At 41.4% G+C, this 260,463-nt stretch overlaps 2 protein-coding genes across 4 annotated transcripts; one reads left to right on the forward strand and one right to left on the reverse strand.

The window, feature by feature from the left end:
• The first annotated feature begins 35,286 nt into the window (after positions 1-35,286).
• LOC102941409 (cytochrome P450 7B1) lies at positions 35,287-222,518 on the forward strand. 3 transcript variants are annotated; one of them, XM_043539570.1, is made up of 6 exons: positions 35,287-35,855; positions 197,208-197,344; positions 204,275-204,865; positions 205,311-205,517; positions 211,673-211,851; positions 216,173-222,518. In XM_043539570.1, the coding sequence occupies exons 1-6, from the start codon at positions 35,758-35,760 to the stop codon at positions 216,461-216,463; spliced, it is 1,503 nt and encodes a 500-aa protein (XP_043395505.1). In that variant the 5' UTR covers positions 35,287-35,757; the 3' UTR covers positions 216,464-222,518. The 3 variants fall into 3 exon arrangements, with proteins under 3 accessions (XP_043395505.1, XP_043395506.1, XP_043395507.1); XM_043539571.1 differs by lacking the exon at positions 35,287-35,855 and adding an exon at positions 36,102-36,286; XM_043539572.1 differs by lacking the exon at positions 35,287-35,855 and adding an exon at positions 37,731-37,806.
• An 8,638-nt stretch (positions 222,519-231,156) lies between these two features.
• BHLHE22 (basic helix-loop-helix family member e22) lies at positions 231,157-232,969 on the reverse strand. Its single transcript, XM_037891609.2, is given in 2 exon segments — positions 231,157-231,774; positions 231,776-232,969. Coding segments are annotated over 2 exon segments (894 nt in total). The 5' UTR covers positions 232,163-232,969; the 3' UTR covers positions 231,157-231,267.
• Between the last annotated feature and the right edge of the window lie 27,494 nt (positions 232,970-260,463).

Raw genomic sequence — 260,463 nt, forward strand, 5'->3', positions numbered from 1 at the left:
CCTGTTGAACAAACAAGGTACGAGTATTAACTTTGGGGTGAGTGAGTTTGTTTGGCTGTTTGTGTTTTTCTTTCTCCGTCAGGTTATTTTCAGTTATTTCAGTTACTGGGTCAGTTGGGATTGTGTCTCTGAGGACTCTTTGAGCCTTTGTTCCCTTGATCATCCTTGATCATCTTTGACCAGCCAAAATCAGCCTTGTGATCACCCTCCCACTGTGTGATTAATGAGGGAGTAGGGCTGACCTAGGAGAGAAGGCTTTAAAAGCCAATGGCTAAGCAACCAAGGGACCACAAAAAGGGAGTTTGAGAGGGAAGGTGTAGGAGGGAGTTATAATATAGTCGCTATGGTTGGGAAGGGCTGCATCGTCAGTGCCAACGCTGCTCCTGTCTCCTCCACCTGTGCCTGTATCCAGACAGACAACCTAACTATTGATGCTTCTACCCAGATCCTGGTGTGGATTTGCAGAGACTGTGGCCTGCATTTCCCACTCACAGAAAGCCAGGCTGGGAGGACCATCCAGTGTGAAAGGTGCCTGCTGGTGGAATCTCTCAGGAAGCAGGTGGGAGAGCTACAGAAGGAGGTGGCTAGGCTGAGGAGCATCCGTGCCCATGAGGAATTCTTCGAGAGTATTCACATGGAGACATCCAAGGCTGAGGAAGCTATCCTGCTACAGGATTGCTGTCACACCACCGGGGGGAGGAGGATATGGCTCTGTCACAGGGAGGACACTGGCAGCTGATCACTTCTGGCAGCAGGCAGTGCTCCACCCCTACTTCCAAACCACCCACCATGGTGATGGAAAACCGATATGCTGCCCTGGCAATGAGCCATGAGGAATCACCCGCAGAGGAGGAGGAGAAGCCATGTACCCCCAAGGCTGGGAGGATCACAGCCACCACTCCCAGGAGGAAACATAGGGTAGTAGTGGTTGGTGACTCTCTTCTGAGGGGGACGGAGGCACCCATCTGTTGCCCTGACATGGCATCCTGGGAGGTATGCTGTCTGCCAGGTGCCCATATCCGAGATGTTACGGAGGGATTGTCAAGGATCATCTGGCCCTCTGACTACTACCCCATGCTACTCATCCATGTGGGCACTAATGATACTACAAGGTATGACCCTCAGCAGATCAGAAGTGACTACAGGGCTCTGGGAGTAAGGATGAAGGAAAGTGCAGGTGGTGTTCTCTCCGATCCTTCCGGTCCAGGGTAGGGGCCTAGGCAGAGACAGATGCATCCTGGAGGTGAATGCCTGGTTGCAAAGATGGTGTCGCCAGGAGGGCTTCAGCTTCTTTAACCACAGGATAGCATATTTGGATACAGACTGGCTAACCTAGTGAGGAGGGCTTTAAACTAGGTGCCAAAGACCACAGGTAAGTCAAAAACATGGAGACTTGCGAGAAGGGTCAGAATCTGGGGGGAGCATAAGCTGTTATAGCAGGGATAAAGGAGAGACAAGACAGAACCAGGGGTGGAAATCAAATCAGTATCTTAGATGTCTGGATACTAATGCAAGAAGTATGGGGAATAAGCAGGAAGAATTCAAAATGCTAGTAAATAAACACAACTATGATATAGTTGGCATCACAGAGACGTGGTGGGATAATACGCATGACTGGAATACTGGTATAGAAGGGTACAGCTTGCTCAGGAAGGAGTGGCAGGAAAAAAAGGGAGGAGGTGTTGCCTTACATATTAAAAATGTATACACTTGGACTAAGATTGAGATGGAAATAGGAGACAGACTTGTTGAAAGTCTCTGGGTAAGGGTAAAGGGGGTAAAAAACCAAGGGTGATGGCATGGTAGGGGTCTACTACAGACCACCTAACCAGGAAGAAGAGGTGAAAGAGGCTTTTTTTTTTTTAGACAACTAACAAAATCATCCAAAGCACAGGACTTGGTGGTGATGGGGGACTTCAATTACCCAGACATCTGTTGGGAAAATAACATAGCAGGGCACAGACTATCCAATAAGTTCTTGGAATGTATTGGAGACATTTTTTTATTTCAGAAGGTGGAGACAGCTACCAGGGGAGAGGCTGTTCTAGATTTGGTTTTAACAAATAGGGAGGAACTGGTTGGGAATTTGAAAGTGGAAGGCAGCTTGGGTGAAAGTGATCATGAAATGATAGAGTTCATGATTCTAAGAAATGGTAGGAGGGAGAACAGCAAAATAAAGACAATGGATTTCAAGAAGGCAGACATTAGCAAACTCAGGGAGTTGGTAGGTAAGGTCCCAGAGGAAGCAAGTCTAAGGGGAAAAACAATTGAAGACAGTTGGCAGTTTTTCAGAGAGACATTATTAAAGGCACAAAAGCAAACTATCCCCCTGCGTAAGAAAGATAGGAAGTATGGCAAGAGACCACCCTAGCTTAACCAGGAGATCTTCAATGATCTAAAAATCAAAAAAGAGTCCTCCAAAAAGTGGAAACTAGGTGAAATTACAAAGGATGAATATAAACAAATAGCACAAGTATGTAGGGACAAAGTTAGAAAGGCCAAGGCACAAAACAAGATCAGTCTAGCTAGAGACATAAAGGGTAACAAGAAGACATTCTACAAATACATTAGAAGCAAGAGGAAGACCAAGGACAGGGTAGGCCTGTTACTCAGTGGGGGAGGGGGAAAATAATAACAGAAAATGTGGAAATGGCAGAGGTGTTTAATGACTTCTTTGTTTCGGTTTTCACCAAGAAGGTTGGTGGTGATTGGATATCTAAAGTAGTGAATGCCAGTGAAAATGAGGTAGGATCAGAAGAAACTAAAATAGGGAAAGAACAAGTTAAAAATTACTTAGACAAGTTAGAAGTCTTCAAGTCATCAGAGCCTGATGAAATACAACCTAGAATACTCAAGGAGCTGACTGAGGAGATATCTGAGCTATTAGCAATTATCTTCGAAAAGTCATGGAGGAGGGGAGAGATTCCAGAAGACTGGAAAAGGGCAAATATAGTTCCCATTTATAAAACCATTCCCAGAGAGTAGTTATCAGTGGTTCACAGTCATGCTGGAAAGGCATAATGAGTGGGGTCCTGCAGTGATCAGTTCTGGGTCTGGTTCTGTTCAATATCTTCATCAATGATTTAGATAATGGCATACATAGTACACTTATAAAGTTTGCGGATGATACCAAGGTGGGAGGTGTTGCAAGTGCTTTGGAGGATAGGATTAAAATTCAAAATGATCTGGACAAACTGGAGAAATGGTCTGAAGTAAATAGAATGAAATTCAATAAGGACAAATGCAGAGTACTCCATTTAGGAAGGAACAATCAGTTACACACATACAAAATGGGAAATGACTGCCTAAGAAGGAGTACTGTGGAAAGGGATCTGGAGGTCATAGTGGACCAAAAGCTAAATATGAGTCAACAGTGTAATGATGTTGCAAAAAAAGCAAACATCATTCTGGGATGTGTTGTAAGTAAGAGATGAGAAGTAATTCTTCCGCTCTGATTAGGCCTCAGCTGGACTATTGTGTCCAGTTTTGGGCACCACATTTCAGGAAGGATGTGGACAAATTGGAGAGGGCCCTGAGAAAAATGACAAAAATGATTAAAGGTCTAGAAAACATGGCCTATGAGGGAAGATTGAAAAAATTGGTTTTGTTTAGTCTGGAAAAGAGAAGACTGAGAGGGGACATGATAACAATTTTCAAGTCCGTAAAAGGTTGTTACAAGGAGGAGGAAGAAAAATTGTTTTTCTTAACCTCTGAGTATAGGACAAGAAGCAATGGGCTTAAATTGCAGCAAGGGCAGTTTAGGTTGAACATTAGGAAAAACTTCCTAACTGTCAGGATGGTTAAGCAGTGGAATAAATTACCTAGGGAGGTTGTGGAACCTCCATCTTTGGAGATTTTTAAGAGCAGGTTAGACAAATACCTGTCAGGAATGTTCTAGATAATTAGTCCTGCCACGAGTGCAGGGACTGGACTACATGACCTCTCGAGGTCCCTCCCAGTTCTATGATTCTATGATTAAACTATATATATTAATATATGTAACATTTTAACAGAATACATATGAAAAAGATATCTATCTAAAGCCACAACATGGTAGTGTTACATTTTAAAAGCATCTGTTTGTATAATTGCTAATTTAGCATTGTGCAGTGATGCTTAACCAGGGTTATGGTACAGTAGATCAATTAGAAAATGCCTGAAAAATATCCTTGTCATGCTTTGATTACTAAAATACTTAGGGTGAAATCCTGACACCATTGAAGCAAAACTCCCATTGATTTCAATCAGGCCATGATCTCACCTTTAGTACTTAAGATAGGATCAGATTCTTATCTGGGCCTTATGCAGAAACATAGTGGGAAGGAATGAAGAACCAATGCCACTCTTGTGTGCCACTCTTGTAGTTCTGGTTGGGCAGAATCCACTCTACATGCAGAACAGAGTGCAGAGTGTCTTCTCTACTACTTGGAGGGGAGGAGAGGTGACAGGGCCATGACTCCACCCCCTCGGATGCCAGCCAGCAGCATGGAAAATATGCTACCCTCATGAAGACACATAGCAGAGTGCTTGTTCCCCTTGCATGCCAGTTCTAAGAGGAACAAAGCCTCCTAGGGTTCACCCTGCGCCGTGCAGTGCAGCTTAGCACTGCCCCATAGAATAGGCTACGCACATTTTGGACAATGAAGCCCATATATTTTTCAAGCCCTGCATGAACAATAATGAATTTAAATTTAATTAGTCTGTGTTCAAAAAATAGGTCTCCCAAAGGAAAACCCCATCTAGACACCTTTTGTAACAGATTTCTTTTTCAATTGTAACCCAAAAATTAAACTGTTTGAGACAATTTGGCCAATAGCTACTGCTCTGTCCCATTGCATCATACACTTGCTTCCCACTGGTAATGACTTGTTCTTTGAATTGCAATTAACCTATTTAAGACCAATTAAGAAACAGATCTCGAATAGGCCTGCAGTATTACAGCTCAATACTCACAGAAGATGACAATGATGTTTTAATTAAATATGGGAGCAAAAGGTCTCAAACTGAAGCTTACGGCTAACCAAGCAGCAGTCATTTGGTTACTGAACAGGCAAGGAGCTTTATGGTCTTCTTACACATGGTTCAGCCTCCATAGCTCTCAAGTTTGCTTAAGGCTAAATAGCTTTCCTAATCTATTACTGCAAAGAAAGAGTTTCCCACCTCCTCCCATCTTCTAATAGCACTTTGAACAAACTCTGATTTTTTTTTACAAGGCGAGACTATTGCTGATGAACTGATTTAATTTAACCAAATTAACTCTGTTAGTTACATGAAAGATTGAACACTGTTATCTTACGCTAGTATGCAGAGAGTCTCATAAGTACAAAATACACATCATGGGCCAATTACATATGAAAAACGCCTTACATTAGGAGAGCTGGTTAATATTTCTGAATTATTAAGTCTGACAGTATAATCATGCTTTATTGTTGTTTGGTCTATTGATACCAGATGTTTAATGCACAGTAAAATGTGACAGTGTAATAGGAAGCATTTTAAGGTAATGCAGTTCTCCAAAATGAAGAAACCACTTGAGCTAATTTAAAAAAATGAAAAAAGCAGATGCTAGAACTTGAAGCTGATTTCTTTGAAGAAAAATAAAAGAACCTATGGCTCTTCACTGTCTCTTGCTTTTCCTCTCTCGAATGCAGACAATATTCTTATTGCAGCACCCAGCTTGAACCATGAGGTCTGGACAAAGCAATCAGTCCCACCATAACCTATTAATATTGCTTGACTGGCTGGCTGTGGCCACTTTTAGTATAACAGTCACCCCTTTCCTTGTAGAGCAGATTATTCTACCTCTGACTTTTATTCAGCTCATGACAACCCAAGGGCTGAATTAAGAAATTAAATTTTAGCTCTCTTTGATGCAGAGTAAAGGACTCTAATTAGGTCATCAGGCTATCCAAGAGCATTGGCTTTTAAATCAACTGCACCAACAAGCTACTTGGTTCAGCTTGGATCATAATAAGCCTTTGTTAACCATTGTAAATGTGTATCTATTAAAGAGCACCGTGGAATAGTACAAATCCACATATCTGATTAAATGTTCTTTAAATATTCTTGGTATGATATGGAAAAAGTGACTTTAGGGGAAAAATGCACATCAGAGCCAATTACACATGGAATGCCACTGATGATTATGAGAGCTGATTAATATTTCTAAACTATTAAGCCTGACAATATAATCATGCTTCCACCCTTTCCTCGTTTCTTCTGTTGGCACAAGATGTTTAAAGCACAGTAAAATGAGACTGTAATTAATGGTTAGAAAACACAAAAGTAGATACTATAGTTTTGTGTTGCTATTAAGATGTTATCATGTGGTTTGTAAAACTAAACAGATGTTCTTTTTAGGAATTTTCATTTGATGTGCCAGGAATTCCCCTTGGGAAATGTGTGTTTGGGGGACTTTTCCATGACAGAGGTGATGAGTTTATTTCTAGAATAATAAAATGAGTCTTTTAGTTAGTCAGCAATGTTATTTACACACAATAGGAGATAGGAAGCTGTGTATCAACAACAGCCCGCCAATGTTTACTGTGATTGCAAAAGACCTTAGTTCATAGTACTTTGCCTCTTCAAAGCACTTTACAAACATTAGTCTTCATAGTACAATATCCCTGCAATGGAGGAAATATTTCCCTTATTTTACACATGAAGAAACTGTGAAGATACAGTGACAAACTGAAGGCCCAGCAGTGAGTTAGTAGCACAGTCAGGATTAGAATATAGGAGTCATGACTTCAAATCATATGCTTAGCTTGCTAGATCACACTGTCTATGTAGAAATCACCCAAAAATATTCATTACATTCAAAAATAGAAATTTAACATACAGAAATAATTTTGGAAGGCTATTATTTAAAAGGAGGAAGGGGAACCCTTCCACTTATCCCTTACATCAGTGTTTCCCAAACTTGGGATGCCACTTGTTCAGGGAAAGTCCCTGGCAGGCCGGGCCACTTTGTTTACCTGCCACATCCGCAGGTTCGGCCGATCGCAGCTCCCACTGGCCGCGGTTCGCCTGTCCAGGCCAATGAGGGCAGTGGGAAATGGCAGCCGGTACATCCCTTGGCCCGCACCGCTTCCCGCAGCCCCCATTGGCCTGCAGCGGCGAACCACAGCCAGTGGGAGCCACGATCAGCCGAGCCTGTGGACACGGCAGGTAAACAAACCAGCCTGGCCCGCCAGGGGCTTTCCCTGAACAAGCGGGGTCCCAAGTTTGGGAAACATTGCCTTACATAAATCTAGCCCACTAGCTCTTTTTAAATTTAAATAGTTTTCCTAGTCTGTTATTGTACAATCTGCTGTTTTTTTAAACAGCTGTTTTGTAGACAGCTGTTTCGTTCTTCAAACAACTGAGAACTGGTCTCTTGAATGTAGTAAGCAAATAGAGGACATTTTTAGTTTAGAATTGTTATTGCTCTTCTAAGTGTACTAACTTGTGAACACTGGGATGGGGCCTGGGTGGATGTATCCTAAATATCCTAAATTCATATTTTTTGTCAATCCACATAGTCTTTTTGGAGAACAGAATCATTCCCATGTTGCCATCCCCAAGTGTTCAAAAATCATGAGCCAGGCCTTCCCAAAATCATAACACTGGCTTAAAAGCATGAGATTTAAAACATAATAAATGTTGGGTCTTTTTATTTGCCTTCTGTTTTTTTAGACCTTAGGGCGCACCTTTTTCTGCAACTTAGGCTAGAAACCCATTTTTTTAAAATGGAAACTGAGATTCTCACAGAATTACTTCCCTCCCTATCTGGGCCTTTAAGAAAAACACCAGCTATCATGAGGTTTATGATAAAACCATAAGAGTTGGCAACCTTTTTGTTTAATATGCTGATCCTGCAAGTTGGGTTGCTTCTATCCGTTTCAATCCATGTTGCAAATAACAAGGACTCTCATTTTATTTAAATAGGAAACCACAAGAAATCCTAATGATCCGTCATAGTAATCCACACCGTGTAGAGTCAAGCAAGGAGTTTATTATGCACAGCGCTGGTGGAGTGTCATTTTGCTTATTAGGCTCAGAGACACTGCAGAACAATTAATTACAATAGATTATATAGGGCGCTCACTGGGCAGAGAGAAGTGAAGGGGGCGGGTTTCCCAAGCCCCTGGATAGGTTCTAGCACAAGACAAGATAAGCACAATAAGCCAATGGTCTAAAAGATTACATAATGGCTCCGCTCATGGCCCAAATTAACATATTGCTGACACAGGGGTAATTACCCCCAAACTATGTCTATTAAAGTGTATAAATTAAATCCTAATTTTGGGGTCCAGGGGAATGAGGTAGCAGCTTTCCCAGTTGACCAACAGGTACATTCCTGGAGATTTAAAGTAAAAAAGCAGTAATTAGTACTCACCAATAACAATTGTTTATAAGTTTACCCTTGCATTTCTGTGGGCTAGGATTGGCATACATCTGTGAGGAGAGGGTGTTATAATTTATGTCAATTATATTAGGCCTCTCCCTTAACTCTGTCTGGGATCTGAGGGGTATTGTACCACTATCTCCTCCCTGCATTAGGGTGTTAACCGTGAGGCCTTTCTCAGCGCTTCATGTGTCTATAACTCACAATAAGGACGCAAAGTTACATTTGGAGTTATGCTGACTCCGCTCACTGACTTGAAACACACAAGATTATCTGTTTACCCCAGCTTTCTTAGCCAAGTATTGTTCTTTGTTAGCTAGTCCTCATCCGGGCCTATATGAAAAGTTCTTAGCAGAAACTGTAGTAAAGATTTTACATCCACAGCAAATGGATTTTGGCCCTTCAAAACATTTCTCTAGGAGACAGAAGATTGGAGTCATTCTTGGGATGGATTTTGTGAATCCCAGGTAATAATTTAGGATGTCCATTTTTGTTTGCTCCTCTGTGAAAGAATCCTGTATTTTATTTTAAAAAAACAACCTATATATGATAAAATATCACAGACTTTGATGTCTCCGCCCATTAATAATACTGGATTGGTAGGATGTCTGAAATATCATTACACTGTGCCTCCATATGGCTGAGATTAAAAATGAATACAACTACAGCACATCTGTCAAAAGTACCTTACTATTTAATGAGAAATCCAAACTCCTAGGGGAAAAAAAAGACTCTTTCCCTTTTTGCAATACAGACTTATTTCTCCTGGCAGACTGGTTAATTGGGTATTGTTCTGATTCAATCATATGACTCCAGGGGTGTCAAAGAATGACTTAAGATGCTCAAAAGGAATGAAAGAAATATTTTGGAGATTCCTATATCTATAATATATCTATTGTAGGAATATAAGTACATCTTAATCCTAAATGGATTTCCAGTTTAAAGTGCAGGGTTACTGAAAATGGAGTTTAACATTCAAGTGAAGAGATTTTTGAAAAATGTAGAATCCCTCTTACGCACTCTCACTCTCCTTTTTTAAGCAAAAAACCCCCTAATGAACTCTGTGGGTATCAACGGGTTATGCTAGAAACCCCCGCAGGAAGATGGAACACTAAAATTATTTACCATGTGTCCTAAAATCATTCTGCTCTGGGAGGCACATAAATATAAAAAGGCATTCTTCATAACTTCCCTAACCTCAGCTGTACTTTTCAAGGATGTATTGTATGTACTGACTTGATCCTGAGCCAGTCTGGCTTCACAGAGCACTTTGTTCACTCCCCAAAAGATCTGCTGCTTGAGGAGTTTGTGTCAAGATAACTTACCTTGTTTTGCTAGTTATGCCCTGGGAGACTGAACGAACTACTGCTCCCAAGAGATTTCATAAGCGCTGTGGTTTTTTTAAACTCTGTTTAAAGTCGGGTATTTTTGTTTGTTTTATTGAGCGTGGACTACTTGTGACAGTATTTATCTACATAAGCTTTGGCTCAATAGGCCTGCTTTACCGACCATATGGACATAGAGACAATTCTGATCTCTGTTACACTGGTGTAAATCCAGAGTAACTCCACTCATGTAAGTAAAGTTACTCCAGATTTACACCAGTGTAACAGATCAGAATCTAGCCCACAGTCTGTTCTAATCCAGTTAGTTTTCCTGTACTTGGAAATCTATTTTGCTGTAAACTAAATATACCAGTATACTGCCTATTTAAAACATATAGACAATAGTACAGTTTTTGGTACCTTCTGGTGCTGGAGTGTGGAGAGGCACTTTTCATTCTCTGCATAACACTGATTTTGTCTGTTCTCTTTGGCTTAAGTCTTACTGTGTCATCTTCCTGGAAAACTGCCACAAACTCGTCTGGAGAAAATCTTTCATGGAGACTTCTTATTCCGAGAAGGACTGAGCCCCCATAACTCTCACTGCCATTAATGCAGTACTCCATTCGAAGTACTTAGCACATCACAGAAGCAGACTCAAACTGTAGTACAAAGAGTGGAAATCACAATGCAGGCAGTGCCTACAGGAAATAGGTAGTTCAATTCCAGCCAATATCAAGTAAATCCCTATTTTTAAATATGTATTTCATAGGTACTTTAAAGTATTTAAGAGGTATGATGCAGAACCTGAGTCTAGCAAAAGAAATGGAAAGTGGGTTGAAGCATTAAATATGAAAATGGAGTAAAAGGACAGTTTGTTGGTAGCATAGGAAAAGGCACAAACTTATTGTGGAGCAGAAGAAGCTGTAGTAGTTCAGGCATGAACAAATGCTTTAGCTGGAGGGACAGAAAGGGGTGGTTTTGAATATGTTGAGGAGAAAACAGCAGAATCTGTATCAGTCTATATGAGCAGGCAGAGAGTGGAGTTAAAGGTATGTCTACAATGCAATTCAAAACTCTCAGCTGGCCTGTGCTGAATGACTGGAGCCTCTTGGGCGGTGTGGCTGTTTAATTGCAGTGTAGACTTTCAGGCTGGGGTTGCAGCCCTAGCTCTGGGACCATCCCCCCTCACAGAGTCCTAGATCCTGGGCTCCAGCCTGAGCCTGGATGTCTACCCTGCAATTGCACATTCCTGCAGGCTGAGCCCCGCAAGCCTGAGTTAGCTAGCATGGTACAGCCATGGGTTTTTAATTGCAGCTTAGACATACCCAAAGCGAGTTTTAAGGCCTTGGGAGACAAATAGGATGATGGTGTAATAAACAACAATGGAGAAAGAAAAAGGTGGAGGAGAGGGTTTACGAGGAAAGATGATGAGCTGGATTCTAACCCTCTTCAGCTGGTGGTGAGTCATCCACCATACTGGGTTGAAAGGTTACTCCAGAGGTAAGAAGCAGGATTGAAGACCAGATGGAAATGATGCAGCTGCCCTTTATAATCTTTTGCCATGCAGCTTGTATTTCCTTTGTTCCAAAAACAAAATCATAGCACAGGCACTGAAAGGGCTTAGAGTTGTCTCCATAGGCATGCCCCTGTCTGTCTTGCTGAGTCATAAGGTGTATCCCTGACGCTTTCAGTGGGTTCATTGCACAGTTGATGTCCCTTGACGGGCAACAAGCAAGCTAGGCAGTGCTGATGCCAATCCGTCTGGGGGTGTCACCCAGATGCAAAGCACAAGTTTGAAATATAGATATACCCTACATATGTATAACTCATAATACAAAGGTGATACAAACAAGATTTTCATACTTGGCAAATTACAACATTTTTGCGGATATCTCACACGGCATATCTGGCACAACTCTTTGCTATTTTACAATATTGGTATTCACAATATCCTAAAGTGTCCCACAGATTCCATACAGCATCACAAGGCCATCATTAAAATCTGTGTAATCTGACAATTAGCAATTGCCAACGTTGTTGATATTGACGAGTGGTGAAGGTTAGAATACTTGCTGGCTGAAGGGGACTAAAAAGTCACCAGGAGAGTATTCAGATGACTTTCTGCCTTTTAAATGACATGCTGGTCACTTTATAACATACTATAGGTGACATGATCGGATTTTGCAGTCACTGCTGCTCAGCACCATTAGCTATTATTATGGAATTTGAGGCCAAAGACATCAGTAAAGCTAGATAGACAAAAATGGATACATATATGTATTAAAAAGTACATCTACTGTACCACTGGTTTTGAGATAAAAGATGAACTTTTTATTAAACATGTGATGAAAAGATTGAGAGCTTAATTTTATTCTATAAAAGTAAAAGGATATATTCCTCAGTCTACTTTTCCATTTTTAAAGCATCTCATCATTTTATATTTTGATGCTAACCCTAACTAACGTTTAAGTACTATCATATGTGAGATTTTTAGAAATGAGGTTTCTAGTTTTATTGTGGAGAATATGACAAAAAGATATAACCTTGTCCTATTATTTGATTTTCCTTAAACTCTGAATTTTGTATAGGAAAATTAGACCAAAGGCCTGATCCTGAAAGCACTTACATACATGCTTAACTGAAAGCATATGAATAGTTCTGTTGAAAGCAATGGGACTAGTCATATGCTCAAAGTTCAGCACATGCATAAATCATTCCAGAATAGGGGCCTAAAAGGACCAACAGTTCAGCAGGATCCAAAAGAGGACTGGACATTTATGTATGAGCTAGCTATTATTATTATAGATCCAAAATCACAATAGTAGAGTATCCAAAATCACAACAGTAAGGATTAAAATAACTTCAAGAGTTTTGGAAGGGGTATAAACCCTCATTCTTCAGAGCACAAGCAAACCTCTAATGGGGTTAGGAAGCAACTTTGCCTATGGGCAGATTATTCCAAAACTGCCTACTGCAGAGACTTTACACCTTCTTCTGAAGTATCTGGTGCTGGCTGCTGTCAGACAGGATAGAAGACTAGATGGACCACTGATGTGATCTTGCGTGGTACTTCCTATGTTTCTAAAAATTCTGGGCCAGATTCTCAGCATTGCTCTATTGTTGAGTTTAGTGCGTGGGTAGCTGGGTGGTATTAGTGGCCTGTAATATATAGGAGGTCAGATCTGATGGTCCCTTCTGATTTTGAACTCTATGACTCTCTATGGGTATGTCTTTAATCACAATTTAAAGGTCTGGTTGTAGCACAGGTAGACACAAACATGCTAGCATGGGTAAAAATAGCAGCATAGACATGGTGGCATGGGCTTTAGTGAAACTAAGTACATACCCAGGACGTCTGTGGGTATATCTGCACTGCCGCTGGGAGATATGATTCCCAGCACGTGTAGACAGACTTGTGCTAGCTTAGCTTGAGCTCGCGCATTCAAAATAACAGTGTGGACAGTGCAAGGCGCCCTGAGTCTACAGAGCTGCCAGGTAGCTGGCATTGCCATGCTGCAAGTAGCAGCTGTAGCCAGTTTGTGCTTCACTGCTCATGACCCTCTGTGGACACAGACATTGGGACATTGTGCCTTAAGTGGTCTGACAGGCAGCAGCCTCATGGCTCCAGATTGGCTCCCAGCCCTATATAAACCATTCCAGGAAGTGTCCAGGAAACAGCATGGATCTCTTGTAGCTGCCATGACCATTCCTGCCCCTGAATGCCTGGCTTTGACCTTGGCTTGACTTGGACTTCGCCTCCTGACCAGACCTGAAACCTGACTCTGACCCTTGGTATCAACCCTGGCCTGGAACCTGACTACAAGCTGTTCCAAGCCTCAGATCTGACCCTGTTCTGACAACTGCCTTTGTCAGGATCTTGGCACATAGGTGGTGGTTTGGGTTAGTCACCCAGACTCAGAGAGAGGTGATCAAGTGGGCTTGGACTGGGGCAGCTAGCCTGAGCCACTGCCACTGCTGCAATGTCCACACTGCCATTTTTAGCACACTACCTAGAGCTGAACTAGCACAAGTCTGTCTACCTGCATTGGGAACCACACCTCTCAGCTGCAAGGTAGACATACCCCTCAGGGCTTGTACTCAAGTTGCTAGCCTGTGCTGATGCCCAAGCCATCATGCCTACTCTGTCATTGTTACCTTTGCTAACATGATTAAAGCTAACATGGGTATACCTATCCACCAGCATGGGAACTGATGGGAAGTGCTGAATGAGGCACCTGAAATGATGATGTTGATGAAACCAGTCTCAGAGGAGGTTTTACTGCAGGAGCAGCTACCATACATCCTGGGGCTGGACTCAGAGGAGCTTTTGGGTGCCTCCAGGAGGAATTGGTAGCAGAAATGGGAGAAGCTGCCCCAGAGATGAGGAAGTTTCTGGCTCCATTTCTGTGTTTATTATTACAGGAATGGGAGGGACTTCTGCTCTATGAACAAATGCAAAACATATTATAAGCCCTGGGTAGGTTGCATGCCAGCGTCTTGGCATCTTTCTCCCCCACCACATGGAAATGGAGACTGGGAAACGCAAACAGTAAAACAAGCATGTAAAGGTGATTTTTTTACTAGGAAGGCACCTATTTTTGCTGGTATATTCCAATGTGCTTAAGAACCGTACATTACCTTCCATCTATGTAGACCACTCTGTACCAAACCAGCAATATAACAAGCTGCCTGATAAGAGTGAATGGTATGGGCATGAGGGGAGAGAAATTCAAATGTAGTCCATTTTTAAAAGTAGTCCATGTTGTGATCGGGAATACAAACTCCACACTGGGATGGAAGGGGTTAAAGGACTATACTGGGCCCGGCAAGCCCCAACCCTCCAACCCTGCAGATCATGCCCCCGCTGGAGACAGGTTTGAAAAAATAGCAACCCAGCTCCAAAGGCGGAGGCTGGGGAGGAGTGCAGAACCTTCACAGAAGGCTCCTGCCAAAGGGCTGGAGAAGGCTCCCTGAAGGAACAGGATTGTATGCGGAGCCCAGCTGAAGCTGGCAGTTCGGTTGCCTTTTCATTTTTCTTTTCTCCTTACCTGGGACTAGAAGCTGAGGGAGGGAAGCAGTGTAGGAAGCAACCTAGACAATCAGGAAAAGGCATTTCAAAAATTTGTGGGGCTCTAAATTGGGGAGGAGGGGACACCTTCCGGTCTTCATGACCCCTGGGGAGTGAAGTTCACAATTGTGGCCAGAGTGGTTAGTGTCAGGCATTGTGGGACAGCTGCTGGAGGACTGTTAGGGTTGCCATAGTTTAATGCAGTGTCTACATTCATGCTGTGTCAACCTCAAAATATCGATATTGGCTCAATGCCACTTGGGGAGGTGATGTTACTGTGCTGGTGTAAAGGAGAAATGGTGTCATCGATGGGAGACAAATTTAAGTGTAGACAGATGCGCAGCTAGGTCAACACAAGGCAGCTTATATCACTCTAACTTTGTAGTGTAGATGGGGCCTAAGACATCAGCTGAATTGACCCTCAGTCTGGAATGATATCCTTTTGAGATCTTGATTTGGAGTCAGAACTTTAACCAGGTAAGAGGGAAATCCCTTTATTTATCATTTTAAATATGTTCTTTTATTTTCACTCCACAATTATATTTTCACTCCACAATGATAACTAAGGCTTATATTGTAGCTGTTATGAAGTCTACTGGGAATGAAGTCTACTGGGAATATTCGAATTTTGGGGGTACACATGCAAATTCTCTTTGTTCTTTGCTCCAAAAGACAGACATAGAAATTAGGAAATTGTCATTACAGATATAAATCACAATGTACAATTCACTTTATTTTACTGCCATTTAAATGGTTTTTGAAATGAAAGGTGAAATGAATCACTTGAATTTTATTTACTATTTTATCACTCGTGTCTCTCTCTGAATTTTAATAACAAAAACATTCTGTGGGAGGCAGAATGTCAATATAGTATAAGTATAAAGTTTTAACATTCAGAAAGAAAGCTTCACAATTCCAGCTCATATTTTACTGCAGTGCTTTCAAAATTGTTGAAATAAAAACTTGTAAAGGTATCGATTTTATCTGAATAGGGGATAGAATACTATGCCATCTTCCAGCATCTGGATGACTACACTATGAGTAAAATACACATTTCTGCCTCATGAAGGCTACCCCTGACTTTCAAAGGTGTTCTAAACATGGAGGACTTAGAGAATCAAATCCTGGATTTTGCACTGAGATCTTAAAAGGCGTCAGTTCCAAAACCACAAAATTCTCAGCAGCTGTTACTCACAACCTTCATTGAACTTTGCTTAAATGGGCATTGTCAATTTGACTTCAATAAGACTACTCGAGTTTAAAGCTAAGTATGTGCTTAAGTGCTTTATTGGATCAATACCTACATTTGTCCCAAAGTTTTGTATTATGAAAAAAAACCAAGCTTTTATAAAATCAAAGACCAATAGAAATATTTCCATATTTAAAAAATCCCAAATAAAACAGTTGTGTTTAAACAATTAACATTTTCTTTTCTGTTTAAAACTAATTATAAATAAAAGTGAACTTTGTTGATTTTTACTGGCCAAGCTGAGGGAAATTCAGACACTAAACAAAAGCATAACTTGTGAAAAGTAAACTATTCTTGAACAAATTCTTCCACTTTCAGTAAAAAAAAAAAAAAAGTGTTATTTGTTAACTTAGCTGGATACATTTTAGCAGGGCCGCTGATGGGGGGGGGGCGCAAAAGGGGCAGCGATATTGAAGTGCTGCCAAGGCAGTGCTTTAAGCAGGGTCCTTAAAGAACTGCCATGGCAGCGCTATAAAGTCAGTTGTACGGGCTGGTACTGGCAGACACTTTTTACCAGTACGCCGTACCCTGTACCAGCCTGTACCGCCTTACTTTCACCCCTGGAGGAAGGCAAACATTAGCAAACCACAACTTTTTTTTTCAGATTTACTGTACTTCTTATTTCCTGTTTTGAGACTCAGACCACCTCCAAGTTGGCTTCAAAGCAAGAGAAATTCCCAGAAGAAAAAAAAGGGAAGTGAAAAAGAAACTAAAACAAGTGGTTTGTGACCCTAAGAGCAGCCCAATGCCAAATGGCAAGGGACTCCCCTATGCATAGAGTGAGTTGCTGCAGGCCTGACCTGCCCAGTGTACACCAAATCACTGTTGTCAACACCTGTATCTAAATGGGATCATGTAAGATACCATATGTGACCTGGCGATTAATATAATTGTGAAATGTTTTTTATAGCGGGACCACCACCCCACTGCGGCCCTAAAAGAGTTAAAAGCCAGCCCTGGGGGAGGGCTGGGGCTGAGAACCAATAGGAAAAGGCTGGGAGGCAGACAGTCAGGGCCAGGCTGGGCCCTATAAAAGAGTTGCAGGGCCAGAAGGCAAAGACAGACTCACTCCAGCCTTGGAGTGAGAAAGGCCTAGCTGCCTGGGTGCACAGGATACTGGGAGCAGTGCCGTGCCGTGCCGTGCCGTGCCGTGCCGTGCCGTGCAGGGGAAGGGCAAGAGGAGCTAGGGAACTCCAGCCTGGCAACTCCCCAGGCTGAGGCCTTGATAAAGGCCTAAGGAGGTACTGGGGCTGCAGAGGTGCAGCCCGGGGATAGGCAGAGGCTGCTGGTCCAGCCCCCTTGCCAATGATGAGTAGCCATTACAGACTGCAGTCTGCCCTAGAGAAAGGGAGCTAGATGATGGCTGTCATTAGCCACTGAGGCAAGGTGGGCATAGATGGTTGGGGGTTCCCCTAGGAGGGGAGATCCAGAGAGTGAGGGTACTGCTAGGGCAGAACCCTAAGGTAAAGGGCACCGGGGTCTGGGAGGGACATGGGGGCCTGAGGCAGGTGAGACACTGGCCAGCAGGGGGTGCTCTGAGAGCTGGAATTGAGCTGATTCCGGAGGCAACCAGCAGGAGACACTGTGCTGGTCAGTGCTCGATCTGCTACAGTATGTATTAACATTATGAGGAATTACGGAGACTCATTAATATTGCTTTTAAATCTGTTATCCGACAAAGGGAGAGAAACCGGTTTTCTCTCAGACAGGAGGGAAGGCAGCTACCAACCTGTTTCCTATGTAAATTAAGCATGATGGAATCAACACAGTAGAAGCCCCATTTACATACAAATCAGCAGGGGATGTGAAGTCAACAGGAAAGGAAGAACAGCATGAGGTCATCCTGAGTCTGGGAACAAAACAATGACTTTGGGAAGATATAAGGAGAAAGACAAAGCCATCTTGACATCCATCACTGGAGGGACACAAGCGGCCAGAGAGCTTGCAAGCGGAGAAGGGATGGGGCTGAAAGCAACCAAGGGGGTTGAAATCTCTAGGAAAGGAATATAGGTGAGATACCTGCTTAGGCAAATATATTTTATTTAGGAAGACGGGGGAAACCAGCATTTTGTACTTCTGTGGAAGGTCCTGACTGAGAGAAAGTCAGCCATGGCTGGAAAGAAGAAAAAGATTGGGAGGAAATCTCTTGCACCAAGGCTATAGCTTGTTAACTCTTAAACACTAGAAGGCATATTTTAATTGTATTTGTTTATAACCATTTTATCTTTACCCCTTGTGCCTGAACTCACTTAAAACCTCCTTTTGTTAATGAACGTGTTTTACTTTTAATCTAAATCAACCTAGTGTGGTGTTGAAGTCATTGTTAGTTCCAGTTAACACAACAAGCTGCTGTGCTTTTGTCTCTTTAAAAGAGCAGTAGACCTTATTACACCTCTGAATGTTCCAGGAGAGGGCTGGACATTTCAGAGTAGATGATTTTGGAGAAATTTGGGGTGTGTTGGGGTCACCAGCAAGTATTAACCAACATTAATGGAGATCAGGATGGGTCTGTTGTGTTGTAGGCAGGTAAGGGGCTGAGGTCCAAGTGTTGAACTGGGTTAGGGTTCATTCAGGGAATTGCAGGCTTGTCTGTTGGCTGTTGGTGTCTGCATGGTGAGCCAGAGTAGTAGAGCATTTAAGGCCCAGGATTAAAAGGTGAGTGGTGACACAACCTCTCAATCCAAATTGTGACATGGCCATCTGAGGAAGAAAAGTAGAAAAACACCCAGAGTAAAGTAGTTCTTGTCCCTTTAAGAGCAAATCCTATAAGGTGCTGAGGAACCTCAAGTAACATTGACTTCATTTATTACACATAACTCCACCTCTAAACCAGTTTCTGGACTTTACATTAAAATTTCATAATTTACAAAGTTATGATCTACTTCTGTGTTTCACAGATGTATTTAAGTCAAAATTATTAAAAAGCTGTAAATGAATGCTTTAAAATAATATGAAATTTTTAAAATTCCAATAAAACCTATATAACGAGGGAAATCAAAACTACCGCTAACAGAATAATTATCAGATCAATAAACAAGTTGGGTTTTCATGCTTTAGCTTCTACTTTCTAAGAATTCTTCCCATACAGTATTTTTGCACCCAGGCTTATCTATAATTTGTTTTGCTTGTTGTAATTCCTCAATAATGACTTTTTTCACTCTGATAATTCTTCAGTTTAAGACTCTTGTCGATTTTTCTATTTATAAATCAGACTGCCACGTGCTAATGTTGACTCACATTTACTTCTCCTAACCATATTATATTGAACAAGATCCCTCGGATCTGCAGTTTCCCTATTAATTATGTTAACAGGATCAGCTTTTAGACGTTAGGATATCTACTGTCCCTTCTTTTCTTTTTTTGTTTCTCTTTGTCACCTGTCCTCTAATTCATATTCTAGCTGTGCTCACTAATTGAGAGAAATGAAATTATCCAGATGTTGTTTATATGCGTACACCTGTCATTTAATGAGTTAATACATGCTAGTGTATTTGTTTTACAGTAGTAGAAACAGATTCTTTAGTTATCCAAAATATTTGTTGTTAGTAGAATTATTACATTCTTTGCTATTGCCAAGAAGCCTTCAAAAAACAAACAGACAAACAACCCCCCAAACAAACACCACATCACAACACACACACACACACACACACACACACACACACACAAGTTAAAAGAACATTTTTAAGGTTGAAAAATTCAAGCATGAAAAAGTTGGAAAAGCCAGAATTAAGGTTGATTGTGCAACCTTAATTTGGTCTCCTTGTATGTATGCATTAAGATATAGCTACATTACATTATCACAGACTTTTTTTCCCCACAGGACCCTTACCATATTCAGTGCACAGGAAGGACGGTGCCCACATAATTATGCAATTTTTCATTTTCTCATTATTGTTCAATGTGTGGCTCCATGTCTTATTTAATGCAAACTATTCAAACCTTTGTTTGAATTAGCATGTGGCAGTCTGATTGATTTATAAATAGAAAATCAACAAGAGTCTTAAACTGAAGAATTATCAGAGTGAAAAAAGTCATTATTGCAGAATTAAAACAAAAAACAAGCAAAACAAAATCTAGACAAGCCATTTACAACACAAACTTTGCTTCTCTACAAAGGAAAAAGGACACTAAACCATCTAAACTACTACATCCCAACACAACCCACCCAACAATATTTTTAATCTTTCCAGCTATACTCTTAGCCCGGCAGAAGAGTCTGTCTCATCTCGGGGCCTCTCCTTTTGTCCCTCCAGGCCCCTGAAAATGATACAGTTCTGTGGTGACTTAGAATCCTACTTTCGACGTCTCTGACTCAAAGAATATTTCCAACACACCTCTGAACAACATACTAACCCACAGAATCCTTCCTACCAACACTACAAAAAGAAGGATTCTGCATGGACTCCTCCTGAAGGTCAAAACAACAGACTGGACTTCTACATAGATTGCCTCCGTCGAAGTGCATGGGCTGAAATTGTGGAAAAGCAGCATCACTTGCCCCATAACCTCAGCCGTGCAGAACACAATGCCATCCACAGCCTCAGGAACAACTCTGACATCATAATCAAAAAGGCTGACAAAGGAGGTGCTGTCGCCATCATGAATAAGTTGGAATATGAACAAGAGGCTGCTAGGCAGCTCTCTAACTCCACATTCTACAGGCCATTATCCTCTGATCCCACTGAGGATTACCAAAAGAAACTACACCATCTGCTCAAGAAACTCCCTGAAAAAGCACAGAAACAGATCTGTGCAGACACCCCCTAGAACCCCGACCAGGGATATTCTATCACCCAAGATCCATAAACCTGGGAATCCTGGACGCCCCATCATCTCTGGCATTGGCACCCTGACAGCAGGACTGTCTGGCTATGTGGACTCTCTCCTCAGGCCCTACACTACCAGCACTCCTATCTTTGAGACACCACTGACTTCCTGAGGAAACTACAATCCATCAGTGATCTTCCAGAAAACACCCTCCTGGCCACTATGGATGTAGAAGCCCTCTACACCAACATTCCACGCAAAGATGGACTACAAGCTATCAGGAACAGTATCCCCAATAATGCCACGGCAAAACTGGTGGCTGACCTTTGTGACTTTGCCCTCACCCACAACTATTTCACATTTGGGGACAATGTATACCTTAAAGTCAGCGGCATTGCTATGGGTACCTGCATGGCCCCATAGTATGCCAACATTTTTATGGCTGACTTAGAACAATGCTTCCTTAGCTCTCGTCCCCTAACGCCCCTACTCTACTTGCGCTATATTGATAACATCTTCATCATCTGGACCCATGGAAAAGAAGTCCTTGAGGAATTCCACCATGATTTCAACAATTTCCACTCCACCATCAACCTCAGCCTAGACCAATCCACACAAGCAGTCCATTTCCTGGACACTACTGTGCTAATAAGCAATGGTCACATAAACACCACCCTATACCGGAAACCTACTGACCGCTATACTTACCTACATGCCTCCAGCTTCCATCCAGGACACACCACACAATCCATTGTCTACAGCCAAGCTCTAAGATACAACCACATTTGCTCCAATCCCTCAGACAGAGACAAACACCTACAAGATCTCTATCAAGCATTCTTAAAACTACAGTACTCACCTGCTGAAATGAAGAAACAGATTGACAGAGCCAGAAGAGTACCCAGAAGTCACCTACTCCAGGACAGGCCCAACAAAGAAAATAACAGAATGCCACTAGCCATCACCTTCAGCCCCCAACTAAAACCTCTCCAGTGCATCATCAAAGATTTACAACCTATCCTGAAAAATGATCCCTCACTCTCACAGATCTTGGGAGACAGACCAGTCCTTGCTTACAGACAGCCCCTCAACCTGAAGCAAATACTGACCAGCAACCACACACCACACAACAGAACCACTAACCCAGGAACCTATCTTTGCAACAAAGCCCGATGCCAACTCTGTCCACATATTTATTCAAGTGACACCATCATAGGACCTAATCACATTAGCCACGCCATCAGGGGCTCGTTCACCTGCACATCCACCAATGTGATATATGCCATCATGTGCCAGCAATGCACCTTTGCCTCTGCCATGTACATTGGCCAAACCGGACAGTCTCTACGCAAAAGAATAAATGGACACAAATCAGGAATCATAAAATTCAAAAACCGGTAGGAGAACACTTCAACCTCTCTGGCCACACAGTAAAAGATTTAAGGGTGGCAATTTTGCAACAGAAAAGCTTCAAAAACAGACTCCAACTAGAAACTGCTGAGCTTGAATTAATATGCAAACTAGATACCATTAACTTGGGTTTGAATAGAGACTGGGAGTGGCTGGGACATTACACATATTGAATCTATTTCCCTATGTTAAGTATCCTCACACCTTCTTGTCAACAGTCTAAATGGGCCATCTTGATTATCACTACAAAAGTTTTTTTCTCCTGCTGATAATAGCTCATCTTAACTAATTAGCCTCTCACAGTTTGTATGGTAACTTCCAACTTATGTGTGTGTCTGTATATGTGTATGTATATATATATATATAGATATATATAGATATATATAGATATCTTACTGTATGTTCCATTCTGTGCATCCCATGAAGTGAGCTGTAGCTCACGAAAGCTTATGCTCTAATAAATTTGTTAGCCTCTAAGGTCCCACAATTACTCCTGTTCTTTATTCAAACGCTGTTCTGCACACAGAATTATTCATTTCTTTTTGGGCTTTTCTATGGTGCTTATCACTCTAGTATCTGAGGGTTTCAGACCTGATTTTTCGTAGCACTTAGCATTATATAGCGCTTTATATGTTCCAAGAACAGCTCCCATTGACTTCAGTTGCAGCTGTGAGTGCTCCTTACTTCTGAAAATCAGATCCAAAGGACTCAAGTTTGGCACCCATAAAATGAGGAAGACACAGTTATTGACCACCTGTTAAAAGTCTGGTTTAAGTCTCTTGCTCACTGCGACAAAGGCAAGGATGGAATCCATTTCATGGACACAGGAGGACTGCAAAAGTGGGCAAGGCCAAGCAACCAAAACATTTAGAAAATCTCCTGAAATGTGCAGGTTTGTTTTTTTTTTTACTTTAATAAAACCATATGTGACTATAGCCATGATGGAACAGTGACGAAAAAGAAAGTGAAGGATAGACAGGAAGTCTCAATGCAATCAATGTAAATGGTTTTACTGGGGCTGTTTACTTTTTAATTATTACTACATGGGGGCATGGATCAGTGTTCATGTTGCACTCCTTGTCAGTACCTGGCCCAAGCCGGGGAACCTATTGATCCAACCAGTGGACCAAATTCAGTCATGAATCCTGGTCATATGCCACTTGAGGCACATACAGTAAAAGAAGACTACATAGCTTAACACTTAAAGAGGAATACTAATACACCTGAATACTTTCAGCCACATCAACAATCTTCTGAAACAATCTTAGGCAAAAAATCCAGTGTGGGGGCATAGAATTTTATCTTCAGAGACGAGACTCTTGTGGATTAACTATAAAGGCTTGAGCCTCACTCACTCATCTTGTAGATAGTGATAGCTGCTAAAAAGGTTATGGGAAAAGGAAGAATGAGGAAAATACACTCAGACTCAAGAGGGGCTTAACTAGTTTACTCAGCACTATATTTATATTTCAGAGATCTGAAGGGCAGCCATAAATGCATGAAGCATTGTGATGGCAGCCAGCTGTAGCTTTAGAGGAGAAATTTTAATCCTGATTTAGATAAAGAGGAAATGACTTGAGAACATTAAATTCTGAATACAATACAAAGGCTTATACTTTGCTCATGAGCCAGATCATGAAGTTTTTACTAAAACTATCACTTGAAGTGAATGGGTGTTTTGCTTGATGAAGAAATGAGTTTAAAAAAAAAAAAACCCTAAAAACATTAAGATTTGACTCCTAGATCTTAATACATGGGTTGATAGAAAGGATAGTGGTAAAGTGGAATAGCACATGTCCCATCAAAAGTAAAGGCCAAGGGAAAATCTAGGGAATAAGGAGGATTGGTCTAAAAGTCGAATCCACAAAGTTAAAATAGGTGAAGGGAATATCTGATAAAGTATATTTGGTTTCTTAACTGAACCTTCATAAAATTTAATATATACAGTATATAAGGTTCCCACCTATTTAAGTTTGTCCTCCAAGACTAATTCATTTTCGCCTAATGCTTGACATCTTGTCATTGTCAAGTAGAAATGTCATGATGCATCAACCTGATATAGTGATGTGTTAACCCCACAGATATTTAGCGGAATGTTTAAAATCCTGCAGACCTGGGCTTCAGGGTGCAGGACAGCACCATCAAATGCAAATCAACATTTGGATGGCTGATAACACTAGTTATAGAGGAGAGTCGTTTGGAGGTTCTGGGCTTTTTCTAGATCAGTTCAGTACTCTCTATAACAAGCCCAGCTGGAAGGTGCTACTTTCTTACTGTGTCCTGTGGTACAAAAAAATGATGTGACAAGAGAAAGTCTCCCTTTCCCCCCACCAATTAAATAAAGGATAAGTCTGGCACTTGCCCAGCCTGCTGGCAAAGGGGAGTGAGGGGGGCAAGACTCCCCTTTAGTATCCTCTACTAGCTACCCACATTGCCAGTGACAGCATAGGCAGGGAAAGCAGCCTCCCTAGGACTTCTACTCTCCCTCCTATGCAGGAGGGCAGAAGTGAGGGATGAGTATAACCCTTGACTTCACCCTCCAATGTGTCAGCCAGCATAGCTGAAATGACAGGGAGAGAGAAGTAATCTGAACGTGGTTAAGAGTTGGCACAGATTATTTCCCCACTAGTTCAAGGGGAGAAGCGGGGACTGAATTATGACTTTCAGAGTCACAATTCCCTGGTCTACTCCTGGAACAGCACAGGACAGATTGTATTACAATCTAGTCCTAAATTTGAGATTCTTTGTATCTTTATTTTTATCTTTTATTATCTATCTAAATTCTGATACTAACAGGAGAATGTGAGTGCCTTTCAGAGGTCACTGCCATAAATTACCTTAATTGCCTCCCAGTATAACTGGGTTCAAAAAAGGATTAGAAGAGTTCATGGAGGATAAGTCCATCAATGGCTTAGCCAAGACGGTCAGGGACATAACCCCATGCTCCAGGTGCCCCTAAATCTGCGACTGTCAGAAGCTGGAACAGGATGACAGAGGGATGGATCATTCGCGAATTGCCTTTCTCTGTTCATTTCCTCTGAAGCATCTGGCACTGTCCATTGTCAGGAGACAGGATACTGGGGTAGATGGACCATTGTTCAGAACCAGTATCGGTTGTTCTTATGTTCTCCCTATTTCTCCTCTCTTATTTATTTATTTATTGCCTCTTTCCCGCCCCGCGCTCGCGCTCTCTCTCTTCTCCCCCTCCCCCCAACACACTCGTAGGGTATTAGGCAGTCCTGTGAACATTGGAACTGGTTACAATGCTTCTTGGAAACCCATCATAGCCACAGTTTTATCATAAAAGCAACACAGAAGATTAAAAACCTGATAGATACTGCTCATAAAAGTTTCATGATTTTATAGCACAGTCAAGTGCTTGGTTGAAAAAAGAACATCGTATACCATAAAAATAAGTGTAAAAATGGTAGAACTTGTTTCATTTATTGTTTCATTTTTTAAAAGGGTATTAAATGAGCAGTGTTTGAAGTAGCAAAAATCAAACTCTTTTCAACAGCAGATGAACAATAATATGATTTCATATTTGATTTTCCCCTCCCCTCTCTACCATGTATGGTACTGAGAAGATATTTATCGTTTGTAAATCAGGGATTATAAATATCTCTGATTTAACTAAATTGATATAAAATCAATATTAAACTGACACAACCTTCTATGACACCAATGCAGAAAAGGTAATCAGTGCAGTGTAAATCCATCTAAACTGACCATAGATTTATGCCATTGTTGGGGACACTGGGCACTACACTAGGTAACTCGGGAGGGTGGAAGACCACGAGTGTCACGGAAGCCCTCCTGCTCTAGGCCCGGATAAACCAAGGCCCCTTTGGTCCTTGAACCCTCTGTGATCCTGCATAACTCTGAGGAAGCTAGCACACAAACAGACAGGTTTGCACACGGCTCGCCAGCCAAAGCCAGCTTCGGCCTGGGAAACAGATAGATAAGGCAGAAATGTTTCGCAAAAACTAGTAACAAATAGGACCAAATAAGGCAAGGCTCGGGCAAGGCTACTGGGGAAAAACACAATTGGCTGCTTTAGCTGATTGGCTACGGTATTGTACGGGGCAACAGGTAATTGGTTGCATAAGCTTGTGTAGTGAAGTAGGAAAAGGTATAAAATGTATACTGGAATCTGCTGCACGGCTGCAGGATTTGAGACAGCTCAGTCTCCCTGTGCCCTATTTGGAGCTCCAAATAAATCTCTCTGCTTCTCCACCCCGTTGTGGTCATTGGCGCGACACACACCAGGCAACGAACCCAGCTGTTGCTTGCCTCGGGCACTCTGTGCCGGCAACACCATGTTCCTTGATAAGAAAGTATGTCAGTTATCCATTTCACTTATTCCACATAATGGGAGATATGCTGTTGCCTCATTGTCTCAAAATTTCATTTTGCCAGAAGTACAGCCAGTAGAACCTCCCTGAGCTTCTTTTCCCCCACCTCTTCCCTCCCAAATCCAGCCTGACCATCCTGCAGCCCCTGCTCCACTGCCCCACACCACGCTATGAGACAAACCTTCCTGGAGCCCATGCTTCCCCCTGCCCTTATCTTACCTTCCCTGCTGGCAAGCCTGAAGCCCTCAGTTTATGGGTCCAGACCATCCTGTTTCCCAGACCCAGCTGATCCTTGTTGCCAAGATGAGCGGCCATCACGGTTTTGGCATTCAGCGACAGGTGAAGACCCGGCTGCCAGAACTGGGCCCATGGAGTGGGATCTGGCTGGCATGCAGCTGCAGTGGAGAATGGGACCCAAGTGGTGGCCAGGCCATTGTGTGCTCTCTTTCCACTGTGTTCAGACTGAACTTCAGTAGTCTTCAGGTTTTAAACAGTGTGTATGGGGGGGGCAGGGAAGGGGGGAATGGCCCTTTGTCCCTCCTCCCCCATTTCCAATGTCTATGATCCAGGGCCGGATTAAGACCTTTAGAGGCTCTAAGCACTGAAAAGATTATGGTTCCCCCCATATGTAATTCAAAATAAAAACAATACTATACCATAAAATAAAGTTTTATTTTTTGAAATGACACAAATGTATGCTGAAATTAAAATAGCTTCTTTCTAGATTTTCTGATTGCAAAATTCTGGATACGTTCATCGAAGATGACTCGACGAAGCATGTCTGCTTCCATACACAATAGGGAAAGTGAATCAAGTCTGTCCTGACACATTGTTGTTCTCTGTGGGGTTTTTTATTCTTTTCAGCTGAGGAAAAAGAGCGTTCTGTGGAGCAGTTAGTAATCATCAATGTTAGAAAAATACGTAGTGCGATCTCTCCATTTGAAAATACACGCTGTATTCCGTCTTTCAGTATTCTGTCATGAAGTTCAATGTGACTGAATTTCATTTTTCCTGTTTCCTTAAACTTTGCTTGCATATAACAGTGGAACTGCCGTACTTCTCCACAGAGATTCATGTTCAAGGCAACAGGATATGAGTCAACTAGCTTTTGAGAACCTTGTGAATATTGTTCGTCAGATAAGTCCATACTGTTTAGAAAAGAAAATCTACTTGATACTACTTTGTGCACTTCACCTCTCCTCTTCATATGAGCTTCAAGTGTATCAATTATAGCGTAGTAAGTAGATACATGAAATTTGTCTCTAGGATTCAATGCTGTTTCTGTTGCATTGCTATCATTTACTTGTTTTTTCCTGATTCGCTTGTGGGACTGGGCTTCTTTGTAGTTAGTATCAGGCAAGATATATTTTGATATGTCTTCAGATCTTTCGAAATCATTCCTCAAAGTGCGTAAGTGGTCTGCTAATGATTGACAGAGGTCTGCACATGTTTTCAAATCCAATTCTTTTTCTTGGAGAGCTTGACTTGTGTGGTAAAAGAGAACAGAAATGGGGGGAGAGTGTATAGTGGAGTGTAAGGAAGTCTAACAAAGTTCTGATTTTTCCCATGATGACTACTTTGATGCTTTTTTGAAATATCAAATCAAACTTTTTCCAAAAAAATCTCATTTTTTTTTGTGCCCCCTGCTTTGCTGGTGCCCTAGGCACGTGCTTAGTCTGCCTATTGGGTAATCCAGCCTTGCTATGAACCATTTCTCCAGGGCAGAATTTCACTGACTTAACTAGGAGATCCTTCTTTCTCTTCCTGCAGTCCCTTGCCTCATTCATTACATACCTTTCCACTTCTGCAATAATTGAAGTAGGGGTCCCAGAATCAATAGTCCCCTTCGCTACGCAACCTTGATTTTATCCCCAAAGTAGATCCATCCATTCCTAACTTTTAAGGGCTTGACTTTGCAACCTTAATATTCTTTTAATGTAATTTTGTGTGTGCAGTTTTCTAGGTTTATAAAAAAAAATGAAGAGAAAAAAACCCCCAAATTTCATCATGACCTATTGACCGTCACATGGCTCTTCAGCAGAGTTGTAACCTTCAGATCTACTGCAATCTCTGCCACTTGAGCTAAAAGAGTAATTTATAGCAGTATTAGGGTGTCATCCTCTAGATGGACCAGCACTAGAGGGGGATGAGACACACATTTTGCAAATGGATTTCACAGATATCTGCTGACAACAAAGAAATGGTGAGACTCAGGAATTGTGGGTTTCATTCTAGGCTTTGGAGGGAAGTGTTCTTTAGTGGGCACAGACTCTTCTGCTCATTCCCCACAAGTGTGACACCTTTGCCCCTCCAACCAATCTCTGTCCCAGTCCTGTCTCTTCCCTACCCCTCGATCCTTGTCCCTGTCCTAGTCTCATCAACTAGCCAGTCCTAGTCTCCTCTTTTCAGGCTTCTCAACCCAGTTGTTGTCTCCTTGCCTGGCCAGGCCTAGTCTCACCTCTCCGGATACCCCATCCCAGACTCCTTATCCAGTCAGTCCCTGTTTTCCCCCTACCTGCTTCTTGTCTGATCTGTCTCTCTTCCCCAGTCATGTTTCCCATGCTCTACTGGCTCCGAGTCCCAGTCTTCCTCCCCAGGCTCCTCATCTGAATTCAGTGTCCTCGCTTAGCTACTTATCCCAATCTCTTTGCCCAGCTGGTCCCAGTTCTCCCTCTGCATCTCAACTTCTCATCAGATCTGTCTTTCCTCTCTTACTTTCTCCTTGCCCCCATTGCATTGGTTGCCAGTCCCAGCCTCCTTGACCAGACAAGTTCCACTTTCTACCTTCCGCTTCTCATGTGATCTCAGCCCAAGCCCCAGAAAGCTTATCAGCCCTCTTGCTGTTTCCCTCACCAATTCCCAGACCAGTCCTAGTCTCCTTGCCCACCCAATTGCCAGTCCTAGTTTCCCTCCCCCACAGCCTTCAGTTCCAGTCTCCCCTCCCCGCTCAGCTTCTTATGTCAATCTACTCCTCTCTCACTCCCCAGGTTTGGCTCTTGTCCCATCTGCTTTCAAATCAGACAATTCCCTCCTTTGTGGGCTCAGTGGTGTTGCTGGCACAGAGTGCCTGAGGCAAGCAACAGCTGGGTTCGTTGCCCGGTATGTGTCGCGCCAACGACCACAATGGGGTGGAGAATCAGAGAGATTTATTTGGAGCTCCAAATAGGGCGCAGGGAGACTGAGCTGTCTCAAATCCTGCAGCCATGCAGCAGATTCCAGTATACATTTTATACCTTTTCCTACTTCACTACACAAGCTTATGCAACCAATTACCTGTTGCCCCGTACAATACCGTAGCCAATCAGCTAAAGCAGCCAATTGTGTTTTTCCTCAGTAGCCTTGCCCGAGCCTTGCCTTATTTGGTCCTATTTGTTACCGGTTCTGCCTTATCTATCTGTTTCCCAGGCTGAAGCTGGCCTTTGCTGCCAAGCCGTGTGCAAACCTGTCTGTTTGTGTGCTAGCTTCCTCAGAGTTATGCAGGATCACAGAGGGTTCAAGGACCAAAGGGGCCTTGGTTTATCCGGGCTTAGAGCAGGAGGACTTCCTCGACACTTGTGGTCTTCCACCCTCCCGAGTTACCTAGTGTAGTGCCCAGTGTCCCCAACAGTGGGGTCGGGATTGAAAGCACATGAGGGACATGTTCCCTGATTTTTTTGTTCCCAGACCTGATCTGCAGCAGCCCAGAATTACAGTTGCAGGGAAAGTCCTGATCAGCCCTGACCTGGATCATGCCCAGTGCAGATAGATTGGGGGATTTAGCTCCAAAGATCTAGCAAGTCTGTACTAAGCATGTGCAAACTGATATTTTTAAGTGTGAAACTTAGCCAAATTTGGGCACAAGGCACATCCCTGACACAAAGGCCAATGCGCTGCCAAATTTCAAGTCCTTGGTCCAAAGCATGGGGGTGCTAGAGGTTCTCAACGAAAATGTCATCAGAATTATTTAATATGGACAAAACAATGTATTTTTCCCTAGCTTCATTCTCTAACACAGCTTGACTGTGTTGGCTGAAAATTTCAAAGTAAATTCAGCCTGAAACAAACAAACTGACATGAAGAATGTCTGGCCAAATAGTTGACATTTGACAAAGGTATACATAAAGGAAAACAGTCTTATTATGGGAAATGTTCAGGCAACTTTAATTACAGGCTGTTCTACCAGTTCCACACACAGTATAAATCACACTGATATCTTACTGATATGGACCCTGATCTTCTGTATACTACATAGCAGGATACTTACACTTAAATTCTGGTGCACACAGAGGCTAGCCGGTGAAGCAGTGGCTACTCCACATACTGCATTGAGCATGGGCAGTGGGTATAAGAGGCCAGAGGATGCTAAGCCTCAAGAACAGTGGGCCCACCACCTTTGGAGCGCGCCACCACCACTGAAAGGGCGCCAGGGCTGTGACCCCACTTGCACTTTGCCCTGGGGCCCTGCTCCTGCTCATCCTCTTCCCTCCAAGGCCCTGCCCTTGCTCTGCCTCTTCCCACATGGGGGCATTGGGGGAGGGGGTGAAGAGGCAAACACGAGTGGCCAGTCAACGGGCTGGGGGTGGGTGGCACTGGGGAGGGGGTGAAGAGGCATGCACAGCAGGTAAGTGTGGGGGGTGCGAGAGGGGGGCGAAGAGGCACAAGTGGCGGGTGGGGGGGCCTCAGGGGAAGAGGCACGAGAGACGGGGAGGGTGGCTTTGGGGGAAGGGGCTGAGTGGGAGTGGGCCTTGGGGCAGAGTCATGGTCCAGGCACGCCCAGCCTCCCCAAATGGAGGAGTCATGCGCCACCCATGGCATTGAGTTACCCATGCTATCTGCAGTGACATTGATTACAATATTCTACAGCAAAATCACCCTGTGAAAAGTAACATACTGTACAGATTATGGTACGTTATGTACTAAGTTTATTTTAAATCTTCTACATTTTCATAAGACAAAAAATATGATCAATATCATCTTACAACATTGGCAATATGAAATATACACACAGTATGCATTTTGAATTGAAGCATATGTACAGAATAGTCACAGTTTAAACAGGAGAAATTTAACTGAACATCTATTTAGCTATCTATCTTACAATGCTCACCAGCATGGTATATGAACACCTATATATAATATTACGTTTATATAAGTAACTAAAATATTTTGAGATCCTTCAGGTTGAAAAAGCACATATACACAGATATCTCTTCTTCCATCATTGTATTGCAGCCACCTCTACCAGCTTTAGAGGGATCTGTTTTGAATTCAGTGGAGTTTTGCTATTTACTTAAAACCCAATCCAACTGGAATTGTATTGTTAATCTTTAATAAATACTATAGTATGCACACTTGTCTCCTATTCATGATCATGATTGATTAGGAGCTCTATAATAGCCTCATGAAACCCTGCACCAAAAAAAAAAGAGCTTGCAAGTCTTGAAAGAATTTGTTTTTAGAGTAAGGTCAACTCCTGCTGACCAAATCTGACAATGAAAGAAACAGGGTAATCTAAAATTATACTTACTGATGGGGAAAGCCATTTCTTCTGAAAAAGCGTCAAGTAATCAGACTTTACGAAGGAGAAGGGGAGGGGGAAAGCTGGGGAGGTGAAAACCATTTTAAAACCCAGGACCAGAGCACAGGGTTTCATTTCAGCCTCCCCACTGCAGCTGCTTCAGTGTTATCGGACAACTCTGACCTGGAGGGCCCCACTTTAGGTGTCAGAGGATTATTAAGTCTTCCTGTCAATTCAGTTCTTGACCTCTCTCCCTACCCAGCTAGAATGCCAATGTGTACATTTGTGGTGCTACATGAGTAATTGTAATGGTGTGTTTTATGTGAAACTTCCATCCAATGAGAATTTGACTAAGATGGCTCATTTTGACCACCAAACAGCAATTAGATAGTAATGATATAACCAGTGCCTTAGAGTTGAAAGAATCTGTGCTGTTAGGCATTTTGTAAAGTCTGATCCTGCAAAGTTCTGAGCACTCTCATCCAACGAGATTTGATGGTGCTTAGCACCGAGCAGGATCAGGCCCTTAGTATTGCAAAAATATGACCTCACCCGTGTTTTATTCGGGCCAGTAGATATGCACAATGTTAATAGTGTTAATAATTACAAAACACTGTTGTATCACTCTTTATTCCCTCTCCCATATCCAGTAATCTGTTCCATGTTTAGTATTTCAAATCGCTTATTATTTTAGCTTTTATAGACTATTAAAAATTGTACGCAGATTATGAATTTTCCCAGTAAGGAAGTTGTAAAATACTGGATTTTCGCAACAGAGGTCATTTGGGGAATGGAAAGTATTTAACAGTCTGTAATAATGTCTTGCAATGCACTGCTTTTCAGTTTTAATTTGCTGCATTCACAATGGATTAGCTCAAAGACACAATGAGCTAATGATTCTTGGAAATCCCTTGGGATTTCCAAAATGGTGGGTGGTTTTTTTTTTTTTTTTTAAAAAAGTCCCTAGACAGGAAGTTTAAATTCTGATGCTCAAGATGCCAGGAAAATGTCAGTTTCTTTTTCAGTAAGAAAGGCCTGGTCCTTGCACTATTGTAATGCTGTCTGTCCCTTGACTTCAGTGGGACTACTCACCGTTATAGGCATTATGGGCCAGATTCTGAGACCCTTATTTGTATTGAGTAGTACCTTAGTACTTCCTTGAACAAATCCATGGAACTGAAGAGCAAGATACACAGTATTGCCAAGCCTCAACATTCTAAAATCATGAGTCAGGTCTGCAAGTAGCAGGAGACTGGCTTAAAAATCAAGAGTTAAAAAAAGAAATAAATACATTTTAGGTTCTTTCTATTTGCCTTCTGGACTTTAATTATTTATGGTGCATTTGGGTCACATCTGCAAGTCTTTTCCTATAACCAGGAGGGCTAGAATCTTACTTTTTTTTAAAAAAAATGAAAGCTGAGGTTTTCATATAATCCCTTGTTTCCATGAACTTGGGTATAAATAAGACACCAAATACTAAGAAACTCATGATAAAATCACAAGAGATGGCAACACTGAAAAAGACCTGAGTTTTTTACCTGAGGGTAACTAATGCAAGTGAGCTATCCTCAGGTAAAAACACAGTGAAGACCAGCCCCAAGTTGTGTATCCAGTGTTTTACCATGAGGTAAACTCATTGAGGTCAGCCTTGTACCTCTGTATGGGACCTCAGTGAGTTTACCTCATGGTAAAATTAAAGTGCCTTATCTTCACTGTGTTTTTATTTGGGGATAGCTCACATATGTTCGTTACCCTGAGGTAATAAATGCAGGGCAGAAAAGCCCTTAGGGTGAGTAAGGGTATCTGGCTTTTGTTTGATAGCATTTGCCCCATGAGGCCTTTAGACAGTCGAATGGTCCTACTTTGTGTTTTACTTCCCACCACCTCCACGAGGGGATTAGCTTAGAGCGCTGGGGGCACTGTTTACACTGGCGCTTTACAGCACTGTAACTTGCTGCGCTCAGGGGGGTGTTTTTTCACACCCCTGAGCAAGAAAGTTGCAGTGCGGTAAAGTGCCAGTGTAGCCATAGCCTTAGTTTGGACCCATCCGCATGACAGTGTGGTGAGATCAGGCACTCCCCAATAGTAGCACAAGGAAATATGACTGATTTTCAAATAGGAAGTAGACCTCCCAAAATTTTCCACTTCCTGAATTGGTCTCCTAAAACAGCCTTAAGATTGGCTCCCCTTTGGGAGGTTTCATGAAGAGAGCATTACTTATCACCCTGGTTCTGTCGGGTCAGGCTGGGAGCAGCACCTGTTAGACCTCTGGACCTTTCATCTCACCCCACCAAAAGGAGATGCAGCTTCTGATTACATTGTTACCAGAAACCCTGAAGCTCTGTAAATTCACACACCACTTGAGCTACACAGAATAAAGCACCTGGAGGAAGTGCCAAGATACTGTGATTCCTGGCAGCTCAGGCTTGGTCTAAACACAGTTTTTGTATCCAATATTTCCATGAATGGTGTGGGGTTTACTTTTTGCCAGCGTTACAATCCCCTACAGTCCCCTAGTGTGGATGCAGTTCTGGTGGTATAAAGAACTGCTGTGAGGATAGCTACGTTAAAGATCGGGAGGTGCTCAGATACTATGACAGATATCTTCGTATCATAGATGCTGGAACTAAGGGTGCAGGGGGTGCTGCCGCATCCAGTGGCTTGAAGTAGTTTCCATTATATACGAGGTTTACAGTTTAGTTCAATGGCTCTCAGCACCTCCACCGTACACATTGTTCCAGCACTCCTGCCTGGTACAGCCTATTTTATGGGAATGAACTATAAACTTATGCTCTAATAAATTGGTTAGTCTCTAAGGTTTCAGAGTAACAGCCGTGTTAGTCTGTATTCGCAAAAAGAAAAGGAGTACTTGTGGCACCTTAGAGACTAACCAATTTATTTGAGCATAAGCTTTCGTGAGCTACAGCTCACTTCATCGGAGTGTAGCTCACAAAAGCTTATGCTCAAATAAATTGGTTAGTCTCTAAGGTGCCACAAGTACTCCTTTTCTTTTTAGTCTCTAAGGTGTCACAAGTATTCCTGCTCTTTATACCACTTTAAGGACCAGGTTTAAACCCATGTAAACTGGCTGGGATGATTTAGTTGAGGATTGGTCCTGCTTTGAGCAGGGGGTTGGACTAGATGACCTCCTGAGGTCCCTTCCAACCCTGATATTCTGTGTGTTCACACTGGGGCAGGGGTTACACTACTTTCACTATACAATGTAGTTAAAGGGGCACTACTTTTGTGGGTCATTCTTGGATGGGTGGATCGTTACTAGAAGGTACATTCCCTGCCTCATTGACTCATTCCCTGGGACTTTTTAGGGCAGCAACGTATTTTTCATCTATTTTCCCTTCCCCGATGAGAGGGGCCACTTCCCCCACCCCCGGGCCTGAGGAAAGCAAAGACCCTGCGCCAGGGGGCGGGCGCAAGCCCTCCTACAGGCCTGGCTGCCCGCCCGCCCGCCTCTCCTCGGGCAGCAGCTGGGACAATCTTGGAAGGAGCGGCTCGCACAGCGGGTAGCCAAAGTTCGGCGGCGAGACGCCGATGCCAAACCCAGCCCCTGGCCGGGGGAGGATCGGAACGGGAGCTGCGGGCAAGGCAGGGATTTGCAGCAACAGACAAACTTTCCCCTCCGAGGCAAGGCAGCCTTTGCAGCGGCGGCGGCGGGAAACGCGCCCGCTCCCTTAGCATGGCCCCCTGGGAGCTGCTGCAGCTCTACACCTACGGCCTCGCCATCGCCACGGCTCTGCTCCTCTGGGCGGCGTGCGCCTGCAGCAGGAGGAGGAGGTAAGGGGCGGGGGAGGAGGAGGCAGGCGCTGTACAGTGTTTGGAAGAGCCCGGGCGGGTTGTTTTTCCTGGAGGCTTTGTGCGAACGGGGGAGCGGGGTAAATACCCACATTTGTCCCCTTCCCCCCGGGCCCTTTGGGTAAGTGCTGCTCCGAGAGGGAGTCGAAAGGCGACAGCTCTGGCGCCGCCTGAGGCTGCGTTCCTGAGACCAGGTTTATCTTCTGACCTCCGCCCGCCCCCGGCCAGGGGAGGCGCTAGAAGTGATACAGCGGCACTGAGCTCCAGTGCCCGAGATCCCATTTGCGGGTCCCGAGTTGTTGCTTTTGGAGCAGCCTTTGGAGAGCCCAGTGTTACAGCCCTGGGACCAGCACGCCGTAGTTTTAGAGTCAGAGGTTTTCTGTGGGTCTTAAAAGTTATATGTGAAATCCAAGGTAAGTAACAAACATCAAACTCCAAATGAGTGACATGAACATATGTCCCCTATTACAGTTGCAGTGCTAAAACCAGGTACTATTGTATTAGCTGAGTACGTTTTCTAAAGGTTCCATGTACTGGTGTGAGGCCAAATCCAAGTTTGAAACTTGGCACAGTTTTGAGAATTGAATGTACCCAGTGATCTGTGCAGGGCTGGGAGAAGTCTTAGATCTGTAATTTTTAAGTGAAGTATTTGTGCAACATGCAGACACATGCATTATATTCAAGAATGTGCTGGACTGAAAATAAATCAAGAGGGCTGATTTCTTGTGCACCCACATCAAAATCAGTGAGAATTTAAGGTGTACAAGCCATGTAGGGTCAGGCCTGTGGCATGTTTGCATGTAAAGTTCAATTACTAGGTGTGTCACTTAGGCTTCATCCATACCCTAGCAAGAAAAACTGTGTGTAATATACCACACATAGACCAAATAGGCAATCCAGACTTTAGCGACCTGTCACATTCAGCCTCAGGTGAAGTTGTGTGTCATGTTGGAGTCAGATGTACGCCTATGTTGCTTGGTTATACTGCTGGCCTTCATTGCGTCTTTGCTCTCTTTTATTTACAGAGAGTGCTGATATAATAAAAAGAAAAGGAGTACTTGTGGCACCTTAGAGACTAACAAATTTATTTGAGCATAAGCTTTCGTGAGCTACAGCTCACTTCATCGGATGCATTTAGTGGAAAATACAGTGGGGAGATTTCTATACATAGAGAACATGAAACAATGGGTGTTACCATACACACTATAAGGAGAGTGATCACTTAAGGGGAGCTATTACCAGCAGGAGAGCAGGGTGCGGGGGGGAGAGGAGAAACCTTTTTGTAGTGATAATCAAGGTGGGCCATTTCCAGCAGTTGACAAGAACATCTGAGGAACGGTGGGGGGGAATAAACATGGGGAAATAGTTTTACTTTGTGTAATGACCCATCCACTCCCAGTCTCTATTCAAGCCTAAGTTAATTGTATCCAGTTTGCAAATTAATTCCAATTCAGCAGTCTCTCGTTGGAGTCTGTTTTTGAAGTTTTTTTGTTGAAGAATTGCAACTTTTAGGTCTGTAATCGAGTGACCAAAGAGATTGAAGTGTTCTCCAACTGGTTTTTGAATGTTATAATTCTTGACGTCTGATTTGTGTCCATTGATTCTTTTACGTAGAGACTGTCCAGTTTGACCAATGTACATGGCAGAGGGGCATTGCTGGCACATGATGGCATATATCACATTGGTAGATGTGCAGGTGAACGAGCCTCTGATAGGGTGGCTGATGGGATTAGGCCCTATGATGGTGTCCCCTGAATAGATATGTGGACACAGTTGGCAACGGGCTTTGTTGCAAGGATAGGTTCATTACACAAAGTAAAACCATGTTTATTTATGATGTTGAAACAGAGAAGATAAGTTGTGTTTCTTTTAGTTTCTCCAATTATGTTAGTTTTTGTTTCTTCCAACTAGAGAACTGGTGATTTCAAAGAAGGTACGTGGTCATATTTCTTCAATTCACCCCTTCCTGTCAACTGTTGAGAATAGGTGACTTCCATCTTGATTGAATTGGCACTGACCCCCCACTTGGTAAGGCAACTCCCATCTTTTCATGTGCTGTAATATATATATGGCTTACTGTATTTTTCACTCCATGCATATGATGAAGTGGGTTTTAGCCCATGAAAGCTTGTGCCCAAATAAATTTGTTAGTCTCTCTAAGGTGCCACAAGGACTCCTCGTTGTTTCTCTGTGAACTGAATTCTTCAGTATTTGGATCAGTGCCTAAAACACCAATATACCTGACATTGGAAAGAACAAATCAAAACATCATACACCTAGAATACTACAGATCCCTACATAGACCTTTCATACTAGCAGACTACCTTGCTCCAATAAAATGTGCAAAACTAAGGCAAATGTAAAGATTTTTTTTTAATCAAAAAGTGATGAGAAACTGCCACATTGAGAGAGGAAGGAGAAACATGGCAGAGATGGCATCACACTATACAGGAACTTGCCACTGCATCAGGAATGGATGCTGGTGACAAATGGACACAGGATCAAACCTCAAACCCAGTGTGTAGCCCCAGCCCTTGGCAACTTTGGTAACTGGTGTATAGCTTGTCATGCCAGTGAAGCCTTATTGAATTGAATGACTGAAAAATGATTCATATTTTATGAAGTCTCTTATTTGACCATTACTATTGCATTTCAGACCACACAGGAGTTTAAATGTCCTAACGATTGAGATAATTTTCTTTAATTCCTGTAACTCTCATGAGATGTTGCAGGGGTCACTGTCTTTTGAAGCTGCAGTTTTGCTCAAAGGTAAGGGAGCACTGGCCCTAGTTCAGTTTAAGCACATGTTTAATTAAAGTACTATAAAAGTCAATGGGAATTAAGTGCTTTGCTGGTTAGGCATGGTTTGCTGAATTGGGGTCCTTTATTTGGAGTGGCTTATTAAAAAAACTACAGTGTGCAAGATTTTGGTCTTAAATGTTACTGAATTTAATAGTTTTAATAGTTTGCTGTTACTTGCATAGTGCTATAGGTGTGCATTAGCCGTAATCAGATTTCAGGATGAGGTAAGTGCAGTTTCTTTGTTAAATTACTTAAATACTTTATTTGGGGATTGCAAAGGAAGGAAGAGGAGTTTCCCTTTTAATAAATGTTTATATTGTGAATGCTGGCAATAATAGTAATAATAAATAATACAAAGGAAAAGCTGACTTCTAGCAGTTTTTGCCAAGGCTTAACATCAGAGATAGTGAAGAAACAGAACCAAGAACAAAGGTTTGCTCAGTCACAGCAAATATTATTTTGGGTTAAACTTCAGTATCCGATGATGCTCCCTACCTCCTGCATGCAACAAAGAGATATATCTCTTGTTGTGGAAGGAAGAAAGGCTGCTGTGGAGGAACTGGGCAGTTTGCTGGGGAAGGAAAGTTTTTGTCTCTAGGGAGTTCTTCCTTCGTTTCTTTCCCCATTTCTCCCCTTCAGAAACATTTCTAATGTGGAAAAAGCCGGTGGCACTTGCCATTTTATTGTGAAGATTATTCCCATTTATCTTCATAAAATTATTGAATCACTATTGGCTTTCTAATTCTTTCTCCTCAAGCTGTTCTTCTCTGCGTGCAGATAATCTATCCAAGTAAGAGGTTAAACAGCACATATCTTGCTTGCCTGACTCATGGCATAGTGCCACTGAAGTCATTGGGATTACTGTCCAAAGTAAGGTAAACAGAATCTGGCCCTTAATGATGTAAATTTAAAATCCTTGAGACAAACATTTCTTACCTGATGCTGCAAATATGACAAGACCATGCTTAATACTATGATATCTGGAAATGTTATGATGGCTAAAAATATTAGATGTATGTGTCTGCTAAAATGATCAGCTGTGAAGTAGTTAACAAGGCTGACATTTTAATAGACAACAGTAGGCTTTGGAGTAGCAGCCGTGTTAGTTTGTATTCGCAAAAAGAAAAAGAGTACTTGTGGCACCTTAGAGAGTTAACTCTTTGAGATGAATGAAAAAATATACAGCACATGTAACTCATGTGAACATAACCATGTAGCAATTTAAAAATTGCAATACTGGAGTAGACCAATGGTCCTTCCAATTCAATATACTGTCTCTGGTGATGGCCAGAACCCCTGCTTCAAAGAACCCTAAAGTGGGTAATTATGGAATATATTTACCCCCAGGGACATTTCTTACTAACTACCTCAGTTACAGCTTGACTGTGCCCTGAATCACATTTGTGTTCAACTTTAATCTCTTCATTAGTTCAGACTCCCTCCAAAAAAACAGACTGAAATTTATCTAAAATCTTTCTCGAAGAGATCACCTTCCTGAGCCCAGACAGATATTTCTGAAAAGAAGTTATTTCATCTTTGTCTCCAGAACATCCTGTCCTTCTTTGTGACAAGTTGTGAGCCTGTTAACAGCTTTCTTACCAAGTGAATTGTAGTTCACGAGATGTCATCAGCCTGTCTTTTTTACCACTCTGCTAATTTAGGCAATATGTTAAGGTAGTTTTCTGTTTGAGGAAACATCAGGAACGACAGATTTTCTGGTATCCTAACCTCTGCTCTCGGGATCTCTTTCTCCTAACAACTTGCTTTTTATGCTATTTATTGCAAGGGCATTGAATGCATAGACATTTTCATGACCTGTGTGTTAATTTCATCCTCCACACTTCTTATTGTCTTAGCCATCTCCACCCTAAAATTAATAGAGCTAATGACTAATTAATTCTGTTTTAAGCAGGGAAGAGAAACATTTAAATTACTTAAATAACTACGAAATAATTTAGTTTTAAACAGTGCATTTATTATGTTTTTCAACATCTTGAATTCATTATTATGTTGAAAAGATGTAAGTTGTGGTTAAAATTTATTTCTCTGCATTCTTTTTCTGTTAGAGCTCAACAATGGTTGGATGAAATGCAATAAGCAAATCTCTGCTCTTTTCAAGCTGTACAGTCTCAGTTCACTGGGTTTTCAGTTCTCAAGCAACTAGAAAAGGACTTGGAGCTATTCTCTTGAGGATATTGCATAATGATCTGTCTCATAAACAGTTTTTCAGTGCTGCTTCTCAGTCTGCTCAAAAAAGATCTGCGCCTAATGTATATCTAGGTTTATGTTTTTCATCTAGGTGTGGAGGATGGTATTATGGGAACAAGTAACATGCATCTTAGTAAGTGATGAACTTCACAAGAATCTATGATTTACAATATTCTTTGCTTAAGGTACACTGCCACCTAGCAACAGTTATTTTTTTCCCTCCCACTTTGTTTGACCTACTTCGTTCTGCTTTAATTTGTACTTTGTCTTGTCTTTGTTAATCTCTAGAAGTCATCCATATGTGCTTTACCGATTTTTGTATAGGAAATGCCATGGAAATAAAAAAAAAAAGTGGTCATTTTTAGTTGCAAATAAGACCCAAAAATTATTAGCTTCTCATTGTAAACATTTTTTTTCACTTAAAAATCAATATTCTGGTTTTGTCTTTCCAAAATTTGGATAGGAATCTCTGGCCATCTTTCTCCTTTAGGAAATGCTAACAGAACTTTGTTTGGCTTTATTCTTTTATCAGTTACTTATTGGAGAAAATTAATAAAATAAAGGGATAATTATTTTAATTTGTTATTTCGGTGCAAAATCAGTTCAGCCTTAACTGTGGCACTGTGACTGGTGCCTCCATCCTATATATAGCACACCGTATTATACAGTGTGCAGAATGTGTGGAGCAAACAAATGTTCCTGCCCCAAAGGATTGGCATTCTTAAAGCATGAGCCAGAACAAACAAACAGAAAAGGGTAGAATGCCTCATAGAATAGATTGGTCTTTATTAAGCAATCTATAAAGGTACTTGACAAACTGTAATTGGGTGGTTATTTGAAGTGTAAGGGATGGTATGAAAGAAGGCACAGGGGGCAAATCTTAAGCCTGGTGGGCCTGGGCAGATACAAGGGGACAAATCTGTTTCCCCTGCTGGAGGCATAATAGTGGAAATGGCCACTTCAGCTGCTTAAGCACTGGTAATGTGATTTGGCTGTTCCTTGTCTGAGGCCCCAGGAAATGACATCTCCTGTTGTACTCCTCCCTGGGATGGTCTAGGAAGGATGGTTTTGCAGTTGGTAAAGGCATTGGACTGGGGCTCAGAAGATCTGGGCTTGCTGCTGGTTCTGTCACAGATATAATGTATCATCTTGGGAAAGTCATTTAGTCTCTCTGTGCCTCAGTTCCCCATCTGTAACATGGGGATAATAATGTTTTCCTACCTAATGATGTATTGGTTCTTGTGTCTGAATGACTTACAAAATACTCTAGGATACTCAAAATTGCTGGAATAACCACTTACGTCCCATCTCTCATGGGAATGGGAGGACAAGATATGCATAGCAGCAGATCCCTGACCAGTTAGTGACCTGTGTACCGTATTGCAGGGAATTCATAATAATTTATTTCTGGGGGAAAACCCCCACATCATACCAATTCTACGAACAAACAGAATCAAGCTGTATGATGTTAAGGGTAAGTACTTTGGCTTATGATGTTGCTCAATTCCTTTTGCCCCCATAGGTTTGTGTTGTTATGGGAAGTACTATCTGCAGGGCCGGTGCAAGGATATTTTGCATGCTAGGCGAAACTTCCACCTTGTGCCCCCCCATCACCCCTCCCCCCGGAGCATCGCTTATTATAAACTTTCAAAAATGAATACTGCATAACATGGCATTGTTCATTAGAATTAATACACCTTTGGCTTGAAAATTTATTAATTTCATTATTTAGTCTACATATTTAATGAAAATAAATGAATAACCTGACAATTGTTATTGTTTTCACTTTGCACAACATAGCATGGATCTTAAAATAAATCACATACATTATACACAATACGCTGTCACAGAGTAACACGTTATAATTTAGAATTTATTTTTCCGCGCTTTCAGTTTAGCAAATTTAGAAACTAGTTCCTCCAAGTCAATGCTGCAAGCAATGTCATGTTCTATTGACAAGGTAGATAGCCCAACAAGTCTTTGTTGCAACATTGATGAAATTTTATTCCTATCAGTTTTTTTTCTTGTTCACGATTAAAAGTAAAGGATAGAGAATGCATGTCACTTACTAACTATGAGTCGCTATTGAATTTCATCAACTGTTTGATGTAAACATTGATTAAGAGATCAAGATGACTTTTCCTTAAAATTAAGCAATGTTGATTGTAATTGGAAATACACCCTTTTTAGTCACATATACTTCCTTCTTTCATATCAAAATCTACTACATTTTATTGTACCTTTAGAATATCCAATTGTTGTTAATAACATGTATAAAATTAGAATGGCAGATACTCTGATATTGTCAGTTGTTGTTGTATGACAATATGACAAATTTGAACAACCTACAAATGCATATTCGCATATGATAAACATATACACTCAAATGCTTTACGTACACACACAATTGACGCAAAGTATTAGCAAAATGATGCAGCAGCAATTGCGAGAGTCTTAGATCTGAAACAACTCAACAAAAATAGTTAGCCTCGGTCAACAACCTCCGCAAACTAGTAAACTTAGCATGGTAAACAGCCTGTCAGAATGGGTAATGGCTGCGTGCGACGAGAAGAATGACATCATTGCCACTTTGTACTGTAGTGAAGCAGTACCCTTGTGCCCGCAATGCAGAACTGGCATAGGCTATAGCTGTAATGTACGAGAAAATGACAAGTTAAAATGCAAGTTCAAGCACGCTTCTCTTTTTGTTATTCATTCGTTTTCCAGCAATAGTATTAAAAAAAAAAAAAAAAAAAAAAATTTGGGCACTGCTTTTTGGTGTCCCCAAATCTTGGCGCCCTAGGTGGCTGCCTAGTTCGCCTAGTGGTTACACCGGCCCTGACTGTCTGACGTAATTGCTTTATTAGTTAAAGCTGTTTGCCTTAGTCATACAAATATTTGCTTATATATCATCACCACCACCCCAGGTAAGTCATCAACAGCGGAGACTGAACCTTGGATCTCTGGATCTCAGTGCATGAGAGACTAGTGCCTGAGTGAAAAGACCCATCTCTCTTAGCCCAGGCTGTAGCGCATTGATTTCTAGGTGACCCTGCCACCACCAGAGCGGGACAGAGCACCAGACCAAGTGGGGATGTCTTGAACCCTGTTCATCTTATTTATGTGTTTCTATAAAATAAAACAGAAGACTTTTCCCAGTTCTGTATGTTGTCACTGGTTCAGCCTAGTGTATAGTGATGTGGGAAATGTAGAAGCTACAAGTGGTGACTACCATAAATGCAGTAGCTCTGTAACTCAAAGGGTAAAATCTCATGTATGAATTTAAGCAGTATCCCAAATGTGAATTGCCAGTTTTCTTTTAGAAGTGTCACTCAGCAAGTGTATGGCAGAGCCAGGAATGGAACTCAGTTCTCGTGACTTCTAATCCCATGCTTTAACACTTGTCCATGTTTCCTGTCTAACACACTTAACATATGTGACATTACACTCTAATAGAGCAGTACATTTTTCAAATATTAAACAGATTTTGAGTTCTGATTTAAAGTTGTGGTGTTCAGAGATTCCAAGGAACCACTGTGATCATCTAGTGACCTGATCTCCTGTATAACACAGGTTATAGGACTTCCCCAAAATAATTCCTAAAGTATATCTTTTTTAGAAAAAACATCCACAGTGGTGGAGGATTCACCATGACCCTTGGTAAACTGTTCCACTGGTGTTATTTTATTTATCATCTTCTGATGTGTCTTGATAAATATACTTTTTCGACTAATATCCTTGTGCACTTCTGGGAAAATTTTAGCTGACCAGGAGTCCTGCAGTACAAGAGTTTTCTGTTTTCTAAACCACATGGAGCTTGGCTTTATTCCTTTCTCCACAAACTGGCTTTTTGAATGTTGCCAAGTTCTTCTGTTTCTTCTGCTTTGTTTGGCACATGTCGGGGGGGAAAAAAATATCTTGGCTCCCTTATAGAACATATCTTGTTCCTTCTTAACGGCTTGTACTTTCTCTCTTTTTGTAATTCAAATCAGAAAAAAATTGCTATGGTTGTGCTTCCAAGATTTCAATTTTGTTGCAGTTTTCTGAGCAATATTCTGATGTTCTGAAACTCTCTCTTTGTGGGCCTGATCCAGTGCCCACTGAATTTAATGGGAATATCTTCATTGACTTCAGTGAATATTAGATCAGGCTCTGATCAAATGGTCAGTTCCACCACTCTGCTTGCAGATGTGAAGGGAACAAAGAAGAGTAAAATGGGGTTAAAAAGGGAGAATTGAGAGTGGCCCCCTTTGTAATATGCTTCTCCCTCCTTGGGAACATACTGCAACTTTGCAGGATCAGGTCTCTTGGGAGAAATTGGATCAGGGAGCAGATGTTCTACATATGCTATTCTGGGGACCTGTCAGACATTCAAGTGAATATTTGTCAGAAGCTGAGGGTACTCCCTGAGGTACTACCTTGTACTCCATGCCTGCAGTCCCGCTCAAAGACATATATCTATACTGAGGCTGGGAGTGTGCTTCCCAGTACGGATGGACAAACGTGCTAGCTCCACTCAACCTGCCACGCTAAAAGTAGCAGTTTAGCTGGGGATAGCATAGGCAGCAGCTTAGGCTAGCTGTCTGAGTACAAAACTTGCCCAGACCCCTTTAGTACATACTTGGGTGGCTAGCCTGAGCTGCCGCTCTGCTACACTGCTATTTTTAGTATACTAACTTGAGCAGAGCTAGTGTGTGTCTTTCTGCATGAGCTGGTAACCGTGCTCTCAGCTGTAGTGTAGACATACCCATAGATAATCAGTGGCATCATGGCTTCTGAGAATGGGCCAGGCAGCACCACGGAGGGTCAGCCCTTCTTTGTGCAGCTGGAAGTCTCATTCCCTGAGGATCCCCAGGATACAGAGAATTTGAAGTCCACATCTCCTCCTCTACTGCAGCTCACCAAATCCTGCCTCCCTTACAGGAGCTGTCATCAAACCTTTGCTAAGTGACTGTTGCAGAATTTTCTTGGGTCTCCTGTCCTCACTTTTAAGCTTTTAGTACAGGAGGATGCAATGCAGCAAAAGTCTTATTAAAAAAAACTTTGGACCAAGCTTTACAACTTTGACTGATATTAAAAATACAGTAAACAGGGAGTGGAGCCCTTTAAAATATCATGGACAAAAAAATTATGAAACTGGAGTTAAGCTTGATAGTGAGCTTCATCATTAATTTAAGGGCCAAAACCTTACAACAGCTTTGTAGTTAAAGCTGATTGAAACTTTGGGCACTAAATTGTTTTAATTGAAAACAAAATTCTCACCGTCATTTGTTAACATTGTTCAAATTTTTTATTATTTGCAAAAACTTTGTTGCCTTTTTAAATCTTCATTTAAAAATATCAAAAACATTATCAAAATGATTATTGACAATTTTTCATTTACCAAAAACTCCAGGTTTGGGTAAATGAATATTGTCAGTGTTTCTGATAAGTATTTGTAAATAGTGAAAAATTTAGAAAATATGATAAACGACTTCTTTTCAACACTTTGAATGAGATCATGTTCAAAATTTTGAATTTTGTTATATGCCTTAATAATAATTTATATGCCTTAATAATAATTTATTATTGTTTTATATTATATATTTTTTACCAACTCTAATTGTAGTTAGTAAAAAAAATTAAAATTAGAAACTCCTAAAATTCAATTAAACCCAGACATAGATCGTATGGAGACTTCTTAGTTACAACGGCCAGACTCCCCTACTTCTGCCTCTCTAGCAATGCTCTGAGGAAAATCACAATCTCTGAGGCAGCCTTATCTATCTGGCCTCGCCTGCAGAGCTGCTAGGGAGAGCAGTTGTATTTTCCACTAGGGGTCCCACCAGTAGATGCTGCAGTAGGAATGCACTGAACCAGTACCTCCCCAGCTGTGCAGCTCTCTGCCCTTCCTGGTCAGTGCTGCCTATTTTCTGGGTTTCATTAGCTCTCTGAAGGCCCCCTCTGGTGGAGGGGTAGATTGTAGCCATGATGAATCGCTGTTCCTTCTCTCACTTGCTGCTGTAGTGTAACCCTAGATTGAAGCTAACTCTGTAACTTCCCCAAGTAGTTATGTAGTTTTAATGCAAAAGTACAACACTTACATGGATTTTGAAGTCATGGGGTGAATCCTGACCCCACTGAAGTCAATGACAAAAATCCTATTGACTTCATTGGGGTCAGGATTTCACCCCTGATTTTCAGCCAGGTCCCAACCCCATGTTCTTTTTTGATGGCACAATTTTGCCTTCACAAATGGTTGTACTTGTTTTTTTTATGGTGAAAATATTACTAGATAGACATCTAATTCATTCCAGATGCAAAAATACACTCAGTTATTTGTGAATGCAGTTACACTAACAAAAATGGAGTCCATGAATTAAGTTGGCCTCTAAAATAGAAATGTATTGGTTCAGTTTGTAAGACAGATATAGAACAACATCACAAGCAGGTTTGATCTGGTTTCTGTGAGCTGGAATATCTATGCTGAATTTTCAGTGGACTTTGTACTGCTTCCGTGTTCCTTTGGATAGTTCTGTTTGTATTCGATATGATGGGAGTTTTTTTATTGTTTCACTTGTTTGGATTGTTTTTTCCTTTTTTAAAAATTTTCAGATTTCAGAGTTAGTTTTTAGTGGTGATATGTGAAAGCTGCTTTCCCAATAAGCAGGTTTAATAGCCTTTCCTGTCTGCGTGTAATGGCCTTTTACCACATACTGAATGCCTATTCTTGCACATAAACTTCCTTTTAGAGGAGTGGATATAACGATGTGGGAGAAATTGAAGGGTATTTTTTGTAATTCAGGCATCATAGATGAGTCATGAATGGGGTTTTGGTAACCTAAGATATTTTAATTATCATGAACAAGAGAATCTGCACCATAGTAAAATGGAGCATAGGAATGAAATTGCTGGGATGAGAGATTTATATTTGGGGTCAGTATTAGTTTCCACATACAAGTTTGAAACATGTACTGCTAATCTGATTGCATTGGGAGTTACATGTCCATATCTGAAAGAGGAGCTTAGCCTACAGTACATGACAGTACAAAAAAGATATATGTACTTCTAAACAGCTAATGTCTTCAGAGTATGTGTGAATTGCACAAATTAATCCCTGGGCACTGAAGTGCAACAAACTGAGTTCAGAATTAGAACTCATTTGAAGGTCCAAGTGAAGATAATTAAGTTCATGTCATAGTTGGTTGCATATAATATTCTTGAAGGTTGGGTTAAGGTAGCTGTCAATGCTCAGGAGTGTCAGAATTGTTAACAGTTGTGTTGGATAATCTCCTCACATCAATAGTTGCTTGCACAATACCTGGCTTGTGGTGAGTAGAGAACTGCACTTTTGATATTGCCACTTTATTGTAAAAAATATGATTCACTTCCAAGGGAAGAGAATGAGTAAATGAGTCAGCATTTTTGATTTCTGCAATCTGTAAAGATATAGTTTGTCATACTATGTGTAGTGGAAACTGTACTGATGTGCAGTAAATACTATGATATTAGGCCAAACTTGTACACTATATATAGTATAATATGAAAAAAAAAGTGTTACTCTTTTGAACTTCCTTTGATATTGTACAGAATCACATCAGATACAATATATTCTAGGCCTTAACACTGAGTTTGGTACTATCAAAATCCTAAACCAAAGAGGTGCATCCCTCCTGTTTGGGCTGAGAGGATAATAGCTCAAAAGAGAGCACTGAGAATCCACTGAACCTTCCCCCGCTGCCCTCCTGTCTGGCTTCTTGGTACAGTTTAAAGAAACAGGACACAGCTTCCCAGTTTCCTCCAGAAATAGACTCAGATTTTAAGGCAAAAAAGAGACCATTGTGACTATCTCGTCTTACTTTGTGCATAGCAAAGGTCATTGCTGTTAGTTCCTTCATCAAGCTCAGTAATTTGTGGTAGAGTGTTAGCATATTTTTAGAAAGATAGTCAATCTTGTTTTCAAGACTTCAAGTAATGAAGAATGTACCTCCATGCCTCCATAATGTTCCAATGGTTAATTACCCTTATTGAGTGGGAGGTAAAGTCCTCCCCAAGGAGTGAATGTCTTTTAATTGCTAAAGGGACTTAATTTAAAAAAAAAAAAGATGAAAGATACTTTTGGATGCCACTGTATGCTAACAGGGCCATATTCTGTGTAACATTTTGCATGCTGATGTTGTAAATAAACATTTTTCATTTTACACTGACTCCTGCTGGATGTAGGCTGGATAATTCAGACATTTAACAGCGCTTGCCAAGTCAAATCACCAAGAGTTGACACCATTTGCTCTTTGTTCCCTTTTCCTCACCAAGAACATAAGCTTGGATCAATGTTTGTGTTTATTGCCTTATTCATTGTGTAAAGCAGAGCTCTTTGTTGTTGGTTTTTTGGGATTTGCCAGTTTTTTAACTGAGGCCATGCAGACAGAGATACTTAAGGTTGTGTGAATATGAACCAGATGAACCACGGCCTCATTTTCATTTAGTGAAAACATTTAGAAATACTGTTCAGTTTATTTTGTACAGTATCTGGAGTATGTCTGGGTTATTGTAAATACTACTGAGACTCCTGTTTAGGAGCCAGGAACACTTGTGCTATCTTGCCTTTGAGTTGTGCCTTAACAGTTACAGAGACTCAAATGGACAATTTACAGTTGGAATATGACTTGCAAAATGACTAATATTACAGTTAAAAAATGTCAGATGTTTTTAATCAAAATGAAAACAGGAAGCTTTTTTTTTTTGCAATTGCAAATGTTAACAGAAAAAAGATAATGAGTTGATTTGATGTGTCAGTTTGTTTCTATCACCACACCATGTAAAATGAATCTGATATAACTCTTTTAGTGCTAGATTATTAGTGATAGTAGTGCTCTCCAAGAATAAGATCTTGGTCATTGGCACTAAGAGGTTGGTGAATAAAAATTCCACACATGGCTGTGGTTTAAGTGAATAGCTGCAGCATTGTATATTGTGTGAAACTGGAAATCCCCATACTTGTTACTTGGTAATAACATTACTCTAGAGTCCTGTCAAACAGTAACTATAGTAGGATCCAAACCAGAATAGTACCCCAGTGTTTCCTGCCCAATGAGATATACGTCTCAGCTGAAATCCTTCAACGAGCCTCTTCCTCATGGGAAGGATTGGCCAGGGACAAAGGGTCTTTAATGTGTGTTTGATGGCAAAATACCTCCCTTTCACCTGTGGCCCCCTATTCCAGCCCTGTATTCAGGTATAGGATGAGTTACAGCCTCAATAAGCACTAATACAACAGAGGGCTTCTTTTTCCATAAACTTGTGACAAATACCAAATTAATGCTAAGAAAGCACCAACATACTGAAATTCCTTCCCCACTCCTGTTGGTGGCCAGTGTTTCCTCCAAGGAGAAGGACTGATGCATTTATATCCCACCAGAGGATTAAATTTCCTTGCTCATGGCAAAGTCAGTGCAGAGTATGGTAGTTGGAATTTTCCCTTCTCGGGCCTGCTGACAGAACCACTCTCTGCCCTGCTTACTCCCACCCCGCCCAGTAAACACTACTTAGCATTCTGAATTTCTCTAATTTCTCAGAGTCTGTATTTGTACAGCACCTAGCATAATAGGGCTCCCTATACTTACTTAGGCCTTTGAGTGCTACTGTAATTCAAATGATAATTATATTATCATGTGACGATAGAGTTCATATGTCATGTACTGTTAACTTTTTTCAATAAAAGTTAAAAATCTGTGTTTATCAGTGATTGGTTTTCAGCAGGCTCCATACATCAACTTGTTTGCCAGTAGATATTGAGAAATGCTTTCTTTCTGTTCTCTGAGTAGTGACTCATTCCTTTTTGGGATATTTACTGTTCACCAAATTCACTGTAATATATAATACCTGTCCTTATCATTTCCCATTGTTCTGCTTAGCAGAGAGGCCAGACTAATGAGACCCTGCCCCCTGTGCTCCATTTGAGTGTTTTCTGATGATTGCTTCTATCACTGTAACCTGTAAGGGGACTTTCTAAAGACACAATGACAATAAAAAATTAAGTTCCTTTGTTGGTGAGCCACCTGGTAATTCCACCTGGATCTTAACATAGCTGTCAAAAGGCATGAGTGACTCATTGATGGCCATCACCTCTAATCTTCTTCTATTCCCATTTATTTTCTACTACAGCACTTCTCAGTTGCACCCCATCAACTGAGAAAACAAAACAAAAAATTAGCAAATGTCTAGATCCAGGAGGAGCCACTGCAGGAGAAGAGTGAGTGGATGGGTTCAGTTTGCATCCTGCTCCTCCTTTCCGCTGCAGCCTCTGGCTGTTCTCTATTCCCTTCCATATGCTCATGTCTTCACTTTTGTTGTTCCCTCTGTGCCTGAACAGCAGCTGGTTTAGAGGAGGGGAAGAGACGCTCCAAAAAGTCGAACTACAACTTTTTCTTAAAACAATGCTACCTCAAATCAGAGTGCAGGGTTGGGGGAAGGAGAGGAGTGAGGAGAAACCCTCAACAACAACATTCTGTCAGCCCTCACTCTGGTGAAGCCTCCCACAACCCAACGTGATGTACAACTCCTAATCTGTACAACCTCTACCAATTAGCCTGCTCATCCAGCATATCAGTTATCCACCCAGGGGTTCCTGTTTGACCCTGACCTCACAAATTTTGTCATCTGCAAGGGATTATGGGGTTTGAGTAGTGTTAGCAAGAAACCACAGGCGAATGTTAAGCCACAAGAGAGGGATGTTGGGAACCACCAGTGTATCTAGCAATGTACATGTGGGAAAGTGCTCCCGCCACCACTCTCAAACAAACTGAGCTCTGTGTTTAGTTGCACATGCTCTTTTTGGGCCTGACTATAATGGATCTTCTTTCAACACATTTTTTTAATATCTGCAAATATTTATGTAACCCCCCTTTCCTCCCTGGGTTACTCGGGAGCAGGCAACACTCACCTGTGTGCCTATTGTTCACATTAAAGAAGATCCTGAGTATCCCCATGGTGCTGTTGGAGAGGTGGAAATCCTCTATTCACCCCTCTGCTGCAGTCTCTTTATTCCTAAAGGAATTTAAAATTGGCGGTGCCGCCACCGGGCTGGCCCCCATACACACTCAATGGTGTGCCTTGGGAACCTCCAGGAATAAAGTTATTCTAATAAATAATAATAATATACTATAATCTGTGACAAGGGTGTAACTCAAAAATACCAATTATAAATAATATACATCCAATATACTTAAATTAGAGTTAGCACACCTTTATTTAACAATTTAACAAATCAGGGTATAACAGTCTAAGATTATATGTCACTACTAATTTAAATCCACAAGGGGCAGTTGAGTAAAATCAATTAACAAATATAGTATACAATAATAAATGAAACTTATGTATCTGGCATTTACACTGCCACCATTTACCCAACCCCAGAGTGTACATTCTTCTGGATTTCGGAGTTCTAGAGGCTTGCTTGCGTGGGTGCGCTTGAAGATCTGCAGCTGGAAACAGTGCTCTGTTGGTTCTGTGTATCAGTCCAGCCAAGGCAGCAAGCTGCACAACCCCTCTGATGACTGGAGCTGGCCCCACCAAATGTCAGCAGCTCTGGGTCCTGGTTCGGTGGGAAGATCACTCTGCTTCTCCTCAGACTCAGTCTCTCTGCTGTGTCCCTTCCCTTGCAAGTACTTTGCCAAACCAGAGTGGGGATTACTCACAGTTCCTTCACTGCAGGCCCACCTCAGTCAGCTCTAGGCACAGCAACAGTCTCTGCTCCGACTCCAGTGAAGCCACCAACAGCCTCTGAGGCTTCCTGCCCCTGCAGGCTCTCAGTAGCAGCTTCTGGCTTCCTAGCAGCAGCTCCTGGTACAGGCAGAGCTCCACAGCAGCCATCTCACTCCTTTTCCAAAAATGGAGTCCACCGCCTGTTCTCCCTGCACAAGGAAATCTCTCCCTCTTTCTCCAAGGCATCATGGGAGTTGTAGCCTCTAAGGCTAGATTTCAGCACACCGGGTTTTCTCCTGGAACACTCCCTATAAAGTTCAGAGGCCCCTCTAGCAAAGGGTGCCTACATTTATAAATTGCTCTATGCTGGTACTCAAAAATAATTATGTAATTTTGCATTAATGTAATCATTTTTTTGTGGGGTTTGTTTATTTTTGGGTGTGGCAAGAAATTGTGACTTGAGCTACTCCATGATGATTTTTTATTTTTCTGAGTTTATTAAGACTAGCTTCAAGATCCCCCACTTTTTTCCTCGAACACCAAACTACTATATGGCTTCCACTCTTCCATCCATGGTACCATTGATTTCTACGATTCTGATAATTTTTATGGCAGGCCCTTCTTGACATCAGCTAAATCTTATTGACTGATCAGACAGGTGTTCAACAGTTTTAGACAGAGACAAAAATCAGTACATTTAAGATTTCCTTGATCTTTTTGGGAGCTTCCTTGTCATTCACTCCTGTAATTTATGTGTTTATCACCAGTTTATATGGGAGCATGCTTCTCTTGATTGCTACAAACTTTGTGGTTCTGGTACAAATGACATTTCCTAATCTTTAGGTCTCTTCCTCCATTTAATTTTATAACTTGTTTATTGCTAAGAATGCCTCCTCAGTCACTGCAGTATCATAGATAAAGGATGGGGGTGAAATTTTGGTCCCATGGAAATCAGTGGGAGTTTTGCCATAGACTTCAATGGGGCCAAGATTTTGCCCCAAGTTCCTTATCCATGTCCTATAATTTATACAGAGACCTTGAAAGGAAATAGTGAAATATTCACTTCGGTATGTTGTTTTACTAAATTTAGAGAGAGAAGGTGGGTGAGAGATCTTTTATCAGACCACCTTCTTTTTTATTTTGCTAAATTTATCAGTTTTAGAAAACTTTGACAGATGACAGATTGTTTTGTTTTGAACTAAGTTTTTTGGTTTTGCAAAAGAGACATGGGGAACTCCCAAGAGCATGAGTCTCTCTGGAGGCCACATGCCTTGAAGGAATGAAAACAGACCAGAACTTCAGAGTTCAACCATGCATCAGCTTTGAATGTTGTAATAGGGGGATATTTAATATTCATTATTCACCCAAGCCAAAAGTATAGAGGATTTAAGAATTCTACCATCCCATACGCTGAGAAGTTAAATGACTTGACTGGGAGTCATAGTCTTGTGGTTTAGGTGTGGACAGAGAGAATCTTGTTTCTGACACTGACTCACAGTCTGACCATGAGCAAATTACTTCCTTTGTCTGAACCTCATTTTCAGCATCTGTAAAATGTCAGTTTATTTGTCTGCTTGATAGAGATATTATGAGCCCTACCTAAATATGTTTTTAAGTGCTTTGTAAGACTTTGATCCAGCTTAAGCAACTGCTTAATTTTAAGCACTTGAATAGACTAACTGAATTCATTGAGACTACTCATGCGCTTAAAGTTAAGCAGATGCTTAAGTGAGTTGCTGGATCATGATATTTTTCTCAAGGCTAATGGAACTTCTAATTTAATTATGGAATAAAGAAAATACCACAGTATTATATGATCTTATTGTCTAGCAGTTACTAGTTCTTAAAAAAAAAAAAAAAAATCCAGCACTAATCTTATGCTGTAAGTATGATTTCCAAAAGCTCCTCATTTTGGTTACAGTAAAGTTTGTCCTTTTTCATTATCAAGTTTCTGAAGTGCTTGGATTTTATATTTTGAAATATACTTCTAAATACTTCAGATTTAGTATATTCATTTCACTCCTTCTTAGTGTGTAGCTGAGGTAATTTAAAAGTCCCCAGTAATTAGAGCTTAAAGTTCTATATGAGCACTGTATAATGTATTTCAAATTTTTTACACTGTACTAATGGTGCCATGTCTATCAAATATAGTTCATCCATTAGGATGCCTGCTATTGTGTGTTACTAACTATACGTAGTATACTTCAATATTCCTGTTGGTACTGTCATAGTTCAGGGCAACTGGACCCTGTATTTTCCTGCAGTGGGCCAGCAAGGACACTCAGTCTCAGGCTTCTGGCTCCCTGGCTGTCACCTTTCTTGGATGGAGATGCATGTCTCTCTCCCTTCTGACCTGGGTATCTGCATGCTAAACAGTTCCCTGCCTTCACTGTGTATTTCCAAGCGAAGAGTGACTACCTAAACTAACCTGCTTGTTTTTTCTTCAGAGACTGATAATAGAATGATTGATTGTCAACAGTTACCAGACATCTTGTTCTAAGCAATCCTACCTATTATTAAGATTAAAAAGCATTACAGACAAAACATTAAAAACAATAAAAAGCTCACCAGACATGACCCCACCTGAGGGGTTTCTTTGTGATTACAGATTCATCAGAACTTCAGGTCAGAATAAACACAGAGTCTTATGAGGCCTCAGTAGACCAAATCCTTCCAAACCACTCTAAGGATTGGGGCCTTCTATGGACCAGGGGATCAGTCCATTTTCTGGATCAGGAAGAAAGCTCTGAATCAGCTTAAAACGCAGGCTTTTATTCAAAAGGCTTTTCTTTGTTTGTTGGTCTCTGGAGAATCCAGACTGAACTACATCCTACAATAGTTTAGGAACTAGCTGAAGCAACCTTGGAAGCATTAGTGATTATCTTCAGTAACTCATGATGGATGGGTGAGGGCCCTGAGGACTGGAGAGGGCAAAATAGTACCTATCTTTAAAAGTGGGAACAAAGAGGACCTGGGGAATTATAAACCCGTCAGTCTAACTTCAATACCTAGAAAAGTACTGGAACAAATTATTAAACAATTTGTAAGCAGCTGTAAACAATTTGTAATCGTAATTAATTTCATTAATGATTACGATAATGGAGTGAAGAGTATGCTTATAAAATTTGCGGATGACACAAAGTTGGGAAGGATGGGTTGCAAGCATTTTAGAGGACACTATTAGAAATTAAAATGATCTTGACAAATTGGAGAATTAGTCTGAATCAACAAGATGAAATTCAATAAAGACAAGTGCAAAGTACTTCATTTAGGAAGGAAAAATCAAATGCACAAATACAAAATGGGGAATAACTGGCTAAAAACTAGTATTGTAGAAAAGGATCTGGAGGTGATAGCAGATCACAAATGAAATATGAGCCAACCAGGTGATACAGTTGCAAAAAAGGCTAAAGGAGTATTGTATGTAAGACATGGGAGGTAACTGTCCAGCTCTGCTTGGCACTGGGGAATCCATAGCTGGAGAATTGTGTCCAGTTCTGGGTGAAACACTTTAGGAAAGATGAAGACAATTTGTAGAGAGTCCAGAAGAGAGCAACAAAAACAATAAAGAGGTTTAGAAACCTGACATGAAGAAAGGTTAAAAAAACTGGGCATGTTTAGTCTTGAGAAAAGAAGACTGGTGGTGGAGCTGCTAGCAGTTTTCAAATATGCTAAGGACTCTTTATAAAGAGCACTGTGATCAATTGTTTCCCATGTCCAGTGAAGATAGGACAAGATGTAATGGGCTTAATCTGCAGCAAGGGAGATGTAGATTAGGTATTAGGAAAATCTTTCCAACTATAAGGATAATTAAGTACTGAAATAGGCTTCCAAGGGAGGTTGTAGAATCCCCATCATTGAAGGTTTTTAGAACAGGTTAGACAAACATTTTTCAGCGATGGTCTAGATATACCTGGTCCTGCCTCAGTGCAGTGGGCTGGACTGGATAACCTCTTGGGGTCCCTTCCACCCCTACATTTCTATGATTCTGTGATTGTTGTTGGAAAATAGCTCAATTTTAAATTGAATTTTCAAAAGCAACTTACTTTTTTTGTTATTTTGTACAAAATATCCTTCTTTTGGGAACTATGTTTTCATACTGGAAGGATAAGATAAAATTGTAGCAAAGAAACTGGCAGAACCATTACTCTTTTACTTGGAATGTACATATTGTTAAATAATGTATTTAAACTCCTTTTGTAAGGCTCTGTAAATTCATCAGGCCCCTTTTCCTTCCTCCCAAGGGAGACAGTTTTTTTTTTTTCTTGTCAACAGAAAAGGCTACCAACTACAACTGATAGGCAGCAGGGTGATGGAGAAATCCTCTTCCTCTACTTTTTTTCTATACTTCTGTCTTTCACCCATCCTAATTTTATAGCGTGAGAAACTGAAATATAAGCCTTAAATCAGCTTCTAGTTTTACTTTCTAATCTAAACTTTACTTTAGAAAAACTGCCCAGCTAAAACATGAGAACTGCAGCCAAGCTAGAAGATTAAGTTTAGATTAGAAAGTTAAACTAGGATTTAGTTTAAGGATCAAAATTTAGTTTCTTATACTGCAAAATTGAAGATCTGGAGACAGAAGAGAGGCTAGCTGGGGAGACAAGATGAGATTAAAATGACTTGGGTTACTCCCAGAGGTGATTTATGTGTGATGGGAGCATATTGAGCCATAAAGGATCCATCAGGGAACCTCATAAACAGGGTCCTACCAATTTCACGGCCGTGAAAAACGTGTCACAGACCATGAAATTAAAATAAGCCCTTCCCCATGAAATCTGATCTCCCCCTTGCTTCTGGGAGCGCCTCAGCCAGGGTGCTCCTAGTTGCAAGTCCTGGCTGGGCTGGGGAGGGACAGGACTTGTCCTTCCCTTGCATGCTCCTCCTCGGGGGAGGAGAGGAGATCAGATTCACCTCTGAGTGCCTCCCCCTGCTGCAGGAAGCTCCGGTGCAGCACCCAGAGGTTCCTGCAGCTGGAGGAGGCTTGGGGTGCTTGTAGGTTGGTGGCTAAAATTCCTAATGTGTAGACCAGTGGTTCCCAAACTTGTTCCGCTGCTCCCATTGGCCTGGAGCAGCAAACTGCAGCCACTGGGAGTCGTGATTGGCCGAACCTGCGGACGTGGCAGGTAAACAAACCGGCCTGGCCCGCCAGGGGCTTTCCCTGCACGAGCGGTGGAACAAGTTTGGGAACCACTGGTTTAGACAAAGCCTCAATGAAAACATTAGTTTGTGAACATTTAAAGTGCTTGGAAAGTTCAGGAGTGATGTATACTATATACACTGTATATGTCCCTTTGAAGTTATTAAACTCTGTTTAAAGTGTAGGATGATTCATAAGGACTTGAGAGATGTCTGTTATTTTCTGATACCTAACAACCCATGTAAATTGCTATTATTCAGATGGAGGTACCTGGCACATAGCTCTCTCTAAAAAGCTTATCTAAATCATTCTAACTCTCTGCCTCTTTGTCACTGTTAGGAGTGCTGTAGAGACAAAAAGCCTGGTTCTGATTTCACTTACAACAGTTTTAACGTTGCTGTACCCCCATTGACCTCAACTGCTCCATTGACTTCAGCAGAGTTATACCTGATTTACATCAGTAATTAGAATCAAGCCCAGCATGTACATCTCCTGTGGTATAGAGAACAGCTCACTTTGCTTAACAGTGATTCCTCCTCTGGCTGGTTAAGAAAGCTCTTCCTTGGTGAGGAGGATGTTACTAGTGATGCTTACCTCAAAGTTGAGCAGAGCGTTGGTTTTTGAAGTGTGATGGAATCTTTAGGACTTTGTCAGGAGTGAAAAATAAAGAACTTCCAAGGAGCAGGGGGAATAGAAGATTATTGACATAGTTAGTCTTCTAGTGGTTCAAAATAAAAGGTTATAGTACATAAATATTAGAGTAATTTCATTTCCAAGGTATTTAAAATGATTTGCAATAATTACTGCCAAAATTATTTGAAATTAGTAGAAATTTGAAACAAAGAAGTTCAATAGAGCTTGGTTTGTCATACCTTCTTTTTCTCATAATTCTTTTTGCTGGACAAAATTACTACAAGATGTAGATAAAGCTAGTGTGAGTGCCCCATAACATCAAAATAAGTTAGATTCATTTTTTGGAAGCTAACCCTTATTCCAGCCTTCTTCCCTAGCTTACCAGTTTCTCTGTGCCCATTCATGGCTATCTTTCCATGATCCACCAATAAATACAGATGATACATGATGTTGGGAACATATGATGCAAAAGGTGTCTGTAACCTCAAGCTTTCATGAAAAGACATCAGTTATAAACTATTTTTTTCCTTCTCTACCAACACCCTCAAGGGAGTGGCATCGTTTGATGGGGTGGCTGGTCGTTTTTTTTTTTTTTTCCCCGGGACAGGAACACTTCTCCCTCTGTTCAGCGTTAAAGTGTCAGCATTGTTGTGTAAGTATTATTATGTATCCTACACAAATTTTCAAACCTGTATAATCTGTGATTTATCTGACTTTATGGCAGGGAAAACAAATGGCTTTGTCAGTTTGATTTTAGTACCTCAAGAAACTGTAACTATAAAAATTAGTTAGCATTCAAATCAACTACTAGAGTGGGTTTGTTTAGCTAATGTTCTTTATTGCTGTATTTTTAACTTTGTTAGAAATCAGAGGGGTATGTTTTTGTGGCACTAATATATAACTCTAAATTTTCAAAGCATTGCATGGTGTTTTAACCACATATCCCTCATTGACTTTTATGCATGGCTAGAATCCCACAACACTGAATGAAGTCAATGGAAGTTTTAACAGTTGCAAGATCAAGGAAAGAGGAGATGAAGGTCTGAATGAGGATTTGAGTAGTGGAGAAGTCGACATATTGACATACATGCACAAGAGTGTTGTGGAGGTAATGGTACATTTTCAGACATGGAATATGTGGAAGAAGAAGAGTTTGTTCAGAGTTGGTGAGAATACAAACATTAGACATTTTTTGAGGGAAATAAGAGGTCTGAGGCTAGAGAGAGGTGATAGATGTGAACGTGTTGGAAAATACTCTTTTTAGTGGAGGAATTGTGTTTACTTGATCAAGTTGGAGGGGATGGATAGGAAGGAATCATTAAAGCTTTCAAAAGATATGTACAGCATAATATTATCTGCCTAAAATGGGTAGTTATTAAGAGTAAAGGGAGCAATTGCAGTAGTAGCTGACCAATGAAGAGAAGGACCTAATGGTGGTGGTGATATAATTATTTATTTTATTATACCTTATACTTGCTGGCTCTCTAAATATATTTCTGGAATGCCTCACTCTTGCACATCACAGATACTGTACACAGAGTGCCTGGGTTGCATTGAGACTTCCTGGCATTTATGATGTCACATACTAGGAAGTGCCAAGAAGATTTCCCAACAAGAAAAGAAAATTCTGAAAATATTAATTAAGTCAACTACTTGTGCTGAATGTCCCCTATAGCCTTGTGAGTGGGGGCATTCTGAACAAAAATCTGTGCTTAACTCGGTTTTCAGTTTTGCTTTGTAGTTCACCTTAAAATGTTCGCTTGTCAAAAGAGAACAGCCCTCCTCTCTACCTTGAGAGTGAACATGTCCTATCTCTTTAATTAAATATCCAGTACACTGCTTCACTCTGTTGATAATGTCATTTAATCCAAAATAATGAAAAATAGAAGAGAAAAATGTTCTGCATGTGCATTAAGGCCAAATGACTACATGGTTCTTTTAAACTGGCGCATTTTCTTAAAGAAAGCAACAGGTTGCATCCCCTCTAATGCTGAAAGAACTAGAGATATTGATTGACCTGCCGTTTATAAAGAACAATTAAATGTGCCTATGTGAATTAATTCCAGACATTTTGGTACATCTGCAATTTTAACAACCCTCTCTAAGAATATCAGAGGGACAGCCGTGTTAGTCTGTATCCACAAAAACAACAAGGAGTCTGATGGCACCTTAAAGACTAACAGACTTATTTGGGCATAAGCTTTCATGGGTAAAACACCCACTTCTTCAGATGCATGGAGTGAAAATTACAGATGCAGGCATTATATACTGACACATGAAGGGAAGGAAGTTACCTCACAAGACAGGGCCAATTCGATCAGGGTGGATGTAGTCCACTCCCAATAATAGATGAGGAGGTGTCAATTCCAGGAGAGGCAAAGCTGGTTTTGTAATGAGCCAGCCACTCCCAGTCCCTATTCAAGCCCAAATTAATGGTGTTAAATTTGCAAATGAATTTTAGTTCTGCTGTTTCTCTTTGAAGTCTGTTTCTGAAGTTTTTTTGTTCAAGTATAGCTACTTTCAAATCTGTTATAGAATGTCCAGGAAGATTGAAGTGTTCTCCTACTGGCTTTTGTATGTTACCATTCCTGATGTCCGATTTGTGTCCATTTATTCTTTTACATTGGGACTATCCGGTTTGGCCAATGTACATGGCAGAGGGGCTTTGCTGGCACATAATGGCATATATAACATTAGTAGATGTGCAGGTGAATGAGCCTCTGATGGTGTGGCTGATGTGGTTGGGTCCTCTGATGGTGTTGCTAGAGTAGATATGGGGACAGAGTAGGTAATGAGGTTTTCTACAGGGATTGGTGGTGTGGTGTGTAGTTGCTGGTGGGTATTTGCTTCAGGTTGGGGGGCTGTCTGTAAGCGAGGACTGGCCTGCCTCCCAAGGTCCGTGAGAGTGAGGGATTGTTTTCCAGGATAGATTGTAAGAATCTCTCTAAGAATGAGATTCACCCAGGGCTGAGGGCCAGCACAAGAGTTCTGTGGTGCTTATCCACAGGGGTGGCACAGGCAGAATTGCTGCTTAAGGGAACTTCTGCGTCGTTGTGCACTGGGAGGGGACAGGAGGGACTTTGTGCTCGTCCAGTTTAGACTGCCATGGAGGAATAGGGCTAGATTAATGCAATCCAGGCACCTTGTCTCACCACTCTAAGGGCCTCTTGTGGTCCTGTTCCCATGCCATAGCCCCAACCTTACCTGAAGTGACAGTGGCAGGGGTCACCCACAAAATAACCATCTGATGGGGGCCCACCATCACTCCATTCTGGGCATGATGAAGTCCTCCGGCTCCCCCAGCCACGGCTCTCTGATGTTAAGTGGGCTGGGTTGTGTTCCAGAAGAGTGAAGACTCAGCCCTCACCTACCCTCAGTGTTCTAGAAGAACCACAGTGGGGTGGTGGCAGAAAGGGTCACACGCAGTTCTTTGCTGCAATGGTATTTGTGGAGACTGCCAGAGTGATAGGTTTCGGAGTTAATGTGAAGGGGGTGATCCGCACCTCTCAGAGCTATTATTTTGGGCATTCTGCAAACACCCCTGTGATGGTTATGCATAGTCATGGTTTTGAACATTTCTTCACCAACATGAGTGCTAGAAACTCAATTTTTAAAAAATTTAAAGTTGAGATTCTGATGTTATCACCAGACTCCAGGAGCCAAAGCCCTGAACACAGGCCTGTAGTGCCTATGTCTTAATCTGGGTCCTTGAAGAAGGGGCTTTTTGATTTGTGCTTATGTGGCTGCATTGGGAGTGGGCGACTGTGATGGGCTGGGTCACGGAAACCCCCTTGGGAACTGCTACCTGATGTGCTGAGAGTACCTCTAAGCCCATTTTCCCTGGCAGCTTGGGACTTCAGTGCCCTGCCTGGTTGTGTCAGATACATTAGCCTGCTACAAACACAGACCCAGCTCTGAACCACGTCCCCCAAAAGCTGCAGGCTTAACTGAAAGCAGCTTAAGAAGTGCTCCTGTCTCCCAACACCGAGATACCCAGCTCCCAATGGGATCCAAACCCCAAATAAATCCATTTTACTCTGTATAAAGCTTATACAGGGTAAACTCATAAATGGTTCGCTCTCTATAACACTGATAGAGAGATATGTACAGCTGTTTGCTCCCCCAGGTATTAATACTTGCTCTGGATTAATTAATAAGTAAAAAGTGATTTTATTAAATATAAAAAGTAGGATTTAAGTGGTTCCAAGTAATAACAGACAGAACAGAGTAAATTACCAAGCAAAATAAAACAAAACATGCATGTCTAAGCCTAATACAGTAGGAAACTAAATGCAGGTAAATCTCACCCTCAGAGATGTTCCAGTAAGCTTCTTTGACAAACTAAACTCCTTCCTAGTCCGGGTCCAGCAATCACTCACAATCCTGTAGTTACTGTCCTTTGTTCCAGTTTCTTACAGACATCTCTTTGGGGTGGAGAGGCTATCTTCTGAGCCAGTTGAAGACAAAATCGAGTGGTTTCCCAGGGTCTTATATAGTCTTTCTTTTGTGGGTGGAAACCCCTTCCGTTTTCCTGTGCAGAATCACAGCTACAAGATGGAGTTTTGGAGTCACATGGGCAAATCACATGTCCATGCATGACTCAGTTCTTTACAGGCCAATGCTCTTGTTTACAAGTTAGTTTGAACGTTCCCAGGAAATCTCAGATGTGGATTGGCGTCTCTCAAGGTCCGTTGTTAGCTAAGTACTCCCAATTACTTGAATAACCCCTTCACATTATGTTGACCAAATCTGCTTTGTGTGCTTCCCACAGCAAATGCTTTAGATACAAGCTTAGAGCCAACGCTCATAACTTTAGATATAAAAATGATACATGCATACGAATAGGATGAATACATTTAGTAGAACATAACCTTTGCAAAGATATGTTACATGGCATATCTAGCATAAAACATATTCCAGTTAAATCATATTTACACTCATAAGCATATTTCTATAAACCATTATGGGGTGCAATGTCACAGCGACAAGGCATGGATCATTTGATGATTACCTGTTCTGTTAATTCTCTCTGAAGCACCTGGCATTGGCCACTGTCAGTAGACAGGCTACTGGGCTAAATGGACCTTTGTTCTGACCCAGTATGGCCGTTCTTAAGTTCTTATGTTCACTGAAATTTCCTAAATAGGGGCAGCGGCAGTGACTACTGTTCCAACCCAAAAGCAGGAATAGTAAATTCAAAGGGGCTGTTTCCAAACCTGGGGGTGGATTTCATCATCGTCCGTTCCCTATGGAGTTTCCTACACAAAGCCCAATTACTCTTCTTTTGTCCAGGGAAGGGTTAATATGTCAGTATTACAGTAACTGCAGGGCTTAGTGAAAGGAGTGTTAAATAGTGAGTGAGAAGGTAATTGTTACGTTCAGTTCAGATTCCTCCTAAAATGTTATATCCCTTGTTTAAGCTACCTTTATGGTTTAATTTTGTAATTTAATTTTTGATTTTGAATGGGCTCAAAATTCTTACCTTTCCTAATGGTCTCCTTGTACTGTAATAGAGTTACAGAATTTGTGCCTATATCTTCATACTTCTATAGAAGTATAACTTTTTAAAAAATATATATATTTAAAACTAGTCCTTTTTCACTTGTCAGTGTGCTGTGCCATATGGTGCTTAGCAGCATGCCAAATGATAAAAATATTTCTAGAACATATGATATCATCAGTCAATTCAAGAAGGGTGAAGCTTCTTGACCAAAGCATTTGTGGCTTTGATACATTTTCACATGTGTAAAGTGTATATTTTGAAATGATGAAATATGTCCAAGAGGTCCCTTGTCTGATATTATTTCTAAAATATTTATTCTGAGCATTTGTTTTTCAAAAATGTAAAAATTTGAAATATGCTAAAGGAATTCATAATAAATGAGCAATTCTTTTCATTACAAAAATGATCAATTTTCCCCTCTGATATATGTAACTAGTAGAATTTTTGAAATAGGGGTTGTGCCATGGAAGTGGCATTCTTCCGTCTCTCTTCTGGAGTAGACAGGTCTGTCTGATCAGGACATGCTCTGGCTCACTGTGATTAGTAATCTACACAGATTTGGAATAAGATCACTGTATACTTGATTTAAAAAAAATCATATAATTTTTCTTGTTTTTTGTCAGCATTTCTTTCCTCGTGGCATTAGTAGAACAAGTATTCCATGATCCTTGTTATACTTTATTTTAAAAATATCTTGGTCAGTGCTCCCATGAGGTATTGATAGGACTCAAGGTATATTTTTTTTAGGACAAGTTATGGTGAAAACAAACGGAAGTATAAGAGAGACAGTGAACCCTACATGCATGATCATTTACCAAGAATGGCCTTCATTTTTCCATTATTATAGCAGGAATGATGCATTTGCTGTGCTATTACAGTTCTGAATATTAGAGATGTCTGAATAGCCAGTCTCTCCGTACACATCTTAGCTCTCCAATTATTTGTATTGTCATTTGTCTTTTGGGGAAGGGCAGGACAGAAACTTCAACCTTCTATTAGGACTTAGTTTGCACTGCTCTGTTTACTAGTATCATAGAATATCAGGGTTGGAAGAGACCTCAGGAGGCCATCTTGTCCAACCCCCTGCTCAAAGCAGGAACAACCCCAACTAAAGCATCCCAGCCAGGACTTTGTCAAGCCGGGCCTTAACAACCTCTGTCAAAGTCAGATTCAGGACTCACATAATTTGTCAGACCACTCTGTTTATTAGCAAAGCGCTTTGCTAATGCACCCAGATGTGAGCCCCTCTCTGAGGCTCAAGATAACTTATTTATACAGCTAAGCCAAAGCCAATTTAACATAAGAGACAAAAGAAAGCAGAAACTGACAAATATACATACATATCTTACTTGCACACTAACATTTACCAATCTCCTAGCTCAGTAGGAGCTCTAAGTTAATTAGTTTGAGGACCCATTGTCTCACACTCCTTAATGTTTCTCTTCCTGACAACTATATTTCAACAAACCCTTCAAGTAGCATTTCTTTAATGAATTATAATTTCAATATAATTCATTCTCCTTTCACAATCCCTCCTTTTGGTCAAGCTACGCAATGACCAACAATGACTGGGTTCCACATATCAATCGTTCTTTATCTCTTTGTTCATCAATGATATTTAAAATCATCAAATTAGCACTCTGGTTTGGGGCAGCTATCTGTGTAGCATGCCTGACACAATTTTGGATACAACAGGAAAGTAACTGAAAACATACAAAAATTATTAGGATTACAAACAGGAGAGTTAGGGCTCCCTGAAACAACCAGTTTCCTATGCCAGAGAAATTGAAAAGGTTACTTAGCCACTTCCATAAAGAACTTGGCTCTTTGTGGGGAAGATATGCGATCTGTTCTAAGTGGCTAGCACGATCTATTACCTCATTGGTGTTGTCTGGTATATACACTCAGCAGTCTTGTCCAATGAGAGCACAAGTCCCTCCTTTTGCCGCCAGCACTATGTCCAATGCCTGACAGTTTTGGAGGACCATCTGTCAGATTGCCCCTGTTTCTTTGGCCAGGGCTCTTAAACTTTCTCCAGTTTCATTTGCCATTATTTCAACTACTGCTTGTAACCTTAGGAGACTTTTTGCTGTATTACTCCTCCTAATGGTATTAAGGAACCGCCAATGGCCTCTTCCCAGGTTAAGGGGCTTATGTTATTTACATACCATTGGACATCTGTTAAGTCCTTTCTTTTTCGCCTGAAATTGCGGAGGCATTCTCGAGGGAAGGTTCCTAGCACTCGGAATTGTGGGAAGAGTCGGGCAGGATAACAGATTCCTGACCAATTAGCTGGTAGTGCGGTATAAGCTCTGGTCCCACACACCCAGTGATGGCCTATTAAGGCCGGGAAGGGTCGGTTGCACCCATTTGTCATATAGGTGTTTGCAAAGGAGGAGTAGTATCCCCCAAAGGGTACAGGGTAATTCTCCTTACGAGGAGTGGTGTTATTTGCATGACATTGAAAGATTGTATTGTTTTCACTAAGGTTACTGTAGGGGGAACATGAGTGATTTCTCTGTTTGATCCCAGGTTGAGAAAAAAATTCATATCTCCATATCCGGCCCGCCACTTTTTAGTTTTGTTTGAATAATCCCATACACCATTGACCACAATATGCTGAAGGCAATGGCTTTTCCCCTGATCCAGCCCTGTCCCATTACACACCCAACACCAATGATCCTTTCCCTCCACCACACTTATCCATTGAGATGCATTTATTTCCACCGCTTCCCAAGTGTCATTGTTGTTCCATATTTTGTTAAACGGACGAGGCCCTCCAGTGAGGTCTGGGGACTTGAGTGGGATAGCCAGGACAGGAACACCAGTTTGAGAGTGGGCTGGGATGTGGCTGCAGACCCAGCAATTAGAAATATTAAGGGTCTGAGCTATCCACACCTGCTGCAGAATAAAAGAATTGTCATCGTGGTCTCCCCAGACCGTAAGATACCAGCAGCCAAGAAACAAGCAGAGGCGCATGTTGGAGGCAAGGCTCTTCTGGTTCTGACAACCTCAACTGAGGGAACCGCAGTCACGGTTTTACGCCCACCAGGCAGTAGGCACTAGGCTCGCTGCTGCTTTTTTTCTTTTGTTGTTTTTGTTCGTCGTCTGCTTCTGGCAACCCTTACCCTTACGAGAGCGTAGATCGTAAGGCATTGCAGACTGTTCCTCTGCGTCGTCTTCTGGAGTCAAAATTGACTCTGCATTGTCCTGAGGTGATGACTGGTTCTCTGGGGATGGTGCCTTCTTACAGTGTGAAGCATGTATCCACGCTGCGATGCCAGATAGTTTAACAGCCGTCTGTGTAGTAAGCAGTACCTGATGAGGACCCTTCCACCAGGGCTCCAAGGCGTGCTTTCGATGATGGCGCCATACGTAGACCCAATCGCCTGGCTCCAGGTTGTGGCAAGCATCGGAGGTGGGTTCCGTGGGCCAGGCGGCTCGAACCTGTGAATGGAAGTGACTACAGCCTGCATTAGTCTCTTGCAATACTGAAGGAGTGCACTGTGAGTCAAGTTCAAATCTGGAACGGGAGTAATGGTAGTCATAGCTCGCATAGGGTGTCCCATAACAATTTCAAAGGGACTTAATTTATGCCTTTAGGATGGAGTGGATCTCATGTCCATAAGGGCTACTGGCCAGCTTAATCCTGTACAGTCACAAATTTTAGCAAGCTTATTCTTAAGTACACCATTTTGTCTTTCAACTGCACTTGCACTCTGGGTGGTAGGGACAGTGCAACTGGTGTTTGATATGCAATATACGGTCCAGGTGTTGAACAAGTTGTCCAGTAAAATGTGTACCCCGATCACTGGACAGAGGAGCAGAAATTCCCTTGGCAGGCATAATATGATTTAACAAACATTTGGCAACAGACAATGAGTCAGCCTTGTGACAAGGAAAGGCTTCAATCCAACAGGAGAATAAACATACCATAACCAATATAAATTCATATCGTTGACAGGTGTTTGTGCAAGAATGGTGCTTTAGGCAGGCCCCGGAACCTCTGGGCCACTTTTACAGGTTTACCTGTAAATATTATGGCTTTGACAAATGGTACAGGCTGCACAGTGGCGGGCTGCAAAAGAGCTAAAATGGGGGGGCCCACCATCCTGTCTTTGTGACAGCAGAGACCATCCCCTCCTTTCCGACATGCGAAACACCGTGTAGCAGGGCGTCCAGAGATGGGTAGAGTGAAAAGGGGGCTACAAAGGTGCCAGTAGGCGAGCGCCAAAAGGAATCTGGATGTAGAGAGCAACCCTGGGCATCCCAGGATTCTCTCTCGGTTTCTGGGGCAGAGTCTTGGAGCAGAGTGAGGTCAGTGAGGGACCAGGAGGGTAAGAGGAGAGCGGAGGACAAGGGAATCGGACATTTCGACTAGGCGCGCTGCAGCAGCCACAGCACGCAGGCAGGGGGGTAAGCCTTGGGCAACAGGGTCTAAAGTGGCAGAGAAATAAGCCATTGGGCGGTTCTTTTTTCCGTGCATCTGAGTGAGAACTCCAAGTGCACACCCAGATTGTTCGTGGCAGAAAAGGGTAAAAGGCTTAGAATAGTCAGGCAGCCCTAAGGCAGGGGCAGAAGCCAAACCCTGTTTGAGGGAAACAAAGGCAGAATTGGCCTCAGGGGGCCACGGCATGGGGTCAGCCACAGAGAATCGAGTGAGTTCCTGGAGAGGTTTTGCAAGGGAGGCATATTGGGGGTGGGAGAAAGTGCACAGGAACCCTGGGAGAGGAGAAAGCCAAGGTATGTGACAGAAGCTTGACAGAGTTGTAGTTTAGAGCGAGAAGCTTTTTGACCCTTATTTGCTAGGGCAGTAAGGAGCACTAAAGAGTCAGTTTCAGAGGCAGACAATGAAGGGGAACAGAGGAGTAGATCATCTACATATTGGACTAGTGTGGACCTGGACGGGAAAACGAGGTCAGCAAGGTCTCGAGCTAATGCTTGGGGGAAAATATGGCGGGCTTTCAGTATACCCCTGGGGCAGTGTGGTCCATGTGTACTGTTGCCCCTTGTAAGAAAAGGCAAACAGGAACTGGGAGTCAGGGTGAACCGAGACAGAAAAGAAAGCAGAGCACAAATCAACAACAGTAAAATGAGTTGCATCTGGTGGGATAGAAGCCAGAATCTTTGAGAGAGGCAAGTTTTGATTCTGTCCACCTATGATTTGCCTCTTCCCACCACTGCATGAAACAATCAACCTCTCCTTTTGCCAATTTAGTTTTAGGTTGGCCGAGTTTGTCTTTTAAGACGTCTACTCGGTCTTTGTCCCAAGATCCTAACAGTGGCCACTGAATTTTGGGATTCTCCTGAGTTAGTCTTTTGCATTCCCATACACATCTTCTCCCCCCCCCCCCCCCGTCAGCCTTTTGAAGCCATCCCCCACCGATGTCATGAGGTTTTCTGTTCATTAAAACACAACATTGCTAGCAACAAGACAAACACCACAAACAAACAACACAAAACATAGATCCATGGTATTCTGAGTTATTCTTCCGCTGGCACCAGCTTGCTTGTAGAGTCTAAAAACAAAAGAAACAATTTCCACCCCCCTGGTGGGGACAGATTATTGCTTCATAATAATACCACTTTCTTTTACAAATGTCCTTGCTAATTGCAGGAAAAACAGAAGAATTACTTCCAGTCTGTCCTTATTTTGTTCTATAGTCAGGCTAGCGAATTACCCCACTCACTGGTCATTTATGAAATTCATGAGGTGGTGTACCTCAGTTTCCCCTGTTGTGCAACAGACCATGTTTGCAGTAGTTTCTCTGCTGTACCAAGCTATAAGTTTATTCTCAGGTAATAGCTGAGACACAGCTTCAGATTTTAGCACTCTACACACACACAAAATTCTCTTTTGCCTAACATCCCTTGCGCTGTGATTACTCTTTTACACAACTGTACCCCGATTACACTTCCATCTTGTACAACTAGACACAACCAGGAGCAGCCAAGTTAAGTTCCAATAGAAACCCCTTACATCCTTTAGTGATTTTGATTACATTACCCAATAGTCAAACAATTTTGATCAGATTCTCTCTCTGCCTGCAGCAGTCCCTTATAGACCATTTCTGTGGGAAAAGGGCCCATTTTCCCTCAAAATAACTGTAAAGGCTTCTGGGGACAGAAGCGTAGTGGTGGTAGTAGCCACTCTACCTGACCCCCTTAGCCTAGACCATTTTTCCAGAAATTTACAGGAGTCCGGACTCTTCCTAAAATACATAAACCGAGCCGGCATTCCTTTAGGGAACTGTCCCGACTTAGACGTCTGGTTACCCATACAGGAGGACTTTACACACCAATCACACAAGAAGGAAAGTCAGGTTCGTCAGAGCGATGCCCGGTGCAACACACAAAAGGAGCCCACAGGCTACTGCCTCAATCGCCCTTGCTTTCACACCAAGGGTTTTACCCAAGGCACGGTGTGGCTGCGATTGTGCAGATTTCACTCACTCAGACCGTGGGGACAGGAACCCTTTGGTCAGCCGATCCCCGGATGGAGACGGCGCCCAGACTCAAACACACCACAGGGAGGATGGATAGACACAGAGACAAGACAGTCCTCAGTCCGGACAAAACACAGAAATAATTACCTGACCAGATTCCTGATGTCAGATACCGGGACCCCTACCAGAACAGAGTGGGAACCGACAGGTTCGATGGCGTAGACTTCACTGTGGTCATGCACCCTTCTGTTCTGGCGGAGGACCGCTCGGGCCAAATGCCCAGGTGCCGGCTTGCCACGGCCGTCCTAAGAACAGTCAGGAGTCACACAGCCTCAGAGAAGACGGTTGCCGTCTCGGTGGAACCTCCAAATTGTCAAAGTCAGATTCAGGACTCACATAATTTGTCAGACCACTCTGTTTATTAGCAAAGCGCTTTGCTAATGCACCTAGATGTGAGCCCCTCTCTGAGGCTCAAGATAACTTATATATACAGCTAAGCCAAAGCCAATTTAACATAAGAGACAAAAGAAAGGAGAAACTGACAAATATACATACATATCTTACTTGCATACTAATGTTTACCAATCTCCTAGCTCAGTAGGAGCTCTAAGTTAATTAGTTTGAGGACCCATTGTCTCACACTCCTTAATGTTTCTCTTCCTGACAACTATATTTCAACAAACCCTTCAAGTAGCATTTCTTTAATGAATTATAATTTCAATATAATTCATTCTCCTTTTACACCTCTAAGGATGGAGATTCCACCACCTCCCTAGGTAACCCATTCCAGTGCTTCACCACCCTCCTAATGAAATAGTTTTTCCTAATATCCAACCTAGACCTCCCCCACTGCAGCTTGAGACCATTGCTCCTTGTTCTGTCATCTGCCACCACTGAGAACAGCCGAGCTCCATCCTCTTTGGAACCCCCCTTCAAGTAGTTGAAGATTGCTATCAAATCCCCCCTCACTCTTCTCTTCTGCAGACTAAATAAGCCCAGTTCCCTCAGCCTCTCCTTATAAGTCATGCGCCCCAGTACCCTCATCATTTTCGTTGCCCTCCGCTGGACTCTCTCCAATTTGTCCACATCCTTTCTGTAGTGGGGGGCCCAAAACTGGACGCAGTACTCCAGATGCGGCCTCACCAGTGCTGAATAGAGGGCAATAATCACTTCCCTCGATCTGCTGGCAATGCTCCTACTAATGCAGCCCAAAATGCTGTTAGCTTTCTTGGCAACAAGGGAACACTGCTGCCTCATATCCAGCTTCTCATCCACTGTAATCCCCAGGTCCTTTTCTGCAGAACTGCTGCTTAGCCAGTTGGTATCATGGTAGTCTTATCGCTGATCTGCTCCTCTTTGCTAGCCTCCCTGTTTACATTTCCCTGTGATATTTAAAAAGTTCTGAAACTTTAAAAAAAAGTTTTTATTGCCTGATGTATCTTAAAAGTATGAGGAATGTCAAGAGGTTAGGGATGCTGAGTCTCTTTGTTAAAAACAAAACTCTTTTGTCCCAAGTGTGTCTCAGGGTTTTGATTTATTATATATTTTTAATATTTACCTTACAGTGGTTCTCAGATATCCCCATCAGGATTAGGCGCTCAGTTTATGGCAGGTGCTGTATAAATTTACAGTCAGAGAGAGTCTCTGGACTGAAACTTATTGCTTGAATTTACAGAGTTAATGAGTTAAATGGATGTTAACAAAAATGAACAAAAATCTTGTTCAGAAGAGCCTGACTAAAAATCTCTCTCTCCCTACCCTCCCTTAACTGCTTATGTTTCAATTTCTTGTGGTACTATAATCTCACTAGTTTTCCAATCATTCATAATCACGCTATTTCTCCCATTCCCAGCTTCTGGCAAACGGAGGCTAGGGACACTTCAGAGCATGGTTTTGCATCCCTGCCCATCCTGGCTAATAGCCATTGATGGACCTATCCTCCATGAACTTCTCTAGTTCTTTTTTGACCCCTCTTATAGTTTTGGCCTTCAACATCATCTGGCAAAGAGTTCCACAGGTTGACTACATTCTGTGAAGAAATACTTCCTTTTATTTGTTTTAAACCTGCTGTCTATTAATTTCATTTGGTGACCCCTGCTTCTTGTGTTATGAGAGGAGTAAATAACACTTCCTTATTTATTTTCTCCACACCAGTCATGATTTTTATAGACCTCTGTCATATCCCCCCCTTAGTTGTCTCTTTTCCAAGCTGAAAAGTCCCAGTCTTATTAATCTTTCCTAATACAGCAGCTGTTCCATACTTCTAATAATTTTTGTTGCCATTTTCTGAACCTTTTCCAATTCCAGTATATCTTTTTTGAGATGGGGCGACCACATCTGCATGCAGTATTCAAGATGTGGGCGTACTGTGGATTTACATAGAGGAAATATGATATTTTCTATCGTATTAGCTATCTATCTCTTTCTTAATTATTCCCAAATTCTGTTAGCTACAGACAATCGTCTGTAGAGTTCCAGGGTGGATAAGACATGAATTTGTAATTTGAAAATTGGTGGATGGGAATTAAACACACCCACTCAAAGGAAAAAAGTTTAAGTTTCTTTTTGTACAGCATTAAGAGAAGAAAAGAGTGGCACTGGGTGATAAATCTTTATAAAACAGTGAACATGATGAAAATGCTCTCATAACTTAACATCTATGTTGCAGTGTGAATGGTGCAAGTATAATGAAAAAGATCTACTTCTAGTTTACGCTTTCAGCCTTTAACTGGTTATAGCTATTCTCTTTTGCATTTAATGGCCCTTTATAACAGTCTCATTCAACCCATGAACCCATCAGCAATTTGTTTTTACAGGTTAATATTCTTACAAATGATTTTATAATAGAATATCCTCATCAGAGGACAGATTTATTAACCCTCCTCCTCCTCCTCTGATTTGTCTTTTTGAATCCTAACTACATATATAATTTACTTCCTCTATAGTGAACTCTTAGTATGAAGAAGGCTGCTTTGCCTTGTGATTAAATTCTTTAACCATTTGAGGGTTGACCCCATGTATGTTTTAAGAACTAAGTATTATTATTTGTTCTGATGGGTTTAATGCAGAACTGAAGGGGTTAAAACAAAGATCTCATTGGATTAAGTAGCCTTCAGGGAACTTTTTGGTCCGGTATGAATACATTTATTAATGAGGAATTTTTGGCTGATAATATTTACCATGGCGTTTAACGATCCATAGATGACTGAAATGGGATATTTAAAGTCCTCAGCGATCACTTCTGATCTGTCCTGGAAATTGGAAGATGGTCTTCAGATCACTTTCATCATTTCCAAAATGGAACACAGTTTTTACGTTTAGAGATTTGATAATATGGAAGGGGTATGTAATTAATGCAGATTTTTCAAATGCAAATACAGACTTCCATCCAGTGCTCTGGGCACCTGTCCCATAAATTAAAAATCATAACATGAATCATAACTAAAGGATGGACTATAAGTAAGGAATATAATCTCTGTTCCCTTGTTGTCTGCCTGTGTTTTAGATTCAATGGACGGTGTCCAGTGATGGATTAAGACTAAATGGAGTGCAGATCCGACCTGACCAGAACCTTAACACATGAAAATCCAACCCTTCTCCTTGCTAAACTGCATGAAGCCCTCTGACTCCATGCTCTGCCAATATTGCTTCCTCCTTTCCTCATGTGTTTGGGAGCAGGCCTCCTATGTTGATCCTGAGATTCAAACTTTGAGGGTCCATGGGCTTCCTTTAGGCCCAGGGCTCAAGACCATGAATCCTTCCATAGAACACAATTCAGCAAGGTACTTCCCTCCCTTTAAACTTGTGAGTAGTCCCTTTGAAGTCTTTACTGCAACCAGACCATTCACATTCTTAAAGTTAGGCATGTGTTTAAGTACATGGGTGAATCAGGGCTATAATCCACTCCTGGGTGCATCTCCCAGAAGACAGCAATAAGATACTTACGCTCCTTTTAGTGACTGATAATTTACTTAAAGGAGGGGTGCGTCCTAGTAGTCTTACACAATGTTAACTTTAGAATTGAATCATAGCTATGGTAATATGAGCAAGTGAAAGAAACAAATGGTTATGGACTGGGATCACTGTAGCATTTAAAGTAAAAACATCTGCATACAAGGGAAGAGTGTAGATGGGGGGGTTATAAAACAAATACTTAATAATACTTTGAATTTATATTGCACCTTCTCTGAGGACTGCATCACTCTTTTCAAATATTAATTTGGGACCAGTGAGGAGTCTTGTCCCTAACTTACAGATAAGGAAACTGAGGCACAGATATATACATATATATTTTAATACTACATACAATAGGGAGAGCCCTATTGTAACCAGGTCCCCTGACATTTGTATTGATTGTGTAGATGGAGGCCTCAGTTTCCTGTCCAAAGTTAGACTAAAGGCTGTGGCAGAGTCAGGAATTTAGAATCCAAGTCTCCTGACTGAGTCTTGCGTTTTAACCACACGGCTATCCTAAATATGTACAATAATATGACAGGTTGAACATAGATTCATTGCTGAGTTAATTACATTGCAGACATCGTGACCCATTTGTAATCAAACAAAAACAATATGAGTAGAAACACTTTACATCTTATAAAATATAAAGTAAATGGGGGATTTTGACCCATTTGCACAAATATATGGCAGCCTGTTTGTATGTATAGCACAAGAAATCAGAACACAAACAAAGCAAGAAGCAAATCATATGTAATTTGCTAGATCATTATTAAATAACTATAGTTACACAATGCCTCATAAGTATTTTATAACCCCTATATCAGCCTCCTTACCACACTAGAAATATTTTCACAGGGGTTCTGTGTTTTCATTTTAACTGAGGAATGGTAAGGACAAGGCATAGAACTTCCAGGAAACAGCTGAAGAGAATGTATGTGTTATAATAACCCTCAACATATAATATCCATCAAGCACGAGAGACCACCTTTTCAAAAGGTAGAGAGACTTGTGCGCACAAAAAATGTGCATGCACATATGTGTTACTACATTTACCACAAGTGTTAGTGCAGTTTGAGTAATTGTGCAAACAGATGAGTAATTAGACACCTAATTACCCATTCTGAAGTGTAATTACCCTGATTGCATACACGGTTACTGTAAACCTGCATGAAGATATCATTGCAGGTGAGCATTCATGATCGTACACAGCTCTCTGCCTCTCTTTAGAAAATTAATCTCATAATGTCATCATATGAGGGTCTTCCTTACAAGATTTTAAGAAGTTAGTCTTAACAGAAACCAGAAACCAGTCTCTATTAAGCTGAAGGAAAACAAAAGAGATTTTAACACGAAAATACAATGCAATAATGTTAAATTAAAACCAGAGTGATAGATTAAGTTTTGATAAGAGATTACAGCAGGTAGCCTTTCTGTGTATGGGAATCTGTTCAAAAAGAGGGGTAAGAGATTAATTTTGCTTTAAAAGTTCCAGATTAAGACTTCTAATACACTGTAATGTTTTTTAGGAGACTACATCTCCTTTATAGATTGCACCAGGACAGCACTTTTTACGTATTGTTGTAGATCCCAAAAGTCTAGAAATGGCAAGCCACATAACTCCTTTTCTGGGTGCCATGCATCTCCACTGTAGCGTTATCAGCAAGCAAGTTTGGGCAAAAATGGATAGTGAAGATTCATTTTGACCCTGGATTTTATTCTCCAGCATTGCTGAATTCAAGATTCCCAAAAGAGCTTTGGTTACCTTCAGTGTGAGCTGCAGTGTTAAGTTTCTTACATTTTCTTCACTGATACTTTAAGAAAGGTCCAGGGAAAGAAAAGATATCTGATTTTCCCATATGCTGGGGGACCTTTGCCTTTATTACTGTGAGGATTATTTACTTGTCTGCTGTGGAGTACCTTAAAATACATGGATAAGTCTGTCCTTTCTTAGGGTGCATGTGAGAAGAGATCACATGGACTCCATCTACTGCCAGTAGACTGGCCAGAATACATTTATTTCCAACCATTTGCGAATGAGTGGACTCAACCTTAGGAATTAGAAACTGAATCCAAATGTTTCTCATTGAGTCCTATTTTATAAATCAACTAGGCCAGTTTAAAGACGTTTTCATGATAGTCTGATATATGCTGTGGACCCAACCACTGATACAACGTTCACCCTTAAATACACACACCTTATAGTACTCAGTAACTTCTGTCATCTTAGTTGTTTCTTCTTCCATGTCTCAGAGGTTTCATTGCTGGAGACCTGAATTACCTGGATAGTCTGAACCTCCTGCATCTTGGAGTGTTGTGGTGGTATGTGAGTCTCCCAATCGTGGTATTTTCCAGGAGAGGGATCCTAGATACTACAGTGATGGGTGCATTTAAAATGCCTGGAGGTTTACTGTCCCCACCCCCCTTTTATTAAGCTATAATAAGATGCTTTAATTTGATAGCCATCATTGGGTCTCAGCAGAGTGTAGACATTGGGCAGTCATCTAGCATCAGCAATGCATGCCTCCATAATTGTTGCTATTTAAAATTATTATCAGAAAAAATATCAATATCCCAGCGGGAAGGAAAGGACAATCTATTCCACATGGCTTATTAAAATGTTGTTGTTTTTCTTCCAGATTATTTACAGCACTGTAGCATCACACAGTTTATCAAAATTTCAGATATACTGCACTGTAATAATTTAGCAAAACAAGCTATTTCATTATCATTATACCCATCTTCCCTTCAGAACTAAATCTGTCTTAATAGTGTTAATTGCTATTTTAGTACCCCATATTTAAATTCACTCCACCGTTTTGGAAGGCTCTAATCTTTGTCTATACTTCAATGTCAAACCCCGATGAAACCGAGAGGTATCACAAAACAAGTTACAAAAGGAGCCCATACCATGACTGTCTATTCAGGACCTGACTTGATTGAGAATTTGCAATGTTTGATGATAATAGCAAGGGCTAGATTGTGTGTTTAGCGTGGGATTTTCAAAAAGCATTCAGAGTTGGTCTAGTTCAGTTCCCATTAAAGTCAGTTGTAAAAATAGCTTTAAGAGGAACAGAGTTAGGCCAACATTGAATGCTTTTGAAAATCCCACCTTTGGGCTCTGCCTAGTACTGGAGGCTGTACAGAGTTTCTTTTGGCACAGAAGAAACAATGGGAAGGATTGTGACTTGGAAAGCCCATCCTCCCCTAAATTTGTAGGTGAAATCCTGGCTCCACTGAAGTCAATGGTAACACTCCTGTTGACTTTAATAGGGCTGGAATTTCACCCCTAATGTGCATGTTTTACTATCCTGTTTGGTAATCCAGCCAGCTCACTGTAGTGTGCCTGGTCATCTCTGCAGGCTGGTAAGTGGGTAGCAGGGCCATGGCTGCATCTCCTGCCCACTCCTCCTCCTCCTCGCATTTGGGACATTTTGGGTCTTTGGTGTTGCTAGGAAGGAACAGTCCCCAGGCCCTCCGTCTCCACCATAAAGTGCATGAACTACTTTTTGTACATATCCTTTGCGTGTGGTGGGTCGGGGAAAGGCTACTTGTGTCTTTCCCCCAGAACTACCCGCGTATACTTAAGACAAACACAATTTCATTATAAACACTGGAATGTCATTCATTTTGTGGTTTTCGTCAGAACTAATCACGCTAACATCACATGCATATTTTGAATTGGATGAAAAAATATTCTAGGAATCTTGGTTTCCAGTACATTTTGGAACAACATAGTTCTATTTTTGTAAACTCTTGTTAGGATAAAAATCACACTGTGTGACTCTCTGAAATATAATTACTTTTTGATTTGTAACAGCTGCTACAAACAAAAGAATTTTTCACATTAACAATCCTGGGCCGACAGTCAGCTTTTGAACTCTGGAACACTTCAGTCTCTTTCCCAATGGACCAGCATAGCAAGGAATGATTTGGAAACATACAAGAAATACAAAAATGGGCCTGTGCAATTTTTGGGGGGTTCCAACAAGTAAATGGTGACTAGAAATCTCATTTGAAGAAATGAATTCATGTGACAGAAGAAAGAGGAAAACATGTGAAATCTGCAATCTGATACACTTTTTTTTTTTTTTTTTTTTATTCGTACAGAACAATTATCATGAAGATAGTTTCTTAACTGGTAAGCAGAGAGCAGACCTATTTTATTCGTAAAGAACTCTGTCCGCTAGTGTGTGCTAGGGATACTTGTTATAGATCCAGACTTGGAAACTTTGTCTATTTTGTCATATTACAGTGATATAAATCAGCAGTTATAATTTAAAAAGACATTGTCAACCCCTTTGAGGAGCTAAATGTCCATTTTAAAGCAATTGGAGGATGAGTTATGACTGCAGGTATTTAATTTCTGTTTAGACTGTAAAAACCACAGCATAAAAGCCCTGAAATACTGCTGCTACTGAGTACTAGATAAGAATCATCTCTCTGCTGAATTCTGTAAAGTGCAATAGTTCTTCCTGATGTGAACTCCTATATCACTAATAGGGTATGATTACATTCTTAAAAGTCATGATTGTTTTTGAAGATTTGGGTCTCCAGATGATATACAGTATATAGTAATTATTAAAAAGTCCACTGTAAATGTAAAGGAGATTCAGCAATGCTTCTTTTAATCTCTACCTGCTTGTCTCAGTAACTGAAACAAGTGTTTGTATTTCAGTTGGACAGAATACCTAACAGGTTCTGAATACAGAATAAAATCAACGTCATGTCTGATTAACTCAGTAGGAGAAATTGAAGTGGATCTAAAGGAGCATTATTCTGAACTTCCTCGTTTCCTCTCTTCCCCAACTGTATTTTAGCATTGAAACAAAATGCCGACATAACCCCTTCAGGAAACTCAACTCACTTCATCTAAACATATCACCAACAGTTCTTGGGCTAAAGTAAATGATTTGTAAGGGGCTTGAAGTGAGATTTGTTCTTTTTTTGCCACTTGAAGAATAATAACAGTAGAAATGGAGGTCTACTTTATGTAACTCTTACTCATGTTTAGCACCCTACCAAATTCACAGTCCATTTTGGTCAATTTCATGGTCATAGGATTGTAAAAATCGTAAATGTCATGATTTCAGCTATTTCAATCTGAAATTTCACAGTGTTGTAATTTTAGGGGTTCTGACCCAAAAAAGAGTTGGTCACAAGGTTATTGTAAGGGGGTTGTGGAATGTCTACCCTTTCTTCTGCGCTGCTGCTGGCAGCGGCGCTGCCTTCATAGCTGGGCGGCTGGAAAGCAGCGGCTGCTGGCTGGGAGTGCAAAAGAAAGGATGGCATGATATGGTATTGCCACCCTTATTTCTGCACTGCTGTTGATGGCTGCCACCCCTTCAGAGCTGGGTGCCCTGCCAAGAGCCATCATCCTCTGGCCACCCAGCTCTGAAATCAGCACAGAAGTAAGGGTGGCAATACCAGGACCCCACTAAAATAACCTTGTGACCCCCTGCAACTCCCTTTTGGGTCAGGACCCCTAATTTGAGAAACACTGCTTTTCCATGTGACATCTGTATAGTATAAGGTAAAAGCACAGAGAAGACCAGGTTTCACGGGGGAGACTAGATTTCACAGTTCGTGATGCATTTTTCATGGCCGTGAATTTGGTAGGACCCTACTCCTGTTGGTAAGCCCTTACTCCTATGATTAGCTTTCATGAGTTTGACTTCAGTGAGATTGCTCATGTGAGTAAGTGCTCACAACCATGGGTAGGAGGTACATACTATAATCCTTGTAGTTCACAGCTTGATAGGTTTATATACATGATTTTTTTTTACTGTGTTTGATTTACCTGCATGTCTCAAGGTTTATGTCCAAAATTTAATAAAAACCCCACTGTATTTTGCATCTCTGGAAGAAGCCAATAGAAAAAAGTCATTTTCCAACATACAATTTTCCCCCAATCCCATCCCATCTTTTGAAGCAAGCTCTTGAGAAAAGAGATAAGCTTTTTGCTATAAAATTCAACAAACTCTAGCTGTGTTGGAGTATTAGAGGAAGCAAATTCCTAAGACGAGGCCCTGGAGAATGCTTGGCCACCCATTTCAGACTTTTAGATCTAGGGATTCTTAGTCAAAGTGTCTAGCTGTCCTCACTTGTAACCATGGCTCTTTGGGAGACAGACTGTGGCTTTGATAACTAGGACTAAGTTATATAGGTCTTTATAGATTGAAATAAACTCCTTAAATTGCATTTGGAAGTTAATATGGTGACCATTGCAGTTCCTTGAGATCTGCAATATTATGTTCCCTGTAAATGATATGGCTTAACTTGCCAATAGCCGAATTCTACACCAGCTGTACCTTCTTAGGGGTTTTCAAGTGTAGTTACATGTTACATTGCAGTAATCCACTCTAGAAATCACAAAGCCATGAATTGCTGTGGTGAGGTCCCTATTTTAATTATATATAGGCATTTTTATAAGAATTTAAAGTTCAGTGAAGAGATGCAAATGGTAACAATTATAAACATTTTCAATCAAATCTGGACTTGAAGTTACTGGTATCATGTGGGTGCGTGTTACTAAATTAGCTGTAATTTTATCTGCTTATATCTTTCTGCTAGTTACTCTAGCCAGATGGAACTGCTATCCATATGCAGTGTATATCATGCACAAAATCCACAGGCTATACTTCAATTTAATCCTACACTTAACCCCTGAATAGCTTAGTTCTAAACTTCCTATGATGTTGATTTTGCAAAACAGAACTTTCTGCTGAATTTCGATGCTGTTGGGTTGCTGAACTTCATAGCACTTCACTGGAGATGAGTAAAACCTAGAGCTGTACAATATACAGTTCTCTGTTAAACTAATAATTTATGGCACCTACAGAAAATGTTTGTAACCATATTGGTTCTCAGGAAAAAATAGATGTTTTTGTAGATAATGTGATACTTTTCATGTGGCCAGCAAATAACTTACAAGTATTAATGCGTGAATTTCCAGAAATGGACTTTTTGATCCCAAATCTCTGCCTTACTAACTTACTGTAGTTATAACTTGTGTAGTGTAAACTTAGGGTAACTTATATGGACACCATCAGTTTGAAATCTAGTGACTTTTAAAAAAAATGAATTGGAAGTGGTTTAGAAACTATCCCTGCCTCTGTGTCCCCTGCCAATTTTTGTAATTTTACAATTATATTTCCCTCCTTTTTTAAAAGTGTTTGTTTTTCTCTTCCCTCTTGTGTTGCAAGAGCCCCACAAACAACAGGGGAAAATCTGCTTACCAGACACAACAGTGAAACTGAGTTTATGCTTGTGCTGGCAAATGCACTCGAGAAACAAAATGAAAAATGAGACACATTTATAATTCTCTAACCTTTTTTCAAACACAGAATCATAGAACTGGAAGGGACCTCGATAGATCATCTAGTCCAGTCCCCTGCACTCAAGACAGGACAAAGTATCATCTATACCATCTCTGACAGGTGTTTGTCCAACCTGCTCTTAAAAATCCCCAATGATGCCTAAATTCCTAGGCAATTTATTCCACTGCTTAGCCACCCTGACAGTTAGGAAGTTTTTCCTAATGTCCAACCTAAACTGCCCTTGCTGCAATTTAAGCCCATTGCTTTTTGTCCTATCCTGAGAGGTTAAGAACAACAATTTTTCTCCCTCCTCCTTGTAAAAACGTTTTGTGTACTTGAAAACTGTTATCATGTCCCCTCTCAGTCTTCTCTTTTCCAGACTAAACAAACCCAATTTTTTCAGTCTTCCCTCATAGGCCATGTTTTCTAGACCTTTAATCATGTTCGCTGCTCTTCTCTGGATTTTCTCCAATTTGTCCACATCTTTCCTGAAATGTGGCACCCAGAACTGGACACAATACTTCAGTTGAGGCCAGGGCCGGCTCTAGGACTTTTGCCGCCCCAAGCAAAAAAATTTTTGGCCTCCCCTGCTTTTTTTCATACCTCCCCGCCCCCAGCTCTGCCCCAACTCTACCCCTTCCCCAAATCCCCGGCCCTGCCTCCTCCCCCGGGTGTGCCGCATTTCCCGCCCCCCATTGCTTCCTGCGGCTCCCTCCCTCAACCCACTGCCCTAGCTCACCTCTGCTCCGCCTGCTGCCCTGAACATGCCGCCGCTCCGCTTCTCCCCACTCCCTCTCAGGCAAGGGAGAGGCAGCGTGTTCAGGGGAGCAGGCGGAGCAGAGGTGAGCGCGGGGGGGAGCGCAGGAAGTAACGGGGGGTAGAGGAACTGCTCCCCATCCCAGCGCACCTCTGCTCCACCACCGCCGCCTCCCCCAGGTGTTCAGCCCCTTGGCTTCTCCTCCCTCCCTGCCAGGCTTGCTGTGCCAAACAGTTGTTTCGCGTGTGGCAAGCCTGGGAGGGAGGGAGAGAAACGGAGCGGCGGTGACACGCTAAGGGGAGCAGGCGGAGCAGAGGCAACCTGGGGCAGCGGGGGCACATTTCTAGGGGCGGCATGGCTGGCGCCGGAATGCCGCCCCTAGAAATGTGCCACCCCAAGAACCTGCTTATTTTGCTGGTGCCTAGAGCCGGCCCTGGTTGAGGCCTAATCAGAGTGGAGTAGAGTGGACGAATTACTTCTTGTGTCTTGCTTATAATACTCCTGCTAATACATCCCAGAATGATGTTTGCTTTTTTTGCAACAGTGTTACACTGGATTCTCATTTAGCTTGTGATCCTCTATGACCCCCCAGATCCCTTTCCGCAGTATTCCTTCCTAGGCAGTCATTTCCCATTTTGTATGTGTGCAATTGATTGTTCCTTCCTAAGTGGCATACGTTGCATTTGTCCTTATTGAATTTCATCCTATTTATTTCAGACCATTGCTCCAGTTTGTCCAGATCATTTTGAATTTTAATCCTATCCTCCAAAGCACTTGCAACCCCTCCCAGTGTGGTATTGTCCACAAACTTTATAAGTGTACTGTGTATGCCATTATCTAAATTATTGATGAAGATATTGAACAGAATTCGGCCCAGAACCTATCCCTAAGGAACCCCACTCATTATGCCCTTCCAGCATGACACTGAACCACTGATGACTACTCCCTGGGAAGGATTTTCCAACCAGTTATCACCCACCTTATAGTAGCTCCAGCTAGGTTATATTCCCTAGTTTGTTTATGAGAAGGTCATGCGAGAAAGTATCAAAAGCCTTACTAAAGTCAAGATATACCACATCTGCGGCTTCCCCCCATCCACAAGGCTTGTTACCCTGTCAAAGAAAGCTATCAGGTTGGCGTGACATGATTTGCTCTTGACAAATCCATGCTGACTGTTACTTATCACCTCATTATCTTCTAGGTGTTTGCAAATTGATTTCTTAATTATTTCCTTCATTATCTTTCTGGGTACAGAAGTTAAGCAGACTGGTCTGCAATTCCCTGGGTTGTCCTTATTTCTCTTTTTATAGATGGGCACTATATTTGACCTTTTCCAGTCTTCTGGAATCTCTCCTCTCTTCCATGACTTTTCAAAGATAATTGCTAATGGCTCAGATATCTCCTCAATCAGCTCCTTGAGTATTCTAGGATGCATTTAATCAGGCCCTCGTAATTTGAAGACATCTAACTTGTCCAAGTAATTTTTGACTTGTTCTTTCCCTATTTTAGCTTCTTCTGATCCTACCTCATTTTCACTGGCATTCATTATGTTAGATATCCAATCGCCACCAACCTTCTTGGTGAAAACCGAAACAAAGAAGTCATTAAGCACCTCTGCCATTTCCACATTTTCTGTTATTCTCTTTCCCCCCTCACTGAGTAATGGGCCTACTCTGTCCTTGTTCTTCCTCTTGCTTCTAATTTATTTGTAGAATGTTTTCTTGTTACCCTTTATGTCCCTAGCTAGTTTGATCTCGTTTTGTGCCTTGGCCTTTCTAATTTTGTCCCTACATACTTGTGTTATTTGTTTATATTCATCCTTTGTAATTTGACCGAGTTTCCACTTTTTGGAGGACTCTTTTCTGAGTTTTAGATCATTGATGATCTCCTGGTTAAGCTAGGGTGGTCTCTTGCTACACTTCCTATCTTTCCTATGCAGTGGGATAGTTTGCTCTTGTGTCCTTAATAATGTCTCTTTGAAAAACTGCCAACTGTCTTCAATTGTTTTTCCCTTTAGGCTTGCTTCCCATGGGATTTTACCTACCAACTCCCTGAGTTTGCTAAAGTCTGCCTTCTTGAAATCCATTGTCTTCATTGTGCTGTTCTCCCTCCGACCATTCCTTAGAATCATGAACTCTACCATTTCATGATCACTTTCACCCAAGTTGCCTTCTACTTTCAAATTCTCAACTAGTTCCTCCCTATTTGTCAAAATCAAATCTAGAACAGCCTTCCCCCTGGTAGTTTTCTCCACCTTCTGAAATTAAAAATTCAATACATTCCAAGAACTTTTTGGATAATCTGTGTCCTGCTGTGTTATTTTCCCCACAGATGTATGGGTAGTTGAAGTCCCCCATCACCACCAAGTCCTGTGCTTTGGATGATTTTGTTAGTTGTTTTAAAAAAAAAGCCTCTTTCACCTCTTCTTCCTGGTTTGGCGGTCTGTAGTAGACCCCTACCATGACATCACCCTTGTTTTTTACGCCTTTTATCCTTACCCAGAGACTTTCTACAAGTCTGTCTCCTATTTCTATCTCAACCTCAGTCTAAGTGTATACGTTTTTAATATATAAGGCAACACCTCCTCCTTTTTTTCCCTGCCAGTCCTTCCTGAGCAAGCTGTACCTTTCTATACCAATATTCTAGTCATGTGTATTATCCCACCAAGTCTCCGTGATGCCAACTATGTCATAGTTGTGTTTATTTACTAGCATTTTGAGTTCTTCCTGCTTATCCTCCATACTTCTCGCATTAGTATACAGACATCTAAGATACTGATTTGATTCCCCCCCCCCCCCCCAGTTTTGTTTTCTCTCCCTTATTTCTGCTATAACAGCCCATGCTCCCCCCAGATTCTGAGCCTTCTCCCAGGTCTCCATGTTTTTGACTTACCTGTGGGTTTTGGTCACTTGCCCCCTTAACCTAGTTTAAACCCCTCCTCACTAGGTTAGCCAGTCTGTAGCCAAATATGCTCTTCCCCTTCCTTGATAGGTGGACCCCATCTCTGTTTTGCAGTCCTTCTTCCTGGAACAGCATCCCATAGTCAAGTAACCCGAAGCCCTTGTCATCTTAACTGTTGTTTGTAACTTCTTAAATTTATATGTTAGCATTATGGTCATGCCTAGAGGCTTTAGTGAAGATCAGGGCCTCATTGTGCTAGGCATATTACAAACACATAGTAAGAAACAGTTCCATCCCCAAACAACTTACTGTTTAAATAGACCTGACAGGTAAATGGTTGGAGGAGAAACAGAGGCAGGGAGAACTTACGTGAGTAGCCCAATAGTAGGTAAAATATTTTCAAACAAATGTAATTTTTTACATACAGTGTCCCTGTATATTATTGTACTTTTGCATTCCACTTCTTAATTCAAGAATTGATATCCTACAACAAACAATGACCACAGAAGTTCAGTAGTGGTATTTAAGAACTTTTCTCTTGCATAAAGCAGTGCTCTATGCTCTGGCTTCCTGCTCTTGATCTGACCCATTTACCTTCTTGTGACATTAGCTCATTGAAGTGGCCATTTCTATGCCATCAGAGCCTCTCTGGCAGCACTTCTAATTGGTGTTCTGCAACCTCTCTGATACGTGGGGTGGTCGAATGGTGGTGAGATGTGTGGAGGGAGAGGGTAATGGAAGGAACAGTGAAAGGGAGTGTGAATGGAGGTGGCCTGAACCCCGGTTTAGGACAGCATTTAAACACATTTGTAAAGTTAAGCACATGCATAAGTGCTATCCTAAATAAGAATGCTTTCCTGAACTGGGGCCCTAGGGAAGAGGAGAGAACAGAGAAGAGGAACTGGGATGTACAGTGAACAGAGAGAGAAGGAAGTGAATAAGAATGAGAGAATAATCATCTAGGGAGAGAGGAAAAAAAGTAAGAGGTTTAAAGGAGAGAGAATCTGAGAGAGAAAGATGAAAAGGGATAAAGGATAACAGGAAAATCTGAGAAGAGGGGATATAAAATAGGAAGAAAACAGACTCTCTTGTCAATCACATACAAGAACTGCTGCCCTGAGAAGGGCTAATCCAGGCACTGGGAAATATAGAAACAATAGAGGAGGGTGAATATCCTTATATAACATAGGGAAAATTAAAACTGAAAATAAAAGACCAAGGGCAAACACATCTTTTGGCAACAAAATGCCTCCAGATTGCACTTACTTTTCACTATTCTCCTGGACGAGACCCTCTGATTTCCCAACACATCCCACACATCCCTTCATCATCCTATTCATTTGTTTTGCAGTAGTACCCCAAACCTCAGTCAGGATTGGGGCCTTGTGGGGTTTGGGCACTATACAAACAATAGAAAGATATAGTCCCTGTCTCAGGGCCTGATTCAAAGCATGTTGAAGTCAATGAAAAGTCTTACATTGACTTCAGTGAACTTTGATTCAGACCTTCAAAGAGCTGACTAATTAAAAAAAGGCACAAATTGATACAACAAATTACTGGAGGGAAGGAAGATGGAGGATGAGTGCACCACATTCGTAAAATCACACAGTTATGTAGGTGCATGGTTTAATAGTTCCAAATCATTTGAAAGATTTTTGGTTTTTATTTATTTAATCAGTATCCATGCCTTCCCTCAATTAAGCCATGATTAGTTGGCTGACTTCTTGTAGGTGTCACAGCAGAGATAGGCATTGATGAGGGAGGGATTTGAAGAAAGAGACTGTAGTGACCTTCAGGATGACTTAAAGGTGATCTTTTCATTCAAGAAGGGCAGTATGGAAAAAAAAAAAAGATGCAAAAACCTGAACAAGTGAGCATTCAAGGCTGGCACCATTGGCAGTGTGGAGAAACACTGATTGCATATATAGTGAGTATTGTATTGCATGTCAGTATGGATTTAAAATTCTATGTTTTTGTGGTACTATTATTCAGGGTTGTATGAAAGTTTCCATTGTAAATCCCTTTTTATCAGGGGTTCCTGATCTGACTTTAAACATTTTTTTTTCCAGATTGAAATTTAGCAGAGCGCCTGGGATTGAAACATATTCAGTTTTTAAAGTCACTGTTTAAATTTAGAGTTTATGGTTTTCAGTTGGGTTTTTTTGTTTCTTTGTCCGTCTTGAAATATTTGTCATATTTTCTCGAAAATGCTTGCAAATTAGGCTTTTTGGGTTTAGAACAAAAAACTTTTAAACAGCCTAATTCTTAACGTTTGTGATCCAGTTAATGTAAATATTACATACATTATTTTTTCATTATATTTTCAGTGGGCCAAATCCTGAAGCCCTTACACACTTGAATAGATTTTTGGGAGTTTTGCATCAGATACCTCACTATTTTGCATAGTATAGGGCTTGATCCTGCACAATGCTGAGCACTCTTGCCTCAATCCAGTAGAGTACTTAATCAGGTGCTAATGTTTAAGCATGTGAGTTTTCCAAAAGAAATCAAGGTTGAGTGCGTGCTTAAGTATTCTGTTGGTCTGAGCCATTGTGCTCAATACCTTGCAGAATCCAATCCTAAATAACTACCTAGATAGCTAGGACTGCAAAATTTGGCCCAATAAGGATATCCAGCCTAACTATGTAATAGTCTTGTGATTGGAGCAGTACTAGTTCAGGTGTTTGGGGTGGAAAGCTCTCGCTCTCTCTCACACTGACACTCACACACACACACACATTTTGAACCTTTACAACCCACCAAGTGAAGAATATGAATTTTAAATATTTTCTAATAGCAAAATCCTCCCATCCTTGTCCCAAGCCAGAGTATACTGACTTTTCATAGACGAATTCCATGTTGGATCGCAGTGATGGGATCCTCCCCAAAGTCATAGAGCATATGCATAGCAACTATGCAATTACTGATATGGCCCATTGATTAAATCACACCTGCTGTGCCTCAAGCCTCTTATTTCCACATTGAGGTTTGTGGCCAGTGACTCTTCATAGTCACACCTCTAGCCCACAGTTATCCCTACTTTCCTTCATGGTGATGCAGACTAAGAGCATGTCCACACTACAGGTTATGTTGGTATAACTTGGGGTGTGAATAAGCCACCCCTTTGAGCAATGTAAGTTACACCGACATAAGTGCTGGTATGGACAATGTCCACCGACATAGCTACCGCCTCTCGTGGAGGTGGTTTTATTATGCCAACAGGAGAGTTCTCTCCCATCGGCATAGAGTGTCTTCACCAGTCACATTACAGCGGCTCAGCAGCATCGGTATATCTTTCACCCCCACTCCACTTGCACAGCAGAACCAGAGTAGTTCTTATGCTTTTAGGCCTTAAGCACTTGGGTGTGGGTGGGAGCAGGATTTCATTGCAAATAGGTATTCACAGATTCTCTACCACCACAGCTTTTATGCCTGTTCTAATGTGCTTTCCTGAAAACATTTTATCTGTAGCATTAAAAAACAAAACAAAAAAAATCCAAATACACATACAAGTGCGTGCATGATAATAGTATGTAGGAAGAGGCTTAATCCATAGCAAAAGCCAGGAAATTCAAAGTTCAGGCTAGCTCTCAGTTATTAACTTTCCCCTTTTGTGTCTAGGTATTCCAGTACATGTGATATGTGAGAACACCCATTGCTTGGCATTTCCCACAATACCATGGATATTCCAGAGAGTGAGTTAAGGACGAATTTTCATCCTCACTTCTGAATTTCCAATCTGTAGTTTGTTTAAACCAGGTCCCTAATGTTATGAAAAGTAAGAAAGTTGGTTTGTGTGTGTGTGTGTTCGAATTAATAGGATTTTAAGTGTATTTTTAATTTTTATCATCACAGAATGCTCCATTATCTAATAGATGATAAAATGTCCTGAATAGTTGACTCTGGGGCTTTCACTAAACTACCCATGAATGCTGAAACCATCTGTTTTTCTGGACGTTTGTCAGGGTGAGTGTGGCAGAGGCAGCTGTTTGAAAAGGGACGCTTTGGATGATGAACCAGCCCATTGTTTCTAAGCAATTCACTTGCATTCAGAGGCTCTACCCAAGCGTACTATAGAGCAATCAAAATCAAACTATTGTTTGTACCAATCATATTGATCTGAAAAGAAGGTGGTGGGATGACCCCATTGTAGATGCAAATAGTTGTTTAGAGCAGCTGTATGCTGGCCAATATGTACCACAGTAGGAAACGCACTTGGAAGCTAGAGGGCTCTCTGCATCCTACTGGGGAAATAGAAAAGATTATGTCCGATTGAACTTCAGTTTAGAGCAAAAATGAAGATGCAGGTCTGTTGATATTGCTAGTAATTTGCTTTTACAGAAATTGTTGACATTAACACGATGATGCCAAAGTTATTAATCAGTTACAGCTGATTGGTTTTGCTGTGCCCAAACTGTAAACTAAGTGAGTTCGTAAACAAGATAAATACTAAAACTACTGCAGTTAAAAAAAATTGCTTGGGCTTCTAATGTCAATTTTCTATTCTACAAAAGTTAACCAATCTCTGATTTCTTTGGTTTATTCAGAATAATTCATGTGCAATTTAAAATTTTCATAATTTATGATGCAAATATAGCAACTGAATCAAAACATATTGTGGTGCTCATTTCTGTGTTAAAAATAAATGTATTATCAATGCAGAAAGTAGAGAAAAAGATAATCTTTAGTGCATGTAATGAAGATTATAGCTTTTAGTTTAGAGTAACCGAGAAAACTACACTTCATCCATTAACATTTTAAGCTTTTTAGTTGTCCTTGTCACTTCATTGCATGCATGCTAATATCTCCTTGTATAAAATTTAATCTGTTGAACTAAATGAAGGAATTAGTATCTGAAAGACATCTTTCATTAAGCAATTAACGAATCTTTCTAACAAATCTACAAAAGCATATGTGTTTATATTTAATAAGTGTTTGTATGATCAGCCAATTACTGCACATAGCTACATCTTCTTTTATTTATTTTAATAGAACAAAGTATAAACTTAAGCATTATTGTGGCTTGAATTTTAGTGAATATACTATAATTAGTGGGTTTATGTTTCCAGGCTTATTGTCTTTCATAATCCTTGTACAGTCTTAAAGAACAATAATAGTAATTCCTTGTAACAGGATTCCTTGTATCTCCATAAGATTCACAGACCGAGATTATTAGGTGCTGAAGAATCTGAGCAAGAAATAAATGCAGAAAATGGTAAAAAATATATTAACAAGCCTGTGCGTGAGCACGAATGAGAGGAAGGGTGAGGAGTACTGAAAGGTGACCATCTGAACCAACCAGCAACATGTTACACAACACAGCATTAAAATACCTTTTCAAATATATTCTCCTCTTTCTATAGGTAAACAATCATGCGTTGTAGCTCTGTTTTGTTTGGGTTTCTCTTCCTTGTCTTACACATCAGCTTTAAATAATTTTCTACCAATTTGCAATTCTATTTCTAGCTTTCGGTATAAGTGGAAAAATTTGATGTAAAAATTAGTAACTTCTGTCGCTATCAAAGCCTGTGCCACTACAGACTGGTATGCTCCCAGTTTTGCAGGAGTTAGGTTTTTCAGAATTGTTATATTAACAGCTGATAGGAATACTTTTTTATTTTGCCTCACTCCCACCTGTCATGGTTCAGTTTACATCAGACCGTTTCATCTGAAGTGTAGATGCTAGCTAGTTGGATGATGATAAACTCATGGATTTGCTTTAATAATTCTGAGGTAGTTCAATTATTTGAAGAAAATGAAGCCTATAGGACTCTGTCAGATAATTTTCCTCTTTTAAGTATTAAAGAATATGATTCTTTAGAAACTTTTTTATAAGCTTACAGGTACACATCCACAGAGAAAAGTCTATAGCAAAAGAAATAAAAGAATGAAAAGTCTGAAAAGAAATGGACAGAGAAAAGTCAGAGAGGAAAAAATGAAAAACAAAATCCTCCCAAAACAGAATATTACGCTGCACACGCAGTTCTCTCCCTGGGGATGAGAACTGAACGAACCACAGATGTTAGTCATATCATTTAATAGACTCTAGGAAGGTGTTCGGATACTGCAGTGATGAGGTAGTATAAAACCTAAATAGAGAAGACTGGCCAGTAGGAGAACTCAGCCTTCTTTCCACTCACAAGCAGCAACATTAAGATAGGCAATAACGCACAAGATTTGACTTTTTTTTTTTCTCACCATTTTTTCATGACTAAAAGTCTAGTTGTTGACTGTTTTATAGCACAGCCATTTTAATATTAAAAGTGCTTAACAGTTTGACAGCTAAGATGTACGTCTAGCAGTGTTAACACATCATGACCCAAGTAATGAAGGCTTGAAAGATTTATCGATCACCTATTAGCAGGAGGGCTAACCCCATTAGCAAGAGGTAGATACACAAGTCAAGGGCAGATGCTCCCACCAGCACTGCCACCAGTCTCAGCAGGTGGGAAGAGGGAGGATACTGGGATTTCTACCAGCTTGTTGTCCCTGAATCCTGCTTAGGGCTCCTTCATTTGTACCAGCCTCTGTCTAGCACTTGCCTTAGTATTGTCTACAGGCATTGGTCAGGATCAGGTTCCCATTGTGTTGTGAGCTGTACAAACATGGAGTAAGTCTCAGTTCCTTCCCAAAAGAACACCACCTCACCTCCATATACTAAAGTTTTACTTTGTTTACCCCTGTATAGCTTCCTGGACAGAAATCTTTGTTGTTATGCTCCTCCTTCAGCCTCCTTTTTGTTTTTTAAGTTGACTTCACCCATGATTAATTCCAGTGCCTTGCTCTGCTGCTATTCAGTTTTGCCAAATATCAGCTGCATGTCATCACTGTGATTCTTGATAGTTTCACTTCTGTCCATAGCGTTCTGAATATCAGTAATGGAAAAACAAAGTTATGAGCAACTGCAAAGACACTGTAGCTGTCTGCAGAGTCAGACGCAAAATGAGAGTACATCACTTAACTTTTCAAATATGAAGTAAATGTAATCTTCACATCCATAAGGGCTAGACACTTTTCCCCTCTAAATTTGCTATGAAAGCTTAAATTCTGCATAAATTAGCTTAAGGGTCCCTACAATTGCCACGGAAAGTTTGTTAGTTCCACTGGATAAATGTCCGAATGGACTTTTCAAGCCCTTAACTTAAGATTGTTGTAAGTAATACATTTCATTCAGGATCATGGACTATTCAGTAATTTTATGCTTGCTTGCTTGCTACTCTATGTAAAACAACCTCTGACATATAAGCAAGTAAACTCTCTGTGGGGCCTGGTTGTCTCTTTGTTGAGTATTTGTGCAGCCATAATACAAAAAATAAAATAATACGTGCTGCTTTTTGCCCAGACCCTGTTCACATTTAGCTAAAATTTGAAAACTTGGGCCTCTAACATTAAACACCTAAATCCATATGTGGGCACCAAAATAAATTGCATGATTTTTCAGAGGTGCTGAGCACCTGCAACTATCATTGACTTTATTGGGATCAGTTGGAGCAGAGTGGCTCTGAAAATCCGGCCGTTATGGTATTTGAATGCTTTCATATGGCTTTAGATGCCAATATATAGGCACCCAGGTTTGAAAAATTTGGCCAGGATTAATATATCAACAAGTAACTTTCAGAATATACTTAAGGTTAAGCTAACACCATTGTTTACCTAGTGCAGTTCATGGATCCACTTTTCCCTATATGCCATTTTAATTTAAATTACTTCAGCAGAAATCACATAAAGGCATTTCAACACCACAGAGAGCGGCAGTATAAACTCCTAAATTAGTAGTTTTCAAACTTTTTTTCTGGAGACCCAGTTGAAGAAAATTGTTGATACCTGCGACCCAACGGAGCTGGGGATGAGGGATTTAGGGTTTGGGAGGGGCTCAGGGCTGGGGCAGAGGGTTGGGGTGAGGGCTGCGGGGTGGGGCTGGGAATGAGGGGTTCAGCATGTGGGAGGGGGCTCTGGGCAGGGGGTTGGGGTGTGGGAGGGGGCTCTGGGCTGGGGGTGCAGCTCTGGGGATGAGGAGTTTGGGGTGCAGGAAGGGCTCTGGTTTGAGGGGGCTCAGGGCTAGGGCAGGTGATTGGGGTGTGGGGTTGGGGCTTACCTCAGGTGGCTCCCAGAGTACAGTGCAGTGGGGGTTCAGAGGCAGGCTTCCTGCCTGTCCCGGCACCGCGGACCGCACTGCGCCCTGGAAGGCGCCAGAAGCAGGTCTGACTCCTAGGCAGAGGCGCGCAAGTGGCTCCACGCAGTTCTCGCCCGTAGGCGCTGGCCGCCGCCAGTTCCCCTTGGCCATTTCCTGGCGAAAGGGAGTACGGAGCTGGTGCTCGGGGTGGGGGCCACACGCGGAGCCCTGTGGCCTCCCCGCCTAGGAGCTGGACCTGTTGCTGGCTGCTTCTGGGGCGCAGCGCGGTATCGGAACAGTAGGGACTAGCCTGCCTTAGCCGTGTAGCACTGCCGATGGGACTTTTAATGGTCATGTCGGTAATGCTGACCAGAGACGCCGCAACCCAGTGCCTGACATGCCAGGACCCAATTCTGGGTTGCGACCCATGGTTTGAAAACCACTGGCCTAAATAGACAAAATACTTCCATGGCTCATTAGTTTCTCTCCTTTCTTACATGATCACCTTTCTTTAAAGGATTCCCTGAAAATTAGGTTATCTTAACGGTGTGGAACACTTCTTATCAGGCAAGTCTTGCTGCTTAGATGCAGGTTGAAAGTTGAGTTGCAACTAATTAACATCTGTGTCCGCTATAACTTTATTCTCAGTTTTGTCCTATAGTAGCATACAGAGGAACGTTGGTGTATGGATTCAGAGCTGGCTAAGTGTTGTGGATCCCTTTTAATTCAGTTCTGCATTGTGCTCCAGTTCATCTATATGCTGCTCTATTTGAACTGGTAACTTGATCTCTCCAAATCTGGCACCCAGTTCATAATCTATGCAGGAGGCTGTATGAAAGGCAGTTGCCAGCCAGAATACGGGACATACTTTAATAGTGTATTTGTATACTTGTTTGTGTGTGTCTTCACCAGGAAATAATCATAATAATAACTCTTATATAGCACTTCACCAGTAGATATCAGAATGTTTCACTGTCTTTAATGTATTTATCCTCGTAACACCTCTGAGAGATATTTTCATTCCCATTTTACAGATGAGGAACTGAGGCACAGAGAGGCAAAGTGACTTACACACAGTCACAAACAGGAAGTCTGTAGTGGAGCAGAGTATTAAACCTAGGTCTCTAAAATCCTAGGCTGGTGCCTTAACCATAGACCATTCTTCCTCTCGAGCTATCTTGAGATAGCTATTTCATTGTAAAATCCTAGTCGAGACAAGAGACCAGGATAATTTTAGCTCAGTATAGCTAGTGTTTACCTTGGACAACTATATTGAGGTAAAATTACCCAGTGCCTTATCTCCATTAGGGTTTTGCAACAAGATAGCTATCTCAAGTGAGCTATCTTATTGTGTAAAAAGCAAACAAATAAACAAAAAAACGCTCTCTTTCGTTTCCCTAATGGACACAAGCCCTTTAAAGGGTTTGAGCCATTTTCCCCCTTTCTAGCTGGAATTTGGTCCCCCTCCTGCCAAAAAAAGTAACATTTTGAAAATGGGGCCCAACCGTGCCCTTTAACAGGATAGACAATATGCTAGGCATATTATAGAAAATGTAAACAAAACAGGACCAAGGGCAAAATTGTCAAACTTGGGTCCCTAAAGTTGGATACTTAAACCTGTAGGTAGGCTCTTTAAAAAAAACAAAATACTGCCTGGATTTCAGAGTTTGTGAGTTCTCAGACCTCCCATTGACTTCAGTGAGAGTCACAGGTACTCAGCACCTCTGCAGTGAGGCCTCTCATTACTTCAACGTTAGTACCTAAGGGCTTGTCTAGAAGAATGGTTAGTTTGCAGCAAGCTGAGGTAAATCTAGCCTGCCACACACTGTGGCTCCTGTGTGGATCCTGCTGCCATGCACTAAAAGTTCCATAGTGCACTTTATCTACTCCAATTTTTGAAACAGGAGTAGATTAATTTAATAATATTGAGATGGATCAAGTGTATCCGAACAAGGGATAGGAATAGGTTAAAGCACACTAGGGAACTTTTAGTGAGCGGCAGGAGGGTCCACACAGACTTTTAGTGTTTGGCCGGCTAGTGCAGGGTAGATTTATACCCCAGCTTGCAGTGAACCAAGTGTTTGTATAGACCAGGGGTGGCCAACCTGCTCACTGCTCAACCCCAGGCTCTGCCAAAGGCCCTGCCCCCTTCCACCTCTTCCCACCCCCTCCCCTGAGCCTGCAGTGCCCTTGCTGCTCCTCCTCCCCCCCCCCCCCCCCCCCCGCCACCCCAGCCTTCTGCACGCCACGAAACAGGTGACTGATTGGCGGGGCTGCCGGTGGGTAGGAGGTGCTGGGAGCGGGAGTGGGGGAGCTGAGTGGGGAGTGGGGGAGCTTCTCAGGCTCAGGTTGGCAACCCCTGGTTAGGCCATCCCTTAGTTTTAAAACTTTATGTAGGCACCCAACTTCTAGGCACAAAAATTTGGCTTAACAATTTGCTTTGGTGCTGGGAAGGCCTTTTTCTCAGGAGATCAATTTTTTAAAATAGTTGATTGCATATATTTGTATTTTCAGTGTTGCCAACTCTCGTCATTGCATTGTGGGTATCATGATATTGGGTGTTGGGGAAAGCCCTACGTTTCAAAGTCAAGGGATTGCATAGGAATATCATCTTTCATTTAAAATACCCCAAAATGATTCTGTCACTTATGGTTGCAGAGAAAATGAGTGACATCACCCCTCCCCCCAAAAGGGTGAGAAACTAGAAGGTAATAAAAATAACTCAGTTTTTGATTATTTTAAAAATATCTCATGATATTTAAGCCAATATGATGATTTGCAGGGGATGGGGGGCTGGGAGTTGCTGATTCATTATTTTTGAACACTTGGGATTGGCAATCACAGGTGTAGTTTAGGGTGCAGGGGGACATTGTCCCCTCAAATTGCAAGCCTAGGGGAGGCGCAGAATTCCCCGCCACCCTCAATGGAGCTAGAGCTGCCCCCAAATATAGAAGTCAAACTACACCTATGTTGGCAATACTGTATTTTAAATGTTTGTAAAGCATTTAGAGCACAAGATGGCCACAGTGGAAGAGACTTTAAAAACTGAACATAAATAGACTAGCACAGCAATAGACCAATAATAGATGTTATTTCATTATAGAAATGGCCATTCTTACAGTGTGTTAAGCTCTGTTCACTGAGAGAATGGTGTTTTGGTTACCACTAGTATTTTGTTGACCCTCTAGTGGGTGATATGTGGATCTTTGTAAGAAGACAATCATATGAATGACTCTGAAATGCTGGAATAAATAGGTTGTTCAGAATTTCTGGAAAAATAAACGTGATCATAGAAGTTAGAGATGGATCAAGTGCATCTGTGACAGTGGTAGGATGTAGTTCCCTAACTCAGTTCATATACAATATTAATTTCATACTATACCTACTTTACTAGTACTTATAAGAAATTAAAATTATATTTACTTTAGTGTTTTCGATATATTTAGGCTTTTAATGGAAGTTGACATCTATGTGAAGTAGCTGATTGGAGCCAAAAATACAAAAGAAATTTAAAAGTATATAGTAATGTTCAAGGCTGTGTTGTTTACGATAGCGTGACATATGGCCTTGCTGTATTGTTTACTGGAGCAGAGGTTGGGAGAATTAAAGCCAGAAATACAGTACACAGGGAATTTTTGCTCCAAGTCTTGTGCAGATATGTTGAAATTTCTGTGGAGATTTCTTTTGTTTCCTTGTCATTTGTTTTTATTAATGTCAGATTCAAGGAGAATCAAGTGTTCATTAGCTTATTACACTGAAACTCTTTGCTGCTGCTGCTTGAAAGTAAATTTTGTGTCTGCGATTTCCCATGAACAATGGGATATTTTGAAGCCCGGGGGGGGAATTTATCCCTGTGCATCAGGCTAGTAACAAGGCCTATATGCTACTTAAGTCCTCTTTCATTTTTTCTGTGTTAATAACTTCCTAAGTTTGGGGTTTTTTTACTGTTTCCCTTCACCACAGTATCTTAGCAGTGTAGTATCTTTCTCTGGCTTGACTATATACGATCATTTATTAAATTTATTAAAGAAAATTATGTTCAAAGTTTCTAATTAGATAATAATTTTAAAAATCCAATATTGTTGCCTCAAGAAAATAAAATTGAAAAATTGATGTTTTCAAAACTATCTCCTCCACCTCTTTAAAATGTATCTTAATCTTGGTGGTGTTATTTTAAATCTAAGAAGCAGAGCTTTCAGTTTGGTCTAGGCTTCAACTAAAATGCCATGTCAGTTTGGTAATAACAGCAGTTAATCTTCTTTTATTTAAAAATATATATTCTGATTGCTTAAACTTCAGATTTTGCGAGTTGGAAAGATAAGTGATTGTACTTCCATAAAACTCAGTATAGGTGGCAGGAGTGAGATATCTTCAGAAAATATTGAAACATAGTCAGGTTAAAAAAAAAGCTTTTTTTCAACAAAATAGTGCTTGTTTTAGTCCAGACATTCCTCCTTGAGTTGTGATTTTATCCATTGGTGGAAGCTAAGCCAAGTCAGACCTTGTGCTTGTGGATGTTATAACAGGAGACCTTTAAGGGAAACTATGTTTCAGGAAGTGGCTTTGTGAAGTAGTTTAGTGTGTAACACTCTTATTCTGAGACCGTTCTGATTCTGAACCAATTTATGAGCATTGCAGTAGGTGGCATTGTGCTGCATTTTGCACAATTAGCATTGCGCTTCTAAATTCTCCACGGCTGTAAGCCAGTGGAGCTGGCCCCATTTATGTTACTATGCAATTTGTCCCACTTGCTTTTGGGTGAAGATTTAAAACGAAGATTGCTTATGACCATTAAAGATCCCACATAGGTTTCTGCAAGAGGCAGGCTGTTCACCCCAGTGTACTCATCAAATGCCAGTTTGGCTGTTTATGTACATGGATCACGAGTTTCAGAAAATACCCTCCCACCACTGTTTAAGGTTCCCCCATGTGGGTTTAATTTGATGTACTATTTTTCATTTTCTGTCCTAAACTGTTGTGTGGTATAAATGTTAGGGGTGGAAACAGCTTCTGCTTTTCTCATAGCTGTTGGTTCCTATGCTCTGTTGAAACAACTCTAAGGTGACCGAGGTGATCAGTCGCTGGCCAGTACTCTAAACAAAACTGTACAGTTGCAGAAATGAAAATGATACTGTTTGCCCAAAATGTGGAAGGTTTTCCAATACTCTTTCCATGTTTTATGTGAGGGAGTCAGCACTAGGATAGAAAATTTCTACTTTCACTTGGAGACTCTGAGTTTTTTGGCATACGGTACAATTCTGATCATAGCCCTTTTCTTTTTAAAAAAAAAATTCTTTTAGCTATCCATATTATGACTAATCAGTATAGCTTTCCTTTAATTTTTGAAGTTCTGGAGTATACCATTGGATTATAACACTGTTATTACCTACAGATAAATTCAGGTAATTAAAATGTCTCTGATAAACTTTTGGCTTCTGTCTGCATTTTGGTATGAGGACAGAAATTTAAGTTTTCAAAATGTGGATAATTTGTGTTCAGATTATCTAACAGATTTGCTAATTGCCCTGCATTCATTTTATATATACAGTACTATGTTGTTTGGAAAATTTTTCTTTTATCCACGAGATACATCTTGATTTTCCAAGAAATGTGATAATACACCTGAATCCACATACACCCTTATACTGATTTATACCTCTTTTCATAAGCAGTCCCATGGATTTCAGTGGGTTTGCATGTGGAGTAAGATATTGCTCAATAGAAGTAGAGATTGCACAGTTTGGCCCAGGAGAAGCTGCGTCCGTATGTGCTTCATAGAAGCATATTCTCTTCTTGATACGGATGCATCAGTGGCCATCAGTATTAGGTGAAGATTTTATACTGCACCCCCAACGTAAGGCTAAAGGCTGCCTCGTTTGATTTGACATGTGTAAACGCCCCAATTCTAGCAATGAATGTGGGAATCAAAGTTTTATGACAGCAATAAGAGAAGACTAAATTAACTGAGTTTATGCATGAAATAAATATGAAATGTTATAAATTACAAGTCAGTGTCCAGAATCTTAAAATCTTATAGGTCAAATGACATTCCATTATCATCCTCTTCTTTTTGAGGGGTGATTTTTCCCCACTTCTTCCTGCTGTCTCAAGCCAATTTCTTTCCAATGATGAACTAGTGGGAATTTTCTCACTTATACATATATTCAGTTGCTTGTGCCTCTCATTTGAAGGTGTTCGCAGGTTGTTTTTATTTGCCCCCTTGGGTTGGCTCTTCAGTCTTCTGAAAGCAGCTACAGCTATTGTAGCACAATACTTCAGTGGGTACTGCAGGTCACTAGACTCTCTTGCGCTGATCAGCAAACAGGATCTATGACAACAGAAGGGTGTTCTAAGCATCATCACTGTGAAATCTTTATTATGGTGAATCTGCTTCTAAACTTAGATAATACAGATAATTTATTCCCATAAATGTGAATGTAATTTCATGTATTTGAATGAGCATCTGTGGTATGTGGGGAAAACGGTGTCTCTAATTAAAACAAGTCAGTGTAAGTTCACTGGGGTTGGAGGGAGAACAAAATTTCTCCTCCAGGCTCTGTGTTCAGAAGGCCACTTCAAGTTGAGTTTTCCTCCTTCTGGTACATTAACATGCACCTTTCCGCATTGTAGAAACTTCCTTTAAGGTTCATAGGCTCAGTAGAGGACCAGTTTTGGGGCATAGTGCCTTCATGCAGATGGCTCGGAGCTGCTAGCAGAGTCCCCAGTCTATCCAGGTTGTTATACTGTGCTTACTACAAAGGTATTGGAGTACACGAAGATCCATGGGGAACCCATTCTGTGAGGTGACCACACCCCTCCTCCCACAATTGAAATGATTTAGGAAAAATTGCCTAGTGAGTGAATGCTGCAGAGATTTTCTCCCCTCAGGGCTCTACCTGAGCAATTTGCCTTCTCCTTTCCTTCTCTCAACTGCCCCTCCAGCCCCACACACAATGAGCTAGACTTCAAAGGAAAATTACTTAAAAACAGATAGTTAATTCAGTTTAGCCTAACAACTTTTCTATACTTTACAATCTGAGCCAAGAATAATGACAAGTGAAACACTGTGATAGGTGAAATAGCATATTAATTATTCAGATACAAATATAACTGAAAGACAGTGTTTGAAAAGTGTTTGAATAATTAACAAATAAAGTAAGATTTCTTTCCAGAGTCCTAGTTTTGCTCAGCCTTGCTTAGTGTCACCTCTTTGTGAATCGTATGAGAAAATTAAATGAGGGTTAATCCAGTGGATTTATTTCAAAGCTTCTTATTGGCCCCAGTAGGAAAATTCTAAGGCTAATAGTTATACATCAAACTCACTTCAAAGCTGAATAGGTCCATATTCTTCTAGATGAGAGTATATTATTTAGCTGTGAAGAAATCACAAGTGTATCTCTTGGCTGAACAAAAAAAATTGACAAATCGCTCTTGAGATACTGTAGAATTTTATCTAAATATTTTCAGATAAGCATCCAAAGTTGATCCTTCTTTTAGGTAGTAAATGCATCCCTATTACATGAGTAGGGGGGGTGTTCCCACCCTGCTCCAAACAGCCTGCATGTGCTTTCTGCATTTTGGCTTTATTGGAAACTTAATAATAGCTGAACCATAAGCCTCAACCTAAACTTTCTCCCGAACTCTTGCTGTGGCTAGAGTCTCCTGCACTACTTCCTTGTCTCTTCTATAGTTTCCTCTCTCATATCCTTGTGTAGTTAACAAGCAGGATCTGCGGCAGTGAGTCAGTAGAACTTACTTAGGGCTTGTATTTACTGCAGAGTTAACTTGAATTATAACTTGAGTGCTGCCCCAACCCTAAATGCAAAGTAATCATAGAATCATAATACTGGAAGGGTCCTTGAGAGGTCTTCTGGTCCAGTCTCCTGCACTCCAGGCAGGACTAAGTATTATCTGGACCATCCCTGAGAGGTGTTAGTCTAACATGCTCTTAAAAATATCTAGTGATGAAGATTCCTTAACCTCCCTATTTCCACAACCTCCCTAGACAATTTATTCCAGTGTTTAACTACCATGACAGTTAGAAAGTTTTTCCTAATGTCCAACCTAAACAGTCCTTGCTGCAATTTAGCCCATTGCTTCTTGTTCTATCCTCAGAGGTTAACGAGAACAATTTACCTCCCTCTTTGTAACAATCTTTTATGTACTTGAAAACTGATATCATGTCCCCCCTCAGTCTTCTCTTCTCCAGACTAAACAAGCCCAATTTTTTCAATCTTCTCTCATAGGTCATGTTTTCTAGACCTTTAATAATTTTTGTTGCTCTTCTCTGGACTTTCTCTAATTTGTCCACATCTTTCCTGACATGTGGTGCCCAGAGCTGGACACAATAGTCCAGTTGATGCCTAATCAGAGCGCAATTGAGCAGAAGAGTTACTTCTCATGTCTTGCTTACAACACTCCTGCTAATACATCCCAGAATGATGTATACTGGAAAACATGATCCCAACTATACATACAAAATGACAGTATCTAAATTAGCTGTTATCGCTCAAGAAAGCAATATTAGAGTCACTGTGGATAGTTCTCTGAAAACATCCACTCAATGTGCAGAAACAGTTTAAAAAACTAACAAAATGTGAGGAAACATTAGGACAGGGATAGATAATAAGACAGTAAATATCATAATGCCACTATATAAATCCATGGAATGCCCACATCTTGAATACTGTGTGCCGTTCTGGTCGCATCATCTCAAAATAATATATATATTAGAAATGGAAAAGATACAGAGAAGGGCAACAAAAACGATTAAGGGTATGGAACAGCTTCTCTGTGAGGAGAGATTAAAAAGACTGGGATTGTTCATCTTGGAAAAGAGAAAACCAAGGATAATAGAGGTCTATAAAATCATGAATGGTGTGGAGAAAATGAATAAGGTGGTGGTATTTACCCCCTCACATAACATAAGAACCAGGGCTACCCAATGAAATTATTAGGTAGCAGGTTTAAAAGAAACAAAAGAAAGTACTTCCTCACACAGTGCACATTCAACCCTTGGAACTCGTTGCCAGGGTATGTTGTGAAGGCCAAAACTATAATTGGATTAAAAGAAGAATGAGATAAATTCATGGAGAATAGGTTCAACAATGGCTATTAGCCAAGATGTTTAACAAGGGGATGCAACCCCCTGTTCTAGGTGTCCCTATGCCTCTGACTGCCAGATGCTGAGAGTGAACAACACAGGATGGATCACCTGATGATTGCCCTGTTCTGTTCATTCCCTTTGAAGCATCTGGCTTTGGCCATTGTCGGGAGACAGGATATTGGGCTAGATGGACCATTGGTCTGACCCTCTATGGCCATTCTTATGTTCTGTGTCTTATCCACACACAAACCCCCTAAACTTGAGTGTAATGATGCTTTTTAACTCCAGTTGGGTGGCCCATCAGGGGAATAGGCTACAGTCTGAGATAACATAGCTTTCCAGATGCTAACACGATCACTCTGTGTTGCTAATGGAACTCCTTGGTGTAGCTCAAATGTTATTTCACAGTGTGGCTGCTCTCACTTGAGCTAGGCTAACTCAAGAGGAGTTAACACAAGTGTAGCTAACTCGAGTTAACTCTGCAGGTAAGATGTACCCTCAGAAGCTTTATGTAGCTATTACCTCCTGCTAATAGGAAAAGCCCTCCATCACTGTGTGGGACAGGGCTTGGCAATAGTTTGTACAAGTCCATGCCTCATACTGGAAACTTTTAGAAGCTAACATCTTGTTTTCCAGAATCTCAGCTTGTAAAACAGTAGCTTGTAGCTAAAACAGCTATTACAGTTTGAAACTAAATTTTAGTAATATGAAGTGAGTGTAACTGATGCAGTGATACCTATGTGAATCTGCATCTCGTCTGGAACAATATCTCTGAAGGGTGTGAACTGTCCCATTTATCTCAGTGTGGTATGAACTCCATGCCCAGTGCTGATCATCTAAATGTCAGCATAAACTGTTTCCGTCCTCATTTAAAAAAGGATATGGAAGGATCACAGAGCTTCACAATTTACTGTGGCTGACTCTCCTCTTGGTGACTCTCATACATGTGTGAATGGCATTTGGGTGAACTCAGTCACATTTTTCCCCCAGTCAAGAAAGAGCCCAAGGAGCCTAGCAGAGCCCATGTGTGACCGTCTGTATCCCTATGTTCACCCTTTTTACAAAACTATAATGGATTCTGTACAACGTGTGCCTTATGAGACGATATTTGAAAATCCATAATGTGCTGATCATTATTATCTTGGTAAAATATGTGTGCCAACATTGTATGTAAAATTATAAGATTGTACTGTATAGTATTACTGAGGCATATTCCAAGTTTAGAAAAGCAGGCACAACCTAGGTCCTCAAAGACAAAAGGCAAACTGATCCCTCAGCCAGATATCAACAAAATCAAATGGACTATCACCCGGTTAAGTGGACATTCTTTGGCAGGAAAAAAGGTGTGAGCAAGAAATTTACATCTTGGCAAAGAAGCAGCTGGAAGTTCCTGTCTCTCCAGAATTTCTGTCTTCTGAACCCCATCTGGAGATGATCCTCAAAGAAGAGGAAAAGGATAAAAATGGGGAACAGAGGCCGCAGATCACCTCTCCCTTCATCTCTACTCACGGCAGCCACAACACCTGAAGAACAAAGGAAACAGCTCGGGACTGGGGAAGATACCATTTCTAAAAGAGTTCAGCCAGTATGACTCTTAGAAGAAGTGATGAGAGAGACTTTCACTTTGAATTCATTTAGCTTGTGAAGTTAGGTATTGGTTTGCATTTTACCTTTTTGTTTCTTTGTAACCAATTCTGATTTTTATGCCTCATTACTTACAATCACTTAAAATCTGTCTTTCTGGGGAGTTCCCTGTAATGTAATTCAATAATGGCAGGCTATCGCACGATATAGTATAGGTGGGAGTGCTATTGGCTGTGTGTGCTCGAGGTTGTGTGGGAGCAGGCTGGGGGTGAAGTGAAGCAGTGTAAGAGGCACCCCAGACTGGAGAATTGAAGGGATACAGTTGTTCAACAGTCCAGATTGTACCCTAAGGAAAGTCACACTATGGACATAACTGAAGTCCCACTGAGATGAAGCCAAGCCCAGGGAGTGAACTGAGAGCCCTGAGAATACACGGTCATATTTTGAAAATCTGCACAAGCCACTGTGAGTACCATCTCAATTTGGTAAGTCACGTGAGACAGAGTTTATTTTGTTGATGGAACTTGGAAGAGTGTCACATCTTTTTTCCCCAGTCTAACTCCTGCTGGAGAGAGGAAGGTTCTGGATCCTGGTACCCTGTTAAGTAAGACCCCATCAGCAAGAGCAATGGTGTGCTCCCTTTCTTCTCCTTTTCTTTACAATGCATTTCAAATTCAAGGTCCAGTGATCATTAATGATCTGGAGGATGGTGTGGACTGCACCCTCAGCAAGTTTACAGATGACACTAAATTGGGAGGAATGGTAGATACACTGGAGAGTAGGGATAGAATACAGAAGGACATAGAAAAAAGAACAGGAGTACTTGTGGCACCTTAAAGACTAACAAATTTATTAGAGCATAGCTTTATAAATAAAGGATAAAGCTTATGCTCTAATAAATTTGTTAGTCTCTAAGGTGCCACAAGTACTCCTGTTCTTTTTGCGGATACAGACTAACACGGCTGCTACTCTGAAACCTGTCATTATGAGAGGGACCTAGACAAATTAGAGGATTGGGCAAAAGAAATCTGATGAGGTTCAACAAGGACAAGTGCAGAGTCCTGCACTTAGGACAGAAGAGTCCCATGCACTGCTACAGACTAGGAACTGAATGCCTAGGAAGCAGTTCTGCAGAAAAGGACCTAGGGGTTACAGTGGATGAGAAGCTGGTTATGAGTCAACAGTGTGCCCTTGTTGCCAAGGAGGCTAATGGCATTTTGGGCTGTATAAGTAGGGCCATTGCCAGCAGATCAAGGGACATGATCATTCCCCTCTATTTGACATTGGTGAGGCCTCATCTGGAGTAGTGTGTCCAGTTTTGGACCCCACACTACAAGAAGGATGTGGAAAAATTGGAAAGAGTCCAGCGGAAGGCAACAAAAATGATTAGGGGTCTGGAGCACATGACTTATGAGGAGAGGCTGAGGGAACTGGGATTGTTTATTCTGCAGAAGAGAAGAATGAGGGGGGATTTGATAGCTGCTTTTGACTACCTGAAAGGGGGTTCCAGAGAGGATGGATCTAGACTGTTCTCCGTGGTACCAGATGACAGAACCAAGAGTAACGGTCTCAAGTTGCAGTGAGGGAGGTTGGATGTTAGGAAAAACTTTTTCACTAGGAGCATGGTGAAGCCCTGGAATGGATTACTTAGGGAGGTGGCGGAATCTCCTTCCTTAGAGGTTTTGAAGGTTGACAAAGCCCTGGCTGGGATGATTTATTTGGGGATTGGTCCTGCTTTGAGCAGGGGGTTGGACTAGATGACCTCCTGAGGTCCTTCCAACCCTGATCTTCTATGATTCCTGTTGTTGTCATAGTATCTGGTTTCCTGCCTGCCTTTTCCATGACTACAAGGTGGTCTCATTGCTCCTAGACCACGAGAGTGTTTCTTGTAGGCTGGGGGGGTCAAAAGTGTTCCCAGTTTCTCCTTTTGACTACTAGCCAGTTTCGAGCTCTTTACTTGCTTTTTTACGTGCATAATGATAAAAGCCGAGAGCGATGTCGAGGAGTTTCCATGTGCATAGGTGGTCCAAATAGATTCTGCCATCCATAGTAGTTCATGTGGGACTAGGTAGTGGATCATTTAGGGCAAAAGCTTGATCCCTTGCTCCTGAGCTGGCAGTTGGCTGGGTTTTCTCTTGAGGCAACAGAACTAGCTCTTAGCGGAAGGCAGAACTTTGTATCTCTGTGGAGCAGCATTTGTGGCTGATGCTTTTGGGTCATTGACAGGCTGGATATGACCCCCTTCAGAGACCATCTCAAAGGAAGATGGGAATAAAGAAGGAAAAGGTGTACGTGTGGCAGGAGTGGAGGGGTGCTCTCATCTGATCTGGGAGTGGGGCTCAGAGAACGCTGGGGACAGTTTTCAGTTTAAAAATAGCAAGTCAACATTACCTTAATTGACTGCCAATGTACCTTTTTACAATAATTTCTTTAATGTGTACTTGGAAATATTTTAAAGCAAATTAACAATACACTTTGCTATAAAAACTTTTAAATAGGTTTCTCAAAACGTGGTTTGCTAAGTTTCTGTATCAGAATATTGAATTGATCATGGGTTTTCACAGATCATGTCCCACAAGCTGCATAGCCTGTAGGAAAGAGCCCCTCTTCTTTCTTTCTTTCTTTCTTTCTTTCTTTCTTTCTTTCTTTCTTTTTAAAGCTTTGCTTTATAAATGTTTTTCAAAACAGTTTCAAGACTAAAGAAGCTGGGACGCTGAAATTTACTTTAAAGACCACTGGTTCAGGGCTAATGCATGTATGGTTTATTAATCAAATGTATGTAGCTGAAAGAAGCCAACTACAATTCACTTACAATTGAGATTTTACCCTATTTTAACGTTATTTTAATGAGCTACAGATTTGAATGTGGGCTTTGTTCATCTGTTGCTTCCACTCAATTGCAGTTTCACCCTAAGAAGACACAAGACAGATTGATCAGGCTTCCAGTCATTGTGAGACTTAAATGAAGTGAACGGGGCCTTATGTTTCAAAACCAAATGAGAGGATTAAAGGGGAAAAAAGGCAGCTCCTAAGTTATCTGTCTGTTTTTCTTAAATTTGATTAAGCTACTTGCCACTAACATGTTTGGTTTTACTGTAAATACAGCCTCGAAATAAATTTTTATGACTACAGGCATCAATCAGCAAGCGACACTGTGAATAATTAGCCCTTAGAAACACTTGTTTGCATTGGAAAAATTATTTGATTGCCATTTCTAAAAACACATTCAGATAATAAAACTGTACAAATTTTCTTCAAGGTCTAATTGGGATGTATCTCCATGCCAGTGACTATAGTCATAGTGTGAACAAACTTTGCAAATTCACTGATTATTTTTAAGTGCCGATTTGAGTTTTATATTTTTTGTGAAAGTAGGAAAATATTCGGAATGAGATTTGTTTAGTAAACTGTATTCATTTTGATTTATGTGTATGTGTTTATTTTAAACCATGGAGCCCAACTTTATGGAAACTTGCTAAAAGCACTATAACCACACCTGACTTGGCCCCAAATGGAGAAGATTGCAACCACCCTCATCCTTAATGTAGCAGTGAGGCCTGTGAAGACTTTATAACCAAGTATTTGGTACTCCACCTTAATCGGAACAGCCTCCATTTGGATTAAGATTGTATGATGTGGAGTGCTAATCTCAGTGGGTGATAATTCAAATAAAACTGAGGGAAGTCCTTAGCTGCATTGCTGAACTCTCTAGGCCAGTGTTTCTCAACAGCCGGTCCGTGGACAGGAACCAGTCCCTGAGGTCTCCCTGATGCAGTTTAGGCAGGCAGTCCCTGATATCACAAAGGTTGAAAAACACTGCTCTGGGCCATACTTCTCTTTGTGGGCTTTACTTTAGCCATAAATAGCCATAGAATGGCTTGGGCCTTACATAACATATGTAGATAGAGAAATGTTGTGAGGTTGCAAAGCAAAATGATGTCTTTTCTTTGATATTTTGACTTTCTATTTTTCAACTTAATTTTTAAGGCCTATTAAACCTTAATATTCCAATGCGTAATATCTTTCTTCTTTTTAAACCTGGAAGGTAGAATTTGGTACAAGAACTGTGAAATAGCAAAATGATCTGACATGTCTTAGCTTGAGCCCCCATTCCTTGCACACTCAGAACTCCCCTTCATTTCAATGGTGACTTTATGTAGGAAAGTAATGTATGACACTACATTTATAGATTTTATTGGACTGAGTAGTTTGTAGTCTGTCATCTCACATGGCTTCTTAAACTGAGAGTTTAAATAATTAATAAAAATAAGCAGCAGAGATCTATAATATTGACCCTTGTAGCAGAAAACATACGTTTTAGAATGGAAGTCAAAATGTGAAATGAATAATAATGGTCTTTGAATACAGAACATTTATACATTTAAAACACTATGCACACATTAATTCTCACTACATCCTATGAAGTAGATAAGTTTTATTATAAAGATGTGACAAATGGGGAAACTGAGGCAGATATGTTAAGGGGATTTTCAGACATGCTGAGCTCCCATGGCTTCCGTTATCTTCACTTGGAGTTGTATGTATTTGACACCTCTGAAAAATCAAGTCCTAAATCACTTGCCTAAATCCATATGGTCAGTAAGCAGTAGAGCCATGATTAGAATTTAGGGGTGTCAGATGCCTAACACTTTACGTATTCCTTTAGAGCGCACTCTATCTCATTGTCTTATTTAAATGCTAGATTAATGCATAATAATGTCAGGAAGCAGATTTATAAATGTGCTCATTCTTATTGAAGTTAGATAAGAAAAACTGAGGTGCAACCAAACAATGAGTTGTCACGCAAAAATTTAGAGTAATCCAGTTATAAAGTGTGTCCTATTATTTCATAGTGTTAGTTTTAAACAATAATGTGACACACACAAGGAAACGTTGCTTGTTGGTTTGGGTGGTGGGCACTGGAAGACCTGACTCATTCTCATCCTTTTTTGTGGTTTTATGTAAACTTTAAAAGCCAGATTCTACTTTTTTGCATGTGTGCGCACGTGTGTACGCTCCCATGTCTCCCACTGAAGTCAATGGCAGTAATATGATTTTATCCAAAGACAGAATTTGGCCCTAAAAAATTCATTGGGACACTTCTATATAATGTTACACAGATTTCAACGTATGATATATATTTTCCTCAGGTACATAAAAATATATGTGTGCCAATATAATTTAGAAAGAAGGCTTTAATAACAAATATTTAAATTGATTTTTAGCAACATAAGCAGTGTTTCATTTGCTGTGTGATATATGGAAGGATGTGTGAAGACAAAAGCATGGGGTATAATGAAATTTTGTAAAGCATTTGTGGGTTTTTTTTGTTTTTGTTTTTACCGTGGCAGGGTATTCAGCAGCAAAGGCTGTGGATATTTCTGTATAGCATTACAGTGTTAAACAAATTTCTCTTGACATTCAGTATATGTAAGTAACTGAGAATATAGTTCATTTCATTTAGTGTTCAGTCATCTAAAATCAAAGCATTTGGAATATTATTACTTAGCTTTGATAATATATGGTAGATTACTCATTTATAGGCATGCTCTGTTTAAACTGAAGTTTCCATATAGCACAGGTTACCAACTGTGTTTGTTATATTATTATTGCCCTCATAATAAGTTCAAGGTGAGGTTTTCAGGCAGTAAGCTGCAAGTCAGTTTTCATATAAACACTTTAGAAAAGCAATCCTGACATCAGCAGCTCATGCAGTCTTCCATCTATAATGTAAATGACTATACCTGCTTTATTTTATCTCTATTCATTATTTAATGGATGTTAATTTAACTTCTCTGCAAATACATGTGAAAAGAGGACAATTGTTCGTACAATAAAGCCCCCAAAATAATCCAAAAAACAAACAAAATGTATAACAACAAAAATACAAAAGAGACCACATTAAAATGATAAACATAAAGGTCTAAAAAGTATCATTATGAGGTTCACAGATACTGTGTTCCAATCAAACTCAATAAGGGCTGAATTCCTATTATGTTTCTCAAGCCTCCAAAAAGACATGGGAAGGAACCAAAAGTTTAAGTCAAATAAAAAGCACTGAAGCCAAGAGCACATGAATGTATAGCTGGGTAATGGACCTTTCATCTCCTAAATAAAAACAGTTCAATTCAATTGGAACCGAAGTTTCCCCCTTTGAAAAAGTTTAATTTAATGAGTTTCCATTTTATGCGTGGGCTGCTCTTTAATCGATGCTGCTCCATTGAAGTTTTACCCAGTGAAGACACAAGACAGATTGTCCAAGCTTGCGGCTATTGTTAGGAGTTGATGAAGTGTATGGGCCCTTATGGTTGATAACAGAAGTAGATGGTCAAAGCCAATAAATAAAACTTTAACTCTGATTGTTGGGTGCTTTATGCTGAAAAGCATTCTATTAGCATGAATCTTTGGTTTTGAAGGACTTGTGAACCCAAAGGCAGCTCATAGCTCTGTCACACAAACTAAGTCAGTCAGACAAGCAGCAATCTGTCCTATCTGATAAACCCAGTTTTGTCTTTAAAATTCTAGACTTCTCTTCAGGAATCAGCATTGTTAATATCTTGACAGACCATTAACTTCATAATACATGTATCTGCTGCACTGTTGATTTATCATAAAAATGTGATGTTTGAAGAATTGTACTGTCCTTGATAGTATCTTAATGATGTAACTACTAGAATGAACAATTCAGTAATTGTAATCCTGTTAGTATTTGGAGAAAATTAGTAAAATATTTTTAGTGACAGCACATACATGAGTCACAAGTGCGAAAGACCCATTTAAAAACTGGATGCATTCTCATTATAGCAAGAAATCATAATATTAACCTAATTTTTCAATGACAGATGAGGTTTAATCTGTGGATACAGCAATGCTAGAGTTAGTCTGACTCACTTGTCACTTAAATTGAATAGATCACTAAGAAGAGCCGAGCAAGTATAAATGCAGTTAAGGTATTCTGTATGTTTAATGAAGTACTGTTACCTCATTGATTTTCATTATGTAGTAAATCAATTCCTTAAATATCTGCTTTATTCCCAATTCTTTTATGCAACAATAGTTACAGCTTGATTGCAGCAGTTAGTTGCTGCCCTGCATTGGGGGGTGGCATGCAGCTGTGCTGGAAGACATTCAGCCTCAGGGAGGCATCATGCATCCTGGAGTTCCCTGGCCCATGTGGGACAGGGGTGTATGTCTGTAGCAGAGCTGTCCCTAAGGATTGTGCAGTATGTGGTGTTTTCAGTTTCTGCCTCCTCGGGAGAGTGCAGAGGATGCAAATATGTCTGGGTAAAAAAGGAGAATGACAGGGAAGCTTCTTTGTGCATCTCTCAGCTGTGTATCCTCACAAGGGCCAAGCAAACTCTGGCCCTTCTGTTCTTTTTATGTTCTTCTACTACCCTCATCTCTGTAGTATCTGAGCACCTTCCAGAAATGAATTAAGTGAAGTGACTAACATCTGTCACTTGTGGTTCATTCTCTTCCATCCTCTCCCCAGGAGAAGAATTGAGCATGTAGTGTGATATTTTCTTTTGTTAGGTGTTTTGTTTTTTAAATGCACACACTGCTCTGTGTTGGTTAGAGAAAACAGGTGGGAGAAGTGCACCTTGCACTTGGAGTGGAAAGTGGTGAGGTTTATGATGGTCCATAGATCCTGGGGTGGGAGTTCATTCCAAGGTCTCAGACCAGCCCCAGAGAAAGCTCTGTCTCCTGCATAAATGAGGTTTATCCTTACATTGCAGTGATAATTTAAGTAAAGTAAGACTCTAAAAACAAATGTGGTGATGGTGGGTGAAATGTATACCTCATTCATTATATGGGGGGAAAAAATCACTGTATAGTGGCAATGTTTGAGGTAATTACTCCAAGGTCAGAATAGTGCCATAGGTTATTAACCAGAGTTTCACTGGACAACATGCTGATGTTGGTGGAAACAAATATTGTTTTCAGTTAAAAAGGGTTAAACTATGTCTGCTTTCAGCCTGGGTGGGCTAGTGAGGAGACGGAAGATGAGGATCAAGGCTCTACTGATCGATCTAGCAATTTCTATGTTCCTAACATCCCTCTCCCCCAATCCCAACCCTCCCACAGGAGGTAGCTGTAATGTGGAGAAGTACAGACTCATCTCATCTCTCTCCCTCCTCCCTACACATATGCACAAAAGTTGGAAAGCATTTGGGGAGGAATTTTTTGATAGACACAAATCCCACATTTAGTATGAATGGGAATCATTGATTGATTATTTCACTCCTTGTTTGTTGAACATTAACATTGTGCGTGGCCCTGTGCAGATCAGAGCACATTACTTCCCCTGAGGAATTTAGTGTTTGAGCTTATGGACCTGATTCACTACATGACTGCCACTGATGCAGACCCTAGCGTAGAATGCCCAGCATTTAAAAGAGTCCCCAAAGAGAGGTTTGAGGGGCACAAAATAACTGCAACCTTCGCTCTGCTAGGTAGGCTGCTGCAGACCAGTGCACCCCCAAAATGGATGATACTAGCAAGTGAGAGGAATGTGGCCAGGACAACCAGGGAATGCACTAACTCAGAGCGTCCCTCCTGCACTCTCCGTTAGTGGGGCCCCAGTGGAGATCTCAAAGAACAAAGATTAAAGAAGCCTTTCCCAAGTGGAAGCTTCAAAGGAGAGTGCTGGAAACTACCTAGCCTCCCTCAGGGATGAATTTACTCCTGAGTATGGTGGCACTCCCTGGCACAGGGAGGTGCAATTTGCACCTTCCTAGGAGATGAATCTGTTTGTAAATTGCAAGAATAGGCTCTTCCCACCTACCTCTTCTCAGCCTCCTCCATATGTGGGGATTTTTTCATTCTTATGGATGCTGCTCCAGTCCTGTGTGACCACTTCCTGTAGTTGGTACTCATCTCCAGGCTGTTTGACCCCTGTGACTCTAAGAACCACACAATGCCAGCTGGTAAAGGTTTCACTGCTCTTTAGAAGGCAATCATGACAGGCCTGACCAAGGGAGGTTCCATATTCTGCCTCAATGTCATTTTAGGGTCTTCAGCCTCTTTAGGCAGCTCTGTATAGTGTCATGCCATGGAGACTGGATTTGGCCTTAAAATCAGACACAGCCCTAACTTGCTATAATCTGTTTTTTCAGTAATTTTCTTTTAAATTGAGTAGGAATCATAGAGTTTAGGTGCAGTTCTAAGAGACGGAGTACAGTGGCTGTACTATGCAGTTGTTTATCAATCCTTTTAATGAGCTGGTTTAGTCAAATACAGTAAGTTATTAGAATAGATTTAGATAATGAGAAAAATATGCAGTAAGTGAAGGGAAACTCTTATTGGCTGCATTTAAACAAGTCTATAGCTGTAGGTCCTATTCCATGAATCATTCACCTATCTCTAGCAGACACCTGAGGACCCTGGGGAAGACATCATCTGTGACTGCAAAGCTTGGTGGCTACAGGCATTCTTCTTTTAGCAAACAATCTGACTTCAACCCACTGTAGCTTTTAAAAATGCAATTTAATTTTGAGTTACACTGTTATCCAAACAATCAAAAAACAAATACCAGTTCAAGAATCCCAGGTTTGCATATTTTCTTTTCTAGACATTTTACCATCTACATTTTCATTACTACTTGTGGTCTGTATATCTTTGATATTTGTAGAGCACTCAGTTACCTCAATATCTAGATTTTCAACCCTGCAAAATGCCGCTTGTATTTAGAAGTGCAGTTATTATAGGTTCAATCCTGCAGACGCTATTCAGTCATGACCTCACTTTCTTCAAGATTGGGCTCTATATGCTTGCAAAACTGTCCTTTTTTTTCACAGTTCTTGTTTTGGATTATATCCAAAACAATATTTCTAGTTTTAATATGGTGTAAGTATTTATATTGTGATGAACTGGCTGGTGTGTGTACATACCATTGCCATCTATTGGAGAGAGTCAGAAAGTCTCAGTTGTGTCCTAGGCACTATATTGCAAACATAAAATGTAGGCTCAATGTTAGCTCATGTGTTAGGACGCTGTGGTTTTGGACTAGGTAGATCTGTTTTGCTTCTTGGTTGTTGACTAACTAGAAGTTCTGATGTGGTGTGCAGCATAGTGACAACAATGAAGTTCCAGGTGCCCGCAAGCTTGTTACAATATCTAAAAGATTTTTAGTTTGAAAGCAACAGTTACAATGCTGGGAGGGGGAAATTAACCCCTCCTTGTGCCTGAGGAATTGGGCTTTGTGTATGGAGCTGTCTAAGAATGAAATCTGACTCCCCAGGCTCTGTATGGCCACTCTTCCGGACAGGAAGATGCTGCTACTTTTCACATCCAGGTGTGCTGGAACTAGGAGCCCTGGGGGTGCGACAGCATCCCCAGTCTTGAAGTGGTTTCTATCATGTACAGGGTTTACAGTTTTGTTCAATGCTCCTCAGCACCCCTACTATAAAAATTGTTCCAGCACCTCTATTCGTATCCTTTTTGGAGGGGCACTGGTGTGTGTGGTCACTGATTCTGTGATCCTTTCCCTAGCTCAATCCTCCCTCCACAATAGCCTTTTTGGAGCTGTTGTGGGGCACACCTCTGCAGTATGCAGGAACACTGGCAATTTCCACTTACAGAGCCTTACTGCGCCTTGTGTGGGCCCCCCTTACCAGTGTAAATTTCACTTATAATTATCATTCCTGGATCAGAACTTTAAAATTTGTGTCTGAAATGATTGATTTTGTTAAATCATCAGAATATAAAGGCAGCCTGCTAGGAAAACTGGTGTTATGTTGACCCCTTTGCTAGAAGGTGAGTAACATTCCAATTTTATTTGCATGATTAACTGACTGGTTTGAAAATATGTTGTTTACTTTCTTTTATTACAATCACACTATTCCCAGATATGGGTCAGAAAGGTAAGATGTACTCTTTTATACCAAAGCAGTAGAGTAATGAGGACATCTGTTTTCATATGGTACTTGACACACACTACCAGAAATTTGATGTCATGCTGTCCAAACTTGTACATCATTGCAGAATAGCATTAGATTTTCTGATTGATTCTGACAAGTCACTGACAGTTTTTGAGGTGAAGCACATACATGACAAAGGGCAAGCAGAGGCTGCATATGTCAGCTGGAACACTCCCTTGTTGACTTGAAGGGGTGAAATTACTGTCAATCTGTCTTCATATGCCCTGATTGCTGTTTAGCCCCTCACGTCTACCAAAAGGGTACACCTTTTCATCTTGTTTAGTTACTTCAGTAGGGGCCTTTGATTATTATCTGGAAAGAAGTTTAGTGCTATAGAACTAATTCTTTTGGTGGATTAATTATTGTGCCCATGAGGTAAAAGATATATTTGAGTCATGTATTATCATGATTCATTCAACTCTTATTTCATTTATAATATTATGTTTATGGTATGAAAATAGTTTGTTTCTTTTGCCTCCACCTCATTTATCCTCAGAGAATCAGCAAGTTCCTAATTTCATACCAGAAAGAGTCTACACGTTTATATTAACACTTAAACCTCTATTCTTGGTGGTAAAAGTTTAAATGGATTTTATTATTATTTTGTTTTAGTAAAACAAGGACAAATTGCACTTCTGTGATGATTTAAACAGGTTTACCATTCCTGATACAGCAAAAGATTCCCTCAGGTGCTCCTGTCAGTAAGGTCAAATACGTCATCTGCTCTAATTTTTTTCCCTGAGTGCTAGCAGAAGATCAAGTGCTGTGCTATAACACAATAACTTGTCGTTGCAATTTGTTTTGGCACCATACATCAAAATGTAGGTCTGCTAGTTATGATTTCTAAGCCATTCCATTCATTAAAACAACTTGTATTTTGCTATTTATGAACTTTTCTGTACTTTCTGATTTTCACCCTTTCTTTCTTTCTTTCTTTCTTTTTGTTTCTCCATGCTCATATTCCACAATGATGAACATGATATAAGAATCTACAGTAAATAGAACCGATCTTGTGTGTGTGTGTGTGTGTGTGTGTGTAATGCACACATACACAGAGTAAATTAAATTTATGTAGCAAGAGTGCAAAAGAAAAGATATGGGGCCAGATTTTCCCAGGAGTTTATAGCTTCCATTTAGGCACCTAAATACCTAGTTAGACTTTCACAAGAGCTCTTCACACTGAGTACTGATCTCTTTAGAAAATCTGACCATAAGTGTCTCTGTGGGAGCTACTGGCTGCTGAGTACTTACAAAAATCTGGCCTTTATGTAGTTGCCTTAATGGGAGCTGAGATCTTTGTAAAATCTGGCCCAATTGTGGGTTCTGGCCACTTGAAAATGTGTCCTGTGATGACATGATGCTTCTCTTAATTTTATTTGATTTTCTGCTAGAGCGTTAGAGTAAATGGCCAAGTTAGATGAGGACCGGGACTATACAATTTAAGTCCATCCCTTTTGAAAGGGCTAAAACAGTGGTTTTCACACCGTGGGTCACAACCCAGGACTGGGTCACAGAATGGAAGGCACTGGGTCGCAGTGGCTCTGGTCAGCACCGCCTACCGGACCATTAAAAGTCTCATTGGTGGTGCTACCTGACTTAGACAGGCTAATCCCTACTGGTTCCAACACTGTGCTGTGCCCCAGAAGTGGCCAGCAACAGATCCGGCTCCTAGGCAGGGGGGCCATGGGGCTCTGCACTCCCGGCCAATGAGAGCTTGTGGCGGGGGCTGTGGTGCTTGTGGGAGAGACCCGCATGGAGCCACTTGCGCGCCTCCTACTAGGAGCGGAACCTGCTGCTTGCTGCTTCTGGGGTGCAGCACGGTCCACGGTGCCAGGACAGGCAGGAAGCCTGCTTTAGCACCCCCGCTGTGCCGCTGACCATGAGCCGCCTGAGGCAAGCCTGTGCCCCAAGCCCGCACCCCATTCCCTTGCCCCAGCCCTGAGCCCTGCCCCCCAATCCCAGAGCCCCTTCCTGCACCCAAAATCCCTCATGCCTGGCCCTACCCCAGAGCCTGCACCTCCAGCCCAGAGCGCTGGCCCCCTTCCGCACCCCAACCCCCTGCCCCAGCCCAGACCCAGAACCCCTCATTCCAGCCCCACCCTGCAGCCCTCACCCCCGCACCCCAAACCTCTGCCCCAGCCCTGAGCCCCTCCCACATCCCAAACCCCTTATCCCCAGCTCCGTTGGGTCGCAGGCATCAACAATTTTTTTCAACTGGATTGCCAGAAAAAAATTTGAAAACCACTGGGCTAAAACATTAAACAAGTTCTGCCACTCCTCCCCTTTGCACCCCAATGAGTGACGTCATATCAGGAGATCTAGTTTTGGCAGTTTCTGGACAAGAATATTTATTATTGCAAGCATATCGGCAGATGTAAGAGAAGAATAGCCGTCTTGTAAGTGTAGTTCTACTGAATATTGTGTAATGCATCGACACTATGAAGTGATGCAAGGATTCAAGTGGGATAGAAAAATACAGTTCAGGTACAATTTATGCAGCCAGCCTTGCACAGGAATCAGTGTAACATAAAGGGCCAGATCCTGCCTGCTGTATTCAAACTATGCAGTGGACTCTAAGCTGAGCTCTATTTTTTAAATTAAAAAGGCAGGAATAAAGGGATGCATTTTCAGCTGGTTTTTTTGTGAATTATCTAAAATGGTATTTACAATTTTAACGGGCGAGAGAGCCCAGAACCATGGACCATCGTTTGCTTAATGCTCTAGTGCTGAAAGATTTCTGAAAAAGAGAACCAGACAACAGCTTTTGATTACAAAATTGTAACACTTTTGAGGATGTATATGGAAAAAGGAAATTGGAATATATAGACCATGATGATTAATTTTAAAGTCCTGAAGTAAATTTTAAAATCAATATGATGAACAGCTGATAGTCACTGCAAAGACTCTAAGATAAGAATAATATGTTGTTCAAACGTGCCTTGTACATGAGCCTAGAAATTTCACTTTGAATAGGTTGTGATCTTTGAATGAATTTAGTTGGGAGGCCTAGGGAAAGGGATGAGTCCAAGACAGCATTATCAAACCAGCCTTCCTGGAAAGAAATCATGTGAGGTAGAAAGAGACAAATTTCCTCAGCTTTCACTAGATAGAATAAGTTTAAAGAAATTAATACAGTTTATCATCTCCACCCCAACAGAAAATGTGAAATGTAGAAGGCATTTGGAGGCCAAAGGCATCATATTTAACTGACAATCTGAGCTACCAAAAATTGTGCACAGATAATGGTGGCTAATGTAGTAGTCTTGTTGCTGTTTTAATGGCAATAATTAGGAGCGTCATACACATACATATGTTGCTTTTTGCTGCTTGCACTTCAGGTTTTTACTGGCTGACTTCAGATTTGCAATGTGGGCAGCCTGAGTGAGTTTGTAGACGCACCCTTTTCTCCATTTGTTGACTTGAAGTAGTCACACACTTGTATTTTGAACATTCTCATCATTAACTTTTCTCACTGTCCAGGCTATTTTGGATTCTGGGTACCTTTGGGCACAATTTGCTTTTACCAGCTGTATTTGTTTGTTTTGTTCTTGTAATGTTCAGGCATTACAGAGAAATGTGCAAGAATCTGGTTTCCATTTCAGAGAACATAACTCTCATAAACTTCATATAGATAACTGCAGACAAGACCAGAACAAACAGGCACAACAAAGGAATATTTGCATACATACCATTTGTTGTGGAATTATACATATTTAGCAGGTTCTTAGAATAATTCTATCATGTTTAAATTTTATAGCACATATTATATATATATGATCACCTACTGTTATGAAACTTCAGCAATAGCTATGATTAATATGAGTTAAAGATGATATTTCAGCTTTATTTCTACATTATCCATACTTTTGCTTTGAAAGTTCTCAGTTAAAACTTAATGGACTTTAATTTCCCATTGTGTTCTTTGTAGCTGTATTAAAGCAATCATTCTACAAAAACATATTCACTTAGAGTCTGTCTGGGTTTGCAGTGTGAAGTTCGAATTACCATGGACTTCAGTCAGAATTGCAGTTGCATGTATGTAGATGAGGGCAGAATTTGACTCTTGATTGTTCAAATAATCTGTGGTGCTCTTTATGTCAACCTGTGTTCAGTGCTTCCAGTTTGAGTTGTATCAAAATATGGTCTTGGCAGTAGTCATGGAAAAGCATGGGATAATTCTAAGCCCATTCCTGTAAGTGTGTAACTTTCCCCCAAAGAGGTCTGGGTAACCTAGAATTAGAGTGAACTTTATTCAAGGAGAAGTTGAACATTAAAGAATGAATTTTGCTAATGTTATTCTGATTAGTTCACGATATAGTCTAATTGGCTAAAATCTTTATGCATGTAAAACAAGCATCTGGTAGCAATAAACATTTATATTTTATTTAAATCTATACAACATAAAGTTGGCCTTTTTTTCAACATAATAATATTTATTTTATCTCTGGGGTATGTACTTATCATTAAAGACAATGCAAATACTGAAAATATACTGCCAGCAGCCTCAAAATCTGGGGGTTATTAATACAAAAGCATCATTTGAGCTGAGCTGTCACAATAGTAGATGTGGAGAGTGTCGGTTTCTTAGGTAGCTAGGACTCAAACCATGTGATAATACTTTAAAGCTCACTCCGTGGTTCAGACTTTATATGAATGCGCCCAGGGAACATGTTGTAGCCATGGTATGTTCCCCTGAAAGTAGCTACTATAATGGAAATGCTGGCAGACTTTCAGTTATATCATCATTAGTAGGCATCACTATAATTATTTACAATGACAGGTTGTAATACCTACAGCAGTCTTTCCCATGGCAGCATACTTCTGCAGTCTTTGTCTTAATCTGTAATATAAACATTCTTGACGGACCTTGTTTATTTCCCACCAAATTGTATTGGTATCATTCCTGTCTCTCAACTTAAAATTCATGAGGCAAATTTAGGCCACTTCTTCCGCATATGCGTATAAGGGGAAATGGAGAGCCAAGTGGGGTACTGCTGTTGGAGCTGTTCCACGCTTTCCCAGAGCCCATCCCATAGGTCATCCGGAACTGCAGAGGGGCATTGCAGGGTATATTTAGAAGGTGTGCTTCGTGCATATGTAACTCAGACCTGCTTGGTGTGGTGCTCTGTCCCCCTCTAGTGGCACCTAACCCAGCTAGAGATTTATGAGTCTACTACAACCTTGGATAAGAGCCAAGAGCGGCAGAAGCACCCGAAAGGTGGGGGGGCCACAGGTGCCTGAAGTGTGCCCCCGAGTCCCCACCCTTGCGCTGATCCTTCCCCTCAAGCCCCCACCCACCTGCCACCCCTTCATCGCCATCCCCTCCCCCATTTCTCGCCCTTACAGCTGGTAAAAGTGGGGGGCCATGGTCCCTTCCCCCACCATTCCAACACCCCTGATAAGAGCCGTGTGGCTTTTAGCTCAGGCAATAGAGGTTCATATGCTATGCTTCAGAGATCCCAGGTTCGATCCCGCCTACCGATGACCGGGGTCTGTTGGTATTACACAGAGAGTCCCTAACTAGACTCACACCCACACATCTTTCAGAGATTACTGCAGATCTTGGCAGGAATTATTTTCATGGCTGTTCTGCAGGTGAGGATCTGGACACATTTGCAACACCAAATGTATGCCAGTCTGTGTCAATGAAATCAAATAGTCTGAGTTTGGTCCAGTATCTTGGATCATCTTATCTTTTAATCCATATTAATTGACTTTGTACCCATGTTATGTATCTGTATTATGTAGCTGAAGTCTATGGTTTCTGTTACATTGCATTTTATAATAGTAATTACTAATTCAGATTATGCTAAAATTTGTACAGTGCCTGCTTACGACACCAACAATTGTGTGCTGAACTTCACAGGTATATGTCCTGTTCAGACTATTGATGTTGTCTTGACTGATAGCCTGTTTAAGGTATATCTTAATTATAGTGCCTGGATGTTACTAGGCTTAATATATTGGTAACAAGAAAGTAGCACATTTTCCCCACTACTGTAATGTGCAAAAAAGAAATCTTTTTCTATCAGGGTCTGGATAGTATTACAAGCTATTGCAGAAACAAATCCTAACACATTGTAACATTATAAAACGATTACACCATATTCATCTTACTGTTTTTAGTATGGCAGGGCCATTCCACAATTAACTTAATTGTAAGAAAACTGCTCCCGGGCTTGCCAGCTTGTTTTCTGTACTGAGATCCAGATTGCAAAAACTTGCTGATTTATACCCTGTTGGAGCCAAATGTTTTTACTGTAATAAAAGATTTGTAGGTTCACCTTTTATTTTGAATGTTTTATTTTAAGATGTTCTCATTTACAAAGTCAGTTTCATTAGTGTACCAGGGAAAATATAACAATATTTCCCTTGAAATAATATCCCAATTACTTTTTTGCTTCTCAGAGCAATTTTTGGGCTGCCTGACAGGTTTACGGGTGGAGAAGATAGACTATGATGTGCTATAAGGAGACTCAAGACAGGAAAAGGTATGAGATTATGATGGACAGAAGTACCCAGGGATATAAAATGGAGTTATTCCTGAAAGTTCAGAGTGTACGCCATCTTTCTAGAGTTCTCTCTCCAGGAGGAATCCATCACTCAGGGTATGTCTACACCGGCAGAGTTGCAGCGCCGTTCAGAGAGTGCTGAAAGGAAACCGCTGTTGTGTGTTCACACTTGCGGCAGTATTTGGAGCGGTGCACTGTGGGCAGCCTCCCACAGAGCATCTCTTCCTCTTCTGTTGCTAAGAGTTGTGGGAAGGCGGAGGGGGTCGCGAGGCATCCTGGGTCCTGTCCCAATACCCCACGATGGATTGCTTCACATCTCAGCAATCCCTGCATTTGGCGCCATCTTTCAACAGTTCGTGTACTGCAGGCTCTGCCTCTTCGGTCTGCAGGAATGGATCCAGAACTGTTGACCGGTATGCTGCTCGCTCTGACTAACATGTCCCAAGTGGCAGTGGAGTTATTCCTTAAACTACAAAAGCAAGAGGAGTGCAACATTAATCTTGCCATGCGTAGTAGCTACGACACGAGATTGCTTGTGGCATTCACGGAGGTGCTGACTACAGTGGAACACTGCTTTTGGGCTCGGGAAACAAGCACTGAGTGGTGGGATCACATCGTCATGCGCGTCTGGGATGACGAGTAGTAGCTGCAGAACTTTTGGTTGAGGAAAGCCACATTTATGGGCCTGTGTGATGAGCTCGCCCCAGCCCTGCAGTGTAAGGACACAAGAATGAGAGCTGCCCTGCCATTGGAGAAGCATGTGGCAATTGCACTGTGGTAGCTGGCTTCTCCAGACTGCTACCGATTGGTCACTAACTAGTTCGGAGTGGGAAAGTCGACTGTTGGAGTCATGTTGACGGAAGTGTGCAGGGCCATTAATCACATCTGCTCTGAAAGACCGTGACTCTGGGCAACGTGCGTGACCCTGTGGATTGCTTTGCACAAAAGCTTCCCTAACTGCGGAGGGGCGATAGATGACATGCATATTCCAATTCTGCCACCAGACCACCTAGCCACCGAGTACATTAATTGGAAGGGGTATTTCTCTATGGCTCTCCAGGCGCTTGTGGGTCACCGTGGGCGTTTCACGGACATTAACGCAGGCTGGTCCGGAAAGGTGCATGACGCACGGATCTTTCGGATCACTGGCCTGTTCAGGAAGCTGCAAGCAGAGAATTTGTTCCCAGACCGGAAGATCACTGTAGAGGAAGTCAAAATGCCCACTGTGATCCTGGGAGACCCCGCCTACCCCTTAAGGCCGTGGTTTATGAAGCCATACACAAGGAACCTTGACAGCAGCAAGGAGTGGTTCAACAACAGGCTGAGCAAGTGCTGAATGACTGTTGAGTATGCTTTTGGCCATTTAAACACCCGCTGGTGCTCCTATATGGGAAGCTGGACCTGGCCGATGACCATATTCCTGTGCTTATAGCCGTGTGCTGTAAACTCCATAGTATTTGTGAAGGGAAGTGGCTGGGCCACTGAGGCTCAGCATCTGGAGGCTGAATTTGAACAGCCAGAGACCAAGGCTGTTAAAGGGTTGCAGTGCGGGGCCATAAGGATTAGGGATGCCTTGAGGCAGCAATTTGAAGCTGATATTTGTTGTTATGCACACGAGTGCAGTGCTTGTAATGCTAGGAGGTGACTGATTGATGCAGATGATGCAATATGAAGGTTTAAGAGAATTGTCTGTTGCTTTGCAGGGCTCTGTTTGCTTTCAATTAATAGAATAAAGATTGCTTTCAAACCAACACAATGTTTTTATTAAAAAACAACAACTGGAGGAGAAAGACAAACAAAAAAACACATCAGCACTGAAGGGGATGGGGAAAGGGAAGTTCCTAGGAGGAGGTGGGGTCCCAGGACCATTAAAGATTTGTGTATATCCAGGGATCATATCCAACCTTCTCCTTTGGAGTACAGTGCAGCGGGTACAGTACTTCAACAGGGCTAAACTGCAGAGGGAGGGTGTTGATGCAGTGGGTACTGGGAGTCCGCAGTGCTGGACTGTGATGGGGGAGGAGTGGAATGCCGCGGGTACAGACTGGAGCCAGGAGGTTGATAAGAGTGTGTTGGTGGTGTGTGGGGGGTGCATGGGAAAGAGTTTTGCAACAGCGGCTGCAGGGGAGGGAGGGTGTGGAGCTGCTCGGTTTGCAGTGCTAGTATTGCCTGGAGCGTGTCTGCTTGGTGCTCCATAACATTTAAGAGCCGCTCCATGGCTTCGTTCTGGCGCACCGCATTCTCCTTTTTTGGACCCTCTTCTCGCTGTCCCGCCACTCCTTCAATTCCCGTTTTTTGGCTGCAGAGTGCATCATAACCTCACACAGAAAGTCCTCTTTAGTTCTTCGTGGCCGCTTTCTAATTCTGTGCAGCCGTTAAACTGGTGATAACAAAGAGGGAGGCTGGGCTCCCAAGGTCATCTCTATGAAGCCAAAATGCAACATTTTACAGAAGCAGTATTGTTTGCAACACACAGAACACTGATTCAGTGATTTAAAACACAGTCACTATTCACATACCGGTCACTAACTGGCTGACCCCAGGCAAGCACACATGAGCCACATGACCCCGAAAATGGTGAGTAGCCACAGGACAGGGTAAATCAGTGTTCCCAGACCCTACTGTAAACTGGGCACGTGGCTCCAAGGGAGATCCAGCACTGTAAAGGGGGTCTGATCATCATTCCTGTCCCCGCATTTTCCACAGGCTGTGTTCGTTATGGGAGATATCTCACTGCTGAAGGTGAGCAGGGAATCAAGGGAGGGTCTTCTTCAAGACTGAGGATTGCCCAGTATCTCTACGAGAGTTTCCTGGAGATCTCTGAGGCAGATTCCCATGAAGTGAGGGAGTCAATCAACAGCCTGTTCTGCCACTCAGACTCGGCATGTGGTGGTACACGCATCATACAGACACAAGCCTGCTTTCTGCAACCCTCCTGCCCGCAACAGCTCGCTTCAGCGATTCCCAAAATCAAATCCACTTATCAGGGGCCTCCTCTCCTGTTTTGTGCTTCACCAAGATCCAATAGCTGTGACTGGCTAGCCTCCTCTGGGGTAGAAAACAGGTCCTGGCTGCATGCATCTCTGACCTCCAAGTCGTCCTCTGCCTCTGGGTCCCTCTCCCCCTCCACATACTTGTCCAAGATTTCCCCCCTGGCTTGGTCCACTCTCAACTGGCACGTGAGCCACCAAAGTATCCACAGTGGCCTGCACAGTGGGGGTGGAGTTACCACCGAATACCACATCCAGATCTTTGTAGAACCGGCAGCTCGTGGGCACAGCACTGGAGCAGCTGTTTGCCTCCCATGCCTTGTGGTAGGCGTTCCACAGCACCTTCACTTTGACCCTGCACTGCAATGTGTCCCGGTCATGGCCCCTTTCTGTCATGCATCGTGAAATCTGTCCGTAGGTATCATAATTCCTACGGCTGGAACGCAGCTGGGACTGGACAGCCTCCTCTCCCAAAATGATGATGAGGTCCACCAGTTCAGCATTGCTCCAAGCGGGGGATCACCTGGTGCGTGGAGCAGGAGTCGTCACCTGGAAGGATGCACTGAGGCCACTGCACGTGTCACCGAACAAACAGGAAGGGGACTTTCAAAATTCCCAAGGATTTAAGGGGTGGGACTCACGGTTGGTCAGCTGAGGACAGGGCAGTAGAGTTCAAACCGATGACCAGAGAGGCAAGAACAGGCATTGTGGGACACCTCCTGGAGGCCAATTGTAGCGCTGTAATCGACCAGGGTGTCTACACTGGCACCGTGGAATTGTAACCCCGGCGCAGAAAGCTGGACGCCTCTTGTCAGGTGGGTTTTTTTTTTACAGCGCTGCAGCTGCGCAGTTTGTGCACTACGTGGCTTGGCAGTGTGTAAGCCTCGGGAGTTACAGAGCAGAAAGCTGCTTCACTGCACCGAAACTTGCCAGTGTAGACAAGGCCTTAAGGAGAAGTTTAGTTGTTGGCTTGGGTATCATGAGTGATGAGCATCATATCCTATGATAAACTTATTCGTCCGGTTATAAAGAGAAATAGAATAGCACCAAAAGGAGTTATGCTATATTTGTCTTCCAGAAAACAAGCAAGAGCATTAACATCATGTAAACCTTAATTTCCTCTAAGCAATAGTTCATTTCAGAGAGTGACAGGTAAAGTGATTGGCATCAAGCAGGCAGCTTTTTCTTGGCACCTGACACAGTTCTCAGTTCCACGATTCATCCCTTAACACAGGGCATTGCACTTAGTTAGTCTACAATGATTTGTTACAGCAGTACTGCGGGCATGTACTGTACAGGCATCTGGACAGTGGATTTAGAGTGAAGAGTAAAACCATTTCTAATGAGTGATCCAGTGAGGCAGAATGGTCACACAGTTGATATGCAGTGATTTCAAAAAATGCTAAAAAGTTTATAGCATAGCAATTCCTCTAAGCAGTGGTGATGTTAAGGGTTCAAAATATTATAGTGTCCCTATATTTGATGTTTGTAAGCAGTGCTGTTGGAACTTCTACATTCGGGGATTATAACTTTGGAAACTAAACTCCTTCGAATTAAAATATACTGTATCCCTCTTGGCTGAACTCATTAAGGTGTCTTGCTTTTTAAAGGCAGCAAAGAAAGACTAAAAAAAAACCGTAGTCAGTATTTATTCTGTGCTGGGCAGCTGCTTGATGAGATTTTAAAATAAATCTATTTTAATATAGGTGAGAATACTTAAAATGTAGCTCTGTGTATAGATTGAACTCTTGTGGAGCCCTTGCGCCTTTGATCTCACAAGGTGGCAGGAATTCTCCCTCAACCTCTTACAAAGATCCCTGGGGGACCTCTTTCCCCAGGCTTCGGTATCCCTGCCATTTCACAGCAATAAACTTCATGATGTTTATCAGTATGCAGCTGATTTAGCCACATATGCGTGTGCAGCAAATTGCTCTTTAACTACTCATTTGGGGCCTGATCCAAAGCCCAGTGAAGTCAATGGAAAGACTCCCTTTGACTCCAGCAGACTTTGAATCGTGCCTTTTAAGAATGTAGTGAAAAGAATGTACTGTGCATGTTCAATATTCAGTATATTATTTCCCAAGGCTCATCATTCTGTCAAATCAAAGCCAGTTTTCTCTGGAACAAGCAAAGGCGTTTCTTCTCAGTATGAGGTATTTTCTTGCCAAATACAAGCTCTGAAACCCAATCCGTTTTGGCTGTAGAGCTGTCCAGAAAAAGGATGCATAATTGTTTTCATTATGATATCTTTTCCAGGTCACTTTCCTCCTACTCAACTATGGCTGATATTTGATTTTCAAACTTTCTTTACAAATTCATATTCAGGCACAAACCAAACATGGGAGATTTCAGCAGGAAGGTGAAATTTGTGAGCAATTGAAAGCAGGGTTAGAGTGAAAAGAGTGACGACAGCTTAACAATAGAGGTTGATGCTGCTATAAGAATAATTATTAATAATAAATTTCTGGCATATTCTATTCAGAGCCTAACTCAAAACATAGCCCTAATAGCCTATCTGTGCATCCAGTTTAGTTTAAATTGATTAATTATACCTTGCCTGACTTAATTTGTAATCTTTAAAGTTTTACTTTCAACAAAGGGAAAAAGGAGTCATGTTTAGACAACTTTTATTGCCTTAGTTGGGAAAGTATCTCTTTTTGATCCCTTGGTCAGAAAAAATTATGTTGTTTCATGTAAAGCATATGAGGCGTGTTGCAAAAATTTGAGAGCAGTCATTATTATGTTTTATCTGACCAAACCTCTTTGTCTGACTAATAGAGTTAAAAAACAGTTTAAAGTCAATAAGCAAGGATCTAAGAGAGAAAGAATGTAGGCAGCTATTTTAGCTTGTGAGTTCCAAAACAGTGCAGGTTTTTACTTCATCAAATTGGTAGCCAGGGGAATAGCCAGCAATATAATGGCCTATAAAGCATTTAGGATGAGTCTAGGGGCTAAATTCTAATCTTGGACATACACACATGTCTCTTGTTGTTGGTAATGAAGCCAACTGCCACAGAAGTCAACATATGCATGTACTGTATCTAGTGATAGATTTTCGGCCCACTGTCAGAGATGTCCCCTCTGTTGCTCCTTTCGCATCCCACCCCCCCTTACAAGTTGGAGACCTCCTTTGGAGCGACAGTTGATCAAATAATTGAAGAATCTACTGATGATCAATCATGACTTGTCCCATTCAAAGAAGAAAGGTAGAAATTTTATATTAACTGTTTTGTATCCTGCCTCAAAAATGTTTCACTAGCAAAATTTGAGCAAACCACTGCTGATTTGTGAATGCGAGTCAAAATCAAATGCCAGTTGATCCTAGGTGTTTTCAGGATGAATATTTCACATAGATCTGTTAGTGAGTTTAAGAAGCACCTTTATTATTTCTGGGATAAAACTAACTGCTACAGACCATTGTGCAGTCTCTGCATAATTATTAATTTTGATTAAAGAATTTCCAGTGTTTGATTATCTGTATTTACAACAAATTTGAAGATTTCTAAACTTTGACATGGAATACACACTTATACATCAACTTTTATTATAGATCTCAAGACTGATATCCAGTATATTTTAATAATATAGAGATCATTCTTCCAAAAACTTGAAGGTATTAATTATCTCAAAAGACTAAGACTTTGCTATTGAATTTTAAATGTATCAGCTGCTCGGAGACATTAGAACACTTGTAACTGTTTAAATCTTTTTTCCTTGTTTGGAAGGAGTAACTTTTAAATCCTTCACACATTCCAGTCCAAAACAATTTCTCTTAAAACTTTAAAGTAAGATCAGTACTAGCTAACAAGTGCCTTCTGTCTTCTGGACAACAAACAAAATGCATAAATGATACCAACTTAAGTCACACTTCTGTCTGAATATATTATCTCTACTGTTTTTCCATGTTAGTTTACTATAAAAAAGAGAAAAGAAAAACCTATATTTTTTCAGTTTGTTTATTGTGTGCACCTTTTACAGTATTTAGCTTCTAGTCCATTGCACGGTTTCCCTGATATAAACCATAAACCTGGTCTGAAGCCCATTGAAGTCAGTATGGGTCTTAGTAAGTTTCCCCTTTTGTTTGGGTATTTGGCACAGCAACAGGAAAGAAAAAATAGTTTTTAATAAAAATGGGAAAACATTTTTGTAAAATCATAAAAATTGGCAGATTGGCTCAAAGATACCTGAAAGTGCTTTGAAATCATTTCTTCTTAAATTGATTGGATTTAAAGTTGGTAGCTTCCCTTTAACAAGCCCCATAGAAATACCAAAGTCAAAATCTGTACTTCACTAATTGTCAGTGCATTTTTTATTTTAATTCCTGGTACTACTTTGAAATTTATTTGAGAAGATAGACATCAGTGAGCAAGACTTCTCCAAAAACAATTGTTAGTGTGTGAAACACAGTATAGTTCTGACCATTTTTGGTTTTTCTGCACAGAATAGTGGCCTCCTAGCCACAGGAAAATTGTAATCTGGCAGATACACAAGGCCCTAAAGATTTCAGAGTAGCTGAACAAAGGGCCATATATCTCATTTTAAAGCTTTATGCAGTAGTTTCAAATCCTTGCTCCTCTGAGGATTTGTATGTTGAAAAGATCTACCTCTTGACACAGCAACAGAGGGAGAAGGATTAGGTGGACACTTTATCCCTTATGCTAGATATCTCATTTCTTTCATTAGTGTTTCAAAGTTCTCGCTAAAAGCGATTGCTTCATACAGTTTTTCACCTGTCTCACATGTTGAAACTGAGCTTAATGGATGCATTCAGACTTCCAACTTACTGCAGAAGAAGCAGTGTTCTTCTCAAAACCCATGCCGTTGGACCTAGTATAAGCCGAGTCTTGTGCACATCCTGCACTTTTCCTGGCATCTTCAACTTTTTCCTGATGCTCAGTGTACTTCCTCTCCAACCTTGCCAAATTCAGTTTATAGGTGCACTTATTATAGCATGTAAGGCCACCAAGCATTGTGTTTCACCAGCCCCTTTGCAATGGTATTCTCCAAAAGATTCAACTACTAGTCGGTTCTCTTTGTCTCCCCGTTGATGCTTGGGGCCACTCCTGAATAGGAAAGAGACCCCCCCTTGATCGCAAAGTTTGTTTCCAGAGCCAGTGCTATGTGTGGAGGTGAGGCTGACTATATATTGTCAGTATCTTTCCACCTCTTCCATCAACTCTGGCTCCTTCCTCGCCAGTGAAGTGATGTTCCACGTCCCTAGAGCCAGTTTCCATTGTGGAGGGCCAGTCCGTTGTGGTCCATCCCTCCTGCTGCCATTCTGGCATCACACTCAACCCTCACCCTTTGCCTCGCAGGGGGTGAGACCACAAGACGGGTCCACGTCACCTTTTCAGGCTGGGCTACATGGGTGGCCCGACCATCAGACACTTGCCTGACACCACCCCCAGGCCTAGCTCCAAGGGTAGGTCCTGGTATCCCTAGTCCAGGCGAGGGTCACATGGTCATTTTTGGGCTTTCATGGGGGTCTTGAGATGAATTGTTTTTAGTCTGGAACCTCCCCACAGATCTGTTTGCCTAGGGTGGCCCTACCAGGAGCACTAAGCTCTAGACAACATAGGCATGGGATTTGTTGGAACACACAAACTCCTCCACCACAACAAGGTAACGATCCTTGGAGGAGTAGTGACACCATTTATTGTTTATCCTTATGTAAATGCCAACAGGCTAAGCATTGTTTTTCTGAGAAAGCAAGCTACCGAGAAAACCCTGTGTCTGAGCACACAAGCCTCATCCTTGAGCGTTCATTGTTCCTGATGAGCATTGCTGTCATGAGTGGTTGACATCTAAGGGAAGGAATGCAGCTTGTTATATATTCTGGATAAGCTCACTGCGGATTTTGAAAATAAGGAATAAGGCTAAGGCCCAGACCCTCCAAGGTATTTAGGCACCCAACTCTCATTTAAATTAATGGGAGTTAAGCACCTAAATATGTTTGAGGATCTGGGCCCAAGATCTCAAACTGGGCTGTGTATTCAATAGGGAGCCAGAAGAGTGAGCAGCATTCAGGGGTGATGTGCTCTGTGTAACGTGAGTTGCTGAGGAGGTGAACTGCTGCTTTCTGCATCAGGTACAGATATAGAGAATTAAATAAACTTGTTGTTATCCAAGGGACAGCGTTAATGCTGTTATTCATAGGAACCAAGTTCATTTTGTTTTCAGAGAGGAGAACTAGGAACAGAAGTCTTAACAATTTATAAAATTTGTTGGACGCTACATCAGACATTAGAAAGGCAGTTTTAAACTAATTTGGAGTAAAATAGGGGATAAGTGGTTCAGTGAATAAGTGCATCACCTCTAGCCACTAAGTTCAATCAAACCCACCTTTAGGTTACACATTAATATGAGCTAGGTGGTCTAATCCTGGTCCACTGTTGTGCACAGATGAAACCACTGCACAGTTTTCATTACTTTAACTTTGAGTTTTTGTTGTTTGGAAGGGAGACGAATCTGCACACAGAGTCTTTCAAATGGAAATTACCTCATTCCAGAATGTGAGAGAGATTTCTGAGGTTGGCTATGAAGCTAATTAATTGTCACCATTAATTAGGGCTTTTTCTACTACATTCAGTTTTGGTACCAATTCAACTATATTGGTTTAGTAGGATATGGTGAAATTGATGCAGTTTCTAGTGTGAATGAAGTTATACCACTATAAAAGCTCGTATCTTGGGATAGCTTATTTCAGTTTGTTACTAGTGACTGGCTACTTCTCACAAATAGCAAAGATGGTTGCATTTACAAATCTAGCTTTAGAATGTCATTTTCTTAGTACTTGCTGAATGTGCTGATTTTAGACTAATTTAAACTATCATTATGTAAATGATTAATGTAAACAGACATTTACATTAGTCATGGTAAGAAGGCACAAATAAGCGAAGACTTAAGCATGTGCTTAACTTTAAGCATGCAAATAATCCTATTCCTTTTTGAGCAAAGCATTTAAACACATGCTTAAAGGTGAGCACACATTTCAGTGGGACTGCTCCACTGCTTAAAGTTAAGCATATGCTTAAGTGATTTGCTGAGTCAGGGCCTGTTTGGTGTGATTTTTTGTTTTTGTTTTTATGAAACCAAGTTAAATGTTAAAGTATTATTTCAATAATAAATAATTATTAAAGGTCATGTCTTCATAAGTTATTTTGAAATTCAGAACCAGGGTTACATTTTTACATGTCAATGAGGACATCAGGTACTCCTTTGAACTGGCAACTCAAGATCACTCAAAATGACTAGACTTATGACCCCAACTCACATTTAGAATATACAAGTGAGGTGTTTTGTTTTTGTTTTGTTTTTCTTTAAAGCTGTAACACAATTAAGCTGTAAAGCTAACTCTCAAATGTGCTGATCAGATCAAATAGAAAGAAAGATGGGACCTTAACAGCCTCTTAATACTTACTGCACAGGTATGTCTGTCCCACACCTGGTCGCTGAGGAACATGCCTCTGGAGGTGACATCATCTGCCTGAATGAATAGGGTCAGTTTAGTGGCTGAGTAAAAGGATCAGGTAAACTCAGGGAACCACTAATACAAAATGACAATGATCTCCACATAGGTTGAACTAAATTTTAATTTTTTAAAACCTTCAGTGGGCTTGTCCAGAGTTCATAAAAGATCGTATGAGATACCAGGTAGATATACAGTGTATGACATACAAATTGTATATAATTATGTTTAGTGTTTATTGTATAGCAATTCACATTAGCATCATTTACAGGGTAGAGTCATTGTTTTAAATTAAAACACTGATTTTTGTAGATGTTGGTCCAGACAAAATTCCTTAAGCAATATGTGTTCTAAAATGGAAGAAACATTATTTGAACCATATTTATAAGATTTTTAGTAAGATAGAAATTAATTTACTTACAAGTATTTCCAGTTAGTGTAGTTACTTTATTATGTAGACCAGTGGTGTCCAAACTTTTTTACGCCCAAGATCACTTTTTGAATCTAAGGGCAACCCAGGATCTTCCCTACCCCTTCCCTGAGGCCCACCCCTTCCCGAAAGCACCACCCCGCTCACTCCATTCCCCCCCACCTCTTGCTCGCTCACCCCCACCCTCACTCACTTTCAACAGACTGGGGTAGGGAATTGGGGTTCGGGAGGGGGTGGAGGCTCTGGGCTGGGGCTGAGGAGTTTGCAGTGTGGGAGGGGGTTCTAGGCTGAGCCTGGGGCAGGGGTTGGGGTTCAGGGAGGTGTGGGGTGCAACCTTTAGGAGGGAATTTGGGTGCGGGAGGGGGGTCTGGGCTGGGGCACAGTGTTGGGGTTCAGGAGGGAGTACAGGGTGCTGGCTCTGGGAGGGAGCTCAGAGCTGGGGGTTGGAGTGCAGGAGGGGATTTGTGGTGTAGGAGGGGGTTTGAGGTGCTGGCTCCAGGAGGGGGCTCAGGGATGAGATGTGGCCTCCCGCCGGTCAGCACTTGCCTTTGGCGGCTCCTGGTCAGCGGCGGGTACAGTGAGGCCAAGGCAGGCTCCCTGCCTACCCCAATCCCACACTGCTCCCGGAAGGGGCCAATGCGCCCCTGCAGCCCCAGGGTGGAGGTGGGGGGCACATGGCTCCACACACTGCCCTACTCTGCAAGCACTGCCCCCGCAAATCTCTTGGCCAATGGGAGCTGCAGGGGCGGAGCTTACAGGCAGGAGCAGTGCATAGAGGGAGACCTCTGCCCCCAGGGCCATGCTGGCCGCTTCTGGGAGCAGCATGGGGCCAGGGTAGGCAGGAAGTCTGCCTTAGCGGCAGCCACACTGCACCACCGGAGATCGCAATAGACTGGGAGATCCTCTAGGATTGACCAGATGATTGCGATTGACCGGTTAGTGACCCCGATGTAGACTTTTTTCTATTTTGAGATGGTTGTGATAATTTTGTGTGAGAAATACAGTATCACTTTCTTCTAAGCATGTGGAATTATTTTTCAGAAGGTTATTTTAAATAATGCTAACCATCAATTTATTTAAATGAGGACTACCAATTTGTACTTATATTAATGGCTTGTATTGGTTCTCAGCATTTCCCAGAGTTGGGCTCAAAGTAACTTTCGTTCAAGGGTATTAGAATTTTACAAACATAAATTAACTTTGACAAAGCTCTCACAGTAGTTTTAGTTCAAAGACCTGGGAAATACTCTGTGTGGGTTTGTTCCGTAAAAGTCCACATGCTTCCATGAAATCTTATCGGGTTCCAAGTGTGTAAAGGTCCAGTTGCAAAAGTAAAACAAAATGTTTTCAATGCAAACTGTGTTTACAGTTATTTAAGAAAAACTTATTTAAAAATAGAGAGAGAGCATGTGGTTTTTAAAACTTGACCTCCCTTTTCTGAATCAAAAAAGTATGTGTGGGCATAACTGATGTGATTTGGATATTTGATGTATTCTATGAAGTTGGTATTTTACAATGTTGCAATTATGATCTTTTGCATGGTACAGGTGACAACATTTATATCCTAGACCAGATGAGATGCAATTTCAATAGGTATCTTTAACAGTAAGAAATGTATTATATGTTATGTATTTATTTTATTTTAGAAAATGTATAATTAGCACTCATTGCTGAGCCAGTATTTTATTAGTCATTCTCCACTTAAAGAAAAACAACCTCTTCACCAGTCAGTCAGGAACTTCTGCTTCTTCTGGGGGCTGTATCAGGCACCATTCTTAGTAAATAAAAGGGGTTTTTAGATCCTTGAGGAACCCTGGATGTCAGTTGGTTGGGGCCCAACCCTTACTCATATAAGTAATCCCATTTGCTTCAATAGTGACGAATACTCAGCTATAAAGAAGGGCTGAGGGAGAGGGTAGTTGGTGAAGAGATGCCGATTTGTAATTTCTCAAATGATTGGTCTGTGAGGATGGATAATACACATTTTGAACATAGCAGCATTGTAATCTGTTTTAAAGAATCACCCAGGGTATGTAACACCGCTTAGGGATATTGTGTGAAGGCTTATGTCTCAGATTTAAGATTATTTACATGTTTGGTTTTTTGTGTTTACTTCATATACATATTTTACAAAATATCATAGCCTGGCATCCCTACATTAGCTTAGAGCTGCTCTTTAAAACGTCCTTGAGTTTAATAAGTATATAGCCAAAGCAGGCATATTCTTGGCTTCAGTTTAATGTGCCTTAGTCCATTCTCAGACAAGGATGTTAGAAAGGAGGATTCCAGTGATTTCCAGTGGGTAGATTTGTACAACAGGAAATTTCTTTGTGTACAGGGTCTCAGAAAGCCAGCAATGTGTTGCCATTACTTTAACAAGGGACTCCCACAACACATTTTCCACTTAGGCTCTGATAAACTCTGTGAACCAGGGTAGCATATGCTCATAAAGTGGAGCAACAAGGGATTGTGGAATCTGCTCTCTAATTTCCCATTTAAACTGAACATTTTTTTCATAACCAGAGACAGATATGATGCTGAATATTGGATCTGAGCTATGAAGAACAGAAATAGCCTCAAGCCTGTCCCCTGTTTTGCTCATGAACTTTACAGAATATGTGTTTTTTGAGCTTGAGGATAATGGCTGGAACTGTGCCACTTTTTTTTATCTTATGGAAGAAGAAGAGCAGGGCTGGGAACATCTATAGATTGGCTCCACCAATATGTCCATTCCCTTTCTTTTCTAAAGTCTTAGATCCAAAGCCTAGGTCTGAGGACTTTTTAGAACACTTTGTCACAATCTAGGGCAACTGCACTTGTACTCCCTCTCTGTACTCCCTCTAGGGCACCCACTCCTGGCTCCTCAGCCGTCACCTTTCTTGGATAGAGACCTGCATCTCTCTCCCAGCTGGCCTGGGTTTTTCTAGGTGGCACAGTTTCCTGCATATGCTGTGATATCCTCAGCAAGCCAGACTGCCTAAACAGGCCGGCATCTGCACGTTGCTTTCTCTCCACAGGCCATAAACAGTGTAATTGCCTGCAGTTACAAGTTACCATGCAACTCTTTATAAGCGATCACATTTATTCTATGGTGAAAGCATTACAGAGAAAACATTAAAAATAGTAAAATAACCTACACACGCATGCTAAAGAGCTTACCAAAGGTCACCCCAGCTCCAGCCTCAGGCTCTGATAGGTGTCAGTCCTTCAAAACCCACAGTTGGGTTTTCCCTATGGTTACAACTTCATGACTGTCTCAGATTCAGAACCAGAACCACAATGAACAGTTCAGTCTTTCCTTCATATAGCTTGGGCCTTTGATCTTTGCCTTATGTAACAGGTGATCAGCAGACAATGGCTCACGCCTCAGAGTGTAGCTTCAAAAAGCTAGGTTTTTGCATAATTGCTGGTGGGAAATTTGCATTTACCTCCCCTTAGGTATTCCCCAGAAAAAACACTGAACACTTTTTGTTCCAGTAGTCTGTTCTTGCTTAGCACGTTGTTCAGTACAGTCTTTTTTGAACCCCCAAATCTCACATCTATCACATCTTCCTCTTGAGAGGTTACATACAGACCCAGCCCACAATAATACATAAACCATTCATTTAATACAATGGATCCCAAGTATACTTAAACTTAATTTGGTAAGGTTTCCCAAGGATATTGCAGAAAATTGCCATATCTGTCACACAGTTTGGTTCAAAAAAAGAATCAGAGTTATTTCCTTTGCTGCATTGGCACAGGAACTGAGAGCAGGAAGAGGGTCTCTCTGTATATTACATACAAAAAAGCTATATGAGGGAAAGTTATTTAGCTTGCAAAGTCAAGTACTTGAAAGTTAGGAAATGCCTGAATGTGGTTTGTTCATTCAGCCTTAAGAGTGCTCCCTGGTGCATACAGATTATGACACAATTTTTAATTATATGATCACCTTACTATTTTTTTGCACCAGGATCCCTCCTTCACGGGCAGGAGGGCTAGTGTTCAGGGAATGAGGCCGCTGTTCAGTATTCCGTTTTATCTTCTTCGTTCAGTATGTGCCCTGTGCCTTTGTTTACCGCACCATTTCCAAACCCGTGCTGAATACAGAGTTATTCATTTCCTCATGGTCGTGGTTTTGGTGCTCCTCAGTATAATATCTGAGAGTCTAGACAACATTAATTAATTAATCTTCAGAATTCCCCTGCGAAATAAGAGCATCATTATCCCCATTTTAAAAGTGAGGAAACTGAGATAAAAACAGTGACATGCCTGAAGCTACACAGTAAACCAGTGGCAGAGCCAAGATTAGAAAATAGGACCTCCTGAGTCCCAATCCTGTGCTCTTTCTTCCAGACTACACTGCTTTACTACCAGATATCCAAGTTGCCAGATATCCAAGTATCCCTTTGCTTCAGTGGCAATTGAGTGCTCAGCTTTTTCCTAAAGAGCCCCAGCTGTCTCAAACTGGGCATCCGGAAAATGAGGAACACATAATTAGAGGCTACCTGTCAACATTTTAGTTTAAGTGACTTGCCCATCATCACATAGGAAATCTGTGGTAAAGGCAAGGATAGACCAGTTTTTCTGTTTGACATTCACCTTAACTAGCTTTTCTCTTGTGGTTCCATGGCTCATTCTCTACAAACCTTCCAACTTCTAGAGCAATTTAGGCTGGAGTCCTACAGACTACAGCCCATGCACTACACAATCTTGCTTAATGCCCTGAGAACTGACCCTCCTAACCACTGAATGAGGCAGGTGCCCTGTGGAAAAAAATAGTATGTAATCAGGAAACTAATGGCTGTATCAGAATATGTACATGAGGGAGGTGAATTAAGGTTACATGGACAATCTTAATTTTGGCCTTTCCTAACTTTTGAGTGCTTAATAAACATAAATAACTTCCTTTTAACTTGGATTTTTATTTAAGTAATTTCCCAGTTAAAACAAACAAACAAACACAAATCCTATTATGTACAATTGCAACTGTCTCCCCCACAGACATCATCATCATCAGTATTTGAACCCTGGACCTTCATCATGACAGTACAGACATCTGTTATCTGAGTTACGGGACTAACATAGTTGGCAGCAGAAGGAGGCTTTTGTCTTCTATATAGCAGCTACTAGAGGCGTATGCATAACATGTAGAACAGTGCTTTACCTATTATAAAAAAAAAAAATTGATGATGGCTGCGGCCACAATCCTTTATATAACCTCAGACTGAGGTTCGCATTTAACTTCAGAGGTCCCAGGTTCAATCCCGCCTGCAGACAACCAGGGTCTGTCAGTGTAACAAGTGGCACTTGTAACACCGATAGACCCCGATTGCTGGCAGGCGCGATTGAACTGGGGGCTTCTGGAGCATAGCTCATGCAGTAGAGGCTCATGCACTAAAAGCCACATGGCTCTTAGCTAAGGCTGTAGAGCAGACGCATTAATCTCTCTCTAAGTGGTCTTGGTGCCACTAGATGGGTCAGAACACCACACCCAGGAGGTGTGTGGGTTACAGTAACACGTAATTTAGATCCCAGCATTTTATATGTATAGTTGGGATTATATTTTCCAATGTGCATTACTTTGCGTTTATCAACATTGAATTTCATCTGCCATTAGTTGCCCAGTCACCCAGTTTTGTGAGATTCCTTTGTAACTCCTTGCAGTCTGTTTTGGATTAACTATCTTGAGTAGCTTTGTATCATCTGCAAATTTTGCCACCTCACTGTTTACCCCTTTTTCCAGATCATTTATGAATATGTTGAACAGTACTGGTCCCTGTATAAATACCCCTATTGACCTCTCTCCATTCTGAAAACTGACCATTTATTCCTACCCTTTGTTTCCCATCTTTTAACCAGTTAATGATCCATATTGCACCTACATATGTTACTCTTGAGTTAGACGCTAAATTCTGTATACCATCTGGATGTCAGGAAGCACTCAAGGAAGGTTTTTATGTTCTATTTAAAATTTCAGTGTGGATTGGCAACTTGATGCAAGTCCCAAGATATTGCTTCAGGTTTGCTGCATGGTTGAGCTTACCTCACATGCTCAGGATAGACTGAGGCCTTGTCTACACTGCCACTTTACAGTGCTACAACTTTCTCACTCGGATGTGAAAGAACACCCCCCTGAGCACTGCAAGTTTCAACACTCTAAAGTGGCAGAGTAGATAGCGCTGGTAGCTACTACCCTCATGGAGGTGGGGTTTTTTTTATAGCACTGGGAGAGCTCTCTCCCAGCACTGGTGCTGGGACTACACAGACACGTTAACATTGCTAGTGAAGACATGCCCTAAGAAACCATTTTCAGTGTTTCTCAGCTAGTAATCTCTTTCTCAGCTCTCTTTAATAAAATAAAATAAAAAAAAACAAACCCTCATCCATTCCAATTCTTTGTGGTTGTAAATCAGGTAGGCTTAATTCATTTGGGCCAGACTTTTAAACCAGTAGGCATTTAAAGAACATAATCATAGTCATACTGCATCAGACCAGTGGTCCATCTAGCCCAGTTTCCATTTTCTGATAGTGGCCAGTGCCAGATGTTTCAGAAGGAATTAACAGAACAGGGCAGTTATCAAATGATCCATGTGGTTGTGTCCCTAACCATCTTGGCTAATAGCCATTGATGGACCTATCCTCCAAGAACTTATCTAATTCTTTTTTGAATCCAGTTATATTTTTGGCCTTTTCAACATCCCCTGGTCATGAGTTCCTGGCATTGTGTGAAGTATTTCCTTATGTTTGTTTTTAAACCTGCTACCTATTAATTTCATTGGGTGACCACTGGTTTTTGTGAAGGAGTAAATAACGCTTCCTTATTTACTTTCTCCACATCAGTCATGACTTTATAGACCTCTCTGATATCTCCCCCCCTCTTATTTGTCTCTTTTCTAAAATGAACAGTCCCAGTAGTCTTAATCTCACCTCATATGGAAGTTGTTCCATACACCTAATCATTTTTGTTGCCCTGCTCTGTACTTTTTCCAATTTTAATACATCTTTTTGAGATGTGGCAGTATTGAAGGTGTGGGCATATCATAGACTGATATAATGGAATTATGATATTTACTCTCTTATTATCTATCCTTTTCCTAATGGTTCCTAACACTGTTACCTTTTTTGATTGCTTCTGCATATTCATCAGATGTTCTCTGAAAACATCTGAACTATCAACCATGACTCCAAGGTCTCTTTCCTGAGTAGTAACAGCTAATTGAGACCCCATCATTTTTATGTATAGTTGGGATTATGTTTTCCAATGTACATTACTTTGCACTTATGAACCTTGAATTTCATCTGCCATTTTGTTGCCCAATCACCCAGTTTAGTGAGATCCTTTTGTAACTCTTCGCAGTCAGCTTTGGACTTAACTATTTTGAGTCTGTGTATTGGCTGCAAACTTTGCCACCTCACTGTTTACCTCTTTTTCCAGATCATTTATGAATATGTTGGACAGCACAGGTCCCAGTACAGATCCTTGTAGCTATTCTTTGATTCCTATCTTTTAACCTGTTGCTGATCCATGAGAGCTTAGTTACCTTAAGGGCCTGTGGTGAGGGCCCTTGTCAAAGGCTTTGTGAAAGTCCAAGTACACTACATTGGCTGGATCACCCTTGTCCATATGTTTGTTTCCCCCTGTAGTGAGGCAACCACTCACTGGCGCTGTGCCTCCTGCTGGTTGTCCTGCGAATTAGCTCTTCCAGCCCGGAACACCCTCTGCAGGCTGGTGTCTTGCTTGCCGCTGGACCCCAGTGTCCCTCTACCTCAGGGTTCTGCCCCTGGCATTAACCCACAATCTGGGTCTCCCCACCCAGGGGAACCCCCAACCCTATAACCCCACCTTGCCTCAGTGACTACTGCCAGTCGCCATCTAGCCCCCCGCTCACTGGGGCAGACTGCAGTCGCAAACCACTCATCAGCAAGTGGGGTTGGACCAGCTGCCTCTGCCTATTCCGAGGCTACCCCTCTGTAGCCCCAGTACCTTTCCTGGCCTTTAGCAAGGCCTGCAGCCTGGGGTTTTACCAGCCTGGAGCTCCCCAGCTCCCTTTTTCCTTCCCCAGCACTGCTCCACTTAAGGTATCTTGCTCTCAGGCAGCTAGCCCTTCCTACTCCAGGGCTAGAGTGGGACTCCTTTCCTTCTGGCCCACAGCCCTCTTATAAGGGCCACCTGGGCCTTGATTGAGCTGGCCAACCACCCCTCCCCACCCCCCCCCAAAGAATTCCAGTACATTGGTGAGGCATGATTTCCTTTTACAAAAGCCCTGTTGACTCTTCCCTCAACATATTGTGTTCATCTACATGTCTGATCATTCTGTTCTGTACTATAGTTTCAACCAGTTTGCCTAGTACTGAAGTTAGGCTTATCAACCTATAATTGCCAGAATCACTTCCAGAGCCTTCTTTAAAAATTGGTGTTACATTAGCTGTTCTCCAGTCGTCTGGTACAGAGCCTGATTTAAGTGATAGGTTACATAGCTCAATTAATAGTTCTGCAGTTTCATATTTGAGTTCCTTCAGAACTCTTGGGTGAACAATATCTGATCCTGGTGACTTATTACTGTTTAATTTATCAATTTGTTCCAACATCTTCTCTATTGACACCTCAATCTGGGACAGTTCCTCAGATTTGTCAACTAAAAACAATGTCTGTGGTGTGGGAGTTTCTCTCACATCTTCTTCAGTGAAGACCAGTACAAAGAATTAATTTAGTTTCTCTACAATGGCCACGTCTTCCTTCAGTGCTGCTTTAGCACCTTGATGGTCCAGTGGGCTCACTGATTGTTTGGCAGGCTGATGTTCTTGAACATTTTTAATGTTAGTTTTTGTGACTGTTGCTTGTTGCTCTGCAGTTTCTTTTTTGGCCTTCCTAATTATACATTTTACATTTGACTTGCCAGAATTTATGCTCTTTTCAGTTTTCCTCAGTAGAATTTGACTTCCAATTTTTAAAGGATGTCTTTTTGTCTCTTAACCAGCTCTTTTAATCTACTGTTTAGCCATGGTTTTGGTCCTCTTACTGGTTTTTTTTATCTGAGGTATACATTTAACTTGAGCCTGTATTATGGTGTTTTTTAAACATTTCCATACAGCTTGAAGGCATTTCACTCTTGTGACTGTTTCTTTTAATTTCCATTTAACTAGCTCCTAATTTTTTGGTTAGCTCCTCTTTTTGAAGTTAAATGCTACTGTGGTGGGTTTCTTTGGTATTTTCCCCACAAGGATGTTACATTTAATTATATTATGGTTGCTATTACTGATGGGGTTCAACTATATTTACCTCTTGGATCAAATCCTGTGTGCCGCTTAGGACTAAATAAAGAGTTGCCTCTCCCCTTGTGGATTTCAGAACTAACTGCTCCAAGAAGCACTCATTAATGGTGTCTAGAACTTTTGCCCAGTCGATATGGGGATTCTGTTTTTGTAGCCTCTCTATTCTCCCTGAGCATTTCGCAGTCAGCAAAACCATTCTGCTTAGGTGGTCGATAATATATTCCTACCACTATACTCTTATTATTCAGGCATGGAATTTCTATTCATAGAGATTCCATGGTACAGTTCGATTCATTTATGATTTTTATTATATTTGACTCTGTGCTTTCTTTGACATATCATGAAAGGCCTACTCTGTCATTCCTATATATTTTGTACCCTGGTATTACCGTGTCCCATTGATTGTCATCACCAAGCTTCTGTGATGCCTATTATATCAATATCCTCATTTAATACCAGGTACTTAAGTTTACCCATCTTAGTATTTAGACTTCTAGCATCGGTATACAAGCACTTCTAAAATTTGTCAATATTTAGTTGTCTGCCTTCATGTGATGCAATTGAATGGGACTCTTTTTCATTTGACTGTTTCTCTTCAGTTCCTACTGTACTTTATTGACTTCTATCCTCTCCTCTAGAATACAGAATCCCATTTAATAAATCCTCCCCTAAAGGATGTCTCTGTCCAAACTCTGTGCTCCTCCTTACCTATTGGCTTTCCCCCAGCCCTTAGTTTAAAAATTGAACTTTTTAATTTTATATGCCAGCAATCTGGTTCCATTTTGGTTTAGATGGAGCCCATCCTTTCTGTATAGGCTCTTCCCAGTTCTTAATAAACCTAAATCCTGTCTCCGAACACCATCATTTGATCCACACATTGAGACCCTGCAGTTCCACCTGTCTAACTGGTTATGTTTCCCCATCACCGGCACCGAGGAGTTGGAGGTATCCCCTTCTCCAAGTGCTGGGAATGGGGCTGCATCCCCATCCCTCTGTCACTGCATCCCTCCCCGTCCCGTCCCACCCCACGCCCCCCATCCCCCTCACTGCATCCCAACAAAAGTTTCCTATCCCATCCTGCCCCACGCGCATTACCCATCCCAGCCCTGTACCCCTTACAGCACTATCCCACCCATCCTCTCCACCTCCCAGAGTTGCCACCCCCATGTCCCTCACCCCCCACACCCCTGCACCCCATTCACCTCCATACACTGCTGCACTCCCATTATGTCCTTATACACCCCGGTGCCTCCCACATCCTCATGCGTCTGTAGCCTTCCGCCTCCCCCTGCATCCCCATCCACCCCACATACCCCCCCATGCCCTCTCCTCTCTCCTTCACTGCCCCCTCTTATCTTTACCCTGCTCTTATCCCTGGCCTCTTTCCCTTCCCGGCTGGGTGATTTAGGCAGCCCCTGGAAAAGTGTATGAAAAAGTGTCTCCGTGTAGACAAGTGTGTGCATGCATTCATTGTATGTGTGTAAGAGACTGTGGTCTTTGTGTAGGGAGGTGCATGTATTGCCACATGTGTGTATACCTGTGTGAATAAAATTTGCAGCCTAACTCTGACTTTTATTCCTTTTTCTGGCTTGCGCACAAAAAAATTGATGACATAAAATGTGTGTGTGCATTTCATAACAAGTTTTTAAAAGAGAAGGGAACTCTAAAACAAATGTATTATTTCTTAAAAAGTGAATGTTGTTGATTAGTAATTGCAGAAGAGCCAATGTGTCCTACATTTCTCCCCACCTTTGTCTAGATACATTATAAACTCTTTGTTGCAGAGTCTCTCTTTTTATGTGTATGTCCAGCACCTACCACCCTAGAACCCTGATCTTAGTTGGGGTCTCCAGGCACTAAACAACAATTGTAATAATAAATAATGTTGAAGTATATGTGTTAGTGCATGCTAGATGTATACACATGAGTACACGTGTGTATGAATACAGGTGTGGGAGTCAGTTTCTACAGATTTATTTATATAGGTATCTGGACAGATGTGCATTTCTGTGATTGTGCTCTATGGATTTGTATTTGGGCTTCAGGAGTGGGCCTTTAATGGACCCATTGTAGCTGTGATAATGTGTGGTCCAAACAGAGGGAGGGGAGATTGAGTGAGCGGGGGGTCGGCGCCTCGAGAAGGGGCGGGGGTGTTTGGTTTTCTGGAATTAGAAAGTTGACAACCCTATTCTGATGGCATGCCAGGATCCCAATAGAGAATATGAAATAATATTATCTGAGGGATTATGTTAGAAAACAAATAGCAAAACTGTCACATACTGCAATAAGGCCAAACATTATAGAACTCCAATGCTGGGCTCTGTCACCTAGCAGTTGAGTTCCAAAGAGAAAGCAGTGAGGGATATACAGTACTTTGTGGCGTGATGTGAATGTTAGTGAAGTGAAAAGGAAAGCCACATGCCAGGAAATACTGCAACCCCCTATTGCATTTTGTATAAGCAATTTTCCAGTCTGTTGTCTTCTGTCAAATGCGATGTTCTGAAACATTTAAATATAATAAATATTACTGTTGAGTTATATTTGGAGTTGTGTGAAATTTCCATAATGAAACTCCCAGCCAGACAAAACTTGCTTGTTTTCAGGTTTGTATACAATCTCATACTTAGTCCTGGTTTGCCAAACAGGTCATTTTGGTTCATGAACTTGTCAGTGAAACTGGGCTGAGTTCCAAACAAAGCTGGTGATGACTTCAGGTGGAAAAAACACCCAACTCCTATGATTTTGCAGGTATGCCATCCAAAATCAGGCAAAATTGAGTTGTTTGGGTGAGTTTCAATTTGAATTTGTGGATTTCTTTGAACCTGAAAATTAAACTGAAAATTATGTGAATATATGCAGGTGGAAACAGGAATAAAGGTTCCCACAAACTCCCATGCATGGAAGTCACTGAGTTTTGCACAGATCTGCCTATACAGTATATTATAGGTGGATTACTTATTAAATGAGGAATGTTATCAATAAAATGAATCATAACAGCCAGTGCAGACTGGTGACACTGAGAGTAAGCAGGTGAAATAAATGTGTAAATGTGCATCAGAGTCAACTTACAGCAGCAGGTAGAGAATGCACTGTAGCATTCACACAGAATAATCAGTGCCAACCCTGACTACCCCGAGGAGCCTCCAGTGAAACATCTACATTCAGTCTTCATCCATCCAATGACCTCTGAAGTCAGCGGACAGACTCCCAGTGGATTGGGTCCTATATGAGTAGAGTGAATAAACCATTTAATGGATTTAAGCATCCCCCAGTTTCCCTCAGGGTGTATCAGTGGTATCCCTGAGTGCTAGATTTTTGCATCTGGATCTCCTAGTTAGTTGATAGGTATGTAACATCTTATAGAACCAGGCAGCTGTCTCTTGGCTACACATCCTGAGGAGGGTCATGAGTGGAATAACTTACGTTCAAATACTGTGTTTCTGATACGTCCAGTTGACTTTGTGGGATATGAATAACTGGTGCATAGGAACCTCTGACGTGTGGTCAAACTAGGCCCCATTTTGAGGATCTTTGGGCACAGATGAGTTACACATGCACATCTATCCCCACCGTTTGTAGGCTGGCTGGGTGCCAGCAGGGAAACTGTTTATCATGTAGGCTGCAGAGATTCCCACCAGTGCACCTTATTCTACTTTTCCATGATATTATAGTACAGGTGTAGGGTGGGATCAAACCATAAGTAAATTGCAGATGTGTTGGTAACAGTGATTACTGCTTTATGACTTTATTTCCATGTTTTATTTTTAGAATGCCTTTAAAATACTGTCATTTCTTGTAAAGATATATTAAGTTTTGGATTTTAAAAAAAGGAAACCAAAAAAGAAAATATATTAGTGAAAAAATGCACAGATTTGGTAATAACAGTGATAGTCTAGTTGTGAAGGTTATGTTATAAAAATAAGAGCATACACAGTTTATAAGCCATTGTATTATTTTTCCCAGTAGGAACCTTCTTTTGTTCTGGTAAAAGTTAACCTTGTTTGAAAATATATTGGGAAGGGGAGCAGAAACCTCTGTTCTCCAGAGGGTTGAATTCTGTTGTGAGAGATGATAGACAAAGCTGGCATCCCCTTTTACAAGATATGTAAAGCCTGTCTCCAGACATTGTGACATTGCTACAGACAGAGTTTGTCATCCATAAATTTACAGCTTATTCCCGTCTATTCATAAATTGACTAAAATTTTTTTGAAAGAAAAAAATATATATAGGTGTATAAAATACCCACTTACAGGTTGTGTTCTATTTAGCCCTTGATTGAAACGTATTGCTCCTCGGTATCTTTTAGTAATGAAAATTATAATATGGAACAGAGAGTAGAATGAAATTATCATGGCTAGAAGGCATTTACTCAGTGGTGGCAGCCACATAAACCTGGGCCCCGAGAATGATGATGATACATTAGGTTCTGCATGCCCGATATTATTGCTGTACATTATGTATGTTTCATTTATACTATTTCGCACACACCAGCAACGCTGACAGATAGGGAATTACTCTCTGCGCCAATGAACACTTATCAGCACTGCCGCTGTTTATTGCTGGAATGAAGTGCGCTCGTCAGTCAAGGTCACTTGTTTGTGTGTCCTTTTTAATAGTTCTTTCACAGTTGTTGAACTTTGCCTCCAGTTCTTATGGCAGGGTTTCTGGAGGTTATTTTACTACATAATGTGTTGCTTGTGTTATCAAAGTCACTTGTATTTATCACTTTAATTGATAAACAACCACGTTGCAGGAAGCAGAACTGAAGATGTGAAAAAGCATATTTTGCTAGTCAGCTGATCCCAGCAGGTATTCAGTAATGAATGACCTCAAGAAGAAGCATTCATAGATTCATAGATTCATAGATATTTAGGTCAGAAGGGACCATTATGATCATCTAGTCTGACCTCATTCAATGGTAACCTTTTTAGATTGTGATATGCCGCTAGCATAACTTAGTGAAATTTCTCGTTATAAAGATAAACCTTAATTTAATGGTGGTGGATACCAACACAATTTTCAAACTGTCATAGGGTTAACATTTGTGCTCTAGGGCAGAATATTTGCCATTTCTGAATGGGGCTTTTTTTGGTTTCCATCCTTAGTATGTTTATATGATAGACAAACCCACTTTATTTGACTTCAAATCAATAATGTTTGCTTTCTGGCTGTTAACTGTAAGAAACCCTCACGAAAACCTCATTATTCTGGGAAAGGGTATCATTTTTGTGCTACTTCAGCGATCCTTTTCTAAAATGAACATTTTGTTCTTTTGAATAAAAGTACTATCAAAGCCGTTGTGGCAAACCTCTAATTTAATCAGTTACAAAGGAAAAGAAAATTCTCAAGCTTTTTTTTTTTCCAATGGAGCTTTACTAGAAAAAACAGAATAACCTCTAGGATATAATAATTTATCCAGTCAAGATAACTGCAGCTATTTCCTTAAGCCTGTAATCAGCCTGAGTTTGTGTGTTGTGAGATTTATACTGCAGTTGCTTATTACCAAAGAAACAGTTAAAAAGGATTTATGTAGTGCATGTTATGTGTGTGTCTAGAATTTTTGTATATTTGTTTAACTTCTCTGCTCTGGTATCTCTTTAGTCCTTTTTAGCAGAGGGCATTATTTTGAAGTGGAGACCGAACATGCACCTACAATTAAATGCAAATTTTATTCAGGCATTAAAGCAGAATCACATTCATTCATTAAACCAAACAATGCTTTTATTTAGAAAAATATATCAGCACATGGTAGCACCACATGCAGCTTGTAAATAACTATGGTGATCTGGTTGTGCAAAAGTATATAATTTCATTATTAAAGGATTTAAACTACTGACAAGGTGCATGGTGTCCATGAATGTTTCAGCTAATTTGATTACATCCATAGAAAAAGAATTTCACTTACATTGGAGGCAGTGGGTCTCATATCTTATGGTGCAGTTCTAATGCATTATGATCCTGAGCTCACACTTGAAGGTGCTGACTTTGCTGGATGGGTTTAATATTTCTGATGAATGGATGCAGATTTGAGCAAATCGGTTAATTTCTGAATCTAGCTTACTGAGCTTCCCCATTTTCAAACCACTTCCTTTTCTTAGTTCTTAGTTACCAGAGTGTTACAAAAAAAGGGTTTTGATCTCATGTAGACAGCATAGCATTAATTACCCTGACACTAATTAAACTGCATCAAACAAATACCACCGTGTTCCTCAGGGGGACAACAGAAGGCAGTTTAAAATAATTACTGGAGCTTCATGCATGTGTGAAGTTTTCATTACTCTTAGGACCAAGCAAAAGAGATTTGATATCATTAAAATACCACCCCACCCCCCCCGTTAGTGTTTGCAAAAAATTACTAAAATTTCCTTAGAGCGTATTGATGTCTGAATAGTAGTGATTTCAATTCTTGCAAATAGTAACTTTTCTTTAAAAATTGTAAGTCTGTGAAACAGGAACAGGTGTTCCAGTCCACATTCTGGTATGATTATGTATTAGCTTATGTTTGTCAGACCATTTCATTAACCACCCACTGCTATCACATATACATATACTTTGTTCTTTCTGAACCATGAAATGAAATGCATATATCTTCACTAATGCTTGCTATCAATGTAAATGAGAAAAGGAGGCTTATTACCAATCACTGCTGCTGTGAAGCACACACCTCTGTACAGTTACAGGTAATAAACATATTTTTGTAAGTAGGAAGCAAGATATATTGAGTTCTGCCTACAATAAGAAACAAAGATCCTTTCTACCATACTTCAGTGTTAATGGATTGTAATTCCCATGCATATTTACACATTCAACAGGACATCCTAAAGCATGTTTCTAATCTCCGAACCAGAAGGTGTTTAGTCCTTTTCATGCTCATTTATATCTTGCAAATGTTTTGACACTAACGCAACTTTTCTGGCCAACAGTTAATGGACCAGTTTCTCAGATGAAAATTAGAGCATATTTGCGCCATTGAGCAAGTGCTGATTTCTGGACCAGTGGCCACTATTGCCAGGGTCTACAGCCTGCAGCATCAGCTTTATGGTCTCTTTTAGGTAGTGGGTGTCAGAGTGGACTAGTGCAAAGGAGCCAAACATTGGCAAAAAAAAGATGGCTTCAGGGAAAATAAACAGGAAAACCTGGATCTACCAGAATTTATAAAATATATAAATACCATGTTTTGTTATTGCATATTTTGTTATGAGTGAAACATTGTTTTTTACACCCCAAGATATTTTGTTTTAAGTTTCCTAAAACCGTGTAAGCTACATAATTTATTTTACGAGGTTACTTATCATGTTTATTTCTGTGATATCTTCATAGTCTCAACAAACTGGCTTAGAGTTTAGCACCAATGTCAATCACCTACAATGAAAGGTATTCACGATAGAAAGCAGGGGGGTCATTTCTAGATGTATACAGGTCATATTTTTCTATGTAGGTGAATTTTAGTAAATAATATGTAACATGTATGCAAAGCCATATATCATAAGCCATTTATTTTACATCTTATTTGGAGTAACAATTTCGAAGAATTGTTCATACTGACTGTTTCCAGTGTTGTCGTTGTTTTGTTTTATTTTGTTTTTCAGTTACAATAATGCCTGATATTACTAAACTAGTCCAGAAATATAGCTTTGAATTAGTATTGTTCAATTGACACACTAAGCAGAGATGGATCAAAACTGATTGTAAAGGAAATACAAAATTAATCCAGTTGTAGGGATTCTGCAAGTTCAACTAATATGCAGAGAAGAGTACTTTTATTCCTTTTGGAGCCAGATGGTTGGTCCTATTTTAAGCTGATAGAAACTTCATACATTTATTTTGGATGTCATTGGTTTTAACTGCCAGACAGTATCTACTGATAGAACTTTCCTTATTCCTAGATTATTTAAAGTGTATTTTTGGCACATTTGGAAGATCATACTGTATACCAAGTTAATTTTTCCTTACACTTAGCTCATACTTGAAAAAATGTTTATATAATAATAAAAAATTCCAAACTCTCTAAAATGAACAGTTCTTTTTTTCCTTCTTGTGACATGATGTTGACAGAAGTCGCTTTGATGTAGTTTAGAGTCATGAATTTTCTATCTGTTCTGTTTTTCCTGGGGCTCCATCTATTCAGACATCCTGAACTGTCATTTTGCAACACTTTGTGAAGTGCTTGACAGATAGTGGTTTTGACAAGTGTTGGACATCAGCAGCAATTCAGAATAAGCAGTGTATATTTCTCCAGGTAAAGTGACAAAACGTCTAAAAGCGTAAGAAGAACTGTACAGTCTTCAATCACATTTAATGTTACAAAACAAGACTTTTTCTGCTTTCTGTATTTGTTCTAGCATTATGTAGTAGTTCATACTTGAATATCCATCAGAATTTTAGTTTCTGAATGCTTTTCTGTCTATATATCTTAATAAAGGATTTTTTTTACTGCAGCAAAAACTGAAAAGACTTGATGACACAGAGCTATCATCCAGAAATGTACAGTACAACTATTTTCATGTAATCATAATTTCTAGTGCCTTTCAGGAAAACTGTTTGTTTGATTTAAGCAATGTGTATGTGATCAGTTATCCTTGATTTTAAAAATGATATTTAATGTCACCAATTGGTCATGCTAAAAGTATAATTTAGGGAAACCTCCATTGCTGGTAGATACCTACTGACTCGTCATTCTGTTTGCTACTGCATTTATCAATTTCTTTTCTAATCATAGTCTGTGTTATGTCACATATATGCGCTATTAGAATCTATATTTACATTGTGTAGTATATTGAAAATGTAAAACATTTTGTATAATTATTTTGCATCTGTATTCACTCAAGAAACAGCTGTTGAAAGTTGAGGGGGATGCAAAATGGCACAGCCTGAAGATGTTCTTGTTCATTCAGCTAACTCCCTTTTGATGTGATACCTACTGGCAGGGTTGTGTGGTGAATTCAACTTCTTTGACAGCCATCAGCCCCACTGACCAGTAGTTTCAGGTTTTGTAGTTAGGGGAGAGATGAGAAAAAATATTTCCATAATTTAGATTTTTTTCAGCTGCTGGATCGAAAGCTCCTGCCAACAACTATCTAAATCAACACCATACCAACATGTTCTGTAGTCCGAAGGTCACTCAAACATCTGGCCCCACAGTCTTGTTCTTTAAGGTTTGTCACTGGGCAGCATCTGTTTATAGATTCTTTCTCAACCTCCCTTTGATCACTTTGACAGCAAAAAGAAGTTTCTATCACCCTTGATGTGTTAAGATAAAAATATCAGAAACATGGACCATCGTAAAACTGGTGTGATTTCATAGAATGTTATATCTGAACTTTTACTTTCCCAGCTTGTACATTTTTCTTGGCTGAGTAGGATAGTACTCTCTGCTGGTGAGATTAAAAAAATATATATATTGTCAAAGCTGATAAGTGCAGTGGGGATGTGAAAATGACTAAGCTAAGCAGGTCTTGCCCAGTTGAGCTTTGTCAGCATTTAAAAAAAAAAGTTTGGAAAGTGAGTAGATCATGCATGTTCAGCCTTTGTTTATTTTCAGTACCATGTTATCTAACTCTCTCTGTGTCTCTCTGATAGCTGCATAAAGAGATACCAGGACTTCCTGATGGTTTGTTTCTGCTGTGACATATTTAGCCATTTCTCTTATTATGTATAAAGTGGAAATTGCACCACTGAAAGTTGACATATATCCTTTAGTAACTTCTGTAGACTTACCGTGGGATCTACTGCCTGAAATGAATATGGAATATTACCACTCCTTGTTTTAAAGCTCTTTTTAGTGTGAATAGGCCAGAATCAAAACCCTGCATGTGTACATCCCTGACCAGTGCCTTAATGGTACAATGTGTCACTGAATCTCAGAATTTATCAGATTTCTCAAAGTTCTTGTGGGCTAGACTACCATGAAAGCACACAACCAAGGTGGAGTGGTGAGAAGCTGCACTATCCCAGGTGGATTTCAGAGGCACAGTTGTATGGTCTTAGATCTCAGTGAGGACCACTGCCTTTTACTTGTTGAAAAAATGTGGTTTAGAACTAATCAAGTTACAGTATCAATGTGAAAAATCGCATAATGAATTTAGCACTACTTTTTTGTTATGCATGTTTGGGGTTTATGAAAGGAGCTGAATTAACAGCTCCAGAGAAACCTTTTACTTGTCCACAATGTAGGTACTACATGGGCATCAGCCACTCACATTTCTTCATCTGCAAGCTAAGACTTGATTCCTTGGCCCCTCTTCTGGGACTGTTCACAAGGTTGCCAATTCTGGTGGTGGTTTTATGATATGAACACCCTCCTGTCCAGTAGGAGCTGGACTGATACCACCAACTCACTTCACATAGGCAGTTGAACAGCCAGTTGATGGCAAACACTTTTGACCATTATTATTGTCCTTAGCTGGGCTTGACCCACTGAATAGATATTGAAGACTATATTCAGCCACTGAGCTATCCAATTCCATCCATTAATGCTTTAACAATGTACTGTGATGGGTAGCTCCAATATACCCAGAGGTGGTAGGTGTATTCTACACATGGAATCAGAATGCAAACAGGTTAAGATAGACCAGTCAGGTCTGGCTTAAGTAGTTCCTCTTGAGCTGCTTGCACTACACTTTGCATGTCAAAAGCATTTTGACTGTGTTTATTTTTTCGTCGTTAATATCGGTGTTATAGTACAGGGCTTTTAATTTTAATAGTTAAGTCTTAGACTGGGAATTATTGTTATAGCAGCACCTACTGACCTCAACCAGGGATTGAGGCCGTATAGCAAGGATCGGCAACCTTCGGCACGCGGCCCATCAGAGTAATCCACTGGAGGGTCACGAGACATTTTGTTTATGTGGACCGTCCACAAGCATGGCCCCCTGCAGCTCCCAGTGGCTGAGAACGGAGAACCGTGGCTACTGGGAGCTGTGGGGGGCCATGCCTGCAGACAGTCCACATAAACAAAATGTCTCACTGCTCGCCAGTGGATTACCCTGATGGGCTGCGTGCCGAAGGTTGCTGACCCCTGCCCTATTGTGTTACGTATTTTACACACACATAACAAAAAAAAGTTTCCTGCCCCAGAGACATCACATTTTAAGTATACAATGACACAACAGGTGAATACTAAAAACAAATAGGCAGAGCACAAATTAACAATCAGATTATTGTGATTAGCATAATTAGCAGTTGTCACAGTGCACCAGCAGTGTAGACTTCACCTAGTGTGGAGGTGAGTTTTTAAGCAGGGATTTAAAAGAAGATAATGTAGTGGCTTTGCAGAGCTCCTCCCCTACAAAAGGTAGGGGGACATGGAAGAAAGCACAAATGGACTAAAAGGGTAATAAAGGTTGGTACTGTTGGCAGCATGGTGTCAGGAGTTGAAAGCTCAGTAGTCTGTAAGGGACGAAAGGTGGAGCGGGGCTAAGCCATAAAGAACGTTAGAAGTGAAGACAAGTAGGTTGTGCCTGATGCAGTGGAAAAGGGGAAGCCAGTGGAGGGATACAGAAAAGGGCTGAAGGGTCAGAGTGAGGAACCCAGAAGATGATCTTTGCTGTAGCATTTTCAGTGGACTTAAGGGGGCCAAGATGGCATTTGCCGGTGCCATACAGGAGGAGGATTCAGTAGTCAAGAAGTGAGGTACGGAGGGTGAGGTTTGGCTGTGTGGACAGAGAGGAAAGGCCAGATTTCAGAGACATTGTGCAGGAAGATGTGGTAACATTTAGACACCACCTAGATGTATGGGTCTACAAAGAAGGCCATGTCCAAAGTGACACCTAAATTACAAGCCATATAGAGCAGCATTTCTCAAACTGTGGGTCAGGACCCCAAAGTGGGTCGCGACTCCATTTTAATGGGGTTGCCAGGGCTGCCATTAGACTTGCTAGGGCCGAAGCTGAAGCTCAAGCCCCCACCATCCAAGGCCAAATCCCAAGCCCCATCGCCTGTAGCCGAAGCCCAAGGGCTTTATCCCTGGGTGGTGAGGCTCAAGTTACAGCCCCCTCCCCACACACCTGGGGCTGAAGCCTTTGGACTTTGATTTCCCCCACCTCACCCCCCCAAGCCTGGGGTGGCGGGGCTCGAGTGGGCTCAGGCTTCAGTCCACCCTCCTGGGGTCGTGTAGTAATTTTTGTTGCCAGAAGGGGGTCACAGTGCAATAAAGCGTGAGAACCCCTGATATAGATGATGATGGTGGTGGTGTCCTCCAGTGACTCAGAAAGAAAAAAGGGACTGAGGGGAATTAATCTGCACTTGTTCTAGATGTCCAGTGTGTCCATTAAATGTATTTTAAAATATTCTAATTAGAATTTATGCCCAATATTTTAATAAAAATATATTTTTATTCTTATAAAATTGAATGGTTTATGATATGCATGATCACTGTTGCACTGCACCTCCACTCCTCTATCCCATCTTGTTTTCTTTCTTCTATTCTTCCTCCATAATTTCTCACCTGCTATTTAAATTGCATTTGACACTATCTGTACTCATTGTGCTGCTGCTCTAACCCTCCCTATTCACTCCTCTTTCTTTTCTCCTCTCCCATTCAGTGCTGGTTTTCGGGCGTCTCTCTTTTCCCCTCTTGTATCATCTCATTGCTGAATGGTGGCATAGAGACAGCCAATCGTGTTTCCCCTCAGTTAATTTGTATGTTGCAGAGCTATTGGTTGAATCAGCAAATGAGTCAGTAGGGGGAGTAGGCAACATAGAAAGGCAAAGAAGCAGCTAGATAAGACATTTTAAAGACACTATTTTTTAAAAACTTATTTTTTGAAAATAGATCTTTTAGCACATCTATTATTGAAACACAGGATGGAAACTTTAGGCAGAAAACCTTTTACTGCTGTAAGCCGGAATTTCAGTTCTTCTTTGAGTGCTTGTTCATGTCCATTCCAATCAGGTGTGTGAGCGTGCATGTGCACAGTAGCCAGAAGTTATTTCCCCTAGCAGCATCCATGGGGTCGGCCTGCGTGCCCCCTGGAGTCAAGCCTTCCTGGCGGCCAATAAAGGGCCCTGCCGACCCGCAAGCCCCTCAGTTCCTTCTTACCGGCAGTGTCGGTAGCTAGAACTTCCCCTTGCTCTTGCTTCAGCAAGCAGCTTAGCAGTACTTTCAGTTTTCGCTGTAGATAGTTAGTACAGCATAGTTAGTTCACTTATGAGTTTCAGTTACGGGGGGTTCCCCTCTTATTTGTCACCGGGGCATGCCGCGATATCCAGGCTTCAAGACCTGCCAGGACTGCACAAAGCACATGCCTAAAAGTGACCCCACACCTCCTGTTTACGGTGTTTGGGCGAGGGTCACCAAAAGGACTGCTGCAAGATCTGTCAGGAATTCCAACTGAGAACTCTTTAAGAGAGGGGGCAGTGGGTTAAAATCCTCCTCATGGAGGCAGCTCTCCAACCTCTGCCAGACCCAGGCGCCGGGCATCCCACTCCCAGTATGTCTTTTTCACCGCGGAGCGCTCCGGCGCCATCTTCGAGAGATCCGGCATCAAAGACACTGCCAAGGAGTCTCGGCACTGGTCCCAATCGCCAGCGCAGAAGAAGAAGAGGAGAGAAAGAAGCCAATCCCCCTCTGCAAGATCCAGGAACCAGCCATCAGTGGCACCTCAGTCGGGCCACGACTCTGAGGCTCAGGGTGGGCCTACGTCGAGTCCTGCCCAAGTCGAGTCCGGGCCCGTCGCGCTCTCTGAACCCCTTGGAGCACCTCCCGCTCCCATCCACCCAGGCGGCGCAGGAACTGCTGAGACTCACGGTGCCATTCTTGCCCCCCCCGGTGGGAGGATACGCCAGCACCGCAGGCTCCATCCCAGCACCCTGTTCAATCAAAGGGAAAGCTGGCGATGAGGTCAGCCAATCCCCGTCACCTCAGCACCCGCTGACGCCAGTTCCTCCATCCAGGGAGCACAGTCAGTCCCCAGGCTCCCAACACTCTATGTTGAGAGGTGCACCACCGCCCTGGTCCTCCTATTCTGAAACATCAGAGTCAGAGTCTGACTCATACCACTCTGACTATAGCAGGAGCAGAAGGTCCAAGGCACCATAGGGGGTCCTGCCTGCTGCAGTGGCCCTCACAATGGCACAACTCGGCTCAGTGGCCCTTTTGGACTCTGTGGGCTGTCCATCAAGGCCAGGGTTGGAGCCAAGGATCCTACTCTGGGAGCTGCATCAGTGGCGTCTGCAATGTTTGTTCTGCCATGACCAGTGACTGAGCCATTACCTCCGGGATCAACAGCACAGCCGGCAGCCACAGAACTGACATCAGCACTGACCGTGGCACCACCCTTAACAATGCCTTTGGCACCGGAGGTGTCAGAGGCTCAGACTGCTGCTAGAGTGCCGGCTGCGCCCATGCACTGCTACAGACTAGGGACCGAGCGGCTAGGAGCAGTTCTGCAGAAAAGGACCTGGGGGTTACAGTGGACGAGAAGCTGGATGAGAGTCAACAGTGTGCCCTTGTTGCCAAGAAGGCTAATGGCATTTTGGGCTGTATAAGTAGGAGCATCGCCAGCAGATCGAGGGACATGATCATTCCCCTCTATTCGACATTAGTGAGGCATAATCTGGACTACTGTGTCCAGTTTTGGGCCCCACACTACAAGAAGGATGTGGAAAAATTGGAAAGAGTCCAGCAAAGGGCAACAAAAATAATTAGGGAGCTGGAGCACATGATTTATGAGGAGAGGCTGAGGGAACTGGGATTATTTAGTCTGCAGAAGAGACGAATGAGGGGGGATTTGATTCCTGCTTTCGACTACCTGAAAGGGGGTTCCAAAGAGGATGGATCTAGACTGTTCTCAGTGGTACCAGATGACAGAACAAGGCGTAATGGTCTCAAGTTGCAGTGGGGGAGGTTTAGGTTGGATATGAGGAAAAACTTTTTCATTAGGAGGGTGGTGAAGCACTGGAATGGATTATCTAGGGAGGTGGTGGAATCTCCTTCCTTAGAGATTTTCAAGGTCAGGTTTGACAAAGCCCTGGCTGGGATGTTTTAGTTGGGGATTAGGTCCTGCTTTGAGCAGGGGGTTGGACTAGATGACCTCCTGAGGTCCCTTCCAACCCTGACATTCTGTGATTCTGTGACGGCTTCGGCACCAGCACTGGCACCGACTTTGTCATTGACATTGGCTGCGACGGTGTCGATAAAGACCCCGGTGCAGATGCTACACTAGGTGTCTACAGTGGTACCGGCAAGGGATCTGACGTTGGCATCAGTACCCACGCCCTTCGCAGCACCAGGACCAGGCCCACGACCACAGTTCCCCCATGGTCACGAGATCCCTCAGGTGGGGATGGTAGAGAGCAACCACCTCCTATAGTGGCCTCCTCCTCCTTTTCACCAGATGAGGTGCTGGCAGGCACTTTCGTAGCCCCAGCTCTGGCAGACTCCAGGGTGTTGCAAGAGTTGCTGCGCCAGGTCACCCAGGGTCTGGGCATTAAGGCGGAGGAAGTGGTACATGATGCACCTATGGTCAACATCCTGGCCCCCTCAGGCCCTTCCTGTATTGCCTTACCATTTATAAAGACAATTACGGATATGACTAAGACCCTGTGGCAGACCCTGGGCTCGCTGCCACCCACCGCCAAGTGAAACGAGTGCCAGTACTTTATGCCCTCCAGAGGTTATGAACACCTATATTCTCATCCCCACCCTGACTCTCTGGACACTGCTAACCAGTGGGAGAGGCAAGGCTTTCAGGGCCCTTCCCCGAAGAATAGGGACACTAAAAAACTAGAGTTATTCGGGCAAAACATGTACTCAACAGGGGGACTACAACTCCGAATATCTAACAAGCAGGCCATCATCAGCAGGTGCTCTTACAATACCTGCTTGGCGATGGCTAAATTCACGGAGTTGCTCTCCTCAGACTCCTGTTCTGAATTTTCGGCTTTGGTTGAGGAGGGGAGACTGATCTCCAGGGTGTCCCTGCAGGCGGCACTTGACGGGGCAGATGCTGCCACCATGGTTATGGTTACAGGAGTAGCCATGAGAAGAGGCTCATGGGTCCAGGTTTCTGGTCTCCCCTATGAGGTCCAGCAGACCATACAAAACCTGCCTTTTGAGGGTGACTCTTCTTTTTTTTTTTTTTTTTTTTTTTTTTTTTGGAGAAAACGGACAAGAGGCTAAGCAGCCTAAAGGACTGCAGAGCCACCCTCAGGTCCCTGGGCCTCTATACACTGTCAACACAGCGGAAACACTTCCGTCTGCAGCCTCCTCAGCAGTTCAGTCACCAGAACTGCCAGGACGGGGCCAGAAGGAGAAACAGGACCAGCAGGAGAAAGCCATGTCAACCCTCTGGCCAGGGCTCAGGACAACCCAAGCTGACTTCAGGACCAAAACCAGCCTTCTGAAGGCAGCATCGAGGACAGTGTACTACACCAAAGACTAGACCCACCCCGCCTGACCTTCTCGTCCCGACTATCTCCTTTCTACCATGCATGGTCCCATATCACCTCGGACCGCTGGTGCTCCGCATGGTAGAGAGGGGATACTCCATCCAATTCTGTGTCCTCCCGCCGTTCCACCCCCCTTCCCAATCCCCCTTCAGGGACCCATCTCACAAGCAACTCCTTTTCTAGGAGGTGCAGTCACTCCTATCTCTTTTACGGGCAGTGGAGAAGGTTCCTCAGGAGCACAAGAGTGAGGGCGTTTATTTCCAGTATTTCCTAATACCGAAAGCCAAAGGTGGCCTCAAGCCCATCCTGGACCTGCGAGAACTCAACAAATTTGTGAAGAAACTCAAGTTCTGCATGGTCTCGTTGGCCTCCATCATCCCTTCACTGGATCCAGCAGACTGGTATGCTGCCCTCGACTTGAAGGATGCTTACTTTCATATTGCAATCACTCAGCCCCACAGGAAGTACCTCAGGTTTGTGGTGAACAATACCCACTACCAATTCACAGTCCTTCCGTTCGGCCTCTCAGCAGTGCCTCAATTCTTCACCAAGTGCATGGCAGTTGTTGCTGCGTTCATGCGCAGGCACCAGGTACCTACGTGGTGCAGCATGCCAGACTCGCGCTCTGACCACTCCAGTCATGGTTAGCATCAGTGTATCAACCAGCCCGGGACAGCTTGGACAGGATCGTGACCCTGCTTCGCCCGGTCCTCAACTCCCTCCTGTGGTGGCTTGACCCTCAGGAGGTGTGCTCAGGGGTCCCCTTCACCAGTCCACAGCCATCTCTTTCGCTAGTGACGGACACATCAGACTTGGGCTGGAGAGCACATCTAGGAGACCACAGGACTCAGGGTCTCTGGTCTCAGGTAGATCTGGCTCTCCACATCAACATCAGAGAGCTGAGAGCAGTGCGCCTTGCGTGTCAGACCTTCCGAGCATACTTAACGGGACAATGTGCGTCAGTTTTGACGAACAACACCACGGCAATGTTCTATATCAACAAACAGGGAGTGCAAGCTTCCCAGTGCCAGGAAGCCCCCAGGCTGTGGGACTTCTGTGTGGAACATTCAATACACCTACAAGCGTCGTACTTCCCCGGGGTACAGAACGAGCTGGTGGATCACCTCAGATGGCTGCATGTCCACTTACCAGTTTTTAACTGCACATTTTTTCCACTGCTGTCTCACGTAATTCAGCAAGCTTTTAAGCTCTATGTGGTATATTAAACAACTCAGTTCCAGACAACTTCGTTCATTGTGTCCTGCTGCAGTCAGGCTTTTTGGGCCACCGTGGCACTCTTCTCTTGATTTCTGCCTAGCTTACTGCTCCTTTAATGTCTCTTTTCAAGGCTCCATCTGCTGATATCTTCTGTGGTTTTGTTCTCAATCTCTTCCCTTTTCTTGCTCTCTTTTTTTCTTTCAGTGAACATTTCTTATAGCTTCAGCTGCCACAACTATGCCAACGATTGCCAAATTTACTTCTTTATTTCCATTTAGTCTTGCCTTTTTAGCTGCCTCTCTGGTACCTTTTCTTGGGTGTCTTTGTACTATCTCAATCTTAATCCCTTCAAAATTGAATTTCTCACCTTTTCTCCTAATCCCTCCTCCCTTTTCCTTTCTCTTTCTTTATTAATAGCTCTATCCTTCTTGCCTCCTTGGTCCATAATCTTAGAGATCAATGTGTGGGAGGAAGGATCAAAGATTACACTAAATCCTGTTCTATAGTCTACCCTCATTAAACCCTGTCACCAGTTCTTCTTTGATATCTCCAAAATTTGCCTTTTTCCTCATTGTCTCCTGTGCTGAAATTCTTGCCTGCACTTCGGTCATCTCTTTTGGGTATGGTAACCTTCCCCAATCTGGTTTCATCTCCTCTCAACTCTCTCTGAGCCCCACCAGGCCTCTCCAAAATGCCACTGATAAATTTGTCTCCCTCCACTTCAGAGAGAGAGAGAGAAGGGCACACACAGGCACATCCCATCTCCCTCCACATAAAATTAAAACTTCTTGTCCTCTCATCTATAAGACTAAATAATTGTCTCTTCACGTAAATCTCTTCTGTAATTTCTCCCTACGCTTCCTTCTCATCCCTATGTTCTTCCCAAACCTCATTCCTTCCTTCCATTTCCTTCTTCCATTCTCAGTTTCATGCCATCTGCTCCCCTCTACATATGTAATTGTCTCCGTCTCCTCACTTATATTGCATGGTGATTGGCTAGGCATCACTGCAGAGGGAACTCCTGCAGAAATTGTAGTTGAATCAAAATCTTAGCTACAATTAGATTCAGCCAGAAATGCTGCTGGGGCTTTGGTGAAGTGCATGCTTGATAAGCACCCCCCACAACTCTTTAAAAGAATAGAGCCAGGTGTTGCTAGCTCTGAGGAGGAATTGGTGGGATTATGGCTACCCACTTTGTGAGGGCTAGTGGCAATGGTAATGCTCACCAACTATATCGAGATGGCCTCTCTGAATGGGAACAAGAAGGTTGGAGGCCTGCATCCTCTTCATGTCCACTTGGCTACCTCTGCAGGACTAACCATAAACTGGCAGTTTTTTATATATAAAATCATGAGTGGTATAGAGAAAGTAAATAAGGAAGTGTTATTTACCCTTTCTCATAATACAAGAACAAGGGGCCACCAAATGAAATTAATAGGTAGCAGGTTTAAAACAAACACAAGAAAGTATTTTTTCATGCAACGCACTGTCAACCTCTGGAACTCCTTGTCAGAGGGTGTTGTGAAGGCCAATACTATAACGGGGTTCAAAAGGGAGCTAGATAGATTCATGGAAGATAGGTCCATCAATGGCTATTAGCCAGGATGGGCAGGAATGGTGTCCCTAGCCTCTGTTTGCCAGAAGCTGGAATTGGGTGACAGGGCATGGATCACTTGATGATAACCTGTCTGTTCATTCCCTTTGGGGCATCTGCCACTGGCCACTGTCAGAGGACAGGATACTGGGCTTTTTGGACCTTTAGTCTGACCCATTTTGGCCGTTCTTATGTACATTCACAATATTGACTGTTCACATTTGTGGTCTTTGAGGTAAAACAATAACATCTGGCCTACTAGAACATCAGCTGGCTCTTTATAACAAGGTACAGCTATTGCTGGGACTCTGAGTTGAGAAACCCCTTACAACAAATCTTTGACAGACTGTAGGACAGAGTTGAAGTGACGATCATTGCTCTTTTTCAATGATGAAACATCTCACAGATGATCTTTTAGGATGAAGAGCCTGTTCAGAAGCAGGTTGGGATATTTTATGCAAATAAAATGACTGGACTGAATGTTGTATAAAATGGCATGTCTCTGATTATTGAGGCTACAAGTATTCTGTCACGTCCTCATATAAAAAAACAACACTGTAAACATTTGTGCCACATGTAGTTAAAAATTAGGTAATCTCAGCAATTTCTATTTGCTTTCTTAATTGTATTGCCAAATTTCTTAGTTTTTAAACATTTGCTTTTGATTCACAGAAGTGTGTTGTATTGTTTCTAACAGCATCTTTTAAACTAATTATGTGAATATTACAACCAGCTAAACTAATTGGCGGAAAGTTGGTGCCTTCAGATATTATTTCCCACACGTTAGACTGAAATTAATGAAAGTATTCTTTTCATCATTACAATCAAGGAAGTGACACATCTTACAAAGTTTCTGAGGTTGAGATTTCCAAAGCAGTCTTGGAGATTTGAACACAAATTCTTCCATAGAAATTAATGGAAAATATATGTCTAAAATCTCCTAGACTACATTTAAAGTTTCAGCTTTAGATTTTAGGTTTTCATTTTAAATTTTATTTTATATAGATTTTGTGACATGAATGATCCCAAATGAATTTTTAGCTAAAATATATACATGTGCCTGTTGGTGAGTCCTTGCTGAAGATGTTCTTAAATAAGCCTACAGAAATTGGAATGAGAGATTAACATCACTCTGCTCATGTCTTTCATACTCACTCCTATAGATTTAGTACAGTACCAATATGTTGTGCAACTTCAAATTGAACAATGTATCGAATAGGATTTTCATTAGTAATAGACATATTTTTCGGATTTAGCATTATTTCAAAAAACAATTTTAACTGAGGAAATAATTAACATAATACACAAATAATTAATGTTAAAATGCAGCTTTACAAGCAAATAAATACAAAATATTGTTGCTAGTAATTGTAGAAATTGTACTCTGAATTACCTTAAGATGTAATCCTGTATATTCATGTGAAGAACTGTAAATTCTAACCAATTAAATATATCGCTATAATTTAGCTAAGGCATGTTACTAATGTTACAGATGGCAGTAGAAACTCAGAATTAAATTATTCATTTACTGTTCAGTTAGACTTCTCTGTGTTTATAATACAAAGAGAAAATAAACATTTAAAATTGCATCATTTTAATGTAAAAATGATAATATGCAAGGAGAAAGTTCATTGTACACATGATGTAGAGAGAGGGGTTCACTCTAGAGAAAATTGCGGGAGCTGAATTAACTCTGTGTGTGATAATGTGTATGCATCTCTGTCTAGTGTGCATATGCACATGATAGTATGCACATTCAAAAAGAAAAGCTTATAAAACAATCAGAAGCAAATTGAAGTATAATTAGAAGAGGAAAAGAAAAATGAGCTACATTTCACGTAAAAATGAAGATATTTTCAAATATATTTGTGATAGACGTTGAAGGGAAAAAAGCTCTGCCTAAAATATAGATGTGGAAAAGTACTAATCTAGCCCATATGGGTTTAAGTTTTGTTCATCAATGTAGTATCTGAGCACCGTCCAGTAGTGCATTAAGGGTCCTTGGGCTGGCCCCATTGTAATAAGATGGCCTTGGTTCCTGTACCAGTCACCAGCAAAGTGGTATGAGCCTAGAGTTGGGGCCAAAGATTCTTGTGAGGATATTGGACTTTTTTATGTTGGACTTTTTGTTAACCCAGTGTCCTCCCAATCGAGCCCTGGCTGGGGGGCCAAGTTACGGGAAGAGCAACCACCACAGTGACAGAGCGACCACCAGCAAGGGGCACCAGACTGAAAGACAGCTGCTATGCCATGCCTGGCCCCGAGAAGGTACTCCTGCAGTGAGTGAACCCACGCCCACACAGATTAGCTTCACTTTATTATAGAATTCCAGTGTGCCAGAGGAGTGGAGTTGTTGACCATAGTCTTCATCCCAGAGCGTTAGGCCATCTTTTAGATATCTCAGGTCCAGGCCATTGAGTGTCTTGAAGATAATGACTTGATATTTCATGGGAAGCCAGTGAAGGGAGCATAGGACAGGTTTCATTTGTTAGCAATATCCCATATTTGCGAGATGTGCTGCTGTTGCAGCAGCATGGTACATAAGTACAAGGCAGTATAAAGAAATGGCAGATTTATTACTCAGCTGCTTTTCTATTTGAGGCTTGAATTTCATTTTTAATAGGCTTTTCTGTGATGCTCATCACCATAGTATTGGAGCATCTTGCCTACATTAATTAATTTGCTGTCACCACAGCTCTGTGAGGTAGGAAAGTATGTTGGTGGTGGTTTTATTGTTTTATCGTAGTAGCATTAGTAGTAGTTGTTGTAAATACTGGGCAGTTTGAAATAGCTATCTAACTTAAAGTTCTTTTGGAGGAAAAACTGGGGCCTTGCCTCTTTCGGGCTCATTTGTTTTTCTAGAGACCACTGGCAATGCTGAAACTAAGCAAGAATCTCTCTATATTTTAATCACATGTAATTGCACTTCAGAATGGTGCCTTAAGCCCTGATCCTGCATAAGATTCCACTTACTCTTACATCTCTTCCAATGGGACTCCACACAGCTGTTTTCCTTTTGAAGAGTTGAGGCTTCCAAATCTACCAATGGATTTGATTTAGAAAAATATTTAAAACAGCAATGGATCAACAAATGAAACTAATTGACAAGACAGTGAATGAATACTACTGCTTTCTTATAAACTATAAACATAGGATCATAGAATCATAGAATATCAGGGTTGAAAGGGACCTCAGAAGGTCATCTAGTCCAACCCCCTGCTCAAAGCAGGACCAGTCCCCAGCTAAAACATCCCAGCCAGGGCTTTGTCAAGCCTGACCTTGAAAACCTCTAAGGAAGGAGATTCCTCCATCTCCCTAGGTAACCCATTCCAGTGCTTCACCACCCTCCTAATGAAAAAGTTTTTCCTAATATCCAACCTAAACATCCCCCACTGCAACTTGAGACCATTACTCCTTGTTCTGTCATCTGGTACCATTGAGAACAGTCTAGATCCATCCTCTTTGGAACGCCCCTTCAGGCAGTTGAAAGCAGCTATCAAATTCCCCCTCATTCTTGATGGTAGAGTCTGTTTCACAACAACTTAATAGACTTCAAATGTGGGGAACTGACCTTGAATATAATCCCTTGGAATGATTAATTCTGGTTTTTTTATAGGAATGAAAGATAATAAGGCACCAAGGAGTAAAGTTGTCAGAGTATAGCACTACAGTCTGGAACTTAAGCCTGCAGAACACTGGAAATGACAATCTGGCTGTCGCCTGGGTTTTGTTTTGATTTTTTAAATCCAACTGGCTATCTGAATTTTTGGCTTCCGCTATTTCTTCTAATTTGTTACCGATGGCCTCAGCATAGCACTTTTCCTGCCAAAATAATTTGTGCCATCAGCAATTGTTTTAATGGTTCTTGTATTTTGCAGTACAATGGAAGTCAACAAAATACTAGATAAAGGAAAATGAGTAAATATAATATATTTAGACTTTCTAAAATCTTTAATATAATCGTTCCCAAAAGGCTGTTAATGGGACTCAATAGTCACTGGGTGAAAGGTGATGTTCTTTTGTCATGCAGAAGAAACTATTTATGAGATGGAAACCAATGAGGATTCAAAAGGATTTTTTAAAAGAAATTATTAGACATTTACACAAATAATAAGAACATTGTCCATAGCTACACTAGCTAGGGTACAAGTTAGCAACAGCTATCAAAGAGCAAATTGAAAATGGAGATGCCAAGCCCCTGTGAGAGTACTAATGCAGTCCAGAAAGGCACTCTTTCTTTCATCATTTATACTTTCCTCTTGAGGCATTGTCTTTTCTAATCAGGTACTTATGTGACACCTCCCCCCGTCATTCATCAGAGATTGTGATGTAACCTATGCTAATGAAGTGTGGCTCTTTGTTCTTTTCTAATGGCAGTAGACCACATATGAAGGTGTATGAATCTCTTACTGCCTTGGAGCAATTGGATCTGCAGCCAGATCCTAACTGTTCAACACACAATTGCTGGACTTCAATGAAGCTATGACAGTTTACACCAGCTAGCATCTGGCCCAAGTCCATTAGCTCCAAGGCAGTAGCAGACTCATGCTTTTTCAATCCAGAGGTCCAGATTCACTTCTTGCGCATGACTTATCCAGGGGCATTGCTAAAAGTGGTGGCCTGAATGAGGATTTAACTCAGCCTCTCTGAATCAAAAAGCATGAGTTTCTACTGTTTGAACTAGTGGACCTGCAAGAGCAAACTCACAGTCCTCAGTTGGTGGCCTAACAGCTAGACAAAAACAAAGCCACACTTTATTCACATGGGTTATTATGAACACTTAGTAAAAATCTCTATTAAACTTTTTTATATCAATTAAAAAATACAATTGAGAGAGTTACATGTGATTACCTTCTCCCTACAAACATATTTACAGCCTAGTTAGTATGATAAGAGATTCCTTAAACCTACCCAAAGTACAAAACAAAACCTGAAGCATAAAAATACATCTTTTTAAATGTAGGCCCTGATCCTAACAATACTTACTTGTATGCTTAATTGTTTGCAGGAGTCTGGGCCTTAAATTGCACAGTACGTACATGTGTTTCTAGAATGTTAAAGACCATGTAAGTGCGCTGCATTATTTAATACCACTGAACACCCTTTCTAATTTTCTTAATACTGTGAGTCATTCAGCTTCTGGGCATTAGTCAGCTTGTTACATAGATGATTTCCTTCATAATTATGGACAGTTTTGTTGCCTTGCTTTTCTCTTTTCCTTGGCAAACACTTCACTAGTATTAATGGAGTTGCCTGTTGCTATTACAAGTTTAGCAAGCTTAGGCTGCAGTTTCATTTCTTACTGCCATGCATTCAGTTATGATATGCCGTCCATTAATTACTTCACTAAAATAAGCTACTTATCCATGTAGTTACTGGGCTGGATCCATAGCGGTGCTGCACTCCTGCTGCTTTGAAGTTGCATTGACTTTACTGGGAGTGGAGGGGATGTGTGTGCATATGTAGATAATTTTTCCCCTTTCTATCACAGCAGGAGGAGGCATATTCTTTCTAGATATTTCACTCCATATTTCTGAAAATTTTTGCTGAATTTGAGACTAAATTTAGGAATTGTCGTGACTTTTGGTCTCATTTATTTCTCATGTGAAGTTGTAGATGAGCATTCTGTGGGTCTTCTGGCTGGCATGTAAGGGATGGAAGTTATATATACAATTCTTCTGAATCATCAAGCAGCCGTACACAATAATAGTTCATTTGTAAGTAGAAAAATATAAAGCTAATGTTTTTTGGGTATTTGAGCTTTAACCTCTCTAGATGAACAGGCCAATGTATTTCACATAATAGTTCCATCTTGACTTTTCCTTCAGATCTAATTGGTATTGCATCGGGATCATAGTGATGTTATGTATATTGTGGCAATTTTTATTTTCAAAATGAAACTGCTTCCAGATTCAAGTGGTCTGGTTTTACAATTTAAAAACAAAACAAAATAAAACCATTACAGACATACACTTCTTGTTTCCAAATCCGCTAGCTACCCCTGAAAGCTGTCACTGTCACTCAGAGGGGTAGGAGGGAGAGCACTGTCAGCACTGAGTAACAGAGATAGTCAAAAGGAAAGTAACATGGAATAAAATACCCTTGAAAAGAGATACGTTGGTTAAGCTGAACAAAAACAAATTACAAAAGGGAAAATAAAATGAAAGGTTAAGGCAAGAAACCATCTAATCAAACAGCAGTCAGAGGAGGTGGCACGTGAGCTACCGACAAGAAAAATAATGTGAGGCCAGAAGAAAGATAGGGGAAACTTCTTCATTGCAGTAGTCAGGAGACTGAATTATGTTGTTGGTAACCGACCCACGATCTCAACTGCGGTGAGAAAAAAAATAGCACACCTACATAGAGAGACGTGAAAAGGTGGCTTTAAGCCAACTTTATGTTCCCCCCAGTCCTGGATCAGCTGTGTGCCAGCCCAGACCCTCAGTATAACTTAGAACAGCCTGAAGGTTGCTCTGAGTCCTGCTGGCTGTCAATGTCCCTAAGTGCCTGTTACAGCAGCCAGGACTTGCTGGGGCATATCGAAGGGTTGGCCATACCTCTTTTCCCTTGGCCATGTCCTTTAAACCAGCCAGAGGAAACGGGAGGTTGGGAATGGCATAGGAGTTACTATGGTGACTGTGTCACTGCGGGAGGCCCCTATCTTTTAAGTAAAATTCCCATAGTTGGCTTGCCAGCTTTTGGTGCTAGCACAATCTAGCCCCAAATTCGGAGACAATATTTTACAAAGGTCTAGGATTCTGTGACTATGCAATGGCTGCCATTTTGGCCCACGATTTTGCTATGATTTTGAAAGTTTCATTCACAGTTCAGCTTCTCTAAGGCTTCCTTGAGAGTTCTTAGGCTTATATATGTAATTAGCATTTCTCTGATAATCTGAGTGCTGTAATGATCAGAGTGAAACCATCCCATCTAGTCTTATATCCCTTGAAGCTCTGTGAATGCTTGTACCCAGCGCCACCTCTCTGCAGTGATGATGAGGAGGACAACCCAGGACTGTATACCCCTCGCCACTTCTCTCCTAAAGCTGGACCCTCATATCACCAGCCACTGGAAGACGTGTGAGCCTAGCAGCCACAATCCTGGCTGCCACCTCCTATGGCCCTCCCACCCAACTGGCAATACTGGGACCCGTAGGCCATCTATAGGGCACAGAACATTAGACCACCGAGCCCACCAGTCTCCAGAGCACCCCGCTGTCCCTTGCCAATGAACCCAGCACCTCCAGAGGCCCAGGATGAGGAGATTGAAGAGCAGGAGGAGGCACCTGAAGGAGACATCTTGCCGCCTACACACATTTCATTTTTGTCTCCAGATGAAACAGTCATGCCACCACCACACACATCGGGGGATGACTTCAAGTCCTGTCAGGACCTTTTAAGAGGGTAGAGGACTCCCTCGACATCTCCTTCTCTGAGCTCCCTGAGACCCAACATAAGCTCACTGACATTCTCCAGGCATCCCCATCGGCAAAAATAGCACTGACTATTAATGCTGCCATAATGGACTCTGCGAAAGCCATCTGGCAGACACCAACCCTTGGCCCCTCCTTACTGCAAAAGGTTGGACAAAAAATATTACGTGCCAGCAAAAGGGGCTGAATTTCTCTTTACCCACCCCACTCCTAATTCACTGGTCGTGGAGGCAGTAAATCAGAGGGGCAAACAGCAACAGTCTAGATCCATCCCTTACAACAAGAACTGGAAGAGGCGAGACCTCTTTGGGTGCAAAGCCTATTCTTTCGCCACCTTGCAGTTCCACATCACAAATTACTCTGTACTACTCGCAAAATATACACACAACCTCTTTTCTACAATGTCATCTTTTATTGAACATCTCCCAGAGGACAGGAGAGAAGCGTGTAAGTCCAACATTTCCGAAGGCGCTCCCATCAGAAGGATATCCCTGCAAGCCTTTCTCGATTCCACGGACACAGCAGCATGGTCCAACGTGACTTACGTGGTCATGCATCGGGCATCCTGTTTCCACCTATCAGGATTCCCGAGGGAGGTACAGTCTACAGTTAATGACCTACCCTTTGAGTATCAGAAACTGTTTGCCGAATCCACCAATGTGTCCTTGCATACTTTAAAGGACTCCCGGGCCACCTTAAAAATTCTCAGTATATATGTCCCTGGAAACAAGAAAAAGCAGGGCAGGTTTTACAACCCAAAATTCCGGGTTGCACCATAATCCCAGCCCCAAAGACACTATACCCAATGCCGCAAAGAGAGGCAGATGGGACGAAGGCAGAATCAAGACCAGCCTTCCACCTCCAGACAGTCATTTTGAAGATCTGGTCGAGGGCCCAAGACCTCTACACTCTCTAATTCTGGATCTCTAATTAGAATCACCATATTACCCAGTCTGGAACAACATCACCGCAGACAGATGGGTCCTGGAAATTATCCAGCAGGGTTACGCCGTCCCATTTATTTCTATCCCACCTACCCACTGCCCTTCCCCGTCCCTCTTCAGGGACCCCTGTCACGAGCCCCTGTTACAACAGGAAATATACCACCTCCTGCAATTAGGGGCTGTGGAATCAGTACCAGTTCAACCAAGTGGAAGAGGATTTTATTCCCATTATTTCCTCGTTCAGAAAAAAAACGTTGGATGGAGACCCATCCTGGATTTATGCAAACTCAACAAGTTTGTGAGAACACAGCGATTCAAAATGGTGACCTATTAATGATAATTCCGGCATTAGAGAAAGGAGATAGGCCCTTGTCCCTCGACCTATAAGATGATTACTTTCATGTCACCATTCACCTAGCGCTCAGAAGATTCTTGTGCTTCACCCTAAGACATCAACATTACAAATACAAAGTGCTACCCTTTGGACTGTAAACCCAAGGGTCTTTTCCATGGTCCTCACCGTTGCTGCAGCTCACCTTTGCAGACTATGGGTCATGATTTTTCCATACCTGGATGACTGCCTATTTAAGCGCACCGACACAGCAGGCAGCACTAGAAGCCACACCAACCACAATGGTCCTATTTACAAACCTTGGACTTAAAATAAATCTTCAGAAGTCCACTTTGGTCCCTGTCCAACAGTTGGAATTTATAGGGGCCTATCTTGACTGCCTCAGAGCAACAGCAAGGTTACACCAAGAGCGCTTCCTCAACTTAACCACTCTGATTTACTACAGTCACAGACAGCCCGCAAACATCTGCCAGGACGTGCCTACGATTGTTGGGACACATGGCTGCTACAACTTTCATAGTCAAACATTCCAGACTACATATGAGATGCCTACAAGCCTGGCTTCACACCTGCTATATACACACAAGCACTCCTTCACCAGGTGGCTCACCATGTCCCGCAAGGTAAAGGATTCTCTCGAGTGGTGGATGCACCCACAAAACGTCTGCTCAGGTGTCCCTTTCCAACACAAAGCTCCTTCAGTTACAATCACCACAGATGTCTGCCTTGGTGACACCCTCCTCATGAAATGGGAGGCGCCGCTAATGTATGTATTCCCTCCAATTCCACTTCTGAGTTGGGTTATACACAGGATCAGGCAAGACAAGTCCAGGGTCATTCTCATTGCACTTACATGGCCCAGATAAACATGGTTCCTATACCTGAGACTGGTGGCAGTGAAACCACCTTGAACCCTCCCTTTAATACCTCACCTCCTGACACAGGACACAGGACTCAGTCACACCAATCTAGCCCTTCTCCATCTCAAGGCCTCGTTTCTCCATGGCTAACAGGTATTGACAAAGACTATTCCAATGAAGTTAAAGACATACTCTGGAACAGCCGCAGACTAAGCACATGAAAAACATATACACAGAAGTGGACACGATTTCACACCTGGTGCGAGGCTAACCATATTTCTCCACAATCAGCCCCACTGCCCAGGGTCCTCGAATATATACTGGGTCTTAAAAAATCGGGGCTATCCAACAGCTCCATCAGAGTACACCTTGCTGCAATCACCTGGTTACATGATAATGTGGATGGAGCCACTATCTTCGCTCATCCAATGACTAAGCGTTTTCTAAAAAGCATGATGAATACCTACCCAACCTAAAAGAACCTACGCCCATGTGGGACCTTAACCTCATCCTCCGTAGCCTCATGGGGAAACCATTTGAACCCTTAGCGACTTGTTCTTTGCTACATCTATCGATGAAAGTGGCCTTCCTCATCACCATCACATCAGCAAGAAGTGTAGGAGAGCTAGGTGCCTTAATGACACACCCCCCTTACACCACATTCTATAAAGACAAAGTGATCCTATGGCCACACCCCAAAGTCATACCCACGGTAGCCTCGCCCTTGCATCTAAATCAACTGATATACTTACCTGTGTTTTTCCTGAAACCACATGCCAACAACAGGGAGACTTCTCTTCACACACTTGACATCCACAGAGCACTAGCCTTTTACCTAGAAAGAACAAAAACATTTAGAGAATTGTCTAGTCTTTCTCCCTTAACAGAACAATTGAAGGGTCAGACCATCTCTAAAAAGAGAGTATCTAAATGGATATTGTGCTGTATTTGTTTGTGTTACCAGCAGAACAACCTTCCTGCTCCACCAGGAGTTTGCACACACTCCATCAGAGCATTATCAACATTGATAGCATTTCTCAATAACATACTGTCATAAATATAAAGGGAAGAGTAACCATCTTTAAATCTCTCCTGGCCAGAGGCAAAACCCTTTCACCTGTAGAGGGCTAAGAAGCTAAGGTAACCTCGTTGGCAACTGACCAAAATGACCAATGAGGAGACAAGATACTTTCAAAGCTGGGGGCAGGGAACAAAGGGTCTGTCTGTCTGTGTGATGCTTTTGCCGGGAACAGATCAGGAATGCAGCTTAGAACTCCTGTGAAAAGTGAGTAAGTAATCTAGCTAGAAATGTGTTAGATTTCCTTTTGTTCAATGGCTGGTAAAATAGGCTGTGCTGAATGGAATGTATATTCCTGTTTTTGTGTCTTTTTGTAACTTAAGGTTTTGCCTAGAGGGATTCTCTATGTTTTGAATCTGATTACCCTGTAATCAGTAAGGTATGATATTCACCATCCTGATTTTACAGAGCAGATTCTTTTACTTTTTCTTTAATTAAAAGTCTTCTTTTAAGAACCTGATTGCTTTTTCATTGTTCTTAAGATCCAAGAGTTTGGGTCTGTGTTCACCTGTATACATTTGTGAGGATTTTTATCAAGCCTTCCCCAGGAAAGGGGGTGTAGGGCTTGGGGGGATATTTTGGGGGGAAGACGTCTCCAAGTGGCCTCTTTCCCTGTTCTTTGTTTAACACACTTGGTGGTGGCAGCATAGGGTCCAAGGACAAGGCAAAGTTTGTACCTTGGGGAAGTTTTTAACCTAAGCTGGTAAGAAAAAGCTTAGGGGGTCTGTCATGCAGGTCCCCACATATGTACCCTAAAGTTCAGAGTGGGGAAGGAACCTTGACACATACCTATCACAGACATTTGCAAAGCAGCTACCTGGGCCTCTGCCCACACTTTTACTAAACACTACACTCTCAAACAACAATCAGCTACAGACGCACAGTTTGGATTCTCAGTGCTAGCCACTGTCAATAAACCAACTCCGAAGTCCCCCCTTCACTGCTCCATAGTCACCTAAAGTAGAGCACCCACAGGGACGCTCCTCGAAGAAGAAGAGAAGGTTGCTCACCCTGTGCAGTAACTGAGGTTCTTCAAGATGGTTGTCCTGTGGATGCTCCACTACCCCCCACCCCCACCCCTTTCCCCTCTACTTCAGAATTTCATGCTTATCCTCTGGGGTGGAGAAGGAACTGAGGGTCGGTTGGCTTCGCATGCTAGGTAGCCACTCGGAGCGGTCAACCAGGTCACGGCTACTACAAATCTCTGATTACAGGCCGCAGGGCGCCAAGACACCTAAAGTGGAGCACCCACAGGGACAACCATCTCGAAGAACCTCAGTGAGTAACCTTCTCTTCTGAAAAAATCAGATTTGGAATTTTCAAAGGAAAATATTTCAACATACCTGAAAGGAAATGTTTAGTTGTGGCTTGTTTTGACATAAATCTGTGTCTCCCGGAGCTGCCCTGGTGCTCCACGGGCATTGTCTTTTGGGTGCTTTGTGCCACCAATGTCCTCTGTCAGCCAGGCTCTCCAGCCACACTACTATATTATTTAGGCACAGTGCTGAATTAAAGAATTTTGTGGGCCTGTGCACTATGGCAGTTGGGGTCCCCCCACCTTCATTGCCCCGGGGGGTTCCTGCCCCTGTGGAGGGTGAACCAAACCCACGCTCACTCCACAGTGGCTCCTGTCCCACAGGGCTGACCATGATCTCTGCTCTGCCCTGTTGGCTCTCACCACAGCATGCAGGCAGGCCTTCCCCCACCCCACAACAAGGCCCTGTTTCTCTCCTGACCCTAGATGTGTATGTGTTTCTCCCCGCCAAGTGCACATTGGTTAATCCAGGCTTGCATATGCATAATTTATATGGTTTAGAGTAAGATCTAACACACTCTCCAAAACAAGGAACATGTATTCTGCCACATCATTCCCTTCCTCCCGTCCATCACCAAACTAGCTAACCTTAAGAAAAAATGTCATAGAATGCTATAAAGGACTAAATTCCAGGTGATTCTAAAACATGCAGTTAGAGAAGAGCCTGGACAAAAATTTGCATCTTAAATCGTATCCATAGAATGTCTTGGGTTCAAATGTCTGTCCAGCTGGAGTGAATTCCAGAGGCCCTGCTACTTCCCCTGGCTCTCACGAGCTTCACTTTTGGGGAAGTCAACTAAAGTATTCTATGATGTAGCATAGAAGTAGTGGTGGTGTCTTGGATAACAGGGATATAGACCATTTAGGGGTTTGTATGTAGCAAACAGCATCTGGAATTCCACCTTGGAAATGAAATGGCACCCAATGCAAAGGATAGAGCACAGGTATAATACACTTTTCCAGACCTACCTAAAAGGTGAACAGCTACATTCTCCGCCAACTGATTCTTTGTGCAATCCAGGATAGCGTGCAAGTCTAGGTGGCTCTAACAGACCTCCAGGCAATCATAAGAAGGCCCACATCAGAGAGGAAAAGACACAATCTCATAGTCAAAGATGAAAGAAAATATTTCTTGCCACTGTTGCTATATGGGAATGAGGGGGCATGGATAAATTTTCAGAGAGCCACGATGAAAAACTAAATATTCCCGCAGCTCCCATTGACTGGGAACAGCGAACCATGGCCACCGGGAGCTGCGGGGGGGCTGTGCCTGTGGATGATCAATATCAGCAAAATGTCTCGCGGCCCACAATCAGATTACCCTGATGGGCCGCAGGTTGCCCGCCACTGCTTTAAACCATTGAGACTAACACCATTTTTTGTGATAGTGAAGTTTAAAGCCTGACCGAGTGTCTAAAAATTGGAGGTCATCTAATGCTGTTGAAGTTGGCTTGCCACCATCTTGTCCATGACGTTTTTAGTTAGAACAGGGACTAGAGCATCGATGTGAACAAGTAAGAGTCTCCTAGGATGAACTGTTATTGCAAGTCCTCACTGTTGGGATTGCTGAGGAACCCTTACTTCAGGAGGAGATGGTGATGAGATCACAGGAGAGGCACGTTCATTAAATCCTCCTTAATATCTCAGCCAGTGCTCAAATCATATCCAGGGTGTGTTCATCTGCATACCAGAGTCTATTAAGCAGATATCTTTGATTAAGTAGTGTAGAGAGGGACTTATGTCCTTACATGCAAGTATTTTGAGGTATTCAGCAGCTTAGTTTTTTCCCTGAGGATTTATTGTTCAGTGGATGCCATCTACTTGTTTGAGATTGTTTATGATCTGACACTCTCCTCATATATTTCAGTCAGACATATTAGAGATTATTCTTGCATTGTTTGTTTTCGATACTAGGAATTAATATTTCATGTATTATCTTCCTTTAACTCATTATATAGGTACATGTGCCTTTTTTTTATGAACGGTGTAAGCCTGTTTCAATTTATCCATGATATATTTTATCTTGGGTTTTTCAGTTAAAATTCCCATGTTTTTTGTTTTAGCATAACAATAGTGGTGTTTATTGCCTTTTACGTTAGAACAAAAGCACTTGGATGTCAGTTGATAGATTGACATAACTAGCTTTCTCTCTTAATTAGAAGAGAATAAAACTGTGTAGGGATGTCAATAAAATGACAGATGTATCATTAACAGGAGGCTACATTGTATCAGTACTGTGCAAATGCTTGGAATAGAAATGTTAGCAATTATTACTAATATCTTTAAATTCTGATTGCCATTTTGTAGTGTACTTTTTTAAATTAAAAAATGATAAAACTAAAGGTACACAGTATAACATATGAAAAGAATAGTTGTTAGTACCGGAGAACTCCAACATTATGAAGACAAGCTTATATGTGAAGTATTTTTAATGAATTGGAAGGTATAAAAACTAGGGCTATCAAGCGATTTAAAAGATTAATTGCGATTAATTGGGCTGTTTAAATAAATGGTATTGTATTATTGTTTAATATTTTTGGATGTTTTCTACAGTTTCAAATATATTGATTTCAATTACAACACAGAATGCAAGTGTATAGTGCTCACTTTATATTTATTTTTAATACAAATATTTGCACTGTAAAAAACAAAAGAAATACTATTTTTCAGTTTACCTAATACAAATACTGTAGTGCAGTCTCTGTATCATGAAAGTTGAACTTATAAATGTAGAATTATGTACAAAAAATAACTTCATTCAAAAATAAAACAATGTAAAACTTTAAGGCCTACAAGTCCACTCAGTCCTACTTCTTGTTCAGCCAATCACTCAGACATAAAAGTTTTTTTACATTTGCAGGAGATAATGCTGCCCGCTTCTTGTTTACAGTGTCACCTGAAAGTGAGAACAGGCATTTGCATGGAATTGTTGTAGCAAGATATTTACGTGCCAGATGCACTAAAGATTCGTATGTCCCTTCATGCTTCAACCATCATTCCAGAGGACATGCGTCCATGTTGATGACGGATTCTGCTCTTCTTAAACCTTGGGTCAAGTGCTGCAGCTATTTTTAGAAATCTGATATAGGAACCTTCTTTGTGTTTTGTCAGATCTGCAGTGAAAGTGTTCTTAAATCAAACAACATATGCTGGGTTGTCATACGAGAATACCATAACACACAATATATGGCAGAATGTGGGTAAAACCATGGAGCAGGAGACATACAATTCTCCTCCAAGGAGTTCAGTCACAAATTTAATTAACACATTTATTTTAACAAGCATCATCAGCATGGAAGCATGTCCTCTGGAATGGTGGTCAAAGCATGAAGAGGCATATGAATGTTTAGCATATCTGGCACATAAATACCTTGCAATGCCGGCTACAAAAGTGCCATGCGAATGCCTATTCTCCCTTTCAGGTGACACTGTAAACAAGAAGTGGGCAGCATTATCTCCCATAAATGTAAACAAACTTGTTTCTCTTAGCGATTGGCTGAACAAGAAGTAGGACTGAATGGACTTGTAGGCTCTAAAGTTTTACATTGTTTTGTTATGGAGTGCAGTTATGTAACAAAAAAAAATCTACATTTGTAAGTTGCACTTTCACAATAAAAAGATTGCACGACAGTACTTGTATGAGGTGAATTGAAAAATACTATTTCTTTTGTTTGTCATTTTTACAGTGCAAATATTTGTAATAAAAAGTAATATAAAGTGAGCACTGTACACTTTGTATTCTGTGTTGTAATAGAAATCAATATATTTGAAAACGTAGAAAAACATCCAAAAATATTTTATAAATTTCAATTGGTATTTTGTTTAACAGTGTGATTAAAACTGCGATTAATTGTAATTAATTTTTTTAATCATGATTAATTTTTTGAGTTAATCGTGCAAGTTAACTGTGATTAATTGACAGCCCTCGTAAAAGCCCATTATTCAAGATGTTTTTTCTCAATAAATCCTCAACATATAGATTGCACCAGCAAGGTGAGAACTTGGGTGCATCCACACCTTTGTACAAATGCAATATCAGTAATTGTGTAAATATCAAGATTTGTGTGCACAAAAATATGATTTGTAAATTAAGAGCAATGACCACACGGCACCTTTAAGCAGGGGTGAGGGGATTTGGCTGGCAGGTCGAATGAAGGGAACAGTGTTTTATGGCTGGGGAGGGGAAAGAAAGAGGTCAAACTGCTGTAAAAGGGGTAAGGGGTGACACTGCCTCATCCCCTGGATTTAAAAGGGACAGCCCATGTGGTGAAGCCCCCTTTCACGTGGAGCAGGCTGAGGCAGCACCCACCCTCCCTCCCCTTTAGGTGGTGAAATACCAGGTTTGGTCAAGACCTACTGTGGGCCTTGCGCTAGCCACCCCTTTTTAGGGGGTTTGGGAAGGAATTTTTCCCTTACCACCAGATCAGCCTAGGTGGATTTGGGATTTTTTTCACTTTCCCCACAGCAGGGTTGGGGAGGGCTTTGTTGATGTGTGGCATGAAGGGTGGTAGGCTGTATATCACAACTCATTATGTAAGTGTGGGGCGGATGTCCAGTGCAGGTACTTCATAGGGAAGGTTTACAGTGACCAGATGGCTTGGTAAAGGACTTTAACAGGAGGTGTTGGTTAAAGGAACAGAACAGGTGGGGGCAGGGGTTGGGGACTCCTATGATTGGTACAGCCGGGAGCCATCCTCCCCTTTCTTATAGCCCACCTTAATCCTCCTACAGGAGGGAAGCATGAATGTTAAGGGCCCAACAATGAGTTGGCTGGGGGGACCTGAATTTAAAAGGGGGGGGAGCCTAGTGGAAGTCCCCCAGGAAGTTATTGAATGAACATGGGGTTACCTGTACTGTATACTTTTATCTGCCAGGTAGTCCCAGGCATCTAGTAATAAAGTTGTGGCCTGATTAAAATCATATGAAATGTCTCCTGTCCTTTCAGTATAGCCGAACAATATAACCCACATGTTTATCTTGTCAGTACAACTTGGATACCCTGGGAGAAATCTTGGCCCCATTAAAGTGATTTGTAAACTACTATTGACTCCAATGGGGCCAGGATTTCATCCTAAATTTTGAAAAATTCTCCATCAATATGTAGTATTGTTGGTATCCATCCTTTTGTCATTAATAAAATAAGTGGCATCTGCAATACATAGCACTTTTCGTCTGAGACATCAAGGTATTTTAGAACCTGACAAAATTACCATGAGCTAGGTAAATATCATTATTTGCATTATACAAATGATGAAATGGAGATGAAGAGAATTTAAATGTGCAAGAAGTCAGTGGCAGGACTTGAAAGAGAACTCAGGAGTCCTGGATCCCAGTCTCTTGCTCCTGTTTTATCCACTAGGGAACACTTCCTTTTCATTAAAGCCAATACTACTGTTATCTCAACAGTGGAAATGCTTAGGGGTTAACATTTTTATCATTATTATTATTTGATTTATAATGAAACTTTCACAAACTTAACACTTTTTAGTGGATTTCAAATTCTACATATAGACATCACTTCATCTACCTCTGGCATTCAGCCACTTATCATGTGGAACATGGCAGCCACCTTAATGGTGCCCAGAGGAGCTGATTGAAAAATGTTGACTGTTTTTCATTAAAATTTCAAATGTTCAGCCATACCAGTGCCCAGCAGCCTTAAACAATATGTTAGGGACAGGAAATAGAGGCTACTTTGCCCACTTAAAATGACGGAGGTAGACAAAATGTAATTACGAGATTTGGATCCGAGAAAGTTTGCATTAGGAAATAGATCTGGTGTTTGAACGTGGTGTTCCATGTGATCGCAATATGGAGAGGCCCAACCTGCCTGCCCCGTTTCACCAGTGTCTAGCACTGTACTGCACTGTAGTCATTTACACTTGTGCAAAGTGAGCATGCAAATGCTACCTGATCAAAATAGTAATGTTTTACACTCTGCATATGTGTAAACCACCTCACAAAGGAGTGAAGAATTAGGCCCATGAAACTGACATCTAAATCTGAACTTCCCTAAAGTTTGGGTGGTTTGGATCTGCAGTTCAGTTTTAAACCAACTCTGGGAATTACCCAAGTTGGAATTATCAACTTGTTGAAAAATACCATAAAATATTTTAATTAACCTAAGACAATTATTTGACCATTCAGGAACAAGTACATATTTTACTCTAAGTTACTAATTTGTTCATTAAACAGTGTTCAAATTGGTCCTTTAAGGTTTGTGGATTTTTAAAAAGAATTTCTAGTTGTAGTCCCAAAACTAATGCACAATTAAATTTGTAAAATATTTCACCTTTCTATTAATGGAGGGTGAATGTATTTTTTTTAACTTGATTAACAGTATCCTTTAGCTCCAGTTTTAGGATACGTTCCAGAGCATAAACATAATTAGCTCAGACAAATCTAAGACATAGAGGAGTTTCATTTGAACTTAACCCATTTGCCTTTGTTTAGAATAGGGCCTATACTTAAGTACCTGAAAAAGGCAGACATAGACCAGCTAAAGGAATATATTTTCCAATTATCAAACCTATTTTTTTTTGGAAATACATTGAAGTTCTTTTAAATTAATACCTGTTAAGGGCCAAAGCATGACCTTTAGGCACTGGCCTGACTGGAGGACAAAGTATATTACACCACACCAAGGGGAACAGTGTACTTCACTGCTCAGAGATGTGCCCTTCTGAGACATCATCTTTCCCAAAGTGTCTGCGCAGGCTGTACTGTCCTTTAGGACTGGTGCAGCGTGTTCCACAAATCAACTCAAGGAGAGGGGATGGACAAGTTCTCCTCAGCCAGTTTGGGACTCTGTGCCTGTGTGGATGAGGGAAGGAAGCAGTGTCTGTGATCACCAAGTGCAGAGATTGCAAATATCACAGGCTGTAGTATTGCATGGGAATTTTCCATTGGAATGACTTTCCTGTGGAAAATTCACTTTCCATGGGAAGATTTCAACTTTGCCAGAAATTTAGATTTTGTGTTAGAAAATCATTCCCAGCTCCATTGTTTCCCCCTCTCCCTGGCAGATTGATGGAGAACCTGCATGTCCAGGCTCCCTGGCTCCCAGGCACTCTACCAGGTGCCTCACAGGTTTCTTGAGTTGCCCATCTCCCCAAAATGTTGTTTTGACTTTTTCTAACTGAAATTTCAGAAATCCCGTTGTGCAGGAAATTTTGCAATTTCCATTTGTGTTTTGGAATGGCCTTTTTTTTAATTTTGGAATTTCATGCAGAAAGGAAGTTCCAGTTTCCAGCCAGCGATACTGAGAAGTATTGGTAAGAGACCGGTTTTCAGCCTTGCACACCAGACCAGGGTTAGCGTTAGGGTTACAAAGGTGGTTGTTAAGCACCTCGCTTCCACCTGCCTTTAACATGAGGAAGACTTGTGCATACCTGAACATAGATCAGCCTCAGCTCCACCAGCCATTGGCAACACATGGGCTCCCTTCTAGGCCTACACAGGACGCTCTCTCTTTCTACAGTCACACTCTAATCCCCGAGCCCTCTGAGCACTTCCCTGGAGTATCCAGCCCATTTCACCCTCAGTATTGACAGATTTGCTGCTCCCAAAGAAGCAGTACACCCCAACTCACCAGTTACATCTCGGATCACCGCTCCGCTTAACGCACAGCCCTTAAAAATATTTATAGTGAAAACAAGTAAGAGTTTATTTAACAGAATACAGTAACTCCTCACTTCAAGTTGTCCCAGTTAACGTTGTTTCATTGTTACGTTGCTGATCAATTAGGGAGGGGAACTTGCTTGTTTAAAGTTGTGCAGTGCTCCCTTATAACGTTGTTTGGCAGCCTCCTGCTTTGTCCACTGCTTGAGGAATCATAGAATCATAGAATATCGGGGTTGGAGGTCATCAGGAGGTCCTCAGGAGGTCATCTAGTCCAACCCCCTGCTCAAAGCAGGACCAATCCCCAACTAAATCATCCTAGCCAGGGCTTTGTCAAGCCTGACCTTAAAAACTTCTAAGGAAGGAGATTCTACCACCTCCCTAGGTAACGCATTCCAGTGTTTCAACACCCTCCTAGTGAAAAAGTTTTTCCTAATATCCAACCTAAACCTCCCCCACTGCAACTTGAGACCATTACTCCTTGTCCTGTCCTCTTCTACCACTGAGAATAGTCTAGAACCATCCTCTCTGGAACCACCTCTCAGGTAGTTGAAAGCAGCTATCAAATCACCCCTCATTCTTCTCTTCTGCAGACTAAACAATCCCAGTTCCCTCAGCCTCTCCTCATAAGTCATGTGTTCCAGACCCCTAATCATTTTTGTTGCCCTTCGCTGGACTCTGTCCAATTTCTCCACATCCTTCTTGTAGTGTGGGGCCCAAAACTGGACACAGTACTCCAGATGAGGCCTCACCAATGCCGAATAGAGGGGGACAATCACGTCCCTCGATCTGCTCGCTATGCCCCTACTCATACAACCCAAAATGCCATTGGCCTTCTTGGCAACAAGGGCACACTGCTGACTCATATCCAGCTTCTCGTCCACTGTCACCCCTAGGTCCTTTTCCGCAGAACTGCTGCCTAGCCATTCGGTCCCTAGTCTGTAACGGTGTATTGGGTTCTTCCGTCCTAAGTGCAGGACCGTGCACTTATCCTTATTGAACCTCATCAGATTTCTTTTGGCCCAATCCTCCAATTTGTCTAGGTCCCTCTGTATCCTATCCCTGCCCTCCAGCGTATCTACCACTCCTAGTTTAGTATCATCCGCAAATTTGCTGAGAGTGCAATCCACACCATCCTCCAGATCATTTATGAAGATATTGAAAGAAAGAGCAGCCTGTTGCAGCTAGCTGGTGGGAGCTTGGAACCAGGGTGGACCGGCAGCTCCTTAGCAGCTCCCTGCTCCCCTAAGTTCCCTGTGCAGCAGCCACTCAGCAGGCTACCAGTTGCCGGCAGTTCAGCTGTCCCTCCCCCCCACTGCCATGTGCTGCTCCTGCCCTCTGCCTTGGAGCTGCTCCTGGGAGCCTCCTGCTTGCTGTGAAGGGGAGGAGGGAAGAGAGGGGCTAATGTCAGGGTGTCCCCCTCCCCTCTACTCCTGCCCTCTGTTAACGCCTTCTCCATATAGAGCAGGATGGGGACAGGACAGAGCTCAGGACAGAGAGAGCTTGCTGGCCACTTTCTGATTTTTTTAAAGGCAATGTACTTAGAATGGGGTCAGCGTACTTAAAGGGGCAATGCACATCTCTCTCTCCCACACACAGGGTATGTGTCTCTGTCTCTGTCTGCCATGCTGTCTCCCCTTCCTCCATTCGTGCTGCCTTGTAGAGTGTGAGGCTAATTAACAACAATGTGTTAACCCTTGAGGGCTCAGCCAAATGTTAGTTCATCATTTAGCAGTAGGGCATTCCCCGGGAAATATCCCACCCTCTTCCACCCTCTGACTTCACCACCTCAACCAAGCTTCACAATCATCATTGCTGTGTACAGTATTATATATGTTTTTTGTCTGGTGAAAAAAATGTCCCTGGAACCCAACCTCCCCTATTTACATTAATTCTTATGGGGAAATTGGATTCACTTAACATCGTTTTGCTTAAAGTTGCATTTTTCAGGACCATAACCACAACATTATGCGAGGAGTTACTGTATAGAGATTTGAGTGACGGCAAGTAGAAGTATTGGAAACAAATGGTTACATATAACATGAAGTCATAACACATTTTAGAGACTAGACTTAATGAACAGGATACTCATGTCTCAGTAAGTGTTGCTCACAAGTGCTTTCCAAACAGGCAGGCTGTGATACCTTTTTCATGGGACAAGACACACTGTCAGCTTGTCTCCTTGGTGAACAATAAAGTCTTGTCCCCTCTCCTCTTTTTGTACGTAGTTACAGAATATTGTCTCTTGCCCCAGGAGGTCCCCTCTTCAGAGACGTATCTTGGGTATCCTTTTTGTTTGTAAGTTTTCAGGCCCACACCTGGCGCAGACAGCCTGTCTCCATGGATGTTCATTGTTCAGGGGCTTGCTTTGACCCAGGTGACAAGCTTCACTTGTCTCTTGCACCAACAGAAGTTGGTCCAATAAAAGATATTACCTCACCCACCTTGTCTCTAAGCTTTACTTCAACAGTTTTGGAATCTAATATTTTACATATCTCTTAAACTATTTCCCATACAGACATCTTGTAACAATTATGATCATCTGTGAACTACTTTTTCTTGGTAGAGACCTCACATGCTTCCCTTTGGACTATTACGGATATATCTGACCCAGGGAATACCTGTAAAACTCTGTGCATCCGCTGTGCCTTCTGCCATTTGGCACCAACATGTTCCTGGGTCACACACAGATCTTTGTATGGACGCTGTAAGGGAGAGGTGCCACCATTAACACATCCTACATGAGAACCAGTCACAAACGGGCCCTACATAGATAAATACATTTTCTAAGTGTCCTTAATTGATTGGTCTGCAATCTCCTTCAGTATTTTGTTAAGATAGAGATTGGATTTGGGAAATCAAAATTTGAACTGTCAGGCAGAAAGGCTGTCCTGGACTTTTTTAAACCTTATTATTATATATGTGTGTATTGTGTTGCTAGTGGAGGATGTTATTTTTGGTGCTTTCCAGGGTTCACTGAGTGTATTTGGTTGATTGATTTTGTCCTGTGCAATAGGGAATAAAAAACCTGAGTAGCTGTATGTTTGTGCTGGACAGCATTTGCTTTCTTATTCTTTCAAATTGTGTTGCTATCTCTTCCCCGTAACAGAGCAGAAAGGGCTGTTTTAACCCAGGGAAATACCTCTACTGCTTAACTCCCACCAAGTAGAGCCTCAGTGTTTAAATTGCTCTGCTAAGTCTCTGGCCTGACAGAAGTAGTGGCGAGTTTAGCCTTTTGACCATTGCAAACTTTGAGTTCTATTTGTTTGTCTCCTTAAAAGACATAATAGCTTAGTTAAAAGCCGGTTTGGTTGAAAAAAGAACAGGAGGACTTGTGGCACCTTAGAGACTAACAAATTTATTTGAGCATAAGCTTTCGTGAGCTACAGCTCACTTCATCAGATGAATTCAGTGGAAAAATACAGTGGGGAGATTTATATACATAGAGAACATGAAACAATGGGTGTCACCATACATACTGTAAGGAGAGTGATCACTTAAGGTGAGCTATTACCAGCAGGAGAGCGGGGGGAGGGGAGGAGAGGAGAAACCTTTTGTAGTGATAATCAAGGTGGGCCATTTCCAGCAGTTGATAAGAACGTCTGAGGAACAGTGTGGGCGGGGGGGGGGGAATAAACATGGGGAAATAGTTTTACTTTGTGTAATGACCCATCCACTCCCAGTCTCTATTCAAGCTTAAGTTAATTGTATCCAGTTTGCAAGTTAATTCCAATTCAGCTGATTGACAGAGCCAGAAGAGTTCCCAGAAGTCACCTACTACAGGACAGGCCCAACAAAGAAAATAACAGAACGCCACTAGCCATCACCTTCAGCCCCCAACTAAAACCTCTCCAGCGCATCATCAAGGATCTCCAACCTATCCTGAAGGACAACCCAGTATGTTGGCGTACTGTGGGGCCATGCGGGTACCCATAGCAGTGCCGCTGATTTGAAGGTATACATTGTCCCCAAATGTGAAATAGTTATGGGTGAGGACAAAGTCACAAAGTTCAGCCACCAGGTTTGCTGTGACATTATCGGGGATACTGTTCCTGACGGCTTGTAGTCCATCTTTGTGTGGAATGTTGGTGTAGAGGGCTTCTACATCCATAGTGGCCAGGATGGTGTTTTCAGGAAGATCACCAATGGATTGTAGTTTCCTCAGGAAGTCAGTGGTGTCTCGAAGATAACTCAGAGTGCTGGTAGCATAGGGCCTGAGGAGGGAGTCTACATAGCCAGACAATCCTGCTGTCAGGGTGCCAATGCCTGAGATAATGGGGCGTCCAGGATTTCCAGGTTTATGGATCTTGGGTAACAGATAGAATACCCCAGGTCGGGGTTCCAGGGGTGTGTCTGTGCGGAATTGTTCTTGTGCTTTTTCAGGGAGTTTCTTGAGCAAATGGTGTAGTTTCTTTTGGTAACCCTCAGTGGGATCAGAGGGTAATGGCTTGTAGAAAGCCTAGCAGCCTCTCGTTCATTTTCCGACCTATTCATGATGACGACAGTACCTCCTTTGTCAGCCTTTTTGATTATGATGTCAGAGTTGTTTCTTTTCAGAGTAACAGCCGTGTTAGTCTGTATTCGTAAAAAGAAAAGGAGTACTTGTGGCACCTTAGAGACTAACCAGTTTATTTGAGCATGAGCTTTCGTGAGCTACAGCTCACTTCATCGGATGCATAGCATATCGTGGAAACTGCAGAAGACATTATATACACACAGAGACCATGAAACAAAACTTCCTCCCACCCCACTCTCCTGCTGGTGGATGGCATTGTGTTCTGCACGGCTGAGGTTATGGGGCAAGTGATGCTGCTTTTCAACAATTTCACCCGTGCACGTCGGCGGAAGCACTCTATATAGAAGTCCAGTCTGTTGTTTCGACCTTCAGAAGGAGTCCACCCAGAGTGGTGGCCCCAAAGCATGCCAACATTTTTATGGCTGACTTAGAACAACGCTTCCTCAGCTCTCATCCCTTAATGCCCCTACTCTACTTGTGCTACATTGATGACATCTTCATCATCTGGACCCATGGAAAAGAAGCCCTTGAGGAATTCCACCATGATTTCAATAATTTCCATCCCACCATCAACCTCAGCCTGGACCAGTCCACACAAGAGATCCATTTCCTGGACACTACTGTGCTAATAAGCGATGGCCACATAAACACCACCCTATACCGGAAACCTACTGACCGCTATTCCTACCTACATGCCTCCAGCTTTCATCCAGACCACACCACACGATCCATTGTCTACAGCCAAGCTCTACGATACAACCACATTTGCTCCAACCACTCAGACAAACACCTACAAGATCTCTATCAAGCATTCTTACAACTACAATACCCACCTGCTGAAGTGAAGAAACAGATTGACAGAGCCCGAAGAGTATCCAGAAGTCACCTACTACAGGACAGGCCCAACAAAGAAAATAACAGAACACCACAAGCCATCTCCTTCAGCCCCCAACTAAAACCTCTCCAACGTATCATCAAGGATCTACAACTTATCCTGAAGGACGACCCATCACTCTCACACATCTTGGGAGACAGGCCAGTCCTTGCTTACACATGGCCCCCGAACCTGAAGCAAATACTCACCAGCAACCACATACCACACAACAGAACCACTAACCCAGGAACCTATCCTTGCAATAAAGCCTGTTGCCAACTGTGTCCACATATCTATTCAGGGGACACCATCATAGGGCCTAATCACATGAGCCACCCTATCAGAGGCTCGTTCACCTGCACATCTACCAATGTGATATATGCCATCATGTGCCAGCAATGCCCCTCTGCCATGTACATTGGTCAAACTGGACAGTCTCTACGTAAAAGAATAAATGGACACAAATCAGACATCAAGAATTATAACATCCAAAAACCAGTTGGAGAACACTTCAGTCTCTTTGGTCACTTGATTACAGACCTAAAAGTTGCAATTCTTCAACAAAAAAACTTCAAAAACAGACTCCAATGAGAGACTGCTGAATTGGAATTAATTTGCAAACTGGATACAATTAACTTAGGCTTGAATAGAGACTGGGAGTGGATGTGTCATTACACAAAGTAAAACTATTTCCCCATGTTTATTCCCCCCCCGCCCACACTGTTCCTCAGACGTTCTTATCAACTGCTGGAAATGGCCCACCTTGATTATCACTACAAAAGGTTTCTCTCCTCCCTCCTCCCCCCGACCCTCTCCTGCTGGTAATAGCTCACCTTAAGTGATCACTCTCCTTACAGTGTGTATAGTAACACCCATTGTTTCATGTTCTCTGTGTATATAAATCTCCCCACTGTATTTTCCACTGCATGCATCCGATGAAGTGAGCTGTAGCTCACGAAAGCTTATGCTCAAATAAATGTTAGTCTCTAAGGTGCCCCAAGTACTCCTTTTCTTTTTGCGAATACAGACTAACACGGCTGTTACTCTGAAACCTGTCATTATGTTTGGATGAAGACAATTGAAAAAGTATCTCAAAATTAATAAATATAAATGTTGTTCATTTGCAGTGCTATTGGGCTAGAGATGTAAGGGTGGATCATCAGACGGTGTAGATTGTCGTGCTTCCACTGATTTCAACTAAAGATTCATCCCATAGAAATCAAAGTTGCCTGTGGTACTTCACTTTGGCACTGGTATGCAAACAACATAGTGTTAAGGCAGGGTGATGAGAATAAATCAGAGGAAATTGTATTACAGGCCTAACTGGCACCAGTTTGCTCCATGGTGTCTGGGTCAGCAAAGCAATTAACAGTCATCTCTGTATTTGTTTTATATGTATTCTGTTCCTCATCATTTTTACTTAGATTTCCTATAGTGAACTGAGTTTGAGTCCGAAAAGCTGCTAATTTTGCATGCCTGTACAGCCAAACCACATTACCAGTGCAAAATCAATCTCCTAATAGACTCAAAGCCTCATAAGCAAATTTTCCCTTAATCAGAAAGAGCCTGAGGGTCCAGCGAGGATCAGGAGGTGGAGGCAAGGTTGTAACAGGTCAGCAACAGGGCTAGAGCAAGCTCAGAGTAGGGCAAGAACAAGACTGGAACAGGGCTCAAGCAATGCTGGGGCAGGAACTGTGTAGGCCGGGTGTTTCAAGAGCCTGATACACCGCGAGGCTTCAGGACGATTCCTGACCTGGTCGTCCTGTTGCACAGACTGATCTGCAGCTGTGGCAGGGTTGGAGAAATAGGTCATCTGACCTATTGTCTGCTCCAGGATAGGCTGCTGCCACCAGCCTGAAGGGTAAGTCACTGCAGGCTCTGTGGCAAGGATAAGTTAGTGCAGCTGGGCTCTTGCTGCATGCTTGAGTGGTGGCTCACCACAGCTTTGTTGGAAGGGCACCTTTTGAGGGTTTGGGGATGGGCAGGGGTTGGCCGACCCAGTATTAAAAGCCCTTTCCTATAGCATAAGAGGGGGGCCACTGCACCCAGGCGTCAACTAATCACAGGGGACAACAGATGAAAACTAGGGATGAGAGTGAAGGTGACGGGGATAAAATCAGGGATCCAGAGGGGGAAGACGGGGACGACGGGGACACTGAGCAGAGAAGCCCAGACAGCACACACTGCTCCTCGAAGGTGTCCAGGAAGGCAGTGGACACAGCCCAGAAGATCTCTTCCCAGAGACGTGACTTGAGGAGGGATCAGAAATAAGCTCCACAGTCACAGACCACCCTCCTTCCTCCAGTCTAGGTTCCTCCTGCTGTTATGGTAGATGGCCTCTGTTGGAGAGTCAGCTGGGCAAGCAGCCGTGGTTTGGCTGTGGGTTTACCTCACAGATATTAGCCTTTTTGCAATTGCATCAGATAGTTGACTTATATTTAATTTGTGATCCACTATAAGCTCTAGCTCTTTTTCAGCAGGGCTCCCACCTAGCCAGTTATTCCCTGTTCTGTAGTTGTACGTTTGATTTTTTAATTAAGTACTTTGCTCTTGTCCTTGTTGAAATTTCATCTTGTTGATATCAGATCAATGCTCTGATTTGTCAAGGTCCTTTTGAATTCTAATTCTGTCGTCCAAAGTACTTATAACTCCTCCCAGCTTGCTGTCATCTGCAAATTTTATAAGCATACTCTCCACTCCAATGGGACTTTGTCAAAAACCTTAGTAAAATATACACTCACCTGGAGTTCCATTAATGTCAGTTGGATTCACTTTGCAAAATCAGGGCTATAATGACCAGACATACATTCACAGAAAACAATAACTTGAGATGTATTTAATGAGTTACTTAAAATTTTAATATTGCCAAGAATTACTGGTTTGAGGCTCATTTAGGCTGCAGCATTTTAAGGACTGTGAATCTGATTCCAAGACCATTGACTTCAATAGGTTTTAGATCAAATCCAGTGTTTGCTTGAGTCTGGACTGTTTTTTTTTCCCCTGTGCTTTTATGAAATAACTTTACATTTTGAACACAAATGGAGATTTTGGGCTGACTTCTTTGATGTTGGTTGGTTGATTCGGTTTTTGGTTTGTTTGTGTGTCTCCAGCTATGTAACAGCATACTAACAAACAATCTTCTGAAGTCTTCCAGGGATTGATTCTTGGACCTTTGCTTCTGCTTTATATATTATCATTGGTTTATGCTACCCAGCGACATAATGTATATTTTCAAGTATATGCTGGGAACATTTATCTTTATATTTCCATTACCAAAACTTTTCTAATTAAGTTACTGTGTTATCTCATTTATCATCCATAAAATCTTACACTAAATTAGTCTTGATTTTTATGAACAAATATTCCTACTCCACGGAGTGTGTGCAACATTTTACAGGGTTGGGCCCATCAACAGCACTAAAGCTAAATTCTTATGTAGTATTTAATATCACTCAAATTTGATTTTTGCTACAGTCTAATCTACCCTTGCCAGCTGTTATGGAACTTTTTGTAAACTCTGCAGAATCTTTATGGGTATCTTCAGCTACCAATGAGGCTAAGCCAAGAGGTTTTTGGCAGTGCTATGTTGTTGTTTTTTTTAAAGCTGCCAAAATGACTTTCCCATGGTGCTGTTTGCCTGGAAGGTCAGGTACCACCAAACAGGTGGATAATGTCCTACCTGGGCATTCCAAATACAGAATTTGAAAGAGTCAACTCATGGACAATTTCCACAGCTCACTCATGGACAATGTGAAAGAGAAAGAAGGGTGAAGGGTGGGATTCTATGGGTAACGTTATTTCTCTCTACCCAGCTGGTTATATAATACCTGAGGAATTCTTAGAGGAGAGAGAGGCGGTGTTTTGGGAGCTTATGGTTGGATTGCTGGGTCCTGAAGTTTCCTTCGTATTTTGGAATTACCTGTTGGGTTATTAGGAAAGAAAAGTAATCTATGGAGAAAATGAGTAAGGAAGCTATTATGATGAATTCCTCCACCAATTAATACTTCTGCAACTTACAAAGTACTGGGGGAAAGATTCTCAACTGGTGTAACTCCATTTCAGTCAATAGAGCTATACCAATTTACTCCCACAGAGGATCTGGCCCTGTATGTACAATGTCAAATTCTTTCTTAGCTAGCAGTGACTGAATCAGGAGTACCAATGACTATAATTTCTAAGTGCTATTAGGTAGATACATCTACTAGGGCTGTTAAAGAAATTTCCATTAAAACTGTTTTTCAACAGAAAATTGAGGCAAAACCATTTTTTCCAGAAAGATTCTGCTTTCCATGGGAAATTTTGTCTTGGTGTCAAAAAAAACCCCAAAAATGCTTTAGCTGAAAATTTTCAGTTTTTGATGAAATGTCCAATATTTTCCATGGAAAATTTCAATGAAATGGATTTTTTTTTCGTTTCGTCAACTTTTTCCACTGAAGAAAGAAACATTTTTCCAACCAACTCTATAATCTACTGCTATAAAATTTTCTTTGAGCCTATATAAACCATCCTCCATTTCGTGAACCATAAGGGTCTGTTCACTTCTCATTCCTGTGTCTGCTTATTGACTCTTGGATTAAAATGGGTATTGTACTTGTTGTATAGCTAAGGCTAAGATTTTGTCATGGATATTTTTAGTAAAAGTCCTGGACAGGTCACGGGCAATAAACAAAAATTCACAGAAGCCTGTGAACTTATGTAGCCTTATGTATACCTAGAGTTTTAGAATTCCCTGGAGTAGCATTCCTTTGTCTAGTATCAAGAGGGAGTGCAGAGCAGAGGCAGACACATCACTCAAGTGTTCCGGTAAACGAGATGAAGACTGTAAGTGCTAGAAACACCACATGCTAGGTGCAGGACCTCTGCCAGTACTGGGGACAGCTGAGGATTTCATTTTTCTTTTCATGTGTGTGGGGTTTTTTTTAAAGTGCAATTAGTGCTAATGGAAGCAGGAAAGTTGATGACGGTGAAAAATGAAATCCCCACATCTAGACACTCAAGTACAGAATAGGCAGAAACAGTGCAACCTTCCACAAACTGCCTTATCATTATGCCTCAACCTGTTCTGGAGGGAAGACATCTATGGATGAGAAAGTTGAGTGGTTGCCATATCTGACCACTAAGAAATGGACTGTTGCAATCATTTCACTTCACATAAGCCATATAATCATTAGACAGAAACAACATGTGGTTATCACCACCCTAGGATGTATGTGAGCTGATTATTCAAAGTAAAAGGTTGCTGTGACAGGGCAACTTCCTGAAATATCTTTGGGAGACCATATTGTATTAAGCGTCTGATATGCGAATGTAACATTGTGGGCCAGGGATGTACTTCAAAGGAGGAAAGTTACCACAGCTCCTCCAGCAATTTGTAAGAGAATGATTAAAGCAAATCACTCGGGTTATAACATCTCCAGAGAGGTACCACCTCCAGAGGAGGCTTGCATATTCTGTTTCAAACTGGATTCTCTGGAGACCAACATACAAAGAAAGGACTTTTGGATAAATAGCCTGCGTTTAAACTGACTCGGGACCTTCATACTGGTTCTTAATCTAAAGACTGATGTGAACTTGTAACCACAGGGAAAACCCAGTTGAGGGATTTGAAGGACTGACACCTAGCAGAACCCTAGGGTGGAGTTAGGGGTGACCTCTGCAAAGCTTTTTAGCATGTGTGCAGGTTCTTTTATTGTTTTATATGCTTTCTCAGTGATGCTTTTACCTTCAAAATAAAGGTGCTTGCTTAGAAAGAGCTCTGTGGTAACTTGTAACTGCTGGCAATACACTGGTTATAGCCCTCTGAGAGAAAACAAAGCACAGACGCTGGCCTTTTAGGCAGACTGGCTTGCTGGGAACAATACAGTATGGATTACGAAGCTTTACAGCCTTAAAGCCCCCAGTCAGAAGTGAGTGAGATGTTGGTCTCCTACTAGGAGAGGTGATGGCTGGGAGCTGGAAGCTTTTAAGTGAGTGCCCTCAAGGGACCACAGAGGGGGAAATACAGGTGCAGTTACCCTGAAACTGTGATAGTTGCATATTCCCATTCTAGTTTCTCAGGGAATCATTTTTAATACAGTATCGGTTTAGCATGGGAAATTCATGGCTATGGGAAATTGTCAAGGTAAATAATTTAATAGGATATTTTGAAGGAATGGATAATTTTATGAGCATTAAGAACATTTGTGTTTTTGCATGCTATATCAGTGTTATAAAAAGAATCAAAACTCATGCTTCAGAGCAAAGTCTTATCTTTATGCATCTTGTATTTATACCAGTCACTTCAGGTAGCAAGTATCCTGAGTGCCTATGGGAGTCAAATGTTTGTCATGGTGCAATTGGACATGTGCATTACAGGTTGGTTTGGGGTTTAGCTGTTGTTGTTGTTAGTTTTGCCTTTTTCTAAAACCTCAAGTATCATCCCTAGTTAGAATAAGGTTACCAAACTAGATGTACCAGATATCTGCTACAGTATGGCAATTCTTTCTGTAATTTCCTATGTGAAGTAAAGCCATCACTGGAAGTCAGAAAAATAACTGCTGGTGTTATAGACACTTTTGAGAAGTTTGAACAAATAATTAGAAGAAAATAATATTCTCTCTATCCATTTACATATAGAGTACCTAACACTATAGTATCCAGACATGAATATGGTAGGATTCTATAACTACTAAATCAAAAGAGGAGTCAGTTAAAATACATCGACTTGCTAGCCTCACACTGTCCTAAATGTCCTGTGTTCTCTTTTTCCTAATGCAATAAGACACTACAGGCACCACATTTCTGGGGATTACCTTTCTGGGGGATGAAGCCTGTGGCCTCATTCTTCACATCTCAGTCAAAGTGTTCATAGGCCCCCAGAAACACACTGCCTGTCATGTCTTGTTGTTTAAATATTATGATAGAACCTATGAATAACCAAAAACTGTGTTGACGTGTTCATAATAGCTTTTGTTCTACATCTGTACCGATACTTTGCCTTTTCTAAAAATTCAGCATAGCTTGCTTTTTACTTTGTGGTTACATTTAATACTTTGATGAGAAGTACTAGAGCAGGGAATTAACTTCTCCACCAAGAAATCAAATCAAGCTTGAAATCAGTAGCTTTAAATTTTTGGCAATGATGTTTTGTAAAGTGAAAAGGTCCTTCTTCATGACAAGCAATATTTATTAGACCTTTATCAGCAACTTCAATGAAAGTCAGTTGGAAGTATTCAGCTGAATCACTGGTATCCGGCGGAGTGACACTTTCATGTGGGGCTTTTTCAGTTGTTCTTTGTGCAACAAAGTTTGTGCTAACACCAGATGCCAATCGCACACCACCAATGGATTTGCAAGATTATAGGACAGGAAAAAAGATGAAGGTTAAATACAGGGCACAATAGAGATTACTTATGGTAATGAATTGTATAATTTTTCTAGACAGATCTGGATTAATGTTTATCCCAGGCAAGAGATTACTATATGTCTGATTCTGGATGTAAACACATATTATTAAACAGAAGGTTTATGTTCATGAAATGCAACTATGAGTGTTAACGCACTTATGATTTATTATGTGCAAAGAGAAAAATTAACCTGTTCATCTGCTATACCAATAGATACACTATTGGCTTTTGCATAAATTGGAGATGAATTATAGGCATCTGCTGTCTTTTAGAAAACAAATAATTCCTGAAATGGCAAAATTCTTCTCTCAGTTACACCCAGACTACCCTGTAGGCTTTGATGAAGTTACACCAGTGTAACTAAAAAAAGAATAGCCTTAAATATTTTTATGTGGGGAAAAAAATAGCTTTTGTACTGCAGATATCTACTGGCAATATATAATAATGATACTGGCAAACTTTGGGATCTTTTTTCTTTTTCAGTGAAAAAACAGTATGTTTACATCCACAGAATATAACGAACGGTGTTCCAAATTTGATTTCCCAAATTATTCAGTTATATTAACCGCCAAAAAAAAAAAGTATTTTGAGGACTTGGCACTTTCAATTTTAAAAAAAATAATTTGTATTTTTATTGCTATTTAGCTGTACTTCACATCATTTGCTTTTCAAGTCCTCCTCTGTTTTAGAGACTCTCTGCTGGTGAGCATGACTGTGACATAGGTATGATCTTCATATTTTTAAAATAATATGTTGCCTTAGTAGTTAAATAATCACAGCTCATTCAGTGATTTGATTTTTGGGTGACCAAAGGGGAAAAAAACTCTTAAAAGACAATCAACAAATTCCAAAACTTTGCTCCTTGCATTGAATAGATGCAATAAAAATCTTGTAACCTGGTAATAAGGAACAGTGTTGGCTTTCAGATGATAAAAAATGCAGTTTTTAATAATCTGTGTTTACTATTTACAAACAGTATATGATAGCTAAATGCCTTTGCATAATTCTGTTTTAAATTTCCTCTCCATTTAATAATTGTTGATAGTACTGATAGCATGGTTTTCACTACCCATCTTAACTAGTCTGTCGAATTATAGGTTACAAGACAAATGTGTTTCTGATGTTTTATTTTTTAAACCCCACTTTCATATATGAGAAACTTGACTTGCCTGATTAGTGTCATTGACTTCAGTGAGACTACTCAGGTGAGTAAAGTTACCCAAGGACACAAGCAGAATGAGCCCTTAAAGCTGTAGTAGGACTGTTGAAAAGGCCTGAGAATACTATAAATTACAAATTATGTTGACTGAATTAAACTATTGTAACAGTTAGGCTAGATCTGACTTGTCTTGTGCATTGTAACACAGAAATCACATCAATGCTAGTAAGTAGCTCTGATATCTTGAATACAAACTTGGTTTTACTGATAAATTGCAAACTAAACAGTTCAGATTTGAATTTTTTGTTTTGTTTTTTTAAAAAGTCAGAGCAATATTTTTATTCTCTCAATGCTAAGAAGAAAATGCTTAATATACGTATATAAGAAATAAAAATGTTTTTTAACAGCCCATTTGGGACAACCTAACTTTGGCTTTTGTAATATTTTGTAAAGGCTGCAAAAAGTGAATTATGAATTAGGAGTTGAAAGAAATAATTAAACAAATATTAAATGTTTCTAGAGGCTTGTATTATGGCTCTTTCAAATAGCTTTAAAACCAACCTATCATTTCTAGTCAATAGGTGCTGTCAGATATATACCTGAAATCTTTATTACAGCTGAGAATGGCTTAGGAAGCCCAAATCAGGTGTATTATATTGCTTAAAAGTTTGTGCAGCGAAGCATTATATTTTGGGAGCTTATAAAATATATATATAGTGTTCTCTATTCCCTTTGCTATATGTCAGCAGACATCTATAAGTCATTAAGGTGACCTCCATCTTCCTAAGAGAAGTAAAGGTAAAAATGAAGACACATTTCTGTTATCAGTCTACTATGGGTCGTAAGTTGAACTAACGTTATATTTTCCTTTGAAATACGCATAGCCTTGACATGGTGTTTAACAGTGTTAAGCTTATTGCTGCTGAGCTAAACATGTCTGAAGCAAACGATGACCCTCACGTCTTTGTGATAGCAAAATGTCTCCCTGATGTGATCCCACAGACTTGGAGCATTAAGTTAATTTTCCCCTGGATTTCTGAGCAGCATCTTTTTTACCCCGCGGAAACCTTGTGAGGAATACAGCTTTTGACCGAATGACAGAGCATGGAGGGTGAAATTAGATGCATTAAATTAAAATATGACAAAAAGCCTATCTAAATATTTGTCACAATGTTACTTGTGCGGTGTAGTGTCCACCCCAGGAAGTGAAAGCAGGCTATTGCTGGGACTTAATAGTCTGGAAAAAAAAAATTGGTAAACCATCCAGATTCCTTACAAGCTTTGAGAGGATAATTGAGGGTATGGTGTAAGATGTCATAGTTCCAGGTTTGGTGAGCCCTCTGTCTAATCTCAGATTAGTTCTTTTCCTGTTTTCATTTTAAATAGAATTAACCATTACAAAGTTTTCTTTGGTCCATGGCCATTTTTGTGCCACTTGAACAAATAATGCTGGTACTGGCCGCTAGAGGTTGTATGATACGTTTGTTGGTTAAGTAAAGTATAAAAGAGAAATACCCCGGGCACGCGCACACACACGCGCACACACATCAAAAAAGTCATAGTATCCAATGCATATTTTTAGGCTACAAAAAATATTTTCCAATTATAGTACAGCACATGTGAAAGGAAAAAAATATTATCCCAAGCTATTATATATAATTATTAGAAAAATGAGTGTGTTCAGTTAGTATAAAATGTAGGAAGAGATCAAGTCATATGGCTTATGTCATTCATGTGCATTCATCAAAACGAGGTTTTAATTTTTTTAAAGAGCTAAATATTGATATGGCACAATTATGTGGGTTTTTTTAATTTCTGTTATAACAATTTATGGAAAAATAGGAGACTGTGATAGGGTTAACCCCGCTACACAAAAATCCATGCTGTGTATGACAGTAGTAAAGCTTGTGATCCCTTGATCTTTGATGAGATTCAAGCTAGTAAATATCTTGTGATTAATCAGAATGAGTTGTTCTGCATGTAGTATAAGTCACCTTCACAGATGGGTTGTAGAATCAGTTGTTCGTGAATATTTGTTTTAATCCTTTCTAAAGCAGACTTGCTTTTTGTGCTCAAGTCATATTCAGGCAACTAAATATCAGTACTAAGGGAGGAAACTTGCTGTTATGAATAGGATGGTAGGTCAGCATTAAAAAAGGAAAAAACTAACTTATAACTTAAAATGTCACTCTACTATTGTTAAAATATAAGCAATACACAGTGTATGCTTCTCATAAGTTGGCATATATAATTATATGGAAAAGCAGTTATAAACCATTCACATAAATGTCTATCTTACAGGTAGAAAAAGAACTGTAGAGAGACACATACTAAAAACTGTGTTAAGAATTTGGTCATTATTATTCTGATGTTTAAAAATGCTTAGTTAGAATTATAGCATTTTGGGGTATAGGTAAAATATAAAAAAATCTATACAGCTACCCTTTTCTATGGTCTGTCAGCCTCCTAATTACTTAAATCCATCATAATTGCCTTCTGATATAGTTTACATTGACATGCAAAATACTGTGTGAGAGAGCTTTTGCTATGACACTTTCATTACCACATATCTAAGGATTTTCTATAGAATGTAGATTTCCATAGATCATATATAACGTTATGAGATTGATAGGAAGACATTGTGCTGTGTAGTAAAAGCACCTCAATTTATTTCTCATAATCGCTACAGTAAGCCTTTTGTGCACAGAGGTGTGATTAGATTTAACCTGCCAACATATATGAAGAACTTTCTCTACAGTACATCTTATATTGAGAGTGTGTGTGTGTGTATATATATATATAGTGCATGTAATCAAGTGTATATGAGTTGCTATCCTGCCAAAGTTAATACCCTTTTCTCTAATGTTTTTAACAGGAGGACCGGAGAACCCCCGTTAATAAATGGTTGGATTCCTTTCATTGGGAAGGCCTTAACTTTTAGGAAAGATGTTTTCAAATTCTTGGTGTCTCAGCAACAAAAATTCGGAGACGTTTTCACTGTATACGTTGTTGGTGAGAAGCATTTTACTATTTCTCTTGACTTTTGTGTCAATTAAATTAATTATTAACATTTTTATATTTTATTTATTGAAAAGCCTTTATCTGTACTTATTACAGTTCTAAGTTTTAGAGCCCCAAGACCAATGAAAATTACTTTGGAAATGAAATATTTTAATGTGTATTTATATATAATCACAACTATAATTGTGTGTGTGTGTGTACATACATACACACACACACATACACACACACACACAGTGTGAGTTAGTATATGCACACATGTTATGCCAGCACATATAGTATAGGTAGATAGAATATTTACTATAGATTGTGTTTTCTATAGAAGTGAGAACTAATGTAATCTTAACACTGCAAAGGAAAACATTAGATCAAATTTAGAAAACACTCATAAAAAATTGTACAGAATATATTTTTTTACCCACTTCTACATCTGGGTTGACATGAGCACTAGGAAGTGAGTGACACATTGACTCATTGATACAATCAGGATTGGAACATGGAAATTTCCTGCCTAACCATACGTCCTGACAATAGCATAATAATAGAGTCTGAGATAATGATCTGAAATACAGTAACTTCAGCACTTTATATTTTCTTAATTTTATGCCTAATCTTGCACTGGTTTACATTCAAAAAAATCACCTTGATTTCATTTGGAAACTTTGGGGTACAGGAATGTAGGATGGCCCCTTATGCTTTCTTTATATCTTTTAAAATGTGTAGGTAGATAGACTCAGTTATTTAATGGGTCTTTTTCTTCTCTAACTTTTGTGATCCTAGTTCAAATTAACAGTTTTACAGTAGCATGAATTAACACTGGTATAGTGGAAGCACTCTCATTTTTTCTACCATTCCCATATTTTTAGGGAGTTTCAGAACAAAATGTGAACTTAATGAAGTCTGCTCTATAATGTCCCAGCAGCAGGGAAAGGTTTTATTTTTAGATATTTAAATTTTTAAATAAAAAACCAAACCATTTTTCAACCAGTTTCAAGTTATCAGTTTACAAACAGGATGCTCATCTTTGAAACTCTTTCTCCGTGTAACCGAAAATTGCTTAATTTTTAGATGTGCAATTTTACAAGCTGCAAGTTTTGTTATCTTAATTCATTCCTTTGCTGTTTTGAAACTTAAAAGAAGTTCTTTCATTTATAAAGTGACTACAGCACATGCACAGAAACTACTTTTGGTAAAATACAATCTTTACTATTGTTCATATACTTTCATAGTCTATAAAATATTGGCTCCTTCTGAATGCAAATTAATAATAATAATAACTCAAAGCAAGACAGCCCTAATGAATATACTAATAAAATTGGGTACAGTTACACTTCAGAACTTGTGTGTCAATGGGACATTTCTTTCTCTCTCCCTTTTTCATATTTTAATATAAGAAAAGGGTTAGTGATTTAATTTGTTAAAGTAATTTGTGACTGAGATTTAAATTAACAAATCCCATCTCAGTGTGATGGTAAAAATTCTGCCTTTAATCCATTTTCTCATCCCTAGATATTGTACAGAGGGATTCATTGATTAATACAATATGTGCTTAAAATAGTGAAGCAAATAGAGTGAGTTACACAACTAAATTTGTCCTTATTTTGGAATATCCCAAGTTTTGTGAATTTATGTTACATCCATGATATTACTTTAACGTCACTTTCTATAATTCTATATTGAAAACATTGAATTCTGAGAGTTCACTAAAGAAAAATAGTAGCAAACCCTCTTGTTTGTTTTTGCTTTGTTTCGTCTGGTTTGGTTCTTTTATTTAAAGCTTAGGTAGTACTTCATATCGTAACCTTAGATACCAAGACACACTGGATTTCATGATGTTTTAGTGATTTGACAAAGATGATGTTTGTGTGTGCAGCAAACAGAACTTCCCCTGTTTTATATGTGCTATCATTACTTTACCCCCTTGGTGGGTGAATAAAGGTCTTGTCAAAAAATTCTATCAATATATATTGTTCTAATTATCAATTCTCAAAGTAGTTCATTTGGAAAATGTGGAACGATGCTTGGAGTTTCTGGCATTGCCCCGTACCGGTAATGCGATTTCACTGATTGTACTTTCCCATGTGATGAGCAAATGATTGTCATTCCGAAAAGTCGCAAGGGACATGGATGTCATCTTAATAAAGAAATTAAAAAGCACATCTTTCTCTGAGAAACAATGTAAATTCCTGACCTGTCGCAGAAAATAGTTCTCTAATTGGTTTTGTGTGGTGGTGCAGCAGAATCGTTTTCCCCAAACGTCATACCGGCGAAGCACTACTGTACATCATTGTCAACAGTTCAGCAAAATCTTCCTAATAAGAGGACGATTACGTAAATGTGATAGTCTTTTTTTTTTTAAAAAAAAGAGTTGTTTCTATATGATAGTACTTCCAAACCCAACCGTTTTACTTGATAAGGATCAAGAACAAATAGACAGCCAGCTAGGTAAGAACTTGAAGACCCTTGAAAAGTCTTTCAGTTGTTTTTCATGATAGGACTTTTTGTTTACTTTTACTGATATGTGATTAGGAACCATACTGGATGTTGTAGTAGTATATTTTTGACTAACCAATCTCAATTTTAAAGAAGATAATCTACATCTTATAATTATTATACTAAGTACGTTTAGCCTCTTCAAAAGTGCTCCTAGTACATTTTAAAAAATTTATATACATATATACCATTAAAAAACTTTTCAATCCAAAACTAGATGAAAAGTAATTTATCTTACCTATTTAAGCACTGAAGTCCATTGCAAACGTTATTTTAATAACTTACATCATTATTTATCATATGAAGTGCTTGTCATTCCTAATTAGCATTAAAGAGGGCCCAGAGTGCATTATTATAATAATGTTTTAACTATCATACAAATACTGATTTATGTGCTAGGATTCACCAACAGTTGACAATTTTCATATCTTCTACATCAATCTTTTGTTCTGAGGAGACTGTGTAAGCTGAACGGAGATATCTTAGACATTCTCAGTAGTGGCTGTAATAAAAGCTGAAGGTTTGGGAAGAGAATAACAGACATGTCCACAGACGGATAAGGAATCTGAAGGCTTTTACAGGAACAAGTTAAATATTCAGCTGTTTTTACTTGTTTTTATGCTATTAAATAGAAGAGTTTACTCAGTTTACTAAGCTAGGAGGAATTTGCGCATAACTTTCCTGTACAGATACGTCTTCTCAAATGGTTGTGAAAAAGGATTTTAGTGTCCACAGACATTTCTGAACAGCTACAAAGGACTTTTAAATTGTTACAGTGGATTCTGTATAAATGGATTTAATATTTAAAGCTACTACTTTGGAGAGCTTGTGGTCTGTTATCCTGCACTTTTTAGCAGATTTGGGAATTGGCTCCTACAGCTAGTCAGATGGAAGCTGTGGTGAGCACCAAAATTTTGGTATCTTTGTTGATGGCATGGGTTCACTTGTGAGAGGTAGCTCCTGAGGATAACTGAAGTGGGAGGGCATTTGGGGGCCATGCCTATTAAAGTGCTGAATAATGACTCAAAAATATATGAAGACCTGCATTTGTTAGTGCCTGTTACAACCAGTATGTGGACACTACTCTGTAGAAGGGAAAACAGAGCCCAATGAGGGAAATAAAATGATTTAATTTTTTTATTAAAAAAGAGAGCGAGAGATGCTTAATTAGCTCATGCAAAAAAAAAATTTATAATCCTAATATTATTTACAACAACTTAGTTGAAATCAGTGAAGTTTGTTGATTGGTTTTAGATCCCAAAATGCTCCTGAGGGGTTGTATGTAGATAGAGGAGATATTTTTACATTATTATACCGGATAATTGACAATATGTTACAGACACAAGGTGGGTGAGGTAATATCTTTTTACAGAAGTTGGTCCAGTTTAAGATATTACTTCACCCACTTTGTGTCTCGAATATCGTGGGACCAACACAGCCACAACACTGTACACGAATATGAATACACTGTTAAACAGGTATAGCTATGTAGTTCTTCTATTTGCAAGTAGGACAGAAATCACTAAAGGTTCCAGTTGCCAGTAACACTTCAACCGTTTTATAACCGCAACTAGTGACCTATAGGTTTTGGTCTTTATTGGAGGTACCTTAACAATTTGCACATTTTTTTTTTTTAAAAAACCAGCAATTTTTGCCTTCTCTATGTATGGGTTAAACATCCCTCATTAGAATTTTGTAAATACGGTAACAGAGTTCTTGTGTCATATATTTCTATACTTTGTTGACTTTTTGGCAGTGACGTGGTCTGGAAGCTGAATCTGACTTCTCAAAAAATGAATTATATTTTGGCACTTTTTTATCTGCTGGAAAATAAGACTAATAGAAATGTTCATCTGTGGCACACCCTTAATCATAGAAAATTCTGAGTGAAGTCTTTTCTTTCTAAAAGTTTGTAATTACACTAACATTGAATAAACATTGTTTTAAGATTATTTATTAAAATGATGTTGTTTACTTGAAGAATCATTTGCTTAGAATCATGTTGCTTATTTTAAAAAAAAATCAGAATTGATGTGCATTTGTTAAATGTCTGATTAAAGATCACAAAGAAACTTGTATTTTGCATGTGATATAAGCAGATGGTGCACAGATGGTTTAAATTAATATTAATTAAAAAATCTTAACTTAAAATTGTTTACCCTGTAAACTCAAAGTTGGAAAGCTAGCTACCTTCTTTAGGGTTAATAGCGCTCCAGTATACTTATTAAAAATCACACCAAAGGTTTTTATTTCCAGCCCTTGATCAGAAAGATGGTGGCCTCAGTAAAGGGCCTTGAAGAGAAAAGGTATAAGAGCTGGAGTGGGGAGAGTGCTGAAGGTTGGCAACACTCAGATCTCCAACAAAGATCTTGGGGATCCTGGAGTTACAAGGTTAAAGAAGCGCTTATTCTGAGTTTGAAAATACATTCACGTCCTGCAGTCTAGTAAGGGAGACCTCTTATCTAGTGACTTGAGCACAGTCACGAAACCTCAGTTCTACTCCTGACACTGCCACTAGCCTGCCATGATTATTTTTAGAAAAAGAAAGGAAGTAACTCTAAGACCCCAATGCCGCATTGTTTAATTAGTGAATTACATTATAGTAAAACAAACAAAGAGTAACTTAAAACACTCAAAAGTGTTTCTTTGACAAAGACCTTGGACAGAATTCTACCTTGATATGTGTTTTGTGGAATCCCATTGATTTCAACAGGAATGTAGAAATCCAATATGTACTCATAATTACCACACCATGGTATATGTATCCACAGTCAGAACAGGAAATAACTATGGAATCTCACATACCACTATATGTTACCGAGGGGTAATTGCTGACTTTTCAATAGTGGCTACTTTATGTACGCAGAGCCAAATTCTGTCCTCAGTTACACATGTGCAGCTCCCATTAAAGTCAAAAGGAGTTTTACCCATTCAGCAGGGCAGAATTAGGCCTCAAATCTTGGAAGGATTGTTCCTTTTCTTCTTTTATAGTGTGGATATTTCACTGAATATATGTACATTATAACGAGTACCTTTTTTTTTCTAATGTATGCACAAGTTAAGACTCACAAACCTTTACTGTAAATTTAAACTTAGCATGGGCCCAGCTATAGTAAATTCAGAATTAATTTATTTTGGGGGCATTATTTCTTTTGATACCTGACAAATGACCAGCAGTTTGAATTACTCTTTACTAGTAATTGACCTTGGGGGAAAGAAGCTACAAAATTAACCCTAAAACCATCTCACACAGAAAAATAAATGGAACATTTTTAAAGGAAGTAAAAATAATGTGAATTCTCTCTCTAATGTTGCTATCAATTCAGCACTATCTCTTTTGATTACGAATGTAAGAAAGGGTGATACAGTATGTTGTTAGTGCATTCTGATACGATAATATTGGGTTCTCTTTCTTTGGGATTAGTTTAAAATCAAGATAGGATAGCATACTCTCCAAAATACTTTTCCATAGTTTTAAAACTATATTGCACAGCAAACTATTTTTTAAAATAAACCACAAGGTTATAATTTGTTGATACTATAATAAAGCTGCATCATCCTGTTAAATTTTAAAAAGTCAGGAAAACATGAAGAAGAAAACAAGACTGAAAAAGTATTTTAGTTGTCATGTTTTCTTTGGGCAATGGGAAACCTCACGGGCCCTGATCCTACAATGGACCTTCATGTAGATGGTCCCCTGTGCTCATTCATGGTAACCCCCATTGATTTCAGTGGGCTCTATAGAATCATAGAAATGTAGGTTATCTAGTTCAGAAGCCATCTAGTTCAGCCCGCTACACTGAGGCAGGACCAAGTGTATGCTGGAAGGTGTGCAGTGCTCATTGTAAAATTGTAGCCTTGGTTGTTAGGACTAACCTGGTCCACCTAATTTATTCTCTTCTGCTTGAAGAAAAGCAGCATGCTGATATGTTAGCATATTTCCCACTTCACTCCCTCTCAAGCTATTGATATATTGCCCTTTCAGATGGAACTATTTGTTCACTTTTTGCCATTAAAAGATATCTAAAGATGTATAGTTTTCAAAGTGCTTTTGAAAAGCATAATAAAGCTATATTGTATTTTTCATGAGTTATGCCAATTTAGTAAATGATTCATATGACTGCAAAGTACCATGATTATGTCACCCTCTACTGTTCAAACAATAGTTCGTTCTACACTTGACCTCCCTCATTTTAGTCTACTACAAAAATAAAGTCTCTGACTTTTTAAAAAAAAACAATTGTAATCTCTCTCTCTCTCTCTCTCTCTCTCTCTCTCTCTTTTTTTACAAGTAACCTTTGAGGCTTTCTATGTGCTTATCACTTGAAACACTGGGGGGAATGGCTTAAATTAACATTGAATATTAGTAGTAGTAGTAGGATCACAAAAGTACTTATCTGTATATGTGGTTCTTTTTCTTCTGTTCAGGTAGATATATTACTTTTATCATGGACCCATTCCAGTATGTTTATGTGATCAGAAATAGCAAGCAACTTGAATTTTATGAATTTGCTGATAAAATGGCATCAAGAACTTTTGGCTATCCCTCTTTGTCAAATTTCCCAAAACTAAACGAAAATCTGCATCGAATTTACCAATACCTGCAAGGCAAGCCTTTGGACATAATTTCTGACCACATGATGAAAAATCTCCAGCATATATTTGAATGGAAATGCTCACAAGCAACAGATTGGAAAACAGAAAAAATGTACAAGTTCTGCAGCTTTCTAATGTTTGAAGCCAGTTTTATAACACTATATGGAAGAGATCCTGCTGCAGATGGCCACAATGTTATTAGTGAAATCAGAGACAAATTTACCAAGTTTGATGCCAACTTTCCCTATTTAGTTGCAAACATACCAATTGAGTTGCTAGGAGTTACCAAGAAGGTTCGGCAGGAGCTTATACATCATTTTTTACTTCGGAACATGGCAAAATGGATGGGAGGGTCAGAAGTGATCCAAGCCAGAAAAGATATATTAGAGAAATATGAGCTGCTCCAAGATTATGACAAAGCAGGTAGGAAACTTATGAATTATTGCTTGTCTAAAATAAAATAATTTACTATAGACCTTTCAAATAAAAAGGCAAAATGGCGACCTTGAAATTTTTTATGTTCTTTCTAATTGGCTAATGATAAAATATTTTACTCTGAAACAACCATCTATGATAATTGATTTTTTTTTTTTTTTGGCTGAGGTGGTAAAACAAGATACTTAATGGTGATAATGAGAGAGATTATAACTGAGCTGCATTTACTTCCCTTCTCTTCTCCCCCCACCCCCATTACATTTCAAACTATTCTCATTAAGCAGAAAATTAGACTTCAGAAGCCTATTGGTCCTCATTAGCATTCACTGATCCTTGGCTGGGTCTGTGTCCTAACATCTTTTAATTAGCACACTGCAAATCTAATCAGTGTAATAAACGCTATTAATCTTCCTTTTCACTTATTTTCTCCCAGCACATCATCTTGCCTTCCTGTGGGCCTCTGTGGGAAACACGATTCCAGCTACATTCTGGGCCATGTATTATCTTCTGTGGCACCCAGAAGCTCTTGCAGTGGTGCGTGACGAAATTGACCATTTGCTGCAGTCAACGGGTCAAAAGAAAGGGCCTGGATATTGCATCCACCTCACCAGAGAACAACTGGACAGCCTGGTCTACCTAGGTAATTTATTTTTATCTGTTGTGAAGAAAAGAGGGTATCTTTCTGCAAACTCACTTTATCACTCATTTCTGTTTACTGAGAAGGTGGAGGACACAGCTGCTTAATTGACATAATAACACCCATTTACATCAATTATAAATTATGTAGTTTATAGCTGTAGATACTCTCATTGCATGTAAACATTAAAGCCTAGGTAATTTACTATGCAAAGTATGCAAAAGGCTAAATCGAAGCTTTGCAATTATTTGAAAAAAGTTTATTTGCCTATTAAGTTGTTTGATTCTGAGCATCTGCCGAAGTGCTAATGCATTTCGGATACTTCTGTAGTGTTTTGCCAAGAAAGGCCCTTTCCTGAACTGAATAAAAGTAGTTAGGAAAATCAATTTGTGCTCAAAATGTAGTTTACTATTTCCAAAACCAGATTTATCTTTAGATATTAAAAAAAGCTTGTTTTGTTTTGTTTTGTGGCTGCCTCAGATGTGTGACTCCTAACCAAACACAAGCAGACACATCTTTGCAAATGAGAACCAATATTTTTAATAATAAAAATGAATAAAACCTTGAAACAATATGGAGAGTCTTAAGGGATAGGTAAGAAATTAGTGTCTTCTAGGTCACTGATTCAAATGTGAACCATGTTAGTAGACATAGAAAGTTGTTTCCACCCAGTGACTGGATTGGCCTTTGTAATGAGTTGATGGTCTCTGTTCATTTCCTAATGAACAAACACCTACATCACAAAAGCTAATGGGTTTGACTTTCAGAGGGACAAATGGCAGTCAGGCACCTAACTCTTAGGCCACTGAAAATATCTACCATATCCTTTGACACAATGCTCCATTGTCACTAATTGGTTATAGCATGGACAACCACTGAAGGAGAATATAGAGACTGAAGTTTCATTGAAGTTAATGGAACCACTTGTGTTCTTGAAATTGAGCGTGTGCTTAACTGCCCTACTGGATCAGGGCCTGAATTGCTTTTCCACCCCTTGAAGAGATCCCTTCAGATTAGTGTTGAGACACAATAGGCAGAGCAAGATGGGAAGAGTTTTCATTCTTTGCCCACACTGTACTTGTTTTGCAAAGAATAGAAGCCTCTATTCTCCAGGACTGTCTTATCTGGCAAGTGTCACAAACCTTACATTCACTTCTTCAAACTGAGTTGATTATCATAGAACAAATGTAAAACTGAGTTTGTTTTTTCCCCACCTTTTTGGTACAGACTGATACTCTCATCATACTGTATATCAACTTAGAAAGTTGGCTTCATTACAGAGTCGCTGAAGTCTCTTGGTGAAGATTTACTTTTATAAATTGATAAAGAACATTTTTGATGTAGAGGAGATGGACAATGTTACTTTGAATGAATGTCCATGAACTACATGACTTTTCCAAGCATGTAATGTATGTTGTTTGGGAACATGAGTAGAGCTACTTCATACCAAGGTTAATAGGTGCATGGAAAAAGTTACCAGGGAAAGAAGGAGAAATTTGAAATGAGGTCAAAAGACAACTTACTATGTGTTTGGAAGAGGAGACTGGGTGGTATGGTGAAAAAACAGGAAGACTGGATGAAGGAAAAGGAAAAGCATGTTGGGCCAGACAGGCTTATCCTGAACTTAAAATGTATGTCCTAATTGTATGTTTAGCTTTTTAAAAATTAAACAGTTTCATAAAGTAACTGTTTCATCATTTGAACCCAGTGCCATTAAGTATCAAACCAATTTAAGTACCTCACTAAAACCATTTGATGCAAAATGTCTGATGAACAGTTCAAAAACATTAAATATATCATCCAAACTGATGTTCCTTGAAACCTTACGGTACCTTAGTACCAGTCAATTTATATGTTTGGGTGGAAGTGAGGGCATCAGATTCCGCCTCGGTCATTTTTGATAAATTTTCTGATCAGATGAAGCTGAATGTCGTATGAACAGAAGCCAGCTTTCAGTTCTTCTTTCACTTTAGTCATAAAAGAACAGATACAGTCCCACAAAACAATAAAAAAAGAGAAAAATCCACATACAGCTAGGTGCATTAAATAAATGCTTTAATGAAAAGTGACTCTAGGCTAATAATACATATGGGAGGAATGTGGGGCTGATCCAGTACTGCTTGCACACCCAAAATTCCCAGCTGCTACACTGACAGTTTTGAGTACATAAAGAAAGCAGGATCAAGCCCCATCTGTACATTTAGAGCATTCTAACCATAGCATCTGAGAACAAGCTTTTCCCTTTTCATCTCACCCTTTAACCCAGTGCATACAGAATTGGGAATTCATCCCTCTGTTCCAACATGAGTAAGAGAGACCAGGTGGGATTCTTGTATGTGTATCACCTTGTCATCTTGCACTTGTTATTCTTTTCCTGTTCTAAATGTTCTGATTCCTGCACCCGTTTTGTCTTACTGTAGCTATAAGGATCTTTGATTCTTCATAGTTTGGAGAAGAAGAATTGTCAAGATCTGTCAAAAGAAACATCATCTTTGTTGTGGTCAAATTTTCTTGTCTAGGGAACAGTATGGCTTGACTGACTGCTGAATCCATCATTTAGATGTCTATAAAAACTAAGACCTGTCTCCAAATCAATAGCCTCCCCCCCCCCCCCCCAGGTATTTCTGGAACAGCACAATTTCCTTTTTGTCCTGACTTCTCCAGGAACCAGAATGTGCTTATTTGTATGTGCAGAGTAATTATGTCATTATGACTCACAATGGAGCTCTAATATAGTAAACAATACACAGTAATGGTATTTAGCACACATTTTGTTCCAGCTATGTTTTCCTTATTTAGTTTATTTTATAATTTTTACATTAATTCACATTGTGAAGTATTCTTGCCCCAGGACATTGCTGAATTCCAGATATTTGTTTCTAAAGGACAACTGCTTGAAAAATAATTGTATGTATATGAAAAGGTAGAAAAATTTAAAGTAGCTTAATACAGAGCCATGGCTGCAATGCAAGTGTTAAGCATGAAAAAATGTTACTGGGATTTGAAAAAATAAATATGTTACCTAGCATGTGCTGGTCAATACTGCTCAGTTCTTAGTAAGCCACAGATATACTTGTTTCAGACATTATCATTTATGTTGGCACACTGTATTGCATGATGTAAATTATCACCAAAAATATTTGCATACTCAATAGCTATTTTTCTATAATACACTCTAATAATTATAGTGCCCTATTACTTGCTGTTAGTATAAAATTAACAATCCATTATGCACAATAAGTTTTATAAAACATTTACAGATAGAGATCATGTTTAATTAAAATTAACTTGCATATGAAAGCCAAATGCACTAATGATTCGCAATGACCTTTTATTACCTGCAGTCCCTTGTTTTGGCTGGATGATTGACAGCTTGCTGTTTGGCTACCATGTTGTATTTCAGCTGACAAGACTTTTCATTTTAACTCAATTTGCCTGCCTATCACAAGCTGGTGGCAGGCCAGGCTCAAGTCACCCAGCTTTGCCTCAGCAGCTTGCTCTATTTCTCATTAGTACGCATTTATTCAGTGGAAATTGGAAGACAAATGCTTGAAGGCATGTGAACTAAGTATAGCAAATTAGGTTTAAAGACTGAATATTTATAAGTATATTGAAACAGTTTTTTTAAAAAAAAATCTAGAATGAATTGAGAGCTGAGTGCTAGCTTTGGTATAAGAGAAATGAAGACAGAAGTGGGAGGGTTCTAAGAATAACAATACTATGAGATGTCTCTCTCTTTATAGAAAATATGTAAAATCGCTCTGACAACACCTTATCAACTAACAGCCTGGCTTCCCCTTTATGTAGCACTTGTACAATGAAGTTTAGCATCTCATATGTATAAGAAGGGGAAAAAATGAGGGTCATGTTCATTTGCTGCTTGGTTATCCCTTGGTATGCTTTAAATTGCCTTGTTTGTTCAGCACCAGCACAGAAACAGATGTTGCTCTACCGTGCTGGATAATTTACTGTACCTCATGGTGCAAAATGGAAGGCCTCCCAAGCTACCCAGCTGGTCTGTCAGTGGCACTGGCTGGTGTCTGCTGAACTATGACAACTGCAAGTAAAGGCTGCAGTTTTATTGTGCATTTGTCATTCTTCTCAATGTATAGCTCCGGCATTCATACGGGATTGTGGAAGGCTGAGTGTCTATTTTTTCATGTTAGACTGCAAACCCATCTAAGCTCCATTCTCCTTTGATGATCATAATGTGACTCATTACTTTTGTCATCTAATGATTATCGGCATGATCGCTCAGAGCTAGAGCCAAGCTCGCCTTCCACACATAACTGGTACTGGAAGGTAAAACAGATTTGTCATTTACGATCTGACCGCTAAGCCACACTTTGTGCTCCATTATTGTGATTAACTTCTGCATAAGATATGCTTGCCCAATTGTCATTTGTGATACTGCAATGGGCACAGACTGCCATGCTTCCTGGGAGAATGTCAGCCAATAGGATGTGACCGTGTAGCTCATGATGTTAAATGTAAACCTGCTATTTCACAGCAGCAGGTCCATAATTATTTTGCTTTTCTTCTCCTCCTCCGTATTTGATTTCTTGGGTGAACAGTGTTGCTGCATATGTCAGCTACCATTTTCAAATTGTAGACTAAAATGGTGTTATCAGTTTCATTTTTCCAAGGATGGAGACAGCACAAGAGTGGAGGCTGGACCTTTTCTTTGTACCATGTAAAGTTTTGTTGCCAGAGCACTGCCAGTTGAAATCTATCGTGTCAGGTGCCTTGTGGCTATCCACAGTAGAGGCCATATTCTGGAACCAGAGTTCTTTTCTGGCTTCGTCACCAACAAGCCGATTTGACTCTGCCTGATTATAGTAACGAAGGCAGTCCAAAAGAATATGCACAGACTCACTGTGCGTCACATTGAATCACAGCGCTGGCCACACAAAGCTGACCGCAGCCTCATTTCTTTAGACAAATGCACGCTTAAGGAAAAACCTCCTGCGAGAAAGCATCCAAGGCCACTTTATTTGCTATGCACGCTACACCAGATTTAATTTTTAGTGAAAGAACGTTTGTTATTATCTTTTTCAGATGTATCTATGCTGTGTAGCTACTGTCTGTAATAAACTAACCTTTGGGTGCTGGGATTATGGTGCCATGCTAAACACTTAGAGGAGGTTTATTTTATAATACAGAACATTAATACAGTCATAAATGTATTATCCTATGAAACTGAAACGCTATTTTAGGCTATTTTTCACACTGATGATTAGAAGGAATCAAGTCGCATATTACAGCACCCATACATGCTGGTGGAAAAATAGTCAGTTTTGATTACAAAGTGAGAGATGCAGCCCTAGACAGGAGCTACATGCTGATATGCATGCTATCAGAATGATTTATGCAAATTATGCATATTATTCCCAAAGGAATTCCTCCTCAAACTGCCAGGATAAATTGCCGGAAATTAGCCATAAAATCTGTCGTGCTAGGAGCCAAAGGTGAAGGCCACTGGGAAAGCAAGGACATTCAGCTTCTGGAGCCTTCCAGGATATGATGATGTTAGAAATCTTGTTTGCCGTAATACTGAGAAGAATGTTTTTTCTCATGATTCAATAAAAGTACTTTCTCTTTTAAAATTGCCAGGTAAATTGTTTACATTCACTCTGAAAATAATCGAAATCATAATTTGGCAGCATATCTTGTTGGATATTAAAAAAACCCTCAAAATACCTCAAAATTACTACATTATTAACAAGTTAAATGATTTTTCTCACAGTTCTTCTATTACAACCAACAGCTTTTGAAAGGCAGGCTAAATAGTCTTTTCAGTGCTTTGACTGGTATTTGCTCCAAAGTATATGTAAATGCATAACTCATTCATCTCTTTCGATTGTGTTGTTTTCAGCATGATGCCTGAATAATGGCTTTCCACCCAAAATTCACTACTGCCTAAAGCCAACAAGATTCCTCAGAACCATCAGTGAGAATTACATCTAAAGGTTCAGAATTGCAGCTTTTCCCCCAACCCCTCCGGGATAGTTTATTACCTCCTCGTAGCGTCAAGCTTGGTTGGGGTTTTTTTTAGCCTGCCCTACTGAACTTGTACCGATCCAGCAGCTGTAGCCATGTATAACTTCCAATCATCTTCCATATTTTAATGCTTTTCCCCCCTCTTTGTTTAAATGCAGAGAGCGCTTTAAATGAGAGTTTACGAATGTGCTCATCTTCCATGAACATTCGGATCAGCCTAGAGGATTATATTCTCAAGCTTGGAGGAAATCAGGAAGTCGGTTTGAGGAAAGGAGACTGGATAGCTCTTTATCCTCAAATTTTGCACATGGACCCTGAGATCTATGAAGATCCTGAGGTAAAACATTCAGCTGGTGCTACTCATCATACTTCGGGCACATTGCAGCAGCCGTGCTTTTTGTGATAGTTTTTTACTGCTGTTCCTTCTTGTGGAACAAATCTTCCTACTTTCAGATGTATTTTCTAGCGCCCTGTAGGTCAAAGGATTCATGGCCTGAAGAGAGAAATATGGTGATGAGACTGACTGCTACTGCTTTCAAAGAAATTGACAATTGCACATTGACTACCATAAACTTTAGGTTAAATGTGGGTTTTGTTTGGCAGTGGATCATTTGATACCCAAGAAGGGCTGAATAATAGAAGGTGCTTTAAATAGCAAATAATGTGGACCATTTAGCTAAGTGCCCCCAAAGCATCATTGACTCTCCAAAGCCCTGTAATAGCAGAGTCTTACTTGAGCCATATGCTTTTTCACCTCTCTTCATAGGGATTCACCCCTTTTTGGCCAATTATTATGATGTTGTGAACTTGAGATTGTAAAGTTGTTGCTCTGCGGTGAAGCTCTGAGGGTAATTGTGTCATCTCCTTATATTTTTTTTCTGAAGCTAGAGTTAATGAATATCAAAGACTGGAAATTAATCCACCCTGGCTCAGCCTTAATATGACTTCAGAAGTTCACCACCTGCATGCAAATTGAATAGTCATACTCTTGCATAGATTTTACTGAGGGAAGGATTGTTGTTGCTAGTCCGGTGTGTTGTATAGGAAGTGAGATTTTACAAAGCGAGACCAGTCAATGCCAACTGCATCTTACAGAGGTGGCAGTTTATAACTAAATCATTTCTCCTCACCTAACCCCTCATTTTCTAAGGCAAGTGGTTGTTTATTGATCCTTCTCCTTTAAACACTTGTTAAGACAGTTGCAGATATATTCCAAATCATAGTTCAGCTTCTGAAGGGAAATTAGATTTGTTTACATATTTTTAGAAGATGATCACTTGGATAAAACACACAACCAGTTTTAGAAGCGCTGCTTTCAGAACTTTTGCTTCTCGCAGAATTTAAGAATAAAAACGTGTTTATTAGGTTGCAGGAAAAGAGCCAGATTCTGATGTCCTTATTCACATTGAATAGTACTGTACTCTACAAGTAGTCCTATTGAAGTCAATGGGACTAGTTTTGAAGTGTAAGGTGCGACTCAACATAATTGAGGATGTTGGAAGGCTGGCCAGAAGAAGAAATTATAAGTGGAAGTACTGCTATAGATATGAACACGATATCTCATGTCTTAGTAAAAACCAACTATCTGTCCATATACAAAAAAGGAAAACTCTATGTATAAAATTAGTAGCTGAGCACTTTTTGAAGTCTCCCTTACTAAATAATTGTCAGAATGTGATACCATGTTTCCATAGATGGAGTATATTTTCTCAATATCAAATCTGTTCAGCTTTCACAGTATCACTTTAGTTTATGTACTTTATCATTTTGATGGCAAATGAGTTATCAGTACGTTGCAGAGTACATTGATTTCAACACAGAGACCCTCTCAAAAAGGGGGAAAATAACTTCTGTTGTGTTCTTGAATTTGTATTGGGCACATCTGTTGAATGAGATGCAGACTGAATTTTATGAAAGAGCAGTCTTGGGTTTGTCATATATTTGGGGAATATAATGGGTGGGGAAAGTTTTCTGGGAAAACAGGTAGCTCAGTGGATTAGTTCAGTATTAACAATTCACCTCTGCAGACTTTTATATTAAATTCAGGCCACTGATGAAATTAACATCTTATGGTTAGGTATCATATTACATAAGTTTAACCATGTGTTGGTGACCTCTTTCTCCACTCCTCAAAGCCTAAGTAAATGAGCAGCAATATTAAGTCAGGTTTCTGTAATGTAGTCAAGTGACCCTATAATTCCTACATAAATGAGCCTAAGCTTCAGTAAGTGATAGTGTGTAAATCCTGAACAATGGAAAATCAATATAGGAAATCCGATATAGTAACTGCCCAAACTGAGCCATATATCTTCTGTGATAAAAATGGATTTAAATTCAGACACATGAATTTGGTCAGTTTCCATAATGATTTAAATTAATGCTATAAAGTTTCATAGACCGTCAGCTGGAATTTTACCTCTTGTTTCCACTTCTCGATTTTTAGGTTTTTGTTTTTTTGTGGAGGGTTTTCTTCCTCCTCATGAAGAAAAAAATCTTACCCTATAAAAATGTCTTTCCTAAAAACCCAGCTCCTTGCTGGAAAACCCAACAAAAGCCAATCCAAATTTCTGGGGACTGTGGATATCAGTACACATGTCACACCATTGTTTGCTCTCCTTGTTGGCTCCATTCTTGTTGTGTTAATAAGTTTCCTGTTTTCCTCAGTCCCTCAGACAACAAGTTTCTTGTCCAAGTTTCAGTCTTCAGCCTACTCGCTAAGAAGGCATAGGGCTGGCACAGCACAGGACACCTCAATCTGTGATCCTAGCAAATCCAGAATCCTGTTTGTTGTGTTATCCAGTTGAGTTAAATGCTAAGGATATTACAGCTCATGTTTCAGAGGGCTAATAGTTACTCCTAATCATTGGGACTTGCATTTAAAATGTGATACTTTTAGAGAGGAATCATATTTTGGGCTTTCAGTATTCACAATATTACTTGAAATTGAAGTAACTTATAAGAAAAGTAGCACAGTTCTTTCTGAGTGGGATTTTCAAAGGGACTTCAGGGAGTGGATTTTTCATTGGAAGTTGAGCACCTAACTCCCTTAAGCCCCTTTGAAAATTCAAGCCACCTCCTACCTTTTTTAAAAAATGATCTCCCAGTCTTCAGCATGTGAAGTCCCATGTCCTCCAGTATTGTATGTACTTGTTACCACTATGAAATGCTAGTCAGATCTTCTCATGGACCAGCCCAATACACCTCCGCTGCTTGCTTCTCAAGATAGTGTCCAGACAGCCAGGAGGCCCTGCTGATCACAGTTTAAGAACCTCTAATCTGATAGGTAGAACAGGGTTCTGGAAGTCAGAAGTCTAGGCTTCTCGACCATTGTTTCTTACTGATGTTCAAGAGCCTTATGGAAACTGAGTCATTTTATTTTCCCATAGGACATGTATAGAACAGGCAATCAGAAAATGTGCAGTATTATTATGTTAGTATTTTTATTAAAATTAATATATTGCAGTGTCTTTGGTCTCTCTGGCAAAGACCTAATCAATCCACTTTTTCCTCCATGGTATGGCTTGACCAGGAACCTGCCTGGTAAACTTTCTATGGCTTTTTTACTATCAGCTGAGATGGTTTCTGTCTGAATTGCTTGTTCCAGTCTAACTTTCAAAAGCTTGCACTGTAGCAGATGTATGCTAACTGGCCAAGTGCTAGTGAGTGACCATAAGCAGAAAGTGTTTTTTTATTTTCATTCAACGCATACATGACTATTTTTAAGTGGTTTAATTCACCATGGACTGAGCTAAGATTGCCACATCTCCTTCATTCACAAACTCAAGTTAGCCCTTAACAATGACCCTGATACTAAAGGTCTTCAGAAAGGTGTTAAATTTATGGGACCTAAGATACTAGCTAAACTTATTCGAGTAAATTCTAGAGTACTTATTCTAGAAAAACACCTCCTGCTATGTTCACTTATTAACATGGGGCCTGCTTTGCACGCATCTTCCATAGCAAGCTATTGAAAGTCAGGTGTGAACAAGTGAGACAGATGGAAACTATCTTCAACTGACAAGAACACTGATCGTAAGTTATCAGGGCTAGTTCCTGAACAATCCACACCATGAGAGGGAAGGTGGGAGTTGCAGTAGATCAATTTTCTCCTTGCCAGAAAGAGCAAAACCGTTGTACCAATGGGATTTTGCCAAATTTTTCAAATTATTATTAGTAGTAATGTATGTAGCCTCCTGGATGTATAGGATGCTTCACAAACAGAAACTGTGCTCTTCCTGAGTATCATTGTCCCTGCCTCAAAATGCCCATAATTAGACCAGAAGAAGGCTTTTCCTGTACTGGTTTGGACATAAATAGTCCCCTCTCTCTTCCAGTCACCTGTTGAGAATGGGTCCCCATGCTGACCTGCTGTGAAGCTTAGCAGCATAGCAACTAACACACTCTCTAGCCCTTAAAGGGGCAGCACACCTTTCCCAACAACCCAGACAGTAGCCGCTACCACTTAATGTGCAGTGAGGTCATTTGAAGATAGATAAAACTCAATTTAAGTGAACAGACTAAAAGGAGGAAGCTGTCAGTTCCTTGTCTTAGCTCTTAACTTACATCAGGGTTTTAGAAGCACCCTCTGCACCCTCTTGCAAATGAAACCACTCATGTAACTGCTCTGTTAATTTTCACCGTCTCTCTTTTATTTTCAGGTGTATAAGTTTGATCGTTATATAGAGAATGGCAAGAAGAAAACCACCTTCTACAAGGGGGGAAAAAAGCTGAAATACTTTCTGATGCCTTTTGGCTCTGGAATCAGCATGTGTCCTGGCAGGTTCTTTGCAATGAATGAAATGAAGCTGTTTCTGATTTTATTCCTGGCTTACTTTGACGTAGAACTAGTGGAAAAGAAGCCCATAGGTCCTGACAACAGTCGTATGGGCCTTGGTATCCTCTTGCCAGACTCTGATATTGCCTTTCGTTACAAGATAAAGTCTTTTTAGAAAAGTAAACTGCCTATTGCAGACTTCCCACTATTCTCACTTTTTTTGCTGTTTCCTGGCTGTGTATTTTCTTTTTAGAGAGGTTTGTTTTTTCCTGTTCTGCTTTCATCTCTCTCCTACTTGTGTATGTTTAAGTGAAGAGAGAGTAATGCTAAATGTCTTAGGGCTGGAGGATCACCTCCACAGACACGAGAGCAGGAGTGCCTGGAAATTGATAAGGGGGCATGGAAGAAAGCAACAACTCTGAGACATTCACCCTGCACAATACCCTGAGCCAACAGAAGTCATTGATTGCCATTCCACACTACACCCTCTCTGCTGAGGGGGAAATATCGTAATCGGAGTGGCCAGTGGCTGCATGCCTTTGTAACCCACATTAACTCAATGTGGGCCTCTGTCCTCCTCTAGTGGCTGGACCACATGAGAGATTTTTGTCCCCTCTGCTGCCCTGGTGCTCAAATATTTGGTCCTTTAACTCAGTTCATAGAGGCTCAGCCTTTTAGATGTAAAGGTCTCGGATTCAATCCACAGACAGTTGACCCATCTGGACGTGTCATTACACTTGCTCAAGGAAACCTGCTGCCCAAGGATAAAAGGGACCTGGAGAGCAGTGTGGCGCAGAAAGGGGACTTTTTTTATTCCCGCCATCCCCAAGCACCTTTCCCTTCAGCACAGCATTCACTAGAAACCGCACAAAATCTGTCTTGCTGGTTTTCTGGGCCCACTTTCCTCTCTGATGGATTTTACTCTGGGAGGATCCAGTGTGACCTTTGATGACCCCCAAAATTTATGATTTACAGTGAGTGTTCCATTGGCCCCTCTTCCATCTAGGCATCCTTGCACTACAGAAAAGCCTTGGAGAAAAATACTAGTGTTTTTGTTTAGAAGACCGACTTCAATGAAGTGCTGGATTGGGCTCCTGGGAGCCCTTGCTTAAATTATACTGCCAAATGGAAAGGAGAGTGAATTGCTATCAATGGAGCTAACTTTTTTTTTTTTTAATTCCCATGGAGAGTATCTCCTCAGATCCTTCTCGTCCCTCCCCATCCCCCCCCCAAAAACGTAAAGTAACCTGTACCCCATTTCAAATCACACTGTTCTACACTATCCGTGCATTTGGTATATTTTTCAGGAACAAAAATATAAACAATTCCATCAAATGCATTTACTGGTAAATTGTTCACCTAGTGGTGCTGCCCCTGTCTTGGTTATAGCTATTTTCATGTAAACAGAAAAACAAATGAAGTGGTCTTTCTGCCATCCCCTCCCTGAGAAATCCAACCTCTGGTAAATGGGTTTATCACAGGCTAACAGGGATATGATTTGTAGGAGTATTTTGTTATTGTCCTGGCAGCATTTCACTGGCTTAGGATTACTTTTTGAAATTCAACAGTTTGTTACTTATGCAACACGAATCAGTAATCTGAATCTACTACTGTTATAGGGCCTGATTCAAACCCTATTAAAGTCAGTGGGAAGCTTTTGTTGACTTTAATAGGGTTTGAATCAGGCCCATACTGTCTACTGATTTATCTGAGCCACAACACTACATTATTTCACATTTAATGTGAGCCTGTTTAAAATGACACCATCATCTTAAAAATGAGACTTCAGCCTACTAGCATTACCAGTAACATTTTGGATTGTTACAATTGAAAGAGATTAGAGAAGAAAACAGAATTGTTTGGCTTGTTTACTTTGTGCGTTTGACAACACTTTGTATTTGCCAGTTTCTCCTGTTGTCTTTCACACACACAAAAAAAGACATTTTTCAAACTCTAGAAAAATATGATTGCAAAACCACAAAAATTGGTATGGGAATTCCAGGACAAAAGTAACACCTAAAACTACTTTTAACTTGTTTTTAAAAAGATGACTAATTTTCAAGTTGATGGTGTCATTTAATCTGTGTTTAGAACTAGAATACTATATCTACAAACTGTGAAGTGGTCTGTATCACTGGCTCCTGTTTGAGATAACTTCCCCTAACTCTTTACCTCCACATTCCTGATGGTTCAAAAGACCGTTAAAGTGCTAGGAATTTGAGTAAAACTCTGTGTGACTAAGACAATTTTAGAAATCTAAAAGCGGGATTTATTTACAGAGAGGTGACTTCTAATGAATGCCATTTTTCCCTAGTGTTTTACATATTTCAAAGCTGTGGCCTAAATAATGTTGTGCTACTTAAAGAATATTGCTAATTGTACAAGAAGCTAACAACTTCAGCCTCACGCATATCCTACAGCCTCTGGAAATTGTCCCCACATCAATTACACACAGTTTCTTACTGATTCTACATTCCTCCTTAATATACCTCCTCTGGGCCCAAATCTGAGGCTGCTTTTTGCCCTTAGCCTTTGTGTGGTAACTCCATACAACCGTAGAAATGAGCTGTGGACTGATCTTAGGGAGAGCTGAGCTAGTTGTAAGTGGGACCCCAGGGTTCTGCTTCATAAATAAGCTCCTCATTCCTCAGTACTCTTGCACATTGTAGGCCCCTTTTTTCTCTCCCCAGCTGGAGACAGGGCCAGAAAGCCAGAGGTCACTTCACGTGAGCAGTGCCTGCCCTAAAGATGTGTTCCACCATACAATTATCATTTATAGAAGTTAGACTGGAAAGAGGTTGGAGAGCCATGCCAGCACATAAATACCAGTTTAGGGAACCAACCTCTGCTCAGTCCCACACCGGATTTGCATTGGTCTCTGTAGTTGCAAAGCTAATTTACTGCTGGGCTGTTTTAGCTACATGGATGTGAGCAGAGACACAATTTGTCCCATAAACATTTATAGACACTCTCCTGAGTTGTAATTAGTGACTCATGTGGAGTCAAAGAACACAAAAGGAATTGTGGGAAGTTATCTCAGTGTTTTTGGAACAAGTCATTTAGAACTAAATTCCCAAGCGTTCATTCATTTTTGGTGCCTCCTTTTTAAGTGCCCTAAATTGACAGCACCCAAGGCTTAGTGTTCAGAGGTGCTGAGCACCCACAACTTCACTTGACCTCCATGGAAGCTGTAGATGCTCTGAAAAATAGGCCGAAGGTGTCTCCCTCCAATTGAGCACCAAAGCTAGTGGACATTTTTTTTAAAAGTAAGCCTTAATTTCCTGTGCCTCGGTCTTCCTCATCTTTAAAATGGGGGAAATCTTTCTTTGCTTTGCAAAGCACTTAAAGACCTATGGATGAAAAGCATTATGTAAATACTAAGGACTAGTAGTATTTGTTGTTTATGCCTGAGGCCATTTAATTATTCATGTAAACTGTATCCCCAAAATCAGCATCACTAGAAAGACTTTCAAAGATTGGCACATCTAAGCTCCCAGGCCTCTGGGAAGAAAATTGTTTTTGTGAGATATATTGAATGAACATTTTCTCTTCATATATAATATCAATACTACCCATGGTATTGGAGTATTCTTATATTAAATGGGCTTTGCAGTTGATTAAATGCCTTAAGTTTGCTTCAACATTTAATCAACTGCAAAAGCTGTTTATTGCTTGTATACTCCAGCTCAGTAGAATAAAATTTATTTTTGTATACAGCCTTTCATATTCAGGTTAGTTACTAGTGTAGTGACTCTGTAGGCAAACATCGCAGCTATTCTATATTCAGCCGTTGCTCACAATCCTCTTGGACGTTAGAACCTGTTTTATTGAGAGAGAGAAAATGCTGACATCATTACCATGTTGACTATTGACATTATTGCTTAAATGTAAGCTGTGAAATGTCTCATGCCACAATTATGATAAATCTTTCGTTGGCATTCCATTTTGAAACAAATGTGAAGCAACTGTGAAAATAAAAGTAGGTATTTGTTTTAAACCTAAGACCTTCTTTGACTCATACTGTGCTTTTAGGATTTTGAATTAGAGTATAATTCGCTGTAGCATAATTTAGTAGGACATACTTGGACAGTGCCAAAAGTGAATGAAAAACATTACTAGTTTCAGATTAATCACTGATCAGTCGGTATAAATATCTATTCAGAAATAAAACAAGTATGTACAAACAAGCAAATAAAAATCTAGCTGTATCTTAAAGCATCAGATCACAAGTAAGAAGTTGAGGCACAGTCCTGCAAGGTGCTGAGCACCCTCTACATATTTACCCATTTTAATAGGAGTATAGGGTGTTCTGCATCTCACAGGATTGAACACTTGATTTGAGGTAAAATTGGCCTTAGCTTTTGCTAAATAACTAAACCTAAACCAGGCAGCGAGAGTCCCTGCGGAACAGACTCAGATCTACCTAGGCTGTATCAAGAATCTAGTCGCCTAACACTGGCTGTCCAGAGCTGGCATCCCCTAGTAAGACCCCATCCTCGGACTTTCCACCCATGCCTAGCAATGGCGCAACCTAGTATTGTGGCCTTCTCATAAGAGTGCCTCACATACTCCAATCCATTGCAAAGAGCAAACCTCATCTTGCACATGTTAGTAGGGTCAAGCCCTGCTAAGAAGTATGTGTGAGAGTTGAGGAGATAGGGCATTTCATCTGGCTGCTCCTCTGGGTCCTGCTTTATTAGAAAGACTGACTGGACATAACCCCCAGCAAACTGGGTCATATTGACCATGGCCAGTCCAATTAGATGCCTGCGTAAGTGACAGCCACTGGGTCAGACAGAATCTGAGGGCAGTAAGCCTGCCCAGAACAGACCATTTGGGTTCAGAGTGGGTGAGTGAAAGCTTAGGACCCACATTCCCCCCGTGAACCATGTCAGTCCACAGTCTTTGGGCTTGAAGTGGACACACCCACATGATTAACTCAGACATGTTCTAGTTGGCTTTAGCCAGTCATGAAGCCACCCAGGAATGCTAGAGTTCCATGATTGCTGCATGGGACAGGGAGCAGCGCAAAGCTGTAATCCCATCAAACGTTTTTGGTGAGAACCTAAACCATAAAACCAGACCTTGAGTAGCGTTCAGTGTCACCAGAGCCCTAAGATGGATATATGGTCGTATATGTACAGACTGTTTCATTGCATACAATGTGGAATTGCCATTAATCCTTCTTTTAAAAAGTCATGGTTTTTTTGCTCTTTTTTACCCTGTTCATTACCTCCCTGAAAGGCCTTGCAATGTCATGACCATCCCTCCCACAGGCCTAGTAGGGGTAGATAGGACTCCTTACGTATGTCAGGCCGGGAGGTATTCAGGTGCCACTCAAGCCACTGGAATCGCAATGTTGCTCCCCTTTGTGGTAGAAAGGTGCACTGCCCAATCCTTTTAAAAAGTGAAACTGCTGATCAGCAACAGCTTCTTGCAGGAACACCCTGCCCATGGTTGTGCCAGCTGCCAAAACTCACTCTCCCATGCCCCAGCAGTTCATCTTTTTAAATATAAAATTAAAGTTCAGTTCCAGTGCAGCGACTTGTGGGAGCTGCTGGAAGACTCCGTCTGACTTTTAAAGTTAACATTTTTTTAACTAGTGAACTCCTCATGAACCAATGTGAACACTAAAATGTGAGCCTTATTGTTATGTATAGGTAGTATGTGCTCTTTCCTGTTCGGTACTTAGCAACCTTGTAAGCAATTGTACAGTCCTGTTTGAAAGGATTAGAATGCTTCCCTGTATGATTATTGAGTAGTTATGTGTAATTGTTTGCAAATTAGATTTGGCTGCATTGCCATGTCTCTAGCAATGTGCTTTAATGTACTAAAAACCACATAAGAAATGTGCATTAGTTTACTTTTTTAAGCGATATTGTATTACACTACTCTCAGAATTGTTATTTTTTATGAGTAATCACTGAACTTTGTACTTCATTTGTAGGGGTAGAAATGATGTTTTATTTCATTATTACTGAATATTTGGATGTTTAAAAGATTGTCAATTGGTCTTAATTCCATAAACTGACATGTTGTAAATACATGCACAAAGTTCAGATTCTCCTTTAATAGTTAATGTCCATCATTAAGGCTTTTAGACTGAATAAGGTACATCTGTGAATTTCTGAGCAAGAAAAGTGAAACTTCATGTACTTTACTAATCTGACCTTTTATGTGAATTTTGTATTTCAAAAGATACAATAAAATTGAATGTATCTATTCGCATATTGAATGACTTTCCTTGTCCGTGCCTCCCCCCTCACACCTGAACGTACATACATTTATGCGATACCACAGATACTGCTTTCATTTAAAAAAAACCTGACTTATGTAGAGTATGGCATTCTGTTACTTGACCATGAAAGATATTTTTAAAGAGAAAAAAGGTGAGTCTGTGTTAAATTATGATAACCACTGTGCATTTGTTAAAATACTCAGTCCATTTAATCTTGCCTGTCTTAAACCGGTCCTGAAGAGAGAGTAAAGGAAGGAGATATTTCTGTAATGCTTATGGCAAACTTGAAAGGTAGTGTGAGCGGGTGCAACTCCGCCATTAAAGTCATTTCCAAATGTGGCCCTCAGTCTTTGACTCCTATCTACCTCTGAGTACAGCAAAATGCATAACAAACCATATAAAATGTTCCAACCTCAAAAGGTCATTAATAAAAATTTTTAAAAAATGAAATGTGGCTGTTGATGTACACCTGGCAAAATATGCCCTTGTACTCGGAAACTTAGCTTTTCTAAGAATCACTTGCAGTTGCTGGAATTCTTCAGTTAGCTCTCTAATATGCAAGTCAAACATTGATGAGGACATTGTCTTTTGATTCTTAATCCATAGATATTTTTAACAGGCGTAAAAGTGTGGGTTTTTTGGAGACTTATTTAGCAGAAAGCAGACTTGCATAGCTTTGCTGTATTTCAGAAATAGGTCTGAATAACATAATGTTTTCAAAACAATTACCTAGCTTTGTGAAGAAAAAAGGCAATAGTGGTTGGGATTTTAATAAATGAACATTTTTGAGTGAAGTGTCCTTGCTGTTCTAGAAGCTAGATGTGTGAGTGGAAAAACTAGTTGCAGATTGTACTGTATTTTATCTAATATTGGTCTTGACACTAAATGCTCTCTTAAAGTTATTTAAATTGTGGGCAATACTTTAAAATTACTCGGCACATCACTTTTACACATAATATATGCTCAATTCAGATTAATGAAGTTATTTTTAACTGTGACAACAGAGAAACTTAAGGTTAAGAAGAAATTGAATGTAACTGAAATATTTTTCTGCTAGTTATTTTATTTGGCTAAATTTATATTTATAAGGACTACAGAGTGACAACTCAAGAAAATAGTAGAATTACAACATTTTTAGGTAAAAGTATCACTTCTAAAAAGTTGGATTCTTTAAAGAAATGTATATATTCACATATAAAGTGCAATGAACGAGTAGCAAGAAACTTTCATTGCATCTATAGAAGCATTCACCATACAATTGCATATTTTTCATTTGCAAGGGCTATGTATAATAGTAGAAATACACTTGCCTTCAAACATTACTGTACAACAAAATAAAAAGTTCAAACAAATTTAAGTTTCACCTATACTGCCAAACTATTCCTGTGAAAGTTTAATAGACGTTTTAATAATGATTTGCTGTAATTTTTATTAAAGTTGACCTAAATGGTTCACAGTACGTTATTTTCTTACCAAAACAGTAATGATTGAGAGTACAGCAGAGTTGAGAAAGTACAAGTTAAGAGATACAGTAAGGAAATATACACTGTAAGACATAGCAATGATTTATTTTTGATCAGTTCATTCCACTTACTGCATCTCTCCGCAGATAGTTTAGTTGTTAACCTCATACTGTCAGGATGTCTCTCCATTTCTATTTTCCTGTTTTGTGGGCCATTTAATTCACTATTCAGTATGTAAATATTTTTCAGTGGCCATCTAAAATTGAAATATTTACAGCAACGTAACTAGAGTCTCAAAAAAGGAGGAAATTTGTAACTATAACTCACAGGTCAGGATATTAAAGACTTGTACATGAAAAGTGGATGGACGTTGATTGAGCAATAGATTAGAAGATTATCCTATGAAGAGGAATTCTGTTTGTGAAATGCAGAAACACTAATTGCCTCCTGACCTGGCTCGGTTTTGCAAGAGAACACCTTTTTATTTTTAATGTAGCAACACACTTTAAAAAATCACTCTGAGAACATGGCTATATGTCCAAGAACACCACTAAATTTAATTGAGGTTTTTAAATGATACAATTTAGTATTAAACTTTGTGTTATCTGATTAGATTTTAAGGCAGCAAGAGGGATCCTACTTTGCACTTATTTCCACTTGTGGGTTATGACTTAATACTTCCTCAAATTAAAATATTACACACCGCCAATGACTTTTTAGTCATCTGACCTCAGAACGAGAGAGAGACCAGACAGTCCTAAAAACACCACCACCTTCAGTAATTGTTTGAGTGGAATGAAAGAAATGGGGTTTCCTAATTAGCTAATCTGTTAGCATATGTCCCGTCTGAATTCCTGGACCTAAATATGTATATTGATATAAAAGAGAAGAGCAGTTAGCCATAAAAAGAGATATTTGAATATTAGAAAACGTTGGCAAATGATAAAAATTTGTAAAAATCCATGGTGAACTTTCTTCTGAAACTTCTTAGAAGAAATAATAGCTGCTTTAGATAACCACTGATACCTTTCTAAGGTGTGATGAAGAGGTTAATTTAGGGTTGTCTAGCAGTTTGAGTGTCATTAACGTTTCAGTTTTTCCCCTAGCAGAAATGTATTTTTCTTTTCTATTTTAATCTGTGACAATTATATAAGGAAATGGTGGTTTACCTACAATGCATCATTTCGCTATAGCTTTCAAATCAGTCACAGATCACAGTTCTTACAGGTGCAGATATGAATTTACAAATACAGCAGTCAAATGCTTGAAATATACATTTATTTCATATTGTATTACACGTCTCTGAATCAGGTTGAGAGGACAAGGGCGAGTACGGGCTCTGGGAAACGTTTAACTCATGCAAAGTCTGCGTGAATATAGCCCGTGCAAATTAAAGCAAACCCCTTAGAAAGCATTTCTATTAGCATGTTGAAATGGAGCTGATCTAGCCATTATTCTGTAAAGCCAAGGGGCTGGGCTGTAGCTCACAAGCTTTTGCTCACCGAACGTATTGCAGTGTTTCTTCAGCAACAGCACTGACTAACTAACCTTAGTTTCCGAGTTACCCCTCAGTGTAAAGGAAAAGCCACATCAAGCAACTGCGTACTTCAACTTGACTACAGCGTGAAGCCATAGTACCTGATCTGCTTAACCCTTGCTACTCCTGACTGAACGATTATCAGTATTTTCTATGGGAAGGGACAACCCATTATTAAACTCTGGTGAACCTTGCTAGACTCGAGCCCACTCGGGTCTCTCGGAAGGAGCGCAGAAGGATCGGGACAGGTGAAGATTCAGGGGAAGGAAATAAACATTCTCCCTCGAGCTTCTGCCCCTGTCTTGCATGGCAGAGCTGGAGCGTTAAGGGAAGAAAGAAGTACCACGAAATAACCTTCCCTTCTGTCCACACCAACAAGCCAAACTCCAGGAAGTGCCGGAGCTGGAAATCCACCTGCCCCAGGAGAGCGAGAGCACTAAGGGGAAAACCCCAGTGGGGCATTTCCAGCTGCCTGATTGGAGAGAAGGAGGAGCAATGACGAGCCTCCGGGAGCTCAAAACCCAGGACAATTAGAGGCACTGCACAAGGAAAGCGGACTGCACTGGGTGGCAGTCTCTGTAAAGAATCCGTACTCCAGATTGAAAGGCGAAGCAGCAGCTTCGCTTCTCCATGGCAATCTGTTAAACTAATGTTTATGTAAAACGGGCGATCTTGTTTTAAAAAGGGGAACAAAAGTCAGACAACCCAGGCCCTGTCAATTGACCCGGCACTGCGCCGGAGCCCGGAGCCGACTTCCTTTAAAGTTGTGTACCTGTCAGGCAATGACTCGCTCCGCCACCTGATTAAAAGCCCAGTTTAAATCGCCCCTGAGGGTACTGGCAATGGGCGAAATCACAGGATCCTGCCGATGGCATACGCACGAGTGGCTCATTTATTTTACCAACAACCCACTTAAAAAAAAAAGTGTTAATTGCTGCAAACTTTCCTAGCACGTGGGTAATTTACTTTGACGGCTGCATTTTAATTAAAAGCAAACTTATTTATGTTTCTGATGTTTATATTGCGCAATTTAATTACGCTTAGAGGCAGCACCGCATTCCCCCCCATCCTAAATCACATTTTCATTAAGGGTTTGAATAAGAAAACTCACTTGACCACTATTCATTATCTCTTCCCCTCCGTGCGCACAAGTTCACTTACCCCTTCATTTAGTCACTTACTCATTCCAGCAGATCCGCTGCGACGGCTGCCAGCAGGGCTGTGCACACTCATCATTATTTGTCAAAGTCTCGAAAGTGTATTATCCCTTTTTCCAGCCGTAATTAGTTACCATAGCATCTAATACGTAAATGTGCCCAGCGCACACCATTAACAGTTAAACGAAGGATTCAATTTAACACATGATTATATCTTTCATAAGTCATTACATTAGGAAAGTCAATGTCACTCATGCTGGGACAGTGGCAGGCTTAGACCTGGGGAAAGGGGGGTGGGGGGGAGTCTGTCTTGGCACCCGGAGCGGAGGGGTGGTTTTGGAGAAGGCCGGTTGAACGGGCTCGGTGTGGCGGGGTGTTGGAAGTGGAACAAAAGCTCTTCCAGGGGCTGGTCAGTTCTGCCGCAGGGGGGAAATCCCCCCGCCCCAGGAGCCCGCACACGGCTCGTCTGACGGAGACAATGGGTGAGGCCGGGCGGGCGACCGTGCAAGCGCCGGTTCCGTGTCAGCTCCCAGCGACGCTGCTGATTACAGGGCAATAGGCAAGAGGTGTTAAAAGCGGCACCGGCTCGGAAACTGTCACAGGCTCGACAAAAATAAAGTCAGATCAGTCACCCCCCCCCCCGACAGGAGGCGATGGCCGGGATTGAGGCTTGTTTTCTGAGCCATCTCCGCGGATCCTCTCTGCTAACTCTTTCTGGCGCAAACCAAGCTTATAAAAGCAGCTGGGGGCGAAGGGGGGGGGGGGGTCTTGGAGGATTGCTTTGCAAAAAATACAACCTTAATTGAAACCACGAGGAAGGCACCTCCGTGCACACAGTTAGGGAACGGTAGCGACATTGGTGGCTCAGAACTAGCTTTGCTCCCAACTGCCAGCTCGGTCGTTTAAATGTCAAATTTCAGACAACTTAAGCTTCCCGAGTGAACGCCTGGGAAGAACCGCTCCTAGGGGCGTGGGGCTGTAGCAGCAAGTCGCTGTTCTCTAGCAAACTTTTGGTCACTCGTCAGCAGGTGAAGGCGCTTCCAAAGCATGTCACAGATCACAGGAAAAAGCGCCCAGTCAGCTACAGCTCTGTAGAGAGCTCTGATCAGGGCAGGCTGTTTAACAGTGCTGAGCAGCTGGTTTCCAGCCTAGGAGGGGATGTGTTTGAACTAAAGTAGAGGAACGAGCCAGGCTTATTTTAAAAATTGGCCCCACCCTTTGATTCATAAAGACTCCCCCTTCCCTCTCTCCCTCCCCCCCCCCCCCCCGCCTTCACCTTGCCTTCCATAGCAAAGATCATCATAGCATTGCCACACGGAATTATTGAAACCCCTGGGATCTTCCTTTCCCACTCCATAATTTGTTACGCGGTACTAATTCTAGCAAGAATTGAGAAGCCAGCCGCACCTAGGAGAGGAATATTTCAAGGAAGGCGCCTTTGTCATGAGAAATATGAAGCAGCAACTCTTGCAGCAAACGTGTCCTGAGATGTTAATATGCGCACACGCACACGCACACATACACACACACAAGTCAGCCGGGTGGCTGTGGTTAATTCCTAATCAGAATGATGGACAGCAGAGACAGAACAATACAAACTGATGGCTGTGTTGCTGATCACTTTACCCCTTGATTAAAGACACCCAATTATGGCGCAGAACAGTGTCGTAATTATGTTCCTTAATCACATCCAGGAGGTTTAATTGCCTTAACGATGTGTTTCATTAAATGAATTTAGGTATTATAGTCGACAGTTTTCATACACAGTTGTTTTCAAATTAACATAATATTAGACATCGTCATGGAAATTGTTTTAATAATCATAATTAGACGCACCCAGGCTTTGTCTAGTAAATGCTGAGAGACGGCTCTGCTTGCGCCTGGGGGCCGAGCTGCCCACCCTGGCTGGGCTGCCTTCCCACAGCTTCGTGGCACTTTACAGTTATGGTTCCTGAAAAGTTACAGGTTCTGATTAATCTCTTTGATGGGAAGTGGAGCGGAAATATGTATCCCCTTCTACCACGCTGGCTGCCATTTAGGGCTCTCAGAAGCTGAGACTACCCAGAGCCAGCAAATAGGGCATACTGTATGCAGCGGGCACATACACACAACCCCGACCGACCCCACCAAGGAAACCTGGCGGCGGGTCTGGGCTCCACGGAGGGAAGAACTGTAGTGCCTCCCTCTCGGGACCCCACCGCCGAGCCGGCACACGTGTAAATGCTCACACTCCAGATCAACGCGGGTAAAAGTCACTTCGGCACTTGGGTTTGTTTATATTTATAATCGAGCCTGACTGCTCTTCGGGTGCGAAAAGCGAGGGGCTTTTGGACTGTGGCCTCGAGCTCCCAGGGCGTTCAAGGAACAGCAAAGAGGACCTAAAAACGTTGTGTGTGTGTGTGTCCCCTCCCCTCCTCTTGTCAGGAATTGCAGACCGTTACTCATGTTAACACTGCCATATGTGGGAACATACCAAAACCCTAACAGCTTGCATCTTTTCAGCATTAACTCCCCCCCTCCCCCCCGCCCCAGACTGAGGTTTCATCTCCAGGCTGGAAGTGTGAAGAAAGCCTTCAATCGTCCTACAAGCAAACTTGGGGGCTCTTCTCTCTCTTCCTCTGTCTATCACTACTGCTTTCATTTCTCTTTCTTGCAACGAGTCAATCCCCTGTCAATTAAACAGGTGAATGATAACAATGGATCCGTGTCAAGAACTTGAATGCCACAGTCCCTGAGCGATGCTATTTTTGTATGCTTGGCACCCAAGCAAAGCCAGAGAGAAAGGGGATATTTCAAACCCCCCCCCCCCCGTTACTGGTACAAAGCACAGCATAATAATAAAAAGTTTGTTGAAAATATTTTAATAAAGATTCTTTCCGACATAGATACACATACAAACGATCGTACATTGCTGTCATAATCTGATTGACCTATTTAATATATATCATTCTTTACACATCCATGACCTGCCAACAGATCCATGACGGCTCCTATTTTGCCATCCAACCTGACAGTCCGAATTTGTATTATCTGCAAGTAGTGGAAAGGAGCAGGACTCGTTTTTGAAGTGGGGGGGGGGGGGGAAGGAACTGATTTACAAATGGCAGAGAGACAGCTACCCAGCCATGCAAACTCAGACTGAAAGCTCACTTTGGGTAAATAGCCACTTTTTGCTCTTCTTATTTTATTTTTCTTTAGATTAAAAAAAAAAAATCACACGTTCTGTAAATCAGCCCAAAGTATTTCAATTTAAATAATCATCCACAGTCAGGTTAATTTACATACATATTGAGAGCAATTAAATTATACCTTTGGGGAACACACACACACACACAACAAACAAAAAACCAAAAACAAAACCAGCGTCTGGGAACACATGAGCTTGGCAAGTGTTTTTTTCCCCCCTCATAGGAGCTATTGCTTTGATGCCTTGTAAAAGTAAATCGCTATTACCCTTTATAATGCAAAGAATCCCCCTTTTAAAAAGTCAGTTAATTGAGAATTAAGAATACACCTTTCCTGTGATTTTTGGACTGAAGCAATTTATTAAAGCTCAATTTAAATACAGGGATGATGCAACTTAAAATCCAGACGACCTTTCATCAACCTAAGCAGCTCCGATACAGCAATAGTTCTGCGTATACCTTGTTGGCAAATAAACGTTTTAAACACTTGGCACACAGTTTAAGTTAATCCATAAAACAGAATTTTAGAAGCATTTTAAAAAAAACTGCACATAAGACCCGTGACCTAAACACATGATAAATATTGTTGGCGTGGAAGGGTCCTTGAAAGAAGAACAAATAAATATCATGTCTTGTTTATACATCATTGCAACGTGGAAAGAAACAAGGTGCACATAAATATTTGTTTTAAAAATGCAACACTTTCAGCCACACGGAGTAGGGTGTTTCTCGCTCGCTCGCTCTTGAAATCACTCTCGCCAAAACTTCGCGCATTTTCACAGGATCAAAGTTCAGAGACAATAAAAAATACAAGTCAGTCTTTCATAGCAACGGTTCAGGCTCTTGGTTTCGTTTAAATAAGAAGTCTACGTTTCAAGTTTGTTTGGCGCCTGGCTCAGCATCAAAAAAATTGGTTGCAAGTGCCCCTTCTGATTTGTCTGGATGGCCGTGCAGCTGGAGTCCCCGCCACCGCACCCCAGCCTGCCACCCCCCCCCCCCCCCGGCCTCAGCTCGCTGGGGCAGAGTTCTCGAGCCCCAGTCGGCGGGATTGAAATACATCAGCTGGGGAGGGGGGCTTCCTTTTTCCTCCCCCAGCTGCTATTTCTCAGCCTCTCTTTGTGTCCACACACACACACACACACACATACACACACACACACACACAATTGCGATTTTTTACTTCGCTGAGGTCTTGGTTGCGATCAAGTCACCACTTCCACGAGGAAAGCCCCCAAGCCCACCCCCGGCCCGTTCCAAAAAAGAAAAGAAAAACCTTAAGCCTAATAACCACGAGAAACGGAGGATTTAGCCCAAGTCCTTGCCCAGAGTCGCCCCCCCGCCCCGCACCCACCCCTGCCAGCTCCTTGCCCTGCCCGGGTGGAAGCGCCTGGCGGGGGCTTTAAGGCTTCTCCGTGCACTGTTTGCAGAGGCTGGAGGAGACGCTGTTGAAAATGGCACATTTCTCCGGGCAGGAGCTGGCAGGGGGCAGGCCGGCGCTGAAGGGGTAGCCGGCCGCCTGCTCGTAGGCACCGAGGGCTGGGTGCAAGGCGGCGGCCGCGGCCGCCGCCGCCGCCGCCGAGCTGGGCAGGGAGGCGGCCGAGATGGCCTGGCCCTGGTTGAGATAAGCCACCAGGCGCCGCATCTCCTCCAGAGCCTGCGCCTGCATGAGGATGTAGTTCTTGGCCAGCAGCAGCGTGGCGATCTTGGAGAGCTTCCGCACCGAGGGGCTGTGCGCGTAGGGGATCACCGCCCGCAGCTCGTCCAGCGCGTCGTTCAGGTCGTGCATCCGCCGCCGCTCGCGGGCGTTGATGTTGAGCCGCAGCGCCTTCTGCTCCTTCGACTTCTTGCTCCCGCCCAGGCCGTGGCTGTTGGAGCAGCCGCCCTCGGCCGCCTTCAGGCCCCCCCCCGGCGCCCCCCGCCCCGGGCGAGGCGGCCCGCGGGTCTCCCCCGCGCAGCACCAGCTCGCAGCGCCCGTCGCTGTCGTCGTCGGGGCTCTGCTCGCCGCCGCTGCTCTCCGCCACCGAGCTGCGGCTGGTGCTCTCGCCGTACTTGCCGCACACCGAGCCGGCCGGCAGCGAGAGGGGGTCGCCGGCCCCCAGCGCCGCCCCGGGCTGCAGCAGCCCCTCCGCCTCGCCGGGCTCGAAGCAGCTGAGGGGCGAGGGCTGGCGCTCGCGCGGGTGGCTCAGGTCGAGCCCCGGGGGCGCGCGGAAGGCGGCCTCCATCCTCGTGGCCGAGGCGCCGAGAGTCTTGTGGAACAAGTCCTCCTCCGCGGCCAGGCTCAGCGCCCGCTCCATGCTGCCCGCCCTGCGCCGGCTCCTCCGCGCCGCCTTCTCCGCTGGCCGCGAGCTCTCACCAGGGGATGCGCTCGGGCATTGTGAGCTGCGAGCAGCCCCCTCGTCCGCCGTTTATCTTGCTTGGCTTCACCTTCAAGAGATTTCCGGCCCCAGCAGCCGGGGGAGTCTTTTACATCATTAGCTCGGCGAGTAGGTTATTATGAGGAAGACTCGCCTGTTGGGACAGAGCTCTCTACCCAATCAGGTTAACGCTTTAATTAATAGGATTAAAGCGGTGACAAACAAGCCCAGGCGCTAGCTGGCCCTGAGTCTGAAGAGTTTCATTTCCCAGGTCTGAAGACAGGCAGCAGCTAGAGCTTTATAAAAGGCGCCTGCTCCATTATTCTCCCTGCCATCTGTAGACACAGCTTCGCGCATATGTTTGCAAGACGTTGTGTCCTGTTAGGGACCCAACGACTGCCTTTAGCTTGGCATGTGTGGCGCCTTTCACTCGTCAATGAGCACACTAACCGCCCTGCTCAGAGCCCGGGCTGTTCCTCGCCTCCTTCAGCAAATGGCAGAGCTGCACTGCCAAGGGGCCCACTGGAGCGCCTTCCTCCGCGCGCGGCCAGCCGACTTCTGCCGACTGCACCAAGCCAGAGTCACGCCACCCCTGTTTACACGAACTTAGCTCTCCCTGTGGAAAGGGGTGGCGTGGAATAGCAAACGCCAGGCTGCTCCCTGCTGACTCGCCAGAAAGGTTCACCTTGGCTTCGGACGAGACGATCCTTTTTCTCCCTTTCAGAACAAATTGAGGACAAACTGCAAGGCGCTGCTTTTGTCCCCTCCCCCAGCCAAACTTTACAGGTTTCCACTCGCAGGTTTGCTACCTAGTGGTAATTACCCCCCCCCCCCCGCGCGTCAATAAAAATAAAAGCATCAGTTTTACAATACAACTAATTTGAGGGCAAATAATAGGAATTAAGGACCAACTTTTCTAGCGATCAGTTCTTCAAAGGTTCCCTCCTTGCAATAAGGATACTTTACAAGGACGGTCCTGCCTAACTCAGAAATGGGTGGGTAGTTTGTGCCTCTGAATGTATCAGATCAACTTGAGATCATGTAATTCATTAATGTCATCCCTCACGTATTTATATTTCCTGGGCTTCAGCTACAACTCCTCACCTTAAGGCCCACTTTCCTTACAGTCAGGTTCTCACACTAAAGTGTAAACACAAGTATTTGTCTAAAATGTGTCCTGCGGATCCTCTAATAATAGAGACAAGCAGCCTTTTCTCCTTTTATTATAATCGCACTGAAAGCACATGGTATTTAGTGGCGGGTTTTCATTCTTATGACATCAGTAAAAACAATATTTCCCAACACCTCCAGTGCATCATTCGTATGTGGCAGAATTACTGAAGGCTATGAAATTTCTGGTTTCTCTGGTTTCATTAAAAACCTTTTAATTGTGTCTTTCCGAGATGGCCCCAGGTGTTGGACTCTTTTCATTACATTTTGCTCTAATGTGATGAAATTCTAATTCTCTCCTTACCATATGGTTAAATTTGCCCACTGAGAATTAGTTGAAAAAGGAGAAATAATCTATTAATCTCTGTAATAGATTCACAAATGAGGTTCGCCACAGAACCTGGTTTTGAATGGTAATATCAGAACAGTTGGGTGCCTTGTTTCAGGAAAGAAAGGACCAGGCTACAACAACAGAGACGTAAAGAATTCACCTGTAAAGACTAAAAAGAAGCCAAGCTGCAGATTTTCAAAGTAATTGACTGAGATTTCATCTAGCAAGGACATGGCTACAATACAGCCTTCAGTCACCTTGTGTCTTTATATTTAAAATGAACAAACAAACCCAGTCCCCCACCCCATTCAGCCTCCTCCTCCCCCCAGCCCCCAGTCGAGCATCTAGCTTGTGCAAACGTCCCTGGTTGAAACCAAAAGTGCACATTCAAATCTACGGTTTCTTTCTTATAGATACTTCTGTTAACCTCTATCATTATTAATCCAAAATGATCCATTATTTCCCAGATCTGAGGAAGAGCTCAGTGTAAACTCGAAAGCTTCTCTCTCTCACCAACAGAAGTTGTTCCATTGAAAGATATTACATCATCCACCTTGTCTCTCTGTTAATTCAGAGGCATTTTAGGTTTATTGTTTTCAAGTTAGCAACTTCATTTTCACTGGGATCATAAACAAAGAGCTTGATAATTACAATAGGTTTTTATCTGTTTAATATCAACTTGTAAAACTCATTTGATCACTTAAGGATGACGAATACTATTATTATAATTTGATGGTTTAAGGAGAACATTTTACTGCTCCCAGTTTGTTTCGTCGGAGAGAGGCTTTCTGCGAAATCTCTCTGGTTGATATATGGCTTCATTAATCCTGCCTTTCTCTTTTGCTTGAAACTTTTCGGGTGGTGTATTCATCTGCTCTGTAAGCAGTTTGGGAGCTGAAAGACTGCATGGCTCTGATGTTGCTACAGTGCTAAAAACATTTCATCATCATTAGAGTCCTGAGCACAAAACTAGGGCATGGTTATCGGAGTGATTAATGCTTTGTCACGCTTTGGACAGGTGCAACTAGCATAAGGTCACGTTATAAACAATGATATTTCATAAACCTAGTTTTGTAATTTCCGAGTGGGCCATAGCTGTCTTCCATTTTCTGCCATCATCCGGGGTGTCAGTGTTTACCTGACTAAACACAGTATCTATCTATCTATCTATCTATCTATCTATCTATCTATCTATCTATCTATCTATCTATCTATCTTCCTTTGTTTTCTTTTCTTTCTCTGTCTGCCTGCTGCATCTCTATCTCTGATATGTATCAACCACCTTTCTGTTCATTCACTCCTGATCTGCCAAACTTAAGTGTTCAAACGGTCTATCAAGCTTCAACTTATATTTACTACCCCCCCAACCCTCCCCAAAAGCCCCCCACCTTCTTCCAGTCGCATTTGGTGTGAACCATCCTGGATCAAACTCCTCTGGGCTCCCTGAAGAAGGTGGCTGTTTAATAGTCACCAATAACTTTGGTTTGGAAGCAGGCAGAAGAATTTATAGAAGCTTTAAATGCGGGGCTTATAAAAAATATCCGAGGAATGGTCTTTGAGGTTTATGCACTCGTAAACTTTTGCTGATTGCTTCTGGGAAGTTGTCAGGCATTTAACACTGCATTTATCTTACGGTGCAACGAAAACACATCTGCTCAGTGTCTCGTTACCTGGTTTAATTGTGACACAGCCCTATGTCACTGACTAGACTTTCAGCTCTTTCATTATGTCGGTAGCAAGCAGCCGGGAGCTGAGGTGAAGAAGGGAAGGCGACGAAACGCCCTAACAAATCAAACAACTTCGCCGTTATGCCCAAGAAGCATAAACTGCGGGTGAACTTTCCTAGGCTGCGGGGCGGTGCTTCAATTTGCAAGCTTGGTGAGCAGGGAAGTTTGAGAGAATTATGCCCATTTCAGGAAAGCAGGATCGTGCTTTCGACGAGTTTATTTCTCTGAAGTTTGGCTGTGAGCACAGCGTCCCTGCAAGGCAGCTTGCCCCAAATATTAAGCTGTACCCTTTAATGAACCATCTACCAGCACGAAAATAAAAAACACTTCAAATGATAATGGCCTCCGAGATTACACATTAGAGTCAACACAATTTATTACTGAAAACGTGAACACAGATTTTTTTGTTTTTTAGGTGCACTGGAGTATGAAACTAGCTAGATCTACACCTAATGATCAATTTCTAAAGCCCTGGGTCCTAAATTTCAAGCGTGGGTGGGGGGATTAGAAAACCCTTCAGTAAACAGGTCGCTGAGTAGCGCATAAAGTTGTCTATTCCGTTTGCTATAAAACTCTCAAGAAAGGCAGAATCTCCCATTTATGTCTAGATATACCCAGAAGTTTAATGATAGCGAGGCATAGTTTATAAAGATTAAGACAGTTTCATTGCAGCCGGGGGGAATACTGTAACTCCCTAGAGCTTTGAAATGCTTTGGAAATAGTCAGCATTTCACTGATACCAGAAGAATAACTCTCTGATCAAACTAATATTAACATGAGATTCGAGTTTACTCTTCTCTGGCCGTACTAAAGACTTCATCAGTGTGTCCCCACGTGTGGCTACATGCATTTGACACCGAACCTAAATGACAGCAAAGCCAAATATCAAGTTTAAATATTTTGCTATAACCCCCCTATGTACAGTATTTCTTTATCCCCCCCCCCCCGTTTCTTCCATTCTCGAGATGCTTGTAGATTTGTCGTAGCAATATCTTGCTAAACATTTTATTGACTCCTAGACAACCATCAGTCCAGTCCGGAATAAAAGAACTATTTTCACAACGTTACCAGGTTGCATCAGCTTCTCCTACAAATTCGCCTAGAAGTATGTGTGTGTGTGTCTCAAAATTACACTGCTGTACCTGAACGTGTGGCCCTTGACAAATCCTGGTGTGTCTCAACAACTGGGGAAAGATTGGTTTTTTTAAAAGAGCGCAGAGAGTAAACAATCCTTACAAAATCACACCCTGGGAAATGTCCCCACGTGCTTGGTAGCTTACACTGAAATACATTGGACAATAATTGGGCCCTGCAATCCCCCAAAAGAATTTCATGTGCTTTATGGGACATGCTTATGGCTTTAATTGCTTACAAACGCCCCAAAACACAGAGAGTAATTATTTTAAGTTAAGAAAAAGAATAGACTTGAAGTTTTGTTGCTAGAGAAAAAGTTCTATTCTGTGATTCAAATCTACCTTTAATGCTTACCGCGATTTCCCCCACGCAGAGCTAAGCAAATAACTCCTTTTGTAATTAAAACGATACAACTAGCTGTTCATTTAGCAGTTTCAAAGAGCAACAGGAGGGTTAAAAAAAGCTCGATAGAAGGGAAACTTTCCCAGTCAGGATGAGAATCCCTTTTGAAAGTCAGGAATCATGCCGCATCACCTAAGACTTTGAAAAGTGTTTTTAAAGCACCTTAGGTATTCAAAGCTTACGCGCCTGTTGTTGAGAAAGAGGGCAAAAGGATCAAAAGGGACTTCTTAAAGAGCTGATAACGCGTGTGTATTTCTGCGGAGCATCCCCTACAGTAAATCCCTACAGGATAACAACAAGGAGTCCGGTGGCACCTTAAAGACTAACAGATTTATTTGGGCATAAGCTTTGGTGGGTAAAAAACCCACTTCTTCAGATGCATTCCCTACAGGATGGGATTTGTGGTCGGGTACAGCTACCCATTCATTACTACTGTAACTTTTGGAGCAGGTTTGCTGTTAGTTATACTGCAAATGCGAATCCAAAAATACACCCTCCTAAGGGACATTTCTCCCTACAATTAGTTTTTCAGGCGAAGACGGTCAGAAAACCGCGCTGAGTAAGAAACTGTGGATGTAATTTAGCGATCAATTGCATTGTGATCAATAAAAGCAAAGAACATTTTTTTAGTGTGCTTGACACTTAACCTTTACAATAGAAATACCTAACCTCCTTTACTTGTGCACTAACAGTTATCCAGACGGGAGGGCTGGGAATCAACTTCCCTACTTTTTGGACAGAAAGAAAACCTGTGGGATCAAGTGAAAACACTAGTGTAATGTGATGGCATTGTTTTTAAAATGCGCTGCACTTAATACTTCATTATCGCAGATTAGATGTAGGGAGGAAATATTCTGTGTCCTTTGTTCGCTGAATAGCAATTTCATGTATAGCAATTGGTCTGGTTTGACTCACACCGCAGTCCATTCCCCTCATAAAGTTATGGGATGCTACAGTTTTTCTTTCATTGCTGTTTAAATTTTAAAAGAAACTCTGACGAAGAACGACACAGTCTACTAAGGTGTTTGACTCGGCGATTTAAAATCCACAGCACCATCTCCTGGCAAATGGGAGAATAGTTTAATAGTAATTCCTTTGGGAGTATTCCATAAGAAATTCACGAAGTTGAAATAAAGATAACCAGTCCTGACCTCCAGCTACGGAAAATTTAGCTCTGGAACTTCTTTCTACAGCAGCATTCTAAGAAGATTTTTCGTTGGTACGGCTAATGACACCATTATTCCCTCTGTTTCACATATAAAACTGAAGTCTGTTGGATAAATGGATATTATTGGAAGACAGACACAAGCCTTTCCAGAGGTTTTGCATAAATATATGTATATATAGGCACTCCACTCAATATATGTATCTGAAATATACACTGGATGGAGAAAAATGATGATCTTGCTTTTGTGACAGCATTCAAACCCCTTATATGTGGTGCAACAAACCTGTCCAGCCTTTAGGCTGAGATTTTCAAGTGAGCCTAAAAGAATTAGTTGCCAGATCCCACTGAAATTCAATAAACTTCATTGTCCTCTTGAGTCATTAAAGATATGGCCACCTTCAGTCATGTGATGCATATTCAGTAGTTTATTAGTGAGAACTTGGTACCACTTTTTCCAAAACACAATTAAAAAGAAAAAAAAAGATAGCAAAGACCCTGTTTAATCCATCTAATCGGCTCTCCTGTACTGTTTGTTCCCTGTACTATGTACCCCCCTGCTTTGTTCAGTCCATCTTTCAATGACTGCTGATTGAACTTTCATTAGCAGACTGTTCCACTGTGTAATTGAACTCACCGTTAGGATATTTTTCCTGATATTCAGCCTAAATTGCGCTTTGCCTCATTCCATCCACTTGCCCCTGCCTTACTTATACTCCCTTCAAGACTCAGGACAATTAATTCCTCAGTCTCCTTCTTGTCTGCTCTGTTTATATACCTGTGGGGCAGATCCTCAGTTGGTGTAAATTGGCATAGCTCCATTGACATCAATAGACAATGACAATTTATACCATTTGATAATTTGCCCCACAGTCTATTTGCAGACTTAATCCCACTCTCTGTATTCTGACTGGACTCTTACTGAGGTGAAATGGCAAATTGCCAGCATAAGAAATGAGGGATTGGGCCTTTATAGTCTTTGTGTGGCCAAGCTACACACATTTAGTTCTTTTAATATTTCATTGCAAGTCAACTCATTTAGCCCTTTAATATTTTTTTCTTCTGCTCTTGAGCTCTCTCCAGTTTGTCAACGTATTCCTGGTATTGAGGTGCTTACACCTATAAGCAGTATCCTAAGTGCCTTCTCATCTGTGTTGTACAGAGAGAGGGGCATCTATCCCTTCCCCGTCTCTATGTTAGAAGCCCAAAAACCATACTGGATTTTTTTTTGGTCTCTGTAAAGCACTGCAATCTCCTATCTAATTTTCCTGCAACTCATACATCCCTATGTGTACGTAGGCATCCATGTACAATACATCTACTGTACTCTCTTCAGCCACCATTTTGCAATTATATAAAAAAATGTGCTCATGTGCAGCATGTTGGCCTCTTTATAAATCCATGCTGCTAACTGGCTGTGATTCCACTCTCCCTTAGGTGCTTAGAGATTTTTTTTCCCTTTTAATACTATTTCCACTATATTACTACAGACTGAAGTTAGACTTACCAGATGGTATGTGACAGGATCATTCTTTCTCTTACTTCCCCACCCTCCCTTTTTTAAAAGACCAGTAATGCTGCCTTCTTTCTAAATCTTTCAGACCTCCCCAGGTCTCTGTGAATATTTAAAAATAATTGTGTGTGGTTAAGTAAGTTCATTAAATAATTCCCTTTACACCTCAGAATGCTCATCATCCAGACTGGCTCAGTTTCCTATATTACTTTGTTCCCAATATCTTCTTACCTACTTTCTATCAACAATTATAATAACCATCATGTCTCTATTCCTAATTGTTTTTACCTCCTTTCTTTATTTTTCTAGAAAATACAATACAGTAGTTCTGCTATTTTGGAATCATAATTAATTTCATTACCCTCCTCATAGTCTAATGGGTCTATTTTTGCTCTAGTAATTCTCCCCTCCTCCTTATATTACATATAATTAAAAGTTGATTTAAAATATATCTTAAATAGCAAAGCCAGTCACTGTATGGAAAAATATACAAATGAATCCTAGGGACTCAGTTATACTCTATAAATAAGGCAATTTTATATGTTTAATAACTTCCCGTGAGCATAAAATGTAAAAAAGTGTGTTGAAGAAATATAGCTCTCTAAGAGACACACTCCATATATTTAATATAGAAGATATAGTTCTGTGTTTTAAGGTGAATTAAAATTCTAGATCATTGCCCCCTTATATCACCACAACCACAATACTAAGTAACAAAAAGAACAATGAATTTTCCTTGGATTACTTTACTAAATTCATACTTTAATCTTTTGGTAGATGTTGTTTTTCAAGCATACTCAGATGTCTGATTGTCAGCTTTATATCTCAGGAAGTATTCCCAGCAATTCCGGTAAAGTAAAGTATCTATCTCTAGGAAGTCTCTGTGCACTATATAACTTTTATAGTTATTATAAAAAATAATTTATTGAAAAAACTTAAACCTTTTCCAACTCAACTGACTTTTGATTTAAATGTGTGCGCTCCTGGTTATGGTAATCAGTTGTGCTGGATGCTTTTCTCAGAATTACGTTTTCTGTTTATATCACACAAAGTTTAGAGGATATGAGAGTAGCATCCTTTAAAAGATAGCATGTTCACGGAAACAGAGAAATCTCAACCTGTGTTTCACTGTTACATTGACTGCAATTGCACTTAATACAAGGTATAGGAACTTTTCCCTGCTTTATGTCATATTTTTTCTCTTGTGTGCTATTTCAATTTGCCTTCACTGTAGTATAAAGACTGGAACCCAGCAAACCTGGCTACATATAGACTGGACCTTATTAAATATCCCATGATTTGTAATGGGGAGATAACATAATTTATGTGACATTATATAGTCTTTTTTTCCTTCTCTGTTATAACTTTTTATTTTATTATTTTTACATACACCATATGCCATATGGACTTGTTTCAATGAGGGGTGAAATGATGGTGTTAATCCTTATTGTCTTCAAACATATCATAAGACCTTTACATTATAGCAGAGTTCACAGCCAAGAGGAAAGCACCTTGTAACAGTGCCCAGCCCTTATTAATACTGCACTGCTATGTTATGTTCTTTTTGAGCCAAACTATTGGGCTGGGGTTTGAACTTGTGCCATACTCCAGAGTGTTGCCAGCTAAGGCCCCAGTCCTACAGCTGGTTCCGGATGGCCAGAGCCCTGGTGATGGAAATTAAAAGATGCCACACTCTCCCCCTCCCCCTGTAAGAAGCATAGTGAGGCACAAAGAGATGGAGAAGAAATATTGCCATGCTGAGGTGATCTCTGGATGCTGGAATATTATATCTAGGTCTAATTTAGAGCAGCCTTTGGATTGCTCTAAGTTGTAATGGAGGCTGAACTGAGCCCCAGGATCAAAGGCCCTCAAAGTCAGTGTACTGCCCACAGCCTTATCCCTCTCTTGGGTCCTGCAGCAAGTGCAGCATGGAGGGACCTGATGATTGGGACTAAATAATGTATGTGAAAAAATGCAACACCTGATTTTCCGTAGAAACATTCATATTTTTCAATTTGTTGTCAAGTGTTTGTCTAACAAAGACACAGTTCATTCCCTCCCCTCAGCAAACTGAATTTCAGTTACCAAATACCTTTTGCACAACTTCCTTTCTGAGAATAAGAAACAGTGAGTAGAAAATGCCTGAGGGCTGACAAAAGCATTTAACATTCCATAGTTCTTAACCAGGCTGTCACAGAGACTTACCAATGCCCTCCTTGAAATATTTATTTGACTGTTCCTGTAGAAGAATGCCAGAGGGGCGGGGCTGGGTGGAATCACAGACAGAATCCACCACAGTGACAGGAATAATTTAAAGTTCAAGGTAGCACTAACATCTACATTTATTTATTTCTAACTGATGGGGTTTTATTTTTTGGCTTCCTTTCCCTCAGACTGTCAAATTTGGACAATGGATTTCTTGGCTGGGTTTGAGGTATGTAAACTAGGTTTAAAACAAACAGTGCTGCTTGAGGCAAGGTTGGATATCGTACTCTTCTGGCTTAAAACTATGTGTAGGAGGTAGTATTTAAATTATGACCTGTATGGCACTGATGCCTGGATAGAGAGCCTCTTTCATCCCTACTCCCCTAAATACACACACCTGCATAGCAGCAGGACGGGATTTAGGAGAAGAAGGGGCTGGCTAATATATTTATCAGTATGCAATAGCCTATTGTGCTTTACAGGTCTCAAACCTGGGTCTGTAAGGTTCCTGGGGGTTATCACACGCCAACCCTCCACCCAATGGCTTACTAGTATTATTAGTATTCAGCAGACCCTGAAGCCCAGCTCGGATAGACGGCTCCACTCCTCAGCCCCAATTGGTGGAACACTGGTGCTCCTGATTGGCCCCCTCCTCTCTTGAAGCCAGAAGGAGGAACAGGACGTCATCTGTACAGCTGGGCTCCATCATGCTTTGCGCTGCTCATCCAGTGCTACCTGCTCCTGTCTCTTGACCTCTGGGCTTACTGACTCAGCCTGGTATCTCACTCTTGGTTCTAGATCTCCTGATTTTGAACATTGGCTGCTGTGGGGCCCCAGCCCTGTGCTACCTACTAGGCCTAGCTGCCTATGTCCTGGCCCTGACACAGCCTTAAAGGAGTGTATTTAGGATCCAGCCCTTGCAGTCCTGATTTTTTAAGTGCAGAGACTCTGCCCGTGTTGGTGTGGCCTTGCATGTATGGTGTGTGTCAGGTCACACTGTGAGAAGGAGGCTATTTTACTCTATAAAATGGCATCCTCCATGTGGCATGATCTCACACATACAGTGCCAGAACACCATTCTGGCGTGTTCTGGCCCCACTACACTAGCTAGAGCCTATGCATTAGATGAGATGTATGCTACTTCTTTCCAAGGGTCAGAACTCCCTGCTGTCTCCCCGTTTCTAAGGTTCCCATCATCACAGAATCTGAGCAGCTGGGTCTGGATCCACAAAGGGATGTAGGCATTGCAATGCTTAACTTTTAGGCACCTTGAAAATCTCTGGAATCCACAAACTCTGGGTTAGGCACCAGCGCTCCTATACAGGCACCTGAAAATGGGATCCACAAAAGCCAGCATGGTAGGCGGGGTGGGGTGGTAATCTAGCCAATAGCAGGTGCCAATGAGAGGGGTGTGTCCTAAGCTCCACCCCCACCCCAGCCTGCCCAGCCCAGTCCAGCCCTGCTGCCCAAGTTCATCACCTAACTCTGGCCTGGAAGAAGGCACCAATCTCTGCTTTGGTTCCACAGCAAGGAAACCTGTCATGGAGTCATGCATCTAAGCTGCTTCTTGCAAGAACAGCAGTGGTGCATATCTGAGTCCACACAAAACAGCTGAGGGTGGTCTCCCTTATATCCTTGAGCCCAGTGGTTGGAGCACTCACCTAGGATGGGGGAGACCCCCTTTCAATTCTCCCCTCCACCTGATGTGGAGAAGGGATTTGAAGAGGCATTTCCCACCTCTCAGGTGAGTGCCCTAACTCACTGGACAATACAGTCACGCACTCTGTCACTGGCCTAATGCATATTTAATTATTTATGCAAAGTGGAATGGCTTCAACAGTAGACATTCCCACATCAGAATAGCCCACAGGTTAGGGCCCTCAGCTGAGAAGTGGGAAACCCCTCTCCAAATCTCATCTCCTCATGCAAAGATGAGAATTGAACCAGCATCCCCACAGCCTGAGGGAACTCCCTAACTGCTGGGCTAACATTTAGCAGGGAGGCCTGCTCCTCTTTGGTGAGGAGTTTGGTATGTTCAGAGCAGGCCTACCTGTTTAGGCCCCACAGGCGAGACAGACATTTATTTCCCTGTCTATCTTCACCTGCCTTGAGGCTTAAGTGTGAGATAAGCATCTTGACATGTGCCCTAAGGCAGAAATGTAGATACCTAAGGGAATTTTACAGCAAACTTTTAGGTGCCTAGTGAGTTTAGGTATGTACAGGGTTAGGTGGCAGCTGAGTGTGGGTATTGTAGATTGCAGTGGTGCTAAATCCCTTTGTATATCTGGGCCTTATAGGCTTTCCGTTGACTTCAGTGGCAGTTGGATTGGGTCTAAATGAACAGCAGTATGTTACATTCCAACTGCTAGCAGAATAGCTCTGGTAAGCATTGTTTAGCTGACTGTTAATCTCCCGTCATTTAGCCCAACCCTAGTGGGTAAGGGCAGGTTTCCCCTCTGTCACTGCATATCATTTGCAGCACTGTGGATATTGGCATTGTTAATCACCATGTGTCAAATTTACTATAGGGGACAGTCACTGCACTCAACTAAGTTGTACCCACTTCTGCCGATGGGAAATATTGGACCCACGTTTAAAGAGAAACCCAACATTATTCTGGTAGTATAAAACTAGGAGCAGTGACAATTATGAACCCCTAACACGTTATTATATTAATGCTGTTGATTCTGATTCTCTGATAAAGATAATTGACAGAATCAGGGCAAATTTTCTCCACAGCTGCTGTGGACAGAGCAAATTCACCTAAGTTTAACCAACCACTCCTATCAGAAAACTTGGCACACATGATGGTGCTTATACCCTTTGTGCCAGATTCGGATCCCAATTACACTGGTGCAATTCAAGTGTATCTCGAGGGTCATGTTGCTGTAACTGAGATCAGAATCCATTTCTGAAACTTTGTTTCCTGCATTTGGTTGATCTGTCCTGATCCTTTCTGTTAAATCATTGCTGGATTTAATGTCACTCCTATTTGGAAGTCAACAGCATTTCCTTTGGAAGCCCTTCTTTTGTTGCATTCACAACTTGGTCATGGCCCAGTTGGCTCTGGGATGGATCTAGAGAGTTATGGACCAATTCTAAATTCTAACTCTTTTCCCATGCACAGGGGCAAAGGCCTCCCAAAATGGAGGAACTGCTACAGTTTTGTTGTGTGGGGTATGGTCAGGGTAACAAGGCTCTCTATTCCCTGCATGTCTAGGAATCTAGTGTCAGGAACCAAGGCACGGGAGTCAAGTCCAGTGGTTAAAGCCATGGGCAGTCAGGCCTGAGGGGTCAGAATCAGCAGCCAGATTCCAGAGTGGAGGGCCAAGCCAGAGTTAGTAGTCAGGAACCAGGGGGCAGGGGCAAGTCAGGGTCTGTCTCAACAGCAGATCAGAGATCTGCCTTGTGGCATGCACAACTTCCTGATACTCCTGCCAGGTTTAGGTCAGGACCAATCAGAGGTGACAGAAGGAAATCTCTGCTTTGGGCAGCATTTCCAGCAGTGACTGGTCTCCTAGGATGTGTGGTACAGTGATTCTGCAAAGGCTGCCTGGCGGTATGGAAGCACTGGCTGCCTGCAGCCCTGCAGACTTGGGTTTAAATCCCACAGATCCTCCCATCTATTTCTACAGGTGCTCACCACAGCGAGGCCACACTCAGTGGCTCTTGAATGATGGAGATAAGGTCAGAGGATCTGCCACGATGGTACTTTCCCCTGAGGAATGGAGGCTCCAGGGTGGGAGTTCTAATCCACCCCAGCTTGCCTGTGGAACAGTTTTGCTCCCACTTTGTGGCTTGCTGGGGGAGGATTCCTCTCTCTTTAACTCCCACAGAGCTGAGTTACTCTGGCGGGGTACCTGGGGCAAGATTTGGGTCATAGCATGGAGAACTACAATGAACAGGGAAATTACATCGAACAATACACCAAATCCCTGTGTAGCAGCAAATAGATAGCTCATCATACTTCAGCAAGCAGCTATTACAGAACAAGCCCCACACAGATTTAGGGTTGTGTGGCAGTCACAGAAAGAAGATGAGCTTGAAGACCACTCCAGAGTAAACAGGTCAAGCAGAGCCTGACCCACACCCAAACATGCCTGGATTGTCTCAATTACAATTGAGCAAGGGGACTTGGTTACAACGTGGTTGCTTCCTGAAATCGTTACAAGGTAGGATTTTCCAAAATGCTCAGCTTTGGATTACCAGTGCTCCCGTTGGAGTTGGTGGGAGCAGAGTTAGGCCAGTGGGGGCACTTTTGAAAGTCCCACCCATAATACTCTTCCAATTTGTATTGTAGATGTGACTTGAAGCGTATTCTGTACCTAGGCTAATATCTTGGCCGCTCACATTGCCAGAGCAGATTCTTGATAAAGGACCCATAGCTCACCATACTGTACACTGAATGACACTGGACACCTCTTGTCCCAGAAAACCACTACCCCTAGGTAATGGTCTCTGAGATTTTACTGTGGTGTTTGGGTTGAGCTAAATGTGTTTACACATATGAGGCACTAGTGTTTCACCAGCCATTGCAGGAAGTACTTTGCTCCTGACTTTTTTGAGACATGCCTTTGCCCAAGCTTCTTATTGCTCTTTCTTCTACAACCTCCTCCGTATGTGTGGGTACACACATTATGCCATGCAGCCTGTGTATGATTCGACCCCTATAATTTTGCCTGTGTGTACACACACATGTGCTGCATTTACACACCTCTGCCAGTTTTGGGGGGCTTTCTGTGTCTACATGTGTAACTGCTGGCATATGGCCAAAGTTTCAAAAGGAGGGTGCTATGGGAACACTCGTTTGCATGTGTGTGTTGTGCCTGTGAAAACCTGCATGTGCACATTATACCTGTGAAAATCTGGACTGACACATGAAATCTGCATTGCTAATTAAATAACTGCCATTCATAGGTTCGCAGATTTTTAAGGTCAGAAGAGGACCATTATGATAATCTGGTCCGACCTCCTGCATAACACAGACCTTAGAATTTCATCCAGTGATTCCGGAAGCAAGCCCAGAGCTTCTGGTTGAGCTAGAGCATATTTTATAGAAACACACACACACACACACACTTGATTTTAAGGGTCCAACTGATGGAGAATCCACCACAGTCCTCAGTAACTTGTTCCAACGGTTAATTGCCATCACTTAAAATCGTGCCTTACTTCTAATCTGAATTTGTCTAGCTTCAGCCACTGGAACTTGTTATAACTTTGTCTGCTAGATTAAATAGCTCTCTACTGTCAGGAAACTTTTCACCATGTAGGTATTTATAGATGATAATAACCGTAACCTTTTCTTGGATAAGCTAGAGTGAGCCCACAGTAAGGCAGGTATTTCAGATCTTGAATTATTATTGTAACTATTTTCGGAACCCTTTCCAATTTGTTAACATCCATTTTAGGGTACAGATGCCAGAACTGGACACCATATTCCATTAATGCTCCCATTAATACCATATACAGTGGTAATTTCCCCCTCCCTACTTCTACTCTATATTACCTTGCTATACATTCAAGAATCATGATAGTTCCGTTAAGATATGTCTACACTTAGGCAGCGTGGAGAGGACGGACACTGCCTGCCCAGCTAGCCCCAGTATAAACTGCAGTGTAGATGGTGAGGCACAGCTTAGGTGAGTAGAGTAGTTAAGAGTGGCCTACATGCCTGAACATGGCTCTCTACATGCCCTATCAGTGCCTCCCCAAGTCTACATTGCTATTGTTAGCAGTATAGTGTCCCACTGCCAGACCTTTCCCCACCAGAATGAAAGACTCTGGCAAGGGGGAGACAGCAGGGACAGGCTCTGGCAGGTCACCTTGCCTTTCACTGCTGTATATGCAAAAAGAAAAGGAGAGTGGCGGAGGGGTGGGTGGGTGAGGGAGGGGATAGTGATAATCAAGGTGGGCCATTTCCAGCAGTTGATAAGAACGCCTGAGGAACAGTGGGGGGTGGAGGGAGGGAATAAACATGGGGAAATAGTTTTACTTTGTGTAATGACCCATCCACTCCCAGTCTCTATTCAAGCCTAAATTAATTGTATCCAGTTTGCAAATTAATTCCAATTCAGCAGTCCCTCGTTGGAGTCTGTTTCTGAAGTTTTTCTGTTGAAGAATTGCAACTTTTAGGTCTGTAATCAAGTGACCAAAGAGATTGAAGTGTTCTCCGACTGGTTTTTGAATGTTATAATTCTTGACGTCTGATTTGTGTCCATTTATTCTTTTACGTAGAGACTGTCCAGTTTGACCAATGTACATGGCAGAGGGGCATTGCTGGCACATGATGGCATATATCACATTGGTGGATATGCAGGTGAACGAGCCTCTGATAGTGTGGCTGATGTGATTAGGCCCTATGATGGTGTCCCCTGAATAGATATGTGGACACAGTTGGCAACAGGCTTTGTTGCAAGGATAGGTTCCTGCTGCATCCGATGAAGTGAGCTGTAGCTCACGAAAGCTTATGCTCAAATAAATTGGTTAGTCTCTAAGGTGCCACAAGTACTCCTTTTCTTTTTGCGAATAAACAGACTAACACGGCTGTTCCTGGGTTAGTGGTTCTGTTGTGTGGTGTGTGGTTGCTGGTGAGTATTTGCTTCAGGTTGGGGGGCTGTGTGTAAGCAAGGACTGGCCTGTCTCCCAAGATCTGTGAGAGTGATGGGTCGTCCCTCAGGATAGGTTGTAGATCCTTGATGATGCATTGGAGAGGTTTTAGTTGGAGGCTGAAGGTGATGGCTAGTGGCGTTCTGTTATTTTCTTTGTTGGGCCTGTCCAGTAGTAGGTGACTTCTGGGTACTTGTCTGGCTCTGTCAATCTGCTGAATTGGAATTAATTTGCAAACTGGATGCAATTAACTTAGGCTTGAATAAAGACTGGCAGTGGATGGGTCATTACACAAAGTAAAACTATTTCCTCATGTTTATTTCACCCCACCCTCCATCCCCCACTGTTCCTCAGACATTCTTGTCAACTGCTGGAAATGGCCCACCTTGATTATCACTACAAAAGGTTCTCCCCTGCCCCCTGCCCCCAGCTCTCCTGCTGGTAATAGCTCACCTTGAGTGATCACTCTCATTACAGTGTGTATGGTAACACCCATTGTTTCATGTTCTCTGTGTATATAAATCTCCCCACTGTATTTTCCACTGAATGCATCCGATGAAGTGAGCTGTAGCTCACGAAAGCTTATGCTCAAATAAATTTGTTAGTCTCTAAGGTGCCACAAGTCCTCCTTTTCTTTTTGCGAATACAGACTAACACGGCTGCTACTCTGAAAACTGCTGTATATGGTTACACACTGACAAGTGTGGACAGGGGCTACTTTCAGTGTGGCGTGTAGCTACATGTGTAATGGCTGTACTCCACATCACACAGTAAGTGTAGACATAGGCTATAACCTTAGTCACTGCATCCACTGGGAGCCCAAGTTCACTTTCTTATTCACCACAACCCCACAGTATAGGCAGCTGGTAAAAATATTCTTTGGTGGTGCTGAGTAAAGCCCACTCCGTGTGTGTGTCAGGCCCCATTCTCTGGTGTGCATATTGGGGAGGGAGATGTCTGTGGGGGGGTCATTTTCCCTATCCCAGCCCAGTGCAGAGGGGAGGTCATAAGGGTGGTGTTGGAGAGTGAGCCCTTCCAGCACTCGAGATGCAACGTGGGCTGGGCCCCTGAGTCTGAGGAGCCGTCCCAGCTGCAGAGGGAGGAGGGGATCTGTGCTGGGAGGGCTCCCCTCACTGGGACGGTGGCTTTCTGTCAGGAAGGGGTGGCCACCAGGCTCCCAGTTCTGTGGGGAAGGGCTCTCTAGTTGCATGGACTGGACAGGTGGCCCCCTCTGTGTGTGTGTGGGAGGAGCCTGTTTCCTGGGGGGGGTCGCGGGGGAGCAGGCCTCACTCTCCAGTCTGTGTGGGGGTTGGGGTTGCTGTCTCTGTCCTGGCCTGGTGCAGAGGGACAGCAGTGGGGTAGGGCCCAGCCCATTGGCACTCACCCCTCACAGATTTGGAGTAGCCTGCCACAGTGCTGAGCGCAGGCAAGGTCCCACCCCTGCAATGGACACCCCACCCCCTTCATGGTTGTGGCACTGCCAGATGCAGGGCTTTGCCTGCTAAGCTGGGCGAGCACATGGGCAGTGGAGTGGCTCAGAAAATGACAAAGCAGAGATAGATTTGGGGGGCCTGAGCCCTACCTTCCTGCTGCCTACTGTTCTGTATTTTCTGAGTCATTGCTTTCCAAAATACAGTCCCTCCCCTATAAGGGAGACCTACCTTGTAGTCCCGGTGACAGCAAGCTCTGGAGTTGCAGGGCGAGTGCGATTGCCTGATTTTTCACTGCGTGGGTCGGTATGTGGGGGTTTGCGCACACATATATTGGGGGCGGGGGTGCACTCACCATGCTATTCTTTGAAAATCTGGCCTCTAGGGTCTGAACTCTTCTTTTGAACCAGCTTTGGAAAACATACATTTGACTGGCTTTCAAATATTGGGAGTGGGGATTAAAGTCAATAGAGGACGGGGCGGGGTGGGCACTGAAGAAGGAAGGAGTGCCAGCTTTATGTCCCTTTACTTTGATGCTCTAGAAGCCTGTCTATAGGTACTCCATGGGGATGAAGCTTGGTGAGTGAGAAGGGAACATCCTAAGAGCAGGAAAGGTGTAATTCTGCTATGGAACAATAGGGCCAGCTGTCTCCACAGCATTTCACCCCCAACCACACTGGGATTCCCAGCATTAACTTTCACCAGTTCCTTATGGCCCTATGAACATCCCTTCCTCAAGGGGAAATCTAGTTGGTTAAAAACACCATGCTGCCATTGGGTTGCAAATCTGAAAGAACTGGGTGGGGGCTGAAGCCTATGAAGCACTCAAATTCTCAAAACTGGGGCTAAGGTCCTGATCAAATGCCCATTCAAATCAATAAGTGTCTTTCCACAGACGGCAGTGGGTGCCGCGTCAGGCTTTGAATGGGATTAAGTGGTGATAGCCTTTGTGCTAACTCTCTGCAAATGGGTGAATTTCACCTACAATTCCAGTAGGAGAAATGGGAAAGAGAGAAAATGTTTCTGCTTTTGAATACCAAAATGAAAGACCATTTTTTAAAACTTGAAATTAAATAAAATCAACACTTCACTTAATTAAAAAATCTGGCAAGTTCTGTGAAAAAAATGGAATGAAACAGCATTTTGGTTTTGTTTGAAATGTTGCATGGAAAATACTTGCCATTTCTTGACCAGCCCCACTGTACAGTATTTGCTTTTGCAAATCCAGAAATTGCACATGTACCTACTTGTATATGCAAATGCCTATTTGCATAGACCACTCCCAGCACGTGAATGCAGGTGCATGTGCACTCACCCTCCGTGATATGAAATTGGCCACTGTTTAAAAAAAAAAAATTGACTTAAATTAGCACTTTTTTAGCAGTCTCAGCAGAGAGTCAAAGGAATGTACAGTTACGGGGACTGCATTGCTCAAGAGGTGGGGCTTCCTGGGCAATTCTAAGCTACCTTGTATGAGGGTGCCCACCAATGGGGTCAGTTTTTTGTAATGCAGATCAGGTGACCATAGCAAGGAAATAGAGCTTATCTCTTACTAGCCCTCCTCTGCATCATATTAGTACACAGAGGGCAAGAAAACATACTGTTGTCAGTGCCCGTGCTGTAGATGTATGTGAATAAACAGACTTTCCCTCTTCAAAACTGACAACCTCTTTATTTTTTAAAAGCACTAAATTCACTTGCGATATAAATTATTTATTTTAAAATATTAGAAACTAAAATAAAAACTGGAATGTATATTCACCAGAGAAGGGTCATTCTGGTGTCTCTGAGAGATAAGAATTTTATAACCACACATAAATGATTACAAACCCTGCTATGTTTAAAAAAACAATCAGTGAGGTGTTATCTTAAACTGCCATGAAATTCAAAGTGAGGTCAGACCTTTCATCCTCATTTCTGACCATTGTTTTTTTGTCGGCAACTTAAGAGTCCTGGATTTGATAGGTTTGATTTCTGTACCTTGTAGTTCCTTTTTTGGAAATGAACAGTTGACAATCTAGTTTATATGCAGCATGCATAGCACATAAGTAGTGTTCAAATTAAATTCTGCACCAGCTGTACATAGCCAATATATGTGGTTTGCAAATGTCGCTGACTGCAAATGGTGCATATTTTGATTTTCAGTTGATATTTAAAACTGTGAATTAGCTTTTTAATATATATTGTTTTGCTTTCAATTGCTTCATTATATTTATATTAAACAAAATAAATACAACTGTCTGATAATTACAACCCGGGTTTCTACAGCTTAGGTAAAGGTTAGCTTCAGAGTAGATGTTCTGAAAGCTCAGCTTCTGAGAAGCATTCCTCTCCATATTATATTTGAACATAAAGTTTTAAAATTACAATTAGAAGCACAGCTAAAGCCATTTCATTACTGCATACTATTCCCAGGTAACTAGAAACTGCCCAATCTTGCTCTTATTAAAGTCTAATGGAAAACTCACAGTGAGTTCAATGTGCCTTTAACACAATAAGGTTTGGTAGTCAAGTGTTAGCTTTTTCAGCAACATTCACACTGCATGGCATTTATTTAAGATCAACTAAAACTCCCAGAAATCTCAGCCACTATCTGATGAGCCTAGTGTAAAACCTGGGAGGACGTTTCATACGTGGGCTGTATTTGGTTTTTCCAGTGTTCTGGTCAGGGATATAGAAGGGAGCCATCTAGAAATAGCACATATGATCAGACAGCACCAGTATAGTGTAGCATTGTGCACTGTTGCTTTGGCATTTTTCTCTACCCAGCTTCTTGATACTATAAGCAAAGAGGGTTGATTTGTTTTTTGCTTATTTTTTTGAGGTAGCCCGTGGACCCAGTTAGCTCCTGCGTTAAGTGCATAGAAGGTTGGTGGGGACTTATTCATCTGTTTGATTTTCCTGGTTTTCTTTCACCTATACATTTCTAGTATTAATTGTTGGGGAAATTTACTTTGGATATATTCAAACATTGTCCTTTCTGAGGCAAAACTCCCGTTGGCTTCAGAGGGAGTCATACGCTTGAATTTACAGGACTGGTGTATTTTTTCATCAACGTGCCAATGTTACTGCTCCCATTACCATTAAGGGGAGTTGCATCGGGGCCTCAAAGTTAAGATTAGACCCATCAATATTTACTATTTACACAGTGAATGTTTGTTTTTTAAATTTTCTCACTGAGGTTGGGAAATGGGCCTCCCTTACTAGCAGACACACAAATAGTGTCACTTGCCCAGTAAAACAGTGGCAGTCAGGTGAAGACTTAAACATTTCAGGAGTGATTGAAAGGATATCCAATTTCAATATAATTTACCAGTTATAAATTGTATGTTATAAAATCCCTCCTTAAAACACACTGCTGTCACCAAAGCTTTTCAACCACAACCAACACTAGAGATTAAAAAATAAGAAGGTAAGTGCATTACCAAGAGGTGGGTCTCACTCTCACCCTGGTGTCTGAACTTTTTGGTCTCTTTTTTGAAGACTGATCCTGATTGGTGGTGGTTCTCCTAAAGCTCCCACTGATGGGAGCTCCTTCACTATTCTCTTTAATAGAAATCTCTCTGATACACTATATATAATACTGACACTATTTCAAAGAAGAGGGTTGTAAAGAAAAGTGACAATAATACAATACCCTCCAACAACTGTGAAAATGTATGCAGGGCTCAGGGACTTTCATAGTTTATTCTTGACAATCTTAAAGGCACAGAAAGAGAGGAGCTCCCAAGGAATGCTATGCTTCAGTGTTTTATCTTCTAGGGATTTCATTTTAAGACAAAAATTATTTCTTTGGTTTCTGTTTCTTTTAGTCAGTGTTTTGATTGAACATTTCTAATCATAGACATGTGACTTATTAAAAAACACATCAACAGCCCCTCCTTAAAAATACTATGAAGAAATAAGGACCCCCCACCCTCACCCAAAAAACCAAACCACCCAAACCCAAAACCCCCACTATCAAGCTAGAGATGGATTCAAGATCAAGGACATGTTCAATTACATTGAAAGGTGACAAATTCAAAATAGTTAAAAGGAAATATATTTGCACACATTGTGGAATTAGATAGCACTCATTGCCACAGGATGACACAGGAATGTAGCAAGATATAAAGAGGAGGTGGATGTTTAGATGACTAACAAGAATGTTAATGCTAACAAAAATAGATAAGACTTCATATTGCTGGTTTTAAATCAATCTCTAAATAGTAGGATTAGGATGAGGCCTTCATTGGGATCAGATTAGCCCACATTTTCCTACTGTGAGGTTCTTGCAGCTTTCTTTGACGCTTCTGGTGCTGGCCACTGTCAGATTGTGTACCAGACTAAATGGATCAGGGGTCGGCTCCAGGATGGCAATTCCTGTGTTCCTAAATCGCAAGTGTAACCCAGTGCTAAGTATGTGTTACACGTGTCCCACCATCCCCCCATGCCAAACCACAGAGCATATGGGCTGTTACAGCTCCCATCTACAGAGCCTTAGCTCCATAACTGGAGCTGTAGCAACTCATGCTTTAACTCTGGAGGTCCCCAGCTCAGTCACTGGTGTGTGGGCGAAGAGGGCAGCGGTCACACAAAGACTGAATCCAACCTTTCCCAAAGTTCAGGGTTGTTTGCTTGTAGGATTTTGGTTCAAGATCATCACGGCTCTAAACATCTCGGCCAAATTCATGACTATTGAAGTCAGTGGATTTACACCAAGAATTAATTTAGCCCCAGGAGACCAAATTTCTATCTTAAAATTAATCTGAATCCTCACAGTAGAAAGAAGTTTTTGAAGCTTAGACAAACAGCAGTGGATGGTACTGTTCGTATTCTGGTCTTTCCCACAATAAACAAACACATAGTTTTAGTATTATAGTAGCAATAATCAGCACTCCTATAAATTCTTCCCTGCATGCATTTCAAAGTGCTTCACAAACATTAATTGATTAAATCTCACAACACCCCTCTGAGGTAGATCGGAAAGATTTATTACCCCATGTTAAAGATGAAGAAGTTTACTATGTCCAGCAGCTGTTATTCACCACTTCGCTGGTTTGTTAAGCACCTTTCTAGAGTTCATTCCGCAAACAGACAAAACTCCCACTGACATTTTGGCTGATTTAAGCTCAATCGACTTTAAATTTTTAAATTTATTGGAAACAAAATTTAAGCCATCCTTACGAGTGTAGCAGTCCTACAAGATCTCTGGCCAGCACAACAGACATGAAGGAATATTAAGTTGGGGCTGGTAAGAAAATGGCTTCATGCTGTGTTATTCTAATGTTTTCGTTTTAAATAGAGATAGAAACACTGAAATACACAAGGTGCAATGAAAAGAAGGATTATTTGATATGGATTCTTGGGTACTTTATTATTTTTATTATTATTTATTTGGATTATTGTAGCACCCAGGAGTCCCAGTCATGGACCAGGACCCCATCGTGGTAGGCACTGCACAAACATAGAACCAAAAGAACATGCCTGCCCCCAAGGCTTACAGTTTAAGTGTAAGACAAGAGACAACAGATGGATCGAGACAGACAGAGGCTTCCAGGGAAACAATGAGACATACTGGTCTGAATGATGGACAGTGGTCTCTGAATAACAGCAGTCTAACCATTGTCAAGTTTTTTTGTCGGCCTAACAACAAAGGAGAGTTTTGAAGAGGGGTTTGAAGGTAGGTAATGAGGTAGCTTTGTGGATGTTCACAGGGAGCACCTCTCAAGCGTGTGGGGCAGCATGGGAGAAAGCACAAAGGTGTTTGCTTGAAAATGTAACAAGTGGGCAGTGGAGGTATATGTGTTTCCTGATCTAAGGCTATTTCTACACTAGCACTTGTGTCAGTAAAACTTTTGTCAGAGGGATGTGAAAAAACCACCTCCCTGACCCACATAAGTTTCACTGACAAAGGAGCCGGTGTGGACAGCACTGTGTCACCGGGAGACGCTCTCCTGCCGACATAGCTACTGCTGCTTGTTAGGGATGGTTTAATTATGCTGGCAGGAGAGCTCTCTGCTGGCGGCATAGAACAGCTACCTGGGAGACCTTACAGTGGCACAGGGATAGCGGTACAGCTGTGCCACTCTAAGGTCTGTAGTGTAGACGTAGCCCAACTCGGGTGCTGTAATTCATGATGTATGCGAAAAACCTGACTTCTACACATTTGATTTTTTTCCATACTGGAGCATGAATTGCTGTGATAAGCTCAGCTAAGCTTAGAGACTGTGGAAGGGGACAGCCCCATATTCTTTGTTTGCTAACATACTAGGAAGTTTCTAAGGCAGGAAATGATTGATTAACAGGAAAAGGGAAAAGAAACAATAACTGTCTGCCTCCAAAAGATGAAACTGATGCAGCTGAAACACAAAGCCAAATTCTCACCTCTATACAGATTAAAGTAGTAAGAATGTGGCAGAACTGTCTGCCAAATCCACGGGTGTTCCACAGATATGGAAACAATGATAGGCAGCGGTCCAGTCTTCTCAGTCTGTGTACTGTCACTGTGCAGTGAGAGTTTATGCCAACCCGCCATGTGGAGCCACTGAAGGGCATCCTTCCCGGCACTTGCCCACCCCTGAAACCAACTGGAGCCACTGAGAGAATGCTTCTGGCCCTGCCAGTGACGTCCCGCCGTGTCCCGTGAGCCAGCTCTCTTCAGCCACTGACACACTCTCCACAGAGTCGGCCTCTCACATCTCCTTTATGGATCTTCTCAGATTTTATCTCCACTCTGAGCTGTAATATATGGTGCCTGGGGCTTGGGACCATTTCTGTGCTTATGCAGAGTCTGCATGTGCAGGCGTCCGGCAGCGGACAGAAAACATTTAGAGGAGTGGAAAAAATGTAGATCTGGTGCTCTTGTGCCTCTTCTAGTCTCCAAGGCTTCCCCTTGGGAATCTCTGAAGTCGCAATTCAAAGCCCAGTGCTGATTCCACTGAAATTAATGAGAAAACTTCCTTCCCTTGAAGATGATTGGTGCAGGAGGGGAGCCAAGTGCACCATCTACATGAACTGCAAATGATGAGACGTAAACAAAAGCATAGGCAGTTCCCTGCATGCGGTTCTAGATATGTTCTGGGGTAGGATTTGGCTTCTTCTGATCAAGGGTAGTAGTAAATTTCACAGATGAGGGCCCTTCATTTAGAAGGCCCTGCCCCAGTCCCTCTGAATTTCACTCCAGACACCTCCAGCATCAGTGTCCTTTCTGATTGCAGCTGCATAAAAGAGAGTTGCTTTGTGAGGTTGGTAGACCCTTCCCTGCTAAGAGCGCTAAACTAAAGGATCAGGACCTTGAAACTGATTTGGAAATGGATGGGGAGCCAGAATAGGATATAAAGCAACTGCATAATTTGCTCCCATCACTCTGCCATATCTAGATAGCAGGATACTGCATGTTAAATGTGTCTGATTCTATTTTCACTTTGGTGAAATCAAATTGAAATCAGTAGACTAATTAATGCTCGTGCAAAACTGGAGCAAGGGAGAAGAGAATCAGGTCCAATACCATTTACATTGTATTGTGGTTTTCCTCTGAGTGGCACTGGTGATAGTAAATTGTGGTCCCTAAATATAATCAGAAAGTTTAAAAAAGAAATAGGGGTTTTTTTCCATTAAGTATGTGATAAAGTAAGTGGTTTTATAACTGATTTTATTACTTAAAGTTCAAACATTATTTTTACTAGTCTTTGTCTGGTATAAATTAAGATGAAAGAAGTTGGGCAAGGGGAAACTAGAGTACTGCAGGATGCTTCAGGGATCACGTCTTTAAGGGTTATTAAGCACAATTTGTTTTTGTCAGAGTCCAATTTATCTATGTTTTAGCAAATCCCAGGAATTTGAGTTCTGACATCTTGTATATCCTTATTAATTATTCATTCTCGAGAGTCTGTACTTGTTTGACCTTAAAGATGATGGGCTATTTACCTCACAGAAGATCCCGCTATATTTTTCACATTTCAAAGGAGTAGACTTTCCTTCTCTCAAAAAGAAAAGAAGAGGCTGACGTCCACTCACGGCGTAAGAGAGAGCTGAACACAAGCTGGGCCGGGCTGATGGTTTTAGTACAGGCTGAAACCTTTTAGCATTCTTGAAAGTCGTCATTTCAGGATTCTGCAGATATTCTGCAGGATGCTGCAGTTCTAGGGAGAATTTAGGGATAAGGGCCACATTCTGTCCCATTTACATTAGCTGAAATTCACGCTATACAGAGGGCCAGCACAGGATCTGTGCATCGCTTATGTCCTACTTTAGTCCTCCGAAATGGGGCCTAAGGGGGACTTAAAGTGGTGCATGGGGATGATGAGAATTGTTTGCACAGGGTATGAATTTCAGCCAGTGAAGATAGAGGGGTAGAATCTAGCCCTCAGATTATGCTGAGTCCTTACTGAAGCAAACTCCCATTAAACTCAATGTGATGTGAGTTTGCCTCCCTAAAAACTACGGACTTGAGAATGTGGCCCTCAGACTGAAATATCCCATTTCCCATTTAAAATAACAATTTGAAACTGGCCAGAGCGTTATTTATAAAAGAAAAGCTACCTGCAGTTTATGTGGTGGTGGTGAGGAAAAGTAAAGCAGCTTCCAAATCTCCCTCCTCTATTCTGGCCTCAGATATGCACACACAGCCCTCACTGACTTCTACAGTCCATGGATCAGAATTCCTGGTATAAATTAGCACAAGTCCACTGAAGTCAATGGAGCTATGTCAAATTACAGCAGGTCAGGCTCTTACTCCATCAATTGGAGGTCACGTAAGTGGTCTGCCTCAGATGCAGAACTGACTTCTGTTGTCTTCAGTCAGAAGTACAGTGACTTTTACAATGAACACTCCAAGCCCATTCTAATGGGAGTCAGAACTGCTTTCAATATAACAGGACTCCTGAAGGTAACTGAGAAACTGCGTAGAACAAGAAGGGAGTCCGGTGAATGACCTGGAAGAATGTGCGTGAGTTGTTCTCTCTCTTTCCCAGGCAAATCATTTGGCTTTAAATCTGAAAGTTTTTAAACAGTGAGTAATTCAAGGTTTCAGATGGAAAAGGTTGTGTTTGCAGCCTGCAGTACTAATCTGTTTGAGAGAAGAAGGAAAAGGGACCACCAAGCATGGCAGCTTACATACAATGGTGTGGCACTTGGCTAAGGAATGGTGAACAATGGAGTGGTGAAGGCTCCCATGAGATCCAATTTGGTGCCTGCTACCAAGAACTAGTTGAGACTGCCATTGGACTCCAGACCAAGGAGCCAGGAGAGGACCCAGCCTCACCCAGGGGTGAAGCCTCACTTAGGGGCGGGACCCATTTTGTTTAAGCTGGCCAATGTTCACAGTACTGCAGCACACATCTCTGGATTGATCTTCAGTGTGCCCTTTGCCTGCGAAAGTGCTAGGGATGGAGCTGGGGGTTGGGAAGAGTTGTAAGTGTTGGGAGGTGGGGAACTTGTTGATTTGTTAATGTTAAGTACTTTTTAGTTAACCCTAACCCTCTCCTTTCCCAGATCCTATTTCCCTGCTCCCAGTAAAGTCCCCCTTGGTTATATTGTAATTTTTGGGTGTGTCATTTCTGTGCTGGGGTTTGAGTTGATGTACTTTATTGTCAGTGCTTCTATTTCAAGCACTGCTGGGAATTTTTCACCAAATTTGGGAAATTTTTAGCGCTAGGTTGGGAAAAGTTGGCACCACGATATAGAAGCACTGCTTATTGTTTTTTGTGGATTGGGTTTTATACTCCTTGCCAGCAGTTGCAGCACTCTTCATTTTCCCAAGGGACAGCACCCCTTGTGTCCCAGGCACAGTGAGGAGTCACCTTGGGTGGAGGCACCAGTTGTCACAAAAAAGAACCTGGGACCTAATCCATCCAAGGAGTGGGGGAGAAGCTACTTCAAGTAACAAGCACCAGGAAGGAGACTTGAGTCACACCTGGGGGAGGGCCTCTGTAGCCTGTAAAGACAAAGAGAGATGAAAAGAGGGGCAATGGGATACAAGCAATATGGTCAGGATGTTTGAATTGTGTCTTCTTGGTTCCATTAAAAAAAGTTGCATAGGAGCTATACTTTACTGCCCCTTTAGTTAGCCATGGCTGGTTTCTGTTTTGTTCTATTAACTTTTATTCTGCCGTTTTTATTTTTAGCTGTCTTTTAGTCTTCATCTATTATTCTTTTAACAAATGAACAGTTGCCTGCTTTCTATGTTAATTATTAAACCTTTGTAAAATCTGTCTTCCTGGCTGTCCATGAACCCCAGCCATCCTGCCTGCCATGGTAGATGTGCCCTCCTTCCATCCTACTTCTCCAAGCCGAGATTCAGGCTTAGTGTGGGGGACCAGCAAACAGAACAAACCAAGAACATCCAATCAGATGGGCCCCGTGTTAGGGAAAGAAGTTGTATTTTAGTGGCATCTGTTCACCCTTACAAGTCCACAGACCCTGTCCCAAAGAGCTTACAGCCTAAGCTACTGGTCCTGCAGAGACTTATCCATGTGTTTAACTTTACACATTATAAATAGTCCCATGAGAGGCAACTGCTTTTTGCCCCGCACTGAGCCCCACTGTAGTCAGTGGGGCCTTCCGCAGGCAAAGG

This window comes from Chelonia mydas, chromosome 2, assembly GCF_015237465.2.
Source record: "Chelonia mydas isolate rCheMyd1 chromosome 2, rCheMyd1.pri.v2, whole genome shotgun sequence".
Classification (NCBI taxonomy): domain Eukaryota; kingdom Metazoa; phylum Chordata; order Testudines; family Cheloniidae; genus Chelonia; species Chelonia mydas.

What these genes read in the sequence shown, in the direction of transcription:
- LOC102941409 (XM_043539570.1), top strand. Translation starts at nt 35,758, where the DNA reads ATGGCCCCCTGGGAGCTGCTGCAGCTCTACACCTACGGCCTCGCCATC. An exon ending in CCAAGATTATGACAAAGCAG is followed by an intron (nt 204,866 to 205,310) that starts GTAGGAAACTTA and finishes ATTTTCTCCCAG; the next exon opens with CACATCATCTTGCCTTCCTG. An exon ending in AGATCTATGAAGATCCTGAG is followed by an intron (nt 211,852 to 216,172) that starts GTAAAACATTCA and finishes TTTTATTTTCAG; the next exon opens with GTGTATAAGTTTGATCGTTA.